Consider the following 203,864-nt stretch of genomic DNA (forward strand, 5'->3'; position numbering starts at 1 on the left):
AGGAGTAAGTCGCAACGCTAGCAATTTGCCGAGGATCTTAGGCTACGCGTTGATGAGTGAGATTGGACGGTATGAGGCACAGTCTGTCTTGGGCATACCAGGCTTGTGGATCGCGACAATCGTGGCTAGACGCTGATCTCGTGGCAGCTCTCCTATATCAAGACTGTCGGATAGCATGCTTAGGAAGAAGGGGGCTGTCTATTGTATCAGTCTCTTGTGTATTTCAACTGGGAGCCCATTTGGCCCCAGCGCCTTGCTGGACGCTAGCGCATAGGTAGCTGTCTGCACCTCGTCGGTGGTAATGTCGGCCTCCAACAGAAGCGCTGCCTCCGAGGAGAGATTAGGTATTGATAGATCCTTAATATATTCATATGCCTCCGCGATCGTGTAGGCTGCCCGGGGAGCATAGATTTGTTCATAGTGGTCGCCTAGGAGATTGAGGATTTCAGGAGATTGAGGATCATCAGGATCGGAAATCGGGGAGCCTGCAGGAGAAGTTAGTTGTGCAATGACTTTATGTGCCCTTTCTTTCCTATCCAACCAGGCTCACATTTTCCCTGCCTTGTCTCCCAGCTCGTACACTTAGTGGCTTGTATCCTGCTTTGCGCCATTTCTCTCTGGTGAGCCAAGACTTCTGCTTGTCTTGTACAGGCGGTTCCTGGAGAAGGGTGGGCCTCCTGCTATTCGATGGCTACGGCCAGTTCAGCCTCGAGGCTGTCCAATTCCGCCCGACGCTCCAGTTTGTGACCCAGGATGGATGCCATAGCTTGTCCCCGGAGGACCACCTTATACGCCTCCCAGAGCGTACTGGGTGAGTCCACGAGCCCTGGTTTTCTTGAAAAAATTGTTTAGTGATACGTACGAGGGCCGACAGAATGGGTGCTATCTGGAGGAAGCATGCACCGGGAACATGCGTCTTCGGCAGACCTGGTGATGGGTGTATTTAAACAGTATTGGGGAATGGTCCGAGATGCCCCTGGGGCGGATAGTGACCTCTATACCCTGTAGGGCGTCTGCGGACACCAGGAAATAATCGATACGTGTGAGACATTATGTACTGCTGAGTAGAAGGTGTATCGTGTTTCATTCGGGGGCTTGAATCTCCAGCTGTCTGTAAGCCCCAGGGCATCCACTAAGCCAAGACGACGTCGCCCACCCTGTGTTTGCAGCCTAATAGGGAATCTGTCCTGTGAGCCATCAACTATGTCGTTAAAGTCGCCCCCCCATTAGGAGTGTCGCCTCCGGCAGTGTCAATAGAAACGCCGTAAGGGCTGAATGGGATTGTGCATGGAGTGCAGGTGGTATATAGACGGAGACCAAATTGAATAACCTTCCTTCCCACTGACAGGTCAGCGGCTCCGAAGCGGCCATGTTCGTCAACTCGTGTTTGCTGCACCACCAGTGGGAAGTTTTTCCTAATAAGAATCCCCGTACCTCTGGAGCCCGAGGAAAAGTCTGCATGGGCCAACATCTGGTATCCCCATCTGCCCATAGCTCGAATCGCTGACCCAACCAGATGTGTCTCTTGCAAAAAAAAAAAAACACAGCAGGGCCACAGCGTTTCAGGTATTGCAGTACCAGGCCTCTCTTCACTTTATCTCCTAAGCCTCTAACATTGCAGGTAAGTAGAGTGAGGGTTGTCCGTTGAACCTGTGGCACATGCGAGGCAATGTCAGCCATTATCTATAGTGAGGTGTTTCAATTATCTAAAATTGCATGTGGCCCGCCAGCCATCGTGTACAGTGAAGTGTAGCAAGAATCTAGAGTTGCATGTTATCTAAAATTGCATGTGGCCCGCCAGCCATCGTGTACAGTGAAGTGTAGCAAGAATCTAGAGTTGCATGTGGCCCGTAGAGCTAAATTATAGTCCCATAGTGCTGTCAGAACCAAAGTGAGTTTAACAAACCAATAAGAAACAGTCGCATACGTAACAAAAGCTGCACCATAAGTTACCTTCCCATCCCGCGTCCCACCCACCCTCCCTGGCGAACCTACAATTGCCCGCCACCCCAACTTTTCAGAGTGCTTTATTTTCCCTCTCAAAACTGCAATACTTGCGTGTCAGGGTAGAGTCCTATGAGGCAGCAGCCTTTTGGAGTCCCTCAGGCTCCCCTCAGTCCAGAACCTCAAGTCAGCTTAAGTGTTAATGTTCTTAGTGCCGCATCTTCTATTACAAAGGATTGTCCGCAGTTAGGCCAGCCCTATTCTTCTTCAGCATGTAAGTCACGGTGGGGCTCCTGGTCGCCGGAGCCCATATCTTCTGGGGAATCCTCCCCCTCTCGGCGGCGGTGCGGTCTCGGTCTCCGGCCCTGTTTGTTTACTGGACGCCAGCCCTCCAGCCATTCGAGTGTTGTCTCCGGCGCAACTCTTGTGCCTGTAGCAGTTTTTTAACTTCGAAGAAGCTACGACGTCTCCTTGAAACGGCTGCAGTGTAATCTGGAAAGAAGGAGAGGCTTGAGTTTAATATCCAGATAGGGGGGGGAGATCCTTGCCGCTTGCAGAATTGCGTTGCGATCTCTAAAGTTGAAGAGGCGTGCCAGTACTGGTCTCGGGGGCGCCCCCGGCTTCGGCCTTTCACCAGGTACTCTATGAGCGCCACTTGCAGCAAGGTCCCGCCGGCAGGGGAGGAAACCACAGGGAGGAACAAAGGCAGCTGGAACGCCATTTAGCGCATACTGATGTCTGTGTGTCCGCCGCTGGCCGCTGCAAGTACTTTATTCCCCGGTCTCCCACGCCCCACCGGGCCTCGCACAGTCAGGCGGGGATATCTTTAGATGACTGCTTCGGTTTGGACGCACGGAGGCATAGCTGTGCGCCGCTTGAGTTTTGACGGCGGGGGAACCCCTCGGGAGGATTTTTAGGTCTCGCGACCTATCAATGCGCGCAAGCGCATTGAGCGGAGCGAGAATTCAAGTGCTCAAAATGCTCGTGAAACCAAGGGTTTCATTCCTGCGGTTTTCATTAAGCTCACGTGGCCACAGGCACGCGCTTTTGGGCCATAAACTCTGTTTACCAGCTCCAGCACCTCCCCTCTCTCTCCCCGCAAACACAGCCTTACTTGCATTTCTCCTCCCCCTCCCCAGCCAGCTTCCCCCAGGCCTTAGCAGCACTCCTCCCACACCTTTGAAGTGAAGCTTAGCTTCACTTCAAAGGCCCCTGCTGCTTCACACTGTGTCACATTTCTCTTCCACCCTCCCCTTCTCTGCCTTCCCTCCATCTTGTTTTTTTTTGCTGTTTGCATTTAACCGGCTCTACACCGTGTCGCATTTCTCCTCCCCCCTCCCCTTCTCTGCCTTCCCTCCGTCTTGTTATTTGTGTCCTGCCGCCTGCTCCTTGCACGTTCTACGGTCAATGTGGAGGTTTCTCCTGATATCAGCGCTGCAAGGATCCTGAATAAATAATCAGCAGCCTAGTGATGTGTGATCCTTATGCAGCAGAATAAACATGCCTTATCACTGGCTTCCAGTTATGCTCTCCGGCCGGAATATGTGACATTAGGCTTCATTGCTAGAAAACTGACATGACAGCGACTCCCAGTAACAGCAACGAACCAGAGCCACATCAACATTCCTTTGACACCTTTTAATCTTTCTTTAACTCCTTTTGTGGGATAATTCCCAAAACGTTTACCCGTGCTAACTGGTTCACATGATCTAAAATAATAATTTAAACAGCCACATGCCGCAATCATATATCAACATAACATGGTCAGATAGGAAAGTATGTAATTGTTTTTGCTCTATTCATAAAATGTTCACAGGAATACAACAGCTCCCTGCTTGATTTCTTATCACGATTGTCACTGCTGTTTGAGAGCGCTCATTTTTAAGTGTAGTGGACAACAAACATCCACTCTTGATTGTTTTGCAGTTGTGCACGCATATATATTATATGTAAGATTTTATCTAGCGCCTTGCAGTAAACTATCATTCCGTGGGCAGTTTATGCAATCTGAATGCTAGTATTTTCAGTGCTACAAAAAAAAACTAACAGCGGTTGTAGATGCTACTTTGTGTCAGAACTGAAACGCCTGTCCTCACAGCTTTCATAATTAACTTTTCATTTGTCATTTCCTAATCATGTGTGTGGGAGGGCATTCCATGTCGGAAGGGGTGTCTACTCTTTCTATAACAGAATCACGGGGCTGTTTGTTTCCCATTCAAGGTGGTGCTGACTCGCTGTTCCCAACACGTCTAATGACAAGGGTTTTAAGTACTTGTTTTCATAAATTGATGAAAGCTTAGGTCTGTTAAAAGCACCTCCACCTTTAACCCTCCTTGTTTTAAATATGAGGGTGACCTCCCACAGCCCCCTTCTCTATTCTCCTCACTGGAGCCCCTGTAGCCTACTATGCACCTGGCAATACATTTCATCACGTCTCTTTACACTAATAACACACCTGTGTTTCTTGGCTTCAGTAGTCTTTCCTTTTTTCTGCTTCCCATAGCATTGTGTGCATTGCAGTTTCAATGATTTATGGTCATTGTATTTACTGGATGGTGCTTTGATTCTGGAATGAAAGATGCAGGTGGACATTGATTGGCAGGGTGCAATGTTTCCCACTACTCACTGTGTTGGTATGTGACAGTTTTCACTTCCTGGTTGGCATTTGCAAAATAACATGAGCTTAGCAATTTGTAAACATGCCTTCTCTCAGTAGTGTATGTATTATTTTCTTGGACTGCACCATTGGCAATAACGTTACACAGGTTTTTAGTTTCTAGGTAGTTTATTTACATGTACCGGGTCCCCAGATGTGCATTCACAGAGAACATTTTTATTGTAGCATGAACATCTCGAACTTAAGATGCTGTATTTCGAAAAGAACAGTCTAAAGTCTGATAGGAAATAATGGGGGAAAGGAAATATAAATGGCACAGTCCGCTGTACAGTTAGTTTTACATTACAGCTATTCATAATGTCGGGCACAGGATGATAATATACTCTGGGCGTAACGGAGGCCCCTTCAGTGTGGGCAGGGACACCACCACACCACTCACGGACACCACCACACCACTCACGGACACCACCACACCACTCACGGACACCACCACACCACTCACGGACACCACCACACCACTCACGGACACCACCACACCACACCACTCACGGACACCACCACACCACACCACTCACGGACACCACCACACCACACCACTCACGGACACCACCACACCACACCACTCACGGACACCACCACACCACACCACTCACGGACACCACCACACCACTCACGGACACCACCACACCACTCACGGACACCACCACACCACTCACGGACACCACCACACCACTCACGGACACCACCACACCACTCACGGACACCACCACACCACTCACGGACACCACCACACCACTCACGGACACCACCACACCACTCACGGACACCACCACACCACTCACGGACACCACCACACCACTCACGGACACCACCACACCACTCACGGACACCACCACACCACTCACGGACACCACCACACCACTCACGGACACCACCACACCACTCACGGACACCACCACACCACTCACGGACACCACCACACCACTCACGGACACCACCACACCACTCACGGACACCACCACACCACTCACGGACACCACCACACCACTCACGGACACCGCCACACCACTCACGGACACCGCCACACCACTCACGGACACCGCCACAACCACTCACGGACACCGCCACACCACTCACGGACACCGCCACACCACTCACGGACACCGCCACACCACTCACGGACACCGCCACACCACTCACGGACACCGCCACACCACTCACGGACACCGCCACACCACTCACGGACACCGCCACACCACTCACGGACACCACCACACCACTCACGGACACCACCACACCACTCACGGACACCACCACACCACTCACGGACACCACCACACCACTCACGGACACCACCACACCACTCTCGGACACCACCACACCACTCTCGGACACCACCACACCACTCTCGGACACCACCACACCACTCTCGGACACCACCACACCACTCACGGACACCACCACACCACTCACGGACACCACCACACCACTCACGGACACCACCACACCACTCACGGACCACCACACCACACCACTCACGGACACCACCACACCACTCACGGACACCACCACCACTCACGGACACCACACCACACCACTCACGGACACCACCACACCACTCACGGACACCACCACACCACTCACGGACACCACCACACCACTCACGGACACCACCACACCACTCACGGACACCACCACACCACTCACGGACACCACCACACCACTCACGGACACCACCACACCACTCACGGACACCACCACACCACTCACGGACACCACCACACCACTCACGGACACCACCACACCACTCACGGACACCACCACACCACTCACGGACACCACCACACCACTCACGGACACCACCACACCACTCACGGACACCACCACACCACTCACGGACACCACCACACCACTCACGGACACCACCACACCACTCACGGACACCACCACACCACTCACGGACACCACCACACCACTCACGGACACCACCACACCACTCACGGACACCACCACACCACTCACGGACACCACCACACCACTCACGGACACCACCACACCACTCACGGACACCACCACACCACTCACGGACACCACCACACCACTCACGGACACCACCACACCACTCACGGACACCACCACACCACTCACGGACACCACCACACCACTCACGGACACCACCACACCACTCACGGACACCACCACACCACTCACGGACACCACCACACCACTCACGGACACCACCACACCACTCACGGACACCACCACACCACTCACGGACACCACCACACCACTCACGGACACCACCACACCACTCACGGACACCACCACACCACTCACGGACACCACCACACCACTCACGGACACCACCACACCACTCACGGACACCACCACACCACTCACGGACACCACCACACCACTCACGGACACCACCACACCACTCACGGACACCACCACACCACTCACGGACACCACCACACCACTCACGGACACCACCACACCACTCACGGACACCACCACACCACTCACGGACACCACCACACCACTCACGGACACCACCACACCACTCACGGACACCACACACCACTCACGGACACCACCACACCACTCACGGACACCACCACACCACTCACGGACACCACCACACCCACTCACGGACACCACCACACCACTCACGGACACCACCACACCACTCACGGACACCACCACACCACTCACGGACACCACCACCACTCACGGACACCACCACACCACTCACGGACACCACCACACCACTCACGGACACCACCACACCACTCACGGACACCACCACACCACTCACGGACACCACCACACCACTCACGGACACCACCACACCACTCACGGACACCACCACACCACTCACGGACACCACCACACCACTCACGGACACCACCACACCACTCACGGACACCACCACACCACTCACGGACACCACCACACCACTCACGGACACCACCACACCACTCACGGACACCACCACACCACTCACGGACACCACCACACCACTCACGGACACCACCACACCACTCACGGACACCACCACACCACTCACGGACACCACCACACCACTCACGGACACCACCACACCACTCACGGACACCACCACACCACTCACGGACACCACCACACCACTCACGGACACCACCACACCACTCACGGACACCACCACACCACTTCACGGACACCACCACACCACTCACGGACACCACCACACCACTCACGGACACCACCACACCACTCACGGACACCACCACACCACTCACGGACACCACCACACCACTCACGGACACCACCACACCACTCACGGACACCACCACACCACTCACGGACACCACCACACCACTCACGGACACCACCACACCACTCACGGACACCACCACACCACTCACGGACACCACCACACCACTCACGGACACCACCACACCACTCACGGACACCACCACACCACTCACGGACACCACCACACCACTCACGGACACCACACACCACTCACGGACACCACCACACCACTCACGGACACCACCACACCACTCACGGACACCACCACACCACTCACGGACACCACCACACCACTCACGGACACCACCACACCACTCACGGACACCACCACACCACTCACGGACACCACCACACCACTCACGGACACCACCACACCACTCACGGACACCACCACACCACTCCGGACACCACCACACCACTCACGGACACCACCACACCACTCACGGACACCACCACACCACTCACGGACACCACCACACCACTCACGGACACCACCACACCACTCACGGACACCACCACACCACTCACGGACACCACCACACCACTCACGGACACCACCACACCACTCACGGACACCACCACACCACTCACGGACACCACCACACCACTCACGGACACCACCACACCACTCACGGACACCACCACACCACTCACGGACACCACCACACCACTCACGGACACCACCACACCACTCACGGACACCACCACACCACTCACGGACACCACCACACCACTCACGGACACCACCACACCACTCACGGACACCACCACACCACTCACGGACACCACCACACCACTCACGGACACCACCACACCACTCACGGACACCACCACACACTCACGGACACCACCACATCACTCACGGACACCACCACATCACTCACGGACACCACCACATCACTCACGGACACCACCACATCACTCACGGACACCACCACATCACTCACGGACACCACCACATCACTCACGGACACCACCACATCACTCACGGACACCACCACATCACTCACGGACACCACCACATCACTCACGGACACCACCACACCACTCACGGACACCACCACACCACTCACGGACACCCACCACACCACTCACGGACACCACCACACCACTCACGGACACCACCACACCACTCACGGACACCACCACACCACTCACGGACACCACCACACCACTCACGGACACCACCACACCACTCACGGACACCACCACACCACTCACGGACACCACCACACCACTCACGGACACCACCACACCACTCACGGACACCACCACACCACTCACGGACACCACCACACCACTCACGGACACCACCACACCACTCACGGACACCACCACACCACTCACGGACACCACCACACCACTCACGGACACCACCACACCACTCACGGACACCACCACACCACTCACGGACACCACCACACCACTCACGGACACCACCACACCACTCACGGACACCACCACACCACTCACGGACACCACCACACCACTCACGGACACCACCACACCACTCACGGACACCACCACACCACTCACGGACACCACCACACCACTCACGGACACCACCACACCACTCACGGACACCACCACAACCACTCACGGACACCACCACACCACTCACGGACACCACCACATCCACTCACGGACACCACCACATCACTCACGGACACCACCACATCACTCACGGACACCACCACATCACTCACGGACACCACCACATCACTCACGGACACACCACATCACTCACGACACCACCACATCACTCACGGACACCACCACATCACTCACGGACACCACCACATCACTCACGGACACCACCACATCACTCACGGACACCACCACATCACTCACGGACACCACCACATCACTCACGGACACCACCACATCACTCACGGACACCACCACATCACTCACGGACACCACCACATCACTCACGGACACCACCACATCACTCACGGACACCACCACATCACTCACGGACACCACCACATCACTCACGGACACCACCACATCACTCACGGACACCACCACATCACTCACGGACACCACCACATCACTCACGGACACCACCACATCACTCACGGACACCACCACATCACTCACGGACACCACCACATCACTCACGGACACCACCACATCACTCACGGACACCACCACATCACTCACGGACACCACCACATCACTCACGGACACCACCACATCACTCACGGACACCACCACATCACTCACGGACACCACCACATCACTCACGGACACCACCACATCACTCACGGACACCACCACATCACTCACGGACACCACCACATCACTCACGGACACCACCACATCACTCACGGACACCACCACATCACTCACGGACACCACCACATCACTCACGGACACCACCACATCACTCACGGACACCACCACATCACTCACGGACACCACCACATCACTCACGGACACCACCACATCACTCACGGACACCACCACATCACTCACGGACACCACCACATCACTCACGGACACCACCACATCACTCACGGACACCACCACATCACTCACGGACACCACCACATCACTCACGGACACCACCACATCACTCACGGACACCACCACATCACTCACGGACACCACCACATCACTCACGGACACCACCACATCACTCACGGACACCACCACATCACTCACGGACACCACCACATCACTCACGGACACCACCACATCACTCACGGACACCACCACATCACTCACGGACACCACCACATCACTCACGGACACCACCACATCACTCACGGACACCACCACATCACTCACGGACACCACCACATCACTCACGGACACCACCACATCACTCACGGACACCACCACATCACTCACGGACACCACCACATCACTCACGGACACCACCACATCACTCACGGACACCACCACATCACTCACGGACACCACCACATCACTCACGGACACCACCACATCACTCACGGACACCACCACATCACTCACGGACACCACCACATCACTCACGGACACCACCACATCACTCACGGACACCACCACATCACTCACGGACACCACCACATCACTCACGGACACCACCACATCACTCACGGACACCACCACATCACTCACGGACACCACCACATCACTCACGGACACCACCACATCACTCACGGACACCACCACATCACTCACGGACACCACCACATCACTCACGGACACCACCACATCACTCACGGACACCACCACATCACTCACGGACACCACCACATCACTCACGGACACCACCACATCACTCACGGACACCACCACATCACTCACGGACACCACCACATCACTCACGGACACCACCACATCACTCACGGACACCACCACATCACTCACGGACACCACCACATCACTCACGGACACCACCACATCACTCACGGACACCACCACATCACTCACGGACACCACCACATCACTCACGGACACCACCACATCACTCACGGACACCACCACATCACTCACGGACACCACCACATCACTCACGGACACCACCACATCACTCACGGACACCACCACATCACTCACGGACACCACCACATCACTCACGGACACCACCACATCACTCACGGACACCACCACATCACTCACGGACACCACCACATCACTCACGGACACCACCACATCACTCACGGACACCACCACATCACTCACGGACACCACCACATCACTCACGGACACCACCACATCACTCACGGACACCACCACATCACTCACGGACACCACCACATCACTCACGGACACCACCACATCACTCACGGACACCACCACATCACTCACGGACACCACCACATCACTCACGGACACCACCACATCACTCACGGACACCACCACATCACTCACGGACACCACCACATCACTCACGGACACCACCACATCACTCACGGACACCACCACATCACTCACGGACACCACCACATCACTCACGGACACCACCACATCACTCACGGACACCACCACATCACTCACGGACACCACCACATCACTCACGGACACCACCACATCACTCACGGACACCACCACATCACTCACGGACACCACCACATCACTCACGGACACCACCACATCACTCACGGACACCACCACATCACTCACGGACACCACCACATCACTCACGGACACCACCACATCACTCACGGACACCACCACATCACTCACGGACACCACCACATCACTCACGGACACCACCACATCACTCACGGACACCACCACACCACTCAGGGACACCACCACACCACTCAGGGACACCACCACACCACTCACGGACACCACCACACCACTCACGGACACCACCACATCACTCACGGACACCACCACATCACTCCGGGACTCCACCACATCACTCCGGGACTCCACCACATCACTGAGCTACAACAGCATTGTCCTTGCTGGCTAACAACAAGCATTCACTTAGCCAATAGGACTTGCATTAGGAAAGTGTAAGCTATTGGCTTTGTAAATAACAATGCTATTAATTTATATATTTTCAATGCCAACACATATTAAAAAAATAATTGTCATTTACAATACCAATAGCTCACACTTTCCTAAAGCGAGACCTATTGGCAACGCCAGTGCTTGTTGTTTAAGGGCTGCCTCAACTCCCGAGCTCTCAGACTAAGCGGCCATTTTCTACGGCCGGTAGCCACGCCCCCGTCGAATTCCTCTCCATTTTGAGGCTTCCAAATGAAGCCAGTGTGTAACACTGAGTGCCCGACGGCTCAAAAGCACCCTGCACCCAGCCGCCCGAGTGCCCCTGGCAGGGCAACCTGTGTCCTATCCCATTTGCCCTGAGCAAGTGACCAGGAGCCCAGCTCCCACAGCCTCGTGGCCTGCTAGCCAGCAGCCACTAACTGGAGACCCCCTGCCTCTCATTGGATTACAACGATATCTTTTGATACAAAGCCATTGGCCTAGAGTTCAGTTCTTGAGTGTGAGACCATTTGCTGACTGGGTGTCTACAACAAATGCTTTACACTAACCTCTGATACTGCCTTACTGCTCGACCAAGCTACCACTTTAGAGAGTAAAGTCATATCTAACTTTAGCCTCTGCCAAACCTCTGGGGACTCTGTACACACTGCACCTTACTTTGGTCCAGTATATATAGAGCCACTTTCCTACAGCAGTAAGGCAGTATCAGAGGACAGTGTAAAGCATTTGTTGTACACACTCAGTCAGCAAATGGTCTCACACACAAGAACAGAACTCTAGGCCAATTGTTTTTTATATAAAAATATATAGTTACTTTATTTTATAACCACAGTAGGTATCATAAATACTTTCTCAAAATGAGATGCTGCAATTGAATACTTTCAAATGGCAGTTGACTTTTAAATGCAATAGTTACAGTTATTGCAATATGCAACACAATTTTAAACACAAAATAACATTGAGCTCAATGGGATTTTTCAAGTAAATGCAATAAAATTACTTTACAATAGTTTATCTTACTCCAGCCCTGGTGCATTTCCTGTAAACAGTTGAAAGAAATAGTTTTCATTACACAGCCGGTTTTTAAGGAATATTTGTAAGTTTAGAAAAACGACACTTAACCAGGCAATGGATTCCTACGGAGGAAAATTGAGTTAACAGTAAATCACGGTTATAATTACTTTTCAGGTTCAGTGCTGGGCTGAAAGTTGCAGCACTGGGATCTCTCCTGATAACAGGTGAGTAATTCGGAATTTGTTGAATGGATGATTTTTAGTGAATATTTTAAAGTTGCAAAACTCCACACTTAGAAGAAATTCTGAGTGAAGCCCTTCCAATGTTACCCTATGGAGAAAATTAGGTTATCGGTCTTTGGGTAAGTACTCGGCTGGCAGAGTTAAGGTTCTGGGGGTAGACTATGGGTCTCCCAGGGTTAGGAAAGTACGGTTGTTAAACGCATAGCGGCACAGGGGCATCCGGGAGCAAAGTGAGTAGGCCCAATGTTATCCTGTGGAGGATAGAGGGCCTTTGGTTGGTGGCTGTGGGAGCTGACCACCTGGTCACTTACACAGGGCAAGTGGGGAAGTAGAGTAGGGTAGTGTCTGCACTTCCAGCGTTACTCGGGTGGCTGGGTGCACAATGCTTTTGGGCCTTCGGGCGCCCAATGTTGATCATTGGGCAAGCTGGAAGTTGTTCAAAGGCTGCAGGCTCGGGGACGGAGATTCTTCAGGTGCAACCACCACTTCGAGAGGTAAGTTGGGATCTTGGAGGATCGGTAGACACACAGGAGTTGGGCACAGGGGGCTGTGGGGCGCCGGGTGCAGGGGTGTCTTTTGGCGTCGGGAAATCCCACCCTCAGCTGGTCGCGGTTGGAAGGGTCCCTTGTTGTGAGGCTGCAGCCGTTGTCAGGTTCGTCGAGGAGGGTCCTTGGGTGCTGGATTCCTGGTCACAGTCGCCGGGGGGGGGGACGTCCTCAAGGTCTTTGCAGTTCCTGGCTGGCACCAGAGGTTGTTGCTGTTTGAGCAGAACCACTGCTCATGGGAGTCCCAGTCTTTAGATGAGCCAGGCAGGTCCTCCGGGGTTTTCGAGGTTGCTGTCTGCAGGAGACGCTGGGGTTTTGGCAGGAGCAGGTTCAAGGCTCAACAGGCCGGTAGGGCTGGGCCAAGTCAGTTGGTGTCGTCCTCTTGTTAGCAGCTGCACGGCAGGTCTTCTTTCTTCTTGTTTCAAATCGGGATCTGAGGAAGGAAGGTTGAGTTCCCCTAAATACTATATTTAGGGGCGTTGCAGGTCCCTGTCCTTGGGTGAGTACACCCCCTATCCTCCCACTCTCCAGTGGGAGGTGGGAAGGAGCCTAGCTCTGATTGGGTAGGGCTCCCCATCCTCAAGATGGCGGTAGCCCGGAGTTCTGCTTCACCTCGCCTCTCCCACCTGAGGGGTGGGGTTGGCAGAGGCTGGCACAACCCCTTTCCTTCCTTTGTTTTTCCCGCCTGTCTTTCCGCCAGAGTGGGGGTCAGAACCAGTGGGGGCTAGTTGCTGAGTACAGCAAGTTGCCTGGAGAAGCTCACAAAGGTGGCAGGCCTTTGAAGCTTCCCCTGCCCATCCTGGGGGAGGAGACTTTGCACCAAGTCCCAGGATGTGCATTGTTGCAGGCCCCAGAGAGCGGGAGGCTCTCGACCCAGGGGTCCAGAAACATGTCTGGTGGTGGCAGCCTCTGTAGCCACGCAGTCAGGACACTGGGAGTTGGTTTCTTTTCATGGGGCATGTCTAAGATGCCCTCAGTCGTGCATTTGGCATTAAATCCCACACTGGCATCAGTGTGGGTTTAATGTGCTGAGAAGTTTGATATCAAACTTCTCAGACTTAAGTGTAGCCATTATGGTGCTGTGGAGTTCGTAATGACAACCTCCCAGCACCATATACTCTTAATTCCTTACAGTGCCCAGGAATGGCCCTGGGTACTATAGGGGCACAGGGCTCATGCACCTGTGCCCACACCATTGTCATAGCGCCCTCAGCTAGAGGGGTGACTGAGGTATGCCAGGGCAGTGTGTTTGAGGGCATGGCACATAGGGATGTGGGCATGGCACACGGGGATGTGCGCCATGTCGACTCTTTGTTTAGTTCTGCACCAAGACACTCAGCCTGCAAAGGGTGTCTGTCTGTCTGTGTCTCTCTCACAGGGTACAGGGCCCCTAAGGGTGGCACAATAAGTGCTGCAGCCCTTAGGAGTCTTCTCTGGTCACAATGCCCTGGGTACCTAGGGTACCATTTACCAGGGGCTGACATGTGGCCCGAGATGCCATTTGGGTTTAGGTTTCAACACAGTTGTAGGGAAGGAACACAGGCCCTGGGTACCTGATTGGCAGGAGCCCAGGGCACACTCAGTCAAAGTACATCAGCAAAAAGTGGGGGCATACCATACAAGAAAGATGGCACTTTCTCACACATGGTCGCCATCTTCGGTTCTTTTTTCCGCTGTTTGGTCTGGAAGCACAGATGAAGACTCTGAATGCCAAGAAGAACGATTAAGGAAAGTGTTGGCTCCTTGAAGAATATTTAATTTTCACTCACAAACACCACCACAGCAGAAAGAGAAGGATATTCACCAAGGGGAGCCACTGATATACATTGAAAAACACAGAAGGAGGTGGGGTGTGTGGGTGGTTGACGGGCGTAGGTCAGAGGATGGGTAGCCAAGGGGCACCCTGCGCTGGTGGAAGTGGAGGACACTCCCTATAGGTTTTGCCCGGAGAGCCACCACAAGTTTGCACAGAGGAACAGCAACCAAGTATGTAACCTTTACCTATTGAAAGACCACAACACCAAGGGCTGCGAGTGGTGTGCTGAGTTCATGCCGAAGACGCTGAGAGCCATGGAAAAAAGGAGGCAGGCACAGAATGAAAGTTGGTTGTTAAGAGACCTCAGCCTGTCAAGCGAGGAAGGGGATGAAATCGCCGAACAAGAAGGCTCGGATGTTGAAAGAAAGACAATAGATGCAAAGCAAGAGCACAAGAAACGCACAAGAAAAGCAGAGTCAGGCAACACTAAAAAAGCAAGTGACAGGCGAGCTGAGGACATCTGACTCCAAAAAACTGCCTTTGGCCAAAACACCTATCGGCTGATGGCAAGTCAAGGGCGAAAGATCTCCTAGAGTCCCATATCAAGGACACCGCACGAGTTTGGTGTTCCGAAAAGGCACCAGGGTTTGTGGATGACCAAGGTCGAGAGAGGCCTAGAAAATGCCAGCCAAAACACCAGCAGCCAAAGCACTGACCCTGAAAATGAGGCCGCCGAGTTGACTCTGTGTACAAGAGCAGATGCTCGAGATAGAGCATAAAAAGAGGCGGTTTGAGGCCAAGATGGCACTGATCCTCCAAAAGAAAAAGGATTTTGACTCTTCCCCTCAAGGAATTCCCTATTCCACCAAAGCCTTTGAAAGAAAACTCCCAGGAGGAGAGGGAGACTGACTTGGAACCACCACTAACCACAGAGCCGCAAGACAGCAATGAGCAGGAGCTGTTCCATGAAGAAGAGTACCTAGAATTTCAGAGCCTGTTCCACAAAGCCAAAGATGTGGAAAAACGGTGGCAACAACTCACCAGAAGAGGGGATAGAAAAGAATTCCTTTTGCAGATGAGCAAGTGGTAGGTGAACAACAGTTAAGAGGAGCGGGACCCGAGAACAAGTGTCTCACATATCCAAATTCCCCAACACGCACTACACTTGCTGGAGGGAAGAATAGGAACCTTTCTCCAGGGGGGAGGGAGGTCTTATTGGACAAATGGAGGCTCAGAATCATCCAACATGGCTATTGCTGCAAACTAATAAAACACCCCCCAAGGCAGGCACCTAAAGAAATAACACATACTGAAGAGGACAAAACATGATGTGAGGTGAAAGCTGTTGCAGAAACAGGCAATAGAAAGAGTGCACCCAGAGGAGGTCAACCAAAGAAACTACTCAACATACTTCTTGGTTCCAAAGCCAGGCAAATAATTGCTACCAATATTAGACTTCCGCTTCTTAAAGAAGTTTATAAAGATGCAAAGATTCAAGATGACAATGATGCAAGAAGTCATTCTTCAACTCTGGGAAACAGATTACATGGCATCTATAGACCTACATGACACCTACTTACACATCCCAATTGACTGCAGACAAAAGAAGTTCCTATGTTTCGTAATGCACAAAACACACTACCAATTCAGAGTATTAGCGTTCAGAATAAAATCAACACCTACAGTATTCACAAAATGCTTAGCGGTCTTAGTGGCACACTTAATAAGAAAGGAAATACATCCCTACCCCTACCTAAATGACTGGCTGGTAAAGGTGAACTCACTCTCCAGGTGTGCAAACCAAAACATTGATGGAAATGCTACACAAACTGGGGTCCTCTATAAACACTGAAAAATCACCGCTTAAGCCAGAAAGAGAAAAGGTTTTCCTAATAGCAAGAATCACTAAAATGCACGCAAGAGCGTTCCTCTGCGACGAAAGTACTAGCAATAATGCAACAAGCTTGTCTATTCCGCAATAGTCAGTCTCTAAGGGCGGAACGCTGGGAAAGGTGCTGGGCATGATGTCTTCCTGCAATCCACTAATCCCATATGTGAGGCTAGAAATGAGACGGATCCAAGAAGGAATCCAGAACCAGTGGTCACAGGCAACAGGGAGCTGGGAGGATCTAGAAGTCGTCATGCAGAAAGTATAGGAAGAAATGGCATGGTGGAGCAGAGAGAACATTACAGTGGGAATACACTTCATACTATCAGTTCCAATGGTGACCATTACCACAGAGACCTCTCACTAGGGACATGGGGAGACTCTACATCAGAGGAGTTTGGAGCCAGAGAGCGCTATACAGCACCTAAACATCCTAGAACTAAAGTGTTCCTGGTCTTAAAAGTATTTCAGAAGCAACTAGGGAAAAATTGATACAAAGGCAGACAGACAACAAAGCAATGTTCTACCTCATGAAGCCGGGGAACAAAATCCTTCACCCTTTCAAAACTACTGACAGAACCATGGAAGTGGGCCATTCGAAGGGAAATAACCTATCCGCAGTATACCTAGCAGGAGTAGACAATGTTGAAAGAGACAAGCTCAGCTTGCACGAGTAGGGACTAAATCCGACAGTGGTCTAAAAGGTGTTCCAGAGGGGAAGTGGCGAGGGGGGAGGGGGGGGGGGGGCGGTGGACTCCAGTGAAAGACCTGTTCGCAACACAACAGAACGTAAAATGCGGGCTCCTTGACTCTGGAGATCGTAATTAAAACTTACGAAGTAGCAACTCATGTAACAGGGTGTGTCTTCATCAGAAGTTACAAGAAGAGAAAAAGGCGGTACTAAGGAGGGATTACTAAGCCTATTGACCAATTAAAAGCTACCATTTACAAAGGAAAGTGACGAACTGTAGGAAAGTGCCCCTTTTTGATTGGTTGCCCCCCACTTTTTGCCTGATGTTGATGATCTTTGACTAAGTTTTGCAGCGTGAATCTTTCTGGATTCACTATGCTGTGCATTATTCCGCCATCTAGTGGTTGGGTCAGGAATTGTAATATTTCTTCTCTATTTAGGTCTCGTCTGAGCCAAAAAGTGCTGCCACACGGCCTAGCGCTTGCGTTCATGAGCGCAGCCGCCAGCTTTCAGCGCCCTGGCTTTCCTTTATGGCTTTCCTTTGCCGTGCGCATCACTCGCAGGCTCTCCCCCTGCTCCCCCTCCCGGCGCGTCTCGCGGCCGTGCGTCTTGCCCCATCTCATGTCCGCGCAGCCGCATCACTTTTTCACCCTCCCTGCGATCACTTTTAATTCCCTCCCTGCAATTCCAAGTCCTTGAGACCTCATGTGCATGTTCTTAATGGCTGCATCACACACTATTCGATTAGCGGTTTGCAGGCTCTGCCGGTAAGCTGCAAAGTGGATTCGGAAAGGTAGGTCACAGCATTTCATTCTTCGTGTGGAGGTGCACATGCCGCCACTGAGTTGTGCAACTCTAAGATCGCCTAATATCATCGCAACCGTCTCTGACAATTCTCTGGCAAGAAAGTGCAGTTTTGAAGAAAAATATATTGTTGTGCATTCGTTGCCTGTTAATGGACACTTTATAAATTGCTTGGGCCGTGGCCTCACCAGATGAGTTATAATCCGCTGGTTACTGTCTCATACGAAAAGGAATACATGTTCTGTGGTAGGGGATCTCTGTGTATAGTCTTAATCTAGTGACTAGTCTCGCTCTTGAGCGTGGACCCCCGAGCAATCAAAATAATCTCTTAAATTGTCAAAAAATGCAGTCCTGCGCAGACACTTAAGAGAGAATTTAAAGACATATAATGCAGCCTTTATCCACAGGCTACACTGTCCAGTACTTCAACTAGACATTCCACCAAAACCACAAACAGCACAGCCTGTCAAGTTTTCTTCACAGAGAACTTCCCCTTTTACCAAAAAAGCCTCTGGAATGATAGAGAGGAGGGGGAGGACAGACACGCCCCATAGGCTGCCATTATGTGGCTCAAAAAGGGATACCGTGCCTTTAAGAGAACTTTCTAGAACTTTCTCAGTATCCCAGAATGCCCTGCAGGTCCCATTTACTTTCAGTTCTTTTTTCCGGCTCCTGCTAGCAGGACCCTGGAGCATTGAGCGCTCCCTTTTTTGGGTTTATTATACCATTTTTGCACTTTTAAAGTGTGTGTGTGTGTGTGTTTACATTCAACGTGTTTTAGTGCCCTCTTCCTTGTCTAGTGTTCTGAGCACCCCTTTTTGTAAAAAAAATGCCTGCATTGTTTGATAAATGCCCGGAGTGCTCCAGGAAGAAGGCCAAGTCGGACCCACACCCTGTGTGTATCCTGTGCCTCCCTTCATCTCACTTGCCTGAGAAATGTGAGATTTGCCAGACCTTCTCCTCCAGGACCCTGAGAGACAGAAGGGAGATCAGACTCCAAGGACTGGAAGAAAGAAGGCTGCAGAGTCAAGGTGAGTCTGGGCAGGCTGGATCTACTTCTTCTGCCCATGCTGAGGCCTCTGGGGGGCCCCCCAGCGTCAAGAAGGCCAGAAAGCATTGCCGTTCTCCATCGACCTCGATACCATCGACGACGGCATCGAGAGGCATGACGGCGGTCTGCTCCCCTTCTCCCCAGGGCTCTGGGTTGAGACGACGTCGACGTTCGGCGTCGAGGGGCTGACGGGACCGCCGTCTAGGTCGACGCCGAAGTCATCGTCATCTTCGACGTCATCTTCATTGACGTTGGCGTCGGCACTCGCCATCGAGGCGACACCGCCGTTCGCCCTCGGCATCGACTCGACGCTCGCAGTAGAGGCGACACCGCCGTACGCCTTCGACTAGACGATCGGCGTCGAGAAGGAGACGCTCGGCGTCACGGCGCAGATCCTCGGCGTCGAGACTGCGTAGCCCGTCGTTGAGACATAGATTGTCGACGCCAAGACGACGTTCATCGGCGTCTAGGAGGCGTTCTTCGATGCCGAAGAGGCATTCTTCGACGCCGAAGAGGCGCTCAGCGCCTAAGAGGAAAAGATCAGTCTCCAGGATGCGTTCTGGAGCCAGGAGTCCTTCCAGAACCTCAAGGACAGGACGGCGACATTGGTCACCGACAGGGGGCGCTGCCTCTCGATCGCCTACTCCAAGGAAGAAGATGAGGGAGTCACCGGGCTCAGTGTACTCTGTGGTGTACACTCCCCCGCAGAAGTCACCCTCTCCTCCTCCTCCTCCACTGCCGAAGGAGCCGCCGCCGCACACTCCTCCGCCACCACCTTCTCCCATTCCTCCACGTGGTCCACCGCGTTCTCCGAGGTCGGTCTCACTGCCGCACCTCCCTACGCCGCCTAAGGGGGCGCCTCGGCCGAGGTTCCCAGTCAGGCCACCACCACTGTCTCCGCCGCGAGCACCCGTGAAACCGCAGGTGCAGCAGCAAGCACCCGCGGAACGACCAAGGCCGAGAAGGCCTAGATCTCGCTCCGGAAGGAGAGGGAGATCCAGGAGTCGCCGTCGCTCATCGACGAGATCCAGACGACACCGCAGGAGGGGTCGGTCTCGGGCCAGCACGGGTTCGTCCAGCGCAAGAGTCTACTCACCCATGCTATCAGAATCCCCTCGGACGAGGGTATCCCCTGTGGCTGACGTGGTTTCCTTTCAGGAAGTCCTCTTGAGAGGTGCAAACAAACTGGGCATCCAACTGACTGTGCCCACGCCGACGACCTCCGTAATATTTAAGACTCTCCACAAGAAGCACCTATCTAGGCCCCTGTTACCCTTGGTATCTGGGTTAGTGGAACCCGCCATGGAGCTCTTTCTCACCCCAGCAGTGACGAAAGCAGCCTCATCCAGGCTGATAAAGAAATATAAGGCTCCTGAAGCGGACCCGGCTTTCCTCCGACTGGACCCAGTTCTAGATTCCGTCATTGTGACGGCGGCAAGGAAGCAACATGCCACCACTCTGTCCTCTAATGTGCCTCCGGACAAGGAGAGTCGCTGGTTGGACTCTGCGGGCAGGAAGGTGTGCGGGACGTCCGCCACCTCTATGAAGCCTGCCAGTGCATCGACGCTGTTGGGGCGCTATGATAGAGCGCTGTGGGACTCCCTCCAGCTGTTTGCCGACCTCCTCCCATGAGAAAAGAAGGACTTCATGGATATCCTAAATGAGGGATTGCTGGTGTCGAACCAGCTGATCAGCGCAGACTCGATGCTCCTGGCAGCCCACGGGTACTGCCACGGAGTAAATCAGAGGCACCTTGCGTGGCTTAGATTGACATCACTGAAACCTGAAGCCCAAAAGAGGGTGGCCAATCTGCCCTTCTTGGGTGAAACCCAATTCGGCAAACACGCCGATGATGAGATTGCCCGTATGAAGGCGAAGGCGGAGGTGGAGACTCTGACGGCGGTGGGCTGGGAGAAGCCCAAGGACCAGAAGAAGAGCTACCGCCCGTTCCAGAGACAGTACGGGGCACAGGGCACAGGGCAGAGGGCGAGGTCAACAGTCTGGACAACAGCAGCAGTTCCAGAGGAAGCCCTTCCAGAAACGTCAGAGGGGCAGGGGCGGCCAGCAGTCTGCCACGCGACCAAAGGCCCGGCCGGGTCTAGGCCCTGAGCGATTACTTCCCCTTCATCCATTACCCACTCCGATGGGGGGAAGCGTTCAATATTTTCTGGCAGAGTGGAGTTGCACATCAACATGTCCAAGTCTGTCTCGACTCCGGTCCAATGCCTACAGTACTTAGGGGGCCTCCATCAATACGCTGTCGGCAAGCGTGTCTCCTTCGGAGGAAAGACGTTTATCACTCCTTCGGAAGGCTCAGGCTCTTATGACAGCTCCATCTACAACAGCGAGGACAGTGTCTTCTCTACTGGGGTCGATGGCCTCCTGTATCTTCCTCACGACACACGCACGGCCTCACATGAGACCGCTGCAGGAGTGTCTGCAGGATCAGTGGGATCAGAGGAGAGGGGCTTGGGACGACAGGATACAACTTTCCCTGCATGCTCGACAATCTCTGAAATGGTGGTGTTCAGCGGAGAATCTCCTCAAAGGAGTTCCCTTCCACAAGGACATTCCCAATCAGGCTATCGTGACTGATGCTTCTCTCCACGGCTGGGGAGCGCATTCCGGGGAGTTACAGATCCAGGGTACGTGGTCCCAGACGGAGTCCACGTATCACATCAATTTCCTGGAACTCAGAGCTGTTCACCTGGCACTGAAGGCCTTTCATCCGTCCTTCCAGACCAACTCTCTGCTTGTACAGATGGACAATATGGCCACGATGTATTACCTCAACAAGCAGGTGGGCTCGAGATTGCGCACTCTGTCGCAGGAGGCGCAGGCGATATGGCACTGGCTTCTTGCCAGAGGACTGACGATAACGGCTACTCATCTACCAGGTGTGCAGAATGTTCAGGCGGACTCACTGAGCAGACTGCTCCAGGAAAACCACGAATGGGTCATAAACGACGAAGTGCTCAGAGACGTCTTCGCCAGGTGAGGAACTCAAAACGTGGATCTGTTTGCCACCGCCGAAAACAGCAAATGCCGAAACTTTGCATCCAGGTACTACCAGCGGGGAACGCTTGGGAATGCGTTATGGATCAACTGGTCGAACAGCTTTCTGTACGCTTTTCCACCCATTCCCCTGATTCCGGCGGTGCTCATCAAGCTGGCCCAGTCCAGGGCGTGGATGATTCTGATTGCCCCAGAATGGCCCAGACAATGGTGGTTCAGGGACCTGCTTCACCGGTCTCTCCTTCCTCACATTCGGCTGCCGTGCAGGCCGGACCTTCTCACGAAGTTCGGGGGGCAGATGGTGCACCCCAATCTCTCGTCTTTGAGTTTGGCGGAATGGCTCCTTAGATAGTGCAATATGGCCATTTGAATCTCCCGGCAGATTGTATGGACATACTGAAGGAGGCCAAGAGACCTTCCTCTAGGACTTCTTATGCGTACAAGTGGAAGCGATTTTGCATCTGGTGCAAGTCCAAGAACTATGATCCAAGGACGTGTAAGGAAGATGTCATCCATCCATATCTTTTACATTTGGCGCAGTCTGGCCTTAATTTCCATTCCATTAAGGTTCATCTAGCTGCGCTGACTGCCTGTAGGAAATGCCTTTCACAGACTTCCTTCTTCCAGATCTCTGTGATCAAAGATTTTTTGGAAGGCTTGAAGAAAGTGTTTCCTCCTGTCCGGCTTCCTTCGCCTTCATGGGAATTAAATGTGGTGCTGTCCAGATTGATGAGGGAGCCTTTTGAACCTATTCATAAGGCTTTGTTGCAGCACCTGTCCTGGAAGGCGGCGTTCCTCATGGCCATTACATCGGCCCACAGGGTGAGTGAAATTCAGGCATTGTGTTGCCAAGAACCTTATACTGTATTTCATGCCGCTAAGGTTGTTATGCGTACTCACCCTAAATTTCTTCCCAAGGTTATTTCTGATTTCCATGTTAACCAGACCATAACTTTGCCTTAGTTTTTTCAGAATCCTTCCTCTCCAGCGGAAAGGTCTCTCCATTCCCTGGATGTCAGGAGGGTGTTGAAATTTTATCTTGATAAAACCAAAAATATTCGTTGGTCAGACCAATTGTTTGTCAATTATGGGTCAGTCAGGACAGGTCTTGCTACCTCAAAACAGTCGATTTCGAGGTGGATTGTGTCCTGCATACAACTGTGTTATCAAAAGGCTAATAAGACCTTAGGGGGTAAACCTAAGGCTCATTCCACCAGGGGCAAAGCTGCCACAACTGCTTTGTTACGTAATGTCCTCATTGCAGAAATCTGCAGGGTGGCCACTTGGAAGTCGGTCCATACCTTTGCTAAGCATTACTGTCTGGACACTGATGCCAGGGCAGACACTCAGGTTGGGCAGGCTTTGCTGCGAAATCTGTTAACACAGTAGTGGTCTTGTCTGTTTTCTCTCCACCGCCGCTTTGGTGTGGGGATGGGCTTGCCATTCTATTCACTAGATTATGACTATACACAGAGATCCCCTACTACAGAAGGAGTAGTTTCTGTCCTGTAACTCCAGTTCTGTAGTAGGGGTATCTCTGTTATAGTCATAAGCGCCCGCCCTCCTCCCCGGTGGAGACAGATGTTTTGTTTGGAATGCTACAGGTCTGGCGTTATATGCCTTCAAAAAGAACTGAAAGTAAACGGGACCTGCAGGGCATTCAGGGATGCCGATGAGAAAGTTCTAGAAAGTTTTCTTAAAGGCACAGTATCCCTTTTTGAGCCACATAATGGCAGCCTATGGGGCTTGTCTGTTCTACCTTCCTCTCTATCATTCCAGAGGCTTTGTTGGTTAAAGGGGAAGTTTTCTCTGTGAAGCAAACTTGACCGGCTGTGCTGTTTGTGGTTTTGATGGAATGTCTAGTTGAAGTACTGGACAGTATAGCCTGTGGATATAGGCTGCATTATATGTCTTTAAATTCTTTCTTAAGTGTCTGTGCAGGACTGCATTTATTGACAACTTAAGAGATTATTTTGATTGCTCCTGGGTCCACGCTCATGAGCGGGACTATTCACTAGATTATGACGATAACAGATACCCCTACTACAGATCTGAGTTACAGGACAGAAACGACTCCTTTCAGGCTCTGCATTCTCCCTGCCCCCCTCAGTCTAGTCAAGGCCAGCCCCTTGTTTACTATGGCCTCATGACCCACGGACGCAGATGACGATGACACGCGCAGATTACATACACAACACGTTCCCTTTTCCGATTTCACACGCCCACTCCGTCTCCTTTCCACCTCTTGGGAGTTCTGCAAAGTGTTAATTTAAGTCCAACTGATTAAGGTGGCTCCAGATACACACAAAAGGCAAAGTGTGCAACAACACATTAGTGCTGCGCATATGTAGCGCAAGTGTAGTGATCTACAACACATGAATCTATTCATCCTTATCAGGCACAATATTTCGCGCTGCATCTCCATGGGACATTTTACCGGCTGTGTTCCGTTCCCAGACCATAACTTGGCCACAGCGACTGCGCGTCCTTGTCAACACAGCAGAGGTCAGTCCAGTTTGCAAAGACACAGAAGCCAACAGGAATTGCTTAAAAACAACCAGTGTGCACGTTCTAGTATGGTCTCTTGTGGGCGATGAGGTGCTTTTAATATTGCGCAAGAAGGATGTTAGAGGGACGCACGCGAAAAACTGTTCTTATTTGGAACAAGATGTGGAGGCCTGCAGCCTCCCAGAATATCAACACTTAGATAAGAAACATTCAGACGAGTGGTCTCGGTCATGGAACCAGCTTTACGCCACGCAAATGACGCTTTGAGCCGTGGGAGTAATAGGCGACAGGGAGTAATGGGAGTAATTTCACCCGAATAAAGAGCACCCAAATCCAAACATAGCCTAAGGGAGGCGTTTCCTCTGACCTGGCAAATAGCCTCAAAAAGCGAGCTGTTCGGCTCGAGCCCTTGCGGTGGCTCATCTTCTACCACCTGCTTGTGTGGCCACAGCACACGGGCACCAGAGGGTGTTTATGCTTCGCCCCTTGGCAGAAATAAAGCCTGGTCACGCTCCATTAACCCAGGGGTCATAAAAAAAAACTCCTCGCTTCTGCAGGTCTGAATAAGGCTACTGTGCGTGAAGGGGCCGAGTACCATATGTTCACTCGTCCACCTTGGTTTCCTGACATACTGCTGCACAGCAGTCAGTGGCCTCATGAACTGATTAGGAGTGCTGGGGCAGAAAGGGAACGCAAGGCCTTTCTAATTTGTAATCAACCATTCGTCACAAGATATGACATCATAGGAAGTGCCATCAATCGACCTCTGACATTGATAAAGTGACTTTGCAAGAATGAACTTTCCTAATAAGACATCAGTTAACTAAAAATATACAGTTCTAGATTGGTAAGTGAATTATGGGAAGGTTTTTCACTAAGGGGTTCTGAGTGTCATTAAATAGACATCAAGAGTGAAGGTCGAGTTGTCTACGATGTCACTCTGAACCCTGAGGTGAAAAATATTCCCGTAATTCACTTCTTCTTCATCTATAATTTTAGTTTTTGTGGTTTGATTACCCCCCTAATCATCTGCCCTTGCTTTCATCTGCTACAGGGGAGTAATGCGGTAGCCATACATAACATGACATCTCCTTCTCAAGCCCAATATGAACAAACATTGCCAATAGGTCTTGCCTTTGGGACCTTATAAGTGTTTAGCCATACAACAGTTGATGTTGGAAGGATGTTGTACTGCATAACTAAATACTTATAAGGTTCCAAAGGCGGGACCTATTGGCTATGCCAATGCTTGTTTTACTTTTTTGTTTCCCATGTGGGCGTCGACATACCACCATTTGGTGTCTTTTGTGACGTTGACGCGCTTCGTCCGGAAGCTCCCACCTTTGGTTGCCATCTTCAGATTCTTTTTTCCGCCATTGGGTCTGGATCGTTGTCGAGGAGTTCCAGAGTTTTGAAAGAGGAATCAACAGAAAACCGGAAAAAACGCGAAAATCGGTTATCGCACCGACTACACGCCAGGTAGCTGGGACTAATAAGAACATTTTTTCGAGAGAGATCTAGACGTTCACATGAGAATGCGCACACAGGGGGCTCCCTGAGCGCTGGAATGGACAAAACCCCTTCAAGTTTTGCACCAATTGCCACCACAAATACGCCAGAAGGACCGTCATCTAGTCTGCAGCCTCTGCCTGCCACTCTACCACAACAGCGAGGACTGCAAGGCGTGCTCGACGTTCACACCCAAGACCCTCACAGTAAGAGAGAGGCAGAGAAGGGCGAACCACACCATGCAGGGGCAGGGGCCACCTCCATCTCTCCGAGACTTGGGCCTCTCCATTGGAGAGGAGGACAACATCGCCGAAGGACCAGAGGACTGCACAGTCGTCGAAGTCAATAAGAAAACGTCGAAGGAGGTAAGAGTTGAACACCCCCAAACACTCGACCGACACTCGAAAGAGTGACACAAAGTCCTCGAAGGGAACAGTGCCGTCAAAACTCTCAACGAAAGCAACTGCACCCAAGAACATAGAGCCCAGCGGATCCTTCGAAAAGGACTCCCAGATGGCAAAGACCCACCAAAAATCAAGGTAGTCGAAGGAATCCCCCGAAAAGGACTACTCGATGCAGAGAAAGGAAGAGTCGACTACCAAGAAGCGAAGCGCTCCAACCCTCGACGCCGAACAGGCTGCCGAGATGGAAAGGAGGAAAAGGAGGCTCGAGGCCGAAATGGCGAGCATCCTGCAGCGAAAGAAGGACTTTGATGACAAGAGGAGTCAGTACACCATCCCACCATAGCCCGCAGCTGAGGTCGAAAGGGGCTACGAGGACCCTGAACTGCCGAAAACTCCTGAACAGGTCGGAGAACAGGAAGAAGAGTCCCTGTATTACTTCGAGGGAGAAGGCAAGGAGAAACAGCTAACCTACCAGGACTTGACACCCTCAGAGGTGCAAGACTTAATGGCATGACCTCGACACCGAAATCCCTGAAGGAGTAGACACATACCCTTCAAGGCCTTCACCGCCAAATGATATAGGGATCTATAATATGGTGGTCAAGAATGCAGCACAGACATAAGGGGTAAAACCCGGAGGAGGAGAAAGCCAAGGCTTACTTTCTCCTGGAGACTCTTACCCACATAAACCAGAAGTCAAATCCTGCCCATGCTTCCTAGTGTGCTGGACCAGGGCAAGGAGGCTTTCAGGGAAGCCAGCTTTATGTAAATCTGTAACCCCAAGAACAGAAGAAGTACAAGCACTCCTCAAAGGACCCTGTATACATTCAAGGATCAGTGCCAGCCGATTCAATAAACACTGCAACAGCTAGGAAGAGGGCCAATGTGCCCACAAATGCAGGGCCACCTCCTGACAAGGAGAGTAGGAGAATGGACCTCACGGGAAGAAAGGTAGAGCGGAGTGTGGCAATCCAATAGTGCATCACCAACTCAAACGCCCTAATCAACAGATATGCATACCAGCACTGGGAGGAAGTAGGGCAACTCCTGAAGCACCTACTGGAACAGTACCAGCAAAGGGTAACCCAACAGTTAGAGGAGGGGAAAAACATGGCGAACACATGTTTAAAGTCTGCCTTGGATGCAGCGGAGATGTCCTGCAGGCAGATGATGATCAGGGTGACAAGGAGAGAAGGCATGCATGGCTTTGGATTTCGGGCTTAAAGCCTGAGGTACAGAATAACATCCTGAACACGCCCTTCAACGGAGAACAAGTTTTTGGGACACCAGTTGAGGAAAAGTTAACTACACTCAAGAAAGACAAAAGAAACTGCAAGGTCCAAGGGAGCACTGCAGTTCTGAGGAAGGAGAAGGGGTACGCCCTCAAGAAGGCCAAATGGTAGGGGGAGGCATCAACCAAGTACCTCGCACCAAACCTTTCAACAAAGTTATCAGGGAAACGGCCAGGGACAGCAGCAGCAGAACTGGCAGTACCAGCCACGGGGCCAGTCCTTTCGAGGCTGCTCAAACAGACGAGGACAGACCTGGAGACGAGGGCAACAACCCATGTCCAAGTGACTTCGCCAAAAGGCTGACGCCCACCCAGAAAACAATGGGGGCATCCAAGGAGGAAAAAAGTCCAAAAACAGTTTTCACAAGACAAGCAGCTCCCCGAACATACAACACCAGTAGGAGGCAGAATAAGGAACTTCCTCCAAGAATGGAAGGAGGTCACAATTGACAAATGGATACTAAACATCATACAATATGGACTCTGTATAGAACTAATAAATCTACCTCCAAACAAAAAAACATACAGCAAGTCACACTTGGCAAAATAACTTTCGCTCTTGGTACTAAAGGCACAGGAACTGCTCAACAAGGAGGCAATAGAGAGAGTACCGCACAAGGAAAGAAACGAGGAGGTTTATTCCAACTACTTCCTCGTACCAAAGGTGGACGAAACACTAACTCCTATCCTGGACCTACGGTACTAAAACAAGTTCATAAGGACACAAAGATTCAAAATGACATCTCTGCAAGAAGTAATACCCCAGGTACAGGAAGGGGATTACATCGAACCCTAGATTTAAAGGACACATACTTGCACATCCCCATCAACAAAGGACACAGATGCTTACTAAGATTTGTAATCAGCAAGACTCACTACCAGTTCACAGTGCTCTCATTTGGACTCAAATCAGCGCCAAGGGTGTTTACAAAGTGCCTAGCAGGGGTAGCAGTGCACCGAAGGAGGCAGGGAATACATGTATACCCCTACATCGACGACTGGCTCCTGAAAGCAAGCTCCTCAGCCAGTGCAAACAACGCATCCAGCAGGTGATACAAACACTAATCCAACTGGGTGTTTCAATCCATTGGTGAAAGTCGTCAATAGAACCAGAACAGGTGAAGATATTCTTAGGGGCAGAGATAAACACAGTACAAGCCAAGGTCAGCACAAAGAGGATTTTGGCAATACATGTACCACAAGAGGCAAGTTCTGACGGTGAGCAAACTAACGGGAATGATGGCGTCATGCATACACCTAGTCTCAAATATGACTCCACATGAGACCATTCCAGGAATGGATACAGCAGCAATGGTCACAGGCAACAGGGAGTTGGGAAGACCTAGTGGTTGCCACACACGCAGTGCATCAGGAAATAGCGTGGTGGAACAAGAAAACATATCACGAGGGAAACCTTTCACACAACCAACTCACAGTGACCATCACAACAGACACCTCCAAGATGGGTTGGGGCGCGCAAGGTGAGGGGGTTATGGTCGCAGCAGGATGCGATCAAGCACATCATCTACCTAGAACTAAAACCTGTTCCTAGCCTTAAAAGCCTTTCAAAAGAAGCTGTACGGAAACAGGGTGTTGATCCAGATGGACAACACAACCACCATGTTCTACATCAACAAACAAGATGGAACACAATCAGTAGCACTGTCGGGGCTAGCACAGGAAATCTGGGCATGGACCATTCCACTAAAAGTCGACCTACTAGTAATGCATCTCCTAGGGAAGGACAATGTGGAAGCAGACAGACTCAGCAGGCAGAAGTCAGCATCCCACAAATGGGAGATCAACCAACAAGAAATGCAAAAAGTATTCCGGAAGTGGAGGACACCGCAAATAGACCTGGATGTGAAGTGTAGGCAAATTGCCAACACTTCACATCCAGATCACCGGACCATCGATCACAAGGGAACGCGCTATGGATAAGTTGGTCAAAGGCATTTGCATACGTTTTTATCCCGATACCACTGATACACAGGGTACTCGGCAAATGCAGGATCAGCAACATGTTGCTAATACTAATAGCACCTCGGTGGGCCAGACAGTCCTGGTTCTCACAAATAGTAGAAATGGCGCAAACACCAGCACACAGATTCCCAAGAAGAAGGGACCTGTTAACAATGCAGAATGGAAGGGTGCTACACCCAGAGCCAGAGAGCCTCAGCTTAGCTGTATCGCTCCTGAAGACCTAGAATTTGCACACCTCAAACTACCGGCAAGCACAATGGCAGTGCTCATGGAGGCGAGAAGACCTACAACAAGAAAGTGCTACGTAGCAAAGTGGAAAAGATTCTCCAAATGGTGCATTAGGGAGAAACTGCAAAGGAGAATCACAAGGGAATCAACAGTACTAAAATACTTAACACATCTACTACAACGTAAACTAAGCTACACATCCCTAAGGGTGCACTTAGCGGCGATAGTGGCTTACAGAAGAGGAGAAACAGAGAAAAGTTTCTTCACCTCCCAAGTAGTAAAAAGATTTCTAGAAGGAGCTAAGAGAATTACACCTCCAAACAATATTCTGGCACCAGCATGGTACCTCAACGTAGTGCTAACTCAATTGATGAAGGCACCATTTGAGCCTATTCACAGGGCTACACTGCACTTGCTCACGCTAAAGACAGCCTTCTTAGTGGTTATCACATCACTACGAAGAGTAAGTGAATTGCAAGCGCTAACACTTCAAGTGCCCTACCTGCAAATACACAATGACTGTATTGTAATGAGAACAGACCCACACTTCTTGCCAAAGGTGGTGTCGCGGTTCCACATCAATCAAACAATCCAAATACCTAGTTTTTTCCAAAAACCAGCCACAAGCACAGAAAGGATGCTACACGCACTGGACGCCAAGAGGGCGGTAATTCACTATATAGAAAGGACAAAGGAGTGCAGAAAGACAAAGCAGTGCTTTGTTTCCTTTGCCAGCAGTTTTTTGGGTCGACCAGTTACCAAAAATACCATTGCATGGGGGTTTGCACAAACCATACAGCTCTGCCACAAACAAGCATGACAACTGTTACAAGAAGCAGTTCATGCTCCCTCAACAAGGAAGTAAACTAGCTACAGTTGTGTTTCTTGCTAACACACCAATTCAAGACATTTGCCAAGCTGCAACATGGTCTTCAGTGCACACGTTCACTAAGCACTACTGTGTAGACATCCAAATGAACAAGGAAGCGCAGTGGGTCAGAAGGTCTTGCAACACATATTCAGTAACCAGAGCTCATCTTCCACCCAGCCACCACAATAAGGACAAACCGCTACAAAGTCTATGCACAGCATAGTGAATCCAGACAGATTCACGCTGCAAAATGTATAGATTCTTACCTGTCGGTGTCATTTTGCAGCTTGAAGACATTCTAGATTCACTAACGAACCCACCCTCCTCAGCCAGAAAGATGAGACCGGAGGTCTTAAAACTGGAGAAAGGCTTTACAAGATTAAAGGAGAAACAAAAGTAACACAAGACAATTAAAAAGAATCCGAAGACGGCGACCAAAGGTTGACGCCAACCTGGGCCACGAAAAAAAAAAGGAACTACTTCAATTCCGGGCCCAACCATTAGATGGCGGAATAATGCACATCATACTGGAATCCAGGAAGTCTTTACACTGCAAAACTACACCGACAGGTAAGAAACTATACGTTTGCCCTAGGTTCCTACCAACCAGGTACCAAGAGCCTATGTTCCTTTCCTAAAACTGTACTGTCGCAAACCTAATTGGCAACGCTCTGGCCATATGCAAGTCCCTTGTAAAAGGTACCATGGGTACCTAGGGCGACCTGACCAGAGAAGGCCCCTAAGGACTGGTGCACATCTTGTGCCACCATTAGAGGCCCTGCACCTTAACACACAGACGCTGCCTTTGCAGGCTGTGTGTTTTGGTGCAGAGGAAAAGTGAAGTCGACATGACCCACATCCCTGTGTTAAAAAATAAGGGATTGTTAGTAATGCACCCACAAATTTGTAAATCACAGTAAAGGAAGGAAACTTTGAGGCTAAAGTGGCTTTCAAACGAATTACTTGCGCACGGTGCTCACAGGGCTCAACCCTGGCCCTGACCTGTGTAATACCAAAGAAAACCAGAACTAATGTGCTGGACGCTAAGCGCGTGTCCTGCTCTAAGGCTGCACAATAAACAATTCTTCAATGCCTTAAGCTGATTGATGAAATAGAATATTCACGTCAATAAACATTAGCATATTTTACCAGTTAATTGAACAAACATTTTCAAACAATAATTGAAGGAGAATGAAGGTCTCTTCCAGTGATTGATGTAACTTTGTTTCTTGAAATCGTACATAAATGTTATGTGGTCACATTCATGGCGTAATAGCAAATTCGAGATTTCACAATTTCTTCGTTAAAAATACCCAATGCATTTCAGGTCACTTGGATCCTTCTTCAGGGGTCACTATAATGAAAAAAAAAACACACAATGTACAATCATAAATTTCTAAACTATCTAATTGTCAGTCAAGTACATTCAATGACTCCTCGGGTAAGAAAATGAAACCTCAATTGGAGCAAAAACAGAGTCCGAGACATGAACTCATAAGCGATTAGAACCAATTAGCAAAATTGCTCAGTTGGAGAAACACCCGATCGAACCTGTGCTTGTATATCAACAAGGCAATAGTCTGCCTGACATAAGTACCCTTGCTATACATGAAAATGAGTTAGTGTTCCAACTGTGTTTCCCGTACCTCAAAAACAACTGAATAACAATAGCAGTATTGTGAAAACAATGTCGAACTCTGAATCTAAAGGAGAACGTGGGCATAAGTCAGTAGATAACCGTAACTGAGAGTGAATGATTTAGCAAACTGACCCATGCTTGACTTACCAAGAATACCAGAATTTATACAGAATATCGACTTCGCAGTGTGCACAAAAATTTAAATGCCTCACACTGAGTTTTGCCACTAGAAATATCCTGCGTGGCTTCCTATGATAACAAAGTGCCAGGGCTAGCGGTGAACAGGTAGTTTAGCCTCCAGATTGGAAACAATACATATTTGGTGTTGATGTTAGTTGAGTAGCTTATCCGTTCAGGAGGAAATCCGAGAACACGCTGGTGTGAAGATCTGCCTGTATGAAAAGCTCCCGACCAGACACAAGACGCAGTATCTAATCATGCATGTAGCATTTTGGGTGTGCTGAAGTAAAATGCTGGTGCCCGTTGTCGTGCAGTTAAAGTGAAAATAGACTATTAGCCTAATAGTGAGTGAACAAGGAGATATAGAATGGAAATGAACTAAAAGAAATGTTCTGTAAAAGAACAAAAATAAATATTCCGGCTGCTTAAACTGTATCATCCTAACAGTGACCTATTTAGGAACAATACTTATCTTTTCACTCCTGAAATAATCGTGCATAGGGGGCCAATCTGTTAACAGAAAAACAACCATCATGTGATGCGCAAAGTGGGTCTGTCAAAAAAACTGTCAGTTTTCTCAATAGTTTATGGTGATACTCTGTCATATAGATGTGCATAAAAAATCTAGTGCCATGAAACCTTATAAACCTTCAAGATACATATTCACCAGAGTATTCTCCAGAGAAACGGCGATAACAAAGTAACTCACATCAATCTAATCATTCAGAAGAACAAAAGATTGCCTGGAGTTGTCCGCCAAGAGAACAGCTCTGTGATAACGAGCCAAATTAATATACCGACTTCACCAAACAGAATGTTAATCAAACATGCCCGCAATCAACTTATGCTGCATACCTTTAATGCCTCGGAAACACCTCTTAATCAGACACTGGAGGTACAGTCAACGACCCTTCCCGCGGTAGCTGCTGAAACAGTCATAGTATCACCTATTCGTAAACAATGTCTCCGCAACCAGTAAAAAGTATGAGTATATCCAGTAGACGTAGTCTCTCTTACCTCCGCTGACGCTTGTTATTACAACATCCCGCTCCGAAGCTAAATAACTTCGCCATGCATCCAACTCTACAATTATTATCCCGCCGAGATCTCGCGCCATATTAAAATACATCCGAACCGGTTCCAAATGAATTGTAGAGAGTTAATGTTTAAATCAAACTATTCAAGTGAATTAGTCGATGTATGCTAATACAGTCCTGCTGGTCACCGTCCATTGCATATTGTTGTCAGTCAAAGGCATGCCGAAAACTATGTGCAGACTCAAATAAAAGTCTAGTCATGGAAGTATAGGCACCATCTTAGAGTAGTCAAACCATGGTGTGAGTTGCATACAAATATTCAAGGCTGTTAACCTGAGCAATATCGTTGTAATTGCATGTTGGTGTCTACAAATACACATTCTTATGAAATGACATCATATTTTAGTTGTCATAAGGACCCAGTTCACATTATACATGAAATAACCACTTAATTCATGATCCTATAGCTAAAAAAAGATCATAAATGCTCCACCCATGTCAGTACATGGGTGTGCTAGACATGTGTATGCAAGATCACTCTAAGCAGTAAATTGAATCATAGGAAGCATGCCATTTCAAATTTATCATTAAGAGCTCGCGGTGCTAGAGTATGTAATCTTTTTATCCAGAATGCTTCTCTCTGCAGGAGTTTCTTGGAATTGTCAAAACCTTGCTGGATAGGTACTTGTTCAATTATTTGAAATTTTATTTGTGCAATGGTGTGTTGACTTTGTTCCCAGTATATTGCTAGAGTAGAGTTAATGTTTTTGTTTCTGATTTTACTTTTATGCTCTGTTAAACAAATTTTAATTTTTCTCTCGGTTTTGCCGATGTACAGTAGTCCACATGGGGCATTTAATCATGTAGATGACGTTATGGGAATTGCAATACGGGCTTTACGTTAATCTTATCTGTTCACCTGTCCTGGGATTTAACAGTGTTTCTCCCTGTATGACATTATTGCAATGGATGCAGTTGCAAAATTTCTTGGTCCCACATTTTCCTACGAGAGACTTGATTCTTTTTTTGATGACCGCAGTTCCTTCAAAATTTGCTCGCTTGTATATGCGAACAATTACTTTTCTTGAAACAAACCAGCAAAGTCCGGTTCCGATTCCAGTAGTTCCCACTGTTTACAGATACTTGTTTTGATCTCCTTTGAAACTGTGGAATAATTTGAAATGAAGACCATTCTGAGAGTCTCCTTTTTAGGTCTCGCCCTGGAATTCGTATCCGAAGTATGCGTCCAGGGTCGGAGACTTATAGCTATCGGACACGGGGGAATGGAGGACAAGAAACTGTCACGAGCTTATGAAAGCAGATTTGGGTGCGCGAACGTTCTGTCCTGCGCCGCGCCGTGCACTTCCCTCCCATACTCCCAGCAAGTCAGCCTAACGTGCATGCATGCACACGCATTTACACTTACACAGACACGCAGGCACCCAGACAGGCAACCCTCCCCGCCCCCCACAGTCACACACACACACACACACACGCATACACACAGACTCCAAGACACATACACACACACACGCTCACACACATACGCAGCCCGCCGCCGCACGCGCGCACACACATGCCCCCCGCCCTCGCAGCCCAGCAACAAGGCGAAGCCCCACTCACCGGCTTCCTTGGTGCAGCGGCTCTCACCGGCAGCAGGACGGCTCCTGCCTGCTCCGGTGCTCCAAACAATCGCGGCTCTTCCGTGGGAGGCGGGGTAGGCTCCCGCCCTCCTACTTCCTGTTTCCGGTTGTCCCGCCCGGCCTGCCTGACTTCCTGGTCGCAGGCCGGCGGCGGACTGCAGCACGCGCTTCACAGATCCTGCTGTCATGCTTGTTCCAAGGAGAGGCCGGCAGCTTGAGCAGGGGGATGGGCAGTTTGGTGTTTGCGTGGTATAGGGAGGTGAGGGCCCAGCAGGAGGACGACAACTTGGAGTTTGTTCTCATTTCATTATATTTAATTAGAGTTCTGTGTATTTGTCAGCCTTTTTAAGACTTTCCAGTGCGGACCTCCAGCGCTGTTACGATTCATTGGATGATGAACTTGAACGTTCTCCGCCTTAGTTCCTGAAAACACCAGGGGCACGTTTTACTTTTCCTTTCACCTCGTTGAAGGTATTAGTTACAGAACGCATCCATCCATTCAGCAGGCAGGATGGTCTCAAGGGGAACCTCCAGCGCCCTTTATATAGAACAAAACTAGAAATTCCCGTTGGTGTATTTGGCTCATCTTTCGTCCCTCTTTCATCAGTCCTCCGTCTCACTCGCTTCCTCTTTTCTAGCGCCAGCCAGACAGCAGATGTCCGCCTGCTCGAGGTTTTTTTTTTTGCTGATTGTATCGCACGCTAATCTTTGAAAAGAAGTATGGTGAACATTCCGAGCAAGAAAGCTTGTTAACAGTGAAAGGGCGTAAACCTATTTTATTCAATAAGAGCAAAAAACGTCGTTGGAAAATAAGACGTGGCCGATCGTGGTGGACTTGTTATTCCAGTCAGTGGCGAGATTGTGCCGTGTGGTGCACTCTACACTCAACCCAGGCACATCCCCCACTGCACTCGCACTTCTCATGCTGCGCACGAACACTCTCTCTTCCAGCACTCACACAGGCACCTCTGCAGTCACTATAGAAATCTACACCTTTCACACACTACAGGCGCACCGCCTGCACTCACACAAGAAACCTCTGCGCTCCTCTTGTGAGAACCTTTCGGCACTCAACACCTATCGGCGCCCCCTGCATTCAAACACTGGAGCCACCCTTTACACTGATAGGCAGGCACACACACAAACACAGGCACCCCTGAACTGTCCCGATGCACTCACCCACTACAGGCACTCCTTTCACACACTGCAGGCACCGCCTGCTCTCACACAAGAAACCTCTGCACTCCTCTTGTGGGAGAACCTTCGGCACTCAACTCCTTTGGGCACTCAACACCTATAGGCGCCCCCCAGCATTCAACCACTGGAGGCACCCTTTACACTGACAGGCACACACACAAACACAGGCACCTCTGAACTGTCCCGATGCACTCACCCACTACAGGCACTCCTTTCACACACTGCAGGCCCTGCCTGCACTCACACAAGAAAGCTCTGCACTCCTCTTGTGGGAGAACCTTCGGCACTCACCCACTACAGGCACGCCCTACAGTTAGTTAGGCAACACCGTTTTCACCCACTACTCACACATGCTTAAGAGCCCTCCTGCACCAAGCCACCCCCTGCACTCATCTCTGCACTCATTCATAGGCACATGTACACGGACAATGGAATAGGGACTCATGCAGACATTCCCTGCACTCACTCTCCACAGAAACACTCGGCACTCACCCCTACAAGCACACCCTGGACTCACCCTGTAGCGGAACACCCTGCCCCCGTGCTGGCACACTTTTGCACTAAGTTATCCTCTTCACTCGCCCAAGCACCTCCTGTTATCACCCTTGCACTCATCCCTAGCGGGCAGCGCCTACACTGACCTCCGACAGGCACACTATATACTCAAACAAGCAGCCACTGCATTCATAAAACCACTCCTTGCAGCAGACAAATGCCACATAACAGACACCCCACACTTACCACAAACTGGCGCCCCTTGCACTCACATGCCACCTCTACACTCACACATTAAGCGCGCATAGCCTTCCCCCTCCCAAGTTGAGGACACCCACGCTCACTTTAGTGCCTGGATGTAGGTTTTTCGGCGGGGATACGGAGGGTGGGTGAGGGTTTTCAGTGGGTTTATGTTTTGCAATAGCAGTCTGTTAAGGTGTGCCTAACCCCCTGTAATAATGTCACATTATTGAATGTGAGAACATCAGTTATCAGCTATCTCACTTACTTGACGATCCTTCCGCTGTGAGTCAAACACTCGCTATAACGTAGCGACGCAGCAGATAGACGTGCAGGAGCGATGCATTAACTCTTCGCGTGACGCAGTGGTGGGAGTGTCTTGAAAAGTTTTAGGTGTGCATTTGTAGGTCACGAGTTCTAATCCTGGCGAGGCTGAGAAATTGTGTTGAAGTATATTGCGTGATGATCTTGATATACACCTTTTTTCATGTTGTATTGGATTATGTCACCGGCCTTTGTGTAGCGCCACAGGCATGATTATAAAGTGCCTTGAGACAATTAATTTACTATGGAAGAAGCTGGAGTGCATTTGTGCAACAAAGACTTTCTTCGGTGGTTTACCCTAGCCTTAATGCTTGTCCTTTGCTGCTGCCAATTCATCACATTTAACAAAAAATGGAGAATGTTTGAGCTTTTAATGCTTTCCAAGTATAGTTTCAAGAGTCTTTGTGATAAAATAGCAAGACATTGTTTTTTTGTATTATCAGACTTTAACGTTCTCTATCCTCATTTAAGCCTTTTTGTGATTTGTGTGGGCTGCTTTGTTTTGTATTTCTTATGGTATGGTTTGCACTTATTTTTGACTTCTTTTCAAGGGGGAGTGTGCACAGGAGTGTTTTGGATTTCACACCTGGCAGCACGAATGGCGAGGTGAGAGCAAGTCCTGGTGCCTGTGCCTTTAGGGCGCTAGCCTGGGCCTGTGGCCAGTAAGGAACTGTAGTCTGTGTTGCCCCTCACTCACTATCTATCTATCTATCTATCTATCTATCTATCTATCTATCTATCTATCTATCTATCTATCTATCTATCTATCTCCCTCACTCTATCTATCTATCTATCTATCTATCTATCTATCTCCCTCACTCTATCTCTATCTATCTATCTCCCTCACTCTATCTCTATCTATCTATCTCCCTCACTCTATCTATCTATCTATCTATCTATCTATCTATCTATCTATCTATCTATCTATCTATCTATCTCCCTCACTCTATCTATCTATCTATCTATCTATCTATCTATCTATCTATCTATCTATCTATCTATCTCACTCTATCTATCTATCTATCTATCTATCTATCTATCTATCTATCTATCTATCTATCTATCTATCTATCTCCCTCACTCTATCTATCTATCTATCTATCTATCTATCTATCTATCTATCTATCTATCTATCTATCTATCTCCCTCACTCTATCTATCTATCTATCTATCTATCTATCTATCTATCTATCTATCTCCCTCACTCTATCTATCTATCTATCTATCTATCTATCTATCTATCTCCCTCACTCTATCTATCTATCTATCTATCTATCTCCCTCACTCTATCTATCTATCTATCTATCTATCTATCGATCGATCTATCTATCTCCCTCACTCTATCTATCTATCTATCTATCTATCTCCCTCACTCTATCTATCTATCTATCTATCTATCTATCTCCCTCACTCTATCTATCTATCTATCTATCGCCCTCACTCTATCTATCTATCTATCTATCTATCTATCTCCCTCACTCTATCTATCTATCTATCTATCGATCTATCGCCCTCACTCTATCTATCTATCTATCTATCTATCTCCCTCACTCTATCTATCTATCTATCGATCTATCGCCCTCACTCTATCTATCTATCGATCTATCGCCCTCACTCTATCTATCTATCGATCTATCGCCCTCACTCTATCTATCTATCTATCTATCTCCCTCACTCTATCTATCTATCTATCGATCTATCGCCCTCACTCTATCTATCTATCTATCTATCTATCTATCGCCCTCACTCTATCTATCTATCGCCCTCACTCTATCTATCTATCGCCCTCACTCTATCTATCTATCGCCCTCACTCTATCTATCTATCTATCGATCTATCGCCCTCACTCTATCTATCTATCTATCTATCTATCTATCGCCCTCACTCTATCTATCTATCGCCCTCACTCTATCTATCTATCGCCCTCACTCTATCTATCTATCGCCCTCACTCTATCTATCTATCGATCTATCTATCTCCCTCACTCTATCTATCTATCTATCGATCTATCGCCCTCACTCTATCTATCTATCGATCTATCGCCCTCACTCTATCTATCTATCTATCTATCTATCTCCCTCACTCTATCTATCTATCGATCTATCGCCCTCACTCTATCTATCTATCTATCTATCTATCTATCTATCTATCTATCTATCTATCTATCTATCTATCTATCTATCTATCTATCTATCTATCTATCTATCTATCTATCTATCTCACTCTATCTATCTATCTATCTATCTATCTATCTATCTATCTATCTATCTATCTATCTATCTATCTATCTATCTATCTATCTCCCTCACACTATCTATCTATCTATCTATCTATCTATCTATCTATCTATCTATCTATCTATCTATCTATCTATCTATCTATCTATCGATCTATCGCCCTCACTCTATCTATCTATCTATCGATCTATCGCCCTCACTCTATCTATCTATCGCCCTCACTCTATCTATCTATCGCCCTCACTCTATCTATCTATCTATCGATCTATCGCCCTCACTCTATCTATCTATCTATCGATCTATCGCCCTCACTCTATCTATCTATCTATCTATCGATCTATCGCCCTCACTCTATCTATCTATCGCCCTCACTCTATCTATCTATCGCCCTCACTCTATCTATCTATCGCCCTCACTCTATCTATCTATCGCCCTCACTCTATCTATCTCTATCTATCTATCTATCTATCTATCTATCTATCTATCTATCTATCTATCTATCGCCCTCACTCTATCTATCGCCCTCACTCTATCTATCTATCGCCCTCACTCTATCTATCTATCGTCCTCACTCTATCTATCTCTATCTATCTATCTATCTATCTATCGCCCTCACTCTATCTATCTATCGCCCTCACTCTATCTATCTATCTATCGATCTATCGCCCTCACTCTATCTATCTATCTATCGATCTATCGCCCTCACTCTATCTATCTATCGCCCTCACTCTATCGATCTATCGCCCTCACTCTATCTATCTATCTATCTATCGATCTATCGCCCTCACTCTATCTATCTATCTATCTATCGATCTATCGCCCTCACTCTATCTATCTATCTATCGATCTATCGCCCTCACTCTATCTATCTATCTATCTATCGATCTATCGCCCTCACTCTATCTATCTATCTATCGATCTATCGCCCTCACTCTATCTATCTATCTATCGATCTATCGCCCTCACTCTATCTATCTATCGCCCTCACTCTATCTATCTATCGCCCTCACTCTATCTATCTATCGCCCTCACTCTATCTATCTATCGCCCTCACTCTATCTATCTACCCATCTATCGCCCTCACTCTATTTATCTATCTATCTATCTATCTATCTATCTATCTATCTATCTATCGCCCTCACTCTATCTATCTATCGCCCTCACTCTATCTATCTATCGCCCTCACTCTATCTATCTATCGCCCTCACTCTATCTATCTATCGCCCTCACTCTATCTATCTATCGCCCTCACTCTATCTGTCTGTCTATCTATCTATCGCCCTTACTCTATCTGTCTGTCTATCTATCTATCGCCCTTACTCTATCTGTCTGTCTATCTATCTATCGCCCTTACTCTATCTGTCTATCGCCCTTACTCTATCTGTCTATCTATCTATCGCCCTTACTCTATCTGTCTATCGCCCTTACTCTATCTGTCTATCTATCTATCGCCCTTACTCTATCTGTCTGTCTATCTATCTATCGCCCTTACTCTATCTGTCTATCGCCCTTACTCTATCTGTCTATCTATCTATCGCCCTTACTCTATCTGTCTATCGCCCTTACTCTATCTGTCTATCTATCTATCGCCCTTACTCTATCTGTCTATCTATCTATCGCCCTTACTCTATCTGTCTGTCTGTCTATCTATCTATCGCCCTTACTCTATCTGTCTGTCTATCTATCTATCGCCCTTACTCTATCTGTCTGTCTATCTATCTATCGCCCTTACTCTATCTGTCTGTCTATCTATCTATCGCCCTTACTCTGTCTATCTGTCTATCTATCTATCACCCTTACTCTATCTATCGCCCTTACTCTATCTATCGCCCTTACTCTATCTATCGCCCTTACTCTATCTATCTATCTATCTATCTATCTATCTATCTATCTATCTATCTATCTATCTATCGCCCTTACTCTATCTGTCTATCGCCCTTACTCTATCTGTCTGTCTATCTATCTATCGCCCTTACTCTATCTGTCTGTCTATCTATCGCCCTTACACTATCTGTCTGTCTATCTATCTATCGCCCTTACTCTATCTGTCTGTCTATCTATCTATCGCCCTTACTCTATCTGTCTGTCTATCTATCTATCGCCCTTACTCTATCTGTCTGTCTATCTATCTATCGCCCTTACTCTATCTGTCTGTCTATCTATCTATCGCCCTTACTCTATCTATCGCATCAGCACAGCATCACTCAGGGGCACCACAACATCACTATGCGCTACCACAGCATCACTGAACACCACAGCATCACTCGTCGCCACCACAACATCACTCGGCGCCACCACAGCATCAATCTGTGCAACCATTCAACAACAAGTGCTTCAAATATGTTCTCTCAATGTTTCAAGCTTTATTACAAATGTCACAAAAAGATTTTACTATTTCACTTCTGTTCTTGGATTTTCGTCACAATAAAATACATTGAACATAATCTTCACAAAAATTATTTACAAAAAGCTATTGCCATTATAAATTACAATAGCTTTTATTTAAATATTAATTATTAAAAAAATAAAAGCCATTGTTATTTGTAATATCAATACATCTAAGTCACGTAACTACAACACATATTTCATTACAAATGCTATAGGTGTCACATTTCCAAAAGTTAAAACTATTGGCATTGTAAATGACAAAGCTATTAATTTAGCTATTTTCAAAACCAACACATAAATGAAAAATTTGTCATTTACAATACCAATAGCTCAAACTTTCCTAATGCGAGACCTATTGCATTGCAAATGCTTGTTAGGTCTATCGCCTAGCGTTGCAGTGTGTAGCAATTCTCGCACATCGAGTGACCTCTTGTAGGGGGTTTGGAAACTGACCTAGGACTCGCACACGCTTCTGCGTGTGCTTTTCCTTTTGGGCCTCGCTATTGGTCTTAACGTGCGTCTTTTTTTTACAAAGACAGCACGCAATTGGCCAAAGGTGGGAGCATTGCTCCGCCCATGGCCTATTGGTGTCTGTTATGCGCAGCAGCAGCATATGTTTCCAATCATCGTGCCCAGACATGGGCGGGGTAATTGAAAACATATGCTGCGGCTCGCAACCGCGCGCGCACACCAGCAGCTCCCGCGTACTATTCGCAGGCTTGTTGTGGTAGCGTTCGAGATCTGCTCACGAAACAGAAAATCTAAAATTGAAGGATGAATTCATATTGAATATTGTAGGACTCACTGTGAATCTACAACAGCAGGTAAGCTGGCGAGCTCCGCTGGTAATTTGTTAGTGATTCTGGTTGAGTTGCTCCTACTTATGAGTAGTAACCGTAGATTTAAACCTCTGCACTTCAGTGATGTGAAACCAGCACAGGCAGGCACTTTAACAACCTTGACATCTACTGGGGTTAGGATGCAAACCAGAAATGTCTTTTTCCAGCCACAATTAGAGGGAAGTTCGTGACACAGTGGGCAGTGACCAATGGACTATGAAACGACAGTCCAGGTGACTCATGATCTTCAATGTAATTTCCTTCCTGCAGAGAAGTTTTTTTCCTTCTGGATTAGGCGTGACAACAACCATTTCTTGACTGTGAAGACCACATCGTCTTTTATCATGAACACAGTAAGCCAGACACACAAATACAGCTCAGGCAGCTCTCAACCTTCTTTTCACTTTAACACTGTAAGGGATGGTCCTGGCACTTTAAATCACTGGATACAAAACATTTCTTGTATATCGCCAAGAAGTAGCCAAATACAAACAACCATGCAAAAACAGTACAATTGCTTATATTAAGGAGGGTAAAATAATGTACATTTATCGACATGTACTTACTCACAAAACAAAAGCAGTTTCCACCTCCCCACAAAACAATTCTATGGCGAATCGACTGGCAGCACATATGGTACAACTTGCATTACAATGGCTTACAGAGTTACCTTTTTTTCGTTTTTCAAGTCATACCGAGCTCAAACACTTTACAACTTTCTCAAGGGGAGAATGTACGCAGTGGCTTTAACGAGAAGCCTTGGAGTGTAAAGCAATGTGCGCGCTTACAATCTAAACAACAGATGTGCTGCCATGTTGTGCGGTCCCAAAACTGCAGGCAACAGCTTAGACGTGGGAAGCAGGGGCTTGGAAGGCCTAAAGCTGGTCAGTCAGGCCGGGTAGAGGAGCAAACTCGTTTATTTCAGTGCAAGTGTTTTCATGCAGTGAGTCAAAGCTCAATTGTTCTAGCTCCTTTACACAGGTAAAATAAGAGAAAAGGTTTGATAATCTTCCTTCACTTGCCCTAATATAATACCAAGGACAGGTACACTGGAGAGCTAGGCAGTAATAGTTCTAAAAAGGATGCGACTACAATATAAATGATCTATTTTCAGATCTCTTCCATTAACACTGCAATTAATGCACGTAATGACATACAAAACCCATGGGTTATCGCTCGGGAGCAGAGGAATGCACAGGAAGTCTTCTCGCGCCACGCAGACAGATTCCCATTCTAGTCAAGAGGCCCATGTCATGTAACATTGCTCAGCACTGAAAACGAAAGGATAAAAATCCCTGACTATTTGGGATGCTAACATCTCCATTTTTAGGTGGAGCATAGCGGCAGGGCGCATGCACTGCTCGCTCTGCAAGGCACGCTGTATTAGAGTATGCAGAGGACGCCCGCCCACTCTCCGCCCATATTTGTCATTGGCTTGTGTCATTGTCTTCGTAAATGCGGGCTTAGGATTCGTAAATAGGCTTGTTAGTCCCTCCTTAGTACCGGCTTGTCTGCATTTGTTACCTCCCTAGCGTCTCGAGCTTTGACTGGTGGTCTTACACGGTCTGCTTTATGAGTTGGTGAGCACTATTTACTTTAATGCTCTTCCCCTATTCCACCCATGGCATCCCAGCGCCCTCCCACTTTTATATTAGTAAAGTGCCTATTTAATTTACAGCGCGGTCTGCTTCAACTATAGCCGCCGTGCTTATTTATTTATTTTACGGCGCGGTCTGAACTTGCTCCTTCTAGAATGTCTTATTTACTTAATTATTTTAAAAGCACAGCACGCAATCATATTCTTGAGCAGCGAGTGTAAAGTTAAGCGCCTAAAGACTGGCCGTTAATCCTGCTTGAAGGGGGATGGGCAAAGAGCGCTTGTTCTTTGTGTTGCTCAGTAAGATCCCAAACTGCTGACCGTGTGCTTTGAAGAAGGTTTAGTGATTTGCTACATTTATATAGTGCCTTATACTAGGCAGTCAGCCTGTATGTAATTGTCGGTAGATAGAGCTTGTCACCATTAGCTGGAACATGTTGACCTATATGATGACAGGCTGAAGGTCTAATCTTCTTTCGGAGATTTATTGATGATATTTTCTTGATTTGGAAAAAATCTGAAACATCACTCACTAAAAACATACAGATACTAAACACCAAGGACCCGAGGATCCAATTTACACACACAATTCAAACAAGCATTTGCAATGCAATAGGTCTCACATTTGAGAGAGTTTGAGCTATTGTCATTGTAAATGACAGTGCCTTTCATTTATGTTTTGAAAACCTGCAAGCGGTGCCTAAACACACACTTTGTACTTATAATCGTTGCTTACGAGAAGTAAGGCTGGCAGTAAGAGAGGCGCAGTTACTGCCAGCCTTGCTTCTCGTAAGCAACAACTATTAGTACAAAGTGCATGTTTAGGCACCGCTTGCAGGTTTTCAAAACATAAATAAAAGGCACTGTCATTTACAATGCCAATAGCTCAAACGCTCTCAAATGCGAGACCTATTGCATTGCATATGCTTGTTTGTTTTTTGCATGCATTGCTGCTATCCATGATGTACCTGGTTTGTGCGAGGGAAGCTTCTGTTGCGTTTTTTGCTGTACATATTGTGTGTTTGTAGTAATAACAGTAGTAACTGTTCACTGCACTAGTGAAGCTTTTTACAGGTGCTTGTGCAGGACGCATTGTTAGCTGACTTTACATTTATTATGTTCAGGGTTTCATGAAAGCATGTGCCCTTGAGTATCATATTTGTCCTCCTCTCGTTTAGCTCCAAAGAATGCCACTTTCCTTAACGTGTTAATCTGACCCTACTCGAACCTTTTAGCAAGTTACACAACGTGTGGAGTGAGAAAGACAATTTTATATTTCACTGAACGATGCTTGGCATGAAAAAATGTTTGAAGGCCACTGCCATAACAGGTCAACAGTGGTTGGTACCCCTAGTCTTTATTCGGCAGGGGGGGGATCTTGAATCACATGCATGGTATTTTCATAAAGCCGAGCAAAACCTCATAGTGTTATATTGTCCATAGTGCTGACTTAACAGAAAATATATTGGTTAGCCCACAGCAGGTATATTAACATTTAGGGAATTTTCTGTGCCCAGAAGGTACCACCACATTCTGGATTTCGGTGTAAAACTTATTTTCAGTTTTCTCCCACCTGTTAAGAAAGGTCCTTTTATTCTCAAAAGATAAAGCCCTGATTGAACTTCAAAAGTTAACGAGTGCTGTATATTGGGTTTTGATTTCTAAATTATTCCACATCATAGATTATACCCTGTCTGCACACCTTCTTTTCCTAAAGACAATAAAGTTCCCAAAGGGAGTATTTTGGTTACCTAATTGAAGTGCAACTTTGTCTCCTAATAAATCAGTGTTAAACTACTGTTGAGTAATCTGACAGCCAAAGAAATGCCTTGCACAAGAGGATCAGAATGGCACACTTTTCTTTTTTTCAGCAATATTTTATTTGTAATTTTGGGTTGGCAGCCTCAGTGAATTTATTTTTATTCTTAGTCTGAATGGAAAGTTATTGTTCTCAACCAGTCGATGATTTTGGCTATAGCAATGGTTTTGGAAACCTGGCAGAAGTGGTAAAAGTTCAGGAAGCCTTATTAATGTGTGCCATTATGATGACAAACCTTTATTAGGGTGTCTGGGATGTTTTAGTTAAGTTAGGTGTGGATAATTGAGACAAGTGTTCGGTCATCCACATAGGAAGTGTCTTCTGGGTATTTGACAGTTGTTGGGACAGTTGTTTTCACTTTGTAGTGTTTTTATGAGCTCTTATTTAGTGATGTGTCACAATCAGAGGAGTGTGTGATAGATGGGTTTATGGTGGTGTTATTCTACGCAATATGTTTCATTAATACATATGTTATCTTATTGCAGAGCTCTTGCAGATAGGGCTGAATTTGTCGAGATTAGGAGTTTGCGAATTATTTTTGAGCTACTTAGCTTTTTGTTAGATTGTCGTCTCCGTGCCTGTGACCTTTCTGGACTTCTGTGTTTTAGCTAGCTTTGTTGTTGTTTTGCTGCTTTGCTATGTTTAAGTCTCTCATCTACTCACTCGACAAATGGCCATATTTCTTCTTTGTCGTAATTTAAGGAATGGGTGAACCAAATATTTGCTCTTTTGATGACATATTTGTTTTTAAGGGTTAAATAACAGTCATTGACAGAAATTAACTTCAACATGTTTATTTTTAGCTTTCTGACTGAGGCTAAGCTTGTATCCAGCAGTGAGTGAGTTGGGCCTGCCTGAGTGTGAAATCTAAGCATTGCAGATTTGTGATGAAAATATTAACTTTGAGGTATTGGAGGGACATTGAATTCACAGATGATGATTTTTAGCAGAGTAGTGATTTTTAGGAGGGAGCTCAGTGATGAGCTACTCTCGTACAGCAAAAGACTTTGGAGCCTGTACCAGGCACATTCCAGGCCCTATTGGGTTGATGAAGCAAGATCAGACTTGACTGAAGAGTAGTAATGCATCTGTAGTTCGCAGCTTCACGAATTTGGTCACGCGATACTTGCATGTGGGCTCTTTCAAGGGCCTTAATAACTACCGCTTTTCTCACTCATCACTTGTCTGACAGAGGAATGCTGAAGGAGAGTCTCCTGGTGCTCGGCTGCAGGATGAGAAGTTGAAGGTGGTGTCGATGAGGTCACGTGAAGTGACCAAACTTACCCGCGCTGCCGCTAGAGGGATATAGCTCCTGTAAACAAGTTTGACGTTCTTCCCAGTGCTGGTGTATGATTTGCACAGAGATAGTTTTCCCTGTCTGGAGTCGGATGTTTAAGGCTGGTTTGGCAGGTTTGTTCTAAGAGGAGTGCAGTGCAAGCTTGCATTCCTCAGTGACTTCCCATAGCAGTTGTTTTGGTTGCGCAGTTAAATCTTCAAAGTGTGAGATTGAAAATGACTTGCAGTTTTCGAAAATGTCCGACAAAGCTTCAGCACCTAATAGAAAGTGATGTATCGCTCACACTGTGGGGATCTTGTAGGTGTTCACTAATCATTTCTAATGCATGTATCGCACTTCCCTGCAAACTTACCTGAATGACCCTTGTGTGACAGGTGCAGAAACTGTGGAAAGCTGCACAGTGGCTGTTGCGCTGACAAAGAAATACTTTTCATAGAAGATGAGTTTTCATCCAAAGAAACAAGTCGCACTAAAAGCGATCGCGAAAGTGATCGCTATTGTAAAAAACACGCCCGCGAGTGGTACACGCATGCGCGCCACAGCTAACATTTGCTTTCAATTATCGCGCCCGTGTCTGGGCATGATAATGGAAACCACATGGCCTTTGGTGCGCGTAACAGACACCAATAGACCATTGGCCGAGCAATGCGCCTGCCTTTGGACTATTGCGTGGTGTCTTTCAGAAACCCATGCGTGCAAAGGCCAATCACGGAAGCCAAAAGGAAAAGCACATGCACAAGCGTGTGCAATTCCAGGCTCTGTTTGGAACCCCACACAAAAGGACTCTCGCTGCGCGAGCCCTAAAAAGAGGACTTGCATTTTTGGACATCTGGATAGAATTGAATTCCAATCAAATTATCACACGCATTTTTAAAAACCCACGGACAGGAATAACTCACTATTATTTGGAAGCTTCAACCCGCCATCCCTAGTGAGGAAATTACCATTTTTCCCATTTTTAAGAACTCCGCGGATATCAGACATGGGGACTAAAACTACAAAAGTTGAATTACATAGCAAGAGGTTATCCCCAAGAATTGCTAGAGAAACATATATCCCGTGCACTGTTGGTCACCAGAGAGGGCCTATTACATAAGAAACCTAAAAAGGAGTCTCTCAGAATGGTCTTAATTTCAAAATATTCCACAGCTTCAAAGGAGATCAAAACCAGTATCTGTAAACGTTGGGAACTACTGGAATCGGAACCAGACTTTATTGGATTGTTTCAAGAATAGCCATTCTTAGCATATACAAGAGTGCAAAATTTGAAGGAAGCAAGAGAAGAGAAGTAGAATTAAGTCTCTAGTAGGAAACGGTGGAACCAAGAAAAGTTGGAACTGCATCCATTGTAATAATGTCATACAGGGAGAAACACTGTTACATCCCAGGACAGGTGAACAGATAAGATTAACGCAGAGCACGGATTGCAATTCCCATAACGTCATCTACATGATTAAATGCCCCTGCTGACCACTGTACGTCGGCAAAACTGAGAGGAAAATGAAAATGTGTTTAACAGAGCATAAAAGTAAAATTGGAAACAAAAACATTAACTCTACTCTAGCAAGACACTGAGAACAAAGCTGACACACCATTGCACAAATAACATTTTAAATAATTGAACAAGTACCTATCCAGCAAGGAATTGACAATTCCAAGAAACTCTTGCAGGGAGCAGTATTCTGGATAAGAAGATTAAATACTCTAGCACTGAAAGTTCTTAAAGATAAATTTGAAATGGCATGCTTCCTATAATTCAATTTACTGCATAGAGAGATCTTAAATACACTTAGCCACACGTCTAGCACATCCATGTACTGAGATGGTGGAGCATTTATCATCATTTCTTTTAGCGATAGCATCATGAATTAAGTGGTTATTTCATGTATAATGTGAACTGGGTCCTTATGACAACTAAAATATGATGTCATTTTTATAAGAAATGTGTATTTGTTGACACCAACATGCAATTATTTATTTTATTTATTTGTAATGCGCAACAGCTACCCACAGTTGGTTTCCCGGCGCAAGGGAAAGACTGAAGAAGAAAAGGACATGCAGCAATACCATAGGACAATAGCGGTAACTCAAATTTTTATTGAAAAAGTATAGTTTTCAGTTTTTTCCGGAAACTAAAAAGGTTGGTTCCCTCCCTGCCCTGTTTGATTTTGAAAAGATATCACAGGGCTTTAAATTTTATACGGCTAGAGACCCTAAGCCAGTGTAAATCTCGGAGAGCTTGAGAGGCCGATGTTTTCCTCGGAATGTTAAGAAGAAGTCGGGCCGACAAATTTTGTACAACCTGAAGCTTGTTGATGGTTGCTACGTCTGCACCGAGATAGAGGACATTTCCATAGTCCAGGCGAGATGTTACTAACGCCTGGACTACGGTTCTCCTGGTGGCATGGGGCAGCATCCATAGAATTTTCTGGAGCCAGCGCAGGGTTGCAAAGCAGATGGCGGCCACCTTAGTGGCCTGCTGCCTCATGTAGAGTTTATCATCTATAAGGAAGCCGAGGGTCCGAACCACAGTTGTTGGCTGGGGAAGGGATCCCATATCACTGGGCCAATGTTGTGGGCCCCAGAGATCTTTATGCTTCCCCAGAATAACAACTTCGGTTTTATCACCGTTTAGCTTGAGCAGATGCCTCTGCATCCACTCAGCCATACGAGACAATCCGGACTTCAGGGTCGATGCATTGTTACTCTCACTGCTGGAAAGGGAGAAAACCACTTGGGTATCATCGGCGTATGAAAAAATAGTCAGCCCCGCATCCTCTGCGATGGTAGCCAAGGGTCTAACATAAATGTTAAATAATAGGGGGCTGAGTAAAAAAGCAAGTAAAAAACGAGGGTAAAGAATCACAAGGAGGTAGAAAAGAAGGGGGCACACATGAAGGATGAAAGGGACAGAATCAGTTAAAGGAGTAAAGTCAAAGATGATAGAAGAAGGTAGCAAGCGAAATAAGGACTGAAGAAAGGATACAAATAGGGAGAGAGGAAATTATGCCAGGAAGAGTGAGGGAAGGAAGGAGGGAATGTAGAAAGAAAATGGGAATTAAAAGGATGAAAGAAGGAGAATGGAAGGAAGAACATAAGGCATAGGAGGAGGGAAAGAAGGGAGATGGAAGGAAAGAAAGTTGGAAACATTAAAAGAGAAAGAAATGAGTGGGAGAAAAGGAAGGAGGGAGGGGAAAGTTTGTCTTCTGTAGTAGGCTCGGTGCGTTACATCCAGATATGCCTGCAATTAGTCAGTTTTATGAGTGTCTGGGTGTCCTTCACAAACAACTCACGTAAAGCAAAAGAGTGAGTTTGTGGCGCGGTGACACACTCAAAGAAAGGACTTTAGCATGTTCCAGCATGATTGCATCTTTTCTATTACGTCTTTGATTGACAGCATCGACAAGAGCTGTCCCCTTTCATCAGCTTTTAAATAAACGGGGTGTATGCATCTGCTTTTTTGTGCCTGCCCCGGAGGGCGCTTTTGCAGGAGACTGCAGGCCGAGCGCGCAGGGAGAGTGCCTATAAAAACGCCTCCCTCCGCAGCAGATAACGAGCACTGGTAAATTGGGGCCACCGGCTGCACTTCTGCCTCCACGTGCCTCAAAGTGCCTCAAAGCAGGACTACAACAGGAGCAGAGGAGAGACAGGCTCCTCCAGTGGAGTAAATCACAGCCTGCCGGCGCGGGAAGGCGAGCCTCCGCAGTGCTGCTGACAGCCCGAGCTCGGAGGCATGGCGTTCTTCAAGCAGCCTGAGTTTGGATCAAGACCATGAAGATACTGCTGCCTCTCGGCACAAGTGAATAATTCTGTATTCAACTATCACTGCTCGAGCCGTGTCATCTCACAGGTGGCGGCAAGCAGTGCTAACACATGCCCTGTTAACTGGCAGTTCAAGGTGCTGGTCATAATTGAATGCTATGCGATTGTCAGTGTATTATTGTTCACCAAGTCTTTCTTCAAATACATTTGTTTTAACAGCGGGTGCAGGACATGGAAAGCGCGTGGCCGTGCGACGGCGCACAGGAGGGGTTTCTGTTGTGTGGACGCGGGCGGGGCGAGGGGGTTAGTATAATGCATTAACGCCTGAAAGATCAATGTAGGAGAAAGGAGATGAAGGGAAAGACACTGTGCAAAAGGTGAAGGGTGAGCTAAAACGAGACTGCTAAAAAAAAAGCAACAAAAACGGGCTCGAAACAGCGTAGTGGGCGTGCATGAGACGCAGCGTGAGCATCAGCTGAAGATCGCCGGGAGAAGACACCGAGTCTGCCTGCTGCCGTGACTGCCCCACTGCAGAGGGAAAGAGCCCGGTGAGTGGGGGTAGAGGGGGGGCGGGAAAGAGTGAGGCTGTGTGTGTGTGTGTGTGTGTGTGTGTGTGTGTTTTTTTGCGTTTGCGCGTCTGTCTCTGTATGTGTGCTGCCTTCGGCCGGCTTGCTAAGCGCGTCCACAAAGCCTGGTCGGCTCGTGCACCACTCTGTGTCCCTTGAGGAGCAACTCTGCTGCAATAGGTCTCAAAGCCGAGACCTAAAAAAAAGGGAAAATAAGGAAGAAAAACCCCGTAAAAGTTCGAAAGAGGAAAACCAAATAAGAAGTGACAGCTGTGACCGTGCTCCGAAATCCAAGACAGTGCAACACAGGTGTTAAATAAACGTATCCAAGACAGTGCAACACATAAGTGTTAGATAAACGTATACCTTAATAGTAAAATGGTAAAGATGGGTAAGTATGTTGTTTGAATCCCTAGGTTGTTCGGGACAAACCGCAATGGCAGTAGTCCAGCCTTCTGGTTATATATCCAGTTACAACTGTCAATGTAGAATAAGACTCTATTATTAAAAAAAGTGTAACGTATTATAAGGTCAGTTGTCTCAAAGACCTTGGATAATTCAACAGTATTTGGGCTTCGGCATTAAATTCTACTGCTACTTCATATATGAGTGGCAGATTGCCCGTAATCCTAATATGTAAAACCAAATTAAAACCAAATACATAGTGTTACAAAGGTTGTCCCATAAGGACATATGTCAACTGTGCTTCCAATCCTTACATTGTAAATAACACATCCATATGAGGTGTTGTTTTCATATAGATAATCTAATATAAATATAGTAAACCTTCGGAACACTTTAAACCAATGTGTCCTCCTACGAAGACTGCGCATGTTGAATATTGTTTTTTTTTTTTTGGTTGGCCCAATTTTCACGAACATGTACAAATACGTAATCTAAAATCAAAAAGATAGACCTGTGAAATATGGGGACAAGTAAAAAAAAGCTCTACACTGTCATGTAGACATATTGAGGTGTAACCTTCAATATCAAATTTAAAAAATGAGGGCGATCATGATGCTCATTATATGCTAAACACGTCAATCCTAACTTGTAAATAGTAGAAAGTCAAAACGCTTGTTGAAATAAGTCAAAAATCAGAAGCAATGTTTATGCACTTGTCGGTACAGCATAAGTAGTTACAGCTGTACTATATTATAAGAATTTTATAAAGCACGCGAACTAGACCTGTGTGAAGCAAAAAATAAGCAAAGAACCCGTCAGGTTATCTCCAACCCTGTGAATACATTCTAGCCATAGAGTTCCGAAACACCGGCTCTCACAACCCCCTTTATTGTCCAGGTTGCTGGGACTGGTACGTCAAAGAAAGACTATTGCTGTTGTTCACATAACATGCCTTATTGGTTGCAGGCTCTTATATTTAATAATGTAACCAGTATTTTCCAGTACAGTAAAAGATTGACACTAGTCATCACTATCAGGTCAGAAGCAGTGCCCCCAATTAAAAAATGGAGAATGTAATGGCCACCAGCACCCATATGAAATGGTCATATCAATACACACATACAGTCTATGTAGCGTGTATTCGTTTGTCCTATACTTTACATCATTATAATCTGTGTCATAGACATCCACATAGAACAGCTAAAACCAAAGTAATCTTACCGGTCATGTGATAACGGGTCACGCTATGTCTGGAGAAAGTCCTACAGTTATCCGTTCCACACCCCGGAATAAATACTCCCAGCGGCATTGCTCGTTCAAATCGAGCAGGTAGTGGAAATAAAGAGCGAATCTGAATGCAAGATGTCTTAGCAAAATAAGTCTGCACCATCTTGAACGAGCAGATCCCCATTTATTTTGCAATTCTGTGATGTTACTAATACTAGAATTAGCTATGAAAACGGCATCTGACAACCCTAGAGGGGGTGAAATGGTGCATAGCATATGTGAACTAGAGGCTATTTGGATTAACAAATCGCCCCCAAAAACCTGACCAGGAGGGAGGGCCCAAAGACAACTCACAAACTAAAACTGGGTACAAAGGTAAGAATTGGAATGCCACCAGGTTATGGTGTCACAACTGGTGTTACAACTGCCAAAAGGCAAGACACTACACCAAGGACCCTAGATGTCCTAAATAAAGATTACAGCCTCCAGTGTAGCTCCAGGGGTTGCCAGTGTACCTTTAGAGGGTGATTCCTTAGATTAGGAAGACCTCATAGCCTTCAGCTGGAAAATGGGCCCAAAAGGTGAGTTGGAGATTCCAGAGTGGAGAGGACACTTCCACCACCTACTGGTTAATGGAATCCCAGTCGTTGCCCTGAGAGATACCTGTGCCAGCAGCTAACAAGAGGAAGACACCCACTGACTTAGCCCCTCCCCTATTGACCTGTCTCCACTTCGAACCTGCTCCTGTGAAATCCCGGTGTGTCCTGTAGCCAGCAACCTGAAAACCCCGGAGGACCTGCCTGCCTTCAACCACAAAGACTTTGTCTGCAGTAAACATCAGATTTGTTCATCTGCAACCTCTGGCCTTGGCTGGAAATCGTGAATCCGCACCACTCTGCAACCACCGTCCAGGACCCGAGCTCGAGTTGGAAAACACCACGAGGAGGTCACCCTTGCGATCCTGACCTGAGATCCAGCGACCCATGATCTACCTCAAGCCTCTAGCCGACGCCTGCAGTCTAAATCCAGAAGGCCCCCTAACCGCGACCAGGTAAGAAAATCCGACCCCAAAAGGCACCCTTGCACCAGACGCCCCACAGCCTTGTTTGCATAAACCGACCGTGCCTAACCAACCCCTAACTTCCCAACCTACCTCTCGAATTGGTGGTTGCACCAGAAGACCTTTGTCCCCAAGCCTGTAGTGTCTCTACAAACTGGAGCTCCTCCATTGAAAACAGGGCCCGATGTCAAAATAGCACCCTTTACCTGGCTGCCCTAGTGCCGCTGAGGGCGCACCTTTGGTGCTAAATTGTTTCCCCATTTGCCCTGAGCTAAAGTCTAGGAGCTTTGCTCCCACAACCAAGTGCCCTGCTAGTCCGCAGCCACCATCAAGAGGCCCTCTATCCCCGATTGGATACCATTGGGCCTCAGCACTCTGCACCCGGCCGCCCTAGTGCCGCTGAGGGTGTAACTAGAGTGCATCCTTGACCCTGGGAACCCCTGAGTCTAACCCCAGAACCTCCAGTCCCACTACAAAATACTTACCTCAATACCCTTAACACTATGTTCGAGGCATGTGGGCTGCTGAATTCATATCTTAGCATAGATCGCTGCCTAGTGTTGGGTCTGGATGTTTGCACTTTGTTGTCCCAGAAGAGTCTTCGAAGTATCACGAGATAGGTGACTCCTCCCCTGGACTACAGTGCGCATGGGCATCTTCTCCATCCTCAGATTGTTTTTTTCAGCCATTGGTTTCGGATGCTATTCCTCAACTCCAACTTCGGAACCGAAACTTTTCAACTTTCTAAGGCCAAAAGGCCTTCTACCTCGACGGTATTGTTCTTGTTCGGTAAACCTTCACTCGATAACACTTTCCATCTCGATCCGGTCATCGACGCGGGCCGTTGGGCCTTTTCGACGCCACGTGGGCCTGCTGCCGATGGAAAGGACTCCGTTTAAAAGGTGCCCACAATGTCACTCCAAATTCCCACATACTGCTAAACATACAGTATGCAACAAGTGCCTCTCTCCCGAGCACACCGAGGAAGACTGTCCAGCTTGTGCTCAGTTCCGGTCCAAGAATACTATCCGGAACCGAAGGGCTGCTAGACAAGAGATGCAGCGGCAGACATCGGAACCTGAGAACATTTTCGAAGACGAACATGACCTCCCAGAAGTGGCGGACTCCGACCTAGAAATCGTCACCGTAGAGGACCAGTCGGACTCCGATGACCAGATCACACCGGGGAAAACCGTGAGTACCACGCCCCCATCCCCGCTTCCATCTCAAGACAAGGCTCCGGTCGAAGCATTGCCTATAGGCCTTAGCCAAGATCAACAAACTCCGCCTTCCGGCTCGGCTCCGAAGACAAAACCCAAGCCTTCCGATACCCCAGGAACGAGCTACACTCTTCCCAAAAAGGCAGCCGAACCGAAAAAGGTCGTTGAGCCAAAGACACTGGTTGACACAAAAAAGGGCATAGAAACAAAAAAGGTCGTCGATCCCAAAAGACTAGTCAGCCCGACAACGGCCGCCGAGCCGAAAAAGAGTTTAGAGCGACAAAAAACAAGTCACACCAAAAATTCCGTCGACACGAAGAAGGCTGTCGACTCTACAAAACAACTGGTCTATCTGAAAAAGGTTATCGAACCGAAAACACTAGTCGATCCGAAAAAGGTTATCGAACCGAAAACACCGGTCGATCCGGAAAAGGTTATCGAACTGAAAAAACAGGTCGATCCGAAAAAGGTCATCGAACCAAAGAAGGTCGTCAAACCAAAGAAGGCAGTAGAGCCAACAAAAGACGTCGACCCGAAAAAGGTCACCGACCCGAAAAAAGGAGTCTAGCCGAAAAAAGCTCAACAGCCAAAGGCCCTCGAGCCCTAGACTCATCACAAATAAGTTACTAAGCCAAAATCATCGGCGCCAAAACCACGGACAGTTGAGGAAGAACTTTCCCATACTCATCCAGAGATTGAAGAACAGCCTAAACTGTATATAGCACAGGTAACCGTTTACCACAGGTAGAAGAGACCTTTGGACACTGACACTTCTTCCCCTGTTCCTCCTAAAAAGAAAGACTTTGCAACATCTCCCTCAAGGCCTTTCCAATCCTCCTCCTTTCTTTCCTGACATGCCTTAAGTGCCTTACTCCCCCTCAAATTATGATGAGACAGAAAACATAGGGGAAAATCCTCAAGATAACTTTGTAGAACTTGAGGATCAGGATATACAAGATAACACATGGGATGACCAGAATGATCCTTATGATACATACAACCCACAACCCATCCCCGACTCCTATACATATCCTACAAAGCTGTCGCCTACTGACAACACCATTGTCTTTAACCAACTGGTGGATAGGGCAGCTAAATATCATAATGTAGACATGCACACTGACCCAATAGAAGAGGATTTCCTATTTGACACTTTACCAACTTCAGAGAAAAGTGTACGCACACTTCCTATGTTAAAAGAGGTACTAAAACATGCACCACACATTTAAAGATCCAGCCAGAGCGCGTGTCCTCAATCCCAGAATTGAGAAAAAGTATAAAGCAGCCCCTACAGACCCTTCTTATATTAGCCCCTTCAGTGCTGATGACAAAGCCAGCTCGTCATGGGTTTTACCTGCGCTGTGCTTATGACGAGCTGGCTTTGTCATGAACAATGGGCATGTCAAGAATGCAGCACCGGACGGGAAAACACCTTAGCAGCCAAGGTGTTAAGTCACAGTTGCCTTTAGACTCATTAGTGGTAGCAAATGCTCGAAAGCGAGCTAATTCACAAACAGGAGATGCTCCCCCTCCTGACAAAGAGTCAAAGATACTAGAAGCCTCAGGCAAGAGTGGCATCTCAAGCAGCAAATACTTGGAGAATTGCAAACACACAGGCTCTATTAGCACGATACGATAGAGCACATTATGACCAGTTAGAGGGTTTACTACAACACCTGCCAGAACGCTTTAAAACTAAAGCGAACGTCCCAATACAGGAAGGCAATTTTATCACAAATGCTTCCATTAAATGTGCACTTGACGCAGCTGACACAGCAGCCAGGTCCATCAACACGAGCGTATTACTACGCCGGCATGCGTGGCTACGCATCTCCGGATTTAAGAATGAAGTGCAATCAACCATCCTCAACCAGCTAGTTAACCAAGACTTTCTGTTTGACCCTGCAGTAGATACCATCTTGGAGAAGATGAAAAAAGATACCGATACTGCTAAGTCTATGGGCGCACTTCAGTTTCAACAATCTAGAAGTTCCTTTCGCTGATCCTCCTTTCGAGGCTCAAGTAGAGGCAACACATCCCAAACTTCCTCTACATTCAAAAGCAATACCCAGAGCACCTTTAATAAAGGTTCCAACAGAGGAGGTTATAGGGGCAATAATAACAAGGGCAGAAGACGTGGCTGCAACAACATCAGAGCCTCCACCGCCACTAAACAGGGACTTGCTCACACTCCCTCCAGACCATTCAACACCGGTCGGAGGAAGACTAACACAATTCCTACCAGTCTGGAACGCAATTACCACAGACAGGTGGGTGAGACAAATTATCCAGTATGGTTATTGCCTGGAACTCATTTCTACTCTACCCAACATACCACCCAAACACCGTCATATGTCCGAAGCACATCACCCTGTTACAACAAGAGGTGACAGCCATGCTAGAAAAGGGAGCCATAGAGCCAGTCCCTTTTCAACACCAGGGGACCGGAGTATACTCCCTATACTTCCTTATTCCCAAAAAGTACGGGTCCCTCAGACCAATATTGGACCTCAGACCTCCGAACCAATACATACTCTCAGAGCATTTCCATATGATCACTCTACAACAAGTACTCCCGTTACTCAAACAAGGCGACTTCCTCGCTACATTAGACCTCCAGGATGTATATTTTCACATACCCATACATCCAACTCACAGGAAATACCTCAGGTTCACAATAGAAGGTCGCCACTATCCATTCAATCAATCAATCAATCAGTGACACTTATAAAGCGCGCTACATACCCGTGGGGTCTCAAGGCGCTGGGGGGGGGGGGAGCCGCTACTGCTCGAACAGCCAGGTCTTCAGCTTCTTCCTGAAGGAGAGGTGGTCTTGGGTCAGGCGCAGGTCGGTCGGGAGGGAGTTCCAGGTCTTGGCGGCCAGGTGGGAGAAGGACCTTCCTCCTGTAGTCGCTCTTCGGATGCGGGGGACGGCGGCGAGGGCGTGGTTGGCTGATCGGAGGTGGCGTTTGGGAGCGTAGAAGTTGACTCGGCTGTTGAGGTAGCTCGGGCCTTGGTCGTGTAGGGCTTTGTGTGCGTGGGTGAGGAGGCGGAAGGTGATTCTTTTGTTGACGGGGAGCCAGTGAAGGTCTCGCAGATGTCCGGAGATGTGGCTGGTTCGTGGGATGTCGAGGATGAGTCTGGCTGAGGCGTTCTGGATCCGCTGGAGTCTCTTCTGGAGCTTGGCGGTGGTCCCGGCGTAGAGGGCGTTGCCGTAGTCCAGTCGGCTGGTGACGAGGGCCTGGGTGACGGTCTTCCTGGTCTCGGTGGGGATCCACCAGAAGATCTTCCGTAGCATGCGTAGGATGTTGAAGCATGCCGAGGAGACGTTGTTGACTTGCCTGGTCATGGAGAGGGAGGAGTCCAGGATGAAGCCCAGGTTGCGTGCATGGTCTGTCGGTTTGGGTGCGGTGCCCAGGGCGGGAGGCCACCAGGAGTCGTCCCAGGCGGAGGGAGAGGAGCCCAGGATGAGGACCTCCGTCTTGTCCGAGTTCAGTTTCAGGCGGCTGGTCGTCATCCACTCGGCTACCTCTTTCATCCCTTCGTGCAGGTTGGCTCTGGCGGCGGCGGGGTCGTTGGTCAGGGAGAGGATCAGCTGGGTGTCGTCGGCGTAGGAGATTATGCTGAGGTTGTGTTTGCGTACGATGGCCGCGAGGGGGCTCATGTAGACGTTGAAGAGGGTGGGGCTCAGAGATGATCCTTGGGGGACGCCGCAGATGACTTCGGTGGCCTCTGACTTGTACGGTGGTAGGCGGACTCTCTGTGTTCTCCCGTCGAGGAAGGAGGTGATCCACTCCAGCGCCTTGTCCTGGATTCCGACGTTGCTGAGGCGCCGTTCAAGGTTCTCCCCTTCGGGGTAACTACAGCGCCAAGGGTTTTTACAAAATGCCAAGCAGTAGTAGCACACCTCAGAAGGCAACACATTCATGTGTTCCCCTACCTGGACGATTGGCTCATAAAAGCCAACTCATACGCGCAGTGTGCAAACCACACATCTCAGACAATCCAGCTGCTGCACAGTCTGGGTTTTCCATAATTTACCCAAAATCACATCTGCAACCCTCCCACATACAACAATATCTGGGAGCAACAATAAATACCTCCGTGGCAAAAGCATATCCAAATTCAGCCAGGAAAGCCAACATGCAGTCTCTAATTCAAAGATTTCAACCACAACACTCCCTGCCAGCTTGAGTGTTCATGCAGCTTATAGGCATGATTGCCTCCTGCATATTCATTGTCCCTCATACCCGACTTTAAATGCGTCCATTGCAAGAATGCCTAGCACAGCAGTGGAACCAAGCTCAAGGACAACTAAAAGACCTAGTGTTGGTAGACAGTCGCACCTTACAACTCACTGCAGTGGTGGAACCCACAAAACCTTTCCAAGGGGCGACTGTTCCAAGAGACGGTTCCACAGGTAGTACTAACAGCGGACGCATCACTGACAGGTTGGGGAGCCCACCTACTTCAATACACAGTCCAGGGGCTCTGGACAGTCAAACAGAAGACACTGCATATAAACCACTTAGAGTTGCTAGCAGTATTTCTAGCAATGAAAGCCTTCCAACAAGGCTGTATTAATCCGGACGGACAACATGACCGCCATGTACTACATCCAGAAACAGGGAGGGACACACTCCGCAGCTGTCTCACCTAGCACAGAGCATATGGAGGTGGACAATTCCCAAAAACATCTTTGTCCTGGCAGAACACCTCCTAGGAATAGACAATCAGATCGCAGATCTACTAAGCAGACACAGCCTAACAAATACACAAATGGGAAATTCACCCTCAAGTCCTCAAACCATTCTTCCAAAAGTGGGGGCATCCAGGGATAGATCTGTTTGCCACAAAAGAAAACTCTAAATGCCAGTCCTTTGCCGCCAGGTTCCTACACCCGTTGTCACAGGGCAATGCAATATGGATGAACTGGTCAGGCAGATTTGCGTACGCTTTTCCGCCTACCCCACTGATTCCATTAGTAGCACGCAAACTAAAGCAAAAGCCCCTCACAATGATCCTGGTTGCTCCCACATGGGCAAGACGGCCATGGTACACGACACTCCTAGAACTCTCAGTAGTTCCACACCAAAGACTGCGCCTATCGCCATAGCTGTTAACTCAGAACCATGGAGAAATCAGGCACCCAGATCCCAATCAGATGAACCTAGCGATCTGGCTCCTGAAGTCTTAGAGTTCGGATATCTTGGCTTGCCTCCAGACTGCATGAACATTATCAAGAAGCAAGACGCCCAACTACTAGAGCATGCTACGCAGCTAAATGGAAAAGATTTGTAATGTACTGTAATAATAACCAAATCAATCCTTTAGATGCCTCCATCCAGAACATAATCTGTTACTTGTTACATCTACAAAGATTCAATCTAGCATACTCTTCCATAAGGCTACACCTTGCTGCTATAGCAGCATATCTCCAAAACAGACAACACCTGTCCCTCCTACCACCTATCAAAGCTTTTATGGAAGGACTTAAAAGAATTATCCCTCCAAGACATCCACCTTCGCCAGTCTGGAACTTAAACGTAGTACTTACCAGACTTATGGGGCCACCTTTCGAACCACTCCATTCGTGTGTATTACAATTCTTAACATGGAAGGTGGCATTTTTAGTTGCCATTACCTCCCTCAGGCGAGTGAGTGAGCTACAAGCACTAACCATTCAAGAACCTTTTATGCAAATACATCGTAATAAGGTAGTGCTCCGTACTAACCCTAAGTTCATGCCAAAAGTTATATCAACGTTCCATCTCAATCAGTCAATAGATTGCCAGTTTTCTTCCAAAACCCGCAGTCCGTGACTGAAAGAGCCCTACACACACTAGATGTAAAAAGAGCTGTTATATTCCGTTGACAGAACTAAAGCTTTCAGAAAGTCAAAACAACTATTTGTTGCTTTTGCCCCACACCTTAAGGGTAACCCTATTTCAAAAACAGGAATAGCCAGATGGATAGTTAAGTTCATTCAGATATGCTATCAAAAGGCTTAGCGCACTCTAACTGTTCCCCCAAAAGCCCACTCAACGCGCAAAATGGGGGCCTCCATGGGTTTCCTAGGAAATATTCCGCTAGAAGACATATGTAGGGCGGCTACATGGTCTACCATACACACTTTCACGAAACACTACTGTTTAGACGTGCAAGCAAGGCAACAAGCTGCTGTAGGCCAGGCTGTCCTTCAAACTCTTTTCCAAACTGCTGCAGCTGGTACAGGTGACCACCACTAGAGGAGATACTGGTATACAGTCTATGCTAAGATATGAATTCAGCAGCCCACATGCCTTGAACGGAAAATGCTACTTACCAGTATGCATCTGTTCTTGGCATGTAGGGCTGCTGACATTCATAACCGCTTAACACTGTCCTCTGATACTGCCATACAGCTCGACCTCACTACCACAAATAGAAAGTAAGGTTCAATCTAACTGTACCTCTGCCTACCTTTGGGGTCCACTGGACTCTGTGCACTCTATACCTCACGTTGGAATAGTATATACAGAGACAGCTTCATACAACTATTAAATGTATTCAAACTTGTTATATTAAAGCTAAAGGAACTTCATACCTCCCAGAGCACATTCTACTTGCAAAATAGGAGCTTCTATGCCCTTACAACATTCTGAAGAAAAAGAGAAACATTCTGAAGAAAAAGAGAAACGCCTACTTCAGGAAAATAAAACGCTCAAAATCAGATTTCTTCAGCCTCCAGCTCGACCAAGCAAAAAACCGTCCGAGAAAACTGTTTGAGCTAATCAGAACACAATCCAAGGAACAACCCCAACCACTCAGCACTGTGCGCGAAGCACCTTCCTGTGAAGACTTCTCTGCTTTCTTTATCCAAAAAACTGACAACATAAAGAGTGATCTCCTCATCGACGCAAGCCTCCACTCCAAACCCCACTGCATAGCACCCACTGAACTAAAAAACAATGCTACATGGTCATCCTTTGGCACCTACTCTGAAGAAGAAATTGGCAAACTGCTCAGCACCTTGAAAACATCCAATCACCTCACGGACCCCCTTCCTGCTAACGCTGTAAAAGACTTTACCCCTTTGCTTCTCCCACTCTGGACTAAAATTATCAACAGCTCACTTCAACAAGGAACCCTACCTGACTCCCTCAAAGTTGGACAAGTCACACCTTTACTAAAGAAACCTACAGCCGACCCCTCTGAGCTGAACAATTACCGTCCCATTACCAATATTCCCACTCTCGCCAAACTGCTGGAAAAATGCGCACAACTACAATTGACTAAACACATTGATCAGTTTGATCTCCTCCACCTTCATCAATCAGGCTTCCGAGCAGGGCACAGTACAGAAACTGCTATGACTCACATAATTGACGACGCACTTCAAATCCTAGATCAAAACGACACCTGCCTCCTCCTCCTTCTTGATCTCTCTTCAGCATTCGACACCGTTAAACATAAGAATTTACTCGAACTATTAAACATAAGAATGGGTATATCTGGAACTGTTCTCAAGTGGTTCACTTCCTTTCTACACAACAGGTCGCAGAAATTCAAGAGCATTAACCTGATGTCCTCGCCAATACCTGTATCGCTAGGCGTCCCCCAAGGATCCTCCCTATCCCCAACTCTGTTCAACCTAGTTATGGAACCTCTCACCACCTTGCTACAAGCATCCAATGTGCACTTTCACATGTACGCCGATGACACCCAACCTTATCTCAAATTACAATCCCCCAAAGACATTCTGCTCCTGAACTCAACGATCAGAAGCACCCAATCCTGGCTTGCCGATAATCATCTCAAACTCAATGCTCTGAAAACAGAGTTCCTTCTGATCTCACCTCCAGCGAAGATCTCTACCACGCACTCAATGTCCAACCCCCCATCGTGGACTCAGCAAAATCTTTAGGCATAACACTTGACACCAATCTCAACATGCAGCAACATATCAGCAAGGCAACTAAGGGAGCGAACTTCCAAATCAATACCTTGAGGAAACTTAAACCCTTCCTCCCAGCCAAAGACTTCCAAACTGCAGTGCAATCACTAGTCATCCCTCGAATAGAATATCGCAGCATCGGCCTCTGCGGACTCCCCCTAACTACTACCGCACCTCTAAGAGCTTCTCTAAACGCTGCGGCGAGACTCATCACTGGGTCAAAAAAGCACTCACATATTTCCCCTGACTTGAAATCCTTGAACTGGCTACCTCTTGAAGCCAGAATACATCTGAAAATCGCCTGCATGACACACAAGGTGGTACACCTGAGCTCACCCGGCTACCTAACTCAGAAGTTGACAATTTCTGGCGGCTCTAGAAACACTAGAGGCGCAAACAATCTTCTGCTGAAGCCTCGAAGATTCCGGAAGGAAAAAACCTATAAACGCTCCTTCTCAGGAATTGGTAGTAGGGGTGGGTAACCCAATATACCCTTGCGGGCTTGGGCAGTCAAAGTGTTTGAGGGAGAAAGTTGCCAGCAAGGGATTTGTTTGGTGATCTGAGTTTGACAGTGTAGTACAGTCTGTATTAATTAGACTTAGCAGCTGAATGAAACAGCAACTGTTCAACGTATTATGAATCTGTTACCCAAATGCTATAGAAACTACCACACTAGCCCCATAGAAATGCAATAACTTAAACAGATTCAGCAAAAATCTTGTGGTTTCAAACAGTAAATGAAAAATTGAGCACAAGAATAAAGGTGAAGCAACACGGAAAGGTTTGTTCTTAGAAAAAATTATTATTTTTTATATTCATACGGGAATAAATCATCAACGAAAATCAAGGGTGTACAGTTATTGACAATTGCATGTGTTTCTTGTGTAAATGGAGCTGACAAAACAATCCATAAATACAGAATGGCACCCAGGATCTGGAACTCACTCCCTCCCGAAACCAGGCTCATCTCCTCCACTACACTTTTTAAGAAAGAAGTAAAAGCTATCCTCATGGCTAAATACACTTGAACTATTATTTCGGACTCTTTAAGACTCTGCACCGAGCTGTACTACTTGTTCGATCCCTTTGCTTATTTGTATTACTTGTATTATCGATTTACATGATTGTCTTTGCTCCCACCTATTTGTACTGTTAGCTTTATTGACTTACCTGTTTGACTATGCTCCCTCATGTACCTACCCCACTTATTAACTACAATGGCGCTAAGCCTAATTGGCCTGTTACTCACTCTCCTGTTCGAAAACCTTCTTTGTAAAGCGCTCTGATATCTGCAAAGATCTTGTTCGCGCTATATAAAACTTTCAAAATAAATAAATTCCCATAGCTGACATATGTAAAGCAGCTAGATGGTCTACACAACACACATTTACAAATCATTATTGTGTGGATGTATTAGTACGTGAACAAGCCAATGTAGGACAAGCAGTGCTATAAACACTTTTCAAACAACTGAAACATCCACTGGTTAGCTACCCCTTTCGAAGGGCATTGCTATACATTCTATGCAAAGCATGTGTATCTACAGCACACATGCCTCGAACGGATTGTTACTTACCCAGTAAGCATCTGTTCTTGGCATTCAGAGCTGCAGATTCACATGTGCCCTCCCTCCTCCCCAGACACCATCACCTATAGTTGTTGTGGTTCTTATAATTCATGTTGCATACGCATGGACATCTCTATTCTGCACTTACTTACTACATTCTCACCCTCTTGCGGTAAAACAATCTAACATGGAGTCAATGCACCTGCGCACTATCACCAAAAGAAGTCACATTACCTCGCGACTGGAAAAGACATTTTTGAAGAAAAACAACTTGCAAACATCCAGACCCAACACTACATGGCAGGAATATGCAAAGCATGTGAATCTTGATAAAGTACATTACCCAAATCGGTGATGCCATTGATCTGCATAAAAAGAAAAACACGGAAATATTCATTTTACAATTAATAGAATTACAAAAGTAACTTACAAATTTTCAGCACTGCATAAAGACCTAGTTCTAAGAAGTATCTAGACATTTCTCATACTGTAAATTAATATAAATAAGCATTTCATTTTTTGCTGTTCTCAGCTTCTTTACTCATACACCATAAATGATGTACTTTTTAAGCAGTCATCATTGAACAGTGGGGAAAAACAATCAAAGATTGTACAGAGAAGTAAACTGCACACTGCCTCATTGCAATAATGAACACTGTGCATTGCACTCACTACAAATAAACATAACACAACTTATTTAACTATTTACAAATACAGTTTTGTGCACAAACACTTTGAACACATGCAGGTATAGCTTTACACTGCACATATTTAGGTGTAATCTAAAGTGCAAAATAACTTGATGTCTGCAAGCATTTTACAATACCTTCAGTGGAAAATATTACACCTAAATATGTGCAGTGTAATATTTGCAGCATAGTTATCCATCAGCAGTGGCAAGAAGTATTCTCGTGGAACAAGCCCCAAATGAAATCTCTTAAAAACAGTTATGAAAAGGTGTACAACTGAATGATACAAGAGATACTAGGTGCAGTTGAATATTACTCCTCTACAGCATTATTGGAAGAATAATTATCAGCTGCTGTCATGATCATAACAGCAGCCTGTGAAGATTAAAGTGAGATGCTTATTCACTGTGCAAAATGCCACATGTTTGTCTCTGTAAAAATGTATTTTGTGGGTCCATTTTCCATTCTACTGTTCTCAGGTTGTATACTCCTATACCACTTATCTGTTGCAATCATGATCATTGATCAGTTCCGAAAAAAACAACCATAAAGATTGTTCTAAAAAAACAAAATCTGCACACTATGTGTATATAAGTAGATGTTTGCTTGTGTTAGAGGTCTATTAGTGACTGTACATGTTTTTGAGTGGGTGTGTGACTTTGTATGCGTGTCAGTACCAGTGTGAATGACTATAGGTGTGTGAATACATGTATGGATACCTTTATGGTTGTGAGCCTTAACTTAAAGTAACATTACATTTATTTACAACTTTTCAAGTACATTTTATTCACATATTAGATTACAATTGAAAGCAAAAAGTTAATATAACATAACTTATATACTATATACAAATACAGAAATACACTGAAACTTGAATTTTTTAATACTTTAGGAACTCACCAATATACCTACACTGCTTCTGTGTATTTCGTTTGACTCTCCAGATTTGTAATGAAGCGGGTGTAAGTATTTGTATTTGTAGAGCACAATATTCGTCCCGAGGGACATCACGGCGCTACAAGAGCTTACAAAGCAGCGTGAGGAAGGATATGTGGTGGCGGAGTGGGTTATTCTTCAGTGAATGCTAGTTCTCTAGTACCTAGGAAACAGGAAAGTTTTTAGCTTCTTTCCAAAAGGAACATTTTTCATCAGTCAGTCGAAGGTTGAGTGGGCTGTCATTCCACTGCACAGCATCCAATTTAGAGAAGGAGCGGTCTCCCCTCCTGACTCTGGAGGTGCTTTTGACTCTTGCCAGGGCCTGATGGCGTGATCTCAGATTCCGAGATGGAATGTGGAATTCCAATTTGTCTTTCAAAATGTGTGGGCCTATTTTGTGGTGAGATCTGAGAGTATGGCATAGGAGCTTACATTTGGCTCTTTGGCTCACTGGGAGCCAGTGTAGGTATTTCATGCTGTCCGATGCAGAGCGTTTTCTGCTCTTGTTACAGATCCGTCTTGGAGCTGCATTCTGGACCACTTGTAGGCGAAAGAATAGTTGCAGTTCAGCAGTATCCAAGGGAAGAGTCTGCGGAATAGTTTGTGTGGCGAAGCTTTTCCACATAGTGTTCTCACTTGGTCCTGCATGGATAGGACATTGTCAAATGGGATGTCAGGTGAACAGTACATTTTATTGAAAAAAATACAGAATGTTTAGAGATAGAGTAGTACAGAATTTGGTGCGATAAATGACAAGAAAAGCAGCACTGAAACAAAAATAATATATTCAGAGTGTGTGGTTAATAAAGTGTTTCCTCTGAAGTGCAAACTATTTATTTTGATACTAAACAGAATGAAAGCACTGGATAAAACAGCGTGGTCTATGTTGGAAAACAAACAAAAAAGGATTATTAAAAAAATTGACTTTTGATACATTGTCAAAGGCAAAGGACAGCGCACGTCTACTACTGAGCCTTACTTTTATGACGGAAGCTACTTACAAGAGAAAGGATTAATGTATACAGTTGAAACAACTGGCCGATGTTATGAAGTAAAAGACAGTAGTCCCATTGCAAAAGAAGACATGATTCCTAGAAATGTAGAGGAAGAGATAGGTGAAGCGGTACAACAAAGGCGTAGGCCTGCTCCTGTGCATAAATGGAATTACAGTAATATTTGTAGTATTTGTCAGCAATACATTTATACAGTAGGACTCCTCCCATGTACGTGCAGTGGTAGTGTTTATTTACTTTACCGCTGCAAATATTGGGACGAATAACCTCTTAGCAGCTATGGAACGTCCAGCTCCAGTGCTGAACGTTCCATTGCGCAGGTGAGGTTCGAACGGCCAACGGCCGACGGCAGCACTCCTGAGGTAGTGGTGCCGTCGGCCGTTGGAATAGGCGCAGCACCTAAGAGGTTAAGTACAGGTATCGTCGTCATGCTGAGCTTAAGTGCATGTTATGACATTTAGGAACACCAACTTGGTTTTAACTCTTGAGTTGTGCAGAATATCCATGTGATCACAACCATTACTTTCTGAGAGAAGCAAACTCTAACATTAAAGGTGTCATCCACGAGCTTCATAAAGGGCTTAAAGGTACAGTTGTGTATTTTCCATTAGATGGCAAACTCAATAATTTAAACTGTGGGTGTAGAGCGAGATGAGGAATAACCACTTGTTATTCTAGTGAATGCTGTGAACACGAAAAACTAACAAATTTGGCAGGAACTAGTGGATGTAAATATGGTGAAGAAAGCTAAATCATATTTTGAAGACAGTAATTTGTACAATAAAGATGTAGATATTGTCTACCATGAAAGTTACATGGAGGAAGAAATGTTTCCTTCAAGTGGACAGTTTGAGTAGATCTGAAGAAATAGGAGTCTTACAGTATCCATCCATTACAGGAGGTTATGCTACGGAACTGTATCAGTTGAAACAAGCTAGAAGAGCGCCAATGAGGGTCTGGTGAAAGGTTTTTTTCAAGGTGCTTCCGCTCAATTTTCTTTGGGTGGGAGGGGGCTTGGGGGAGTATAAAGCTGTTAGAAACACCCTCCTAAAGAACAATACTTATAACCTACATAAAAAAAACCCACAAAATCCTCCCAGCAGTAGTTACAAAGTTTGCGACTAAGCCTGAAATTCAAACTGCACTCCTCTGGGGTTAATTCACACTAACTAATAAGTGCCTCCTTTATAATGGTACATCACATCTTCTCTAGAGGCAATATGTTATCCCTCCCCACGAATGTGATTACAAAGGCACCCCTACAATCCTCCTCGGAGATCCTTTGTACCGCTACAGCTACTTCCTATGCCAGAAATAACTTGTCTGTATCAAACCCCTCCTTCAGGCGCCAAGTCTCCAAATGTATGAACTCTTTCTTCTGCACTTTATTTTTATTCATTTTAAAAACCCTAAGGGGTATCTCCGCGCTGTGGGACATGCAACAGTCAGAGCAGACCAGATGCAAACTGCTTAGAAAAGCTCAGTCTTAAGAAGTTTTCTAAATGAAAGATACTCAGGGCAGTTCCGAAGATGGATTGGGAGCGGATTCCAGTAGTAGGTGGAGAAGTGTGGCTCAATGGTTAGAGTGGCAGACCCTGATGCAGAGGTCTGGCCCGGGACCAGGGTTCAATTCCCCAAACGGTGTTGGATCTAGCCCTGATCTCTTGACTGGGTGAGAGTATTCTGTTTAATTCAGAGACTCTGTCCCTCACCACCCCTTGTTGTAAATATTTTTGTCCACCCTAAGCGTGGAAGGGTATACTCAGATGTGAGTCCCTTGCTCATTGCACCATCAGGATTCAAGCAAGCCGGGCCGAAGACGGCTGAAATGCCAGAAACCGGTCCCCGGTAGCTTGTTTCCTTCCCAGTGTAAGAATTGGCTTTTGTAGTTTGGTTTGCCCTGTTCCCATCATGCACTGGGACAGGAATAGACTAATTTGCATACAGCCAGGTTCTGAAACTGGGATGGTGCAGTGAGCTAAAAAACGGTGTTGGATCTAGCCCTGATCTCTTGACTGGGTGAGAGTATTCTGTTTAATTCAGAGACTCTGTCCCTCACCACCCCTTGTTGTAAATATCAATGGTTAGAGTGGCAGACCCTGATGCAGAGGTCTGGCCCGGGACCAGGGTTCAATTCCCCGCCTCGGCGGGTCTTGGGCTCAAAATTCCATGGACCTTATAATTCTGGCCTCGGTGCCTATTCCAATCATGGAGTCCCACTCTGCAACTCTGGGCAATAGCTTGCTTAATCTCCACAACGGCCCCCACAACGCTAAGGATGCCTGGCCTCCACCTTGGGGGTGCCCACGAGTGGACGCCTCACAGGGAAAGCCAGGATGGGTTCCACAGCGGTATTCATACAAGCGCCTTGAGACCCTTGCGGGTGAGTAGTGCGCTATGCAAGTATCAATTTACATTTACATTTTAGTAGGGGGTAAGTAGAAAAAAGCTTTCCCACCCATGGAAGATATCTTGAAATGGGGATTGTGAAGCAAAAATTTGTCTCCTGATCGAAGAGGTCTACTAAGATGATATTGGATGTGTAACCAGGTCATTTTCCATTTAAGGCTTTGTGCACAATACAGCATATCTTGAATCTAATCCGCTTACGTATCGGCAGCCAACCGCCGACCTTGCCAGCAATTAAAAAAAATAAATAAAAAATGTTGGGGTATTTTACTGTCCATTAAACATGCCTCCACCTCATTTGTACCATACACAAGGGTTCAGGAAAACTCACCTGACCCCTTCAATTAGTACACCAGCAACTTTTCAGCTCTGGGGACTGTTTACCGAGCAACAAAAATAGCGGCCACAACTTTTCTATGAAGGTGCGGCCAGCCAATCAGGACCCTTCCTTGGTACGTGGAGCTTTTGATTCACCACTGTTGGATCTGCGGGGGGGTCTGCGTCCCTAGATATACAAAATTGATTTTCTTTTCAGTTAATATCCCTAAAACAAATTAATGTATTTATGCCATAATACGAAAAGCACGCTTTCTTGACCAAGAGCTAGCTTTCTGTCAAATGTGGTTTAATTCCGTTCAGCAGTTTGTGCTGTAATTCTGTTCAAAATCCCTATGGGAAATTGCATGAAGAAAACCTGTTTTGCCCGTAGCCCCCCCACACCTTTTTTTCCCCCTCTTCCCTCCCCCTTGATGGATCAACCGGAAGTATTCAACAGCATCTGAACTGAACATTGTACTAATTTTGAACATTTGCTGAAGATTCTTCAAACGGCACCAAGGTTATTGGCAAAACATGGAAACTAGGTCCTAACTAGAACTATTTTCTGGCGACCACCAGAAGTATATTGAGATATATATTTACACAAATGAAATTCACACATTTGATCTGTTAAGTGCAACCGTATAAATCCCATTTTCTTTATTTAGGTTTATTTTGATTTTTGTTATTATATACTTGTATGGGCTAACAGCTAGCCATTGTCCTTTATTGGCCTGTTGGTGTTGTTCACATTTTGACTCTGCCCACTACGGTATGCAGCGTGGGGTGGCGTCTGCCCACTGTAGCAATCTGTTATTTTCATGTTGAGTGGCAGCATTCTACTCTTTTAACATGAGCACATCCAGACACAATGCAGTTCATTTCAGTACAAGGGAATACTGTGGCAATGTACCCTTTTTAAGATGAAAAAATGTTTTCCCCCCCAATGTTTTTCTTCGGTATCGGAGAGGGCCAGGCAGTTCCTAATACAATATGTTATAACAAACATGATCAAATAAAATAAAACCAAGCCAAAAGGCTAACGGTCAACACCAGACAGTTTGGTTTGGCCAATGCTTGTTTATTTGTTGTGGTAATATAATTTTAGAGATACCAATGCATAAAGTAGTAAAAATAAATTAAAAAAAGGAAATTAAGTGTTCTAATTTGGGATACTGGGTAGGCGCTGTAGAGGTTAACAGGAAGTTAAGAAGGCATTTAAAGCACTGCAATCTTGCATTTTTAGTTGTCTGTTAGCTTGTCACTTAATAAGATTATGTATAGCAGACAAATCCGTATTAGCATGGAAGAAGAAATTGATATGTAATTGCAAGGATGTAATAAGTAAAATTATTTGGGGGAAATTATTTTCAGAGACCGTCGCAGGAGAAGGAGCAGAAGCTACTCAAGGTCTTCAACAACATCCAAAACGAAAAGAAGATCTTCCAGATCACCATCTCCAAGGAGGTATTTATTAATTTAAGTGCATAAACCCATTCAAACTAGGTGGGGTTGTGCGTGCATATAAAAAGGTGTGTAAATGTACATTTTCACTGAGCAAACTTGACTTCAAAACAAGTTATGGTTCAGCAAAGAAAAAATCCTGAGATTCATCTTTACGCAGCGCAAAATGTACACCATAACTACTGCCACAGTTATGTTTTAGTCTTTGTGGACAGATTGTTTTTTTTTTCTTAAGCCTTTACAAAGGATTTTTCTGAACATCGTAATGACCTAATTTATGGTGTATGCGGAAATCGGTGATTTCTTTTTTCTTCTCTAAAGTACAAAGTAGTTTATTATGGATGATAATAAAAATTGTTAAATACACATCATAAAACAAATTCTTTTATACAATATGAAGCGAAGTCATTAAAAAGGGTAAAAACCCCATTAGTGTAAGCTACTTAAGGTAAATCTTTGAGCTTTCAAGCAATTGGTTAGGAACTGTGGCGGCAGTTTTAGCAAGAAAATCTACATAGGGTAATCTTATAATGTCAAAGCGATGCCATGAAAGGCATTAAAAACACATGACTATGGAGAGGGAAAAGGTTTCTCCTTGTAAGTTTGTGCCCAGTTCTCAGGAAAGAGGATGACAGCCAAAGATTATTAGTGTTCTTAGCCATCCAGGCCTTGATCGTATGCCAGAAGAGGCTTCCGCTTTCAAATAGCAAAGTATCAGGTGTGAGCTTATGAAGTGCAAAAATTCTTTGTGCTAAGTTTGCTGTGCAAAATAGTCCTTTATATGTATATTAGTGGGGCTTTGTAGTTAATGGGCGGGTGTGTGGGTTGCCGATTTTAACAGCATTATGTGGTTTGTTGATTGAAAGTGCGATTTGCATAAACTGACTGCGTTCTCGAGGATTTTAAAGTTGTTGTAGCAGCCTGTCTTGGTTCAGAGCAGGAATGTGTGCCAGTTTGTTGTTTTACTTGCCTGTTTCGTTGCAAGGTGGCAATTAGGCCAGTCTCCTTCCTATTACATTAAGGAATCGTGTGAAGCAACAGTTTGTGTGGTGGTTGGCTCAAAGCAGTACTTCACTGCCTGCCTATAAGACAGAATCCCTTATTTGTTGAAGATGGTTAGGAGCATGTAACGTCTGATGTCCCGTAGACTTGAAAAGATGAAGATTATATGCAGATGATCTTCACTTCAATTGCCACAAAGGAATCCGGTGTGGGTTCCAGGATTCCTCTTCCAGGGAGGTAGGTGAGGGAGAATCTGAAGTATGCCCAGGTGGTATCTTAAGAATTTCTCCTTTGCCGTTATGTTGAATCCTGCACTCTGGTATGGTTGCAGTTTGACAGCTGTGCAGTCTTTGAGAGCAAACCAGTCATGTTGCTTTGCCTTCGATTAAGGAGGTAGTTTTGGTAACTTTTTAAGGTTTTCTTTTTTCTTTATTCAACGGTCAATTGTTTCTCTTAACTTCTGAACAGTAATGTACATAGTTAAATAACACATTCAAACCAAAGATCAGAGAGACACTCTGAAGTGCAGTTTTTGAAGTGAAGCAAAATAATAGTTTAGGGGATCTAATTCCCAACATATTCGCTAGATTCAGCAGTCTTATTCATTTCTGAGAGAAGGCAGGCGATGTTCCTGTAAAAAGGTTTATCCTGGTGAGGAGTAAGAGCGCAGGAGAGGAAATAGAGGGTTGCTGCAACAATGCTAACAGTCCTTTAGACAAGAAATCCAGATACACCGTTTTCAGAAGAGCTATGAATCTGGTTGCTCCAAGATAGTCCCATCAGTATACAGGCATTCTGATCCTGCTCCATCAATGCATTGTTTCCAGCTTCCTCTCGGGGCTTCATGCCTTTTTGGAAAGTGGCTCTTCTCGAACCAATTTGGACTTCAAGTGATCTTTGTAAGAAAGGATATCCCCTTTCCACTTGGTGATGGTCTGTTTCTCACACACCCAGATCTCTTGTGCAACCTGTTGAATAAGTCGAACGTCGTGGCTAACTAGCATCATGCCTCCCTCAAAGTCATTGATTGCATCAGCAAGAGCATCAATTGTCTCAATATCCAGGTGATTGCTCGGTTCATCCAAGAAGAGCAAATGAGGATTCTGCCAGGCAAGCCAAGCAAGACAGACACTGCACTTCTGTCCATCTGAGAGATTACGGATGGGACTGACCTGCTGTTTTCCTGTGAGCCCATATCGGCCAATTATCTTTATCATCTCCTCCTTCTCTTTGATCTCAGGGCAACATTTCATCATGTACTCCAGAGGAGAAAGATCAAGTTCCAGCTGTTCCTGTAAGTGCTGATGGTATCGGCCAATCTTCACGTGGGAATTCTTCCTGATCATGCCGTCTGTTGGCAATATCTCTATAGTCAGCAACTTAAGGAGTGTGGACTTCCCAGCTCCATTTGGGCCAACAAGAGCTACCCGCGTGTCAAGGTCTAACCCAAATTCAATGTTTGTGTATATCATTGGCCCGTCCTGGCTACACTTAAAGCTGACATTCTGCACCATAATAACAGGAGGAGGGATCTTGCCGCAAGACGGGAAATAAAATGATAGTCTTATCATTTGTAACTCGTTCAGTGAGGCCAGATGACATCATCTTCTGAAGGGTCTTCTCTTTGCTCTGGGCTTGTTGGGCAAGCTTAGCACTGCCATGTCCAAACCGGGCAATGTAATTCTTCATGAGTGAGATTTGGTCCAATTTTGGTAACTTTTGTTACTTCTTTTTTTAAAGCTTGAATGGGTTATAGGTGTCTTCCATAGATTATTCAGGCCTAGCTTCAATAAGGACTCTTGGAGGTGCACTCTGGTGAGTGAGTCTAGTCTTAAACTGTTTTTACAGTAAATTGTCTTCTCTTCCAAAAAGAGAAAAAAGCATGATTTATGTCCTATTTGTATCTGTATGGCTGCAGCCAACCCCCTCCAGGTGCAGCCTCTAAATTTTCTGTGTGAAATCTCCAAAGGGCTCTCCTGCTCCGAAAGTGAGGCTTTCAAAGCACAACATACTACTATTTACTCTTGCGTCTTTGTAATTCACTTGTGCTGACTGTTTTTTCACTACGCCGTATGTTTTTCTGGATTTAAGGTCTCGCCTGGGCCAGCTCTGCGAGACATTTAGTAAGTGGGTTTTCAAAGTGCTACCAAATGCTTTTGCTGGCCTCAAGCTTGTGGTTACGCGCACCGTGAACGTGCACAGGCCATCTGGCTTTCTGTAATGGCTCATTAAGCCTTCCAGCGCGTGAATCATGCTCCTCCACCCTCTTGCTCTCTGCTCTCACTACCCCCTCCCTCCTCGTTTTTGCTGCCACCTAATTTTATGTTTTGCCTCAACATCTGCCCCGCACTCTGTGCTAAGTTATTCTCGTATTTTTCACTACTTGTCCCTTTGCCCATCACTCTGTCCTAACAATTATCATTGTGTTGAAACGTCACCATGCTTACCCCCTGCCCCCTGCTCTGTCCTAACACTTATCATCAGGTTCAAAGCTCGTCGTGCTCACCCCCCAGCCCCCGCTCTGTCCTAACACTTATCATCAGGTTCAAAGCTCGCGGTGCTTATCCCCATGCTCTCTCCTAACACTTATCAGGTTCAAAGCCCGCTGTGCTTACCACCCTGCCCATGCTCTGTCCTAACACTTCTCATCAGGTTCAAGGCCCGCTGTGCTTACCCCCTGCCCCCCGCTCTGTCCTAACACTGATCATCCGGTTCAAAGCTTGCCGTGCTTATCCCCCTGCCCCCTGCTCTGTCCAAACACTCTGTTTTTGTCAATGGCTAGGATCTGCCAAACCACTGCACATCAATAACTTTCTGCAAAATATAGTAATACAGAACAGTGGATCTTGGACCCATTTACGTAAATTTTTGTAACTCTGTGATACACAAAAGCAGCATCTGCTCTAGGGTCAACTTCTTAATCCTGGATCTTGAACATCAACTACTAACATCAATTTTGGTAATAATATATATTTTTTCCAAATATAAACATCTGGCTACACAGACAAGTCATTTACAAAAATAGTTCCACACATTCTTAAAGGTTATTTAGCGTAAAAAAAATACACACAAAAACCCAATCCTGATCTGTTTACATTAAGTAAAGACTTTTCATTTCAATACTTGCATTAATCATAGATTATCCAATGACTATTATTCACAACTGTATAACGGTCCATAAAACTAACAGTCCATTCTGATGTATAATTTCATCTTACCCCACATGTAAACCTCCCATAGAATATATACATATTGTTTTAAAGTGTGTCCCTAAGGGTCCAGAAGGACACCATGTAGGCAAAGAATCACAGACAACCGAAATCATGTTAGTCAGATGCAATGTTTTGGCATTTACATTGATAGATACTCTTACTCGCAAACACCAAAGGCCTTGCATTGGACAGACAGAAAATTAAAACAAGCATTGGCATAGCCAGTAGGTCTCATCTTTGGGACCTTATAAGTGTTTAGCCATGCAATAGTTAAGGTTGTTGCACCAAGGACATTGTGCTGCATAACTAAATACTCATAAGGTCTCAAAAGCGAGACCTATTGGCTATGCCAATGCTTGTTATGTATATGAGAAAGGGCCTCTTTTGACCTGGTTAGCCCTCACTTTTTGCCTGGCATTAATGTGGTTTTGATTGTAGTGCACAGGGTCTCTGCCAACCAGGTCCCCTGTGCCAGTGCTTCTTCCCTAAAAACTATTCCAGTGGAGAAGTGTGGCTCGGTGGTGGAGAAGTGTGGCTCAATGGTTAGAGTGGCAGACCCTGATGCAGAGGTCTAGCCCGGGACCAGGCTTCAATTCCCCGCCTCGGCGGGTCTTAGGCTCAAAAATTCCACGGACCTGAGAATTCTTGCCTCGGTGCCTATTCCAATCATGGAGTCCCACTCTGCAACTCTGGGCAATAGCTTGCTTAATCTCCACAACGGCCCCCACAACGCTAAGGATGCCTGGCCTCCACCTTGGGGGTGCCCAGGAGTGGACACCTCACAGGGAAAGCCAGGATGGGTTCCACAGCGGTATTCATACAAGCGCCTTGAGACCCTTGTGGGTGAGTAGTGCGCTATACAGGCATCAATTTACATATTCCACAATTGGCCCTTCAGACCCCTGTAAGTCCCTAGCAAATAATACCTGGGTATCTAGTGCTGTGGGACTGAAAAGAGTCCCCTTAGGGCCCGTCGCCAAGGCCACGCAGACTGCCTCTACAGCATGCATGACCTGGTGCGGTGAAAAACGAAAGTCAACAAGGCACACTGCCTGTGTGCCATGCCAACGAGCACTGCCTGAAGAATACTTAAGTCACCTTTCTTGCAGGCCTCCCAATCCTAAGGCATGCGCACTATACCACAGGTCTGGGCATATCTGTATGAGATATGCCGCTACATTATTTAAGACTATTCTTAGATATAAGTTCCAGGGAAGCTATTAAAAGTAAATGGGCTTGAAACTCGACTGGAGTTTCCCAGTACAATGATGGCATCTCTGAACGCATGAGTTTTTGGTATCAAACTACTTTTCTTAATAAACCCACACTGATGCCAGTGTGGCTTTTATTGAACTGTGTACCCTGAGGGCACCTCAGAGGTGCCCCTTGAAAGCCTACCAACCCTGGTGAGGTCACAGACTTGCTGTAGGCAGCCTGCCACCACCAGACATGGTTTTGGACTCCTGGGATAAGAGCCTCTGCTCTTTGGGACCAGAAACAATGCACATCCTGGGCAGAGGTGTCGCTTCTCCTCCCCTAGGATGGGCACAGTGCTTGAGAGGTAAGGTTCAAAGGTCTGCTGCCTTTGTAATCCAACCCCAACCTCTGCTGCTAGCAGCCCCCGGTTTACACCTATACTTTGGTGGGAAAATCGGCGTGAAAACATAGGAGAATAGGGGTAGAGTTTGCAGAGGTGTGCTCACCTCTGCCAACTCCACCCCTAAGGCAGCGAAGGCAAGGTGAAGCACATCTTTCAGTCCCACTGTCTTAAAGATGGGGAGACCCCCTCCAATAAGGCTAGGTCTATGCCCTCTCTCACAGGAGGGTGGCATAATTGAGGGTGTAGTCGCCCCATGTAATTTGCCCATTGGCCCTACCTGCTCCTCCCCTAAACTGCTTCTAAATTTAGTATTTAGGTGGCTCATCCAGACCTGCAAACTAGTTCCTGCTGACATAAGGACGAAGAAGCCATGCAGTAAAGCCTGACGAAGACGACTTTGCCCCAGCCCTACCGGCCTGTCTCAAACTGTAGGAAGCTGGCTCTGTATATACTATACCAAAGTAAGATATAGTGTGCACAGAGTCCAGTGGAACCCAAAAAGTAGGCCGGTAAAGTAGATAAGACCTTACTCTCTATTTGTGGTAGTGTGTTCGAGCAGTAAGGCTTTATCAGAGGACAGTGTTAAGCATTTGTTGTACACACTGTCAGCAAATGAATTCACACACTCAAAGACTGAACTTCAGACCAATTGCTTTTGGATAAAAATATTTATTTCTTAGAACCAAGCAGGCCTGTCACAGGTAAGTGATAAATACATTGCAGTAAATCTAGTTTGTAAACCGTTTGAATTGCAATTTTAAATGTACTTTGATTTGATTACAGTAGTGTTACTGATAATGCAATGCTGTTCATAATACAGTACATCTACTTTGTATAGGATTTTTAGCAGACTATCATGTAAGTTACGTTTTAGATTACTTTTCTTATACAGTGCAGTACACCTGGAAATTTCCTGTAAACAGGTAAGTAAAAGGATTTTGGTTATTTAGTTACAATTTTAAAGGATTTATTAGATTTTCCAACTCCACACTTTTAGGAACTTTTCATAGAAAAACAGTCAATGTTATCCTATGGAAGAAAATAGTGGTTCGAGACATATGAGCTGCAGATCGTACACCATGCATTAGATCGCCACCTGGTGTTGGGCTCGGATGATTGCAGGTTGTTGTCTTGGAGAAGTCTTTGTAGTCACGATATAGGTGACTCCTCCCTTGGACAATACTGCGCATGGGCATCGGCTCCATCCTTAGATTGTTTTTTTCCGCCACTGGGTTCGGATAAAAGTTTCTCCGCTCTGGCTAGAAAAACTTTTCCAGCAACTTCGAAGCGCAAAACTTCCACAAACTTCAAGAAACTACCTACGACATCGAAGACCAGGCTTTTCGACGACATAACTTCCATTCCGGTCATCAAAGTGGGCCGTTAGGCCTATCGACGCCGTGCGGCCTACACCACATGGAAAGAACTCCGTCCAAGAAATGCCCGAAATGCCAGGCAAAATTCCTGCATAGCGATCATCACGAGGTTTGCAACCTCTGTTTATCGCAGGATCACTGTGAGTCGACCTGCATAGCTTGTGCATCCTTCCGATCGAAGAAGACCATCCGGGATCGAAGGGCCCGTCGACGCGAGATGAGAAGATCAGCCCCAGCACCGGAGAATATCTTCGATGACGAGGTTCTGCTCGTTCCAGAAGAAGATTCGCCGGATCTCCAGATCATACTACTATAAAAAACAAGGGAACCCTCTAGGTAGGCAAGGACCTGGGGTATAAACTTTTACAAAAAACAACGGCCCTTGACACAAAAATTGAAGATTGTAATAATTATAGGCCACAATGTGCTCTATAACAACAAGAAAGTCCAGCCGGACTTACAGATTTATTCAATAATTCAGTAATCAGTTTGAAGAACAATAAAACAGTGGGACACAGTCCTGTATCCACAACACTTACATAAACTTAGAGACAATACAAACACATGGGATATATCAGGCATGTAACCAAAATGGAGCAAGAAAAGGAAACTCTACAATGTGCTTGCTTCACATATGTGGGGAACAAAACAGATTATGCACATAATAGTGAACTAGTGTTAAGCCCACATATCATGTCGACGGCGTTTCGATCCATTCAAGAATGGTGGATCATCATCAGGACTACCATTGTCTGCCTGACTAAAAGCATCAGGACGAGGAGAGCTGCCACAATAAGTCCAGAAGAGCTGGGGGGGAAATTGGTCACAGCTAAATAGCCGTAGAGTGCTGGCGCGCTTGTGCCGAGTACCCTGGAGGGGATGAAGCAGTAGGCTCGGCACCGCAGTTACAAGGGTCTGAAGTTAAAATATTAGGGTAGTAGTGCGGGGATCCTGGTAGCGCTACAGCTGGGGGCGATAACTCATGGAAGTTGCAGCGTGGATCTCTGGGTGACCAAAGTTGCGACGCGTCTCGAATTGAGGCAAGGATGTTTGTGGGGGTCCAAGGGAGTAGGGGACCCGTGTATTCGGCTATTAGTAGAGCTGAGTAGGTTCCTTCGTCCTCGATGGAACGACAAGAGACGTCCCGGTGCACGATCGCGCCGTGGAGGCAGATCATATCAGAGGCAGAGGACTCGGGACTACTCAATTACATCAGGTCAACCTGTGAGTACCTCTGCCCCTGCACCCCATACACTGCCCAAGCCAAAGGCGAAGGTCAGCACTCTGCCCACGGGGCCCAGTCGAGACCAATCGCTCCCTCTTAAAGCCCAGACTTCGAGCTCGGCTCAGAGGAAGACAACTACGCCTTCAGGTACTTCGGCACCGAGCAAACCACTCGTGCCGATTCCAACGGCACCGAGGCCAAAAGACTCTTTGGCACCGAGGCCAAAAGACTCTTTGGCACCGAGGCCAAAAGACTCTTTGGCACCGAGGCCAAAAGACTCTTTGGCACCGAGGCCAAAAGACTCTTTGGCACCGAGGCCAAAAGACTCTTTGGCACCGAGGCCAAAAGACTCTTCGGCACCGAGGCCAAAAGACTCTTCGGCACCGAGGCCAAAAGACTCTTCGGCACCGAGGCCAAAAGACTCTTCGGCACCGAGGCCAAAAGACTCTTCGGCACCGAGGCCAAAAGACTCTTCGGCACCGAGGCCGAAAGACTCTTCGGCACCGAGGCCGAAAGACTCTTCGGCACAGAAACCGAAAGACTCTTCGGCACCGAAACCGAAAGACTCTTCGGCACCGAAACCGAAAGACTCTTCGGCACCGAAACCGAAAGACTCTTTGGCACCAAAACCGAAAGACTCTTTGGCACCAAAACCGAAAGACTCTTTGGCACCAAAACCGAAAGACTCTTTGGCACCAAAACCGAAAGACTCTTTGGCACCAAAACCGAAAGACTCTTTGGCACCAAGACCGAAAGACTCTTTGGCACCGAAACCGAAAGATTCTTCGATGCCGAAAGCGAAAGACCATTCGGTACCGAAATCAAAAGATCCTTTGGCACCGCAGACTAAGGTAGTACCGAAAGAAGCTCCGGCTCCGAAGCCGTCGGCTTCCAAAGATAAAGACGGAAAGTCAGCTTCCACTCCGAAGACTGCCGCTCCGGTGACAACACCTGCAAGGCCGGATTCCGAGGTTCCGAAGCCCTCGGACACGCCTGCCAAGCCGAAAGCAACACCTTTCACCAAGACCAATTCTTGACCTCAGGCCCCTAAACCATTACATACAATCAGATAATTTTCATATGATCACTCCGCAACAAGTGCTCCCACTATTGCAACAAGGCGATTTCCTTTCAACGCTAGACCTAGGACGCCTATTTTCACATCCCAATACATCCTGCTCACAGGAAGTACCTACGGTTTGTAATACAAGGACAGCACTATCAGTTCAAAGTCCTTCCATTTGGTGTCACAACAGCTCCACGGGTGTTCGCGAAGTGCTTAGCAGTAGTAGCAGCACATCTCAGAAGACAACAGATACACGTCTTCCCTTACCTGGACGATTGGCTCATAAAAGCTAAATCATTCCACCAATGTGTACAACATACTCAGCTGACAATTCAACTGTTGCACGACTTGGGGTTTACGATCAACTACACAGTCGCACCTAGAGCCTTCGCACGTGCATCAGTATCTAGGAGCTACCATAAACACATCTACAGCTCTAGCGTATCCCAGTCCAGCCAGGAGACAGAGCATGCAAGCCTTAGTCTCAACTTTTTAACACCAACAGTCTCTCCAAGCAAGAGTGTTCATGAGACTAATAGGCATGATGGCATCTTGCATCTTCATAGTGCCACATGCAAGACTGCAAATGCGTCAATTACAAGAGTGTCTAGCACGACAGTGGAATCAGGCTCAAGGTCAGCTCACAGACCTGGTGTTGGTAGACAGCCGTACGCATCATTCTCTGCAATGGTGGAACACCAAAAACTTGACAAGAGGACGGCCGTTCCTCGAGCCTGTTCCACAAATAGTGCTCACAACAGACGCATCCCTCACAGGATGGGGAGCCCATCTCCTACACCACACTACTCAAGGACCCCCTTTTGAGCCTCTGCATAAATGTGAACAGCAATTTCTCACATGGAAAACTGCTTTCCTTGTTGCCATCACTTCTCTCAGAAGAGTAAGTGAAATACAATCGTTCACTATACAAGAACCATTCTTTCAAATACATACTAATAAAGTGGTTCTCAGGTCGAATCCAAAATTTCTTCCAAAGGTTATCACATCTTTTTATTTAAACCAATCTGTAGAGTTACCTGTGTTTTTCCAAAACCCAGACTCTGTAGCAGAAAGGGCCTTACACACGTTAGACGTCAAAAGAGCTCTTCTATACTACATAGATAGAACCAAATCCTTTAGGAAGACAAAACAATTGTTCGTACCTTTCTCTCCTCCACACAAAGGTAACCCTATCTCTAAGGGTGGGATTGGCAGGTGGATTGTTAAGTGCATACAGATATGCTGAACGCACGCTAACAGTTCCTTCTAGAGCACACTCCACTCGCAAGCTAGGAGCCTCTATGGCTTTCTTAGGAAATATACCATTAGAAGACATATGCAAGGCAGCAACATGGTCTACACCACACACCTTCACTAAACACTATTGTGTTGATGTGCAAGCCAAGCAGCAAGCTGCAGTAGGCCAGGCTGTCCTCAGAACATTATTTCAGACTACTGCAATGGATACAGGCGACCACCGCTAGGGGAGACACTGCTGGATCAGTGTGCCACTGGGACACTGATCCAGCAGAGTGCCACTGGGCGCTCTGACTCTGCGCTCTGACTCTGCGCTCTGCGCAGAGAGTGCTCTGCGCTCGGACTCTGAGCTCTGCGCAGAGAGTGCTCTGCGCTCGGACTCTGAGCTCTGCGCAGAGAGTGCTCTGCGCTCGGACTCTGAGCTCTGCGCAGAGAGTGCTCTGCGCTCGGACTCTGAGCTCTGCGCAGAGAGTGCTCTGCGCTTGGACTCTGAGCTCTGCGCAGAGAGTGCTCTGCGCTCGGACTCTGCGCTCTGACTCTGCGCTCGGACTCTGAGCTCTGCGCAGAGAGCGCTCTGCGCTCGGACTCTGCGCAGAGAGCGCTCTGCGCTCGGACTTTGCGCAGAGAGCCACTGCGCTCGGACTTTGCGCAGAGAGCGCACTGCGCTCGGACTCTGCGCAGAGAGCGCTCTGCGCTCGGACTCTGCGCAGAGAGCGCTCTGCGCTCGGACTCTGCGCAGAGAGCGCTCTGCGCTCGGACTCTGCGCAGAGAGCCCTCTGCGCTCGGACTCTGCGCAGAGAGCCCTCTGCGCTCGGACTCTGCGCAGAGAGCCCTCTGCGCTCGGACTCAGAACATTATTTCAGACTACTACAATGGATACAGGCGACCACCGCTAGGGGAGACACTGCTGGATCAGTGTGCCACTGGGACACTGATCCAGCAGAGTGCCACTGGGCGCTCTGACTCTGTGCTCTGACTCTGCGCTCTGACTCTGCGCTCTGACTCTGCGCTCTGCGCAGAGAGTGCTCTGCGCTCGGACTCTGAGCTCTGCGCAGAGAGAGCTCAGAGTCCGAGCGCAGCTTGCCCCTTCTGGTAGAGGCGCGCCTCCTTCAACAGAGCCATCGTTCTCTTCTCGCTGGGGAACACCTTCCCCTGCACGGTGTTGATTGGTGCCCCCAGAAATATCTTGACCTGTTCTGGGTTTATCGAGGATTTCTTCCAGTGGATGGAGAAACCCAGGGGGATCAGTGTGTCTGTCACTATTTGAGCGTGCTGTTTGCACGTGTTGTATGACTTTGCCTTTATTAGCCAGTCGTCTAGGTTAGGGTATACGTGTATCCCTTCCCTCCTTAAGTGCGCTGCGACTGCTGCCAGACACTTTGTGAATACCCTTGGTGCTGATTTTTGTCCGAAGGCCAATACTGTGAATTGATAGTGGTCTGAGTGGATTGCAAATCGTAGCAGATGTTTGTGCCAACTGTTCATTGGGATGTGCAGGTAGGCATCTTTTAGGTCTATGGTCACCATGAAGTCCCCTGTTTGAATCTGTGGAAGTACTTCTTGCAGGGATGTCATTTTGAATTTTTGTGTCTTTATGAATTTGTTGAGGAACCTTAGGTCCAGGATGGGTCCCATTGTTTCGTCTACCTTGGGTACTAGGAAGTACGTAGAGTACACCCCCTTGTTCCTTTCCATGGGAGGTACAGGCTCGATAGCCTCTTTTAGTAGGAGTTCCTCTGCCTCCCTCTGAAGAAGCTCTAGTTCCTTCTTTGCTGGTGCTCTTTTCTTTAGTTTTCTGCTTGGTGGTGTCTTTTCCAACTCTATGCAGTACCCGTACTGTATTGTGTTGATGATCCATTTGTATGTTGTAATCTTTCTCCACTCCTGGAGAAAACGTTTTAATCTTCCTCCCACTGGTGTTACGTGCTTGTGGTCTTTCGGTGCGGGACACTCCTGTTTTTTGTTTTTGTGCTCCACCCTTGGAGTTTTTTGTAGGGTGTGCACTATCAATGTGGCCGAGTCACTTGGAGGTGGTTTGCTGTCCACCCCTCCTGTTGTTTGCACGTCCACTGGCCCTCCAGCGCAAGGACTGGCCCCTATGTTGGTATTGCCACTGCTGTTTTTGCTGGCCTTGTTGCGTATGGGTGTCGCTTTGGTGGGAATGTTGGAAGGACTGATGCGACGTTCCCGGCTGGTTCCCCCCTCTCCCGTGTGGTCTCCGTGACGGGGTCCCTCTCTTCGCTCCCCTGAATTGCAAGGCCCCCATGGATCTTGCGGTGTCATTATCCTTTTTGAGCTGTGAGAGCTTGTCGTCCACTGGTGCTCCGAACAGCGTTTCACCGTTGAACGGAGTGTTCAGGATGTTGTGTTGCACCTCCGGTTTAAAGCCTGATATTCTGAGCCAGGCTTGTCTTCTTTCTGTGATGCCCAGCATCATAAGCCTGCTGGCCGTGTCTGCCCCGTCCAGTGCTGTTTTTCTCCTCCTCTACCAAGTGCGAAGCCCTTTGTTGGTATTCCTGAGGGAGGTGTTTCACCAACTGCCCCAGTTCCTCCATGATTTGATAATGGTGTCTGTTGAGCAGTGCGTTGGAATTAGCCATGCGCCAGTGCATAGCGGCATTCCTTTCGATTTTTCTTCCTGTTAGGTCCATCCTTCTGCTCTCTTTGTCAGGGGGTGGACCTGAAGTAGTTGGCACATTGGCCCTTCTTGCTGTTGCAGTGATGATGGGGTCAGCAGCGACCGTCCCCTGTATGTAGGGTGGGCTCTTTGAGGAGTGCTTGTATTTTTTCTCCATCCTTGGCGTGACGGGTTTACAAGTAGCAGGCTCCTTGAATGCCTCTCTTCCTTGCCCTTTGATGCTTTCAAGCATTGGCAGGTACTGGCTCCTAGTGTGCATTGGGAGTAGTGTTTCTACTAGGAAATCCCCTTTCCGCACCTCCTCCTTGAGCTTGACTCTGAACGCTGTTGCTGCGTTCTTGATCCGTTCATTGTAAAGTCCAATGTCGTCCGGCGGCGAGGGCCTCGCTTGATATGTGTCCACTCCCTCTTCTGGACTCTCAGCTTCGATGTCCTGCCTCTCAGCTTCGATGTCCTGTGTATCAGAGTATGTCGATTCTTGGTACACCCTCTGGTCGTCATCTCCCTCCTCTTCGTAATAGGGGGTATCATCTTCCTGATATTCCAGATCTTCCGAGCTCTCCGACGCTGGTTCTACCTAGAATTCTTCTTCGAAATACTTCTTTCTTTCACTGCAGGATCCTTTTGTCCTCTCACCCCTTTTCTTTTCCGCCTGTTTACTGTGCTTTTCCTTTCCACCTGTTTCCTGTGCTTTCCCTTTCCCCTCCGTAGGGAGATGTGTTGTAATCTTCCTCTTTTTCCCCCTGGTACTTTCTCTCTGTTGTTTTCTTCCTCTTTCCCCTTTGGTACTTCCCTCTCTCCCCCACCCCTCCATCCTCTTGGAACGTTCCTTTAGAGTTCACTGTGGAATGTTGGACAGCCTGTCAGTTACGGAGAATGGATGACAGAATAAAGACGTTTGAACTTACCTTGCCTCAGAGTTCATCTTTATTACAACAAATCCCTTGTCTGGTACATACCCAATCGAGATCTAAGATCCAAAAATACATTAACGGTCTCGTGTCCTAGATTTAAGAGCCTCAAATGGGGTGGCAGTTGTTTCTCCTCCGAAGCGGCTGTGCTTTGGAACAGCTTGCCCATAAATATCAAAGCAGCACCCACGTTACTGAGCTTTAGGGAAGTTGTCAAAACTTGGCTCTTTATTGCTAAGACTCCTCCTTTACTCTGTAACACCTCAACTCTGTGCCAAGACGCCCCCGGGTAATTGTGCGCTTTAGAAGTTTCCATAACATAAAAAGGCCTATTAGCTAGATATGACAGGGCACACTGGGATAATAAAGTGGAGCTGTGACCTCAATATCTCACAGAAGAACACAAGAAAAAAGCAGCAAGCATTAGTGCAGGAGGGAAAACTGATATCTAATGCATCTATCAAATGTGTGCTAGATGCTGCTGATACCGTAGCAAGAGGTATTAACACCAGCATTTGACTAACAGAATCTTTTTGGACCTCAAGAAGAAGAGTCACTTGAGAAAATGAAAAAAGACACAGAAGTGGCAAAATCCATGGTAGCCCTTCAGTCACCATTCATTAGAGACTCCTTTCGCCACTCATTTTACAGAGGAGGCTCCAAAGGTAATTCCTCCGATCCAAATGTGTCCTCATACAGATCAAGCACACAACCCTCACCATCAAGAGGTTTCTATAAAGATGGATACAGAGGAATCCTTTTTAAAGGCAGAGGTAAAGGCACACCGGCACGTACCTCTCCATCTACCAACAAACAGTGACTTGCCTACAATTCCCCCCGACCATTTTACACCTGTTGGGGGAAGACTTCAACAACTTTTTTCCCATTTGGCAATCCGTAACATCAGATAAATGGGTATTAGACATTATCCAACATGGTTATTGCCTGGAGCTTATCAGCAATCCTCCCTATATTCCACCTCTGTAAGAAAGTGGCTCTGTGTATACTATTCCAAAGTAAGGCACAGTGTGTACAGAGTCCACAGTCCCCAGAGGTTTGTTTGGCAGAGGTTAAAGTTAGATAGAACCTTACTCTCGAAAGTGGTAGTTTGGTCGAGCAGTAAGGCATTATCAGTGGACAGTGTAAAGCATTTGATGTACTCTCTGTCAGCAAATGGTCTCACACACTCAAGAACTGAACTCTAGGCCAATTGTGTTCGAGGCATGTGGGCTGCTGAATACATATCTGTGCATAGATCGCCGCCTAGTGTTGGGTCCGGATGATTGCACATTGTTGTCCTGGAAGAGTCTTCGAAGTATCACGAGATAGGTCCCATGCGCACTGGACTACAGTGCGCATGGGCATCCACTCCATCCTCAGATTGTTTTTTTCCGCCATTGGGTTCGGATGCATATTTGTTAACTCAAGTTCGGAATCGAAAAAAAACTTTCCTTTTGGCCAAAAGGCCTTTCGTTATCGTCTGTATTGTCTTGCGATCGGTGCCCAGTTCTTGTTCCAGCTCAGTTCCCGAGCCGGACGTCCAGAAGAGCCGCGTGGCTTTTCAGCACTGAAGGCCCGGTCGACGCCAGAGGCCTTACCAACGAACCATCATGGAACGGAGCCCGTTCAAGAGATATCCCGTTTGCAACTCCAAATATCCTCACATCGATGTCCACCCGGTGTGCAACAAGTGCCTGTCTCCGGATCACGATGAAGCCAGCTGTATGGCTTGTTCTCGTTTCCGCTCCAAGAAGACGATTCGACTTCGACGTGCAGCGCGCAAGGAGGCCCAGCAGACGGCACCTAACCCGGTGAACATTTTCGATACCGAGGAGGATGAGGGAGTCGAGCAGGAAGTTCGAGAGAACCTGTCTGATCCTGCATCGGAGATAGACTCCGGTTACGACGCTGATGTTGAAATGGTCGATAATGAAGACGTCGTCGACTAGGTAGGAGACGACGATGTGGCCTTTGGGGCCGTGGAAGATAGCTCGAGCGAGGAGCTAGGCCCAACCGTTGGTACGGGGGCCCAGACCAAAACATTCAATAAGGCTCAGGTCGAGGGATCGCCACATGGCCTTACCCGAGATCGTACACTTGGTTCTACAGCCTCACCTCAAGGCCCGGCTACGGACATTTCTAACGAGGCACTGGTTGACCGATCGAAACCGAAAGAGAAAGCATCGGTGTCTACACAACCGAAAGCACTGGAAGCAAAATCGAAACCAAAAGTGCGTATTGCTTCGGTCGGCTTGAAGACCTCTGAACTGTCGGCACCGACGAAGCAAAAAAGTGTTATCGACCCGGTGAGGTCGCTAAAGGGTGTCGAGCCAAAGACTGGGACACCGAAGAAACTGGTCAAGGTCGTCGACCCGAAGTAGTTGGCGCCGAAGGCCGTCGACACAGACAAAGGACTCGAAGCTCAGAAGGTTCTCGATCCTACACGTCGACCAGACAAGGCTGGGAGCGGTACAAACCTAGAGTCCACTCCTGGCGGTGGCTCGAAGGAACCCGTCGAGTCGACACAGCCGTCCGCCTCCTTTTCGAAGCAGGTGTCGGAATCGCTGAAACGCATTAAAGAGAAGGCTTCTACCTTCGGACCGAAGGATACTCCACCACCAAGGCCTATCAGTAAACCTCAAAAACTCGTCGGCACCCATCCAGTTCACACTGCCGCCGAAAGTGGTACCTAAGGCCTTCGCCCCTAGAACGGCCGTCGAAGCGACCAAGAAGGTGTCCACGGGGCCGAAGCCTACAACTGCGAAAGTGGTCACAAAGCATCGACAGCCTCCGCTTGAAGTGCAGTCGAGGCAATTCATCGACGCAGACACGGGTAGACTTTATATTTACAAACGAAAGATCGCCCTTGAACAGCCTATGGAGTCATATAAAATTCCATTAAAAAAGGATTTTGCTACATCACCTCTTCTTGTTGAACCTATTTCACCACATGGCCAAGACACTACTCCTATCTCGCCCACATACTCAGATGTGGAAACAGGGGAAGGTGACAATGAGGAGTACAGTTATCCTATAGACACTGATCCTGAAGATCACAATGTACCCTGGGCAGACGCTGCTGACCCAGGAGATCCACACACTGTCCCAGACAGTCATGTCTATGCTGTGAAAACCTCGCCTACTGAAGACAAGGCGGCGTTTAATGCACTTATTGAAAGGGCTGCCAAAAATCATGATGTCCAGCTCCATGCTGACCCTATTGAAGAGGATTTTTTGTTTGACACCTTCTCAACCTCAGAGAGCACTGTCAAGACTCTACCAATGCTGAAGGGTGTCTTAAAACATGCTGGAGACATTTTTAAAGAGACCACAAGGGCAAGGGTGATAAACCCCAGAATTGAGAAAAAATACAAACCGGCACCTGGGGACCCTACTTATATCAAGGGACAGTTGCAGTTGGACTCTCTGGTAGTTTCCAATGCCCGGAAGAGGGCAAACTCGCAAACGGGTGATGCTCCTCCCCCTGACAAAGAATCTAAAGTGCTAGAAGCATCAGGGAAAAGGGTGGCAGCTCAAGCGGCCAATATCTGGCGCATTTCCAACACTCAGGCACTCTTAGCCAGATATGACAGGGCTCATTACGATACACTTGAAACCCTGTTACAACATTTGCCAGATGAATATAAGGAGGCCGCAGAGATGGTCATACAGGAAGGGAAGCTTATATCGAACGCATCTATCAAGTGTGCGCTTGGCGCAGCAGACACCGCGGCCAGGGCGATTAACACAAGTCTAATGTTACGGCGACATGCCTGGCTGAGAATCTCCGGTTTCAAGCCCGAGATTCAAACCACCATACTGAATCAGCCTGTTAACCCTGATCACTTATTTGGACCAGAGGTGGACACCACCTTGGAAAAAATCAAAAAGGACACAGACTGCAAAGTCTATGGGGGCTCTACAGTCGCAGCAGTTCAGGGGTGGTTCTTTTCGTCGCTCAAACAATAGAAGAGTTTCCAGAGGCCAGCTGTCCCAGCAGACACAATACAGTAAAGGAGGCGCGCAAACCACCTACACCAAACAAAGTAGAGGTGGCTATCGTAGAAACAGCGCCAAGGGCAGAGGTCGTGGAAACAACAGCTCCCGATCCTCCGCCACTAACAAACAGTGACGCCTCGTCACTTCCCCCCGACCATACCACACCGGTTGGGGGGAGACTACAACAGTTCCTGCCAGTCTGGAAATCCATCACTACAGACAGGTGGGTGAGGAAGCTTATCCAGTACTGTTATTGTCTGGAGTTAACATCCACTCCACCCAACATACCCCCGAGACACCGTCCTATGTCCACAGAGCATTTGCACTTATTGCAGCAGGAGGTAGTCGTCATGCTGCAAAAAGGAGCCATAGAGCTCGTGCCTGTGGAGGAAAAAGGTACAGAGGTGTACTCGCTGTACTTCTTGATCCCAAAAAAGGACGGGTCCCTCAGACCCATACTGGACCTCAGGCCCCTAAACCAGTACATTCTACCAGAACACTTTCACATGCTCACATTGCAGCAGGTTCTACCGTTACTCAGTCAGGGAGATTTCCTCGCAACATTAGATCTGAAGGATGCATATTTCCATATTCTTCTACACCCGTCACACAGAAAATACCTCGGGTTCACCATTCAAAATCAGCATTATCAATTCAAGGTCCTCCCTTTCGGAGTGACGACGGCACCCAGGGTGTTTACCAAGTGCCTGGCGACAGTGGCTGCACACCTACGGAGACAGAACGTTCACGTCTACCCTTATCTGGACGACTGGCTTATCCAGGAGAAGTCGGCCAAGCAGTGTGCCGCCCACATGTCCCACACCATTCACCTTCTTCACGATCTGGGGTTTTCACTGAATTATCCAAAGTCTCACCTTCAGCCCGCCCACGTACGGCAGTATCTGGGCGCGACAATGGATACTCTGGCAGCCAAAGCACAGCCAAATTCAGTGAGGATCCACAGCATTCAATTGCTGATACAAAAATTCAGACCACAACACTCGCTTCCGGCACGAGTGTTCATGCAGTTGATAGGCATGATGGCCTCCTGCATCTTCATAGTCCCGCACGCGAGACTACATATGCGTCCGCTTCAGGAGTGCTTAGCACGTCAGTGGAATCAGGCTCACGGACAGTTGAAAGACCTAGTGTTGGTGACCGGTCATGCATACAACTCTCTGCATTGGTGGAATCCACAAAACCTTTGCAGGGGCCGACCGTTCCAGGAGCCTGTGCCACAGATTATTCTGACAACGGACGCATCTCACCAGGGATGGGGAGCTCATGTACTCCAGTACACAATGCAGGGACTATGGACAGCGCAGCAAAAAATGCACATCAACCTTCTAGAACTGATGGCTATCTTTATGGCGATGAAAGCATTCAAAGTACATCTGTGCAACAAGGTTGTGTTGATCCGGACGGACAACATAACGGCCATGTACTACATACAAAAGCAGGGAGGTACGCACTCTCCACAGTTGTCTCATCTGGCTCAGAGCATGTGGAAGTGGGCCATTCAGAGGAGCATCTTCCTCATGGCGGAACACCTCCCGGGCAAGGACAATCAGATGGCGGACCTGCTCAGCAGGTACAGTCACCAAATGCACAAGTGGGAGATACATCCATCAGTACTCCAGCTGTACTTCCAGCAGTGGGGTCATCCAGAGATAGACCTGTTCGTCACAAAGGAAAACACCAAATGCCAAAGCTTTGCCGCCAGGTTCCCACAGTCGCAGGGCAATGCGATGTGGATGAACTGGTCAGGCATATTTGCGTACGCTTTTCCCCCAGCAACTCTAATACCGCTGGTGGCACGCAAGCTGAAGCAACACTCGATGACACTCATCCTGGTTGCTCCGACGTGGGCACGCCCAACCATGGTACACAACGTTTCTAGAACTATCCGTGGTACCGCATTAAAGGCTGCACCTCACACCCAGGCTTTTGACGCAGAGCCATGGCGACATTCAGCATCCAGATTCGCAACAGCTCAACCTGGCGATCTGGCTCCTGAGGTCTTAGAATTTGGCTACCTCAACTTGCCTCCTGCCTGTATGGATATCATAAGGGAGGCAAGAAAGCCCACCAACAGGGCATGTTATGCGGCAAAATGGAAGCGGTTTGTCATTTATTGTGCAGACCACAACATCAACCCGCTAGATGCATCTACTCACGACATCATTTGTTATCTGTTACATCTTTACAAATGCAATGTGGCCTATGCTTCCATTCGTATACATTTGTCCGCAATAGCAGCTTATCTCCAAAAAAGGCAGCATCTCTCGCTTTTCAGAGTGCCTGCCATTAAAGCCTTTCTGGAGAGACTCAAAACGAGTTATTCCTCCCCGACACCCACCAGCTCCTGAATGGAACCTAAATGTGGTCCTCACCAGACTGATGATCCACCTTTTGAGCCTCTACACTCATGCGAGATTCAGTTCTTGACGTGGAAAGTGGCTTTCGTGATAGCAATCACATCGCTGCGACGAGTTAGTGAACTCCAGGCACTAACTATCCTGGAGCCATTCATACAGATTCACTCCAACAGGGTGGTACTCCGCACTAACCCTAAGTTTCTTCCTAAAGTGGTTTCACAGTTCCATATCAATCAGACTATAGAACTGCCAGTGTTCTTCCAAAATCCTGAGTCAGTGGCGGAAAGAATGCTCCACACACTAGACGTCAAAAGAGCTCTAATGTACTACATAGATTGGACCAAAGATTTTCGGAAAACAAAACAACTATTTGTTGCCTTTTCGCCACAACACAAAGGCAACCCCATTTCCAAAGCAGGTATAGCCAGGTGGATCGTTAAGTGCATTCAAATTTGCTATCAAAAAGCCAAGCGCACATTAACGGTTCCCCCACGGGCCCACTCCACCCGAAAGTTGGGGGCCTCCATGGCTTTCCTTGGAAATATTCCTTTAGAAGACATATGTAGAGCAGCCACATGGTCTACCACACACACACATTTACCAAACACTACTGTGTAGATGTGCACTCCAAACAGCAGGCAGCTGTAGGGCAGGCTGTTCTAAAAACACTTTTTCAAACTGCTGCAGCTGGCACAGGCGGCCACCGCTAATGGAGGGACTGCTATGTATTCTATGCACAGATATGAATTCAGCAGCCCACATGCCTCGAACCGAATATTCTACTTACCAGTATGCATCTGTTCTTGGCATGTAGGGCTGCTGACATTCATATCGCCCGCCCTCCTCCCCGGCGCCTGTAGCGGCTGCAGCTCTCAGAATTACTCTTAGCATGGTCATCACTTACGGTGTTACACCCCATCTTTGCCACAATGGCGAAAAACAATCTGAGGATGGAGTGGATGCCCATGCGCACTGTAGTCCAGGGGAGGAGCCACCTATCTCGTGATACTTTGAAGATTCTTCCAGGACAACAATGTGCAATCATCCGGACCCAACACTAGGCGGCGATCTATGCACAGATATGAATGTCAGCAGCCCTACATGCCAAGAACAGATGCATACTGGTAAGTAGCATATTCGTTTTTCTATTAAAAAAAATTATTTTAGAACCACAAGCAGGTGTAATACTTTCTCAGAATAAGATGTTGCAGTTGAATACTTTCCATTAGCACTCAACTTTTCAATGCAATAGATAGTTGTTGCAATGTGCAACAGAAACTAAACCCAGTAATAACATTGAGCTCAATGGGAATTTTAATTAAATGCAACATCAGTTACCTTGTGAGTAATTTCGTTTTCATTAATCAGATGATTTTTAGCGAATTTTTCAAAGTGTCACAACTTGACAATTTTTAAGTGAAAACCAGTCAATGTTACCCTATGGAGAAAATGTAGCTTCTCTTCCAAGGGATCCTCATCAGTAGTCATAAGCACTAGAATATTCCCACCCATGTGCGAGACCCCGGAAACACAATCATATATTTGCCCCACATATATGCATCTATCTCTCTCTCTCAGGGTGCATTGCAGAAAACATAGCCTAAAAGGGCTGAAAAGCTAACTCATAGCAACATAGAGATAAACTGGCACCGTGCCTTTAAGGCAGTCATGACCCCCAGCTTCCATCATGCCTCAGGGGTGACAGTTAGGTCAGTTGTTCTTTCCGGCTCCTTCAGGAAGGATCCTGGTTACACAGCTCCACTTCTTTCTGATTTTAGTAGGAAATAATCTTCACTTTTTTGGAAATGTTTGACTTACTTCAACGTCTTTCATCTTTTGAAGTAAGGTTCTGTCTTTTTTGGACAGTTTTGGTATTTTTTTCTCTCAAAATGCCATCTCTTTTAGACCCCTGACTTCTTGTGGAAAAAAGCAGGCCAGGTCCGACAATCATGAGGTCTATATTCTTTGTGTGCCTAAGGACCATGTCACTAAGACTTGTCCTCATTGCCAGACCCTGTCCAAAAGTACTTTAAAGGACAGAGAAAGAATCAGTCTTTATGGGTTGGCAGAAAAGTCTTCCAGAGGCAGGTCACGGTGAGGAAGGGCTCCAAGAGGGTGAGATTTCCATCCAGAAGCAAGGTCCCTCACTCTTCTGCTTCAGCATCGGCCTCGGCGCTGAAAAATCTACCACCGGTGGGTCATTTGTCCAAGAAAAGACCTTCGACGGCGGGCTCGCCGTAGAGAAGACCTAGTCATTCATGTACGTCGTCGACTGCGAAGAATCGTGATCCTCCGCCGTAGTCAACTCGCCGACGATCGGCATCGAGGAGCAGAAGCCCTCCGCCATCGTCAACTCGGTGAGGATCGGTGTCTAGGAGTAACAGCCGTCCGCCGTCATCAACCTGGCGACGATCGGCTTTGAGTAGCAAAAGTCCCCCGCTTGACGTTCAGTGTCGAGGGCAGGTACCCCTCCGTCGTCAGTACATAGATGTCGAAGGGCATGAGTCGTCCGCCGTCGTCAACCCGGCGACGATTGGCGTCGGAATTCGTAACCCTTCCGCCGTCGTCTCGAAAACAATCGGCATCGAGGATTGGCAGCCCTCTGCTGTCGTCTTGCCGACGATCGGCGTCGAGGAAGAAGAGCCCACCGCCAACACGGCGGCGATTGGTGTCGAGGAGCAGAGGCCCTTTGTCTTCATCTGCACGACGACTTTCTGCGTCGAGGAGCAGATTCCCTACACCGTCATCTGCTCATTGACGTTGAGACTAAGGGATGTTCGGCGTCATCTGTAAGGGACTAGACGTTGAGGAACAGAGAAACGTTGTCGAGGCCGATTCCAACAACAGACCAGACATAGACGTTGAGAAGGAGGTCCATGTCGGCGTCGAGGGGCACACGTCTGACGTCAAGACCCACTTCAGTGAGGTCTGGAGAAGGATTGGTGGTTCTGGTGACAGAATCAGCATCCCGACACTCTTCCTCTCATTCATCAAGACATCCTTCAACGAGGCATTCGCCATCTGCTTCCCCAGAAAGGCGTTCCATCAGACCAAGTCCTAGGTCTCCTTCACAGCACAGGGAGGCTTCCCCTGCTGTGCACTTGTCTCCGCGATGGCTCCTTCTCCTGCATCACTGGAGTAAAGATACAGGAGCATCACAGCGGATGCAAGAATATGCCAGTCCTCTTCACACATCACCTCTGCAGAGATTGGTGCAGGAAGTGGATAGATCGCATTCACCCAGACGTGAAGAACGAACAGGCAGATGACGGGAGCGTAGGCATAGTTCCCAATGCAAAAGAAGGTCACCTACGTGGTCTTCCTCTTCCACTCGATCCTTGAAGAGGGACTATTCTCCCACTCTATCGGACAGCCCTTTGTTGAGAGTGTCACCGATAGATGACATTAACACTTATCATGATGTGCTTCAGTGAGGGGCTCAGAAGCTGAACATTGAGATGTCTACCCCTCAGGTGGCAACAACAGTTATCTTTGAGACTGCATCAGAGAGCAGCTTCTCGTCAGTTGTTTCTCCTGGTTCCTGGTCTTCTGGAGCCCGTGATGGACATCTTCCTCACGCCAGCTGCGATTAGGGCTGTCCCGGCTAGGATTCAAAAGAAATACAAGCCGGCCGCAACAGACCCTGTGTTCTTGAAGACAGAGCCTCCTGCGGACTCTGTTATAATTGTGGCAGCGAGGAAAACTCATGCTGTGGCTGCGTCTTCATCGTTCCCACCCGACAGGGAAAGTAGGTCCCAGAACTCAAGGGGACGTAAGGTTTGCGGGTCTGCAGCATCATCGCTCAAGGTCTCCAGTGCAGCAGCCTTATTAGGTCGCTATGATACTGCCTTATGGGACTCCTTGGACTGCTTCAAAGAGAAGTTACCAAAAGAGGATCAAAAGGACTTTGAGGAAGTCATCAAGGAAGGGTCGCTAGTTGCCAACCAAGTGATCAGTACGGCAGTGGATGGTGCTACACTGTCGGCGCACTCATATGCCCATGGGATTTGCGCCAGGAGATCTTCCTGGTTGAGACTGACAGCTCTCAAGCCAGATGCTCAGCAGAGGATCCTGAATCTCCCTTTTTCCGGCTCCTCCCTGTTTGGCACCCATACGGGTGAGGAAATGGGTAGGACGAAGGCAGAGCTCAATACCCTCAAAGCCGTTGGATTGGAGAAGGAGTTTAAGCGACGGTACAGACCCAACCAACACAAGGGCTACAAACAGAGGGTTCAAACCCCTCAATGGTCCCAGAGCAAAGGCCAAGGCAAGTCGCAGTATCAAGGAAGTAAATCCAACAGAGGTAGAGGAGGTCACCAGCAGCAGTCCTCTAACACGGCCAGGTCCGCAGGGAAGCAATGAGCAGGAGCTTCCTCTAACGCCGTTGCCACTCCAGTGGGAGGAAGTGCTTCACATCATCTGGAAGAGTGGTGCAGTATAACAAAAGATCGTTGGTTGCTCAGTATACTGCGCAATGGATACGCACTACGTTTTAGTGTGCTTCCAAAGGACATTCCTCCGAAAAGATCTTGTCCTCACCAGTTAAAGTTGCTTCGGCAGGAAGTGATAACGCTTCTGCAAAAAAAGGCCATAGAAGAGGTTCCTTCCGCGCAGCGAGGGAAAGGAGTTTACTCCAGGTACTTTCTTGTGCCCAAAGGAGATCAGGTGCACAAGTTCAGACCTATCCTGGACCTTCGCTTGCTGAACAAAGTCATTGTGATGGAGAAGTTTTGCATGTTGGCCCTTCATCAAATATGTCCACATCTACAAGCAGGAGATTGGATGTGTTCGGTGAACCGCCAAGATGCGCACTTCCACATACCAATCATTCCACGTCATCGCAAATACCTTTGATTCGTGGTCGGCGACAAGCGCTATCAGTACAAGGTCTTACCCTTCGGACTGAAATCTGCCCCACGAGTCTTTACCAAGTGCATGGCAGTGGTGGCGGCCGCCCTGCACAGAAAAGGTCTGTTTGTCTACCCTTACTTGGACGATTGGCTCCTCAAAAGGCCATCTTCTCAAAAAGTAAGGAAGGATTTCCAGGTCGGTCTAAATCTGCTCCACAGACTGGGTCTTCATGTGTACATGGAGAAATCAGTCCAACAGCCCATCCATTCAATCCATTATTTGGGATCGACTCTGGGTTCAAACAAAGGAAGAGTGTTTCCTTCGGAGGAGAGACTTTCTTCAATGCAGCCGATGTGCAAGGCTCTGCTTCAGACATATCACCCAGCAGTCTGACAGGTGGCATGTCTGCTGGGGTCAATGGCCTCCTGCATATTCCTCATTCCCAACGCCAGGCTGAGAATGAGATCGTTGCAGCAAGATCAGGAGGACAAGTGGGACCAAGCAACAGGTCACTGGGAGGATCGGATTGTGCTCTCTCAAGCAGCAAAATCGTCCATCAGGTGGGGGACTCGACCGCAGAACCTGGGTGGTACGCACTCTCGCACTCTCTCCCTGGAGGCTCAAGCAATGTGGCACTGGCTTCTGGCTCGGAACCTCTCCATAGTGGCAGTGCACCTTCCAGGAGAGCAGAATGCGCGAGCAGATGCACTCACTCGGCACTTCGAAGTTCAGCCAGACTGGGTGCTGCACGACAAGGTGTGGCAGATATTTTCCGGCAGTTGGGTCGTCCGAAAATAGATTTGTTTGCAGACAAAAAAAAATAAAAAGAACGCCTTCGCATCCAGATTCCACCATCCAGGAACAAGGGGGGGATGTGCTTTTGATGGATTGGTCAGAGACATTTGCATACGCCTTTCCTCCTCTGCCTCTGATCCTGAAGGCGGTGTCCAAGCTCATCAGATCCAACATGACCATGATTCTGATAGCTACAGACTGGCCACGTCAGTGGTGGTACCCAGACCTTCTGCAGTTGTCGGTACTCCCCCCACTGGAGACTACCTTACGGAGCAGACCTGCTGACCAAGATGGATGGGAAGATTCTCCATCCCAGCCTTCCTTCTCTGAACTTGGCAGCATGGCTCCTGAGGTACTACAATACGGACACTTGAATCTGCCGCAGGACTGCATGCATATCCTGAAAGAGGCTAAGAGGCCTTCCACAAGAGCGTTGTACGCTTTTAAATGGAAGAGATTCTACCTATGGTGTGTAATAATCATTTTAACCCTACAGAGGGGCAGGAGGAAGTCATTCTTCCTTACCTCCTTTATTTAGCCAAAGCGGGTTTGAAATATGCCTCGATCAGGGTTCATTTATCAGCCATTACGGCATACAGAAAATCACCCAACCAACCTTTTTTTCCAATTGCAGGTGGTTAAGGATTTCCTTCAGGGGAAGAAAAAAGTGTATCCCCCGGTTCAACTCCTTCTCCCCCTTGGGAATTGAATCTGGTGCTGTCTAGATTGATGGGCCCTCCTTTCGAGCCCATTCATAAAGCCACATTGCAGCACCTAACCTGGAAGACCGCTTTTCTGGTGGCAATAACATCAGCGTGCAGAGTAAGTAAGATCCAAGCGCTGTGTGCAAAAGAGCCCTATACTGTGTTCCACCACAACAGGGTAGTGTTAAGGGATCACCCTGCTTTTTTGCCAAAAGTTATCTCTGATTTCCATATTAATCAGTCAATCTCCCTACCGTCCTTTTTCTCCAATCCCGCAACTCCTGCGGAGAGGTCTCTTCACTCCTTAGACCTCAAATGAGTGCTCAAATTCTATTTGGAAGGTACAAAGGGTATAAGGAAATCGGATCAATTGTTTTTGAATTATGGTGCCATGAGAACAGGTTTCCCAGCCTCCAAAAGATCCATTTCAAGATGGATAGTGTCCTGTATAACATTGACCTACCAGTTGGCACATAAACCCCTTTTGGTGTCTCCTAAAGCACATTCCACTAGGGGAAAGGCAGCCACAGTAGCTTTCTTGCATGATGTTCAAATGTCAGAAATTTGCAAGGCAGCAACCTGGAGATCGGTTCACACTTCCACAAGGCATTATTGTCTAGAATCCGATTCCAGGGCGGATACTCAAGTGGGCAAGGCCTCCTTGAGGAATCTATTCGGATACTAATATATCTTTCCAGGCTTAGTTGTCTGAGCTGGTTGGGTAATTTACCGTTCTGTTTCCTTTGCCCACATGGGGATGAGGTGAGGCTCGCTATTCTATTCTAGTGCTTATGACTATTGATGAGGATACCCTGGAAGAGAGGATTAGTTACTTACCTGTAATCCTAGTTCTGTTCCAGGGGTATCCTCGTCAAAGTCATAAGCAACCCTCCCGCCTCCCCGGGCAAAGGATCATTGTATTTTTAAAAGGTAATGTCAACTCTTTGTGTTATGGCTTTTGAGTCACAGCAAAGAACAACTGACCTAACTGTCACCCCTGAGGCATGATGGGAAGCTGGGGGTCATGACTGCTTTAAAGGCACGGTGCCAGTTTATTAAGCATTTATTGCACACAGTCAATAAATGAGACACGCATTTGAAGAAATTTGACACCAATTTAGAAAAAAACACAGATTTTTAAATAATTTTAGACACCAAGAATGTCGGAGTCAAAATAGTCGAATAAAGTTTTTATAGGAACGTGATAATGTTATCCTATGGAAGAAACATACACTGCATACATGTACTTGCAATCTTCTTCAGCGGGTACCTTTTTAGGATTTAAGGTGCTTCATGGTTAAGGTTCAAGAAACCATCCGCAGTTCACTTTTACCTTCCCTGGTGTGTCTCGGTGCAGAGGTGTTGGTCTCTCTGATAGCCTTGAGTGCTACACGTTAAAGTCCAAGGAAGAAGTACCTGCTAACGAAAGGCTGCAAGTGGAGACTAGGGACAAGTCCAGCTGAACCAAAAATAGGGCTTTGCTCTTAAGGGTCTTTGGAGCACAGGGACAAAGTCTGTTCACGCGACCCCGAGCTGGGTAGTTAGGGTGCAGAGGAGTTTTGTCGGACGGGTCGCTGCAGTTAGGGGCTCTCACTTCGCTTTGGCGACCTGGAGAAGGAGAGAAAACGGGACTGCAGAGCCCGTCTCGGTGAAGACCGCGTGGATCCCTTGACGGCAGGTCAGTGTCCTGACTGGACATGTAACAAGCCTTGGTAGTTGCAAGGGCTTCAGTACCCAGGGTATTAGTGCTGAGAGGCTCCGGAAGGGGTCAACATCTCGAGGCTTGGTTAAAACGATGGCCCCGGCCTCCTAGACTCACAGCAACCTCTTCTTGACGAGTTACTCCCGGGGTGGGCCCGATGGCCAGCAAGACGAAGTGCCTGCAGATTCAGGGTGATGACTCCTCCACCCCAAGCGAGATGGTACTTGGCTGTTGAAGGCGAGAACAGTCCTCCAAGGGTTTGGGGTGGCTGATTAGTTTCTGGACGTGTCTGTCTTTGAGAGTGTTGCAGTGCGAGCAGCCAGGCAGGGTTTGGCACCCATTTCTGTGCAGCACTTCTCTACTCACGACATCAGCTCTTCTTTTTCTTTGCTTTGGTTCCCAGTAGACCAATCTCAGTTCCTGGTGTTAGGGGGGCTCTTAAATACTGAATTTAGGGGTGTAGGGTAGGAGCCAATGGGTTACCTACCCCTGGGGGCCTACACTCCCCTGTATGGCCACTTCCTTTGGAAAGTGGGCATAAATCTGACAGTTCTAGTTTCACCAAATCCAAGATGGTGAAACCCTTCTTTCATTCACTTCAGGTAGCCCACCTTAAGAGTGTGACCTTAAGAGTGTGACTAGCCTGTGAGTAAACGCTCCTTTTTACTATCTAATTTTACTACCTGCTCTGGTGACAAATAAGCCCCAGAGCAGGGGGTGGCTTTCCTAGGTCTGGAGGGAAGCCAGGATCGCATATCAAAGGCGGCAGGGGCTTTGAAGCCTCTGGCCTTGATATGCTAAATTTACTAGCTATCCAGCTGGAGGAGGTGTGATCACCTTCCTCTGGACAGGCATTGTTTCTGACCTCGGACAGCGCTGGCTCTCACCTGCAGGGGGTCAGAAATTCATCTGTGGTTGCAGGCTGGAAGATTGGAAACGTCTTTTAGGGCGAAGCGGTAATCACGCTGTGCCTTCACAGCACCGGCAGCAGAACAAATGCGTCTTTAGCACGCAATCGTTTTGCTTGTATTAGGGGGTGCAATTGGAGTGGTGTTGGAATTAAAGTCCAACACCTCCTCTACTGTTGTGCAGACTGGAGTTGGAATCCTAAATTAAACTATTCCAATATACAGGACCCCCCCCCCTTAAGGCAAGTTTTTAAAACAACTTGCATGCCGACAATTACGTGCTAAAGACTTATTCATTCAAATGATGGAGTTCCTAAGACCTGCGTGAAAAATGCATGTGGAATTCCGTCATACATTCCTGGAAGATACCAGTCAGCCAGCACACCAAGAGACTACTAGGATTGAGGGGCCATTCTAATGTCCCCTCTGTGTGAATTTCATTATAAATCTAGTACTGGCATCAGTACAGATATATTAAGACTATATGTTTGTTACCAAAATCCATTATTAAGTCATTATGCAGCTGGGTACCCCATACCAGAACATATGTTTAAGATGTCTTCCTGATCACTTGCTGTGTCGTGGCAATGGAAGCAGACCTCACAGGGGCATATCTGCTTGTGCCGATATGTCCTCACATAAAATATAGTACACCCTGCCTTAGGGCTCTAGGGTCCGCTATAGGGGTGACTTACATATAGTATATGCAGTGTACAGGTGCATGGCACACAGTGAGTGTGAGATGTAGTGTTTTCGAAATGGGTTGCATCATTTCACATGACTTGCAATGGCATTCTGCATGCTGTTTGTGGTTTGGTCCCTTAGAGGTGGCTTAATACATGCTGCTGCCCTGGGGGACCCTCTTTACTGCCTTGGGTACCAGGGTACCATTTACAGGGACTTACAGGAGTGCTAAAGTCCTTTACAGTTGGGTTGCAATTGAGTGCATATTTAATTTTAGGGAAAGAGCACTGGCGCCTGTTTAACAGGGTCCCATTGCACATCTAGTCAAGAAAATCATTACAGTGGGAAGAAAGTATGGGTGAACATGTCAAAAAGGGCACTTTCTTTCAGCAAAACATTACATCCAGCATATGAAGCGAGGCTGATCGAGCTCCAAATCACAGACCTGTTCACAGTCCTAGTGTTGATTCAGGTCCCTCTCGTCTGATTGGTCTAAGATAAAGTCCAAGGACCAGCACAGACACGAAATCGATAGCCAGAGTCCGTCCTCCATCCCCTCTTCTAAAGGTTCTTGCCCTAAGGAGGATTTGCGCTGTTAGCACTCTTTGGCCCAACTCCACGCCAGTTTCATGGACTAGCCTCAACTCGCCGGCAGGTGAAGGCCTTCAAGGAATCAATGCTGCCACTTTTCTGGAGGATTCTGGTTCCTCCGGGAGTACATTTTGGCCCCCAGTTGGGCTTCAACTAGTGGGGGTTTCACAGACTCTGACGGACCACTTAAGGCATCTGCCGCTGGCATCGGGAGGTGCCTTCCTCATTTGCTAAATACCACATCTGACTGACATTGGCCCTAGCTTTAGAGACTTTGGCCTGGATTTACCCCGACACTGGTATCTGATCTAACTTTCTTTGCAAGGAATTCCATATGGCGTTACTCTTACCTGCATCCACTGGCCGTGTTCCAGAGCTGCTGGGGACACTTTTGCTGAGCCCGCTGTTTCCCCGCTTGTGTTCCTGAGCTGCAGGGGGCATGTCTGCGGAGCCTGTTGTTTCCCCACCTGTCCCGTCGCCCAGCATAGTCACAGCCGGTCACCGCCGCAGCTCTTTTTCATCGGAGCACGGCCGCAGTGGGGAGGAGACCGCGAGTGCGAGGGACTACGAGGTCCAAGAGCCCTTGCGGCCGGAAGCCGCCACTGTGAAATCCGCGCCAGGAGGCGCATAAATTAAAGGTCATCTCCCAGCGTCGCGGGATTGCCCGCGTGTCGCGCCCGGGACAAGGGCGGGACCTTCTGTGGCCATCCGGGGCTGAACGTGGCTGGGCTGGGCCGGGCCAGACCCTTTGATTCTTGAACCCCCAGATTATCTACAGACTCGATGTGAGAAGTGGCACTGCCACTAATGTTTGCTTGGTAGGGGTGATGATACTCTGTGTATGCTCCTTCTTTTCTCCATCATTATTGTATTGTGAACTGTTTTTGAAGTACCTGGGGTCACATTTTATTTAGTTTATTTCCATATTTTATATACTAAGTATTTGCTTACTTAGGGATTCCTTATAGCCTGGTGCCCACTGTAAATATGTCGAAGCGCAATGGAAATAAAACTCCTCTGGAGTTGGCTAGCGCAACGCTGGACAACTACTTGGTAAAGGCAGTTAAAAAAATCAACACAGAAATTGATAAAACTGAGCGGCAGTTATCGTTGGGTCTGGGCAACCTGCCAGCTACAACCCAGACCCCCCTAGTAGATGCACTGTTAGATAACAGTAGGGAATCTACTGAGTCAGCTAGTAGTACCCCCGAAGTACCAGACCAAGTGCCAGCTATACTCGCCCCATTGGTTGATATCACTAACAGCCCCTTACAGAGGCCCTAACCTCTTAGAACTAGAAGAGGCTGCAGGAAAACCCAAACTAAACGTGGGGGCTTTAACAATAAAAAACAAGCTAAATCACCCGTAGCAAATATTTTAGGGGGAGATGAGTTAATGATAAATCAGAGCATAGTTAAAATCAATGTGGATCAGTTAGAACAATTAATATGTATTTTGAGCGCCAAAATTGAGAAACTGATTAAACCTCTCTCAGAAAAATTAGATGTAATTTCCAATGAGGTTTCCAGGCTAGGGGAGCATTTATCTGCCCATATTGAATCTGTAAAGAGACCCATGGATGAGGGCGAAGGTTATAGGGCGAGTAATGTTGCCATTGGTATAATGAACCCAGCCGTTGATAGCAGTAGGGGAAGAATGCGAAAGAGCCAGTAAAGTCTAATCCCCAATTAATTGCATCCCAGAAGCAACGGGTAGCAGTGGAATCTGAGAGTAGTACATCAAGGAAAGAAGCCAAGAGAAGTCATAACATTAACCTACCCCCGGATTGTGCCCCATATGTGGTCGTTTTGACAAACGTGCCACCATGTGAACAACAATCGAGCCCGACCGGACAAGAATCTCATGATTCCCTTAAAAATAAAACTGTTGCACACCTCAAGGTGATTAACCAATGGATGCATGCGCCGCAGGAGGACCCGGCATACTTAGCGGACAGACGTCAGCTTGGCACGAATACACTACTTGCCCCGCTCTACAACAAGGGCCTGTCAGCGAAACTAATAGGTCCGACTAAGCACACTGTAACTTTATGGCACAAAGCCCAATCTCGTCTGAAATGGGGAGGGGTGATTACACAGCTTACACCCTTGTGGGATTCTAGGGCACTGGGCAACCTGAGACGTAGTAAAGGATTTGATCAATGGGACACTATAGGGATCTCCACGGTGGGGGATCTATGGACACGGGAGGGGTGATCCCATTTGACACCCTGAGAGAACAGTATGAGCTAAACACCACTGAGACATACCGCTACATTCAGATTAGGCACGCATTGCTAGCAGTACTGACACCGGGAACCAACGTCCCGGAATCGGCCCCTTTGGAAGACCGACTACTCACTGATTACATGGAAGCCAGCGCCACCTCCCTCACATATCGCAAATTAGTAAATAACTTGCCTGACCCATTACAACAATTGAAAGAGAAGTGGGAGGATGATGTCGGGGACCTGGATGAGGCAAACTGGAATGCCGCAATGTCATCACCTAGAGAGGCGGGTATATCAGCGAGATTCCGTCTGATACAGTTCAAGATACTACACCGAGTATACTACACGCGCACCACACTCCACAAATTCCAGAGGGCAGAACACCCATATTGCTTACGAAACTGTGGGGAGGAGGGCACATTGTTTCACACCCTGTGGTCCTGTCCATACGTAATAGAGTACTGGAAGAGAGTGGCGCGCACGGTCGCCCAGACCTTACAGCTCCCGTTCACTCCAGACCCTAGAATTTGTTTGCTGAATGTGTGGGGCCCGACCGACCTCACGCCACAAGGGCGGCTATGGGTGGTCATAGGGATGATGCTAGCAAAGCGAGATATAGCACAGAAGTGGGGAGCGGCAGAGATACCGACTTTGGCACAGTGGTGTAAAAATATGGACATGATCATGATGACGGAACGGGCGATATACCAACAGAGGGCGAATCCACGTAAGTGGAATAAAGTATGGCTACCGTGGAACACTTATAGAGGGGAGCCATGCGAACCATTGCCCGAAGACGAGGAAGGGGATAGCTCAGAAGAGGACGATTAAGTAGAAGGAGAACGGGCGTGAGGGGGGAATAAGAGGGGACGGACACGGGCACACTGGGTCTTCAAAGTCCCGTAGGCATAAGAGAGTAGGCGGTTGTCTATGGAGGGAGGGAAGTAGAGGTAGACGTGCAATGCCTAGAAGGTAATGTGTACAAAACAAGCTTCTGTCTAACCAAGTTACACACCTGGATGTTATCGTTGTTAGTTGTAAAAAATGTAAAAGTTGCGATCCTGATGACAGCTGGCGGAATGTTGACGTCACTCGTCGTAATACATGTGATACTGAATTTGATATTGTGATGCAACAATAAAAAAAATTTAAAAAAAAAAAAAAAAAAAACTGTTTTTGACTTAATAGCCAATGTGGGTTCCCAATGCACTACTCAGATCAGATTCTTACAACTAGGAGGGTGCACTGGATTGGCAATTCCCGAAAGAATAGTAGAGGTGATTGCGTTAGAATCAATTTTAAACATCCCCAAAATGCAGCAACCACCTTGTTAAGAGCTGCTTCGTTGCCCTACTCTGAGAAAGGTATCTGCCTTTGGGCTTCTTTTATAGCCACTTCATGAATGGCCCTGCTAGTATACTAAGAGAAGGCCAGCCTAGCCCTAACAGAGATACTAATTTAGGCCCCGTATTTGAGGTTCCTGTGTTAAATCGTTATCCGGCATTAAGTTCTTTAGATACTAATGATTGACTTACCCAAGCTGGCTGTTCTAATCTTGATGGGAACACAGTCTGTAGAGTTGATGAAATTGGAAAAAAATCTGTGTCCCTCTATATATCATCTAAGATTCATCTGAGAGCTGTAGTTGACGGCAGGGAAGTGTTAAATGTTGATCGAAATGTTGATTCAAATATGGGGGATGTTCAACAGGAAAAGCATATCTCAGGTAGTGTTGCGGCTAGGGGAAAAAGTGGCTTAACCATTATTAGTTGGAACATCGCTGGGTTCAAATCTAAGGGTGATGTTCTTGGCTGGTTGAATTTGATCAACCTCTATGACATTGTCTGTGTCCAGGAAACGTGGTGCACGGACCTTGTCAATTATGAGGGATATGTATCATATAACCTACAAGCCCAGAGTTCTTCATCAGGCAGGGCCAAAGGTGGATTGTTAATCTTAATCTATATCAATCTGCCTATAATTGTTAAAAGGTATTTGTGTATAGGTGAGCACATACAGATTATTTGGTTGCATGAGAAACAGGGCCGTAATGTTGTTATTCTTAAATTTTATAATAATAATATTTTTGACAACACTAGAATGCAAGTTGTTAAGGACCTGGCTGTTGCTATTGAGAATTTAATTGCAGAATCAAACTTTTTTTTAAATTTCATTTGGGTAGGTGATTTTAATATCCCGGTCTGTGAAATGTCAACCCAAAAAGTTTGTGGGGTTCTAAATAACGCGGGAGAGGATGACATCTATTTTCGCCATACTAGTTATGGAGAAATACTTAACAAATTTTTGGGGGATCATGACTTGGACATTTTAAACTATGCTAAAGATGAAAATGGTCAGATTGTTCCTACGTTTAAGACCAGGCACGCTAGCTCAATCATAGACCATATAATAGTCTCTTCCAATATTGTCCCACTTTGTCAGGCACCTAGGATAGAAGTCTCCACGCTGAGTGATCACAATTGTATCATTCTAGAAACTACTATCTGGGGTGGTAGCCCTGTCTTTCCAGGGCGATCAATAATGAACAATGAACCCCATAGACCTAACTGAGTAAGATTAAGATGGAAAGGGGAAAAATCTGATGAAATATTGAGCTCCATTGTTAAGATGTGCCAAGCAGATATTACCCTTATCTTAAAAAACAATGGGCAAGACCGGGTTCTAGATGTTTTTAACGCTATTAATAAATGTATAGATGCTAGATTCACCAGGCCAGATAGACCACTATCTAAACATGGCCCGGGTTGGTTTGACCATACCTGCAACTCACTTTTAACAGAATTAAAGCTCGCATTGACGTCAAATCCTAGGGACACTAACTTAATTATTAAGTTGAGATCAGAGTATAAATTTGCTCTAAAACGAATGAAGGGAGAGCTGCAGCAGCAGGCATGGGAAACGTTAAATTTAGCAGCTGAACTGCCCAACTGTACCCTTTTCTGGGCAACGGTTTCCTTAAGGAAGATTTTATCCCGGAACTGACCTCTGTCTCTAGTGAGGAGTGGGTTTCCTTTTTCTATGATTTTTGAATCTGATAATAACTGTGCAGCTTCGTCAAGGAACTGGCCGAATGTGCCTCTTGATATTACTGTTTCTGAGGTTGAACTAGGTATCTATGCCAGCAAGGGGGGGGGAGGCCTAGGGGCCAGATGGGGTTCCAATTGATGTTTATAAAGCTTCACCTGAGCTCTGGAGCCCCATCTTAGCCATTGTTTTTAACGCAGCTGTCTGTACTGAGGCACCCTTGTCTTGGGGTGAGTCTATTATAATCCCAATACATAAAAAGGGCAATAGGTCCGTTGTCAAAAATTATCGCCCTATCTCCCTCCTAGACTCCTCAGTAAAGATGAGTAGAGTATTGTTGGTTAGGTTGGAGGAATGGGTAGAAAGTGAGGGGATTTTGGCGGAGAGCCAGTACGGATTCCGGAAAGGGTGGGGTACCCTCGACCAGTGTATTAAACTGGAATTACTAACCGGGAAGTATACCCAGGCCAAATATGGTTCACTTTAGCTCTGCTTTGCAGATCTATCTAGTGCTTTCGATTTGGTGGACCATTCGATTTTACAGTTACAGCTTGGGGCCCCGGAGGCTATTATCTTTTTTCTGGCCAGATTATATGAAAGATTACAAACAAGTGTTCGATATGGAGTAAAGGGAGAATGTACCCCCAAATTCAGCGTTAATAGAGGTATTAGACAAGGCTGTGTCCTTGCCCCCCTGCTTTTTACGTTATTTATTAATTGATGCAGTTTTAAAAACTAATAAAGCTGATGCCCCCCAGGTCAGCAGGGTTACAGTACTGGTGTTGTTATATGCGGATGATGCTGTGTTGATATCGTGAACCCCCATCGGCTTACAGCGTCTGATGGACAGATTTTCTGCCTTTATTAAGGACAGGAAACTTGTCATCAATAAAGGAAAAACTCACACCATGACTTGTGGGGCAAAAAAGAAAGTTTTAAATTCCTTTTTTAGAGACGGCCAAAAAGTGCAACATGTGGACAAATTTTGTTATCTGGGAATTACTTTTTCAGAAGATAGAAACTGGTCTAATGAATTTACCAATGTTCGTAACAAAATGGCTAAAAATGCTCACAGGGTTTTTTTAGATTTGCAGCTAAGATTGGAGACAGACGTACCAAGGATATGCTTCAGATTTATCAAGCTAGATGTGTTTCAATAGCAACGTATGGTGCGGTGCGGGTGTATGGGGATACTGTTGTGATTATAGTCTGCAGAAGGAGGAAAATCGTTTTTTTGAAAAAGCTCCTTGGTTTACCCACATCCGCACCCACCGAGCTGATCCATAAAGAACTGGGGAAAAACTAACTGATGGATCTGTTATCCCTGAGGCCTCTTATGGTTTGGCGTTCAATCTGGCTAAAGGAGGAGACAGCTTTTAATAGATCTGTCATAAAGGACTGTCTCGCCCTGGACCATTATTCTAAAATACATGGTTAAAATATATTGTGAATTGTTTTTTAGAAATTTTTAATATTAATATCTTGGCCGACCCTGGTGCTGCTACTGCAATTCCCAAAGGTGAGCTGAAGCGAACTTTTTTAGCATATAGAATGAGGAAGCGATCAACAAAGACTGGGGCTCTGCCGTCCACTATGTTTTATAATAGCCACATTGTTTATGAAGGATACCCCCTGTATTTATCTATGGTAACTAGATCTTCTCACAGATTTGTATTGATTAGACTCTGGTTCGGGTTGGTGCACCATTTAGTAGCATGGCCACACCTTAAAACGTTCCCGACTGGACCATGCCCATGTGATGGCCTATCAAAACAGAGCACTTTGCCCTTTTTATTGGTATGTAAACTGTAAAAGGGTTTTCGTATTGCTTATCTAAAACCTCTTTTTATCAAATATGGCCTTCGATCAATTAATGATGCTATGGAATTAATTTTTAACATGCAATCTGCAGAAATTTGCTTTTTTACTGCCACCTTTTTAAACCAATCAATTAAAGCCAGGAAAAGTATGCTGTTTTAGATTTTATGTCATTTTTTTTGGTATAAATCTGCAATATTGATTTTCTATGTGTTGCCAATGCGCTTTTATGGTAATTTCTTATGCACCGAATAAAGCTTTATGAAACTGAAACATATGTCTTCCACAGATTGTTTCTTTTTTGTCATGGCATATTCTGCCACACATCAAGTTTTTAAAATCTTTTGACATTATTCTCATAGGCTGACAAAGCTAGTCTGTGACCCAGTCACAGCACATACCCACTCAGGGAGCTCCAGTATTTTCATATGGAGTCCTCTCGCCACCTCTGACCACGCAGAGGCTCCAAGATCATTGCCCAGTAAACACTGGACTGGGAGCACCTTTGACACAGCTACCTTCATAGGGCCTGTCACACCTCTCCATTCCAAATCCAGCACAGCCATGGGATGGAGTCTGGTAGTGCTGTCTGCATATGTCACCTGGTGAAACTCACCATGTAACATCTCTGGAGGCACCAGTTCATCCAGGAGCATAGTTACACTGGCACCACTCTCTCTGATAGCCTCACCCTCAGCCCCATTCTCTTTAGGCCTCTGCCTGTACTTTTCCATGTTTGGAGGTAAGGCAGCAAGGGTGGCAATATTCACCCCTCCCAGGGACACGAAGGTTGCTTCCACCACCTGACTACCCTTCTCTGGGGCACCACTCTCCACCCCTACACTGACACTGGCAATCCCTGTGGATGGCCCCTTGGGGGAGCTTCTTGGTGCCAGCAGCATCTTCCCTGCGTATGCCCTGGCTGGTTACAGTCAAAGCACTTACCCACCTTTTGAGGGATCAAAGAACCTACCATGCTTTCCCTGAAACCCCCTCCCTTTAAATTTGGGCTGGCTCGGGCCCCAACCTCCTTGTACAGGTTTTTATGGGTCTTTGGAGGACTCCTTAGGTTTTTGACCTTTATTTCCCTGGGCTCTTCTCTGGGGAGGGACCTGTCCTCCTTTCTTCTGGTCACCCCCCTGGTGCTGAATGGAAACCCGGGTTCTCACCCACTCATCAGCTGATTCCCCCAGCTCTCTCGGGTCTGTCAGCTTAGAGTCCACTAGATACTGGCATAACTTCTCTTCTGCACAATGAGTCAAAATGTGTTCTTTCAAAAACAAATTATACCATCCCTCATATGTGTCAACTTTGTTCCCAACAATCCAGCCTTCCAGTGCCTTTACTGAAACGTCCACAAAGTCTACCCAAGACTTTGAACTTAATTTCTGGGTGCCTCTAAACTTCACCCTGTACTGCTCTGGAGTCAGACCAAATCTCTTGACTAAGCATGCCTTCATTTGCATCCTCTCCCTTCAGGATCAGGAGCCTATCCCTCCCAGCTACTGGAATCAACTCCCACAGGAGTGCACCCCAATACCTAGAGTGGACCCTACTTATTTTAAGAGCCCTCTCAAAAGCTGCTAGCCACCTGTCAATGTCATCCCCCTCAGTGTACTTGGGTACTATGCCCTTAGGAAGTTTAGGTTCAAATCTACCACCCCTAGACATCTCAGCATCTTCTTCATTTTCGCTGCCACCATTCCTTTTCTCCTCCTCCATCTCCCATTTTCTCTTTGCCTTGGAGAAGGAGAAATGCAAATTGGCTATCAACTCAAATTGAGCCTGAAGCTGTCTCTCTGCAAGGGACAGTAGTGGTACCGGAGTAAGGGACCCTTCCCCACTCCCACCACCACCTTGATTCACCTGGCTAACAACAGTCACAATGGGAAAGGTCTCATCCTCACCCCTCTCTCGGGTGGGTTGTGGGCAACATCTTACCACTCCCTTAGGTTCTCCTCCACTGCCCTGGCCCAGGCCTTTAGGGAGTCCAGCAACCCTGCCTTCCTCATCTTCTTGGCAGCACACAGCCCCCTAAGCCTACACTGTTCCCTAATATCAGCCATCTTAAACTGGGACAGTTTAGCCAGGTCCAGCTCCATGGTTCCCTAGTTTTGGGTCACAAAAAACTTGGCACATTAGATTTGGAACAATTTGGAAAAATCGAAACAATGGATTAAAGACCGTTAAGTCCAAACTCCAAGAACCAAACTCACAGGTTTTGTTATAAGGCAATTGAGAGGATTTTTATAATCTTAAAGTTCGAGGCATATGAGCTGCAGATCGTACACTTAGCAATAGATCGCCACCTGGTGTTGGGCTCGGATGATTGCAGGTTGTTGCCTTCTTGGAAGAAGTCTTTGTAGTCACGAGATAGGTGACTCCTCCCTTGGACAATACTGCGCATGGTCATCGACTCCATCCTCAGATTGTTTTTCGCCATGATGGGAAATGATGGAGTTAGTAGAAGTATAGAGAAAGGATGTCCATGCATGTGCATCTAAGTAAGATGAGTGCTGGAACGGATACAAGTCCTGGGGAGGCGGGAGGGCGTGTACGACTCTGCAGCTATACATGCCAAGAACGGATGCATACTGGTAAGTAGCATTTTCCGTTCGAGGGGAAAATGACTTGGGCCCGTTTTCTAGCACCAGGGCTTATAAAAACATATTTTATAAGTATTTCCTTAATTTCTACAGGACCCTCGGCCCCTGTGCAACTAGGGGAGAATTCAGGGGTTTGAAATCTGCAGAAATATTGCTGATCCTCCTTACCCAGTAATCCTAGCATCAAAGTCGAATTTGAGCAGCACTTTAAAACAGTGTGGGATGTGAAATTCCACTTTACCAAGGCATATAAAAACTCATTTTATAAGGGTGTACCTTATAGATAACTGACCCCCCACCCCTGGGATAACTATGGGAGAACCTGAGGGGCATTAATATGCCAAAACACTGTAGGAGTTTCATTTTTAAGTGTCCCTACCACCGAAGTCCAGTTTGGGCACAATTTAAGGTTTCAAAGCAGTCCTGGCAGCCAGTGCTGCTTTTAAACTGACCTCAGGCTTCAGCACTGCACACATGCTGGTGCAGAGAATCTGCTGGCCTCTAAACTGCCATGGCCCAGGATACTGGTGACTTCTAGGTAGTTTCAATCCCCTGCACTATTATATACTAGGGGCTTATGGGGTAGGTCATGCCAATTACAGGGGTTCCCCACCATACCATAGTGTACCCTAGTGTATGTTGGGTGTTAACTGTATTCTAATGTGTTCCTTTTAGCTTGGCACTGACCCTGGGCCTTGTTAAAAAGAGCCCAGGGTCAGTCAGAGTCTGTTACCACCAGTTCCAGTCAGCAAAAGGTTGGGGGGTGCCCAGGGCACAGGATGACTTTGCAACAGTAATGAATCCATATATTGTATGCATTGGTAGTTAACTGTACGTTTTGTTTCTTTCACATCCTCACCTGTGTACCCTGCCCCCACCTAATGTTGTTTGGAAAGTCCATCTACATCTGTCACTTTCATATGTTGCGAGCCAACACTGCCCTTGTGCATATTATTCAAGTTCCCTTTCTTCTGCTGAACAATGTGAAACCAAACACGCTTCTGATATTGAGTGACTTTTTAACACCAAGCCGTAGCTCCTGTTAGTCATGGATCTTTAGATGCTTTTTTTTGTACCCTTTCCTTTCGTAATTCACAGATGGTGTACCTTGTGGAACAGACATGTGCTTACCTGTACTGTGTATGCTACCATTAGTATAAGATCCCTGTAGATAACTGACTTGCAGTCATACTAAAGCTGCACTGGTTCCACAGGAGCCTATGGATTTCATCATTGGGAAAGGATTGTCAGTAGGAGATCGCATGCGTTTCACCATCAGTAGCTGCCCTGGGTTCCTTCAAAGGGCCCACCTTGCATACAAAGAATGTCATTTTGACTGGTCTCCTAAGTTCTTTGAGGGACATTAGGTGATTGTCAGAGTACAGAATTGCAAGACTGTTCCCATGCTGTATAACCTGTTTTAGCTGGATTCAGGTTTCGCAGTACTGAGATGCTTATGATTCATCGACCTTTCGATGACCAGCCTGGAGACTGTTGAATAGAGTTGAGCCTAATTTCGCACTGGCACATGGAGGGCCGAAGCCATCTTTACGTCACAGAATGAAGCCTATTTCTCCTTTTAACCCCAGAATTGCAGGCTTATTGCACCAAAAGGATTAGGCAGTCAGTCTTGTCACTTACTTGGGAGTTGAACCTAGCTTCTCTCTGTTGCAGTTACAGCCATGGTAAGTGGGTGCATCTAGATGCATATCATGACCCCTGCATCTAAGCTCAGCTCTCCCATTGAAGGTCAATAGGTACAAAATAAAGCAGAACTTCCTTTTGTTGCCAACTTAATCTCTCTGCTCACCACGCTGCCAAAACCAGTGACTGCATTGTGAGTGGGATTCTTAATTGGACTGGTTGGGTTAATAGATGAACACTTAGCAGCTGGGGCTGTAACCAATTGAGTTTTTAACCATTGCATCACAGTTGTTGAAATGGTTGGGTACAATATTTCACAGCACTATTACTACATTGTCTGATTTTTGACTGATCCCTTTCACTGGAACATAAAAAAAACTTCAGCACTGTAGTAAGAGACCTGAAGAGTCCCATCATTCATAGAATTGACCTCAGTGCAGCTGCATGCAATGCCATGGACCAGAAGGCTAGTGTAATGGAAAGTTTGAGGCATGTGGGCTGCTGAATTCATATCTGTGCATAGATCGCCGCCTAGTGTTGGGTCTGGATGATCGCACATTGTTGTCCTGGAAGAGTCTTAGAAGTATCACGAGATAGGTGGCTCCTCCCCTGGACTACAGTGCGCATGGGCATTGACTCCATCCTCAGATTGGTTTTTTCCGCCATTGGGTTCGGATGTATATTGGTTCACTCTAGTCGGAATCGATATAAACTTTCTTGCGTTCGGTGCCTAATTCTTCCAGCTCGGTTCCGAGCCGGATTCCAGAGAACCAAGTGCTTTCGACGCGGAAGGCCCAGTCGACACCACAGACCTTATCAACTACTCACCATGGAACGGAGCCCGTTCAAGAGATGTCCCGTGTGCAACTCCAAGTATCCCCACATCGACGTCCACCCGGTGTGCAACAAGTGTCTGTCGCCGGATCATGATGAAGCCAGTTGCATGGCTCGTTCCCGTTTTCGATCCAAGAAGACGCTTAAGCATCGACGCGCTGCGCGCCAGGAGGCCCAGCAGACTGCACCGGCGCCTGTGGACATCTTCGATGCCTGGGATGATGAGGGAGCTGACCGGGAAGTTGGTGACAACCTGTCGAATCCCGCGTCGGAGGTAGACTGTGACTACGACGCGGACGCAGAAATGTTTGAAGCCGAAGAAGTCGTCGGAGACGACGATGGGGCCTTTGGGGCCGTGGAGGATAGCTCGAGCAAAGAGCTAACTCAAACTGACATTGGGGCCGAAACGATTCAAAAGGCTCAGATCGAGGGATCGCCACTAGGCCTTACCCAAGATCTTCCAATGGATTCTACGGCCCCGCCTTCGGGCCCGGCTACGGACATTACTATTGAGCCGCACCCTGAAAAATCGAAACCGAAAGTAAAACCAACGGTCTTGACGCAAGCGAAAGCACTGGTGCCCCCCTCGAAACCAAAGGTGCGCATTACTTTGGTCGGATGGAAGGCCTTGGAGCCGTCGGCACCGACGAAGCAGAAGGGTGTTGTCGATCCGAAGACACAGGTCAAGGGCGTTGAGATGAAGTCTGCCACGCCGAACACAAAAGTCAAGGTGGTCGAACCGAGTAAATTGGCGCCGAAGGTGGTCGACACAAACAAGGGACTCGGTGAACCGAAGGTTCTCGAGACTCCGCGTCAATATGACAAGACCAAAAGCGGCACAACCCACGAGGCCACGTCTAGTGGTGCCTCGAAGACTCCCGTCGACTCGGCGCGGCCGTCCGCCGCTTTCTCCAAGCAGGTGGCGGACTCCCTGAAGCGCATCAAGGAGAAGGGATCGACTGTCGGCCCGAAAGATCCAAAGCCTTCGAAGCCGGTCGAGAAACCTCATGAGCGTCGACGCCCATTCACTTCACGCTGCCGCCGAAAGTGGCGCCGAAGGCTTTCACCCCTAGGATGGGCGCCAGCGTGCCCGAGAAGGTGCCCTCGGTGCCGAAGTCGACGACTGTGGTCCCAACCTCAAAGCATCGACAATCTTCGTTGGAAGAACAACAAGAACACTTTATCGATGCCGAAACAGGCAGACTTTCCCTCCATAAACGGAAAATTGCCCCGGAACAGCCGATGGAGTCCTATAAAATTCCTTTAAAGAAAAAGAAGGATTCCACTTCAACTCCTGTTCTTGTGGAACCACTTTATCCACATGGCCATGATGTCTCGCCCACTTACTCTGGCGTGGACGCTGGGGATGGTGATGATGATGATGATGATGAGTACAGCTATCCTCACTACACCGACCCTGATGATACCAATGAACCCTGGGCAGCTGGTGCTGACCCAGGTGATCCTCACTCTACCCCAGACGCTCAACTTTATGCTGTAAAAACGTCGCCTACAGAGGATTCAGCGGCGTATAATGCCCTCATTGAAAGGGCGGCTAAAAATCATGACGTCCAGCTCCATGCTGACCCCATTAAAGTGGACTTTCTTTTTGACACCTTTTCTGTCTCGGAGAGAACTGTCAAGACTCTGCCTATGTTGAAGGGTGTCTTAAAACATGCTGGGGAGATCTTTAAAGAGCCTACCAGAGCCAGGGTGATAAACCCTAGGATTGAGAAGAAGTATAAACCAGCGCCTACTGACCCTACGTACATCAAGGGACAGTTGCCTTTGGACTCTTGTTGTTTCAAATGCCCGGAAGAGGGCTATCTCTCAAACAACGGGTGATGCTCCTCCCCCATATAAGGAATCTAAGGTGTTTGAGGCATCAGGGAAAAGGGTAGCAGCTCAAGCGGCCAATATCTGGCGCATTTCAAATACACAAGCACTTCTAGCGAGGTATGACAGGGCACACTATGACACACAGGAGACCCTGTTGCAGCACCTGCCAGACGAATACAAAGATGCAGCTGAGATGCTCATCCAAGAAGGGAAGCTGATATCCAATGCTTCTATTAAATGTGCACTGGACGCGGCTGACACCACGGCCAGAGCTGTCAACACTAGTGTCATGCTGAGACGACATGCCTGGCTCAGAATCTCGGGTTTCAAGCCAGAGATACAGACCACCATTCTTAATCAGACAGTCAATCCTGATCTTCTGTTTGGCCCAGAGGTGGACACCACCTTGGAAAAGATCAAAAAGGACACTGAAACTGCTAAGTCCATGGGGGCCCTGCAGTCCCAGCAATTCAGGGGTGGTTCTTTTCGTCGCTCAAGCACTAGAGGTGTTTCCAGAGGCCAGCTCTTCCAAACCACGCAGTACTATAAGGGCAACACGCAGACCACATACACCAAACAGAGTCGAGGTGGATATCGTGGGAACAGCGCCAAAGGCAGGGGTCGTGGAAACAACTCCAGATCCTCTGCCACTAACAAACAGTGACGCCTTGTCACTGCCCCCCGACCACGCAACACCGGTCGGGGGGAGACTTCAGCAGTTCCTGCCAGTCTGGAAATCCATCACCACAGACAGGTGGGTCACACAACTCCAGACAATAACTGTACTGTATAGGCTAACATCCACTCCACCCAACCTACCCCCAAGACACCGTTCTATGTCCGCCGAGCATTTGCACTTATTGCAGCAGGAGGTCCTCGTCATGCTGCAAAAAGGGGCAATCGAGCTCGTGCCTATGGAAGAAAGAGGCACAGGAGTTTACTCACTGTACTTCTTGATACCAAAGAAGGACGGGTCCCTCAGGCCCATACTGGACCTCAGACCCCTCAATCAGTACATTCTATCGGAGCACTTTCACATGCTGACCCTGCAGCAAGTACTCCCGTTGCTCAATCAGGGGGATTTTCTCGCAACTTTAGATCTAAAGGATGCGTATTTTCACATTCCGCTGCACCCGTCACACAAAAAATACCTCCTGTTCACTATCCAAAACCAACATTACCAGTTCAAGGTTTTGCCTTTCGGGGTCACCACGGCACCCAGGGTGTTTACGAAGTGCCTGGCGACGGTGGCGGCGCACCTAAGGAGTCTAAACATTCACGTCTACCCTTATCTGGACGACTGGCTCATCCAGGCAAGGTCAGCCCAGCAGTGTGCCGCCCACATGTCCCACACCATTCACCTTCTTCACGATCTGGGATTCTCACTGAATTACCCAAAGTCCCACCTGCAACCCGCCCACATACGGCAGTATCTGGGTGCGACGTTAAACACTCTGGCAGCCACAGCACAGCCAAATTCAGTGAGGGTCAACGGCATTCAATCGCTGATACAAAAATGCAGACCTCAACACTCGCTCCCAGCGCGGGTGTTCATGCAGTTGATAGGCAAGATGGCCTCCTGCATCTCCATTGTCCCGCACGCGAGACTACATATGCGTCCGCTTCAGGAGTGCTTAGCACGTCAGTGGACTCAGGCTCACGGACAGTTGAAAGACCTAGTGTTGGTGAGCGGTCGTGCATACAACTCTCTGTATTGGTGGAATCCACAAAGCCTTTGCAGGGGACGACCGTTCCAGGAGCCTGTGCCACAGATCATCCTGACGACGGACGCTTCTCTCCAGGGATGGGGAGCTCATGTACTCCATTACACTGTGCAGGGCCTATGGACACCACAGCAAAGGAAGATGCACATCAACGTTCTAGAACTTATGGCGATCGTCATGGCTCTAAAGGCCTTCAAAGTACATCTGTGCAACAAGGTCGTGTTGATCCGGACGGACAACATGACGGCCATGTACTACATTCAGAAGCAGGGAGGAACACACTCTCCACAGTTGTCTCATCTGGCTCAGAGCATGTGGAAGTGGGCCATTCAGAGAAACAACTTCCTCATGGCAGAACACCTCCCAGGCAAAGACAATGAGATGGCGGACCTGCTTAGCAGGTACCGCCACCAAATGTACGAGTGGGAGATACATCCATCAGTACTCCACCCGTACTTCCAAAGGTGGGGTCATCCAGAGATAGACCTGTTCGCCACAAAGGAGAACGCAAAATGCCTAAGCTTTGCCGCCAGGTTTCCACACCCACAGTCGCAGGGCAATGCGATATGGATGAACTGGTCAGGCAAATTTAAGTACGCTTTTCCCCCAGCACCTCTAATACCGCTGGTGGCACGCAAGCTGAAGCAGCACTCGATGACTCTCATCCTGGTTGCTCCAACGTGGGCTCGCCAACCATGGTACACCACGTTTCTGGAACTGTCCGTGGTACCGCATCAAAGGCTGCGCCTCACACCCAGGCTTTTGACGCAGAGCCATGATGACATTCAGCACCCAGATCCGCAACAGCTCAACCTGGCGATCTGGCTCCTGAGGTCTTAGAGTTTGGCTACCTGAACTTGCCTCCGGACTGCATGGACATCACCCGGGAGGCCAGAAAGCCCACCACTAGAGCATGCTACGCGGCGAAGTGGAAGCGGTTTGTCATTTACTGTGCAGACCACAACATTATCCCGCTAGATGCATCTATTCAGAACATCATTTGTTATCTCTTACATCTGTACAAATGTAATCTGGCCTATGCTTCCATTTGCATACATTTATCCGCAATGGCTGCTTATCTCCAAAACAGACAGCACCTCTCACTTTTCAGGGTGCCTGCCATTAAAGCCTTTCTGGAAGGACTCAAACGAGTCATTCCTCCGCGGACGCCACCAGCTCCGGAGTGGAACCTCAATGTGGTCCTCACCAGGCTGATGGGTCCCCCTTTTGAACCACTGCATTCCTGCGAGATTCAATTCTTGGCATGGAAAGTGGCTTTCCTTATAGCGATTACGTCGCTACGACGAGTTAGTGAACTCCAGGCACTAACTATCCAAGAGCCGTTTATTCAAATTCATTCTAACCGGGTAGTGCTTCGCACTAACCCTAAATTCCTTCCTAAGGTAGTGTCTCAGTTCCATATCAACCAGACTATAGAACTACCTGTGTTCTTCCAAAATCCAGTGTCACTGGCGGAGAGAATGCTCCACACACTTGACGTCAAAAGGGCCCTAATGTATTACATTGATAGGACCAAGGATTTTAGGAAAACTAAACAACTCTTCGTTGCCTTTACGCCACAACACAAAGGTAACCCAATTCCAAGGCTGGTATAGCCAGGTGGATTGTTAAATGTATTCAGATCTGCTATCAGAAAGCCAAGCACACTCTCACTATTCCACCACGGGCCCACTCCACCCGAAAGTTGGGGGCCTCCATGGCTTTCCTTGGAAATATTCCTTTGGAAGACATATGTAGAGCAGCCACATGGTCTACCACTCACACATTTACTAAACATTACTGTGTTGATGTGCATTCCAAACAGCAGGCAGCTGTAGGGCAGGCTGTTCTAAAATCACTTTTCCAAACTGCTGCAGCTGGCACGGGCGGCCGCCGTTAATGGAGGGACTGCTATGTATTCTATGCACAGATATGAATTCAGCAGCCCACATGCATCGAACCGAATATGCTACTTACCAGTATGCATCTGTTCTTGGCATGTAGGGCTGCTGACATTTATATCGCCTGCCCTCCTCCCCGGCGCCTGTAGCGGCTGCAGCACGTCACACATACTTCTAGCATGGTCATCATTCACTTAGTTTCACTCCATCTTGGCCACAATGGCTAAAAACAATCTGAGAATGGAGTCGATGCCCATGCGCACTGTAGTCCAGGGGAGGAGCCACCTATCTCGTGATACTTCGAAGACTCTTCCAGGACAACAATGTGCGATCATCCGGACCCAACACTAGGCGGCGATCTATGCACAGATATGAATGTCAGCAGCCCTACATGCCAAGAACAGATGCATACTGGTAAGTAGCATATTCGCTCTAACATGTAAGTTCTATTAAAGCATTTGGAGGTGTTGCTACCCTTGCATAGTCCAGTGCCTAAAGAGAATGTTTCTCTTCCAGATCTTCATCAATAGTCCTAAGCACTGAATTGCCCCACCCCTGTGTGCTGATCCCAGCGCACTCTTACAAATTTTCACATATGTGTAATAAACTTTGTACATAGTACCGCACACATAAAACTGCAGCCTCATGAAAGGCTAAAATGGCCAGATTACATTGAATTTTCATTTTATAAAGAAACCAAGTATACAGATATGTTATTAATAAAACATTACAATAAAACAACTTTCACACACTTTAAGTAAAGCCAATATGAGACATTGTTAGCCAATTGGCTGCAATTTAAAGGATAGTAGAGAAAACCTGGACTGTGCCCTCACAGTACCCCCCATATCCTATCATGCCTCACAGGCGACTGGTCAGTATATTTTTCTGACTCCTGGGACACTGAGCGCTAAGGACCATTCGAACGCCTTCAGCCACTGCCTGGATTTAATCCTTATCGCTAATCGGCTCCGTGTGGCAGAATTAATCACCGCCTCACGTGAAAAAGAATCTCCAACCTTGCCTGTACACAGCCGGTTCCCTTTACCTACGGCGTGCAGCGTTTTTAAGGAATGTGAACTTTGAGACTCCTCTACAGCGCACCGCGCGGCGGGCGCCCCGTGTTATTTGTCACCTTCACTACTTCATTCAGATTAAATCGTCCTGTCTTACAGTCTACCTCCACTCTCGCAATTCCTGTTGCCCGTGGTGCAGTAAAGATTGTACCCAGTCCCCGTCCTGAGGAGAACCTGTAATTTTTTTCCGGTTCGAAACTCGTTGACCCCCAGCCTGTGACAACAAAGAAGGGTGCAGCTAGGGATCAATTTATCCCACTGGTGTGGGCCCTTGCGTGCAACCAGATCGAACATTTAGTCACAGGTTCTGTGTGACAGGCAGGCAATTGCTTTTCACTCTTGCTTCCGCCTGTCCACTGGTATTTCAGTTAATGGACTGGTCTTTTTTCCTTTATGCTGTATATGTTATTTGACTACAATTGATTTGGGTTGTATGTACTGTATTCAAAGTTGCACTTTGGTGTCATGTGATTGTTTGAGTATTTAGTATTCATTTTTGTATATAGTGTATTCATTGTGCACACAATTGTTTGTCTTTGTGACCTGACTGACTTTGACAGTGGTTTTCTTTTGATGTCATGCTCTTATGAACTTTGAAACTTGCTTAAGAACCAAAATAAATGTTTTGCTAATTAAATGGTTTGGTCACGCAGTACTTATGGGCTGTGTGAGCTCTAATTTGCAATCAAAATATCCAGGCTAGCTTCTTTGTTCTGTTTTACAAGATCACCATGGTAGAACATCACCAACTCATCAGATCCACGAAAAGGAACTTCATCCAGGACAGAATCCTGTCCAATTCCCACAAATCTAAGGAACACTTCAGCATCCTACAAGAAATCGCCAAACCTCCAACGCTCCTCCCTCCCAGCACCTCTGCAACAAACATGGCTCCCACTTCCATCACAAGATCAGGACTCACTACAACGAACTGAACCAAGGCACTGACACTACACCCACCACCGGCAACGCCACCCAGCCTAACATCACCGCCTGGACCCCTGTCACCACAGAGGACGCCGCTAAGACCATGAGGAGCATACACTCAGCAGCCCCCACCGACCCCTGCCTGTCTCACATGTTCCTAAGAGCAGCCTCCGTCATTGCACCCAAACTACAACGCACTATCGTCTGCACCCTCGAAACAGGCACGTTCCCCGACGTCTGGAATCGCGCAAAAGTCAAGCCCCTCCTCAAGAAAGCCTCTGCAGACCTGACTGGCCTCAAGAACTACAGACCCATCTCTTTCCTCCCCAAAGTCACCAAGAAGATAGTCAACAACCAGCTCACGAACTTCATAGAATCCAACTTGATCCTTGACACTTCTTAATCCTGATTCCACAGCAACCACAGCACCGATACCGCCCTCCTAGCTGCCACGGATGACATTCAGACTCTCCTCGACCAAGGCCACACGGCTGCCCTCATTCTACTAGATCTCTCAGCAGCCTTCAACACCATCTCCCACCGCACACTAACCACCAGACTCCACAACACCAACATACAGGCAACTGCCCTTGACTAGATCCGCTCCTTCCTCACCGGCTGAACTCAAAGAATCAGACACCTACCCTTCCTCTCCGAACCCACAGAGATAAGCTGCGGAGTACCCCAAGGATCCTTACTCAGCCCCATGCTCTTTATCATCTACATGGCCCCCCTCGCTACCATAGTCAGAAAACACAGACATAGTATTCTACGCCGATGACACCCAGCTCATCCTCTCCCTCCTCAAGGAACCCAACATCACTAGACACAGTTTCCAGGAACGAATGAAGGACGTCCCATCCTGGATGAGCAGCAGCTGCCTGACGCTCAACTCTGAGAAAACAGAAGTCCTCGGATCCACCCTCTCCGCATGGGACAACATCTCTTGGCCCACCACCCTCTGCAACCCTTCCACACCCACCGACCACTCCTGCAACCTCAGCATCATACTCTACTCCTCCCTCATCATTAACAGACAGGTCAACGCCGTATCTCCCCCCGCCCCCTACCCCCTAATCCAGAAAAATAGTCACCCAAGCACTCATAACCAGCAGACTGGACTACGGTAACGCCCTCTATGCCGGAATCAACAAATCTCTACTCTCCAAACTCCGGACCATCCAGAATGGTGCTGTCAGACTCGCCCTCTGCATCCAAAGACAAGACAACATCACCCAGCACCTACGAGACCTCCAGTGGCTCTGCGTTGAAAATAGTGACCTTCAAACTGCTCACTCACGCCTACAAATCTCTCGACAACACCGGACTCCAATAACTCAAAGAAACAATCTTATGCCCCCAAGAGAAATTTCTTCTCCGCCGACCTTGCCCTGGCCAAAATCCCTCGCATCTGCAGAGCCAGAACGGGATGAAGAGCTATCTCCTACATCGCGGCCAAGACCCGGAACAACCCCCCCCCCCCCCCCTTCAGCATCAGATGAAACCCTACACTGATTTAATACCTGGCTCTTGGAATGAGACAGAGGCGCTCTAAACTCCCCTCCCCCCAGCACCTTGAGACTCACGGATAAGTAGTGCGCTTCACAAAACCCGAATTCATTGATTGATTGATTGAGAGCCTGTGACAGAATATATTTCTCTGAAAGTTCCAACTCCTCACTAGTCTCACCCACAAATCCAGCAGCAGCCAAGGTAACATTATCTTCCTCAAAAAACATCAACAGGTAGGGGAACCCAGCAGCAGTCTGCATCTACAGGAAATTCTCTGTCTAAACAATGAGCCATTACTTCTTCCTCCTCTATTTGTCACTCCAGTAGGTGGGGGAAGTATTGTCAAACATCTTGAAGAGTGGTCCTTAGTAACAACAGACAAATGGGTCTTCAATATTGTTCAGAATGGATATTTTCTTCTGTTCAGGTCCCCATCTGCTTCACTTCCGCCATACAAAGCATCAGCTTATCAGAAAGATCTACTGCAAAAATTCTGATATTTTTTGGTATCCATTTTAGATATTTTAGATCTTTAAGAGTACTAAACAAGGACATATGGAAATTAAAATTCAGAATATTGACATTACACCAGATCTATCCTCAACTATACCAATGAGACCGGATGTGTTTAAAAGACTTCCAAGATGCCTACTTCCACCTTCTAATATAGCAAACAATCAGATGTTCCTTTGATTCAAAGTAAGATTTCATCATTACCAATCCAAGGTCCTACCTTTTCGTAAAATCAGCTCCCCAAACCTTTGCAACATTTATGGCCATCTTCGCAGCCCATCTAACGAAATAAAAGAACTTTGCTCTATCCTTACCTGGACAATTGTCTAATCAATGATATATCACCAGCGGAGACAAAGAAACAATACCAGTTTTGTCTCAAGACGCTAACCAATCTGGTTCTCAAGTATACCTCAAACTCTACGACCTGCCTAGTCCAAAAGATACAATACCTTGGAGCTGTACTGTAAATCCAATACGCAAAAGTGTATCCTTCGGAGGAGAGGTAGTTATCAATCAATATGAAATATCAGTCTCCTACACACTCATCATCCAATATCGATTGCATCCGTACTAAGTTCAGTGGCCTCTTGCATCTTTCTAGTTCCACATACAAGACTTCACATAGGGCCCTTGCAACAGTGCCCTGAATATTAGGAGAATCAGCTCTCTGACCACTGAGGAAAGAAACTGGCCCCATCATAGGATGCAATTCTGTCTTTCCCGTGGTGCAAACAACCAAAGAACCTATTGGTGGGAATACCATATCATCAGGATCTGCCAGCTCATACATTGACCAGAGAGGACACTCCAAGAATGGGGAGCTCATGTTGTACACTTGCTAACCCACGGGATTTGGTTGGACAAAGAAAAGATTTTTCATATCAATATTCTGGAATTGAGAGCTGTTCTTCTGGCCCTGAAATATTTTCTTCCATCAATAACAACAAACTCCCTTTTTGTTCGGACTGACAATGCAACAACGCATTACATGAACAAGCAAATAGGAACACACTCTCGACCCCTACCTCTCAAAGTCAGAAACGTAACCAAAATGGCTATTTATCTTGTAGGGATTCAGAATATCAGAATATACAGGCAGATTCACTTAGTTGGGTGTTTCAGGAAAGTAGCTGTTGGGTTCTAAACGACAGTCTTTAAAACATTTCCAAGACACGGGATATCCACCAATAGCTGTGTTTGTTGATGCAAACAGAAAAAAATCTTTAGACTAAGCATCTAGATTCTTCTAACCAGGGTAGAAAGGGAATGCCCTTTCGATAAACTGGTCAGGGAAATTTTTCTATGCATTTCCCCTAATCCCTCTCATACCGACAGTAATCATCAAACTCTACAGGTCCAAAACCAGGAAGATAGTGATTGAATGGCAAAGAGATCTTCTTCACCTGTGAGAACGGCCACACGAGATTGTAGTGTAGACATCATCTCCTGCATATGTGTCGGGGACAGATACTGTACCCCAACCATCCATCATTGAACTTGACAGCTTAGCTAACAAACTCCTCCAATAAGGTCATTTATGTCTTCCACAAGACTGCATGGATATATTACGACAAGGCTGAAAGACCCTCAACAAGAAAATCGTATTCCTTTAAGTGGAAGAGATTTTGGTTATGGTGCATCCAAATTGGACACCATCCATCCTTGTCATGAAGAAGTGGTTATACCCAACCTTCTTCATTTGGCAAAGTCTGGTTTGCAGTGTTCTTCTATTTAAGTGCATCTAGCGGCTATAACGGCCTATAGAAAAGCTCCATCACAAAATTATTTATTTAGAATAACTGTAAAGACTTCTTAGAAAGGTTTAAAAACGTATTCCCTCCAGTTAAGACACTGTCCTCTCCTTGGGAATTTAACATTGTTCTCTCCAAATTTATGGACCCCCCCATTTGAGCCATTTATTAAGCCTCTTTACAGCCTCTCAAATGGAAGGCAGCTTTCCTAGTATCCAATACATCCGCAAACAGAGGGAGTGAAATTCAAGCATTATGTACTGTAGAACCATACACAGTGTTTCATGGTAATAGAGTTGTGATGAGATCTCATCCCAGTTTTCTTCCCAAGGTGGTTTCAGAATCCCATATTAATCAAACCATCTCACATCGACTCAGCAGAAAAGTGTTTACGCTCTCTTGATGATAAGAGTTCAAAACATTCTACCTAAGCAAAACCAAAGACATACGAAAATCAGATCACATCAACATTAATCATGGCCCAGTTAGAACAAACTTTTCATTATCAAAACAAATCATCTCTATATGGATAATTTCCTGAATACCATTTTTTATACCAGCTAGCTAAAAAGCCTTTACCTGGTAGACCTAAAGCACATTCCACTGTCATGTGTTCTGTGTAGGCCCATGGTCGTTTTCCCTATGTTAGCCTCCGCACTTTGTAGGCTGTAGACTGCTTTGCACATGTTACTATACAAATGTAATTTGTTGTGAGCCATGTTGTACTTTCACACCGAACCTGTCGTTTTTGCGTTCTGTTCTTTCCAAGGATTTAGTCTCAACATCGTAGATCAAGTCAAACAACAATGCCCTTTGTTATTCTGTTTTCGTCAGGCTTGAAGCACCTAGACAAAACACACGAATACAGCTGTTCGGGAACACATACTCTGTCATAAAGGTATGCACTGACATGCAATTACACAATCAGAGAGGAGATTGCGACTAGACCTGAGATGTAGAACTTTCATCTTTGCATGTAAAGGTACTGGGTCTGCTGCAAACATCAAAAGATCTTTTGATATATATAATCCTGTTGCTTATGTAGAAGGGGAGGGAGGTTAGTTTACCCGGTCTTGTATCATGACAGTTCCTTTTATGGCTTATGGATTACTTGCTATGCTGGCTTTATTTGTGTTAGACATCTTCTTACTTATTGTGGCACGTATACTACATACTAGAGCACGATTGTTAAAATAAATATTTTAAATGTTTCACGTGTCTCTGTTAGATCTTACCGTGGACAAGTACGAGTGTGAGAGCGAAAGGGTGTGTGCTGTCACCACGATTCCTGGGAAAGCCGGTAGTGTTGTGTTCTGGGGTGTCTAATCACTTGTTCCTCTGTGAGAGAGTACGAGGGTAAGCAAGGCAGTATAACTAGTTGGTTCCGGGCTCTTGGGTACTATGGTGGTCTGATAACTGAGTCCCTGCCTACTATGTTTTTATGGTCCCAAGCATAGTTCTGTGACTTGACAGAATCCCTGCAACATGGCACTGCCAACGTTTTGTCTGGTACTTATTTGCGGGACTCCTGAGTAGTGCTTGTCCGCAATCTCCTCACACCATTTCCTGGAGACATCAGTGGTGTAGGGGCGTTGCCTCTTCAGTTTGTAGGGTCGCCCTATTGCTGTAGGGTTTTCAAGCTTGAAGTTTAAAAGATTTTTACCTTTTTGTCAGCCTTTAGGAGGGCTATTAAAACATTCCTTTTCCCTCCCAGCGTGTAAGAGTTCTGTTGGACTTCATGTAATGTATTGGTTTGTTATGTCTGGGCATTTTCCTTCTGCCTGTCAAAGCGCCGGGACAACCCGTTGCTGGGGCAGCTGCGCGCTATAAAAATCACTATAACATAACATAACATTTTGTGCTACTATTTGCTTCCCTTGCTGTTGGTTCATGGCTAATCCCATTGCGATTCCTGCTCATTGCCGTGCGGCAGTTACAGCATGTGGTCCGCATTGCTGGAATCAGCTGTTTTGTGGTAGAGGCAGAATCTGCATACAGCTTCAAGGTTTTTTTTGTTCCTGTGTTACGTTCCCCCACGGTTGTTGAGAATGATTATACTTTTCATTTCATTCTCATACTGTGGCCGTTGTTCCGTTGTTCTCTTGCGGGAGTTTGAGCTTACTCTTAATGCCTGGGAGAACGAGATTTGGTTTAATGGCGCCCTTCTCCATCCTATTGCTACCGGACAAATGGACCCGTTATGTATTGACAGGGCCACATGGCCTGTGTTTTACTCCGTACCCACATTGTGCCATTGCCACTGTATTGGAGGTACGATTAATGTATGCTCAGAGACTTTCCGCAGTAGCCGTTGTTGACCGTGTGCATGAATTTCCTTTTATCATTTCTGATGTTTATACATCCATTGTCACTTTGGATGATTGGCGATCCTCTACAAATTACACTGAAGATCAATTAAATAGTATGATACAAAATGGTACATTTAACTCTTCAGTTATTGCTCCGGGTGGGTGGTTATTATGGCCAGTAGACAAAAATGTTTGTCATGTTCATTTTTTAAATTCCACGTCTTGGTTCACACCATTAAGACCTGATCCCTGATATTCACAATCCACGAACCCGAACACTTAGTCCGTGGGTAAATTATGCCAACAATCGTTAGAACATTCCACATTGTCTGCAGTAAAACAACATCTTACTTTCATGTCCAAAGACATGAATTTGTCTGACTTCCTTTTGGGACCACAGTCTCCACGATCCAAGCGATTTGTTTATGCTGCCTATAATGAAATTTGGAAATTGTTGCAAATGAAAGCTGCAGTACGTTTATGCCAAATTGATCAAGATAATTTGGATAAAGTGCTTGCTGTAGTAGACAACAGTATTAATACATTGTCATCTCGTATTTATAGCTTAGATAATATTGTGTGATCTGTTATTGATATTGTGCAAAGTGATATGTCTACATTGTATCATGGTCCGAATTAGCTTAAATCGATCATGCAATTTAGTTGGACACTCCAAACACTCAAGAACGGAGGAGTTCCTTGGCATTGCCTCTACTTTATCGCTTTGTTCTTACCCTTTAATGTGACACATAGACAACAATAAATAGATATGAGAGACGCTAATTACACCATGTTACACATAAAGAAGCTGGAACAACTACCATTCACTATAGCTGAAACACCTTCAGCAGTATGGTTAAAACATGGGGTTATCTCATTGCCCAGCCAGACGTTTCAGTTCACTGCCTGCATGAAACACTTCCCAGTAGGTAGATACAAACCCCTTGGGAATAGCTACATATATGAGGTGTGGTCCCTGCCATTCATTTATCGTTGTCAACTGGCTGAGAAAGAAGTTTTCCTTACAGCCTAGGAATGTGACTCCACTTCCGGTCATTCCCTTGTATGTCAACATATAACTATTCATGGCGCCTGCAATGTTTCTGCTCCTAATTTGGCTTGTCATTTAAAAGGAACTTCTGTTCCCGCAATCATTCCCACTCTTACTTTGCTTTCGAATAGAAGCTTATCTTGTCCTTAATAATCAGAAATGTTGCCGTCTGAGGGCAGGAATCCCGTATGTGGTGTAAATTTTCCAGTTAGACACTTGTTTCAACAACGTCCTGTTTCCCCCCACCACATCGGAGTGTTGCTAGTTCTTTATGGCTTCCATTCCAACTTGAAAGCAGATTTCAGGAAATTAATCAGACTCAAAGCGTTTTTCAACATGCAGTGGTTCTCACTTCAGCTCGCAAGACCTTTGAATTGCAGGTGGGAGAACTTCCAGTGAAATAGTCATCAAAAACACAAATCTCCCCCCTACATTTTGTTGAACTGATACATTAAATATTTAATGCCTCTGATGCCACTTACTTGGCACACTTTTATAAACTTGTATGCTTCGGCCTCGTGACATCTTTTCAAACTATTTTTGGAATTATCCCAGCTTTTATACATTCAATTTTTTCAAGCGTGTTTGGTGGGTTCCCGCTGCTACTCGTAATTTGCGGCCTTATAATGTTGTTCCTGCTATTCCGCAGTGGATGCTCCTTTTGTGTTACTTCCAGGTACTGTGAGCGCATGCTACAGCTCTTGGGAATGGTGCCCCTGGACGCTCTGAATGCTAAGTTATGTTTAACCTTCTGTTATGCTTATTTTACCTGAGTGCAACCTGTGCTTCATTGCATCTGTTGCCCCTTCCAGTAGGCCCTGGACGTCTGTCTAGCTACGTCATCGCATGCTGCTCTTGATTTCAAACTGTTGATGAGTACCTTAGTGGCCCATTACCAGGACTGTTTTTTGGGCATGCGACTCGTTCATAACCCATTGCTATGGTCATTGCCCCGAAGTGACCCCGTGCAACGTCACACTGGCTTCTGGATCTGAGTTTCATCAAAGTCAACACAAGTTACCCCCTGGTGGTCTTTTTTGACAACTGGCACAGAGGAGCATGTCTGTTCTTTTGACCTGCTCAATTGGATGGCTGATATTTTTACCTCACACGGTTTGCATTTCTTATTGGAATTATTTTCTTTTTGCTTGACATCCTACATTATGGGCTCCAGCGAAACGTTGTGATAATTTATGAAATGTGCTTTAAAAATGTTAACTGGAGGCTTTAACTGAATTATAATTCAAACGCTTTAGTTTGGCTAATCTACAGATTTCTTTTGTCACTTTGGTGCTACCTGTTTTACCAAGAGGAGGGTGTCATGTGTTTCGTGTAGGCCGATGGTCGTTTTCCCTATGTTAGCCTGAGCACGTTGTAGGCTGCACTCTGCTTTGCACACGTTTCTATACAAACATATTTTGCTTAATGCCACGTTGTACTTTCCCACAGAACCTGCCGTTGTTTTTACGTTCTGTTATTTCCTGCAAATAGTCTGAGCGATGTAAACAAGATCAAACCACAATGCCCCTTGTTATTCTGTTCTGGTCAGGCTAAAGCACTTAGACAAAACACACGCATGTAGCTGTTATATGGGAACACGTACTCCTTGTCCTATAGGTATGCACAGACATGCAAAAAATCATTTGGAGAGAGATTTTTCATAGGAGATTGTGACTACACCTGATATGTAGAACTTGTATATGTGCATGCTAGGGTGTGCGGTCAACTGCAAACACCCAGAGATCTTTTGATATATCTATCTCTCCATTCTTCCCATTGCTTCTGTTGGAGGGGGTGGGGCTCCTTTTATGGTTTACTTACTATGCTGACTGTATTTGTGTTAGGCATATTCTTACTTATTGTGGCAAGTACACTGCATACTAGAGCAAGATAGTTTAAGTATTTTAAACGTTTCTTGTGTCTCTGTCAGATCTTATTGTGGATAAGTAAGATAGTGAGAGCGAAAGGGTGTGTCCTGTCACCGCAATTCCTGAGAGAGTCTGGAGTGTTGTGTTCTGGGGTGTCTAATCTCTTGTTCCTCTGTGAGTGAGTAGGTGGGCAAATGAGGCACTTTAGCTATTTAGTTCCGGGCTCATGAATACTAAGATAGTAGGATGACTCAGTCCCTCCCTTCTAAGCATAGTTCTGAGAGTTCGCAGAATCCCTGCAACATCACAAGGGGAAAGGCTGCAACTACAGCTCTTAGAAATTTTTCCAGTTCAGAAACATGTAAAGCTGCTACATGGAGATCTGTACATACCTTTACTAGACACTATTGTGTAGATTCAGTCTCTAAACCAGATACTCAAGTAGTACATGCTTTTTTGAGGAACCGTTTTTGGGTGATTGTTGGAGCTGTTTCTATTTCATGTCTACTTCTTGTGGGATGGGCTTGCTTTTCTATTCATTGCTTATGACTATTGATGAGGATCCCATGGAAAATGACGACCTGTTACTCACCTTTAATCCTAGTTCTCTTCCAGGGAAATTCTCATCAGTCATAAGCAACCCTTCCACCTCCCCGGACAGGAACTATTACAGCTCTCAACAACTACCAAATCCCAAGCTTTCTAGTTTCCGTAAAAATTACCCTACCTGTCCCCAATGAGGCATGATGGGATACAGGGGATCCTGTCAGGTTCTCATAGCCGCAGTGCCAATTTTCTCTGCGATCCTTTAATTTGCAGTCTAGTGACTAACAAAGTCTCATATCCCCTTTCCTTTTTCTTTAAACAAAACAAACAAGTTAGTGAAATATTTTCTATGGTCGTTTTCTATTATATACAATTTCTATGTAATTGTTAAAAAAAAAAGAAAATGTAATCTGGCCCTTTTTAGACTTTCTTTAGGCTGCAGTAATATATGAAAGGCACTACGTACAAAGTTTATTATACAAATATGAGTATTCCCCTGGGAGAGAGCTAGTATTACATGTGGGTAAAATGTCCTTATCCAATTAGATGGCACTGGTATTGGTGGCTATGGAATACCAGTGGTGAATAAGAATATGCACTCAAAATACTTCACCAGTAACTATTGATTGCCACAAGACCCTAAAAAAATGTCTCAGTGGCTGGCTGTTCTGTATTAGTTTCTCTGTGCATTGGTTCAATGCACTGTTTCCATGCTCTACCTGTTCTGTGTGAAAGAAGATTAAGACAAAATTTCAGTATACAAAAACAAAATTATTGATTCTATTGATACCTGCTTAAATTTGTTTAAGAACTGTACTTCATTTAAAAAATTTCAGCAGGAGTAAGAAAGAAAGAAGGAAAGAAAAAGATCATGAACCAACCACAGATTTAAAAGAAAAGGAACGGAGGGACCGGACTCCTTCGACGAAAAAACATAGTCCAGAAAAAGAGAAGGCCCCTGAAAAAAATTCAAGTTTGAAGGTAAGCAATTTTGACATGTTACTATTATATATACATACAGATCTTTCTAGCCGAGCCAGCCATTGATTTTTTCTTTTAAAAATGACCTGGAACAAATGCTTATCTTTATAGGTATGTTGGTCCCTCATCTCTAAACATGCAACTTGTTGTAGCTACTTGGTGTTATCTTTCAGATCTCCAGCATTTGATATTTTATAGTCAGGCTGGGAATCCTGGATTGACAGTATTATGAGAAAGTATCTAATAAAGCATCTTAAAAATATATTCTATGTGTAGCCTATCCAAGTTGAGTGCTGTTTTTTTCCAGTGGTGCTAGTTGGAGGTCTCTCCTTCAAGGAAATAGGGACAGAGGAGATTAAAAGGTGAGCCTTGCCTTGAACTTGGTTTCACTAACATCAGTACTAATTTGCCTTCTGTGCCTAGAGAAATCCTGTTTGGCCAGCAGAGTCAGCAGTCAGTTTTTCCAGCATTGAATCTTCCTTAAAGGTACTAGTACTTTTGCATCCAATGGAGGATGTATGTTTTGTATTGCTTAGTCTGTGAAAACAGCCTTTTTAGCTGATTAGTACATGGACTGTGCAGAAAATCAATATCAAAAATTATTTTAAAAGAGCACCGGTCTTCTGAGGAATCCTCGCCTTGTGCTCTCAGACATTCCTGCTGCGTTAATAGCCATTTCAGCTGTTGGTCTGCTTTAAGGAGCACCATGGGGCAGATCATCCTGAAACGTCTACCATCAGCACAAGTGGGTTCTGTAAGGGTTTAAATGAAAAGGAAACTCTATATCAAGAAATACCGAAAGCTTATGTGAATTGTTCCTCCAAGAACATGGAGGACAAGGAGGCAATAGTCACGCATGATTTTGAGTGAAAAGCCTGGAGTTTCGACCTGTGTCACTATCTCAGCCTATAATTTTAAGTTTAGTTGTCCTGCTGGCTCCTCTTTGGCTTTGCCAAGTTTTGTTATCCGACCTGCTCATTCTCCTACCGCAAGACTGCATCAACTTCCCAGATTAACCTCCTGTCTGAGGAGCTAATCTGGGCATACTTAGTTTTCGCTGCATAGAACTTGGGTGACCTTGTAGTTGTTAAGTAGCTTTACACAGAGGCCAATTCCCAAGATTCTGCCCTTGGGCGTTGATAAATAACATTCATTCACTCGCTCACATGCTCAGTTTAAATTTTAGGCTTTTTTTGCATTATTTGGCGGAAGCAGTTGTGCAAGTGAACATCTGCAAGACTTACCTTGTAGCCACTTACACCAGCGCGCAATACTAGATAATGGATTAACCTAATGCAGCAATTTCCTGATTCACTTGCCCCACTTTCTTTTGGGCCCTCAATCTGATGCTACCTAAGATGTTGCTCTTAGCTTTGTAGCCATTAGGCTTGTGTAACCTTCAATATTTTTTGGTAACTATATCATTAGGAAGCACATAGTTAAACGGCACACCGTAGACCGTTTTCCACTAGGGCAAGTTGGTCCTGAAGTACTTTTATTTTCAATTGAATGAGACCTCTGCTTCACTCCTCTGCAGTGGGAATGTTGCATTCACTTTGATGTTTAGGTTAATTAAGCCAGAGACTAAGCGTCTGTCACCTATCAGTTATGTGTCTTCAAGAACAGACTGATCTCAGTGTACATGTAGGTACCAAACTAATTGATTCTGAGTGACTACCTGTAAGTTCACTAGTTACTGATTGCAAAGTACTGTCAAAACTGATCATACATATTAGAACATGTTTTTGTTAGCATGTGTTTACTGCTTCTGTGACAAACTGCACTCATGCTAGCAACAAATACTACTTGCCATGTTACATTCTGTACTAGTGCCATCCTCCCCCTATTTATTTTATTTATTTATTTTAGAGGTTTTCTATAGCGCTGGCTGGAACCAGGGGTATCAGAGCGCTTTACATTTTTGAGACAGGAGGGTCAATAAGACAGAATATACAAAGCATCAATGTACATATATAACATATAAGTCTCGGCCTAACAGATTACAAAACGATAAATATGGGAAGTAAGCATATCAGAATATGGAAGAAGTGATAATCAAAAATATGATAAAGCACAAATAGGAAGAGAGAGGGAGGGGGAGAAGTAGGGTGGGGGTGGTTTGAGGGGAAGTGACGAGAAGGAGGGGCGAGTAAGGATGATAGAGAGAGGGCGGATGCAAATAGGGCAGGACAGGAATGGCCAGTGGAAGAGAACAGATAGGGATTAAGGTCCCCAGTATTTATTGAGAAGATGTAGTTTGAGTTCTTTTTTTAAGCTAGAGTAGGAAGGGTTGCCGTGAAGGTCAGTTGGAAGGGCATTCCAAATGCAAGGAGCGTTGCCGGAAAAGGAACGTGGCTGGGTGGTTTTCTTTTTTAGAAGGGGGGGGATAAGAAGGAGGGTTTTAGTGCTTCTCAGGGAACGGGAGCAACCAGCTTTAGTGAGTTTGTTAGCGAGGTAGGTTGGTGTGTTTTGATGGAGAATTTTATGTGTAATACAGGCTACTTTGTAAGTGGACCTACCTTCAATGGGGAGCCATTTAAGGGTTTTGAGGGCAGGGGAGATGTGGTCGAATCGCTTGCAGTCTGAGGTAAGCCTAGCTGCAAGGTTAAGCACAGATTTAAGAGGTGCTAGGTGGATCTTGGGAATTCCGGTGAGAATGGCATTGTCATAGTCGATGCGAGAAAGAACAAGGGATTGGACAGCTAGTTTGAAATCATCGATCGGGATGAAGGGCTTGATTTTCTTAAGGTGGCGGAGAGTGAAGAGGTCTCCTTTGGCAGAGTTGTTGATGTGTGTCTTGAGTGTAAGGAGATTGTCAATGGAGATCCCTAGTGATTTGACTGAGGAGGACAAAGATAAGGAGCAGTTGAGGGCATTAAGGTCAGAGATCCAGTTCTGAATGGGGAGCTTGTTATTTTTTGGGGAAAAAAAGAATAATTTTAAGTTTTTTAGGGTTGAGTTTGAGGTGGTTAATGTGGAACCAGGCTTGAATCTTGATGAGTGTTGTTGAGGTGAAGGATGTCAGCATGAGTTTTAATCTTATAATAGATTTGGGTGTTGTCGGTGTAAAGATGGTAGTTGATCCCGGCTTGTTTAAGAATGAGAGTGAAGGGTTCCATGAAAAGGTTAAAGAGAGAGGGCGAGAGGATGGATCCTTGCGGAACTCCTAAGGAGATGGGGGTAGGCAATTTTGATTTGTTGAGAACGGTGTTGTAGGTATGAGACAAACCATTTGTGTCGTGCCGTTCTGTCCGATCTCTAAGAGCATTGAGTAGAGCAGAGTGGTTAACAGTATCAAACGCTGCAGAGAGATCAAGGAGGATCAGAATGCTAAATTCGCCATTGTCAAGTGAGTGGTGGATGTCGTCAACAATGTTTAGCATGGCGGTTTCAGTGCTGCATCCTTTCCTAAAGCCAGATTGGAGGGGGTCAAGTAAATTAAAATGTTCAATGTGTTTATCTAGTTGGAGAAGGACACATTTTTCCAGGGCTTTAGAAAGAAGAGGAAGGTTGGAGATGGGACGAAGGTTATTGAGGTCGTTTGTGTCTGCCAAGGGATTTTTTTGTAATGGGGGTAATTTGGCCTAGTTGCAATGAAGTGGGGACACAGCCGGTGGCAAGGGAGCTGTTGATGATAGAGGTCCAGGAAGGGGTGATGATGTGTTTGAGGTTTTGGACAAGTTTGGAGGGGAGAGGGTCTTTGGTATGGGAGGAAGGCTTGAGTTTAGTAATGATGTTAAAGACTTCTCTTTCAGTGACAGGTTGGAAGTTAAGCCATTTGGCATTGTTTTTAGTAAGAGAATTAAGATGGTTGGAGTCCAGGAAATTGGAGGGCAAGGGGGGGGGTGAGGGAGATCAGAGTTATGGTGGGTAGTAGTGGGTGTAGAGGGAGTTATGTTGGAGGGGGGGATATTAAGAGAGATGTTCGGATTGGCGATAGGGATTGCAGTAGAGAGGAAGGTTTGCTCAATTAGTTTAATTTTATCAGAGAAAAAGAGAGCTATTTCTTCGCATCTAGTCGTCGAGGACGGGGGGAGTGGAAGCGGTTTGATTGCGCACAATGTTGAATAGCTCTCTAGGCCTGTTGTGAGCTCGATCTAGTTGAGTCCTGAAGAAGGAAGTTTTTTGTCTAAAGATGTTTTTTGTAGGACGATCTAGCAAGTCTGAGGCGGGCCAGGTTAGAAGGGGAGGGGTGCTGTCTCCATAATCTTTCCGTCAGTCTGAGACTGCGTCTTTCATTACTAAGCTCTGTGTTAAACCATGATTTAGAGGGGATATTTCTTTGTTTTTTGAGCTTGAGAGGGGCCAGAAGGTCAAGGGTATCGATGACTGCTTTGTTATATTGTTCGGTAAGTTCATTCGTGTTAAGGGAGGGAGGGATAGCGAGAAGTTGAGCATGAAGTTTGGATTCAAGTAAGTTGGGGGGGGATCTGACTGAGATTTCTGATCTGTTTCATGGGTTTAATAGTTTTGGTAGGAGGGGGTAAGGCAGAGGTAGTTATGGAGAACAGGGGAAGGTGATGGTCGGACCAGTCAATGGGAATGATGTTAGATAGGAGGGCTAGATCCTTGCTGGTGATGATAGCGTCGAGGATGGCTCCTTTGGAATGGGTTTGTGACTGACAGTTTTGTTTAAGGTCATTAATTTCGAGAAGGTCAGAGAGGAGGGCGTTTGAGGGATCTTTGGAATCATTCCAACGGAGGTTAAAGTCTCGCAGGAAGATGTTTTTAGAATTGGTAATTGAGGATTGGGTAAGAAGGTTGGATAGCTCGTCAATGAATGGGTATTGGTTTCCGGGCGGATTATATATATTGTGAAGGTGTGGGGGGGGGGACCCTGTATTTTGAGTTCAGCTACAAGGTATTCAAAGAAGGCATATTCGGTGTTATTGATAAGGGAGAGCTGTAATTCGTCTTTGAAGATGATAGCTACACCACCGCCTTTTTGGATGAGTCTATCTTTCCTAATGATGGAGTAGCCCGGGGGGTAAGAGAATGTCTAAAATGCTTGTAGAGTGGTCATTAAGCCAGGATTCTGTAAGGACCGCGATGTCGATGGATTCGCTAAGGATGGTTTCAGAGATTTCTATGGCATGGCGGGCAGCGAAGCGGCAGTTAACAAGCATGCAGGTGAGGGGTTTGTGAGTGGGTTTGGGAGAAGGGAGGGCAAGGATGGAGGTGAGATGAGGTGGGGGTCTAGGTGAGACAAGTGCGAGGGGAATACGACTAGTCCCCAATATGACGGGGATGTTTGAGAAGGTGGGAGGCATGTTCATGGTCAAAGAGTATGGAGGGTAGGAATTTTGAAGGTTGGAAATTTCCCGGGGAGAGAGGGTGCAAGTGGTACGGAGAGGTCTTTGGGCCCGGCAAAGCAAGGGAGTTGTTTTCCACTGTTTGGAGGTGGTGGGGTTTATTTGACCAGGGCTAGCGGTGTTTCTTCGGGGAGGGTGGTCGCTGGATTTGAGGTTGTAGAAATCGTTACTAAGACGCAAGAGATTTCTGGTGAGAGTGCAGAGGTTAAGTTCGATGTTGCGCAGGGAGTTTGAGATAAGAGTGAGGGGGGAAATAGGGTGAGGTGGGGAGGAGGACAAATGGGGTTCGGAGTTAGCTGCAGAGGGAGATCTACTCTGAGGAGGCAGTGAGCAGATGCAGGCTGGAAGCCTGTTCTGAAGAGGAGATTAGCCGATGCAGGCAGGAGAGCAGGGAGGGCTGTAGTTGAAGGATTGGCATGGCGGGAAAGGGGGGAGATGAAACCTCTGAGGATGAGTAGTTTGCAGATAGCAAGGAGGTACAGTTGCAGTGTGGTGAAGGAGTGCAGGGTGGGACAATGGGAAGAGTGTGGTTAGGGGGGGGAAGAGGATGAGTTGGGAGAGGAAGGGTGGGGGGTAGTGTGATTCAGAGGGTGTGAGGCTGAGTTAGGAGAGGAGGAATGAGGGGCAGGAGGAGAAAAGGAAAGGGAATCGAGGTGAGGAGTATTGTGATTTGGAGGGTGTGAGGATGAGTTGGGAGAGGAGGAGTGAGTGAGGGTTGGAGGAGGAATGGAAGGGGCGGCTGTGAAAGAGGGCCAGGAGGGAGGAGTAGAAGGGAGGGGAATGGGTGGGCTGATTGGGTGCAAGGGGGAGTGGGAGTGAGGGGGTGAGGGGAGGGTCATAGTGAGGAAAGAGGGGATGGGTGACAACGTTTGCATAGTGTCATTGGATGTTGAAAGGTCAGGGGCGAAAGAGGTGGACTGGTGGGGTGGGGTTGGTGGGAAGAGAGTAGGTGGAGAGTATGGGGGGCTGTTGGAGGAATTGGAAAGTTGGATGGCCAAGGCTCTGAAATGGAGTTCAAAGGTGTTAAGATGGGGTACGGCCGCTTGGATGAAGATGTTACCCGTTTTGAAAATGGAGATGTTGATTTCCCCACAAAAGGTTTGAGAGGGAGTGGTGGAAAGTTTGTGGCCATGGGGGATTATGGAAGTTGTAGTGACTGGGAGATGTTGAGTGAAAATGCTTTTCCGTTTAGAGGGGTGTTTGGAGTAGAAAATATAATTTGTTTTGATGGGGGTGGTAGGGCTGTAGTAGTTGTCAACAATAAGTGTTTCTGGATTTCGAATGAGGAGGTTGTGTTTGAGTTTTTTTCTAGCGTTTTTAGAAAGATTGGGGGGGGTACGGGATGGTCCAGGAGTAGGGACCATGTTTAGATAGAGAAAGGTCCTGGGTGGGGGGAAGGGATATTGAGAGGAGGCATATTAGGCAGAGAAAAATGTAGGGGGGAGGAAAGTCAGATAGTCACGTGAGTAGTCAAGGTAGGGTAGTGGGTTGGGGCTGTGAAGGAAGAGACGTGGAAAGGGAGGAGGGAACGATGCGGTGTTGGGAAAGGGTAAGGGGAGGATTCGGTAGAGGAAAAGAGACAAAGAGAGAGAAGGTGAGATGAGAGAGAGAGAGAGGGTCCAGAGTCAAGAGAGGATGAGTTAAGTAAAGTATGAAGGAAGTGAGCAAAAGAAAGAAAGGAGGGGAGATTGTCACAGTCCAGCAAAAACAAACAAATCACAGCACAGCTAGCATATAGGGGAGCTCTGTTAAAGCAATGTTGAAAAATCCCCAGCAAAGCAAACAATCAACCCTCGCAAGGTTACACAGTGTGAGGTAAGTCATAAAAAACATTCAAATGTAGAGACCAAAAAGCAAATGAGGGGATCATAAAAAGCACAGGAGGGGAACAGAACATGTATGATAAATAAACCTAGGGGAGCGAAGTTCGAAAAATTAATTAAGAGCGCATGTAGGATAAATAAACATAGGGGGGGACGAAGTTCAAGATTAGGCCACAGGGTGGATCTCCAGGCAAAGGAAAGGAGCAGTTTGGATCCGGAGTGTTTCTGTTTAAAATGTGGCGCTGTTATTCTAATTGCAACGCGTCCATCTTGAATGGCCTCGAAGTCGTCGGATTTCGGCATTAGCACCATTTTGCAAGGCTGGTTTGATCAAGCCATTTCAGTGCAGCAGTTACAACTCCCATAATGTTAGCGCTGCTTTGTTCCTTGATTTCACCCTGCGCTGCCACTAAAACCATATTAATCCCCAATTTACAATCAGCGCTCCCAGAAAGCGACTTTTATTAAGTCGATCAATTAAAATAATTAACTAAGGCATTGCAGGGCTAGGCGAGGAAGGCCTCATCTGGTGCCGGTGCTGTGATGAAAGGCTCAGTCAGCAATCCCCGCTAGGAGACCAGTCAGCCGATCTCGTGAGTCATAACTCACAAGTTAGGTGAGCTGAGGCTTGTTAGGGGAGCAGGCACAAAGTCGGTTCCAGAGCGCTGATCAGGGACCAAGCATCTATACTCCCCATCATCGGATACCCATACACCATTTTCCCTGCCAATTCATCATCCAGGCAACATCTTCATCACTCATCTCATAAAGTTACATTGATTAAATGTGTGCCTGCAGGTGAGCACAAGAAACCCAATTCAGCATCCTGGCCTACTTCATTCTATCCTCTTCTACCTAGAATTCAATTTCCAGCAATTACCATGCCATGTATCAATCCAAATGACACTCCAACACCAGCTGTTCTTACAGCAGATTTGCCACTTTTGCACACCACACAATAACATAGGCTTCCTAGCATCCCCACTTTAGTATTTGCCTTTCTTTGTTTGAATACCACTCTGTTATCTCTGTTGCAAAATACATAGGCCATATTTATTAGGTCTCGCCTGTCGATACGCATGCGCATCGAGCAAGCGAGAGTATTGGCACTTATCCACTCTTTATCCGCACTGCAAGGAATCGTGGCGATTCCTTGCAGTGCCCGTGACTTTTAAGCTCAATGCGCATGCGCATTGAGCTTAAAAGCGCGTGCACATGGCCCCAGCCGCCTGCCTTGCCTACTCTCCCGCCCCCTCACTACTTGATTGCACGGCCGCTAGGCCGTGCCTCCCCTACTCCTCCTCCTACTCTCCTCCCCTCCCGTCTGTTCCCGCACTCCTCCCACACCCCGCTCCGCCCCCTCACTCTCTCTGCCCGCCCGCTCTGTCCTGAGTCTCTCACTCACAATTGTATATAGCTCTGTTTTCCTTTTTCCTTAATTGTCTCCACCCTTAATGCTAATTACCTCTTAATCTCCGTCTGGACCCCTCCGAATCTAGTTTCCGGAGGAAATTAAAAACTTACCTCTTTTCTAAATAAGTGGGCTCCTCCCCTACTTCTCTCTCAGAGTGCTTCAGTTCAGCGCGGGGACACGCATTCTGCGTAACCAGGCGCTCTATAAATGCCCCTTAATAATAATAATAATAATAATTGTTGTACTGTAGATTGTTTTACACTTTCTCTGCTCTGATGGCCGTAATGTCCGGTTTCTCCAACCTTACAATCACTGTATTCTGTTTTTACTCCACCCAGTGCATGACAATTCCACTTTCTCTATTCCCGCACCACGTTCTGAAACCGGTCCAAAAAGGGCGCGCAGTTCACACACTGAGCACCTGGCGATTCCATCCCCTCCCACACCGTCCCAAGATGGCGGCCGTTTAACCTCACCAAGCGGTATGAGTCTTCCTCCCTCTTCTCTACCCACACCACGTGACCTCCTGAAAATGGCACCCGCAATGTTTCTCCACATATAGGAGGGCTGCGTCGGCGGACTCCAGTACCAGCTAGCACGCATGGTACTCGATAGCACATCGATGCTGCTAACGGAATCCGCTATCAAGCCATTCTAAGGTAAGCCATTTTCTTGTGACTGCACATAGTCGGAAAACGCCCCCTGGGTCACTCCCTGCTGAGCTAACCCGTTTTTTTCTCCCCGTTTTGTTCTTTTCTTAGAGCGCCTACCAACCACCTTGGTAAGGCTCCCCATCGGCCTGGAAGGGCAGCTGCCTTCTTCTCCCCACCCGCCCACTGCCGGGCCCTTGCCCCCTACTACCAACTACCAATTCAACGCGGCGACCTTAAGGTATGCACTCCGTACCAGCGCTCACCCTCGCACCAACACTAGCAGTACTGTAGAACCTCGCTAATTGACATTATTCTCCTTCCAGACATCCTTCTTGGTTATCGCCCTTGATCCTCACTCGTGGCTGACCGTTGCCACTGGATACTTTGGTTAGCGCTCACATTGTTTTCTTGCCATACTCACGCGCTACCGGCCACACACTCCTGCGAGTCTCCCACCCTCGTTATTCGCTATCATGACATCCCGCCACAGTCGTTATCTTAGCTCAGACGTCTTCACCTGGCATCACAGTAATTCCTTTTTTGCCCCCCGTTTTCACATATTCGCAACTCCTTATCTTGCCCATTCTCAATCACCACCACCAATCCCCACGTGCCGCGCATTAGTGTCCATGCACGGTACAGCACCGATCACTCCCCGGTGTCTTTTCTAGAGCACTTGGGGACTTTACATTCAATACCGCGTTCTCTTTGTAGATACGTGGTAGCAGCCTCACCCTCACTCACCCTCACCCTCACTCACCCTCAACTCCTCACCCTCACTCACCCTCACTCACCCTCACCCACACTCACCCTCCCTCAACCACTCACCCTCACTCACCCTCACTCACCCTCACTCACCCTCACTCTCACTCACCCTCACTCACTCTCACCCTCACTCACCCTCACTCACCCTCAACCCCTCACTCACCCTCACTCACCCTCACCCACCCTCACCCTCACTCACCCTCACCCTCACTCACCCTCAACCCCTCACCCTCACACAGTGCAATAGGTCTCGGAGCATTTGAGTTAGAGCTTTTAGAAATGTTTATGGCTTTTTTTTTTAATTCTTTAGCATTGGCTACAGGAAACAAAAATGCTAAATATTTACAAAAAAACCCATAAACAATTCTAAAAGCACTAACTCTAATGCTGCGAGACCTATTGCATTTCCAATGCTTGTGCTAGTTATCACCCACCAGGTATTATTGCTACTTTCTTCCACTTTTGAGAACTTTGGAAATTTACACCCCTCAGGTTAAGTGACCTTAAACTAAGAAAATCGGTAACAGAACATCCTAATTCCCACTCTTTTCAATGACCATTCACTACAAAAACTCTGCTGTCCTACTTGTTCACATGATTACATAGTCCACCTAATCCTGATTTTTGAAGCCTCTAACTTGCTCCCTGTAGGAAGCTGGCTCTTTATATACTACACCAAAAAGAGATATACTGTGCAAAGAGTCATGGTATCCCTCCTTATAAGTGGACAGGGGCTTGCTTTAGCAATCCCAAGGTTTTCTCATAGGGAGTAGTGTGGTTGAGCAACCTTAGGCTTATCAAGAGAGGAGTGTTATGTTATGATCATTTATTAAGCTCAGAGAATACCAGAGGGTGTCTTCGCGCAGAAGCGATGAGAGGAGAGGAGGTGAAATCATTGATTAAAAAGCCAGATTTACAGCAGTCTCCTAAATAGAGACAGAGAGGGAGCTGATCTGAGATAGAGTGGGAGGAGATTCCAGGCTGTAGTGACACTAACCACGAAGCTGCTGCCACCCCATTTACATTTTTTAAATCTGCTAGTTTGCTCTGAAAGAGCCTGCTGATCTTAAACTTCTTGAGGGGGTATACCATGATAGGACTTTTTTGAGAAACCAGGGTCCTGAATTATGGAGTGCCTTATAGGTCAACCAAATGGCTTTAAATTTGATCCTGTTTTTGACTCTCAACCAATGGAGATCCTTCAGAGCAGCGGAAACAGAAAAAAGCCTAGGTAAATCTAAAAGGAGCCTGCCGAATTCTGAAGGACCTGCAGCTAGCTTATTTAGATGTTGAGCTTGAAGGCTGATATAGAGGCCGTTACAATAATCAATTTTCGATAAAAACAAGAGTGGAAATGACTGACTTCCTGACTGACATAGGCCCAAAAGATGGGTCAGTAGATGGAGTTGTTTTCTCAGACACCCTCTCTGCCCAACAGCAGACTGACTGCAAGCAAGTCTTGCAACAGTATGATAGTCTATTTTCCCTGACCCCTGGTCTGACAAACTGGTGTACCCATGATGTGGACACTGATGACAATTCACCTGTCAAAAACAAGATCTATCGACAGTCAGACCAAGGCAAGGAAAGCATCAAAGCTGAAGTCAGTAAGATGCTGGAGTTAGGGGTTATTGAACCCTCAGAGACCCTGGGCTAGCCCAGTGGTTCTGGTCCCCAAGACTCATCCACAGGGTGGAAAGAGATGCATGAGGTTTTGTGTGGACTATAGAGGGCTCAACTCAGTCACCAGGACAGATGGTCACCCTATTCCAAGAGCAGATGAGTTGATAGACAAATTGGGGGCAGACACATTTCTAAGTACCATTGACTTAACTGCAGTGTACTGGCAGATTGGCATGGCCCCAGGAGCAAAAGAGAAAACCGCATTCTCCACACCTGATGGGCACTATCAGTTTACTGTAATGCCTTTAGGGTTAAAGAATGCCCCTGCCACCTTCCAGAGGTCGGTGAATCAAGTCTGAGTTGGAATCCTTTAGAGCAGCTTATCTTGATAATAATGCTGTCTTTAGCTCCACTTGGCAGGATCACCTGATTCACCTTGGGAAGGTTTTAGAAGCCCTGCAATCTGCAGGCCAAACGATCAAGGCATCCAAATGCCAGATAGGGCAGGGCACTGTGGTGTACTTGGGCCACCTTGTTGGTGGAGGCCAGGTACAGCCCTTACAACCCAAGATCCAGGCCATCTTGGACTGGGCAGCTACAACAACCCAGACCCAGGTCAGGGCATTTCTTGGCTTGACTGGGTATTACAGGAGGTTTGTGAAGGGATATGGGTCCATTGTGACTCCCCTCACAGAACTCACCTCCAAGAAGATACCCAAGAAAATCAACTGGACTGTTAGTTGCCAAAAGGCTTTTGACACCCTAACAGACGCAATGTGCTCGGCACCAATGCTAAAAGCACCAGATTATGCCAAGCAGTTCATAGTGCAAACTAATGCCTCTGAGCTAGGGATAGGAGCGGTCCTATCCCAGACCAATGATGAAGGCCAAGACCAACCTGTTGCTTTTATAAGCAGGAGGCTTCTCCCCAGAGAGCAGCGCTGGAGTGCCATTGAGAGGGAGGCCTTTGCTGTGGTTTGGTCCCTTAAGAAGTTGAGGCCCTACTTGTTTGGAACTCACTACCTGGTTCAAACTGACCACAGACCTCTCAGATGGCTAATGCAAATGAAAAGGGAAAATCCAAAACTACTAAGATGGTCCATCACCCTACAGAGAATGGACTTTGAAGTGGAACACAGACCTGGGACTGCCCATGCCAATGCAGATGGACTTTCCAGGTTCTTCCACTTAGACAATAAAGACTCCCTAGGGCAAGGTTAGTTTCATCACCTTTCGTTTGGGGGGGGGGTAATTGTGTGAGATAGTGCTATCTTGTTTGCATGGTATTCCCCCACATTTGCAGAATTGCTGATGTACTTTGACTGAGTGTGCCCTGAGTTCCTGCCAATCAGGTACCCAGGGGCTGTGTTCCTTCCCTAAAACTCCATTGAAGCCTAAACCCAATTGGCATCCCTGGCCACAGGACTATGGGAACGCGCTGCTGGCTGAAGTGGGTACCACCTCCCTGAAGAAATTACAGGTCATTCAAAATACGGCAGCTAGGCTGGTCATGAATTTGCCATCTGGCACCCCTTTGCAACCTCTACTGAGAAGGCTTCACTGGCTTCCTATAAAACAGAGATCTTTTTTTAAGATCTGCTGCCTCACCTACTGTGTGTTGCAGGGGCCTGAGTATCTTCAGAAGAAATTGGGAAGATATATCCCCTCACGCTCTCTGAGATCGAGCTCTAAACAGTTATTGGTGGTCCCTCGTGTCAGACTTCGCAGATCTGGGGGCATGGCATTTTCATACCTTGCGCCTAAATACTGGAACAGTCTGCCGTTGTCCCTGCGAGAATCTCCCTCCCACCTGATGTTTAGGAAACATCTTAAGGCTCTACTGTTTTAATTTTCTCCTACCTTCTCTGCTCCCTGCCTCTCGGGCTGTCCTAGAGTTAAGCGCTGATATGCCCCCAGGTGATTCGTGCGCTATAAAAGAAAGACTAACATAACAGGTCAGCCCCTGGTAAATGGTACCATAGGTACCCAGGGCACTATGACCAGAGAAGGCCCCTAAGCGCTGCAGCACTTATTGTGCCACCCTTAGGGGCCCTATACAATGACACTCACATACTGCTTTTGCAGGCTGCGTGTCTTGGTGCAGAACAAAGTGAAGAGTCGACATGGCACACATACCTGTGTGCCATGCCCACAGACCACTGCCCTGGCATACATCAGTCACCCCTCTAGCTGGGTGCGCTATGCCAGTGGTGAGGGTACAGGTGCGTGAGCCCTGTACCCCTACAGTTCCCAAGTCCATTTCTGGGCACTGTAAGTGCAGTGCTGCCATTAAGAGTATGTAGTGCTGGGAGTTTGTCATTACAAACTCCACAACACCGTAATGGCTACACTGAAAACTGGGAAGTTTGGTATCAAACAAAGTAAAATTTCTATTTCATTTTCAAACTGTTCTATATCCAGTAACTTATTACTGAAAAGTATTTAATGCTTACCTGTGTCAGGCTTGCTTGGTTCTAAAAATAACAGTATATATTTTTATACAAACACAATTGGCCTAGAGTTCAGTTATTGAGTGTGTGAATTAATTTGCTGACTGGATGTGTACATCAAATCTTTAACACTGTCCTCTGATACTACCTTACTGCTCTACCACAATTGGAGAGTAAGGTTCTATCTAACTTTAACCTCTGCCTACCTCTGGGGTCACCTGAATTCTATACACTCATTTGGTGTAGTATATATAGAGCTAGTTTCCCCCGGGCAGTGGCCAGATTCTCGCGTTTGGGACGCCCTGTGAGCGATGGTGCTTGTTTCACCTATCTGTGGGTTGGCAAGTCCTGCTGACTTATTGCACCATTTCTGCCTCAGGGGCCAGCAGTCTGCTTTTTATTCGGTTGCCAGCAGCAGTAAACCGCCACCTTGATGGTTGAGAGGGTCCATGCCCACGCCCTTTTTCTTTTTTCCTTTCGTTGAAGTGCCCTAGCAGGTGTCACACCCCTGCCCGCTCCTGTCTCACCTTCTTTGTCTCGCTGCAGGGCCCCACATACGCTGCGCTGAGCAGTCCTCTTTTTCTGGCCTCCGCACGGTAGCAGTATGCGAAGTGCCCCGAGCTCAGTCGGAGGGAACCCTTTTTGACGCTAAGGTCGCAACAGTGTTAGTCTCGTCTCGCCCAGGTAAGCACATTCAATCCGGCCCACCTCCGTTGTAGTGCAGCTTTGCCGATTGCTCCCCAGCTCGATCTTGGACGGTAGGCTCACCACGAGCAGTGGGCAGATCGTTCTGCGTTTAGATACTCTGCGGGCCGTGGTGACTGTACGTCAGATCTGCAATCTGCTAAAAACTACAGTTCTTGCTTTGTGCGGCTGTTTCACCTCGAGTCGGCGGTCAACTTTCTGCTCGCTACCAGCTATGGCTTTTGGATGAAAGGGTTGAGCCCTCTTTCTGTCATTTGCTGGGGAGTTCTGTGGCCCAATTTCCCTCTGCTTCCTGTGGTCGAGATATTGGCACATCTACCTCTCGCTTAGGGTCTTCGATGGCTCATGTTTGGCCCTGATATTGAATGAATGAATACAGTCTTATAACGCGCAGCTTAACCCCGAAGGGCATCAAGGCGCCCAGAGGATGGTATAGTTTGTGGTATGAGCCGATGCCAGATTACAGATAAGCCTTTGCAAAGAGCCAGGTTTTTAAAGATTTCTGGAAGAGCGTGGCAGATGGTTGCCCTTTTAATTCCGGAGGAAGAGTGTTCCACAGTATCGGGGCGAGAGAGGAGAAAGCCCTCCCTCCCCACCTGGTTCTGAAAACCCGGGGGACAGACAAAAGATTTTTGTTGGAGGAGCGAAGGGTTCTGCTAGGGGAAAAGGGAACTAGCAGAGATCTTATGCCTTCAGAGCTTGCTCCATACAGGGCCCCATGAACAAGGCAGAGGATCTTAAAAGAGATCCTAGGCTGGATGGGTAGCCAGTGCAAGCTCTTCCTGGCTAATGTGGCAGAAGAAAGTCTAGGGCCATCCAAAACAAATCTGGCCTCTGCGTTCTGTACAATCTGCAGGTGCTGGATGAGCTTTTTGTTTATACCCGAGTAGAGCGCGTTACAATAATCTAGTCTCGAAGAGACAAGGGCCACCACGATCTGCTTTCGAGCTTCTAGAGAAAGATAATGTGCTATCCTTCTCAGAATCCTGATGACACCACAGCAAGTGGAAACCGTCCTATTGACCTGATGGTCCAGAGAAAGCGTAGTGTCTATCAGCACCCCCAAATTCCGGGCGGATTGAGGGGGCAGGGGGTACACTCCGAGGGATGGAGGCCACCAGTCGCTAGATCAAATCTCATGATCTCTTCCGAAGATCAGGACCTCGTTTTCTCTCCATTCAACTTTAGTGAATTCAGTATCATCCACTGTGAAACTGCCTCCATGCAGCTCCTAAAATTGAGGGCGGAGGAACTCACCGAGTGGGAGAAGGAAACCATGATTTGGGTGTCGTCAGCGTATGATAACACCTCCAGCCTGAAAGATCTTACTAACCTGGCAAGTGGGGCCACATAAATGTTAAAAAGTGTGGGGCTCAGAGTCGAACCCTGGGGGACCCCACACTGCACAGGTTTGGCGGGGGACAGACACTCTCCCAGCTTGACCCTCTGTTCTCTCTGATTGAGAAAGGTCAGGAGGCCGAGCGCTGGGCCCTCCACCACCATCTCCCTAAGGCATGTTACCAGGACTGAGGAAGACAGGGTATTGAAGGCAGCTGTCAGATCGAGCAGGACCAGAAGGGAGGTCTGGCCCCCGTCGACCTTCGAGCGGATGTTATTTGTGACCACAGTAAGAGCAGACTCAGTACTATGAGCCCTACGGAAGCCATGTTGAGAAGGATCCAACAGGCTAGAGGCATCTAAGTAGGCAGTCAGATGTTGGTTAAGATGAACCTCAAGCATTTTTGCTGGGGCAGGCAGCAAGGATATCTGACGGAAGTTCTTCAATATCTCAGGGTCCAGGGTGGGCTTTTTCAACAAAGGTTTAACCACCGCCATTTTCCAGCAGGATGGAAAAATGCCTTCCGTGATTGCACAATTCATCACCTTTAAGAGGGGAGGCAACAGGGCCTTCCTGCAGTCTTTAAGGATCTTGAGGGGACAGGGATCCAGAGGGGATCCAGATTTTGTTTTGTCCACCAGCAGATCCAGCTGCTGAGCGGTGAGAAGGCGAAACTTGAGAAGGCTAGTATGGGGTTCATTCGCCTGACGTTCTACGGAGGGCAGGACATGTAGGGAGAGGGGACCCAGTTCACATTTAAGAGATTCGAGGGAGGTATAGATGTCCACAATTTTTGTGTGAAAGAAGGTCGAAATCTTATCACACTAATCTTGAGAGCCCACTATGGGGTCCGGCATTTGCAGGGAACAAAGGGAGTCTACGATCTTAAACAGTTCCCCAGGGGATTTAAGGGAGGCTGTCAAATTCGAGAAGTGGGCCTTCTTTTCCTCTATTACCCTCGCTTTATACCCTCTAAGAAGGCATCTATGTTTTTCCTTCTCCTTAGGATCCAAACAAGTTCGCCAAAGCCTTTCCTGCTTTCTGCATCCCTGCCTTAGAAGCCTAAGCGATTCTGAGAACCAGGGGCTGAGGGTCTCTTTATGGCCGAGTAGCGCTGTTTAGCAGGGGCCAGCGAGTCTACAGCTATTGCAATGGAATTGGAGAAATCACAGGCAGCGGCATTTGCATCCCTCAGGGGGGCTGACCCAGCGCTATACATGAAGGGAGCAAGAGTCTCATTCTTAATCATCCTAAAATTCCTTTTCAGTTCCCACTTCCTGATCAGGAAGTGGGACAGGAGTGTAATAGGACTTTAATTCGAGAGGGACGGCCATATGGTCTGACCATGCAAGAGGAATGGGGGAACCTATCGTAAGTCTAGGGTCATTTGAGAAAACCCCATCCAGCGTGTGGCCGGCTTGGTGGGTAGGGCTGTCCACCAATTGCAGCAGGCCACATGAGGCTAGGGAATCCACCAGGGAAGAGGTGTCACTAGAACCTAAACTTTCCAGATGGAAATTAAGGTCACCCAAAATGGTCCGGTGCGGTCTATCGATGTACGGCTCTAACATTTTCAGCAAATCATGGCTAAAACTCGACCTAGGGCCTGGGGGCCTATAGAGCAAGAGGCCCGAAAAAGAGGCTGTGGGCGAGGAATTAAGGGTGAAGTAAACGACCTGAAAGGGATCTAGAGGAGTGGAGAGGGGTTTAATGCGGCGTATAGAAGAGCTCTTATACACTATGCCCAGTCCTCCTCCCCTACGGCCAACTCTGTCCATACGGGCTAGGGCGTAACCATCTGGGATGGCATTGACCAGCTCAGGGCCAGCAGAGTCTGATGCCCACGTTTCCGTGACAAAGACCCACGAGGGCTTCCTAGCGGAGACAAAATCCCTGAAGGCAATATTATTCTTAACTAAAGATCTAGCGTTAATAAGAAAGCCAACTTCAGAGATTAGTGAGGGCGAATTTTGCCTCTCAGGGGAAGGCCGCTTGCTAGGATGGCCAACAGTTTTAGGGCATGTGCCTTTGGTAATGCCTGTGGTGACCGGGTAATCTACGGGGCTTAAGTGCCAGTAAATCCTGGATGGAGACGATGGGACTTACTTGAGTACAGTTAAAATTAGGACCAGCCTCCCAGGCCCCTGGCGCGTCCTCAGCGCGGACGGGCGCAGACGGGCTGGACTTAGGCGCGACTTCGGAGCGCACCCGCTGGGCGCGGAGAAAGCCATCCAGCCTAAATAGTGTGGAGCCTCGGTGTCAAACCCCACGTGACCCTGTGTGAGCCAATCAGTGCAGGGGGAGGAAATGTTTGCCGGCGCCCTCCACAACAATCGGTAAATACCGTGGTTGACCGGGGCGCTGGCAGGGCAAGAGTGGAAACAGGTAGGAGGCACAATGAAATATCTAGCGCACTGATAAGGAACGTGATTTAAAAAAAGTTAAAAGAACCACAAATCATCCTGGGCAAATTAATGACCCAGCCAGCAGAGCTGGACTAATGTACGCTATCTTGGCGTGGCCACTTTAGTGCCCTCCCACTTATGTTGGGACACAACAGACCACTTTTCCTGGCCTCATAGTTTTGTTTAGATGTTGCCATACCGTCCATTTCCTAATGTATGTGCTCGGTAGGGTGGGGGGGTTTTCTATTTCACACTGGATTGGACCCCAGTGGGCAGTATTGATTTATTTGTTCTTTCTTTGAAAGCTTTGTTTAGTATCATACCTGGTATTGGCACTATCGATCTCTCACCTAATGGTGTGATTCAACAGACAGCTTGGTGTTTTTATAGGTTTGTTTTGTTATTATTTTCATTTATACTGCAGTGTGTCACCTTTTGTAAGCTTTAAACACAGTCATTTATTTTCATATTTCTTTGCTTTATGTCGGCAAAGCAGTGTGTTTGCTTTTTAAATCTTTAAAACATCTTGCTCACCCAACGTGAACTTTAAAAAAAGTTTTAAAAAAGTTTTCCTTTTACTGTGGTGGAGTTCCTTTTTGCCCTCTCCTATTCATTCCCAACTTCTCCCTTTACTGTACTTCCCCCACCCCCCTTTGTGCCTTTGTGTCTGAAGCACCACAATCTAAAACTTGGACAGCGTAGGCAAGCCAACCTTGCCACCTAGCCTTAGCACAGTGCCTCACAGCAAGGCTCATGAACTTCTTGCCATTTGTAGCTATATTTTACTGTGCCACCCAAACTCTAAAGAAGCCCTTTTCTCTTTTGAATGGTGTGTTAACACGTTATCTAGTTTTGTGACAACAGAAGTTTTCACTAAGTCCTGGCACACATTCCTTTTCCTTTTAGATAAGAAAATGGGTTTTCAATGCTCTCTTCACTTGCAATGTTGGGGGCGGGGAGAGAGGAGGGTGGGAGATTTCATGATTTATTTTTTACAGGACTTCCATGGGTTCCCCAGCTCCAAGGCCACTAATCTGCAGATGAGACCCAGGTAGCTATGTGTTTTTTTATGTGCAGAGCTGAGGCCTTTGAAGCTGTAGAACCTCTTTCAAGTCAGATTAGGTAATGTGGACATGTATACAATTTAATAATTTGGTCCGTCACCCCCCCCCCCCCCCACCCCCACCCCCCAAACAAAAACGAGCCATGAGATCTAATCCTCTGCAACTTCTTTGCATTACGAGGTATGCCAAAGCTCAACTAGCTCGTTCTCGGTACTGGACGGCTAAGCTCTGGAACACACTGCCCATCTACCTATACTTTGCCAACACAAAATAGGAATTCAGGAAGGACATAAAAACTTGGCTCTTCAGTCAGGCGTAGATTAAGCTGGTCAGTTATTTAAGTCTCGCTTTAGCGACGGGACGCCTCAGCTGAAGCTTCAGCGCACTGTATGAATGGCTTTGATAGATATACACACTGTCACATTGTTTCTGTTGAGATAAGAAAATGTGTTTCCCACCTCGTTTCACTTAGTGTTACTGGGACATTTCATTCTTCTTTTCTACATATGCATATCTGATAGAGACTACTAGCTGCAGATTCCTTAACGTAGAATTATCCCCAGGCGTGAGACTGGATCCGGAAGGTTTTTTTGGCATGCATCCCTGTGCACGGGGGGGACGGCATCACACGACTCTGCCCAGGTGTTGTCTGCGTACGTGACGTCCGCGAGGTCCCATAAGTCTCATCTCGGTGCGCCTGCGTCAGTTTTTTCCTTTTCCGCATGCAACACGGATCCGGTTCGTTCTCCGGGCCTGTTTAGGCCTTTTACTTTCGCTTTGCGTGTGTTTGTGGGTACAGTGTGTGGATGCCTTCGGGCTTTAAGACGTGCTCGTCTTGTGGACGCCTGATGTCGGCAACGGACCCTCACCTCATTTGCATGTGGTGCTTGGGGGAACATCACGACTCCACTGATTGCGAGGCGTTCCAGCACTTGAAGCTGCAGCGGAAGCGCCGGATGAAACTTCTCTTGGCTCGCATGCCCAAATCGGCTTCATCACCTCGATCCGCTTCTGCGGAAGGTTTTTGAAGCAGTCGTCGTCGTCCTCATCCCTCTCCTAAGCCGCAAGAGCGTCTCTCAACTGTCGCAGTTTGTCCCAGAGGGCTGGTTTCCAGCTTTTTGAGGGTGTGGGCTCTCCGCAGGTGATGCAGTATCGTCGTCCTATCCACTGTTTTCCGGTGAGGGGGCGTCGAGAGCCCAGATGGAGTCATATGCGGCGGCATTGCAGGCCTCGCTAGCTTCTCCTCCTCCTCCTTCCCCTCCTGGTGCGTCAGCGGATCCCTTACGTTGTGCGGGGCCCTCAGCTGCGTCGCCTGGGGCTCTGGTGCCGACTGGCTCGGTTCCAGGCTTGGAAGATGTGGTGCTGTTGGGGTGCGGCCCTTTGGGGGTCCCTCCTTTGGACCACGGCGCCCCTGCTTTGCCGCAAACTCCTGCGGGAGACCCTGTGCTGTCGCCGGGGCTCGGGTCGCACCCCGAGCCCCTCTCTGCTCTATGGACAGTTGGCGATCTTGTCTGAGGCCGAGGTGACGCCCCTACAGCGCCGGCAGCTGCTGGCCCTGGCGGCGCCATCGGGGTCGGCAGCCCCTCCTCATCCCATCATTGGTCGAGGCTTGCGGGGGACCTCTCGTCCCTCCATGCAGGCAGCTGCCTCTTCGGGGGTAGAGTCGGCCTACGCGGCGCCACAGGGGTCGGCGGCCCCTCTCGACCCCATATGGGTTGAGGCTCTCCTTGCCACTCCCCATGTCCCTCTCGTCCCTCCATGTAGGTGGCTGCCTCGTCCGAGGTCGAATCGGCTCCGTAGCCGCTCCGGCCCAGCCCCGGTCTCGTGTGGTGTGGAGGAGGTCTGTCCAGCGTCTCCTTTGGCGCTGGACGACTGTTAGACCTGTCTGGCTTTTTGGCGAAGTCCCTCCTAATTTTTATTTATTTTGTCCCCTTTTTGCCCCTCATACCTTTATTAATTTTTGTGTCTACTGACTTTTTGTAGGTGTTGGCCAGGGGGATAGGTGTTCTCTCTCCCCCTCATAATCTTTTACCTCAGGCCCAGAGGCCTGTTCTGACAGGAAGGTTGGCACCACCTAAAATGGTGGCCACCAACTGCCTCAACTGTCACCAACAGAACTTGGCCATAGCCTAACATAGGGCATTCCAGAACCTTCTGGTCCATTCTGGACCATTGAAGGGCAGCCTATATAAGGCGGAATGCGGGGCAGCCATTTTGTCTACCTGTGGAAGTCAGCTGGAGGACAGGTGGTAGCTGAGGGTGGGAAGAGGTTAGACTTAGGGAAACTGCCTTATTGGTCCAACCCACTACTCCCCTGTTGGTTACTTGTCCTGGCCCCGCTGTGGGAAGTTACTGGAGACCCTGGGCGCCTAGCTGGCCCCTTGTCTAAAATTATACAGGGACAGCTTCAGGAGAAGGAGACTGCAGCGCTGCGGCGTGCAGTCCTCTGCCCAGCATAAAGAGTCCAGAGACTGGTAAATTGTCCTAGACTGTCCCCTAACTTGGAATCCCCTGGAGCGTCATCTCTCACCTGCTGTGGTGGAGCGCCACTGAGGAGAGCAGCAGGCACTGAGGGAGTCAGGAGAAAACGGGCTGTTCCGCCCTTTCACCCCCCAATCCAGCGTGGTGAGCGGCGTCGCTGTGGATCTGTACCTGCCAGCCCTGAGGTGAGGAGCGGAGAAGAAGGGCAGCGCAGCGCGACCAGCGCGGTCTCTGTGGGAGAGACACTAGCCCTCCGCGCATGCCCCGTTGAGCCGCCGGGCTCCGTGAGGCGGAGCCGGATCCGAGGAGGCGGGAGGTGAGAGCGAGGAAGAGCTTCGCGCATGACCCGAAGATCAGCGCGTCCCCTGGGAAAGCAAGTAGGAGCGCCTCGCGCATGAGCGAGAGATCAGCGCGTCCCCTGCCAGAGTGAGGAGAGGCGCCGGAGGGTTCTACAGCTGGCCGTGTGTCAGGTCGCTTCCTCCTGCTCGTGCGCCGCGTGGAAGAGTCGGCCTGAGCAGGGAGGGAGAGCGAGGAGGCCTGGCAGCGGTGAAGAGGGTTGGGGTCTGCCCGGAGGGTATTTCAGCGCGAAGGTAGCGCGGAGGAGCAGGCTCACGTTGAGGAGTCAGCTGAGGCGTGGGAGCTTCTCTAGCCTTGTTTTCCCCCAGCCCCTCACGCCAGATTGATCTTGTCCCCTGAAACCGAACTGTCTGCACATCCGCCTGGTATAAACAAGTAAGGAGGAGTTCTGAAAGGGGGAGAGTGACGCTGGTGATTGACTTAAGGAAACGTTCAGTGACTGGATATTTTGAGTGTAGTGTACTACAAAATATTCCCATTCCACTACTTTGGGGGCTTAACTAAATGCTGATGAAAGTGAATCTAAACCAAGGGTATTCAGAGAAGTAGTAGAGAAGCTAAATGTGTTTCATGTAAATGAGAGTGAGGCTCTGGCCTGATTTAGGAGTCGATCTTGCTAAATTCTAAAGTAAGCTGAGTACAGTCATTACCTAATTGAACCCTCTTAGTTCAACTGTAAGGTACTGCATTGTGATTCTCTTTGAAACTGGTTTAATGACAAATGAACTGTAATGTTGAAACTGGCTGACTAATTGCTTAGCAGTTTAAATGATAAATACTGATCTAAATTGACCTGAAATGTTCTAAGCTATTTATAACTAAATTGACCTGAAGTGTTCTAAGCTATTTATATCTAAAGTGACCTGAAGTGTTCTAAAGCGATTTATATTTTGAGGACCAGAGAATATATTATTTTTATATAAAGCAGTACGTATTTTCACACATTTTTGGTGTAGTGTTTTCTTTTTGAGTGATATTGCGTGGAATTACTTTTGGGTGGTCTGCAACCTTTACACTGAGCCTCTGATATGCTAGTCTTGCCCTAGGCCAGGCTACCCAATTCCAACAACGACGATGATGTCCTGCCTCAGGTTGTGGACTCTATGGCACCGGAGAGGCGTCTGGTCGTGGACTCTTCTTCGGGCGCCTCCTCTTCCCCGGAGTTTGGGCGCCTGCTGGTGTCGTTCTCGCCAGAGACGGGCCGCCGCGTCGTGACTTTTTTCCCCACGTCATCAAAGAACAGCTCCTCGCCGCGGTTTTCGCCAGAGGAGCCACAGGTCCCCCACCCCACTGCCCCTCTTTCTCCTTTCTGGACCTGGCCCTTCCCCACTCGTGCTGTTTCCAAGGCTGTGGGAATTTTGGGCATGGGTGATCTGGCTGCCCATTTCCCCGCTGATCATCTTCTGGAAGTTATCCACCAGGGCTCTGGTGGGAGGGAGCTGTTGCTTTCCTTTGAGGGTTCGCTCCATTCTTCTCTGATGGGGGCTTGGGGTCCCCCGCCACAGGGAATCCAGTGCCCAAACACCTTCTGCACCGGCACCTTCCAGCACCGCGTGATCCGGTGTGTCTTTCCCTCCACCCCTCTGCTAGAAGCCCCCTTTTGCGGACGGCCTTTCCCTCCCTATCGCCTCTGTTGTCTCCACCATCATGAGAGGCCTGCTGGCTGGACTCTTGTGGTCGCAATATGTTCGCTTCGACCAGTGCGGCTCTGCGGGCCCTTAACACTTTGTGTGTTGACTAGGGCCACCTCTTGCTTGTAGGACTCAGCGGAGTCCCTTGTATCTGCCGCTTCTCAGGAGGATGCTGGTGTTGATTTGCGGCACCATGCGTTGGATGGTCGGAAGCTGGTTGCGTTTATTCTTCTGTTTTTTCTCTTTGGCTGCTTGACAAGCCTTCTGCGGGGGTTTTTCCAGCTGATATTTCTGTTGTACAATGCTGTGGAAGTTTCTTCCTGAGAGGGTTCCCATGTCTTGGGACGCTACATACCCTATGTGGGGTAGTGGTAGCTGGTATATAGCTTGTTCTGTGCTTGGGAGTTGTGGTCGCCTTCAGGCCTCTGCTCTCCATGGCGTTTAAGTACGCTGCAGGTGCAATTCCCTTATTGTTGGTCTGGAATGCCTTTGGTGGCGCCCCAGGATGTCCTTCTCTGGGGTCGCTGCACTGTTATCCTGGTCTGACCTGCTGTCTGCGGCCTGGCGCCATGGCTCTGGTTCCACTTCTTTTTGTGTGAGGTGTGCCTGGGCCCTTATTCGCCTTCCTGCTCTCTGTCCTGGGGCTGAGGTGGATTTTGTGTTCCTTCCTCTTTCAGGCGCTCCTTCCTCTTCCTGGGTGCCCCGGGCTACTCATCTGCTTCCGCCTGCTTTATTGCTGTAGTGTGAACTGGCTTCCTCTTCTTCTTCCCGCATCCCTCTTGAGGTCGGTGGTGTTCTGACTGTAGGGGTTCCCCTTGCAGGGGTTCCCCTTGCATTCATACTGCTTTCTTCAATGAGCACAAAACAACAACTACATCATACATTTAAGTTCATAACGCGACAAGACTTAAGATATTTTGGGCACATTCATTCCTGAAAGTCCTGCGAGAAGAGACAACTAAAGGAGCCATAGTTCTCCAAAAGATGCACCTTGGTTAGCAAGAGTTAACTAATTTTTTGGTCTCGCTGAATCAATGCTTAAGCTTTGTTCAGCGAGATTATAGTAGGCTTCCGAAAAGTCTCCCTAAACTGCGGATTCGGTACAGTTCATGTGAACCAGGCGCGTGCACATCAAACATCATCGGCCTCAGCATCAGACTTCAAAGGAATGTGCTCCCCTCCGCCGCTTCAGACTTCAAAGGAATGCACCCCCCAAGCCACGCAATGCCGAGAGCTTGTTGGCCTGGCTGTTTCTTTTTAGGCGCTCCGAGGCCACCCGTGTGCCATGTAACGCTAAGTGAAATTAAATGTAGATATTAACCTGTTGCTAATGTCTGCCCGTGCCTCCTTCAGTCACTCCACCTTTCTCTGCCTCCTTCTCACGAATGAGTCCCTTGCTCATTGCACCATCAGGATTCAAGCAAGCCGGGCCGAAGACGGTTGTAATGCCAGAAACCGGTCCCCGGAAGCTTGTTTCCTTCCCAGTATAAGAATTGGCTTGGTAGTTTGGTCTGCCCTGTTCCCATGACACACTGGGCCAGGGACAGACTAATTTGCATATAGCCAGGTTCTGAGCTGGGATGGTGCAGTGAGCTAAAAAACGGTGATGGATCAAGCCCTGATCTGTTGACTGGGTATGAGTGTTCTGTTTAATTCAGATACTCTGTCCATCACCACCCCCTTTTCTGAATCGTTTTGTCCACCATAAGCGTGGAAGGGTATACTCAGATGTGAGTCCCTTGCTCATTGCACCATCAGGATTCAAGCAAGCCGGGCCGAAGACGGCTGTAATGCCAGAAACCGGTCCCCGGAAGCTTGTTTCCTTCCCAGAATAAGAATTGGCTTGGTAGTTTGGTCTGCCCTGTTCCCATGACACACTGGGCCAGGGACAGACTAATTTGCATATAGCCAGGTTCTGAGCTGGGATGGTGCAGTGAGCTAAAAAACGGTGATGGATCAAGCCATGATCTGTTGACTGGGTATGAGTGTTCTGTTTAATTCAGATACTCTGTCCATCACCACCCCCTTTTCTGAATCGTTTTGTCCACCATAAGCGTGGAAGGGTATACTCAGATGTGAGTCCCTTGCTCATTGCACCATCAGGATTCAAGCAAGCCGGGCCGAAGACGGCTGTAATGCCAGAAACCGGTCCCCGGAAGCTTGTTTCCTTCCCAGTATAAGAATTGACTTGGTAGTTTGGTCTGCCCTGTTCCCATGACACACTGGGCCAGGGACAGACTAATTTGCATATAGCCAGGTTCTGAGCTGGGATGGTGCAGTCAGCTAAAAAACGGTGATGGATCAAGCCCTGATCTGTTGACTGGGTATGAGTGTTCTGTTTAATTCAGATACTCTGTCCATCACCACCCCCTTTTCTGAATCCTTCTCACGAAAGACAGCAAAGCCCCCACAGTGACCACCTCTTAGGTGTCTCTCCCCGGTGCGCAACACGCACCTCACTGGGCACTATAACAATACTTTTCCCCAACGGTATCCTCTCTTTCTCTCCTTCAGGTTCACAGTTCCTTTCCTCGCTAATTATCCTCCCTCCCCGCCTTCACCTCTTTTCCCTGTTCTTTCCCTTCCCTCTCACACCCCGTATCCCTTTCCCACCTGCACTGCTTTTATTCCCTCCCCACCCCCCTCCCCCTGCCACGCAATGCCATGAGCTTGTTGGCCTCGCTGTTTCTTTTTAGGCGCTCCGGGGCCACCCGTGTGTCATGTAACGCTATGTGAAAGCAACCTGTTGCTAATGTCTGGCCGTGCCTCCTTCAGTCACTCCACCTTTTCTCTGCCTCCTTCTCACGTTTATTGTGTAGCCAAGCCACAAGAAGCAGTTTGACACCACAATACCATAACAAAGCAACCACCAAGGCGTTATGAGATAGCGCGATCACAATTTAGAAAAAGAAACAAACACGTCTTTTTCAGACTGAGGTACACAGTCCTGCCCTGATGAAAACTCAGGCAAATCACAACTGAGTTTAGAAACGCGTCGGCTTTCACCATTTAATATTATTTGGCATAGACTCACAAGGGGACATAGAATCAATAGTGTACATCACATAGGTGCACACTTAAAGAAAAGGGACTATTTACTAAAAATTCCTTGTGAGCACAGTCCTAAAACATAGTTATTGCATTATTGGAAAGGACTGTTTTTTGTTAAAAACTAACTGATGTACTGTTGTCTCGAAATGTTATGTATATTATTTTTTCTTTTTTTTTCTTTTTTTATAAAAGTTTTATTTCAATAGGTACAGTATACACAGCTGGGTATTGCCTACAACCCTGAGGCCGGCAGCGTGTAGTAGTCATATGAAAAATAAAATATTACACGGCCTGTGTGCCGACATCCCGGAGGCTCGGCGTCTATCACATCTCTAGGCGTATTACTATGACCAAGTAGACAGTCGTAATAGAGTGAAATCAACTGTTTGGCATTTTCTTTTTTTTTTTCTTTTTTTAAACCAATGATAATTATATAACATGTACATATAATTAAAGAAAAAGCAGAGTCAAATAGTAGTAACAATTAGAGCATCATATAGGAATCAGTATCATATTTCAGACGTATCCCATATTAGCGCAGGAGTCGTCCCATAGGTCTATCACGTGACAGAGCTAATTCAGCGGTTGGAAAGTCACAAAGTTCACCCCTGTAAGCCTTCCAATGGCCCCACTTCTTGTCCCACAGCCCAGGGCAACCACGCACCTTGTATACTGTCTTTTCTGCAATCATGCATCGGTCCATCTCGGCCACCCAGCCCACCACCAGCGGTCTATCTTGGGAGCCCCATTTCATTGCAATGGAGCACTTAGCCAGCAAAAATCCCAGCGCAGCCCATTGCAGTTCCTGACTGTTGAGGTCATTGGCCCCCCATATATCTAGGACACAGGGCTTAGGCAGTGGTGAGAGCGGCTTACCCAAGGAGTCACTCATTTTCCTGAGAACGCCCTCCCAAAACTGCTGCACCTTCGGGCAATCCCACAGTATGTGAAAGAAGGTGCCAGGTAAATTACAGCCTCGCAGGCACAACGGGTCAGGGCGTCGTTCAATTTTCGCCAGAGTAGGAGCGGACATGTATGCCCTATGTAATATCTTTATCTGAATCAGTCGGAACCTGTGGCAGATAGCCGATTGCCATGGAGACATGAGGGCTGAGCGCCACTCTTCCTCGTCTAACGGGCCCAGGTCTGCTTCCCATTTGGTCTGCAACGACTGGAATGAGTTTGGGAGATTATTACATAGTTTACGATAAGTGTATGAGATAGCTTTCTCAGGAAGTGGCTCAGATAATAGTCTGTCTTCTAGGGGGGGGAGATAGGAGGAATGGAGGAGAGGTCAGGGATGGCGCTCTTGATGGCATGCAAAATTTGTAGATATTGAAAAAATTCTGTGGATGCGAGGGAATATTTAGTCTGGAGAGTACTAAAGGACAGGATGGCTCCCTTCTGGACAAGGTCCCCTACCTCAGAGATCCCTATCATATCCCATTTGTCGAATCCCTGGGAGAAGCAAAGGGAGCCTAGGCGCTGCGATGACCACAAGGGGGTAGCTTTAGAGATCGTGTCTGCCCATCCCAAGCTCTTTTTGGCTCTGTGCCATAGTGTAACCGTGTGAGCCATGGGACCAACGTATCTATGTTTAGCGGGTTTACTGTAGAGGGCCCCCAGGTACCCCTCCCGCCCGGTTTGGCATCTGTCAAGAAGGAAGGCCGGATTGAGGGGCGGGCTGTGTATCCAGTGGTTAATAGCTACCAACTGCGACGCCCAATATTAGAGGCGGAGATTGGGTAGGGCAATACCGTCGTACCAGCCTTGGAAAAGTTTACACAGGGCAATCTGCGCGGCTCCCCCGTCCCACAATAGGAGGCGGAGTTCACTTTCTATCGCACGAAAATAGCTGTCAGGGATCAAGAAGGGACAATTCTGCAGGGCATAGAGAAAGCGCGGAAGAGCCAACATTTTGAAAAGCGCCGCACTGCCTGGAAGGGAGAGCGGGAGGGAGTGCCAGTGGGCAACATCGCTGCGGAGTCTGCGCAAGGGGCCTAATAAATTATGATCATGAAAAACTGTCGAATCAGGCGTGATATAAATACCGAGGTACTGGAAGCCGTCCGTGGCCATCGTGTTGGAAACCCCTCGGGGCAACCGGGGGGTGGGGGCATGTAATATATACAGTGTAGATTTAGTCCAATTGATCGAATAGCCCAAATATTTCCCCAAATTAGTGAGAACATGGAATAAACTGTTAATGGAAGATCGGGGGAAGATACATAAATCAGGATGTCGTCAGAGTAGAGGGAGATTTTGTCCGTCACATCATCATTCCACTGGAGACCTCTGATAGAGACATCTGTGTGGACCCAATTAGCGAGGGGCTCAAGGGTAAGGGCGAAGAGTAACGGGGAAAGGGGGCAGCCCTGTCTGGTACCTCTGTGTAGTCGAAATCGGCGAGATGTGTGGTTGTTGACCCTGACCTGAGCGAAGAGGTCTGTATATAGGAGCCGCACCCAGCTGATAAATTGGGGTCCAAAGCCAAAGCGGGCCAGAACCTCGAAGAGGTAAGGCCATTCGATCGAGTCAAACGCCATCGTAGCGTCAAGGGATAAAATGGCCGCATCTTGCTGGATAATGGATTGACGACTCATGACATTGTTGACCCATCGTAGGTTCAATGCCGTATTGCGACCCGGAAGGAAACCGGACTGATTATCGTGTATGAGGGAGGGAAGCACGAGGAGAAGACGGTTAGCCAGCAACTTAGCCAGGACCTTCGCCTCCGCACTGATCAGGGAGATCGGCCGATAAGAGCCACAGTCAGTGGGTGGTTTAGCCGGCTTGAGTATTACTGCAATGGAAGCCAGTCGATGGGCAAACGGGAGTATACCGTTGTCGCAGCTTTGTATAAACATATGTCGTAGATGAGGGATCATTTCTCTGGCCATGCCCTTAAGGAATTCGACAGGGACCCCATCTGGGCCCATAGCTTTGCCAGAGTTAACGGCGAATAGTGCCATAGTGAGTTCCTCCACCGTGATCTCGGCGTCAAGGGTTGCCCGATCAGCGTCAGATATGACAGGAAGACGCATCTCCGCCTAGAGTTGTCTAGATTCGTCAGGCGTATAATAGGGACCAGCCGTGTATACGCGCTCCAAGTGATCGGCAAAGGCTTCTGCAATATCTTGTGGGTCTACAACAGCAACTCCGTCCGGTCTGAGGATAGAGGACACCCATCTGGAACTCTGGTCTCGTCGCTCCAACCACGCAAGTATTTTACCCGCAGTATCCCCGAACTCATAAACACGGTGGCGTGTGTGGAGCAAGCGGGCCTGTGCTTTTTTCCTGAGTCAGCGCTTTATAAGCCAATTGCTGAGTACGGAGGCGGGTAGCAGTGGGGGCAGTGGTATGTGCCGTTTCGAGGTGGAGAAGGTCCGATTCCCCCTGGAGGATCTGTTCATTATGTTTACGTAAATAGCCAGTTTTTGGTGTTAACCGTCGCCCTTCACAACCGCCAAATATGCCTCCCAAAGTGTCACCGCCGAGTCAACTGAGCCGACATTTTCAGTTAAATAAAATTTGGTGCGTTCAAGAAGGCAGTCTTTAATATCAGGGATCTGCATGAGCCAGGGGCTGATAACAATAGCACCTCGGGTGTATGGGCGATTATAGGTCAGATCCACAATGAGACGTGAGTGATTGGATATGCTCCGTGGAAGACCCTGCGGTCGGACGAAGAAGCCAAGATCAGTGATAGGACAGAATAAGTAATCAATGCGGGACATACTTTTGTGTGCATTTGAATAGTGTGTAAAATACGATGTAGTTGGGTAACAGTGGCGCCATATGTCTACCAGCCCCATGGCGTGCGTGAAGTCGGATAGATCTGAGCGCGACCGATGAGAGCTGTGCTTAGGACTGCGATCTAAGTCATCGCACATTGTTGCTGTTAAAATCCCCGCCAATCAGAAGTGTACCGACAGGGAGGCCCAACAGACGTGTGCCCAGCTCCTTAAGGGAGTATTGAACTAGCGTCGGTGGAATGTATACGGAGAGTAAGTTCAACGGGCGGCCTTCCCAAGCAGCCTCGACAAGCGCAAAGCGGCCCAGGGGGTCAGCCCATGTCTTGGAGTAAGTAAGGGCAAGGCTCTTCTTAATCAGGATCCCAACACCGCTGGAGCCAGAAGTGAAACCCGCGTGGATCAGTAACGTATAACCACCCCGTTGAAGAGCCCGACCGGTGTTACCCACCAGGTGTGTTTCCTGCAACAGGACGATATCGGGGGAGTGGCGTCGAAGGTATTGGAGAACCACACCTCTTAACTTTGTGCCCTAGCCCATTTACATTCCAGGACAGAATTGTGAAGGTTCTAGAGTGAGAATGCGTCATAATTATGGACTAAATGGACAATCTGGAAGGAGAGGTGAAAATGAGGCTGGCGGAGTCGCCAGGGCGACAAATCAGGGCAGCGCACCGGAATAAAAAGCCAGCAAAGCATTAGGGGACCAGGCAATTTCTGGGGTGAACAGTCAGTCAGCACGTAACCCACAGTGGGCCGAGAGTCAAGACCAATGTAACAAAAGAGGACTCCGCAGAGAAACAAAAAAAACAATGCAAACGATAATACAATAATAACGAAACAAACCCAATCCTCCCCACCACCAGTTCCCACCCCTCTCCCAGCTTCCCTGTCTGCGGACTTTAAACTATCCACACCCCAACTAGGCAGAGTCCCTGTCACCCTCCCAACCATGTTGGGGGTATCCGGTGAGCCGATGCCACCACCCGCCTGACATAAGCAGTGAAATGATTAACTTCCACGAATTATGCAAAATATGAACAGTTCCCAGTGCAATATTCACATGGTAAAAAGAGTACCTGTTAGGCAGTCAGCATGTCCCTGCATGTGGCCGGGGGAGGCACTTTCTGAAATGAGGAATGATCAGGGCGCGGAGGCCCAGCAGTCCGTGCCAGTTCAGCAAACCATTCCCATAAAACAAAGACCAGGTCCGTGAAACAGCGAGCAAGTCCTGAGCAAACCAAACATCTCGTAGCGAGGGGTATCAGTCTCCAGTAGCATTGACACCAGTAAAGAGTTCCTGACTTCCGGGCATCTGATCGTCACCGTTGCGGTCATCGTGGTCATCACAGGCGTCAGTTTTTCGGAGATTTCCCAACCCGGCGCCAACCCTCCATCCAGTCCCACACTTCATCCGGTGAGAAGAAGAACCACGCCTTTCCGTCCATTTCTACGCGCAATTTTGCTGGGAAGAGCATGGAGTATTTGATGTGTTTTATCTCGTAGGGCTTTTTTAACCTCCAGAAAGCTACGTCGCCTGGCCTGAACCTTCATGGTGAAGTCCGGGAAGAGCGTAATGCGAGCATTGTCTAGGAGGAGAGGCGGGCCCGTCCGGGCAGCTTGGAGTATGGCATCACGGTCTCGGAAGTTGAAGACCCTTGCGATGATAGGCCGGGGGGTGGGGGAGACCTCCCGGTTTAGGCTTTCCTCCCGGGACTCTATGCGCCCGTTCGATGGAGAAATAGCCCGAGAGTTGCTTCGGCTGGAGATGTTGCGTGATTAGATTTTCCACAAACAGGTCCGAGGCCGGCGTCTCCATTCACTCCAGAACACCTAAAATGCGAATATTGTTCCGTCGCGCCCTCCCTTCATAGTCGTCCAGGAGTTTGCTCATCTGTCCTTTGTTGTTGCTGGAGTTGGGCTATTTGTTGTTGGAGGGTAGAAGTGTCTTCCATAAGGGCCGCAGTTTTAACTTCAACATCTTTGACTTTGGAGTCTATTTTACGCAGGTCCGCCCTTAGCAGTGTCACCTCAATGTTGACCGAGTCTATCCGAGTCTCCAGGGAGGATCTGACTCCAGCTATCTCCTGCATGACGTCTTCTAGGGTCGGAGTCTTCGCTCCCGGCGAAGGGGATGTAAGATTTGGAGTCTCAGGAGAGGTCGCAGTTTTATTTTTGCCCTTCGTGCCCCAGGAGTTCTTGTTAAGCTGCCTCAGGTTGGTAGGCCTGGTCCCCTTATTTGACGCCATTAAGAACAGTAATGGCGAGGTTGCAGAGGATGGGGAGCCCCCAGAGGGTGACAAGTGGCAACGATGAGAGCAGTCTCCAGTGTCCGAGCAGGGAGCCCACGCCTGTCGGAGGAGGTGAAGTGGCGTGGGGGCCTCCAGTAACCGGGGGATAGTAACCACTAGAGGAGTGAACGTCCGCCAGCACTCCAGGGGCCACAAAGGTACTCAGAGGCACCAAAGGCAGCAGGCGGGCAGAAGCAAGGGGCAGGACGCACCACGGTGTGCAGGGTGGTATGTCAGGGGTTTAAGACCACCCCCGGCAGGCAAGGGCAGATATAGTGCAACAGAAGTGCAGCACGAGGCCTCCGCAGTTTCCCAGGAGGACGGGATCGCAAACAAGGCCCGAAATGAGGTGAGCTCCCCAGCAGGTCGCACCGTTTCCGACGTGTGAGTTCGGGACGTCACTTATGTAGCGTGTAGCGCAGGCGAAGCAAGTACTCAAGCTGTGCCTCGATCCGCGTCGGGCCCCTAATGGCGCTGATGGCCGCGTTGATGCAGAGGTCCGGTGTCCCCCTACCTCTCGATGCACGGCGCAGTAGGCCCACAGTCCGAGCGTGCAGAGAGCGTCCACCAGGCAGGCAAAAGTAAGGGTAGCGCCTATGGGAGTCGTAGCTCTCCCAGAGGCGAGAGGTCGCAGCACCGCAGTCAATCTGCAGATCAAGCGGGGCAAGAGACAGAGGTCCGATAGTAGCAGACCCAGAAGCCGGGGCGTCGAGTAGGCAACCTCCCGGCACACAGATGGCCGGCGGCAGCTCCCTCCGGACGGTGAAAGTAAGGCCGATTGGTAACGGATCGTACCTCAGGAGGCCGGGGGAGGTCTCCGCTCAACTCCGGTGCGAAGCTCCAGGGTCAGCTTTGCATCTTCAGGCCCGGATCACCCGCAGTGGCACGGACAGTCAGTAGAGGAGCCGGAGCTCCAATGCGAGCGCCATCTTGCCCGCGATTGGACACAAACTCAGGAGGGCTTCTTCGTCGTCTCAGCAGTAGGAGCCGGGTTGACTCCGGTCTCACAGCAGGCACTGGGATGCACCATGGGGCCCCCCTAAGTTTGAGGGGTGTCCCGGTCAAAAAAGCGGATTAATGCGGCGGATGTGCAGGCGAGGGTCGGGAGTCGCTCTATTCAGCGACCATTCCCGCCGGCTGCTAGCCACGCCCCCTTATTTTGTATTTTTGTTTAGAATTTTTCTTGACACTGTTGAATGCATACAAAATGCGTTTATTGAATTGTTTTTAATGTGTTGACCAAACTCTTTTGATGTAGTGTGTCAAATTTGGATATGTTGAAATATTCATAATTTATTAAGAAAGTGGTATAAATGTACAAAATAATCATGTGCCTAAGAATTAATTAATTAAGGCACAAAGTCTACTAAAATAAAGAGAAGCAATATAAATTCGAGACCAGGTGCTTGTTTTTCATAATCCTTCTTACGAAAGGCAGCAAAGCCCCCACAGTGACCACCTCTCACGTGTCTCTCCCTGGTGTGCAACACGCACCTTACTGGACACTATAATAATACTTTTCCCCAACGGTATCCTCTCTTTCTCTCCTTCAGGTTCCCCGTTCTTTTCCTCGCTAATTATCAAACCTCCCTGCTTCCACCTTTATTCCCTGTTCTTTCCCTTCTCTCTGACACTCCGTATCCCTTTCCCACCTGCACTGCTTTTATTCCCCCCTCTCTCTGACGTTTTCTCTCTTCTGTCTGTCTTGGTCAGACCCTCTTTCTCATTGTTTCTTTATCCCTTTCACTCGCTGGCACCCCTCTGCTACACTCCTCTTCTCTCATTCACTCCTCCATCCCTGCCTCCGCCTTTCTAGTTTTTTCTTTTCGAAGCCAGTGATTGTAATGAAAAAAAAATATGTAGGCATTGCCTCAGCATGCCAAAGCCACACCTATTGGCTTAGCCAGTGATTGTTTTCCTAAGTAGCTAGTGGGTTTTGGATTACACAAAGGGCTTGGGTTACACCAGTGTTGTCTTTTCCGGAGAAGCCTGAGAAAATATTGACTGAAAAAAAAACTATTTGCAAAATATAGACTCTAAAAGGCAGACTGCCAAAGTCCTGAATTTTACATAAATATGCTACCATTTTTTTGACTTGCTCTCAAGCGCTTGTCCGCAAACATGCTGCGACTGGAGTCACAACTGAACCAGTCCTAATGCACACGAGAATAGGCTTTGGCTGGATTTGGAAATTAAATACAGGTTGTATTTTTTTAGGGAGTTATTTAAGGCTGATATATTAAATTATCTATAATTTGGAGCCTACTTTCTTTAAAAATGTTTTTATGGTCTAAGCTTCCACATTGGAATTTTTCCTAGTACTTCACCTAGAACTTCACTCCTCCCCCTTATCTCTCATCCTCCTTGTTTCAGGTGGATCGGATAAAGTGCATGTGCGCCAGGCGCACGCACCATTTGTCCGCCTGCTGATCACTTTCGCGGCCGCTTTGATGTTCTCAGTGAGCCTCGCGGCCACTGAGAACATCAAAGCTGCCGCGAAAGTGATAACCATTTGCCTCACTTTACTGCTTTGCTCGTTGTTAAATGTATGGTTACAGGTTAGAATCCTGGCGGTCCGCTCAGAATGTCATCCAAGGTCGATGACCTAGGTCCCTCTGAGTTAATAATGTTAATAATGCTGTGTTATCCGCTCCAAGAAGCAGCGGACGTGCACTTTAAAATGCTGTATAAGTGAGCACGGGTGAATTAGATGTTCTCTCGCCAGGACATGCAGTGTCTGTTTACATTTAATGATGAGCAGTTTGAGACAACTCTGAGCCTGTAGGCTGTGTTTTTAACTCGATGCTTTGCGTTCTTGTACCCATACAGACGAAAAACGTGCTGCAAAAAAAATGTATGCATTCTAAAGCAAGCTTACTTGCTTATTGTTACTTTGTCTCTTGCGTCTGACACCTTCAGCCCTGACCCGTGTTTTTTTCAGTCCTGGGCACCCCCTAGATCATGTTCCATAATCCAATAACTGCTGTGGGCTTTGTGAGCTACAACCAAGATCCTGTTTCTATTCTAATTGATAGTAACTGCTTAAAAACACAAGCAGTGCGCTCTCCTCCTAAAATAGACACTTGTGAGCTGTTTCCGGTTCCTGATAAATGCAGCTGTGTGCAGCTCAAGAAGTCAGATATTTAACACTAACTTGTTAAAGCTAAGAGGGGCTAATCTTGTTAATGGTGTCTGGGAGGTCAGATAGAGTGGGGAAATCTCCTGTCACCAAAGAAACGTAGCATGAAACTTTCATTTTCAGCGGGGTTCATATTCATTAGCTCTGTGCAGTGCCTTCTAGCACAGATCTATTGCAGAGCCTGTCACTCAGCGGCATAGCTAGACACTTGGCTGCCCGAGGGGTCCCTCCCTGCAGTGGCCGCATTGAAGAGCGGGGGGTGCTGGCGATTGCCACCCCGAGACGCAGATGTGGGGGAGCACACCCCTCTTGCTACTTCACTGCTATCTCTTTAATGAAGGCTGCTTCAACAGGACAGATGATGTTATACATGAAACGGAGGAGCGCAAATACAGTAAAGATTGAATGCTGATTATTGGAGCCATTGATTATCACACAGTACACGTCATACAAAATTCCATCTATAGCTCTTGCAAACGCTCAAATAATTAGCACTTTGGACATCAACTGCCAAGTGAAAGTCAATAACAGCTCTTCTGAACAGAATTCCAAGTCATTGCTTGTGTAAAATACAGATTTACTAGCCAATATCAGACTGCAATTTTATCACAATTCACATCATATTTATCAAAGTGTACCAATAAGCGCCCAGAGTGAAGCACTGCTGAACTGCCACATAGTAATAGTGTTAATATTACCCATCTGAATGGTTCTCATGATGTTGACCTTGGGAAGATGAACATCTGAGTAGACCCTATCTGCAGTTGTATTCTCAGGTCATCCCCCCCAAGTAAATACAGGCAGGTTTGAACTGCTGAAATGTATCTAGGGGATGAAGACCTTTTGGCACCCTATATATATTAGGTGCAACAAACATTGCACCATTTAAGCATTCGTTCTTTGATACAGCACTCATCATCGAGGCATTAAAACTAAGCCTGTGAAAAATGAAGACTGGAAAGCCTCACGTGATTCAATGCAAGATACCCACACTGTAGAGTTGCAGCCAAGCAGGAAACGACCAGCATTGCATCTTTCATTGATTCAAATAATTGAAACAGCAGCAAGCAGTACAAGTTGCGCATTTATATTTATTACCCATCATGCATCTGACGAATCTACATACCTTTTTCTACACAATTAACACTCCTGCTCAAGTGTGTGTTTGTCAGGGTTTGGGCTAATCAGTCCTGGAGTGAAGACACGTTAGGGGATCTTTTCCCAGATGGCCATGAAATATCCCACAACGAAGATGCTTGCTTTGCTGCAGCAACACCGAGGGATCACTTTGTACTGCGATGAGCGCACAGTGGCATGCGTGCTCCAATACCATCCTACCCACTGCCCCCACCCACCTTCGAGTTCACCCCACTAACCACACTGATCGATGATCCTTACAGGGGCATCTCGTTTTTAGGTCGTAGTTTTAGGTCTCGCTTAAAGCATTGCTTTAGCAATGCTTGTTGTTAGGTTAGGTCTCGCTTAAAGGATTGCTTTAGCAATGCTTGTTGGTGAGATATTATGTAGGGGATTTTCAAAAAAGCACCCAAAGGCTTTCCTAGGCGGATTGCCTACAGTGCATGTGTGGGGGCGCGTGCACATCTCAGACCATTTGGCAGCCTGTGAGCCCGCACTCATGCTGGTTTACACTTCGAAGGAATCTGCTCCCCCGCCCCTACCACATAATCAGAGCCTGTTGTTTACACCCCAGCTTCTTTTGACACGAGGCAACACCAAGAGTTGAACCCAGTTTCATGGTCAGCAGCTCTACCTTAGGCATGCATTCCTTTTGTTTACCCATTAGCCTCTGACCTGCTTGCTGCCATGGGTTTTTTTTTTTAACCCACCACGTCCTTTTCCGTGCTTTGTTTTACTCAGCCCCCTGATTCAGCCATGTCCTGCGCCCTCACTCGTGTACCTGAAGGCACTGGAGTGATTTACATGAGCACCATGTACATTATACTGACACTTAGACACACTGCACACTCACACACTGCGCACTCACACTACTTTAGGCCAGACACATTACGTCCACACACTACTTTAGCCACATGCACTACACCCACCCACTACTTTAGGCCACACACACTACTTTAGGCCACACACTACTTTAGGCCACACACACTGCGCCCTCACACTACTTTAGGCCACACACACTGTGCCCTCACACTACTTTAGGTAACGTACACTGCGCCCTCACACTACTTTAGGTAACGTACACTGCGCCCTCACACTACTTTAGGCCACGCACACTGCACCCTCACACTACTTTAGGCCATGCACACTGCACCCTCACACTGCTTAAGGCCACGCACACTGCACCCTCACACACACTGCACCCTCACACACACTGCACCCTCACACACACTGCACCCTCACACACTCTGCACCCTCACACACTCTGCACCCACACACTACCTTAGGCCAGTCACACTGCGCCCTCACACTACTTTACGCCACAAACACTGCGCCCTCACACTACTTTAGGCCACGCAAACAGCGCCCTCACACTACTTTAGGCCACACACACACACTCTGCACCCTCACAAACACTGCACCCTCACACACTCTGCACCCTCACACACTCTGCACTCTCACACACTCTGCACCCTCACACACTCTGCACCCTCACACTACTTTAGGCCACACACACTGCGCCCTCGCACTACTTTAGGCAAAACAAAAAATGCGCCCTCACACACTGCGCCCTCACACACTGCGCCCTCACACACTCTGCACCCTCACAAACACTGCACCCTCACACACTCTGCACCCTCACACACTCTGCACCCTCACACACTCTGCACCCTCACACACTCTGCACCCTCACACACTCTGCACCCTCACACACTGCACCCTCACACTACTTTAGGCCACACACACTGCGCCCTCACACTACTTTAGGCCAAACACTCTGCGCCCTCACACTACTTTAGGCCACGCACGCACACTGCGCCCTCACACTACTCTAGGCCACACACACTGTGCCCTCACACTACTTTAGGCCACACACACTGCGCCCTCACACACACTGCGCCCTCACACACACTGCGCCCTCACACACTCTGTACCCACACCCACACTGCAACCTCACACACACTGCACCCTCACACACTCTGCACCCTCACACACACTGCACCCTCAATGCAACATACACTTCAAATACCACTCACTGCCACATAATTACACACCACATAATTACACTGCACTCGGTGCAACATACACTCAAAATACCACTCAGTGCCGCATAATTACACTCCATATAATTACACTCTACTGAATGCAACATACACTCCAAACAATACCACTCAGTGCCACATAATTGCACGCCACATAATTACTCTACTGAATACAACAAACACTCCAGACAATACCACTCAGTGCCACATAATTATATGCTACATAATTACGCTGCGCTTAACGCAACATACACTCCAAATACCACTCGGTGCCACACAATTACATGCCACATAATTATACTGCACTCCATGCAACATACACTCCAAATACCACTCAGTGCCACCTAATTACACACCACATATTTACACTCTACTGAATGCAACACACACTCCACACAATACCACTCAGTGCCACATAATTACACGCCACATAATTCTCATCCGGGATACTCCTCAATAGTCATAATCTATGAATAATCCCCGCCCATGTGCGTTATCCCGGAGCATATAGAAAATACGTATATATACATATATATATATGCCTTTAAGACCTGAAGGCGACTCCCTGCTCCCATGATGCACCACTGGTGGCTTTTGGGTCAGTTCTTTTTTCCGGCTCCTTCTGAGAGGATTCTGGAGCTTGAGCTCTTCAGTTTTTGACTGAAACTGTTTGGTTAAGTGAATTTTTTCAAAAAATTGTAAATTTTCTGGTTTATTAAGGCTTCTGCTTTGTTTTTTTGTGGAAATTCCACTGAAATGTTCTGTCGGAATTCCTGCTTTATTCCAGAAGTGTCCTTCCTGTGACAAGAAGATGGCATGGGCAGACCCACACTCTGTGTGTATTGTGTGCCTCCCATCTGCACACAACCCTGACCAATGCCACCACTGTCCGACGTTCTCTAGGCTGACCCTTTGTGAGAGAGAACGGATCAGGCTCCATGTCGTGCTGAAGATGGACAAGAGTCAGGTGGGTCGCCATGGAGGCCCCAGGACGTTGTCTTCCAGCAAGCATGCCCAAAAACAGTGACGCTCCACTTTTCCTGCCTCCAGGAAGAGGAAGGAAGGTCAAGAGTTACCGTCGAAGTCGCCATCGAAGAGGCCCAGACACTCTTCAGGAACACCATCGCAACATTGAGTCTCCGCCGCACCCACGTAAGTCGGCGTCGTGGCACCACACTTTGGGCTCGAAGTCTGAGGCTGCTGGCAAGTCCAAGTCTCCGTCGACACACTCTCCGCCACCCTCGAAGGGCTCAGCGTCGAGAGTAATGACGGCTACCTTATCGACGCCGTCCAGAGGATCGTCCAGATCCCACCGGTCGACATCGAGGAGGTCGACGTCGAGGCGACGCCAGGAAGGGTCGCCGTCAACAAGACGTCGTGGAAGGTCGTCGTCGACACAACATGAAGGGTCGCAGTCGGCACGACGTCGAGGTAGATCGCCGTACAGGTCACCAACTCGACGTCTGAGATCGCAGTCGAGGTCACCATGGCGTGGACGATCGACGTAGAGATCATCAAGACCTCACTCGATGCCAATGGTCACTCAAACGTCATTGACGTCCAGAGAAGAAGTCACGGTTATTGTGGAGTCACCGGGGCGATCAGATCCTGGTTCCAGAGGGTCATCAGGGGATCGATCATCTCCTGGGCTGAATATTGTGGAGATCTCTCCAGAAGTCTCCCCCAGAACTGCGGACAAATCACGCAGTGTCACCTTGCCGCCCTCGGGGTGCTGTATCGGGCGGTCATAGTAGTCCGGGCTCTGATTACTCCCGTACATACTCCCCATCCGGTCCAAGGACAAGCACTCCAGTAAGCCCATTAAAGTCTCCTCTTCGGAGGCCACGATCTCCAGCCAGGTCAAGATCTCCTCCCAGGTCTAGAACACCTACCAGGCCAAGATTACCCTCCAGGCCAAGATCTCCTTCTAGACATTGGTCTAGATCCAGGGGTCGGCACAGCCGACATCACGACAGGCCCCATAAAAGAAGGCGCACAAGATCTCCGACATGGTCCTCTTCTACGAGATCAATGGTCCTGGACTATTCCCCGACCTTCTCCTCCACACCGCCTTCACGAGTCTCACCCATAGACGATATCGCTACCTTTACGGACGCTCTGGGTAGGGGCGCAAAGAAACTTAACATCTCTCTGCATACCCCGGTGGCTCCCACATCTGTCATCTTTGATACCCTGCATCACCGGACAGCCCCCAGACCTCTTCTGCCTCTGGTTCCCGGATTCATAGAACCGGCGATGTCTACCTTCCTTACGGTGGGTTCTGTACCATCCAGAATCGCCAAGAAGTATAAGGCTCCTGCAGAGGACTCCTTGTTCCTCAGGATGAATCCTCCAGCTGATTCAGTCATCGTGGCGGCTGCCATGAAATCCCACTCTGCTTCCACCTCATCCTCGGTGACCCCGGAAAAGGATAGCAAGCAGATGGATTCGTACGGGAGAAACATATGCAACATTACGGCCTCGTACATGAAGGTTGCCAGTGCCTCTGCCTTGCTCGGGAGGTACGACAGATTGCTCTCGGACTCCCTCACTCGTTTCACTGAGAAGCTTCCCAGGAACACCGGCAGGATTCGCCAAAATCCTGCAAGACGGAGGGCTCGTAGCCAACCAGGTAATCAGTGCCGCGGCAGATGCTTCCGACCTCGTGGCTCATGGCTACTCCCATGGAATCTGCTTGCGACGTTCAGCTTGGCTCCGTCTTACAGGCCTCAAGCCGGATGCTCAAAAGAAGATGCTGAACCTTCCTTTTAATGGTACATCTCTGTTTCGGTCTCACGCTGACGACGAGATGACTAAGATGAAAGCGGAAATGGAGATGGTTAAAGCTTTGGGTTTGGAAAAACTTAAAGAGTTTAAGAAGCGCTTCCGTCAGGGTGACAAGCGATCATACCAGCAGAGGGTTCAAACCCCTCAGTGGTCATCCCAAACACAGCAGAGATCTCAGTTCCAGCCGATACGCCCTGGCAGTGGCAGAGGGAATAACAGTAAACAGCAGTCCACTTCCAAGCAGCCTCCCAAGCCCTGAGTTGCTGCTTCCTCCTCAAATGTTCGTCATTCCGGTGGGAGGGAGTGTAGCTCGTCACCTGGAAGAGTGGAGATCCATAACAAAGGACAGATGGGTGCTGAGTATTGTGCAGCATGGTTACTTACTGAGGTTCAAGTCCCCCCCTCCTGTATTTCTTCAACTCAAGCACCTTCCCCGATTCCACAGTCAACTGCTGAAGGATGAAGTTTCTGCCCTTCTCAGGGAAAAGGCCATAGAGGAGGTCCCTCCCATGCGAAGAAACAAGGAGTATACTCCCGCTACTTTCTTGTCCAAAAACTAGGAGCAGCCAAAGAGTACAGACCTATCCTCGACCTACGTCTGCTGAACAGGTTTATGAAGAAAGAAAAATTTAGTTTGCCAGCTCTGCACCAGATCTTCCCGCATCTTCATCATGGAGATTGGATGTGTGCCATCGACATGCAGGACGCTTACTTTCATATACCTGTCTCATAAAGCATCGAAAGTTTCTCAGATTTCAAATCGAACGTCATCACTACCAGTATCGAGTGCTTCCGTTCGGCCTCAAATCCGCCCCACGGACATTCTCCAAGTGCATGGCGGTGGTGGCAGCTTTTCTTCGCAGGCGGAAGATCTTTGTCTATCCCTACCTAGACGACTGGCTTCTAAAAAGCTCCACACCTGCTCTGCTTCAGACCCATCTATCGTTCTGTCTCAACCTGATGAATTCATTGGAGTTGCAGGTCAACTTCAAGAAGGCAGTGCTCAATCCTTCCCAAAGAATTCACTTCCTGGGCGCTTCCCTGGACTCCGTGCAGGCACACGTGTGTCCTTCGGAGGAGAGGTTGTCATCCATGCTCCTGAAATGTCGTCTCCTGCTAGACACTCACAGTCCCACAGCCAGGCAAGTGTTGTCTCTACTGGGGTCGATGGCCTCGTACATCTACATCGTGCCCAATGCATGCCTTCACATGAGGCCTCTGCAGCAGTCTCTCGAGAATCAATGGTCTCAGAGATCCGGCCACTAGGAAGACCGGGTTTCTCTCCATCAAGGTGCCAGAGACTCCATCAGATGGTGGATGAAACGTTCCCACCTTCTGCAGGGAGTCCCATTTCATCGGCCTCCTCCATCACAGACAGTGGTCACGGATGCCTCAATGCACGCTGGGGTGCTCATATGGACCAGCTTCAAGTACAAGGTCTCTGGTCCGAAGTAGATAGAAGCTACCACATCAAGTTCTTGGAGCTCCGAGCCGTCTATCTGGCTCTCAAATCACTCTACCCTTCTCTGCGCACCAACTACATTCAAGTTCAAACGGACAACACAACAACCATTTTCTATCTGAACAGGGAGGGAGTCACCAGGTCACGAGTTCTGTCTCTGGAAGCTCAAGCCATTTGGCACTGGCTCCTGGCAAGAGGTCTATCCATCGTGGCAGTTCATCTACCAGGTATCCTGAATGTTCAGGCGGACGGCCTAAGCAGAGACTTCGTAGAAGCGCACGACTGGGTGCTCAACGAAGAGGCCGCACCGGAGGTTTTTCAACAACGGGGCGTACCAGATATAGACCTGTTCGCAGCGCGGCAAACGCAAAATGCCCTGTCTTTGCATCCAGGTTCCCCCAACAGGGCTCGTAGGGGAACGCACTTTTGATTAGCTGGTCGCAGACATTGCTGTACGCTTTTCCTCCCCTGCCTCTGATCCCGGCGGTGATTCAGAAGTTCTGTAGTAGGGGGTCTCTGTGTATAGTCATAATCTAGTGAATAGTCCCGCCCATGTGCGTGGACCCCGGCAATCAAAAATAATCTCTTAAGTTGTCAAAATAATGCAGAAACTGCAAAGACACTTAAGAGAGAATTTAAAGACAAATAATGCAGCCTATATCCACAGGCTACACTGTCCAGTACTTCAACTAGAAAATTCCACCAAAAAACACCACACCTAATACAGCCTGCCCAGTTTCTACCATAGAGAAACTTGCCTCCCCCAGTAAAAGACTCTAAATGATAGAGAGGAAGGTAGGGACAGACAAGCCCCATAGGCTGCCATTATGTGGCTTAAATAGGATACTGTGCCTTTAAGAGAACTTTCCAGAACTTCTCCCAGTATCCCAGAATGCATAGCAGGTCCCTCTACTTTTAGTTCTTTTTTCCGGCTCCTGCTTACAGGACCCTGGCATTGAGCTCTCCCTTGTTTCAAGGGTTTATTGAATATTGTGGCACTTTTGTGTTTTAAAAGTGTTTCAGGTTACTTTCTTGGTGTTCTCTTTCTCTTTTGTGTGCTGATTCAGGCGTTTTAGGGCTCTAAAATGCCTGGCCTTTTTGATAAGTGTCCAGCATGTGGGAGGAAGAAGGCCAAGAGTGATCCCCACGATGTCTGCATCGTCTGCCTCCCTGAAGATCATGTCCCTGAGGACTGTGTCATCTGCAAGCAGTTTACTGCTCGGACTCTGAGGGACAGGATGAAGATCAGGCTTTCTGGCCTTGAAGAGAGGCGTCTGCAGGCTGCAGGTGGGTCTGGGCAGGCTGGGAAGGTTCCCTCTGCCTCTGCTGAGGCCTCTGGGGGGCTCCCCAGAGGCAGGAAGTCCAGCAAACGGTCCCGGTCTCCGTCGACGTCGATTGCATCGACGACGACGTCGAGAGGGATGACGGCGGTGTGCTCCCCTTCTCCCTGGGGCTCCGGGTCGAGACGGCTCGACATCGAAGGGCCTGGAAAGGTCGCCGTCGACGTCCTCGTCGACGTCAAGGTCCTCCTATCGACGTCGGAGACGAAGTGACAAGCATCGGCGCTCGCCGTCGAGGCGACACCGCCGATCGCCGTCGAACCACCGGTCGACGTCGAGGGGCTCCTCGACGTCAAGAGCATCTAGACGGCGGAATCGACGCTCGCCGTCGAGGAAGGAACGTTCGACGTCGCGGAGGCGGCGTACGACGTCACGGAGAAAGAGGTCGACGTCGACGGTCGACGTCGAGGAAGAGGAGGTCGACGTCGCGGAGGCGGCGTTCGACGCCGGAGTCGCGGAGGCGACGTTCGACGCCAGAAAAGCGACGCTCAGCGTCGAGAAGAAAGAGGTCGGCGTCTGGGAGTCTTTCTGCCTCTCCAAATCGGCGCAAGAGGGATTCTGGTTCCAGAAGTCAGTCTGCTTCTAGTGGAAGACGCAAGAGGAAGCGCTCACCTGCTGAAGGGGCTGGATCTCAGCCCCCTTCGCCTAAGGGGTCACCGGGCTCGGTGTACTCCGAGGTGTACACGCCATCTCGGCCTCGGTCGCCAACTCCTCCTCCTGTTCCTAAAGAGGATCCTCCACCCAAACCTCCACTTCCGTCAGGCGACCCACCACCACCGCCAGTCCCTCCGCATGGGCCCGCCCCGCAGCCGAGGGTTCCTCCTCCGAGGTCCACTTCGCTGCCGTCCTTGCCTGTACCTCCTAAGGAGACCCCAAAACCGAAACCCCGAGAGGAGCCAAGGAAGACCCCACCACGGAAACCGGTGGAGCGCCATGGGCTGGCAGATCTCGCTCTCGCTCTGGGAGAAGGGAGAGATCGTGACACAGATCGTCCACGAGGTCGAGACGCCGCCATTGGAGGCGCGACTCTCGCTCCCACACAAGGTCCTCTGGTACCAGAGACTATTCTCCTACCTTGTCGGAGTCCCCGGACACGAGGGTGTCCCCGATTGATGACCTGGTGGCGTTCCATGATGTCCTTTTGAGGGGCGCTGCGAAGTTGGGCATATCCTTGACGGTGCCTACTCCTAAAACTTCAGTCATTTTTGAGACATTACATCAAAAACACCTGTCTCGTCCTCTCCTGCCTCTGGTGCCGGGCCTGGAGGAACCGGCTATGGCCCTTTTTCTCACCCCTGCCGTGACGAAGGCGGCTCCGTCGAGGCAGCTGAAGAAGTACCGGGCTCCCGACTCGGACCCGGCCTTTCTGAGGGCGGAACCCTGCCCAGACTCTGTAATTGTGACGGCGGCCCGCAAGCAACATGCCACCTCCCCGTCATCAACGGTTCCCCCGGATAAGGAGTCCAGATGGATGGATTCGGCAGGGAGGAAGGGGTGTGGAACATCGGCTACCTCCATGAAGGCTGCGAGTGCCACAGCGCTGTTGGGTCGCTACGACCGCGCCCTCTGGGACTCCCTCCAGCAGTTTGCAGAGTTGTTGCCCCGCGAGAAGCGCGAGGACTTCCAGGAAGTGCTGAATGAAGGGATGCTGGTGGCTAACCAGATTATCAGCGCTGCAGCGGACTCTTCCTTGTTGGCAGCTCATGGGTTCTGCCATGGAGTGAATCAACGACGTCACGCCTGGCTCCGTCTTGCGTCCCTGAAACCGGACGCCCAGCAGAGGGTGGCCAACCTACCATTCTCCGGCGAGATCCTCTTCGGGAAGCATGCGGACGATGAGATGGCCCGCATGAAGGCGGAGGCCGAAACGCTCACGGCTGTGGGCCTGGAGAAGCCTAAAGACACGAAGAAGTCGTACCGCCCGTTCCAACGGCGGTTCGGTGGGCAAGGCAGAGGACGTGGCCAGGCTTCGGGACAGTCGCAACAGCAACAACAGTTCCGTAAGCCATTCCAGAAGCGCCAGAAGGGCAGAGGAGGCCAGCAGTCGGCTCCGGCGCCCAAGGGCCAGGCTGGGTCTAGGCCCTAGGAAACTACTTCCCCCGGATCTGTTACCCACTCCGGTAGGGGGAAGCATTCAATATTTTCTGGCAGAGTGGAGAAAAATCACTCGGGACAAGTGGGTGCTGAATATTGTTTGCAATGGATACAGTCTTCGGTTCACCAGCCCTCCTCCAGCAATTCCACCGGTCAGCTCGCAGTCTCAGCTACGCGAGCTTCAGACGGAAGCGGATATCCTGTTAAGGAAAAGGGCGATAGAAGACGTACCTCTGTCTCAGAGAGGAAGAGGTCTGTACTCCCGGTTCTTTCTGGTTCGCAAGAAGGACAAGAACGAGTTCAGGCCCATTCTGGACTTGCGACAGGCAAACAAGTGGGTTCGCAGGGAAAAGTTTCACATGCTGTCGTTGCATCAGATTTATCCTCAGTTGCAACAGGGAGACTGGCTATGTGCTATAGACCTACAGGATGCGTACTTCCATGTGCCCATTGCACACAAACACAGGAAGTTCCTGCGGTTCCAAGTCGGCGCCAATCATTATCAATACACAGTTCTCCCATTCGGACTGAAGTCTGCGCCGAGAACATTCATGAAGTGCATGGCGGTGGTAGCAGCACACCTGAGGAAGAACAAGGTGTTCGTCTACCTGTACCTGGACGATTGGTTGATCAAGGCATCCTCCTTCTCGGAAGCGCGAGCACACTTCCAGAAGACGTGCGTTCTCTTGAACAAGCTGGGGCTGCACATCAACATGGCCAAGTCCGTCCCGACTCCGGTCCAATGCATACAGTACTTGGGAGCCTCCATCAATACGCTGTCAGCAAGCGTGTCTCCTTCGGAAGAGCGACGATTATCTCTCCTTCGGAAGACTCAGGCTCTTATGACAACTCCATCTACAACAGTGAGGACGGTGTCTTCTCTACTGGGATCGATGGCCTCTTGTATCTTCCTGACGCCACACGCACGGCTGCACATGAGACCGCTGCAGGAGTGCTTGGAGGACCAGTGGGATCAGAGGAAAGGATCTTGGGACGACAAGATTCGACTGTCGCTGCATGCTCTTCAGTCTCTGAAGTGGTGGTGTTCAGCTGAGAATCTCCTCAGAGGGGTTCCCTTTCACAAGGACATTCCCACGCAGTCTGTCGTGACGGATGCTTCTCTCCTGGGATGGGGGGCGCACTCCGGGACTCTACAGATTCAAGGAACGTGGTCACCAATGGAAGCCACGTATCACATCAATTTCCTGGAACTCAGAGCTGTTCACTTGGCACTGAAGGCCTTTCTCCCGTCCTTCCAGACCAACTCTCTGCTTGTACCGACGGACAATACCACCACGATGTATTACCTCAACAAGCAGGGGGGCTCGAGATCACGCACTCTGTCACAGGAGGCGCAGGCGATCTGGCACTGGCTCCTAGCCAGAGGACTGACGATAACGGCTACCCATCTGCCAGGTGTGCAGAATGTTCAGGCAGACGCTCTGAGCAGGCTGGTTCAGGAAAACCACGAATGGGTCATAAACGACGAAGTACTAGGAGAAGTCTTCGCAAGGTGGGGAACTCCAGACGTAGATTTGTTCGCCACCACCGAAAACAGCAAGTGCAGAGACTTCGCCTCCAGGTACTACCAGCAAGGGACGCTGGGGAATGCATTGTGGATCGACTGGACGAACAGCTTTCTGTACGCCTTTCCTCCCATTCCTCTGATTCCGGCGGTGCTCATCAAGCTGGCCCGGTCCAGGGCGCGGATGATACTCATTGCCCCGGAGTGGCCCAGGCAGTGGTGGTTCACGGACCTACTTCACTGGTCTCTCCTTCCTCACATTCGGTTGCCGTGCAGGCCGGACCTTCTCACGAAGTTCGGGGGACAGATGTTACACCCCAACCTCTCGTCTTTGAGTTTGGCGGCATGGCTCCTGAGATAGTGCAATATGGCCATCTGAATCTGCCTGAGGATTGCATGGACATACTGAAGGAGTCTAAGAGGCCTTCCACTCGAACTTCATATGCTTACAAGTGGAAGAGGTTTTGTATCTGGTGCCAGTCTAAGAACCATGACCCTACGACCTGTAAGGAAGATGTCATCCTTCCTTACCTTTTACATTTGGCGCAGTCTGGCCTTAATGTGCATTCCATTAAGGTTCATCTTGCTGCATTGACTGCCTACAGGAAATGCCCTTCACAGACTTCCTTTTTCCAGATCCCTGTGATCAAACATTTTCTGGAAGGATTGAAGAAAGTATTCCCTCCTGTCAGGCTTCCCTCGCCTTCATGGGAATTGAATGTGGTGCTGTCCAGATTGATGAAGGAGCCTTTTGAACCTATTCATAAGGCTTCGTTGCAGCACCTGTCCTGGAAGGCGGCGTTCCTCGTGGCCATTACATCGGCCCGCAGGGTGAGTGAAATTCAGGCGTTGTGTTGTAATGAACCTTATACTGTATTTCATGCTGCTAAGGTTGTTATGCGTACTCACCCTAAATTTCTTCCCAAGGTTATTTCTGATTTTCATGTCAACCAGACTATATCTTTGCCTACGTTTTTTCAGAACCCTTCATCCCCAGCGGAGAGGTCTCTCCATTCCCTGGATGTTAGGAGGGTGTTGAAATTTTATCTGGATAAAACCAAAGATATTCGTAGGTCTGACCAGTTGTTCATCAATTATGGATCGGTCAGGACGGGTCTTGCGACCTCTAAGCAGTCCATCTCTAGGTGGATTGTGTCCTGCATACAATTATGTTACCAAAAGGCTAATAAGACCTTAGGAGGTAAGCCTAAGGCTCATTCCACCAGGGGCAAAGCTGCCACGACGGCTCTGCTCCGTAACGTGCCGATTGCTGAAATCTGCAAGGCAGCCACTTGGAAGTCGGTTCATACCTTTGCTAAGCATTACTGCCTGGACACTGACGCCAGGGCAGACGCTCAGGTTGGGCAGGCTTCACTGCGGAATTTGTTCGCACAGTAGTGGCGTTGTGTGTTTATTCTCCACCGCCGCTTGGTGTGGGGATGGGCTTGCCATTCTATTCACTAGATTATGACTATACACAGAGTTCCCCTACTACAGAAGGAGTAGTTTCTGTCCTGTAACTCCAGTTCTGTAGTAGGGGTATCTCTGTTATGGTCATAAGCGCCCGCCCTCCTCCCCGGTGGACATATTTCATCATGTAAAGAATGCGACAGGTCTGGCATGCTTCGCCTTCAAAAAGAACTGAAAGTAGAGGGACCTGCTATGCATTCTGGGATACTGGGAGAAGTTCTGGAAAGTTCTCTTAAAGGCACAGTATCCTATTTAAGCCACATAATGGCAGCCTATGGGGCTTGTCTGTCCCTACCTTCCTCTCTATCATTCCAGAGTCTTTTACTGGGGGAGGCAAGTTTCTCTATGGTAGAAACTGGGCAGGCTGTATTAGGTGTGGTGTTTTTTGGTGGAATTCTCTAGTTGAAGTACTGGGCAGTGTAGCCTGTGGATATATATATATATATGTATATGTATTTTCTATTGAAGTACCGAAAATTATTTACCACCTCCCAATTATAGTTATATTCACAAACAATCCCATTCCCATTACCAATAATTAGTCAGTTGGCAGTGTAGAAGGTCCAAGCATTTATTAGACAAACAAAACTCTGCCAGAGGAGCTCCTTGCGACCTAACCCCACGAGGTCCGCCAAGAAGACTGCTGGCACACTGTCAGAACATCACATATATACAGTTGCAGTTGCAAAAACATGGCCCAACATGGAAAAATACAACCTGGTACAGGTTGGTACAGAAAGGAAAGGCCATATATGGCACACAAAGCACTCTTGGTTTAGCTCATCCCAGATTAGCAAGGTCGAACGGGTGACTCCATTCTGCCAGCTCCGAGACAGCCCACCCCGCTCCCCTCCTGGAATGTGCTTATCGGGCCTTCTTCTGCTACCTACAACCTTGACAGGCCTAACGAGCTGAAACAGCAATTCTGGAACAGTTGGGTTATTTCGCAGGAGAACGCTTTTAGCAGAACACAATGAATGGGGTCTGTTAATGCAAAGCATCGAGTGAGGCCACAAAATGGCGCCGGTTAGGCTAAGGAAGTGGGAATTGTGGGGAATGGTGTAAGCTAGAGTTCTGAGGGATGACAGGTGAGTTTATGCTAATGTTTGTGTCTTCATGCTAAAGCATTTAAATACATCATGCTAATTATGAAGTATCGATTATCGATACTGTATAGTCGAAAATCAATGCCAGTTCCTCACTATGTGCTCTGGGATCCCGCACATAGGTGGGGATTATTCATAGATTATGACTTTGATGAGTATACCCCTGGATGAGAACTAGGATTACAGGTAAGTAACTAATCCTTACACTCTACTGAATACAACAAACACTCCAGACAATACCTCTCGGTGCCACATAATTATATGCTACATAATTACACTGCGCTTAACGCAACATACACTCCAAATACCACTCTGTGCCACATAATTACACGCCACATAATTACACTGCACTCAATGCAACATACACTCCTTATACCACTCAGTGCCACATAACACGCCACATAATTGCGCTGCACTCAAAGCAAAATACACTCCAAATACCACTCAGTGCCACATAATTACACGCCACATAATTACACTGCACTCAATGCAACATACACTCCAAATACCACTCAGTGCCACATAATTACACGCCACATAATTACTCTACTGAATGCCACACTCCTCACAATACCACTCAGTGCCACATAATTACATGCCACATAATTACACTGCACTCAATGCAACATACACTCCAAACAATACCACTCAGTGCCACATAATTACACTCTACACAATTACACTCAACTGAATACAACATACACTCCAAATACCACTCAGTGCCACATAATTACATTGCACTCAATGCAACATACACGCCAAATACCACTCAGTGCCACTTAATTACACTCTACTGAATGCAACACACACTCCACACAATACCACTCAGTGCCACATAATTATATGGTACATAATTACACTGCACTCAATGCAACAAACACTCCAAATACCACTCAGTGCCACATAATTATATGGTACATCATTACACTGCACTCAATGCAACATACACTCCAAATACCACTCAGTGCCACATAATTATATGGTACATCATTACACTGCACTCAATGCAACATACACTCCAAATACCACTCAGTGCCACATAATTACATGCCACATAATTACACTCTATTGAATGCAACACACACTCCACACAATACCACTCAGTGCCACATAATTGCACGCCACATAATTACTCTACTGAATACAACAAACAAGGTGGCGTTTTTAAACCCGATTCATTCAGAAGGGGAAGAATTGCTGATGGAATTGCTAAGCACACTTCCTTTAAAATGTGAGGGGGGCAGCTGTCAAAAGGCGAGCCTGATTTGACACGTGAAAGAAGTTCTAACAGGGTCTTCTCGTCGATAGGAGGGAGTGTGTCTAGTGTGGTTGGATTGAAGTAGATATCTTCAATAGGTTCCCCATTAGAGAGACCTTGAATATTCTTTTCGATAATGGCGATTTTCTCTATAAAAAAGTCATTTAAGGAGTCGCAAAGCTCCTGTGAGGTCGCCAGGGAAAGCGCAGTTCTGTCGCTATTACACAGGTCATTTACAATGTTAAAAGTATCCTTTGTTTTATTTTGGGAGTTTAAAATTTTACCAGAGAAGTAGTTGATTTTGCTTTGTAGGATAAGCTTCGCATATTTCCTACGGGCCATAATATATTCCTCCTTATCTTGAGGTTTATATTTTGCTCTCCATTTCCTCTCTTTTTGGCGTACCTCGAGCTTTTGATGTTTGAGATCCGAGGTAAACCATTTGTGTGCATCTCTGGTACGTGCTATCTATCTAACGCCCTCTATCTATCTAACGCCCTCTATCTATCTAACGCCCTCTATCTATCTAACGCCCTCTATCTATCTAACGCCCTCTATCTATCTATCTAACGCCCTCTATCTATCTATCTAACGCCCTCTATCTATCTATCTAACGCCCTCTATCTATCTATCTAACGCCCTCTATCTATCTATCTAACGCCCTCTATCTATCTAACGCCCTCTATCTATCGAGCGCCCTCTATCTAACGCCCTCTATCTATCTAACGCCCTCTATCTATCTAACGCCCTCTATCTATCTAACGCCCTCTATCTATCTAACGCCCTCTATCTATCTAACGCCCTCTATCTATCTATCTAACGCCCTCTATCTATCTATCTAACGCCCTCTATCTATCTATCTAACGCCCTCTATCTATCTATCTAACGCCCTCTATCTAACACCCTCTATCTATCTAACGCCCTCTATCTATCTAGCGCCCTCTATCTATCTAACGCCCTCTATCTATCTAACGCCCTCTATCTATCTAACGCCCTCTATCTAACGCCCTCTATCTAACGCCCTCTATCTATCTAACGCCCTCTATCTATCTAACGCCCTCTATCTATCTAACGCCCTCTATCTCTCTAGCGCCCTCTATCTCTCTAGCGCCCTCTATCTCTCTAGCGCCCTCTATCTCTCTAGCGCCCTCTATCTATCTAGCGCCCTCTATCTATCTAGCGCCCTCTATCTATCTAGCGCCCTCTATCTATCTAGCGCCCTCTATCTATCTAGCGCCCTCTATCTATCTAACGCCCTCTATCTATCTAACGTCTATCTAACGCCCTGTATCTATCGAACGCCCTCTATCTATCGAGCGCCCTCTATCTATCGAGCGCCCTCTATCTATCGAACGCCCTCTATCTATCGAACGCCCTCTATCTATCTATATAACGCCCTCTATCTATCTATATAACGCCCTCTATCTATATAACGCCCTCTATCTATCGATATAACGCCCTCTATCTATCGATATAACGCCCTCTATCTATCGATATAACGCCCTCTATCTATCGATATAACGCCCTCTATCTATCGATATAACGCCCTCTATCTATCGAACGCCCTCTATCTATCGAGCGCCCTCTATCTATCGAGCGCCCTCTATCTATCGAGCGCCCTCTATCTATCGAGCGCCCTCTATCTATCGAGCGCCCTCTATCTATCGAGCGCCCTCTATCTATCTAACGCCCTCTATCTATCTAACGCCCTCTATCTATCGAGCGCCCTCTATCTATCGAGCGCCCTCTATCTATCGAGCGCCCTCTATCTATCTAACGCCCTCTATCTATATATCTAACGCCCTCTATCTATCTATCTATCTATCGCCCTCTATCTATCGACGCCCTCTATCTATTAATCTATCGCCCCCTATCTATCTATCGCCCTCTATCTATCTATCTAACGCCCTCTATCTATCTATCTAACGCCCCCTATCTATCTATCGCCCTCTATCTATCTATCTAACGCCCTCTATCTATCTAACGCCCTCTATCTATCTAACGCCCTCTATCTATCTAACGCCCTCTATCTATCTATCGAACGCCCTCTATCTATCTATCGAACGCCCTCTATCTATCGAACGCCCTCTATCTATCGAACGCCCTCTATCGATCGATCTAACGCCCTCTATCGATCGATCTAACGCCCTCTATCGATCGATCTAACGCCCTCTATCGATCGATCTAACGCCCTCTATCTATCGATCTAACGCCCTCTATCTATCGATATAACGCCCTCTATCTATCGATATAACGCCCTCTATCTATCGATATAACGCCCTCTATCTATCGATATAACGCCCTCTATCTATCGATATAACGCCCTCTATCTATCGAACGCCCTCTTTCTATCGAGCGCCCTCTATCTATCGAGCGCCCTCTATCTATCGAGCGCCCTCTATCTATCGAGCGCCCTCTATCTATCGAGCGCCCTCTATCTATCGAGCGCCCTCTATCTATCGAACGCCCTCTATCTATCGAACGCCCTCTATCTATCGAACGCCCTCTATCTATCGAACGCCCTCTATCTATCGAACGCCCTCTATCTATCGAACGCCCTCTATCTATCGAGCGCCCTCTATCTATCTAACGCCCTCTATCTATCTATCTAACGCCCTCTATCTATCTATCTAACGCCCTCTATCTATCTATCTAACGCCCTCTATCTATCTAACGCCCTCTATCTATCTAACGCCCTCTATCTATCTAACGCCCTCTATCTATCTAACGCCCTCTATCTATCTATATAACGCCCTCTATCTATCTATATAACGCCCTCTATCTATCGATATAACGCCCTCTATCTATCGATATAACGCCCTCTATCTATCGATATAACGCCCTCTATCTATCGATATAACGCCCTCTATCTATCGATATAACGCCCTCTATCTATCGATATAACGCCCTCTATCTATCGATATAACGCCCTCTATCTATCGATATAACGCCCTCTATCTATCGATATAACGCCCTCTATCTATCGATATAACGCCCTCTATCTATCGATATAACGCCCTCTATCTATCGATATAACGCCCTCTATCTATCTAACGCCCTCTATCTATCTAACGCCCTCTATCTATCTAACGCCCTCTATCTATCTAACGCCCTCTATCTATCTAACGCCCTCTATCTATCTAACGCCCTCTATCTATCTATATAACGCCCTCTATCTATCTATATAACGCCCTCTATCTATCTATATAACGCCCTCTATCTATCGATATAACGCCCTCTATCTATCGATATAACGCCCTCTATCTATCGATATAACGCCCTCTATCTATCGATATAACGCCCTCTATCTATCGATATAACGCCCTCTATCTATCGATATAACGCCCTCTATCTATCGATATAACGCCCTCTATCTATCGATATAACGCCCTCTATCTATCTAACGCCCTCTATCTATCGAGCGCCCTCTATCTATCGAGCGCCCTCTATCTATCGAGCGCCCTCTATCTATATATCTAACGCCCTCTATCTATCTATCTATCGCCCTCTATCTATCGACGCCCTCTATCTATTAATCTATCGCCCCCTATCTATCTATCGCCCTCTATTTATCTATCTAACGCCCTCTATCTATCTATCTAACGCCCCCTATCTATCTATCGCCCTCTATCTATCTATCTAACGCCCTCTATCTATCTAACGCCCTCTATCTATCTAACGCCCTCTATCTATCTAACGCCCTCTATCTATCTATCGAACGCCCTCTATCTATCTATCTAACGCCCCCTATCTATCTATCGCCCTCTATCTATCTATCTAACGCCCTCTATCTATCTAACGCCCTCTATCTATCTAACGCCCTCTATCTATCTAACGCCCTCTATCTATCTAACGCCCTCTATCTATCTATCGAACGCCCTCTATCTATCTATCGAACGCCCTCTATCTATCGAACGCCCTCTATCTATCGAACGCCCTCTATCTATCGAACGCCCTCTATCTATCGAGCGCCCTCTATCTATCGAGCGCCCTCTATCTATCGAGCGCCCTCTATCTATCGAGCGCCCTCTATCTATCGAGCGCCCTCTATCTATCGAGCGCCCTCTATCTATCTAACGCCCTCTATCTATCTAACGCCCTCTATCTATCGAGCGCCCTCTATCTATCGAGCGCCCTCTATCTATCGAGCGCCCTCTATCTATCTAACGCCCTCTATCTATATATCTAACGCCCTCTATCTATCTATCTATCGCCCTCTATCTATCGACGCCCTCTATCTATTAATCTATCGCCCCCTATCTATCTATCGCCCTCTATCTATCTATCTAACGCCCTCTATCTATCTATCTAACGCCCCCTATCTATCTATCGCCCTCTATCTATCTAACGCCCTCTATCTATCTAACGCCCTCTATCTATCTAACGCCCTCTATCTATCTATATAACGCCCTCTATCTATCTATCTATCGCCCTCTATCTATCGACGCCCTCTATCTATTAATCTATCGCCCCCTATCTATCTATCGCCCTCTATCTATCTATCTAACGCCCTCTATCTATCTATCTAACGCCCCCTATCTATCTATCGCCCTCTATCTATCTAACGCCCTCTATCTATCTAACGCCCTCTATCTATCTAACGCCCTCTATCTATCTATATAACGCCCTCTATCTATCTATATAACGCCCTCTATCTATCGATATAACGCCCTCTATCTATCGATATAACGCCCTCTATCTATCGATATAACGCCCTCTATCTATCGATATAACGCCCTCTATCTATCGATATAACGCCCTCTATCTATCGATATAACGCCCTCTATCTATCGATATAACGCCCTCTATCTATCGATATAACGCCCTCTATCTATCGATATAACGCCCTCTATCTATCGATCTAACGCCCTCTATCTATCGATCTAACGCCCTCTATCTATCGATCTAACGCCCTCTATCTATCGATCTAACGCCCTCTATCTATCTAACGCCCTCTATCTATCTAACGCCCTCTATCTATCTAACGCCCTCTAGCTATAGACGCCCTCACTCTTATCTATACCCTCACTCTAGCAATCTGTCTATTGCCCTCACTCTTAGCTATCGCCCTCACTCTAGCAATCTGTCTATTGCCCTCACTCTTAGCTATCGCCCTCACTCTTAGCTATCGCCCTCACTCTTAGCTATCGCCCTCACTCTTTGCTATCGCCCTCACTCTTTGCTATCGCCCTCACTCTTTGCTATCGCCCTCACTCTTTGCTATCGCCCTCACTCTTTGCTATCGCCCTCACTCTTTGCTATCGCCCTCACTCTTTGCTATCGCCCTCACTCTTTGCTATCGCCCTCACTCTTTGCTATCGCCCTCACTCTTTGCTATCGCCCTCACTCTTTGCTATCGCCCTCACTCTTTGCTATCGCCCTCACTCTTTGCTATCGCCCTCACTCTTTGCTATCGCCCTCACTCTTTGCTATCGCCCTCACTCTTTGCTATCGCCCTCACTCTTTGCTATCGCCCTCACTCTTTGCTATCGCCCTCACTCTTTGCTATCGCCCTCACTCTTTGCTATCGCCCTCACTCTTTGCTATCGCCCTCACTCTTTGCTATCGCCCTCACTCTATCTATCGCACCACCACAGCATCACTCAGGGGCACCACAACATCACTTGTTGCCACCACAGCATCAATCTTTGCAACCATTCAACAACAACTGGTTCAAATATGTTCTAACAATGTTTCAAGCTTTATTACAAATGTCACAAAAAGATGTTAATATTTCACTTCTGTTCTTGGATTTTCGTCACAATAAAATACACTGAACATAATCTTCACATAAGTCATTTACAAAGGTTTAAGCTATTGCCATTATAAATTACAATAACTTTTAATTAAGTATTAATTATTTAAAAAAATTGAAAGCCATTGTTATTTGTAATATCAATACATCTAAGTCACGTAAATAAAAAACATGTTGCATTACAAAATCTATATGTGTTACATTTGCAAAAGTTAAAAGTATTGGCATTGTAAATGACAAAGCTATTAATTTCACTATTTTTAAAACCAACACATAAATAAAAAGATTGTCATTTACAATACCAATAGCTCAAACTTTCCTAATGCAAGACCTATTGCATTGCAAATGCTTGTTGTCCATGGCAATTATATTCCACAAGCGGTGAAGCCATCCTAGGTGAGTGGGCAGATATACCGATCCCCAATATAAAATATTATTCTATGTAAATATACAGGGCGAGTACTAATATGTAGCCATTATAGTGAATCTTTGGGTGAGTGCTGCATTGCAGGCACGGTGTCTGCCCTATAGTACATCTCCCCCTTTCTTTATTGCTTAGCTGTCTTCATAGGTCAATTCAATCGGATGACTGGCCTTATGCATGTGCCTGTTGCGCTGATTAAAAGAGTGCATATAGCTCAGAAATGAGCCGCCTGTCAGAGGATTTGGTAATCATCCATCTCTCGTATGGGGTAAGGTGCCCCCGAGTCTGTTGCTCTGGAGCAAAAGCCAGTGGCAGAGCTGCAGATAATTATGCATGTGCCTGTTGCGCTGATTAAAAGAGTGCATATAGCTCAGCAATGAGCCGCCTGTCAGAGGATTTGGTAATCATCCATCTCTCGTATGGGGTAAGGTGCCCCCGAGTCTGTTGCTCTGGAGCAAAAGCCAGTGGCAGAGCTGCAGATAGTGTAAGCGTTCAGTTTCAGCTAGGTCAAAATGTATGCTTAGTTGAATAAAAAAGGATCACTCCCTCCTCGATCTTATGCCCCATTGAGCAGCAGTTTGTCTGCTGCCACGGGTGCAACTTTAAAAAAAATTCTCAGATGACTGAGATTGACAAAACTTGGAAGTGTGTTGTTAAAATGAAAAAGCTTTTGTCTTCAGGTCTGTCACATTTCAGTTAAAAATGTATCTCACTTTACACCTAGCTTTTATCAACCAAATAGTAAAACACGTTCTCCTACCTGGGCCACAGGCTTAGCATCGTCTTCTCCTGTTGATGGGCAGAGTATTCCCTCCCACTCCGAAGTGAAGGAGCGTTTTATACTATCCTCTAACTAGAACATTGGCTTTAAAACTTCATACTTAGCCCTCTTAAAAATAATTTTCCGGGTCCTCTACGCGACACAGTTTAAAATTGCGTAACTAAGACCCTTGAATCCTCCAATCTTATCACGTTGAAAGTCCATGCCATCAGGGACACCATGTCCCAGTGCTGGACTTTTCTTCCATTAATAAGCAATTACTAGTAATCTGTGGCAAACCATTTTAGAAAATACTGGTCTACAGGCGTTAACACAGTGTAACAACAATCTATCCATAAAGGCTTATTGGCTTCAACATATGGTTTTCACAATCAGTAATTCAAGCTTAGTGTCTGTTTCACTATTTTTCGTAGTAAACATATCAGACCTGTCATCTGACATATTAGGTGCACTGCCTTGATCATTGCCCTGTCACAATAGCTAACTCTAGTGTATAGTATCAAACATAATCTGTGCAATACAGGCATTCTTTTTCAGTGGAAGCACCCAACTTCTGCCCAAATCGAGGAAGATCAGTGTCTGGATGGAGCTAAAGCTCCTCTCTCAATAGTGTTTTTTAAAGCTCTATTTCTGTTAATTGAAAATAAATGGTATGGCAAAATCTGTTCTGCCATGCTAGACCTGAAAAAAGAACTAGTTAGGGTTTCCATTTGCTCAGGAAAGGCTTTGTTGTGTATCACTTACTCCATGGTACCAGTGTACAAAGGTCTGAGTTAACCCCTTTTGAAGCAATTTTGAGCCCCATCTCCATTTGACATGATGCTAACATAGTCACAAAAAGTATAATATATTGAAAAGAAAACGAAGTGAAATAACTTGCTTTTGGAAAAATGAAATTGCTATGTATCACTCAGAAGAAACTAGGTACAACATCCACCAGAAAAGCTATGGGCTACTTCCTAAAGTTTTCTTATATTTCACTGGATTAGAAACCTGCATAAAGGTTCACAGCTCTTCCTATTTCAGTCTCTACGGTCCTTGAAATAAGGAGACCACCCATGAAAAAAACTAATCACAAATTGACATCTTTTCCATTTATCGGACTTCACAATTGTCAATACAGGGTTTGATGTAAATTGTGTTGTCCGCTGAATTATTTTAAAAATCTGTTTGTAGAGCATCACTAATTGTATCATTTTCCTTTCTTTATAGGTAGAAGGACACAAAGAGGATCAGAATACTGGTAACCTCAAAGAATTGGAAAGTAAAAACGAAGCTGAAATCAAAGATGTACAAAATAATACATCATTGGATAATGAATTGGGGATAAGCAGGGAAAGAATATTGCAAAATAATAATGAATGTTTGCAAAAAATGGATGAAGTATTGAACAGTACCAGTGAAGACATGGTAACCGGTGAGGACTCCTTCCGGACCGGTGAGGACGGGGGTGCCTTCCGGGCAGGTGAGGACGCGGGCGCCTTCCGGGCAAGTGAGGACGCGGGCGCCTTCCAGGCCGACGAGGACACGGGCGCCTCCCAGGCAGACGCGGGCGCCTCCCAGGCCGGCAAGGACACGGGCGCCTTCCAGGTCGGCGAGGCCGCGGGCGCCTTCCAGGTCAGCGAGGACGCGGGCGCCTTCCAGGCCGACAAGGACGTGGGCGCCTTCGAGGACACGGGTGCCTTCGAGGACACGGGCGCCTTCCAGGCCGGCGAGGACAAGGGCGCCTTCCAGGCCGGCGAGGACACGGGTGCCTTCGAGGACACGGGCGCCTTCCAGGCTAGTGAAGACATGGGCACCTTCCAGGCCGACGAGGACACGGACGCCTTCCAGGCTGGCAAGGCCACGGGTGCCTTCCAGGCCGGCGAGGACACTGGTGCCTTCCAGGCCGGCGAGGACACGGGCGCCTTCCAGGCCGGCGAGGACACGGGCGCCTTCCAGGCCGGCGAGGACACGGGCGCCTTCCAGGCCGGCGAGGACTCGGACTCCTTCCAGGCCGGCGAGGACTCGGGCGCCTTCCAGGCCGGCGAGGACCCGGACGCCTTCCAGGCGGGGGAGGACCCGGACGCCTTCCAGGCGGGGGAGGACCCGGACGCCTTCCAGGCGGGGGAGGACCCGGACGCCTTCCAGGCGGGGGAGGACCCGGACGCCTTCCAGGCGGGGGAGGACCCGGACGCCTTTCAGGCGGGGGAGGACCCGGACGCCTTTCAGGCGGGGGAGGACCCGGACGCCTTTCAGGCGGGGGAGGACCCGGACGCCTTCCAGGCGGGGGAGGACCCGGACGCCTTCCAGGCGGGGGAGGACCCGGACGCCTTCCAGGCGGAGGTGGACCCGGACGCCTTCCAGGCGGAGGAGGACCCGGACGCCTTCCAGGCGGAGGAGGACCCTGACGCCTTCCAGGCCGGCGAGGGTGCCTTCCAAGACAGCGAGGGTGCCTTCCAAGACAGCGAGGGTGCCTTCCAAGACAGCGAGGGTGCCTTCCAAGACAGCGAGGGTGCCTTCCAAGACAGCAGTGTCATTTTACAAAATAGCGAGGACCCTTTGCAATGTGAAGATAGTGCCCTGCCAAACAGTGACGACCTCCACCTGCAAGACGAAATTCCCCTGCAATACGAAATTCCCCTGCAAGATGAAATCCCCCTGCAAGACGACCTCCCTCTGTATGAGGACCTCCCTCTGGAAGAAACTGGTGAAGGCAGTCTGCAAGATGATGATATCACTCTGCAAAACAATAGTTGCAGCATTCTGCCAGTTAATGAAGAATGGGCCATTCAGAATCAGGATGGAGTACTGCAATATAGTGATCAGGTGGACATGAACAAGAGGGTCCTTGAAAGCACAGATCTCCAAAATGGTGATCAGGGAGAACTTCAACAGAATGGAGACTATCAACCATGTAACACTCACTCAGTAGAATATATCTAACATAAGGAATTATCCTTCAGCCCAATTTAGAGCTACAATGATTATTTTAGGCTTTGAAAGATCAAAAGGCTCAAAGCATATTGAATGGACAGACCAAAGCTCCTATCTATGCGTGCTTTGTTGTAAAAAGGTTTGCTAGGTTTCACAAGAAAATTAGGCATTTGGACCAGTGGTATACAAATGAAATGTCTGAACTTATCAAAACTGTTAATGTTATTTAAGCATTGTTTCATTTTCATGATGGCTAATTTCTTCTTTAAAGTTTCATGTTAATGTTAAACTGTTAACCTGTGATGAAATAACCTTTACTATACCCAAGAACTGGAGAGAAGCATTGAGGTTATTAAACTTTTTTAAACTGTTTTTGATTTTATGCGGTTCTTGTAACATTGTGGATTGAAATAACATTTTTTTATTGCTATTGCAGTTCAAGCACATTAATGTTCCTTCACAAAATAGCTTATTTTCCTTTTGCTTTCACTGTTGTATTCATAAATTGTGAAAGGAGTAACTCAATAGGAACTAAACCAATGCATGCTATTGGTTCATTCTAACAGAAAGAACATGTTGTATAGCAGCCCAGATTACGATCATCACATGTCTGTGAAATATTTCAACAAATAACATATTTCCAAGCAGTTTGTCTTGTCTGCTTTAAGTGCTGTTTTTGGGAGATTCTTATTCTCTAACATAGATGTACGATGCGCAGACTTAATTTTCAATGCCTTTAAAGTGTGATATTGCTTTATTGATTACACCTGTCACTTGCTGACAATCATTACTGCTTTACCCTTTTAGGAGCTCTTCCTAAATTCACGTACAGGTATAGAAAGCCATTCAAAACAGTTGCTTATCTCATTTAGCTTTACTAGGCATGTTGAATGTCAGCAGAAAGAGTAACCATGTGACGATCAGTTCAGGAATGCTTAGTGATATCTAAAAACAAGCAAGTATTAGTTGAAAGGTTGCAGAAACCATGTCTCTACTTGGAAGAAACTCAAACTCCCCTTTTCGAAAGAAAAGGGATGCGTTGCCTTTTTTTTGCAAGTACCTTTTCCCAGTCAGTTTCCTAATAGGAATAGTATGCAAATTATGTTTTTGAACATGAATGTATTTTCAAAAGTACTAAATATGTAAGTGCCCACATCTCTTAGGGATACTGTGCAAAAAGCAGTATTCACACAAGTATTGCTAGTTCTTACGAATACATCGTAAAATTAATTCGTTATTCAAGAATGCCATCCAGCAATTGTTTCCTTTTTTTGTGAAAGGCATGAAGAATTGGAAAAAATAAGGGGTGTAGTAGACGTTGGCTCCAATTAATGTTTGTGAAATAAAGACACTATTTGGGAAATATATGGCTGCACTTTAAGAGACATTAAAATTGAAAGCAATTTTGTTTTTGAGGCAGAATAGTGGCATAGAAATTAAACACAGAAATGTATTCTTACCACAGTTTCTTCAAAACCTTTGAAATATTTTACCATGTAAAGTATTTGGAGTCCTATTTAAAGTCCTATTTGTAGTGGGCAAGTAAATAGCTTATTTTTCAGAAACATTGTTTGAATGCACACCTTCAGACATACTGTAACAGATTTTGGCTTTGAACATCTGCAGTGATCTTATTACATGTAAGTAGAATGGAGTGCAAACATTGTATATCTTGTTACATTTGGTACCATTTCACTAATAAAAAGAAAAGTATTTTAAAGGAGTCCTTTCTTTCCTAGGGTTTTAGAGTGGGGTTCTTTTAAATCTGTTAAAGCAGCTCAAAGACCATCTCAAACTGTGGGAGCGTTGGAGCTGAAGGGTTAGGGAAAGCCCTGAGAACCCAATGATCTCCATAAAACACTTTTACCAAACTGACTGGCTGATAAGTAGTGCATATGTGTAACTCACTTTAGGTTTTTCGTTAGTTGGGACCTTAAAGTGGGGGGTTCAAGAAGTAGAGATTGAAAGAGTGTGGGAGTTAGAACTGAGGGGGATTTGAGGGTAGTGCCTTTAAGAGGAATTGGGACCTAACAGTGTCTCACCACCAGGGTAACTTGATTTCATAGAGCGAGAGAGAACTTATGTGTACAAGTTGCTTCTCACTGACTGATTCATCTACTGAAGCCGAGGAGCCAATGAAGAAATTGGGCTGAGATTGAGAACCGCTGGAAATTCTGGGGGAACTGTAGTCCTAAAAAAGATAAATGGATAGGCAATTGTACATATAATTAATAGTCCTTCACATCTTAACTGACAATCATCCAGTTGTTGGATTGCCCTCAACAAATGGACCAGCGGCTTGCATATGGTTCTGTATTGTAGTGTCTATCTAACTGCTAGAATTTTAAAGTGTGCCAATGTCCCCAAATGAATGTTCCTTCCTACACAAGGTTGTACAAAGCTCAACTATTTTACAACACTATCCATCATAACCTATCACAGTAACACTAATTTTGCAGCGTGAATCTTTCTGGATTCACTATGCTGTGCATTATTCTACAGTCTAGTTGTTGGGTCCGGAATTGTTGTATTTCTTCTCTCTTTTTTCCGCGGCCCAGGTGGCCGTCGATATACCACCATTTGGTGTCCTTTGTGACGTCGACGCGCTTCCTTCTTAAGCTCCGAACTTTGGTCGCCATCTTCAGATTCTTTTTTTCAACCATTGAGTCTGGATCATCAGTGAAGGAGCTCCACAACTTTAGAGAGAAGACTCCACGGAAAACGACAGGAAGATCAAGAAATCACGGAGGAGCATACCGGATTACGAGTTACTTAAAGCGGATGAAGAAAGAACACTGAGAACTTCAACGTTTCTACAGAGAATGCACACACAGGGGGCTCCCTGGGCACGGTGATGGGCAAAACTCCCTTTAAATTCTGCGCCAACTGGCACCACAAGTAGGCGCAGAAGGACCAACACCCAGTTTGCAATCTCTGCCTGCCACTCAACCATCAATGCGAGGACTTAAACGCCTGCACGGCATTCACTCCGAAGACCCTCTGAGTAAGAGAGAGGCAAAGAAGAGCAAACTACAGCACGCAGGGGCAGGGGACAACTCCATCGCTCCAAGATTTGGGACACTCCAGTGGAGAAGACAACATCGCCGGAGGATGCCATAGTCTTCGCGGTGGAAAAGAAAATGACCAAGGTAAGAGAGTCGTTGAACCCCAGACACTGATACTCGCAAAAGTGAGACAAAGTCCTCGAAAGGAGCATTGCCGTCGAAACACTCGACGCCCAAGGACAAACAGCCCTTAGGTTCCTACGATAAGGACTCCCAGATGACAAAAATCCAAGATAAGGCAAAGGCGTCTAAGAGCAGTCCCGAAAGGGAAGCTTCAACATCGAAAAATGAAGGGCTGAAAGCGGCTACGACTTCGACAATGCGTCCGAGATAGGGCAGGAAAAGAAAAGACTCGAGGCCGAGATGGCCAGCATCTTGCAAGGCAAGAGAGACTAAGACAAGATGAAACAGTTCACTATTCTGTCGAAACCCACGCCCGAAGCCGAAAGGTGCGTTGAGGAAATTCAACCACCGACCACACCAGAACCTGGCAAGGAACAGTAGGAGGAAGAGCTGTTACGGTGACCCCGAAGGTGAGGCAGACGAGCAAACCTACCAGGGCTCGACATCTTTGGAGGCTCAAGACTTGCAGTGGCAGGATCTCGACGCCGAATCACCGGAAGAAGTGGTAGAATGCTATCCTTCGAGGCCTTTGCTGCCGGACCTCATAGGGATCTATACCATGTCATCAAGTGGGCTGCAGACACATATGGAGTGCAGCTAGAGGAGGAGAAACCCCAATCTTGCTTCTTATTGGAGACATTGTTTACATCACAGACAATAAGCCAGTACCTACCCATGCTCCCAGGGGAAGGAGGCCTTCAAGGAACCTGCTATGTGTAAAACAGTTACCCCAAGGAACAGAGAAAAAGTACAAACACTCTTCTATCGACCCTATGTATATTAAGCGATCAGTACCAGCGGATTCAATTATAACATCCACGGCTAGGAAGAGGGCAGATATACCAACAAATACAGGACCACCTCCAGACAAAAGAGCAGGAGAATGGACCTAATGGGGAGGAAGATGGAGAGTGCAGCGATCCAATGGCGCATCGCCAATTCCAATGCGCTCATCAACAGGCACGCATACCAGCACTGGGAAGAAGTGGGCGAACTCCTAAAACACCTACCTGAGCAATACCAGAGAAAGGTGAGCCACCTGGTAGAAGAGGGAAAGAACATGGCAAATACGTGTCTGAAGTCGGCCCTAGACGCAGCGGAGACATCCAGCAGGCAGATTATGCTGGGAATAACAGAGAGGAGGCATGCCTGGCTAAGGATATCTGAAAGAACCACGTTAGTGTTAGATTCCTTACTTAGAATATCCCCAGGCATCAGACTGGATCCAGAAAGTTTTTTCGTCAACGGTATCCCTGCGCTTCGGTAGGCATCGTCTTGCGGCTCTGCGTCCGTCGTCTGCGTCGTGATCGCCGGAATGACGTCGCTGGAGTACTTAGACGCTGCCCTCGCGAGCTGAAGTCTGTTCTTCTTTTTTCAACTCCAGCAAGCACAGATCCGGGAAGAGCACGTGCCCTTAGTCATTTTTTGACTAACTTATTGGACAATTTTGTCTATCTTTTTCGAGTCGCTTCTACTCCTGGTGCCAGTAGGGATGCCCGGTTTCAAGCCGTGTTATGCATATCACAGACTGATGTCGGTTACCGACCCCCACCGCCGGTGTCTCTACTGCTTGGGGGCTGACCACAATGAAAAGTCGTGCCCCGACTGCCAGGCCTTGGCGTTGAAGGCTAGGCAGGAGCGCTCCCGTAACCTCCTCGAGATCCGGCAGTCTGCTCCGCACCGCTCGAGGAGGAAGTCGAGCGACTGGTTGCGGAGCCGCAGTCATCATCGATCGTCTGGATCCAAGTATTCGCACTCTGGTAAGTCGAGGCATGGCAAAAAGAAGTCAAAGAAGCATTGTAGCTCTTCCACTTCCCCTCGCCAGTGGCGTGATTCGACCGAGGGTTCGGGTGGCGCTGCCCACGCAGCTCCGGCAGGGCCCCGCGCAGTCGCATCCAGCCCAACACCCTTCGGTCCCTGTACTCCATGCGACTCCAGAGCAGATCAGAGACTTCCTCGTGGCCATGAGGACTCTTTCCGATGTCGAGACCCGCCGGCGCGCCTTCGGGCCCCGCGGGTCCGACTGGGGGGGGTCCTAGCCCTGTGTTGCCGGCAGCTTCAACCTCTGCACCGCCAGCGACTTCGATCCCGGCACTGCAGGACCCTGTGAGATCCAGGCCTGGATCCCGGTCGACTCCAGTTGACCTTACCATTCCTCCGCTGGCGCCGACCCCCTCGGTGCCACCTCTGGTGCCGTCCTCGGACGACATCGTCCCCGGTTTTAGCCCGGGCTCGGAGTCGGAGCGGCACTGCACGGCGCCGTCTCCGACTGGTGAGCTTTTCATCTATGCCCCGGCTCAGTCATTTTTGCCTGTTTATAAGGACACGGATGAAAGGGAGTACTAGGAGGGGTCTGAGGACCCTCTGGCACAGCAGTGCCAGTTAAGTCAGGACTGGGCAGATGAGCCAGGGGAGGCCAGTGGTCTAGACACTTCGCCTGACAATGGTTTTCTCTGTCCTCCTTCCGTGGCGACTTATGCTGTGGTGCTGCGCAAGGCGGCCAAGGCCCTGAGCCTTGAACTCCCTGCAGCGGCCGTGAGGACTAACCTCCTCACCGAGGTGCTTCAACCGCCAGTAAGCTCTTTGGAGCCTCTGCTGCAGTTTAATGAGGCCCTCACTGATGTTCTGATGGGCACTTGGTCCAAGCCCACCACAGTTCTTCCTGTGGATCAGAACGTGGCCCGGCGCCACCACCCACCTCCGGGCGACCCCTGCTTCCTGTCCACCCACCCCACCCCTGAGAGCCTGGTTATCCAGGCCTCCACATCCCAAACCGCATTCCCTACCGCACCCCCAGACCGGGAATCCAAAAGGCTGGAACAGTTTGGCAAGAAACTGTTTTCCTCTGTCAGTCTAGGATTGCGGTCCATTAATACTGCATACCTTTTGAGCCGTTACACCCACTCTCTGTAGGATACGGCTACTGAGCTACAGGGCAGTAGCTGGAAACATCGTGTATGGATTACAAAAGTCTAAGCGCCAGGATACCCGTTGGGTGACAGCCATTGCGCTATACAAGTATGCCAATACATACATACATACGGTGGCGGACATGCTGCCCCACTGTCCGGTGAAGGCCAAGACACTGCTCGCCCAGGCTCTTGCTGAGGGGCGGGATGCAGCATGGTACTCCATTCGATGTGGACTTGACACCATGGACTCGCTGGGCAGAGCGATTGCAACGACTGGCGATTTGTTGTCACGTCTGGCTGAGGTCCACCAACTTTTCAGGGGATGTCCAGAGCACTCTCATGGACATGCCTTTTGATGGCCGTCGCCTCTCTGCGACAAGGCAGATAGCGCCCTGGAGCGCTTTAAGAACTCCAGGGCTATGGCCATGTCCTTGGGCCTGTCGGCCAGCGCCAGCAAACTTCTGCTTTTCGCTCCTTTCGTGGCCACGGTAGGGGCGACCCCGCACGTTCGTCCAGCCACAGGCCGCAGAATCAACCTCAACGCGGTCGCGGACGTGCATTCCGCCGTGGCAGAGCAGGGGGTCAGAGAGCCGGTCAGTCCACATTCCCCCCCCTCCCGCAGCATCTTCCTCAAAGCCTTCCTAGTCCGAGCTTTCGGGCCCATTCCACGCCAGTGGGAGGCAGAGTTCGCCATCACCTGGACAGGTGGGTGCTG

At 47.7% G+C, this 203,864-nt stretch overlaps 1 protein-coding gene across 1 annotated transcript; it reads left to right on the top strand.

Annotated features, from left to right (window-relative positions):
• Positions 1-57,124: 57,124 nt before the first annotated feature.
• On the top strand, positions 57,125-198,769 carry SREK1 (splicing regulatory glutamic acid and lysine rich protein 1). The gene is made up of 4 exons (XM_086963489.1): positions 57,125-57,262; positions 73,514-73,623; positions 134,553-134,697; positions 195,346-198,769. The coding sequence occupies exons 1-4, from the start codon at positions 57,125-57,127 to the stop codon at positions 197,056-197,058; spliced, it is 2,106 nt and encodes a 701-aa protein (XP_086819615.1). The 3' UTR covers positions 197,059-198,769.
• Positions 198,770-203,864: the final 5,095 nt, after the last annotated feature.

This window comes from Lissotriton vulgaris, chromosome 3_1, assembly GCF_964263255.1.
Source record: "Lissotriton vulgaris chromosome 3_1, aLisVul1.2, whole genome shotgun sequence".
NCBI classification, from domain to species: Eukaryota; Metazoa; Chordata; class Amphibia; order Caudata; family Salamandridae; genus Lissotriton; species Lissotriton vulgaris.

What these genes read in the sequence shown, in the direction of transcription:
- SREK1 (XM_086963489.1), top strand. Translation starts at nt 57,125, where the DNA reads ATGCAGCGGCAGACATCGGAACCTGAGAACATTTTCGAAGACGAACAT. An exon ending in AGATCACACCGGGGAAAACC is followed by an intron (nt 57,263 to 73,513) that starts GTGAGTACCACG and finishes TAAAATTATTTG; the next exon opens with GGGGAAATTATTTTCAGAGA. An exon ending in AGATCACCATCTCCAAGGAG is followed by an intron (nt 73,624 to 134,552) that starts GTATTTATTAAT and finishes AAAAAATTTCAG; the next exon opens with CAGGAGTAAGAAAGAAAGAA.